A 213,350-nucleotide genomic window follows, 5' to 3' on the forward strand; every position below is an offset into this window, starting at 1 on the left:
CTGAGCATGTAGGCCCTTTACAAAATAATCTAGAGTGGGTGACTGGGGACAAGGAGAAGGCAAATTTATTTAATACCTTTGTCAGGGTCCAGTCCACGGCAGAAGTTCTGGAAGATCTGGCATTTCTGCCAGTACTCTGTATGGCCGCAGAAGTACACATCAGCCTCAGTTTGGTGCCAGACGGCCTTTTTAAGGAGGCTCATCACTTTCTCAAGTTGCTGGATGATCTCTAGCTCCCCATGCCCTGTTCCTGGTTCCTGTGATTTGACCCATGATTTCCTGTTACCGACTTGGCTTGCTGCTGGACCTGTCTACTGTGCTTTACCCCTGATCTGACCTCGGCTTGGCTTACAGATACTCTCTTTCTCGCTCCTCTGTGTATGACCTCAGCTATCCCATCTGACTACGTCCCGCTGTCCCACACTCAGGGGAGTCCGGAATTTAGCCGTAAGGGAAGCCCTCTCTCCATTGGCCTCCATCACCAGGTATGTGATAAGCTTCTTCAGCTCTGTGTATACAAAAGAGCATGGGGGAGCTCTTGTCCATAAAGGGCATGGTATTGACACAGCTCCAGATGATCCACATTGGCTCACAATTGATATGATTCAAAAATATTTAGACAGTATAAAGGTGAATAAAGCACCTGGACTGGATGGAATACACCCACGGGTCCTTAGAGAATTGAGCTCTGTCATTTCAATTTTGTTTGTTGTTTCTAATTTTTAGGGACCCTTTAATGACTGGCATAGTACCACTGGATTGGCGTAAGGCCAATGTGGTGCCAATATTTAAAAAGGGGTCACAATCTTTACCAAGTAATTATACACCTGTTAGTTGAACCTCTATAGTATGGAAGATACTGGAGAGTTTAATAAAAGACCATATAGATGAGTTCTTTCTGGAAAAAAATATTTTAAGCAACACACAGCATGGATTCATGAAAGACAGAAGTTGTCAAACAAATCTGATTTCTTTTTACGAGGGGGTGAGCAAAACCTTGGACAGAAGGGTGGCGGTGGACATGGTATACTTGGATTTGGCAAAAGCGTTTGACACAGTTCCCACATACAGCTAATGTGTAAGGTAAAGTCTACGGGCTTGGAAAAATCAGTATGTAAATGGATAGAAAACTGGCTAAAAGATCGTATTCAAAGAGTAATGGTTAATGATTCATACACTGAATGGTATACCCCACTGCAACACTGTACCCATATGAAATTTTTATCATTTTTTTGTGACAGACAGGGCTATCTTTTGGTGGTATTTAATCAGCTCGGGGTTTTTTTTTTTCTTAAACAAACCAAAAAATAAAAGTTTGTAGATAAGTGATTTTTCTCCTTCACTGATGTGCGCTAATGAGGCAGCAGTGATGGGCACTGATAGGTGGCACTGATGGGCATTGACAGGCATCACTGATGGGCACTGAAAGGCAGCACTGACACATGGCACTGATATATGGCACTGTTAGGCGGCACTGACTGGCACTGATAGGCAGCACTGACTGGCAATGATAGGTGGCACTGAAAGGCAGCTCAGATGGGCACTGATATGTGGCATTGATGTGCACTGGTATGCACTGATATGTGGCATTGATGTGGCACTGATAGGCACTGGCACGTGGCACTGATAGGCACTGGCACATGGCACTGATGGACTTTGACAGGTGGCACTGCTGGGGCTACACTGATCATCAGGGCACACTGATCATCAATGCCCTGATGATCAGTGTACATTTCCCCTCCACGGAAAGCCGATTACCGGCTCTCCTCCCCTCTCGAGCTGTCAGCGTGCTCTTTCTGTGATCGGTGATCCGCTGTGTCCAAGGGACACAGCGCACCTCCGATCGCCGCGCTGCGCGCTCCCTGAGCCGCGCATGCGCGATGAGAATGGGAGGACATCATATGACGTCCTCTCAGAACGAGAGAACCAACTTGCGCCCATCATTGGACTATATGGCGGGTGGGAGGTGGTTAAATAGGCTTTGGCAATAAAACCTGGAAGATGGTTTCCATGCAGAGTTGCACCAGATATTGCACTTTTCAATTTTAGTAAATAAACCCCTCTGTCTCCAATATGGCCTCCCATTAAGAAGAATGATTTTTTAAAATTAAACCTTCTAGTTCTTTCCCTCAGAAATAGGGGCCTTTCCCAAAATAATAAAAAAAAACCCAAAAAACGAAACAAAAAAAAAGCTGTGATGGCACGTACTTTAATTTTTCTATCTTTGGGAGTGCAATTTATTTAAATATTTTACTACACTATGGAGTGGTGTTTGCTCTTTTTTATATATTTTGAGCCAAGGAGAAGACTGGAGGAATGCAGAGCAGATTCCTGAGGACGTGGGGGACATCTTGTGGCCATTTGTTATTATTACAACCTACCCTATTAACATAAGGTTATACATTTGATGATGAGAGGTGAATTATAATTGTTCAGGCTGCACAGTTGTGGATTATATGATGGGAGGAGGATATCATCACGTGACTGTAGATACACTTTGATTGTCTGTGGCGTTTCAATCAATAGAGTGTTTTACATGGGCAACACATTTGGAAGTGCATTATATATATCATCACAAGACTATTAATAAGACTGCACGATTAATTACACACTTGAAATATTATTGTATATTATTAATGATTTTTTATTCACACTACATCTTCTCTTTAATCACTTTATGTCTATTATGTTTTAGGTGCTTTTTTTTTAGTGGGATTCAAGCATTGGTATGTGTTTTATATTGATTTGTCTAGGGCAGTGGTTCTCAACCTTTCTAACACCGCGACCCCTTAATACAGTTCCTCATGTTGTGGTGACCCCCAACCATAAAATTATTTTCGTTGCTACTTCATAACTGTAATTTTGCAGTAGGAGGAATAGTGCCACGTCATTGGTGTCAGTGGGAGGAATAGTGCCCCGTCATTGGTATCAGTGGGAGGAATAGTGCCCCGTCATTGGTGTCAGTGGGAGGAATAGTGCCCCGTCATTGGTGTCAGTGGGAGGAATAGTGCCCCGTCATTGGTGTCAGTGGGAGGAATAGTGCCCCGTCATTGGTGTCAGTGGGAGGAATAGTGCCCCGTCATTGGTGTCAGTGGGAGGAATAGTGCCCCGTCATTGGTGTCAGTGGGAGGAATAGTGCCTCGTCATTGGTATCAGTGGGAGGAATAGTGCCCCGTCATTGGTGTCAGTGGGAGGAATAGTGCCTCGTCATTGGTGTCAGTGGGAGGAATAGAGCCCCATCATTGGTGTCAGTGGGAGGAATAGTGCCCCATCATTGGTGTCAGTGGGAGGAATAGTGTCCCATCATTGGTATCAGTGGGAGGAATAGTGCCCCATCATTGGTGTCAGTGGGAGGAATAGTGTCCCATCATTGGTGTCAGTGGGAGGAATAGTGCTCCATCATTGGTATCAGTGGGAGGAATAGTGCCCCATCATTGGTGTCAGTGGGAGGAATAGTGCCCCATCATTGGTATCAGTGGGAGGAATAGTGCCCCATCATTGGTGTCAGTGAGAGGAATAGTGCCCCGTCATTGGTGTCAGTGGGAGGAATAGAGCCCCATCATTGGTATCAGTGGGAGGAATAGTGTCCCATCATTGGTATCAGTGGGCGGAATAGTGCCCCATCATTGGTATCAGTGGGAGGAATAGTGCCTCATCATTGGTGTCAGTAGGAGGAATAGTGCCCCATCATTGGTATCAGTGGGAGGAATAGTGCCTCATCATTGGTGTCAGTAGGAGGAATAGTGCCTCATCATTGGTGTCAGTGGAAGGAATAGTGCTCCATCATTGGTATCAGTGGGAGGAATAGTGCCCCATCATAGGTGTCTGTGGGAGGAGGAATAGTGTCCCATCATCGGTATCAATGGGAGGAATAGTGCCCCATCATTGGTATCTGTGGGAGGAATAGTGCCCCATCATTGGTGTCGGTGGGAGGAATAGTGCCCCATCATTGGTGTCGGTGGGAGGAATAGTGTCCCATCATTGGTGTCAGTGGGAGGAATAGTGCTCCATCATTGGTATCAGTGGGAGGAATAGTGCCCCATCATTGGTGTCAGTGGGAGGAATAGTGCCCCATCATTGGTGTCAGTGGGAGGAATAGTGCCCCATCATTGGTGTCAGTGGGAGGAATAGTGCCCCATCATTGGTATCAGTGGGAGGAATAGTGCCCCATCATTGGTATCAGTGGGAGGAATAGTGTCCCATCATTGGTATCAGTGGGAGGAATAGTGCCTCATCATTGGTGTCAGTAGGAGGAATAGTGCCTCATCATTGGTGTCAGTGGAAGGAATAGTGCTCCATCATTGGTATCAGTGGGAGGAATAGTGTCCCATCATTGGTATCAGTGGGAGGAATAGTGTCCCATCATTGGTGTCAGTGGGAGGAATAGTGCCTCATCATTGGTGTCAGTGGAAGGAATAGTGCTCCATCATTGGTATCAGTGGGAGGAATAGTGCCCCATCATTGGTATCAGTGGGAGGAATAGTGCCCCATCATAGGTGTCAGTGGGAGGAGGAATAGTGCCCCATCATTGGTGTCAGTGGGGGGAGGAATAGTGCCCCATCATAGGTGTCAGTGGGGGGAGGAATAGTGCCCCATCATAGGTGTCAGTGGGGGGAGGAATAGTGCCCCATCATAGGTGTCAGTGGGGGGAGGAATACTGCCCCATCCTTGGTGTCAGTGGGGGGAGGAATACTGCCCCATCCTTGGTGTCAGTGGGGGGAGGAATACTGCCCCATCCTTGGTGTCAGTGGGGGGAGGAATCGTGCCCCATCCTTGGTGTCAGTGGGGGAGGAATAGTGCCCCATCGTTGGTGTCACTTGGGGGAGGAATAGTGCCCCATCGTTGGTGTCAGTGGGGGGAGGAATAGTGCCCCATCCTTGGTGTCAGTGGGGGGAGGAATAGTGCCCCATCCTTGGTGTCAGTGGGGGGAGGAATAGTGCCCCATCCTTGGTGTCAGTGGGGGGAGGAATAGTGCCCCATCCTTGGTGTCAGTGGGGGGAGGAATAGTGCCCCATCCTTGGTGTCAGTGGGGGGAGGAATAGTGCCCCATCCTTGGTGTCAGTGGGGGGAGGAATACTGCCCCATCCTTGGTGTCAGTGGGGGGAGGAATACTGCCCCATCCTTGGTGTCAGTGGGGGGAGGAATACTGCCCCATCCTTGGTGTCAGTGGGGGGAGGAATACTGCCCCATCCTTGGTGTCAGTGGGGGGAGGAATCGTGCCCCATCCTTGGTGTCAGTGGGGGGAGGAATCGTGCCCCATCCTTGGTGTCAGTGGGGGGAGGAATCGTGCCCCATCCTTGGTGTCAGTGGGGGAGGAATAGTGCCCCATCGTTGGTGTCACTTGGGGGAGGAATAGTGCCCCATCGTTGGTGTTAGTGGGAGGAATAGTGCCCCATCGTTGGTGTCAGTGGGAGGAATAGTGCCCCATCGTTGGTGTCAGTGGGAGGAATAGTGCCCCATTATTGGTATTAGTGACACCAATGATGGGGCACTATTCCCACTGACACCAATGATACTTACCTTGCTGACCCCTGCTCCAGCCTGGGCTCGCTCGCTCGCTCGCTCCCTCTCCCATGGTACACACTTACCTGTCAGCTGTCTTCCTTCTCCGGCCGCTCTCCTCCTCTTCACTCGCTCCATCTTCGCGGTGCCGCTCGGCTCCTCCTCTCCAAGCTCCACCTCCTTGCCAGTGATTGGCCGCCTGTGTGCCTCTCCTGAGCTACAGTGCCGGCGGCCAATCACAGGCAAGGATTGATCTCGAGGTGTGTCCAGATGACAGGGGCGGCATGTCATCCCGCCCACACCTGGAGACGGCGGCGGCGGCAGCGAGGAGCGGTGTCTCGGTTCCTAAGACCATCGGAAATATGTGTTTTCCGATGGTCTTAGGCGACCCCTGTGGAAGCGTCGTGCGACCCCCAGGTTGAGAACCGCTGGTCTAGGGGGAGAATTGATTGTTCCAGCAGCCGAGTGGGTTTTATTAAAAATATTTCTGTCATGATAGAGACTATAGGGTACTTTTCCAGAGCTCTGGTTTTGTAGGTATACTTACTATGAACAAGCCTTTGGAAATTACATCTTTTTCATTCTAGATGTAAAGAGTGACAACTTTTGCAATGACTTTAGAGATTAAGTTCATGTTTTGCACCAGGTTACATGTTTCACCACCAACCCCCCAAACAGCATGTAGGGATTCCTCTCCCTCGCAGCCATTGTCACATTTAAAATCAGAGAAAGGCTCTGTGAACGAATAAACTACGAGTCCCACCACAACAGACAGCCTTGTGGTCCATTGAATCTTCTTCCAGATCTCAAACATACTGTACAGAGGTACGGGCAGAGAGCTGGAGGAAGAGTATGCAGGAGCCCGACATTGCAACCGCGATCCATTGATTGATTGTGGCTGTACTGCTTTACAGGCTCCTGTAAAAAAACACAAAAGAAAAAACAAAACAGCACTTTTTTTTTTTAACCACCTGACTCCAAGCACCTTTAATATATGTAACCCCCCTTGATTCCTAGGGTTTTTTCAGGTTTTTGGACATGTAATAGTTTGTCTTATAATTGCTGTTTTTTCAGTCATCCTAGCCAATCTTGATATAGGTTTTGGGGACAGACAGTACTTTCTTTGATTCTCCAGAAAAATTAGAAACTTTTTTGCTGTGGAAACATGTATATGATATAAGTAGCCGCCTGCTCACCTGGAAAAAAGGTGTGTGTGTGGGTGTGTGTGTGTGTGGGTGTGTGTGTGTGTGTGTGGGTGGGTGTTTTTAAGACAAACAATCATAACAGCCCCTAGGAAAGCACCCCAGGGACACTAATCCAACATGTAGACACAAGTCAGGGTAAAATTAAGAAAAAATTTTAGTTCTTTATTGGAATATGAAAATACAAAAATTCACAAAATCATATAAACCCTCCCCCCTGAATGTCAAAAACACATTCCTTCACCATAGGAATAACTAGAAAACAAGACAATGCTGTCTTAATTAAAATAACTGAAGTCTGGACCTTTCCACAGAACAAGGCAGTCACCAAGGGTTAATTCCCTTAGAGTCTGAGTCACTGTGACTACTTCTTCCACCCACCAATGATATGCAGAAATCAATAATGCTGAAAAACAAAATCACAGATAATTAAAGCACAGCGAGAAGTATCAACATATAACTGGATAACCACTCACTCATCCGCTTGCATAAATACAAGAGCATACTAAATATTGTCTTCAAAATGAAAGTCCATCTTATTACGCTCACAAAAGTAAATATTTATGTAACACAGTTACTTAAGCTGAAAGTCAACAACTTTCAGATAGCAGGAGCAGTGAAGCAGAAACTAGTGAGTTAAAGAGAACTAAGGAGCGATCAAGCTATTTAACCTCGGATAGCACAATACTTCTAGTATAGCTCTCATCCCCTCCGGATAACTGCTTTCTAATTAACACATACTGCTAGTCTGACTGGCAGCTCACAAGCCATCAGGAATCTCATTGCCAGTTCCAGGCATTCAGGAGGAGATCAAAAAGGTACACAGAAATGTTGACCAGGGCACCACTTGTGACAGCTCATAAAGCAAAGCAGCTAATGGTCTGGTCACACACAGACAGTTATTTGCACAGCTCTCACCCACTCCAAGTGTAACTGCTCACCTGTTGTGTCCTCAAGGTGTGCTTGTCCTGTTTCAACTGCAGCTCAGAGGTGTGTTTCTCTGGTTCACAGCATTTCCCACCAGTAGTTTAAACAACCTGTGAAGGCTGATCAGCTGTCTGCTTTCAAGTCTCCATTTACAAGGTGGACTGGGAGGTTCCAAACTATCAGCTTCATCACATGAACGTGTTTTGCCCACAGGCGTAACTCAGCTTCCTCAGGATGTACATTCACAGTGTTCTGTGGAAAGCTCCAGACTTCATTTATTTTAACTAAGACAAAATTGTCTTGTTTTATGGTTTGTATGAAGTGTTAGATTGTGAAGGTTTTGAACATTTGTAATTAAAAGTTTTATATTAAAAAATGTTGCTTCTATTTTTTTTTCTAGTTTCCTATATATATATATATATATATATATAGGCATTGGTGCTATAAAAATTTTTATACTACTTCTATACATGAAAACACCACATATACAGTTGTGCTCAAAAGTTTGCATACCCTAGCAGAAATTGTGAAATTTTGGCATTGATATTGAAAATATGACTGATCATGCCAAAAAATACTCTTTTATTGAAGGATGATGATCATATGAAGCCATTTATTATCAAATAGTTGTTTGGCTCCTTTTTAAATCATAATGATAACAGAAATCAACCAAAAGGCCATGATCAAAAGTTTACATACCCTGGACTGTTTGGCCTTGGTACAGACACACAAGGTGACACACATGGGTTAAAATGCCAATTGGAGGTTAATGTCCCACATCCGTGGCTTTTTAAATTGCAAATTAGTGATTTATTGCAGCGGGAACTAGATAAAGCTACCACTAAATTGTCCTCCAACCTGAAACAGGATTTTAGGGAATTGGGTGATCGCATCGAGAAAATTGAATCTAAAGTTGTTGATACAGACCAGAGTGACTCAGAATTCTAGCATGATTCCCACCTTACAGGATCGCTTAGATGAGGCTTACAATAAAATAGATGATCTTGAGAACTGTGCCAGGTAGAGCAATTTCAGAATTAGAGGGCTCCCTGAAATGGTAAAAGATATTGAATCCATTGCCCGCTCCCTCATTCATGCACCAGTTCCGACAATTGATATTCATTTGGAAACAGATCGAAACCACAGGGTCTTGGTCCCTTTGTAGCCAGACAACCCTCCTTGGGACATAATAGTGAGCCTCATTTTTTCAGGGTCAAAGAGTCAGTGATGTGTTATGCTAGGGAACATCCAGATCTAGAAGTCGATGGATACCGGATTCAAGTCTTCACATACATCTCTCAGGCTACCATCCATCAAAAAGAGAAGGGCCTTCAAACCACTACTCTCGCCGTTGATCCAGAGGGATATTCGTTATCGATGGAACTATCCGTTTTGTCTGCAATTTCTTTATAATGGCAAATCCTACTTCCTCTCTACATTCCCTGAGGGGGAGAGACTTCTGTTGAATTTGGGTTTTATCTCCCTTAGTCCCTCCTCCCGGAACCTGCCTAAAACTAATGGACCCCCCCACTATCACCTCTGTTTTCTCCAGCCTCCAGGAAGAAATCCACTGCTCTAACACCACATCGGTGCCTTGAAGTCTCAGTTTATTAATGTTTGTTAAATTCTAACGGAGGCCTCGCAATGGCCACGTTTTGGGGCATTGGCCTGTGTGCAAACTGGTTTATAATTCTGGTTGATGTATTTTGGTAAAATACTCTGGTGGCTTTAAACCTATTACGTTTGCTACATGTAGACCCCGGGACACCGGGAAAAGTCTATGCACACTCCCTATTTAAAAGACTCTCCCCATAGTTTGCCTTTGTGGAGATTCCTTCAGTCCTTGACCTAGCATCTAGGATATTGGTATTTTGTTATCTTACATTATATATTGTTAATCTGCAGTTGGATGTGGGCCATTCTTTGGCCTTGGCGTCCTTGGTTCCTCTCTTTTATCTTTTCCTAACTTTTTTTATTTTTCTTGTCTGAGGGTCAACCTGGGAATTTTGTCCAGCCTCGGGATACTTGACACTCTATATGGATGGGTGGGTTTGTCTGATAGTGACCTCGCCTCTTGCTTACCATGTCCACCCAAAAACTATGCCCTGCCATGATTGGCTTGCTCTCTCATAACATCCAAGGGTTGGGCTCCCTTTCTAAGTGACTCAAAATATTCTCCCATTATAAGTTTCTGTGAGCCGATATAGAGGACTTACAGGAAATACATTTTCCCCCTCCTTTACTCCCAGATATATTCATAGGGATTTTTTGACTTGTTTTTCTAAACGGCTATCATTTACTGAAACTAAAGTTTTAAGGGATAAGGAGGGATGATTGTGACAATTGCACGTCAGACCCCTGACCTTCTCACCAAACTTGTGACCGAAGGACTAGGCAATCTGAAACCGCGATGTCACGTGCATAACAATGCCACACCGAGCTGCACCCTGCACAATGATTTTCCAGCTAATGGACCACAAATCGATGTACCGGCAGCCTGAATGCGATTGTTACTGGGTCAGGTTAATTACGCAATTAACCCTGCACACTGCCACCACCTCCTTTTTGTACAGAAAAAGAGGAAACTCGGCAATATCAGCAATAACACTGATGGTTGAGAAAATCATCTGTATAGCACTGTCACCACTGACAGGTTATACAGAGGGTTAAACAAACACAGTAGCGCTCTTTTAGAGGCAGGAATTCGTAAGTTGCATTAACGAGCTATAGAAACAGTTCAACACTTCCAGAAATAAAGATTTATTACTTTATTACACAGCAAAGAGGTAATAGAAAGGAGGGTAAAGGGTTAAAGTACTTGCCAATCAGCCTTGGGTTAAGCAGATAAGGTTTCAGAGCAAAAGGGCATGTCTCCCAAGTTGGTTCATATGTTAAACGGGAGAATTCTTCAAATTCCACTCTTAGGCCTGACAGCCTATTTTGTAGTCCCCCAGCAGGGGGTGTCTCTGAAGCCAAGGACCAATGCCTCATTTGGGGAGGGATTGTCTGGGCGGAGACCCAAACTAGAACCAAAATCTCTCATAGCTCATAACTTTTCTTAGGCACAAGTACCATCCCACCCGTGGGTAGATTAATATGCAGACGCCTCTGAGGAACAGTTACATATGGAATATGAAATACATACTTGAAGGGTTCAAGAGATGTAATTTTCTGCTTTCCTATATATTCCAGCCAAGGAGAGTGACATATCAAACGGTTCCTCTTCTCGTGGCCAATCTGAAGATATGCCACCTTGGTCGGAACATAGGGGAAAATTCCACTTCTGCGCCACGCATCCACCGCCCGAGCCCTGTCCCACCGATTTAGTGAGAACATCGGGACTGCTGTTACAACCCGACCCAAACAGGCCTATGGCTGGGGACCCCCATTTCCTTACAATGGATTGGTAAACCTCCCCATTGAGAACCCACTCCAACTCTCTCAATTGCTGTCTGCTTAGAAAATCAGCCACCTGATTTAATTCCCCTTTTAGGTGGATGGCTGATAAGGAGGCTAGATTCACCTCTGCTCATGACAGTAGCACCGCCGTCAGGCCCCAGAGGGACCTGCTTGTCCCTCCTTGTTTGCTCACATAGGCCCCCACTGGCACATTGTCCGAAAGGACGTGAACATGATGGCCCCCAATCAAATCCTGGAAGGAACGAAGTGCCTTCCAAACAGCCCTTAGTTCCTTCCAGTTTGAGGATTCCCCTCTATCTTCTTGAGACCACGCGCCCTGTACCACAGACTCCCCCAGGTGCGCCCCCCATCCCTGGGCGCTCGCGTCTGTTGTGATCTCTCTGACCATCGGAAAATTCCACAGTAACCCTTGAGTTACGTTGGCTGTCTTCCTCCACCACCAAAAGGGATCTCTTTACCTTGGTGGGAATCCGCACCCGGGAATCTAATGACCACTGCTGCTGGTCCCAAATGTTCAAAATGAACAGCTGCAGGGGACGTAGATGCAACCCCGCCCACTGTACTGCCGGAATGGACAAGGTTAACAGCCCTAAAACCGACATAGCCTGCCTCAACGATATGCCCTGGTTCTCCAGTAGCCGCCTGATTCCCCCATCTAACTTGGTGAGCTTCTCCGCGGTTAGAAAGGTCTTTTGACAGGCAGAGTCCAGTATATATCCCAGGTAAGTCATCCTTTGGCATGGAATAAGACTGGACTTGGCCAGGTTTAGCAGCCATCCCAAACTCTCCAAATGGTTCCTCACCACCGCTATGTCCTGCGCAAGCTGATCCTCCGAGCTTGCGAACAAAAGAAAATCGTCTAAATAGGCTACCACTGAAATTCCCTTCATCTGAAGTGGAACCAGTGCCTCGGACATAACTTTTGTGAAGATCCTTGGAGAGGAGGAGAGCCCGAAGGGCAAGGCCTGAAACTGTAGGTGACACGTCCCTCCTGGACTCTGAACTGCTAGCCTGAGAAACTTCTGAAATGCCTTCGCGATGGGTACGTGCAGATAGGCATCCTTCAAATCGATTGAGGCTAAGAAATCAATCTGTACGCCCCTGAAGGTTTCTGGACCACGAACACATGTGAGTAGAAACCCTCTATCTCTGCATTGGGAACTCAACTACAACCTTTTGTTCCTCTAACTCCCGTAGAGAGGCTAGTATGGCCGAAGCTTTTTGTGGACATCTGGGCAGGCTTGTTACCAATAACCTTCGCGGCAGTGGCCTCGAGAACTCCAGGCGGTACCCCCTTCTCATGATGTCCAGTACGAAGGGGCTGGAGACCTCCGCTTCCCACCGTGGAAGTCCCCCCCCAAACTTCCTCCCACCAGGGGAATCAAGTCACCACAGCTTTTGGGGCTGCTCAGGAGGATGGAATATCGCTCCACCTTTGCCCCTACCTCTCTGCCCCATGTCCTCTTCTGAACTTCTGGTCTAAGGCCCTGTCTCTTTGGGGGACAAAATTTTCTTCCCCCTTGATCCTGCATTTTCCGCTTCAGGGGAAAGGACTAATTCTTGTCCGCCATGCGGTCTAAAACCGTTTCTAACCCTGGCCCAAACAGGAGATCACCTGAAAAGGGAATGCCACATAACTTCACTTTAGAAGCGATATTTCCCTGCCATGTCTTTAGCCAAAGGGTCCTATGGGCTGAATTGGTAGGGGCTGCTGACCTTGCTGATAACCTCACTGACTCCGCCGAAGCATCCGCAATGTACCCCACCCTCTGCAATACCGTCTCAAAAGATGCTAGGATCCTATCCTTAGGGGAATCGGCCACAATGTGCGCTTGTAACTGCGTGGGCCAGTACTCCATATTCCTGGCTACTACCGTGGTGGCCATGGCGAGCTTCAAATTGGACAAGATCGAGTCTCACGATTCTTTGAGGGAATCAGCCCTCCTATCCATAAGATCTGGCAAAACTCCCATGTCCTCAAAATCTAAATCCATCTTTCTAGCGATTTGGGAAAATGCCATGTCCAGCTTGGCATTTTTGATCCACAAGGCAGACGGATCTTCATGAAACGGAAATCTGCGTTTGAGAGATTTAGAAAAAAAGGGGCTTCCTCTCAGGATCCTGCCACTCCTTCCTTATCGTATCCACCAAAACATTGTGCACGGGAAAAACTCTCCGCTTTTGTTCCTCCATGCCCTCATACATCTGATCGTGCGGAGAAAGGGCTTTTTTTTATCCTCCTTAATATCGAGCGTGGCATAAATTTCCCCCAAGAAATCATCTACCTCCTCCAGGGACTGTTTGTATCTCGAGGGGACTCTGGGATCATGAGTGGCCCTCCCCTTCCAAATCCTCTGCGGACTGGGAGTTCAAGGATGGCTCACCTTCTGCAGCCTCCTGGCCCTCCTTTCCTCGACTAGTTGATGGAGTTACCTGCTGGGGGGGACGGGGCACAGCCTGGGGTAACGCTAAACTCTCAACCAGCGTTTTGAAGGAGTCAAAAGGTGTTGGTCAGTTCCTTCACCGATTTAACCAAGTCTCCCTGTACCGGACTCTCCTCCCTCACTAACCCCTCTACACAGGGCCCACATAGCACCTTTTTCCACAATTCTTTGAGGGTAGCCTTACATGACGGACATTTCCACTTAAGCACCTGGTGCTTGAGTTTTTCACGGGATTTACCCTGAAAAAACAAGGGGAGAACCAGGGAACCTTTCACCCCTTAACCAAGCCGCCTGCCTATCCCAGGGCCAGCAACATGCCTTTCCTCTGTCCCCCAGAAGCCGCAGCCCTGCCCTTGCAGCGTTCTTTGGGGGATAGCAGCCGGCTCTCCAGCCTTCACCCCACACTGCCCTGCCTCCAAGCTCATCACCCCAGGTACCGCTGTCCACTGACAGCACCTGGAGAGGCCTCAAAAAGATGTCTCCCCACCGGAGGAAACAGACAAAACTGAGGTCGGAGGGGAGTGACAGTGTTTTTATTTAGGGTGGAGGTGTTTCCTCAGGTAGGGAGAAGCCGAGGTCTCTCAAGTGCTGTCCTGAAAGACGAGAGGGGAAAACATGCATAGTGTATGGTAATATGCCCATATGGTATATGCGTGTTTACATGAGTACTGGTGTATTGTATATCCACAAAGAGCCACCTACACCTATAGGTGGTTGTACACAGCACCTGTGCTTCCCGGGTGTAGAAAACAACCACATTGTATGCTGCGTGTAGTTTTCTTTTTTTAATGTATTTTTTTACATTTCTTACAAAATTTCTAACCCCAATCATTAGAGATTTTACCAGATCACTCATGCAGAACGAATGGTCATCTATTGCTGGCTGCAATCAGCTTGCAGTTGATCACTATAGCAATGATTGGCTGCTGTAAGGCTGGCCAGAACTATGACAGCTTTACTGGACCCTCTGTGGTGAATGGGTGTTCAGTGATGTCACTTGTGACATCACTCTCAATGTAAACAGAACACAGAAGTATTGTGTTTACTTTCACTAAACACTCCTTTGGAGCACTGAGGTTAACCCACTTCAATACAGCCATGTTTAACCCATTCATGATCAAGGTCAAAACAAACCCTAAAAACAAAACCCAATTTTGCAACTTTGACATGCTAGTAAAACTGTACATATCCTCACAACTACTTAGTGTATCCTTGTTTCTTTCAGAACACATTGGGCTTTCATGTGGTGGTACATGTTAATGGCCAATGTTAATTGCGAAAAGTATTGGGACATACCTCCAAATCATTGGATTCAGGTGTTCTAATCACCTCCATGGCCACAGGTGTATAAAATCAAGCACCTAGGCATGCACACTGCTCCTACAAACATTTGTGAAAGAATGAGTCGCTCTCAGGAGCTCAGTGAATTCAAGTGAGGTACAGCGATAGGTTGCCACCTGTGAAATGTCCTTGGTACTAAATATTCCACGGTCAACTGTTAGTGGTATTATAACAAAGTGGGAGCAACTGGGAACAACAGCAACTCAGCCATGAAGTGGTAGGCCATGTAAAATGACAGAGTAGGGTCAGCACATGCTGAAGCACACAGTGCGCAGAAGGTGCCAACTGTCTGCAGAGTCAATAGCTAAAGACCTCCAAACTTTGTGTGGTCTTCAGATTAGCACAATAGTGCGTAGAAAGCTTCATGGAATGGGTTTCCTTGGCCGAGCAGCTGCATCCAAGCCTTCCATCACCAAGTGCAATGCAAAGCGTCGGATGCAGTAATGTAAAGCACGCCACTGGACTCTAAAGCAGTGGAGATGTGTTCTCTGGAGTGATGAATCATGCTCAGCTGTCAATCAATCTGATGGACATGTCTGGGTTTGGCAGTTACTAGGAGAACAGTACTTGTCTGACTGCATTGTGCCAAGTGTAAAGTTTGGTGGAGAGGGGGATTTTGGAGTGGGGTTGGGCTTGGCCCCTTATTTCCAGTGAAGGAAACTCTTAAGGCTTCAGCATACCAAGACGTTTTGGACAATTTCATGTTTCCAACTTTGTGGGAACAGTTTGGGGATAGCCCCTTCCTGTTCCAACATGAGTGTGCAAAGCAAGGTACATAATATGGATAAGTATGGGCTGGGAGAACTTGACTGGCCTGCACAGAGTCCTCACCTCAACCCAACAGAACACCTTTGGGATGAATCAGAAAAGAGACTGCGAGCCAGGCGTTCTCGTGCGACACCAGTGCCTGACCTCACAAATGTGCTTCTGGAAGAATGGTCAAACATTCCCATAGACACACTGCTAAACCATGTGGACAGCTTTCCCAGAAGAGTTGAAGATTTTATAGCTGCAAAGGATGGGCAAACTCAATATTAAACCTTACAGACTGAGATGCCATTAAAGTTCATGTGCATGTAAAGGCAGGCGTCCCAATACTTTTGGCAATATAGTGCATCTCCTCATATCCCAGAATGGTTAACCTCAGCTGTAAAAATATTATGCTCATAACAATAGCGGTCACTGCACAATATCTATAAAAAGGAAACTAGTAGCGTAGTCAGCTCTGCCAGTGCTATATTCTGGTTATCTGCCTCAGGAGTGAACCATACACACAAGCACTATTGTAGCATCTACTATGTAAAGCACACCTCCAAACTCTTGTCCTTCCTGGTCTAGAATTAAAAAGCTCAACCCTGCTCTAGTGTATCACAATGTCCTCACAAAGAAGGGCACACACTAATGATGTCAATCCTCTAGAATACATTTATTCAGGATGCTTGCTGGAAGTTCCTGTATGTAGCCAGGTTCCTCTGACACTTTTCACCTGGATGGTGCAGTTTCAAATAAAATAAAAACCATGAACAAACAGAAAATCCTCATTTATTCATATCATCCATATAATTTACGTTTTATTTACACATTTTAAAGTCGGTAATGTTCAACTGAAACTACACAATATTAAAATAAAGAAAAAAAATAAATCCTTGTGTCCCAGTACAAAACAACTATGAGTACTATCCTTATGAATACAAATCTGTACACAAAAGAAAACATATTAGAGAACTAGAGACATTAAAAGGTGGTTGCAAATCTAAATGGAAAATGCGGCTTTCCATAGCATTTCAAGAGTTACCCACACAATACCAGTATGGCTGCCTGCATAAGGCTCCCAGTTAAACTTTAAGAAACAGTTTAACTGGATCCACAATATAACCATTATAAGGAAGACTATTAATCATGGTGAGCAGCTTGTAAATAGCTGTTCTTACTGTGAATAATGGCATCCACTCCACTCAGTCAGCTCATATACAAGTCTTATACCTAACATCTAAAAAGTGGGGCCAAGTTATATTATCCTTTTATGTTGCTACAGGCGCCAGTACTGGCAGAGCAAAAATATTTTTTCCACTTAAAACTGAACTGGTAGCTTAGCGTGCAAATGGACCATTTCCTTCCCAGGTTTTATATGTAATCATATATGTATCTTTTAGTAATAAAAGTAGTGAACAACATACTATGCATAGCTGGCTAAAAGCAAACCAAATGCCAGCAGTCGTAGTCTGTTCTCACAATCAACCAAAACTTCTCTAAAGTCACTATTCGTCCTCTCTTGGTTCCCATTCGAAGTATTAATCACCGTCTGTTGACTTATAATGGTCATCATCTACAGTGGAATAAATATGACCTTCATTGCTGAGGAACTCCAAAGCTTGTCTTAAACGAAAAAAAAAAAAAAGAAAAAAAGAAATATTAGGTGTTAATAAACAGCAGAGACAAGATGTACATTGGTCGGATGGACATTGAAGAGCATCTCAGGGAACAAGAGCCACTAGTAAATTGCTAATGTGGTAAAGCAATCAATGCTATACTGCTAAAGTAAAAAAAAAAAAACCTCTCAAAAGGGGCAAGTTTCACTTTTAAAGACCGGCAGATAAAAAAAAAAAATAGACATTACCAATAAAAGACATGAATGGTAAAGCAGTATTGTTCTTGAATTTTGCTGCGTTAAGAGCGTTTTTACAGCTAAAAACTCCTCTAGAAACCCACTAGTTCTGGGGTTTTTCCAGCAAAAAAACGCTGACACCATGGACTGCATGGACACATAGAATAACATGCTGGGGAGTTTACTGGCTGTAGAAAAAAATGCCAGAAGCCAAAATAAAAAAAAAAGCAGCTATAAAAACAACCAGTGTGCACGAGGACTAAGTGAACAATCTGAAATTAGAAGCAGATTGGTTACTATGCACAGCTGCACCAGATTCTGTGTGCACTAGTTTTAGTAAATATCCCCCAATGTATCCAAACATTTCTTCTCATGCCATAACAAAACCACCAGCACAGTATTGTGTGAGTGAAATGTTTCTTTTTTTTTAATAAAAGGATTTTAAAATTTATAGTGAACACTAGCAATTTGTTTCCTCTGACATACTGAGTATTTAGAAGACTGATATCGAGGAAGCAGCGATTTAAGGAGGATATCGATTTATAGGAAACCTTTCCCCAGCTGAAAGGAGTATGCCATTAATAAGCCTTTTATAATCTTATAATCAAGCTCTTAAACCAGCTAGACACAGACGGACCGATATTCGGCCAGTTCAGAAAGAACTGGCCAAAGTTTCAATCCATGTATGGGCAGGCTTGTTTTACTGCAATGACTAAGTCGATTGCTCAGTCAACTTTGGTACACCCAGCCTGTCAGGGGTTTTTCCCCCCCTCTTTCTTTCACTGCCGGCTCATCCTGTCTCTTGGGTGGGGCACCGATCTACTGTTGCATCCTAGCTTACAACAGGTATGGACAGCCACACCCTCAGGCTGCTGGTCTACAGTAAGACCTGGACACTTTGTTGGAGGTTTCATCCCACCCACAGCACTTCAAAGACTCCTGAGCTCCAGACTCTGGTCCAGGAATCACAAAAACCAGAACTGCTCAGAATTGACATTCTGGAGCCCCTCAACTGCGTTCTTAAGAACCCAGTGTTGCTTTCTCTGACATCTGTCACAATGGCAAAGCCTCACAATGCTCAGTGCAGTTCACGGAGCACACAGAATTTCTCACAATTGTGCTGGTGATGTTTTTTTTTGTCACTAGTATTTGATTCAGGTAACAGTTTTATTTCTATACATGTTTATTGGATATTGATGCATAGAAGATGGGATTTATTTATATTTGTTATTTTACCGTATTACAGGTTAGTATTGCTCATTTACTAATAGCATGGCACAGCTGCTATTACACCTTAGGTACCAGACACTCTTTACAACCTAGTACTCCAACCAGATAACATCCTGGCATGGAGAGGTTGATGAGGAGTCAAACCAAGCACGATCTTGAATTTGTCCATTTTCCTTTGGAACCATTTAGTGCCGGTTCATATATGTGGACTGGATGCGGTTTGATCTGCATCCAGTCCGCATGCTATGTGAAATAACATTGCTTCCTATGGTGCCTGTTCACATATGTCCAGTGCACTGGCAATGCAGATTCAGTGCGGTTTGAAAAAGAGTCCTGTACAATTTCTGAGCAGTGCCATCAGGTTCAGGTGCAGATTACAGGCTATTGACTTATATGGGAACCGATTCTAAACCACAAATGTGTGAACAGGATAAAATCGTGACCTAATCCTGTCTTGAACCTGATGTTAATGCTGACAGGAACCGCTAAACAACTACTGTCAATTGTACAAATGAAATAAAAGCTTGTGAGCTGCTATGCCACATACTTAGTGCCAATATGTGAATATTTACCCTATGTGAATATTAGCAGATTGCTTGCAACCATACACACTCACACAAATGTGTTAATATAAATATAAAATGTCAAAAACTGTGCAGTGCTCCACTTAAAGCTATAAATATATATGCAAATGTACAAAGTCTTCCAACACAACTATATCCAAGTGTTCGTATCACATTCGTGATTCTCTGCAATGTGGTATAACAACCCCTTCACTCCTCTATTTGTCCTCCTTATAATGATGGGCTCACATGTTTAGGTCCTAGCGTCCAATGCTCACCTCATTACCCACTTTGTAATACATTACAAATGTGGGAGTGCTGATGTAATAAAACACGTTTTCCAGCTGCATCAGTGAGCTTTCTGTGAATGCTCTGCCTCAGAGGTCACAGCATTCACAGACACAGAAAGCACTGCATGGCAGATACATGTCAGAACATACTCTAAGCTGAGGCTGTTTGTGACACACTGTTTCTTCAGGAATGTAATATTAAAATCACGGTTTCTTTTGGCAACAGAAAATTACATCTATGCTAGCAACAGAGGCATGTTTGACATTCATTTACAAATACCCAGATGCTGTATAGCTTTACAGAGTCTCATCTTTAGCACCATATTGCCCATACTTACTTGATAGTATTCACATTCATTCCATGCAGTCTTGCTTTTAGATCTTCAAAGCCCATGCCTTCACTTCCTTTACAGCTTCTTATTAGATTCAAAATCTTACACAAAAAAGAAAACATTTTTACATTTTAAGTCTAGCTCTACAACAGCCAAAACACAAACATGATTTATAAGGATTACCAAGTGAAATGTATTCAAATCGATTTTCACCAGAATACTTAACAGCAGACAGTAAGATTTATGAAAAAATATGAAGATGTGGGTTATCAAACCTGGCTCTGATGGGGTGTCAGTCCATTTGTATGCATATCATTTCCTCCAGAGAAGCTGCCGCCAGTATCCATGCCCACGCGACCAGGTGTACTGAGTGCTAAAGATGACCCACCGCCCCCAGGCTATGGGGAAAAAAAAATAAAAAAGTACTTTGCACTGTTCTGAACCTCGAATAACTAATTCTTTAATGTACAATAAAATGTCTTGTCACTCGATAACACTGTCACCAACATATGAAGAAGTCTCCCCAGCGGGGCCAGATAGCAATTAAAACCTTACAGGTGTTCAAACCTTTGATAGTGTGCCTAAACCTACGGTATGACAGACTTAGGGGGGATAGTTAACAGCTTTAGCTCCGATCCATAGCGGAAATACTGCTACAGGGCAGCAGCTGTGTGCAAAATCACGTATAAATACGTGATTTTGCATCTCCGGGTAGGGGACATGTGCCTTACCCACGTCACCATTTGAGGCCGCGGCGGTCAATCACCGGGTCTCGGCTGGTGATAACTCGCTGGCGCCCGGTGATTGCAGAGCAAAACAAAACCATAAACCAATAAATTTACAGGTATTGGGATTTTTTTTTTTTTTAGCAGTCATGTAGCAGAATACATTTTGGCCTAAATTTATGATGGAATTTGATTTAACTTTTTTTTTACTGGACATGTTGAATAGCAAAAAGTCAAAAACATTTTATTTCCCTCAAAATTGTCTTTTTTCAGTACCGAGAAGAAAAAAAAAAAAAAAAGAAAACGCACAGGCGATCAAAACCACCAAAAGAAATCTCTATTCGTGGAAAAAAAAAAAAAGACGTAAATTTCATTTTGGCGCAGCATTGCATGACCGCGCAATTGTCAGTTAAAGTAACGCAGCGCCGTAACGCAAAAAATGGCCTGGTCAGGAAGGGGGGGGGGGGGGTAAATCCTCTGGAGGGCAAGTGGTTATTGAGTACCAAAAGCCTAGGACAATTTTTGCCAGCGAGTCTGAACACAGCCTCCCCATCAGTAAAGATCACATAACCAAAGGCTTCCAGTCATGTAGTCAGCACTGAAGTGAGCCTGGACCAGTACTTTTTCCAGAAAAGGCAAGTCCAGCCCTATGATTCTTTACCAGGCACAGTTATACAGTTAACGTATCTAACATTTGCGCACTTTGGGGGGTATGGTGAGGTTGATTACCGAGAATGAAATAAGCCCAGATAAAACCTGAACTTACCTGAGTGTTGAGACTCATATGAGAATGAACAACTTCCAACATGTGTGACACAAACTCATTCATGTCTTCAACAGGAGCAATCTTAAAAGCAACTACACTCTTTTTATTCTACAAAACAGAAAAAATGAATCTTAAAATATAATCAATATCATAATGAAAAACGTTCATCAAATCAATGGTAAAAAGGCAGGTCTGTTCCTGTTTCCTGGGTGTTGACTCTGGCTCAGTATCTGGTTACTGGAAAGAAATTGAGAGAAATACTGAGAAAACTATGATGCCACAGTGGCCCTCTTTTTAAAATGTTAGTTGTCCAGCTACCTCTAGCAGTCACATATGTGCAGCAATTGAAATGTAAAATCAAAACTACATATCTATTCTGGTGACCTTTAGGGTCGATTCACACCAGGTGCGGTGGGACTGTGTTAAGCTGCTATTTCAACACAGTCCCACGGCAAGTGGTTCACACAGCTGTATTGCGGTGATAAAATACTGAAGGTAGTACTTTTTCAATGCAGCAATGTCCAAGGCTGACACAACCTAATGAATTGTCACTGTATGACATTTTAATAAAAATTAGTTTAGGGAGGGAAAAAATACAAATAAAAAGTGAACAGTGCGATTTGCTACGATCCCACTGTAGCACTGTAGTAACAGCGGTTAGTGTGAATTAGCCCTAAAGATCCAGAAAGCCATATGGTCAAGCATATCAGCCAGGCAAAAATCATTTTTTATTTAAAAAAATAAAAACACCACAAGTTTTTGTGGGAAAAATGTGCTTTTAATTTAAACACAGGAGTCTGCAAAGTATTGCACCCGTGATCAGTTAAATGCAGACACTTCCTACAGCTCTCTGTCCATACCTCTGTATGAGCTTTCAGTTACTGAGCTGCAGGAAGTGTCAATGGACTACCAGTGTGCTGCTCAGGTGGTGAGGGTTGGGGTGCACAACAACATGTGTAAATAGGAGTGTATCATGTAACATGATGTAAAGGTGGAGATTGTGTATAAAACCGACAGGCAGACTCCTGCCTGTCAGGTGGCCGCGCTGCCGCCCGATTGCTTCCCCTCCCCGTCAGCTCTCCTCTCTTTGCGACCCGAAAAGGTGATGTGTGTGACGTCACTTCCGGGTCACTGCTGTCACTTTCTTGGCTAGCACAGCCGAGAAGCAAAGTATTGCAATGCAGTTTGCAATGCAATACATTGAATGGAGACCAGAGGAGACATGCAGGGTCTTTTAGCCCCTGCATATCTCAAAGAGAACCTGTCACCCAAAAATCACCACATGTGATGGAAAAACACACACAAAAAAAAAAAAAAAAAAAACAGTAAAAAAAAAACCAAACTTTTTTTTTGGCAACAAGTTAAAAGTTACACCCAAGCACATAAAATTCCCCCCTCAAAATTTTTGAAGACCCTCACCCCCACGGACAAATGTAAATGCACACGGCTTGGCACCTACGCATGAAGAAGTTGATTGTGATACACGTTACAAAAAAAAAAAAAAAAAAAGAAATGCAAAAAATGACTGGCAGTGAAAGGGTTAATGCATATCCAAAATTATGCACAGCTAGATTACCTGAAAGGAACGAAGGTGACCTGATACTTTCACATAACTTCCAGGAGGCACAACTACATTTTCACAGCTTGCTTCCTGGAAGGAAGAAAAAAAAAAAAAAACACCACCACCCTGATATATTTGTAGAAAGACACAGTAGACTTAAAAAAGGAACAATGGTATAAGATATTGAGTAAGCAAAAGTATTTTGGGTAAAATGTCCTGCACAAAAAAAAAAAAAATACTAACTTTGTTTTACTCTCTAATGGGTAAATATGGCATCAGTAGATAATCTAAATAGGATGTTTTATGTTTAAAAAACAAAACAAAACACTAACACGGCCTTTTGGGCCAGAAATGTATGCGTTTTAATAATGTGGTAATGTTGCCACACAAAGTGAGACAGCCACTTTGATTTTTGTATTTTCAAAGCCCCATAGGCATAGCTCCATATAACTGACAACAATCCATCTCTTTGCTTTAACCCCTTCTGTAGTAAACCAAATTAAGCACTGTGGCTAACAGTATATGCAGGTATGGAAAGTGCAAAAATGCAGAACCCAGTGCCCAAAAGGTCACATTTCATCAGGCTAGCCCCACAATCATCCAGTCAAGCATCATCCGGGGTACAGCCTCCAATGCTACTGCTGGGGACAAGCCGATCCAGACAGCTCCATATAGAGATAAGCTATAGCAGCTTGAACAGGAATCCTGACTGAAGAAACAAAATATCCAGCAAAATGTTTGTTTTGAGACCCGAGACACTAGCAAAAAAAATAAGACATGCTTGGAGTAAGAGGGGGCATATCAAGCTGGCCACAATTGTTTTATTTGCCAGGGTAAAAATGTTCCTGTAGGCAGCAATAAAACCCAACAATCAGTAAGAACCAGTGCACTCCTTTTAGACATAGACCTTAGTAAAATCAGGTGCTAAGGTGAGCTGATGGGTGGCACCATCAAAAACATAGCCCACAAGTTTAGAAATGTACACCAGCACAATGTTGTAGCAAAACAGTAACTAAACCTTATTTACCAGCAAATGTGTACATCACTTTGGGGCCACTGAGGAGCCCTCTCTCAAGCAGCAGTGGATCAACTGAATTTTTGCACTTATTGTAAAGTTATAATGTAATGCTTTTAATGGTATATTTATGAAGCAAATTAAAGCATATGTAAACCCTTACAATTCATTTTTAGCTTTTATATCACAAAGTACACTAAGACCACTATATTTCAATATCTTGCCATTAAAGCGTGCCATAAGAAATTCATGAAATTAGCTATTACAGAGAACTGCTGACAGATGGCTGCTATCAACAAATGTAAAATCAGCCAAACTGGACAATGGATCTCTTGACAATGTTAACTTTTATGGAAACATGGAAGATGGTACTGCTGAATGTGCAGGGACTGTTTCTCTAGCTATTGAAGCCAGTGTATCAGCCACTTTGAACAAGTGTGTAGACTGTAAAGGTCTCCACTGCCCATGGTATCTAGGTCAGGTATTCACTAAGCATTGAAGCCATGAAGACAGCACCAGGGCCTTCATGGGGTAAGCAGAGATATCCCATTTTCCTAAACTCACAGGTTCCCTATAAAAGGGAACATTTCTTTGTTTTCCTATGTACAACCTTTCCATAGTTCATTGCTACACCAGCTGCAAGATCTGTCATTTTATTGAAATAGAAAGATCTATATTTGTAAGGCCAAACGCACACTAAAAAAAAAAAAAAAAAAAAAAAAAAACACCCATCATATACCGAGTGTATATACTTTTTAATCTAATTCTTACATCAGTATCCACCCATTGTCTGACATCCATCGGAGCTGCAGTCATGTCATCTACTTTATACAAGATGTTTGTTGGTGCTTTTTCTGCATGTCTCACTATGCCAACTATCGTAACCTGAAAAAAAAAAAAAAAACCTGTAAGACATCTGAGGAAAAAAAAAACAAAAAACACTAGAAACAATAAACTTTGTTACTTTGACAGAAACCTACAGGTTTGGCAAAAGCACCTTCATTTTCTACCTAGTCCCAAAGGTTAGGCTGAAATATCAGGTAGGTGTTTTACTGCAGAGGAGGCATATTAGGTCTCACCTGCAGTAAATTTTAACCTGCCTGCACAGCTGTGTACTTTCTCAGCATGCCTTGGTGCAAAGATGAATTAACTCCCTTTTACATGTACGGGAGTTACACCATCCTAGGCTTGCATTTTCACAATGAGCTACAAGAAACCTCACAAAAAACTCCCAACAATGCCCCTAGCAGGGTCCCACAATAGAAAATATTAATACACACAACATTAGAAAAATATTCAAGTAATAGGACCATACACTCCCATGTAAAAATGCAAGTATGCATGTATAAGAAACAAGTTTCAGTAGTCTGCATCTAGAGAGGCTAAAGTGTGAGGACTGGAGATTCAGCTGCCCACAGTTTATGAAACAATTTAGGTTTTTTTTCTTATTATTTTCAAAAGCAAGTCTATATAAAAAGGAAGTGAGTCATTAATAGGTTTAAGCCATTGGGGCAATGCAGGTAAGAGTGACCCCCTTCCAGGACACTAAAATTACCTTTTTAGCATTAAAGTACAAAATACGCAGTAGTTTCGCATATTAAGAAAGGGAAAAGTACAATAGGAAGACCCAATGCAGAGGAGAGAAAGAAGTCCACTTCCTTCCAAAACCCCTGAACCATGGGACAGAACCAAAAGTAATGGAGGAAATCAGCCAACTGAGCCCCTAAAACAGGTAGCTTCTGGGTGTAAACTTTTTGAGCTGAATAATTCTATCTTTTGAAGAAATAACAAGAGGGATTGTAAGTGTCTTTAAATTCAGACCAACCAGATTCAGTAAATGAGATGTCCAATGAAGCCCATTTAGCTTGAGCAGTGGCAAACCTGGTGTTATAACCAGTCATGAGAGTAGTAATTAGAGACTAGCTTAGTAGAGTCAGACAGGCGTAGCATTTTTCCAGAGTCATATATATATTAGATGACAGTATTTAATCCTGTAGGACGGTCATCATTGTGGCTCTGGTATAGAGCCAGTTTAACCTAAAGTGGGATAATACCAAAGGGGGTTATTAGGTGACTTTCTACCAAGGGTCCTGAGTGATATGAGTTACAACCATTTGAAATAAAGAAAGTGCAGTATTAAGTATTGTGGTCCCTGGGTAAGAAAGTACCTTACCCCGATAGATTATATGTAGGGTTTTCATTGAAGAGGCAATAGCCGCTTCTGTAGTGGTACAAGGATTATTTGGAACAGGGTATAATGAGTCATGAATATGTACCAATTGAAATGCCACATAATATAGACAGAAGTACCCTGTCATCTTAGTTTTAACCTGTGCTATAGTCGCAACTCCAAATTTCTAGCCAAGGTTTGTTTGGTGGCTGGACATCAGTTTAAATTGGTTGGCAGTGCACCGATTGGATTTCAAATTAAGCAGTGCCTCATGTGCGATGTTGGTGTTACTTGCAGGGCAGCTCAAAATGGCTGCCCTATGTGTGAGGGGGCACACAAAAGAAATGCCTGACCTTTTTAAAAATGGTGCCGCATCAAACTGCATGGTACTTTGTTACCATGTGTTCTGGCATGTATTTTTAAAAAGCAGTGGTATTGTCATGTGTCTGTAAAAGGGATGTGCCGCAGGAAAATGCATGACTAATCTGCAGATCACAAATGTGAAAATCAGACTTAGCTGGAGTTCAGCTTTTGTTTGTCAATTCCATCTAACACTTTATAAGCAGTTTCAGCAATAGTTTTTTTCTTTATGGTACAAAGGTTTTACCTAAATGAATAATACACTGCAATATATTACATTTTTGTTTTTGGTTAATACTGCTTTAAGTGATCCAGGGCTGGAGACATCACTGGTAAAAGCACCAGGCTGACCCTCTAGTTTCACAGCGGGGCATGCTGCAACAATCAAAGACAAAATGGTCTTTCAATTTGGAAGAGAGCAGTAAGCTATTCTCAGATTAAGCTCATCACTCAAAAACTGGAGTGACTCAGAAAAAAGGCCCTTTTACAAGAGTGTTCGTTCTGGATCTGTCAGTTTTTTAGACGGATCCAGACTAAACCACAATGTATGTCTAAAGGCGGAAAGATGTAAACAGATGGATGTCTATATCCTTTTGCATCTCCAGTCCATTAACCGCTTCCCGCCCGCCATGAACTGCGGCAACCGCTCTGGCTGTACTAACACCAGGGTGTGCCGCCTCGCGACTGCTGTGTCCAGCGGACACAGCCGAATGAAGATCCCGTTGATCATGAGATAGCTATGTGATCACATGATCACAATGTAAGCAACCCGTTGGTCCAGGGAGAGAGGAGAGAACACGGCACCAAGTAAGAGCACTACATTTTACACACACACTAGATTAGCACATTTACCCTTTGATCACCCCATCACCCAGCCAGTGCCATTAGTACAGTGTCAGTATATAGAATTTTTCACTGATCGCTGTATTCCTGCCACTAGCGAGATCAGATAGCGCCAGGGTCAGTAAGCGCCCCTCCCAGCCAGGGTCAGCTAGCGTTAAATTGCCTGCACACAACACACTCACACTATAGGTCGCTGATCACTGCCATTACTAGCATAGCGTTTGTATGGATCAAGATATTGATCATGTACAGAACTATATCAGTGTCTCCTTTGTATAGTGTCTCCAAAAACGCAGAGTTAACAGTATCGGCCCCGTTTGCTGTCACCACTAGCCTTTAGCCCCTCCTCTGTTTTTCACAGAAGATTTGTATCAATTGATTGTGGGCCAAGGCAATTTATACACACAATACATGGCCACCCACCCAAATTCAGCTCTTGACAGACAATCCGCATGGAAACCTATCACGGTTTCTGAATTTAAAACTCTTTTGGGCCCAACCCTCAACATGAGCATTACAAAAAAAGAATGAATTGCGGTCATATTGATCCACAGAGCCAATTCATTGTATGCCTGTGTTCTCTGCTGTTACATATATGTCCAACATGGACCAGCACTGTACTGGTATGTCACTGGACTGAGTGGTTATACCGGGATGATGACTGCAACTACAGACATCATTCTGGTACCATTTTTTTCAGCTGGCGGCCAGCTTTCATGTAAAAGCAATCCTAGTGGCCAATTCGCTGCTGAATTGTTTTTACGAGCAGTGGGAAGGAACATTCCCCCCCCCCCCCCTCTCCCTCTTGCTGCCTTCCACAGTTTTCTTGGGCTCTCCTGTCCCACAGTGGAATCCGAGAATGCAGCCGGCAGTTCCGCTGGCTGACCATAGAGCTGGACCAGAATGGCTCCAATCATCTCTATAGTCTAAGAAATCGGAAGCTACAAGCATTTCATCACTTCAGTTTCGCAGGATTTAAACAGAGCCATTTGTAAGTTGGGAAAGCATCTGATCACACCGATCTTGTTGATATTAGATAATGTAAGGGCAGAGGAGAAATCTATAGTCTGACAGACACCAGATTTCTAAAAAAAAAAAGAATATATAAAACAATGCCCATTGAAGTTATAGGGGATATCTGCATTCCCTGTGATAGCATTAAAAGTGATCGAAAAACAAAAAATAAAAAAATTTAAAAAAGTGCAAGCGTTGACCCCGTGGCAGTATGTAAACAGCGGTTACACCATGCATGTGAGGTATTTCCGCGAATGACACATCGAAGGCAGTAATTTTAGCACTAGACCTCCTCTGTAAATCTAAATTGGTGCCCTGTAAAGGTTTTTAAAGCATCGCCTATCGATAATAAAAATGTTTATACTTTTTGGCCATTGCATGGGCATGCGCAATTTTAAAGCATATCATGTTTGGCAGCTATTTACTCAGCGTAACATCATATTTTATAATTTATCAAACAATTGGCTATATATTGCGTTTTTTGTGGGTTAAAATTCTTAAAGTGTTTTTCCCAACAGATCTGCGTTTGAAAAATCGCTGCGCAAATACTGTGCAATGTTTAAAAATTCAACACCCACCATTTTATTCTCTAGGGACTCTGCTTTAAAAAAAATACATGTTTGGAGGTTCAAAGTAATTTTCTAGCACTAATTTTCATGTGAACAAAAAGTGTCAGAAAAGGCTTGGTCTTCAAGAGCGGGTGATGTGTGGCCTAAGCTTCTAATGTTGGCCCTAAAATGCCAGGATAGAAGCAGCCCATCCAAATGACCCCTTTTTGGAAAGTAGACACTCCAAGGTATTTGCTAAGAGGCATGGTGAGTGTTTTGCAGATATCATTTGTTGCCACATTTTTGGAAAACGAAGAAAACAAAAAATGTTTTTTCAAAACCCTGTGACAAAAATGACATCTGTAAAATAATCACCATGCCTCTATGTACTGCCCTGGCATTTTAGCACCTCAAGAAATGTGATAGGCAGGCAAAGTAAAAGCTAGATAAATTCTAATATATATACACACCATAGTTTGTAGACACTATAACTTACACACAAACAAATATACACGTATAGAGATTTTTTTTTTTTTTTTTTTTTACCAAAGAACACATTTAAGCCCAAATTTATGACTAACTTTTGAGTTTATTGGATATATTTTATAACCAAAAGTGAAAAATATAGGTTTTTATTTATAGCGCAAAAAATAAAAACCGCAGAGGTGATCAAATACCACCAAAAGAAAGCTCTATTTGTGTGAAAAAAGGGACAAGTTTAGTTTGGGTACAGCATTGCCCGACCACGCAATTACCAGTTGAAAATGCAGTGCCGAACAGCAAAAAATGGCCTGGTCAAGAAGGGGGGGGGGGGGGGGGGGTAAATCCTCTGAAGGCCACATAAAATAAATCAATATGTTTGCATCCTTTTATGTTTTTCTATTGCGTACATTGCAGGAAAAAAAGCAGCGCTGCCGCTGACTGCTTTCACACAGTGCCAGCCTCTCCGTGCCCCGGGCGTGAGGTTTCCCGGGCTCAGTTTGCCCATCTGCGGGCCCGGCTCGCCATCGGCTAGAGAGAGAAGAGCGGACAAGTCCACTCCACTCCCCTTCTTGTACTGACCCGGAGGTGATGTTACGATGTCACTTCCGGTTCCCCGTTGGAGAGATTAATGCAATTCCCGGGAATGAATGTAATATGGCGCAGGTCCACATTACATTCAGTGGAGCAGAGGGGAGACATGCAGGGTCTTTTAGACCTTGGATGTCTCAAAGAATCTGTCACCAAAAATCATCACATTCCCCTATGTGATAAAAAAAAGTTGTGTTTTTTTTTCTGTTTTGTTTTATTGTAAAAAATGAAAAGTTACACCCAAGCACATACCACCCCCCCCCCCCCAAAAAAAAATACTGAGGCCCTCACATATACGCACGTACAAAGGTAAAAAGCACACGCTGGAGCGCCTACGCACGAAACCGTCAATTGCAATACATGTCACATATCCGCACATGCCAGAATGAGAGCAATAATTCTAGCACCAGACCTCCTCCGTAACACTAAACTTGTGACCTATAAAAAGCTTTAAAAGCGTCGACCTATAGAAAATAGGGGACTGAAGTTCGTCGCCATTTCACGAGCGCGCACAAATTTAAGGTTTGACAAACTGGATACCTATTTACTCGCTGCAACCTCATCTTTTATATTTTACAAAAAAAATAGGGTAATTTATTAATTTTTTGTGTCCAAAAATTAACTTACTGTATTTCTTACTAACATTTTACGGTAAAATCATGTGACATAAAAAATTGGAACTACCACTGTTTTATTCTCTAGGGTCTCTGCTTTCAGAAAATAGATCATGTTTGGGGGTTTTGTGTAATCTTCAGGCCTAAAATTATTTTTTAAACGTGTGCAAGAAAATGCAAAAACGGCTCTGGCAGCAAAAGGGATAAAGTATAAGCCCTGACCCACTATTTCCTGATGAGCAGCCAATCATTGTTCATCACACTGCAAGGTCTCTGCCCTCCCTGCTAGTCCCTGGGTGCTGTGCTGGAGAGAGGAGGAGATAAACAGCACAATGGTAAAAATATTACACGTTTAAATCGCCATAAAGCCTCTTTTGTTTTTAAAAGCCCCAGATATTTCTAAAATCACCTCCGATTTAAATACGATTTTAGTTAAAATTTTTTTTTTTTTTTTTTTATTAGGACAAGTAGATTGTCATGAGGGTCAAGTAGATTGGGGCCTCGATTTAGTCCCTGGACAAGTAGTTTTTTCAAAAATCTCTACACCCCTGTAAAATAAATTGAGCCTGCTTGCTGGCCAGACAGTTGTTATCCAGAAATGACATGGTGCTCAAACTTATGCCCATTTTTTTTTTTTTTTTTTTTTTTTTAACATTTACAATGTTGTGGATAATTTATATTTAATCTGGTTTACTGCAGGGGTTAGGATAACTTGCTGTTACTTAAAAAGTCAACAAATCATGTAAGCGTTGCTATAGAGAACATAAGAAGCTTGAGTGTATATGGGCACTTTGACAAATTTCTATACCACGAGGATCAAAGCTGTTGCACAAGGATAAGGAGCTTGCAATGTGACCAATTTATAAATATATGGAGCTGAAAATAACGCTTTAAATACATCCATCCAAAGAGTCCCTTTCTTTTGCAGGGGCGGAAAGTGCAAGAATCGCTACAAGGACAAACATTTTTCAAATATATATTGGGGCACAAAGATCTGAAAAGGATCTAATAGTACACATCATTCTTGGTAAACTTCAGAGATGGCAGAATGTCTATGTACGAGTGTGCAGGAGTGTGAACAAACTCTCATGGACTGGACCACTTGACCAAAAATTAAGAAACTTTCAACTGTATGAGATTTTCCAGTGATACTGTTTGCAATAAATATCAATTCCAAAGCTCTTGTAAAAACCCAATTATTTAGCACTATAATTGTCAATCTGCAGCAGAAGTGCAGTGGTGGTACTGTCTGGGCAAGGCCTCTTTCACATGGGTGATCATTTTTACCAACCTCTGAAACTCAGTCCACCTTGGATCACTTTTTAGAGGGCAGCAGCTTCAAGGAGGTGAACCTACCATTTTCAGACTTTTTTTTTTCAGTCAAACAGGGATTTTGTGTTGAAAGATTGCTAGTGGTTGCAGGGTAGCCCCACTGACTTCAATGTGTGAGTATGACAATAAAATACAGCAAAAAAATGCAGCGCTTGAGTGTATAGTAAGGAGAATTAACATATGTACAACAGACTTGGAATACATTAAAAGTATGACATGCACCAGGTTTAACGTACATAAATTAATGTAAACAGCGGTCGGGTGAGTAATAAAGATTCATCCAACCAATCGAAGTGCATATAGTGATAGGGATGTTAGAGTCATTAGATCTGGGGGTACATCCAAGTGCCAATCAAATCCGTGACTTCTGTGATAGAATAGCTGTAAAAAGCACTAACCAGATAGCGCAAGTAAAAGCGCATTGGAGTATAATGACCTACTCCTGGTCACAGCCAAATGGTCATCAGTGTAGAGCCCTCAGGAACACCTGTGCACCACTCTTGCCGTCTCCTACCACCAGGGGGAGTGCGCCTCTTTACAGTAACACGAATTTGCCTTATATCCTCTATCGCCAGGGGTGGTGTGCTTTCATATCAGGAGATCACATGGTAATGTCCAAAGAAGTTGATTCACAGAATCCAAAAAGATGGCAGACAGTCAGATGCATGAACCAAGTAGGTAACAAGTGGTATGAGAGGTAACCTTATCTCTAACGCGTTTCGTGGCAAGAGCACATTTCCCTTTGATAAAGTGCTCTTGCCACGAAACGCGTTAGAGATAAGGTTACCTCTCATACCACTTGTTACCTACTTGGTTCATGCATCTGACTGTCGGCCATCTTTTTGGATTCTGTGAAGCAACTTCTTTGGACATTACCATGTGATCTCCTGATATGAAAGCACACCACCCCTGGCGATAGAGGATATAAGGCAAATTCGTGTTACTGTAAAGAGGCGCACTCCCCCTGGTGGTAGGAGACGGCAAGAGTGGTGCACAGGTGTTCCTGAGGGCTCTACACTGATGACCATTTGGCTGTGACCAGGAGTAGGTCATTATACTCCAATGCGCTTTTACTTGCGCTATCTGGTTAGTGCTTTTTACAGCTATTCTCCTATCACAGAAGTCACGGATTTGATTGGCACTTGGATGTACCCCCAGATCTAATGACTCTAACATCCCTATCACTATATGCACTTAAATTGGTTGGATGAATCTTTATTACTCACCCGACCACTGTTTACATTAATTTATGTACGTTAAACCTGGTGCATGTCATACTTTTAATGTATTCTAAGTCTGTTGTACATATGTTAATTCTCCTTACTATACACTCAAGCGCTGCATTTTTTGCTGTATTTTATTTTCTATGAAGAGGTTATACGAGGTTTACCTTAAAGCTAGCAGCTTGAATCTGTAAGATCCAGCGCTCGTTTTAACCCTATTTACCGCATGTGAGTATGACAGGCAGAGCTACCTATTATACTCAGCATCTAGAGTTAAATTTGCTGTGGCATGTGCACAATCCCATCTGGCTGCCATGTCCACTTGTTGCAGAGTGGAGAAAATGCAAATTCCCTACCAGTTTTCCTCCTCTGTGGCCACGGTGTGAAAGGATTAGACATTAATGACATATTCAGATTAATATTTTACATATCCTCATTTGCCACCTTTCCTTATACACACCTGCGAAAGTTCCACCTCTCCTATCTTAAAGAGTTCATCGCTTTGGGTGGCAGACAGCAACTGGGAAACTGTACAGGGAACAATTTGCTGCGTTCTGGACCTCTGAAATAAAAAAAACAGCATGCTGGTGAGCAAGTTGTGAATCCACAAAGCGTACAATTATTACAAAAATACCCACTTAACAGTATAGCATAGAATGTACTCTGATAAGGCAGAAGAGCCCTCCTTAAAAGTGAATGCATGGTATTTATTGTTTCTTTTATATTACAATTAGGACTAAACTACGCAATTTTAATTTTTCGAGATGTACTGTGATAGATATAGATATATATATGTATGCATGTGTAGATTTTATCAGCATTTGACTGTTCCATATCCAGATGCTGTCCAGAGCCTTTTTCCATCATCAGAAATGCATGCAAAGTGTTTTCCATGCATTCAAATGGACCTCGTACACAAGCGCAGTCAGTTCCAGGTTTTGTGCGAAGGAAAAAAATGGTAGAACGTGCTGCATTATGCTCATAATGGGATTCAGAGTGAATACAACCAGAAAAGACAGGTGATCACTGCTCTCTGCTTCTGCTCTCTCTATTCCTCTCAAAATGTCTGAAATAGTTAATTTTTTACTGTTTTTCAGCATATTCTGGGTATTTTGTAAGGTCTCCTGAGGTGATCTTTAAAAAACGCTTCTAAACGCAAACACTCAAACGCGGTATGCAAACACGGCTAAACAGATGTTTTTTAACCTACGTTTTCCAGCAGTCAGTTTCCATCGTTCAGAAGTGTTTTATAAGCATCCCGTGTACATGGAGCCTTTAGTCAGTGTTACTGTCAAGTTAAAGCATGCTGTAACTAATGCTGTTAAACTCCAGACATTTAAAGCATATCTAAACCCAAAAACAAAAAAAACTTATATTGCAACTTACCAGTTCTTAGATGATGTGCAATACATTTCTTTTTTGGCTGTTCCTTTATTTTCACCTGTTGATCCTGCCAAGCTGTCTGGCAAAATGGCAGTTTGACTGAGACAAAACATTTAACACCGACAGGGGTGCTTAAAATTATCAGCTTTTGTTATTACCTTTATCCCAAAATTGAAAAAAAAAAAAAAAACGGTACCTTTAAATTCTTAAAAAATGTTAGTGAGAGTTAGGCTTTGTTAGTCACCTATTTAAAAGTATATCTAAAGCTATCCTTTCCACAGGTGTACATTCAAAATAGATACAGCCGAGGAGTGAGTGTAACTTCCCTAAGACAAGAAGTGTGCTGCTGGCAAGTCACCACATGCAAAAAGGAAAAAAAGGGGGGGACCAAGGGCCCATTCACAACAACACCACACATCAAAATTGTGGTTTTGAATGCACATTTGCATGCAGTTGGTGCACGATTTTATGCACGTTTAAATGCAGTTGCTGCTTGTTTTTCCCTGCAGTTTTGTCCTTTGAGGTTACTTTGGTCCTCCTTTGGGCTTTTATGTACAATGTGATGTGTTGTGATGCATTTGCACACATTTTGTGCATGTTTGATGTGGAAAAATGCAGCATGTTGTATTTTATTTTACTGCACTACAATGGTGTGAACTATGCTCATAGGATAACCTATATTGGACTGTCTATGCAGTATGAATACAGTCAAAAATGTATCCAACTACATCTGGTGTGAGTAAGCTCTAAAGAAAAATGAATACAGCTGACATCTAAGGACTGTTCTATTACATTTTCTTTTTGTGTTTAGATACACTCTAACCTTCAAAACAACCCATCTTAAAAGTGGTTGTAAAGGCTGAAGGTTTGTACCTTCATGCATAGACTGCTCCTCCCATAATACCCCCCCCCCCCCTTATACTCACCTGAGCACGCTCTCAATCCAGCAATGGTCCCGGGAGCATCGGCTGTCTCAGTTCTCTCTCTCCTAATCGGCTGAGATACAGCTGTAGTAGCCATTGGCGCCTACTACTGTCAACCACAGCCAGTGAGTCAATAAGGAGAGAGCGGGCCGGGGGTTGGGGGAGGGATTGCCGAGTCGCAGCTCTGTGTCCTATGGATGCACAGAGCTGGGCACCAGTGCCCCCATACCAAGCGACTTGCTATTAGGGGCATTGGCCAAAGGGAAGGAGCCAGAAGCTCGGGCAGTGGATAAGGGGCTACCACCAGTTTTCCTGTACAGGGCTCAGGCAGCTGGGGATGTGGGCAATTACTAAAACCGATCCCCTGTATGGATCGCTCTGCAGCAGCTGAAAGCTGGCGGATTCTCCTCTCCCTCCTGTTGGCTTTAGGCTACTGCAGACAGAACCGTACAGGGGATCGGTTACAGTAATTGCCCCCAGACGCACCCACCACCCTCCCTGTGCACCATTCATAACTGAAGTTTAGTAAAAAAAAATTTCAAAATATATATTTTAATGGTTTATTATCTTTTGGGCAATTTACAAAATGCAAAGTGAGCAAACAGAAGAAACCCAAATCAAATATTTGGCGTGACTACCTTTGTCTTCAAACTAGCATCAATTCTTATACTTTGTACACTTGCACAAAGTCAGGGATTTTGTAGGCTTAGAGTTAGGTGCATGATTAACCAATTATACCAAAGCAGGTGCTAATGATCATCAATTTCATATGTAGCTTGAAACAGTCATTAACTGAAACAGAAACAGCTGTGTAGGAGGCTTAACACTGGGTGAGGAACAGCCAAATTCTCCTACTAGGGCTGGCCATACATTATACAATTATTTTCCAATTTTCTGCCCAAATTTCCTTTAGATTTACCTTCAACTGTGTAGTGCAAGGGCCTGCCTAATTGGATACAACTGAAAGTGTTGTTTAGGTTTGTCCTCCTATTATATGGTTTTTATATGGTTTAGGCTGGCCATACATTATACACAACCATATAAAAACCATATAATAGGAGGACAAACCTAAACAACACTTTCAGTTGTATCCAATTAGGCAGGCCCTTGCACTACACAGTTGAAGGTAAATCTAAAGGAAATTGGGCAGAAAATTGGAAGATAATTGTATAATGTATGGCCAGCCTAAGAGCTTGTGGAACTCTGTTTCATGTCACAAGTCGTACACCATGGCAAAACTGAGCACAGTAACAAGGCACAAAGTCATTATACTGTATCAGCAAGGTCTCCCAGACAAATATTTTAAATGAGACTGGGGTTTCAAGATGTACTGTTCAAGCTCTTTTGAAGAAGCAGACAAACAGGCAATACTGAAGACCGTAGATGCAATGGTCGGCAAAGGAAACTTAATGCAGCAGATGAAAGCCATCATGCTTTTTCCCTTTCACAGTAGATGTCTAGCAGTGCCATCAATGTACAACTGGTAGAATCCAGTGGGACCCAGGTACACCCATCTACCGTCAGGAGAAGTCTGGCTAGAAGTGTTCTTCATGGAAGAATTGCAGCCAAAAAGGCATACCTGACGTGGAAAGGCGGCTAAGTGACTCAACTATGCATGAAAACATAGAAACTGGGACACAAAAAAATGGCAGCAGGTGTTCTGGATGAGTTAAAATATGAAATGTTCGGCTGTAGCAAGAGGCAGTTTGTTCACCAAAGAGCTAGAGTAGTATAATAATGAGTGTCTGCAGGAAACAGTGAAGCATGGTGGAGGTTCCTTGCACGTTTTGGGCTACATTTTTGCAAATGGTTGGAGATTGAGTCAGGATCAGTGGTGTCCTCAATGCTGAGAAATACAGACACACTTATCCCATCACGCCGTACCACAAGGGAGGTGTGTGACTGGCCCCAAATTTAATTTTACTGCAGGACCATGACCTACAGCCACTGTCATTAAGAACTACACTCACCGGCTACTTTATTAGCCTGTTCAATTGCTTGGTAACAGAAATTGCTAATCAGCCAATCACATGGCAGCAACTCAATGCATTTAGGCATCTAGACATGGTGAAGATGACTTGAAGTTCAAGCTGAGCATCAGAATGGGGAAGAAAGGGGATTTAAGTGACTTAACGTAGCAGACATTGGCGCAAGACAGGCTGGTCTGAGTATTTCAAAAACTGCTGATCTATTGGGATTTTCACACACAACCATCTCTAGGGTTTACAGGGAACTCCAAAAAAAAAAAAAAAAAAAATATGCAGTAATTGGTAATTGTGTGGACGAAAATACCTTGTTGATGTCAGAAGACATTTAGATGGTAGGGTCAATATTTTGAATAAATAACATGAAAGCATGGATCCATCCTGCCATGTATCAACAGTTCAGGCTAGTTGTGGTGTTAACGGTGTGGGGGGATATTTTCTTGGCACTAGCAAGGTGTACCTAATAAAGCAGCTGGGGATTGTATCTTCAGTGTAAAGAACAAGGAGTCCTGAAGTGATGGTTTGGCCTCACAGAGCCTTGATCTCAATATCATGGAGTCTGTCTGGGATTACATAGAAGGATTTGAGGCAGCCTGTATCCACAGATCTGTGTAAGTGTACCTAGAAGACTTGAATTGATGCTGTTTTGAAGACAAAGGGTAGTCACACCAAATAGTGATTTGATTTTGACTTCTCTTCTGTTCATTACCTTTCTATGCCACCCCCTCCCAAAATTATGAGGCCTCCCGACCCCACATATCCGCATGTACCAATGCACGTTTCTTATTGCTGTGCTGGAGTGAGAGCAATAATTCTAGCACAAGACCTCCTCCGTAACACTATACTGATGACCTATAGAGGCTTTTGAAGCTTCACCCATAGAAAATATAGGGTACTGAAGTTTGCTGCCATTTCACGGGCACACACAAATTTAAGGTTTGACATTTTGGGCATCTATTTACTTGGTGCAACCTCGTCTTTTATATTTTACCAAAAATGTGGGTAATTTCTTGCAATTGTTTGCCCTAAAATTCACTTTAGTGTATTTATTGAAATTTTTTACCTTTGCGGTAATGTGACAAAAAATTTGGAACTACCATTAATTTATTATCTAGGGCAGCTTTTCTCAACCAAGGTGCCGCAGCATCCTGGTTAAGAAAGGCTTTCAGATGAGTCCAAGCTCTCAATCCCAAGGCGAACTGTACAACGGCACTGGGAGCTCAGTCAGACTGTTGAATACGCTGAGCAAAGTGAAAGGAAAGGAAGGGGGAGTGTGTGCTGTGCTTTCTGCCTCCCCCTACAGTGTAGTACCCAGCTATGTGCGGGAAGGTAATGTACTACAACTTTTTAAAGTGCTGTATACATGTTTGTATCTGTGTGTGTTACTTTTAATCTTGACCTTCTATTCTTATACAATCAGAAATGATTTTTTAGGGTTTGTTCATAATAGCAGCAATTAAACAATAAATGGGTGCAACAGGGGAAAACAATGGTGTCAAAAACACTGGGTAGTAAAGTCAAAGAAGACCTGGTAGCTCAAAAAACTGTCCACTAGGAGGCAGCTTGTAGGTTAGAGCAGAAGATCACTAAGGTATACCAAGGAAAAAGGCAAATAAGCGCCATCTAGGTGTATTATTGAAAACGTTTTTAAACACTACACCTAGAAGGCGCTTGTTCTCCTTTTCCTATAATAGCAATGACTGCCGCTCCTATGAAAAGCAATTCATGCTCAGATCACTTTTCAGAGGCATTTGACTTGCAGTACAGAGGCCATATGTTACCGCCTCACCACCTGTTTTACCCCGTAAATGCAGCATCACCACACCGCAACCACGTGCAATGCACACAGTTGCAGTGCAGTCCTATTCACCTGGGCGTATAATTCCAGCTGTGGCTACAGCATGTGTACACCCCCCAGCTTCTGCAGCTAAAGGGGGAGCAGTTGAGGGCGGTAAAAACAGCTCAATCACGTGGTTTTACTGTCCTCCAACCTCACATGTGAACAAGTCCTTGGTTCACATCAGTGTGGCTGCATGCTGTGTGTAAGGTGGCCTATTCATTTCAATGGGCTGCTCTACCTCAAGAAATGCAGGTAGTCACAAGCAACCCTTCTTTAAAATGAAGTACACCAAAAACACCCTGTGTTTACCAAAACGTAGGGTACCATTAAGAATTAATGGCATCCCTAAAAAGCAGAGTATTTGCCTGCGTGTCAGGAATGAGCGTGATTTTGTGTGCATTCTGTGACACACAGTAAAGTGAGCCAAGTCTTGGACAGGGATACCGTGAAACTGAAAATACTTTACAAGGGCACCCTGACTGGAAAAAGGTTTAGAAACACTGCTCTAAGGTGCCTGCTTTCAGAAAAGATATGTTGTGGGGTTTTTTTTTGTAATCTTCAGGCCTAAAATGATTTTTTAAAAACGTGTGCAAATATGGCTCTGGCAGCAAAAGGGTTAAGCAATAACATTTTGAAGATAACCAACTGTACTTTTTTTGCATAGCTTTGATATCACATGTAGATTTTGGGATGTATGGAAAAAAATGGTTCGCTGTTCCTTTAAAAAATCAAATATGCACAGAGAATGCTAATCTCAAAAACATAACATAAGTGCAAAAATGCTAGCAATCAAATGTGATAATCATACAGCATACGAAAAATATAAGTCCATTCTACACAGTATACTGTAATGCCAAACACAAATTAATTTCAAGTGTCCATACAATGCCTTTCCTCAAGGAACCTGAGGAAATTACATGATTATGAGATGTGTTGTTCAGAAATTTGGTGAGAAAACTTCATGTTTCAGGTGGATTTAATGCTTATACCATTGTGAGTAGATATGTAGCAGATTAAACAGTTGTTTTATTCTTTACACGGGGTGCGCTATGATTGCTATTACTTTTTTTGAGCTCGATTCACACTGGAACCAGCAAAGTGAGGTCTCAAAGGGACCGCATATGGAAGTGGCTGCAAAGAGCCAGAAGCCAATCTGCAGAAGGATACTCATCTAAGCGCTGTATGACCTATTTCTTTTAGGTATAACATTAAAGTGAGCAAGCACTGCACTTAGAGGTGGATATTTGCAGCACTGGGATTTGGAGCCCTTACACAAGCACATTTATGTTGTGTTTGGAGGAATGATCACAATGTATGGAAACTTGCAAGTGAATTAGTGTTTGGCATCACAGTATACTGTGTAGAACGGACATATTTTTCATATGTTGTACGACTGTCACAACTGATTGCAAGCATTTGTCCACTAATGTTATCTTTCAGATAAGCATTCTCTGTGCATATTTGATTTTTAAAGCAACAGCACGCCATTTTTTTCTATACATCACATTTGTGTTTCAGTGGATTTGACGTTGCTGCAGTTCCACATACATATCACAGCAGACTAGTGTATATATAGCTATTCTTTGGTTTGATATCACAATTTGTAGTTATATGAATTTTTTGGGGAGGGTTCAGACACACAGCAGTGCATAAGTTTTTTGTTTTTTTTTTAACATGTAGAATTTGACTGTTCTTTTAAAAAGTGTCTTCTGCAGGTGAAGACAATGAATAAACAAATATACTAGACAATATATTTTTATACGTACAGATTTTTTTTCTCCTTGTGTAGGTGCAGGGGAGCCAAAGCCTCCTGGTGACTGCATATACCCTCCTCCGCCCATGCTGCCACCATAGCCGCCATCAAAACCTAATATGCAAAGCACAATACTAATGAAACAGGCATGAAAAAGAACATTATTTAAATTAGAATCCCAGCTTAACCTTTGTAAAAAAAAAAAAAAAGAAGATGTACATACTACACACTACAATACTTCCCTATTTTCAGTATGCTCTGCTCTGGTCACTTTATATGTCAGCCAGCAGTGGCTGCAGAGGAAAGGATAGAGCACTTGACAATAACTGGTACAGCCTGAAGTTATGACATCACCTGTAGACACCTATGGCCCATTTGTTGTCCACACTCTCTCCTCTGCCATGCAACAGCTGCTGGCTGAAATCATGTGACAGATTGGAGCAAGCCAAAAAGAGGCATGTATATACAGTACATTTTTCTTACACACAGGTTAATGAGCAATAAACAATACCCCAAAATAAAACCGATCTCTTCACTGGTTTAAAAAAGTAAAACACATTCACTCAGTTGTCACCAATATCCTGTATTTTGCCCCAAACATATATTCCCTATGACAGTCAGCTCCATCTAGTGGCCATATTGCAGTATAATCCTGATTGAGGTATTTCTCTACATTGAGCTAACTATCATAGGCAATAAACGTTTTGGGCAGTGTGGATAAAGATCGATGATTTAAAACAAAAATAATTTTTTGAAATTTAAATCTGATTTTTTTTTTTAATCAAATTTATTTTAATAAAATGCTTTTGGCATAAAAATCTATCTAAAGATAGGATTCTATATAAGATACATTAATAAATTAGTTTATTCAGCATGAAATGGAGCTCAGTTATGTAGCATGAGGATGTATATTCTGCAATATGTACATTTTCAGTAAACTCATTCAATGTGTCCAAGCTCTGCAAGCTGAGAACATGCACTGCATTGATGCATTCACACAATTTCACAGTAACCATGAGAAAAAAACATGAAAGAATCTGAATAGTTCAACTATGTATGTAAGCTAAAATCGGTTCCGATATCGCTGTTTTACTAACCCGACAACTTATTATTCTAAAAAGGGAACCTTCATTTGGATTTGCAAATATTAACCACTTGCCTACCGGGCACTTTTACCCCCTTCCTGCCCAGGCCATTTTTCAGCTTTCAGCACTGTTGCACTTTCAATGACAATTGTGCGGTCATGCAACACTGTACCCATATGAATTTTTTTTTAGATAGATAGAGCTTTATTTTGGTGATATTTAATCACCACTTGGTTTAATCACCACTGAAACCAAAAACTGAAAATTCTGCAAAAAAAAACAAAAACTTTTTTTTCTTAGTTTCTGTTATAAAATTTTGTAAATGAGTAATTTTTCTCCTTCACCAATGTGCGCTAATGAGGCTGCAGTGATGGGCACTGATAGACAGCACTGATGGACATTGACAGGCATACAGCTCTGGCTGTACTAACCCAAGGCACAAGGGGGGCACCGCACCAACCCACCCCCCACCCAAATAAAGATCTCGGTAAACAGGACCCGGTGATCATGTGATCGCTATGCGATCTCATGATCACTATGCAAGCAAAGCTGTTTTGAATCAATCTCATTCATAACAGCTCTGCTTCTCTTCCTAGTGAGCTATGATTGGCGCACAGCTGTCACATGATACATGGGGCCAATCACAGCACCCTGTGACCAGCTCCAGCTAATCACATTTCACTATCCTGAGCTGTCAAAACTTAACTCGTTCATTACAGTTCGTGAATGAGTTAGGTTCTGACAGCAAGCTTTGCCTTGCAGGAGAAATGATCTTTATTTCTCCTGCGAAGCAATGTGTAAAAAAAAATTTAACAAAATTAAAAAATCCCTGATCACCCCCACTACAGTAGTACAATGTTACTATGGTAGCATTGACTATTCTGAGAAAAGTATTGAAAAAAAACAAAAAAAAAAAACCCATATTGAAGGTTTTTTTTTTTTTTTTTTAACTACTTGCAACCGCTAATCCGCATTTTGCGGGCAAGAAGCAGTTCTTGGCAAAGCGAAGTAATCATGCGTCACTTCCTAATTTGGGGTGTGAACACACCTGCAACTCCCACTGCCCCCCACCCACCAGGGACAGAAGAGAGAACACAGCACAAAGTAAAAGCACCACTACATTTTACACGCATGAGTTATATTAGCACATTTAACCACTTCCTGACCGGCCGTTGTATATAAACAGCCGGACGGTGGCACTGCAGGGTTGGGTGGCCGTTTATAAACGGCATCCCCACACCCTGCTTGTGCGCACTCCCCAGGAGCGCGCAGCACCGCAATCCGGTGCCCGCTGTGACACAGTGGAACACTGATCGTCGGACGGGACCTCTGTACGAGGTCCCGATCATGTGATCACTGATTGGCCAATCAGTGATCACATGCAAAGTAGTAAGCAAGATGTCACTTGTGACATCATTGCTTACTACGTGTGAAATCTGTGAATGATCAGAGGTCACATGGTACAAGGCTATTCACAACAGCCTTGTACCATGTGACAAGCTATGACCAATCACAGCTCACTCAGTAGTTCTCAATGGCTGCAAGAATGCAGACTGAGAGAAAAAGAAATGATTGCTTTTACATCTTATATGGGTGTAAAAGCAATCAGTGTGTAAAAAAAAAAAAAAAATCTTCATCACCCCACAAAAGTAGTACAGTGTCACCATGGTGACACTGTACTGCTAGGGTGACAGTATGTAAAAACAAAAAAATAAATATAAAAAAATAAAAATGTAAAAAAAAATGTTTAAAAATTATAATTTTTGGTCATAAACTAATTTGGCTTATTTTTTTACTAAAAAGATAACCGAATAAATTTTGGCCAAGATTTATGATTAAATATTTATTTGCAAAATTTTATAAGAAAAACATGTTTTCAAAAATTTTGGACATTTTCATTTACATAGCAAAAACAAATAAGTCAAGGTCAGTAAGCTCCCTTCCCAGCCAGCATTAGATTGCCCGCACACTATTGCACTCATGCTATAGGTCACTGATCACCGCCATTACTAGTTTAGTGTTTGTACAGAACAATACATTGATCATGAACAGAACTATACTAGTGCCTTGTTTGTATAGTGTTCACAAAAATGCAGAGTTAACAGGATCAGCCCCGTTCGCTGCAGCACTAGCATTTAGCCCCTCTGCTGTTTTTCACTGAAGATTTGTATCAACTGATTGTGGGCCAAGGCAATTTATACACACAATACATGGCCGCCCACCCAAATTCAGCTCTTGCCAGACAATTCACATGGAAACCTATCACGGTTTCTGAATTTAAAACGCTTTTGGGCCTAACCCTCAACATGGGCATTACAAAAAAGAATGAATTGCGGTCATATTGATCCACAGAGCCAATTCATTGTATGCCCGTGTTCTCTGCTGCTACACATATGTCCAACATGGACCAGCAATGTACTGGTATGTCGCTGGACTTTGAGTGGTTATACCAGGATGACGCCTGCAGCTACAGGCATCATCCTGGTATCGTTTTTTCAATTGGCAGGCAGCTTTCATGTAAAAACAATCCTAGTGGTCAATTAGCTGCTGAATTGTTTTTACAAGCCACAGGAAGGGACATTCCTCCCTCCCCTCCCGCTGCCTTCCACAGTTTTCTTGGGCTCTCCTGTCCCACAGGGGAATCAGAGAATGCAGCCAACAGTTCCACAAACTGACCATAGAGCTGGTCAGAGACCAGAATGGCTCCAATCATTTCATCACTTCAATTTCGCAGGACATAAAAACCGCCATTAGGAAAGCATCTGATCACACCAATCTTGGTGAGATTAGATAATGTAAGGGCAGAGGAGATATCTAGAATCTGATAGACCCCAGATTTCTCAAAAATGAATATATGACAATGTCCATTGAAGTTATAGGGGATATCTGCATTCCCTGTGATAGTATGACATCTTTTATAGTTTATGAAACAATTGGGCAATATATTGTGTTTTTGTGCATTAAAATGCTACAAAAGTATTTTTCCCAAAAGATTTGCGTTTGAAAAATCGTTGCGCAAATACTGTGTGATGTAAAAAATTTCAACACCCAACGTTTTATTCTCTAGGACCTCTGCTTTAAAAAAAATATATGTTTGGGGGTTCAAAGTAATTTTCTAGCAAAAAAACTGTTTTCATGTGAACGAAGTGTCAGAAAAGGCTTGGTCTCCAAGAATGGGTGATGTGTGGCATAAGCTTCTAATGTTGGCCATGAAATGCCAGGATAGTAGAAGCAACCCCTCCAAATGACCCTTTTTGGAAAGTAGACACTCCAAGGTATTTGCGAAGAGGCATGGTGAATGTTTTGCAGATCTCATTTGTTGCCACGTTTTTGGAAAATGAAGAAAAAACAAAAAATGTATTTTCTTTTTCAAAACCATGTGATACAAATTATATCGGTAAAATACTCACCATGCCTCTTATCAAATTCCTTGGGGTGTCTACTTTCTAAAAAGGGTCATTTGGGGGGGGCGGGGGGTTCGTACTATCCGGGCATTTTAGAGCCTCTGAAACTGATAGGTGGTGGGGAAGTGATATGTGGAAATATGCCCTTTGAAAGCCTGGAGGTGGTTATTGGATTTTGGGGGCTTGTATGTAGCTAGGCTGCCAAAAAGTCTCTCACATGTGGTATCCTCATACTTGGGAGAAGTATTAGAATGTGTTTTGGGGCGTTATTTCACATATATCCATGGGATGCATGAGCAATATAACATTAAGGTGACAACTTTGTGTAAAAAAAATAAAATTATATTCACAAAATCTGTGGCAAAAAAAAATATTCCATAAACTCAACATGCACCTCTGCAAAATCCTTGTGGTGTCTACTTTCCAAAAAAAGTTAAAATTGGGGGGGGGAAGGGGTTGCTTGTACTGCCCTTGCATTTTAGCACCTCAAGAACTGTGACAGGCAGTCAAAGTAAAAGCTACGTAAATTCCAATATATATATATATATATATATATATATATATACACACACACACACACACACACACATATACACACATATACATACACACGCACCATAGTTTGTAGACGCTATAACTTTCACACAAAGCAATATACACGTATTGAGATTTTTTTTCTACCAAAAGACATGTATCAGAATACATTTTAGCCTAAATTTATGGCTGAGTTTATTGGATATATATTATAAACAAACGTGAAAAATATAGTTTTTATAGTTTTTCAGGAGGAAAAGTGTTTAAAGTAAAGGGACTGTCGGTGAGTCAACAGTGGATCAGAGGAGGAGCTGCTGCGGGACAGAGATGACAGTTGCCCTTTACACACTTGACAACTAGCCTATAGCCGAATGATGGCTACAGCACGGTTGTCCAGTTCTGGGAAAGTATCATATGACGCCGTCCCAGAACGCGCCTCCAGCGGCGCGCACCCGGTGATCTCTGTGATCGATGTGTCCTACGGACACAGCTGATCACATGATGTGGTAAAAGGCCAATCACAGAGGCCTTTTACCACGTACTCATGACACAGCAGATCACTGGGTAAATGCAGTTGCCGGTTGCACTTTCCTCGCGCTGTCACAGCATGAGGAAAGTACTGCCAATAACTGGCAAGAAATCAGATCGACACTGATCATCTGTGCCCAGCAGTGCCACCCACCTGTGCCGCCTCATCAATGCACATCAGTGAAGGAGAAAAATTACCTGTTTACAAAATTTTATAATAGAAGCATAAATATAATAGAAAAACTTTTTTTCAATTTTTCTGCTCCTTTTTTTTGTCTATTGCGCAAAACATAAAACACCCAGTGGCAATTAAATACCACCAAAAGAAAGCTCTATTTGTGTGAAAAAAATTTCATATGGGTACAGTGTTGCATGACTGTGTAATTGTCAAAGTGCGACAGCACTGAAAGCTGAAAATTGGCCTGGGCAGGAAGGGGGTACAAGTGCCCAGTAGACAAGTGGTTAAAAATTATGATTTAAATCGAGCCTTTTCACTAGTAATTTAAATCAACTTGATTTAAATCAAATCCATCCTGGTTTTGGGTATAATAGCCAACTATCATAGGACATAAAAATGTTAGGCAAAATAACAGATTATTCTTGACAGCTGAGCTTAAACTTGAGACATTTGCTCAGATCAGAGATTAGAAGATGAAAGCATTTGTGACAAAGTATCGTTTGACAAGTGTATGCCATAATATGCCAATATGTGGTACATATTAACACATTATAGCTAACCTTTCCTATAGCTAAACTAGCATTTAACAAGAATAGCTGCGTTTAATTCGGCTTTAGGCCTTGTTCACACTACATTGGATGCACAGCGACCATACTGCAGCTGTAAAAAAAAAAAAAAAAAAAAAAAAACCACATACATATATGAAGTGCATTGATATCCTTTACAAACATTATTATTATACAGTATTTATATTGCGCCAACAGTCTGTTCAGCGCTGTACATTATAATGGGAGACAGTACAGTAACAATACGATTCAATACACGAGGGGTTCGAGGGCCCTGCTCCTTGGAGCTTACAATCTAGGAGGGAGGGGATAGTGGCACAGGAGGAAATAGCTGTGGGGGATGGAATGGTGGGAAGAGCAGAGGAGATCAGCAATTAGGTGAGGGCAGGGTAGGCTTCCCTGAAGAGATGGGTTTTCAGGGTGTGCCTAAAGGTGAGGAGGGTAGGTGACAGTCTGATGGATTGGGGTAGTGAGTTCCAGAGGATGGGGGAAGCCCTGGAGAAGGGCATGGGAGGAGGAGACTAGGGAACTAGAGAGCAGGAGGTCTTGTGAGGAGCGGACAGTACGTTTTGGGTGGTATCAGGTCGGTGATGCAGTTTGGGGCAGTGTTATGGACAGCTTTGTACGTCAATGTTAGTAATTTGAATTTTATGCGTTGGGCAATTGGAAGCCAGAGGAGGGATTGGCAGAGGGGGGTGGCGGATGCGGAGCGGTTGGTAAGATGGAGGAGTCTGGTCGCAGAATTCAGGATAGACTGAAGCGGGGATAGCCTGTGATGAGGTAAGCCAGTGAGGAGGGAGTTACAGTAGTCAAGTCGTGATATAATAAAGGAGTGAATGAGTTGTTTAGTAGTTTCTGGGGTTAGGAACGTGCTCTACTCATTTCACATTACTGAAGCTGAGGAACACAGCCCAGTCATGTGACCTGTCAATGTATAGAGCACTATCTTATTTAGCAGACAGAACCGTGCCAGGATTGCTGCATCAGCACCATTTCCTACCGGCACACACCAACGGCTGTACAATCTGTATAGCAGCTGATGACGAGCCCTGAACCTGTTACCTTACCTAGTATGGGCAAATGACAACTTTGTGATCCTCCCAAATTATCTACAAACAAGAGTTAGGGCTCACTTACACTACCTCCACTGAACTGTGCTGAATCACAGACAGACATGTAGCAGAAAACATTTTGCCCTAAATTTATAAAGAAATTAGATTTTTTTTTTTAATCAGATGTTTCACAGCAAAAGTTTTTCTTCAAAATTGTCAGTCTATTTTTTGCTTATAGTACAAAAAATAAAAAAACTGCAGAGGTGATCAAATATCACCGAAAGGAAGCTCTATCTGTGGGGAAAAAACCTGCATAAATGTAATTTATGTACAGCGTTGCACGATCACACAATTGTCAGATAAAGTAATGCAGCGCCATATCACATAAAATGGCCTGGTCAGGAAGGGGTTAAAGTGACGAGATGGCAACCCTAGTTCACAGGTGTCATGAACGGACATAATTCTACTGGGTTTTGCAACCTCATCCCTTTTAACCACCTACCGTCATATAGTAATATGACGGACGCAAGGTGGTTCTCTCGTTCTGAGAGGACGTCATGACATCCTCCCATTCTCACCGCTCATGCGCGGCTCAGGGAGCGTGTAGCGCAGCGATCGGCGGTGCGCTGTGTCCCTTGGACACAGCGGATCACAGAAAGATGAAGATGTCGGCTCGGTCATGTGATCAGCTGTGTCCAATCACATGTAAACAGGAAAAGGCCGGTTATCGGCATTTCTCTCCTCTCGAGCTGTCACGCTGACAGCTCGAGAGGAGGGCCGGTAAGCGGCTTTCCGCGGAGGGGACATGTACACTGATCATCAGGGCACTGATGATCAGGGTAGCCCCAGCAGTACCACCTGTCAGTGTCCATCAGTGCCTTGTGTCGGTGCTCATCAGTGCCTCGTGCCAGTGCCCATCAGTGCCACATATCAGTGCCTACCAGTGCACATCAATGCCACATATCAGTACCCATCTGAGCTTCCTTTCAGTGTCACCCATCAGTGCTGCCAGTGTCACCCATCAGTGATGTCAGTCAGTGCCGCCTAACAGTGCCAGTCAGTGATGCCTGTCAATGCCCACCAGTGATGCCTGTCAATGCCACCTATCAGTGGCCATCAGTGCAGCCTCATTAGTGCACATCGGTGAAGGAGAAAAATCACTTTTACAACATTTTAACAAAAACTAAGAAAAAACTTTTTTTTTTCAAAATTTTCAGTGGTTTTTGGTTTAAGAAAAAATAAAAAGCCCAGGTGATTAAATACCACCAAAATAAAGCTCGGTCACAAAAAAATGCTAAAACTGTCATATGGGTACAGTGTTGCATGACCACGCAATTGTCAAAGTGCAACAGCGCTGAAAGCTGGAAATTGGTCTGGGCAGGAAGGGGGTATAAGTGCCCTGTAGGCTTGTGGTTAAAATAAACATGATTTACACAGGTTCCAGGGCTGATTAAGGTGGTAACTGACCTCAATGCCTTACCTGCACTACATTCGCCCCAGAACCTGTAGTTAATGTGCTCGCTTGTAAAGAGATGATGGGACAACCCTATCCCTCGCTGGTGCTGGCTAGGTCCCCCATTGTATAACATGTGACTAACCCGGATTATGCAACGCAGCCCGGACCTATTTTAACTCACTGGCAACTATCCAAGTTCGTACAGAACCGACACAGATATACGAGCTGAATGTATGGGACATCCCCGGCACCCAGGACTCACCGTGGTTATTCCACATCTCGCTCACAATCCCGCTTCACACGCCAGACACCACACAGCCTATTCGCGCGCCAACCTTTCCGAGCCAATCAGAAACTCCGCCCCTACAGCCCCTCTCTCTCCACCACTCAACAGCCGTGCCAGCACTGTGCGCCTAACTCTTCTAGCCAATCAGCGTCTTGCTGGAGCTCTATCAGGTCAGGAACGTCACGACGTTCGCCCTCATGTCTTTTTTCTGCTGTGACGAACTGGTCATCGCCATGTTTGTTAGGAGGAGGTGTGCATGTGGGACGTACTGGGAGGGAGGGGTTGTAAATGAGCGAGTACTGTCGCCTGAGCAGACGAGTACCTTTCTATATTTATTGTGGTCTCTACTGCTGATAGCATTGTTTTCCCCAATGGCTTACATTTTAGGATAGATATATCTATATATCCCTATAAAAATATATATATATTTAGGTACTTGTCTGTTAATTCACTGGATTTATTTATTTGTATATGTATATATATTTTTATAGGGATATATAGATATATCTATCCTAAAATGTAAGCTATTGGGGGAAAACAATGCTATCAGCAATAGAGTGTGATATAGGGATACGTGAGATTGGGTTTGCTAACACTTTTGCTGATTTTGCTTGTTCATAAACCTTGTAAATCCCATTGATGTCTATGGGGGTGAGGTGACCGTGTTATTTAAAGCGGAGCTCCACCCAAAAGGAGAGGTTCCGCCTTAAGCCTTTGTCCCCCGCTCCCCATTAAGGATTGGCACCTTTGGGGAGCGGGTACCTGAATTTGACAGGCACCCACTTCCGCTGCGATTGCCTAGGCCAGGGGTCTGCAACCTTTAAGACATAAAGAGCCACTTGGACCCGTTTCCGAAGGGAAAAAAAAGACTGGGAGCCGCAAAACCATTGCAACATTTAAAACAAATCCGACACTGCATATATTGTTTCTTACCTTAATGCAGTGGTGGGCAACCTTTTTTTTCAACTGAGCCAAATCTCGCCAAAACCACGATTGAAATTTATTTTGAGAGCCACATTTTTAAAACTGAAAATTCATCCCCCATATAGTAATTCATCCCCCATATAGTAATTCATCCCCCATATAGTAATTCATCCCCCATAGTAATTCATCCCCCATATAGTAATTCATCCCCCATAGTAATTCATCCCCCCTATAGTAATTCATCCCCCATATAGTAATTCATCCCCCATAGTAATTCATCCCCCATATTAATTCATCCCCCACATAGTAATTCATCCCCCCTATAGTAATTAATTCCCCATATTGTGTCAATTCACTTACCTTTGCTCCGCGCGTTCCTCTCGCCGTGTTCCCACGCCGTTCCGGTCTTCAGGGCTACTGTGAGAGGAGAGGAGTTCGTCACGCTGCCCCGCCTACATCCTGGCTGCCCCGCCTACATCCTGACAGCCAATGTTTGCCACGCTCCGCGGGCCGGATTAAAAGGTCCGCCGGGCCGTAGTTTGCCCATTGCTGGGCTAGCTGCAGAGTTCTGACTTTTGGGGCGGCCGCCTGAGAGGAGGGAGGGGAGCGGGCGCCCGGCACACAGAAGAGCGTGTAAGGAGGCCGCATGTGGCTCGCGAGCCGCGGCTGCCTGTCACCTGGTGGGCAGTGTGCTCCGCAGCAAAGGGGAAAAAGAGCCGCATGCGGCTCTGGAGCCGCAGGTTGCCGACACCCGGCCTAGGCAGTCAGAAGCAGAAGTTGTCCCCCCCCCCCTCCCCATAGCCTTCTGCGACACGTGACAGGTCCCAGAAGACTACGGAGACATTCTCACGCATGCGCAGTGGGCACCCGGCTGTGAAGCTGCAAGCTGTCACAGCCAGGTGCCCACACTGAAGATGACGACTCCAGGGAGTGAAGACAACCGGTGAAACCAGCGGTGGTGAGGACACTGCTGACTTTTATTTTTTTTCTTTCAGCTGGAACTCCGCTTTAAGTTTAGTAGTTTGTACGATTAATAGGAGAGCTGTTTTCACACACAAGGCACCGAAACCCAGGAACCAATGCCAAACATAAGAAAGTTGCCATCCCAATTGGTTTCATCTGCAGTTGCCATGGCAACTATGACACCTGTCATTTGATGGCTGGACAGTTGAGTTGAGATTATAACCAACTGTGACTGTTATCATTGACTTGAATGTAACTGTTCTGGGAGACAGTAAAGTAGAGTGGTGAAAGTGGTTGTAAAGGCTGAAGGTTTTTTACTTTCATGCTTTCTATGCATGAAGGTAAAAAAACGGTGTGCAGCAGTGCCCCCAGCCCTCTCAATACTTACCTGAGCCCCATCGTGATCCAGCAATGTGAATGACTGTCTTCCTCCTCATTGGCTGAGACAGCAAATTGAGCCATTGGCTTCCACTGCTGTCAATCACAGCCAGTCAGCCAATAAGTAGAGAGATTGGGCAGGTCCAAGCTGCGGCTCTGTTTGTGAATGGACAAGCTGCTTGCTGTGGGAGCACCCGACAGGAGGCGCCAGGAGAGCCTGCGGCGGACCCAAAAAGAGGAGGATACAGGCTGCTCTGTGCAAAACCACTGTACACAGTAGGTAAGTATAGACATGTTTGTTATTTTAAAAAATTAACCTTTAACTTGGTAAGATACCTCAACTTTCCAGTGATGCGGGAGTTACATCCTTCTCACTGTTATTTTCTCGGATGCTGAGTTTACCACCTGGCCAGTGGGGAATTATATCATCCCGCACATGCACACAGAAGTCAGTCATTCCGCCACAGCTGAAGTGTGTCGGGATTGCATGGTGTGCTGTACATGCACAGTGCGTGCATTTGGGAGAAAGCTCCGTAGCAGGTAGGTATATTTGTATTATTGCAGAAGACTGAAGAGACATAGCATGCAATTTAGGTTTAGTCCCACTTTCAAGCAGAACTATACCAAACATCTTACACCTGTGTCAGATCATGGGGAGAGGAGCCATGAGCAGTCACCTCCATTGATCATATCTTCCCTCATTCAACACCACTACTATGGACAAGGTTGCTAAACTCTTTTATAATGTCCACCTGGACCCTGTCCCCTTGCAAATGCTACGGTCTCTATCCTACGCTCTCTAACGTCTTCAATCTCTTCCTTTCTCCTGGCATCTTCTCTAACTCTCAAAAACATGCACTAGTCACCCCCATAATTAAAAAGCCTTCATTGCTCCCCACGAATCTTTACAACCTCATTTCCTTTCTCCCCTTTTCCTCCAAACTCCTTGAACGTCTGGTCTGCAACCAACTGAGTGGTCATCCCACTGAGAATGACCTTGATCCCCTTCAGTCTTGATTTCCTCTTCAACACTCAACAGAAACTGCTCTTCTAAAACTCACAAATGATCTATGGCTAAAATCAATGGATACAATTCTGTTACTCTTGGACCTCTCTGCTGCCTTTGACACATTGGACCTCCTCCTACTCCTCAAAAAACTCCACTCTTTTAGCCTCTATGACTGTAGTTTTCACTGTTCTCATTCTACGTATCCCACCACACCTTACAATTATGCTTCTTCTGCTCCTCTTCCTTTCTCCGTTGGGGTCCCCAAGGTTCTGTTCATGGACCTCTCCTATTCTCGAACTACAACTCCTCCCTGGGTCAGTTGATAGTCTTCCATGGCTTCCAATACCATTTCTTCGCTGAAGACACCCAAGTCTATCTTTCTACCTCTCAGCTCACTCCATCAGTCGACACAAACATCATTAATTTACTAGCAGTTTGGATGTCCACATCCAATTCCGAGCCCATGAATGTTTCTTCCCCTGACTTCTCCCGGCATGCCAAGGTGCTAGGTGTTATCCTGGACTCTGAACTATCTTTTTTGGCCCCACATCCAGTCACTGTCCAAAGTCTGCCACCTAAACCTATGCAACATCTCCAAAATAAACAATGATACCACAAAGCTTTTAATTCACTCCCTGGTCATCTCTTGCCTTGAATACTGCAGTTCCCTCCTCATTGGCTTACCTTTACATAGGCCATCATGAATGCTGCTGCCAGAATTGCTCAGTGTCTGCTACTCCTCTCTGACAATCCTTAACCTCCCTGGAGGTATTCCCGAGCGTAGCTCGTGGTAAAGTTTCAGCACCGCAAGCGGTAACCCTGAGCTACACTCGGGAATACCTTGCAGCGTTGCTCCGGGATCTCTTCTTCACTTACCTTGTCCTTCGTTCCCGCAATGTCCCTCCTGCAGCGTCCCCGGCCATGTCCTCCGGCTGATGCTGGCATCTGTCTTCCGGGTTCCGTTCCCTACGGTGTCGGGGCGTACGGGGGACATAACCAGCCGGAAATTTGAAAATGTCAAAAAGTGACATTCACTAAATACACTAAAATTACATAGTAAACCATTACTGTATCAAACCATTTCACATACATTTTGTCCTGTGCCCTGCCTGCATTTTTACTGTTCTTTATGCCTGGAAACTGAGAAATGTCCATGGCGTCCAAAAAGTGTCCCTTTAGGTCAAAAGCGGTTTTAGACCAGCTAGAGAACAGCGATAGTAAATTAGAACCACTTGCAGAATTGAGTAATAATGATTCGTGGGGAAATTCGTCATCAGACACTGAAAATGATTTTGCGACTTTGCTCAGTGATGTGCGAACTTGGAGCTATATTTCAAATTTCAGTGTTTTTGGTTTGATTACATTATTGAATTAAATTTATTATTATTATATTATTATTTTTTATGATTATTTATTAAATTATAATGATTTCGTGTTTCAAATTTTAGCATACCACACAGCCTATTTTAGCATATGTTTACTAGACTCTTGTTCGGACAGATTTCAGTGAGTTATTCTTAAAAATGACATATTTCCATGCAAAAAAATGTACCGCTTTGAGCACAGAAATACTGACATAATCAGACCGCTAGGGAGGTTAAACTGGCTTAGCTCACCCAGCGAAATTAAATTCCAAATATTAACAATTTACAAAGCCATCTACAACTCGGCTTTTAGCTACATCAGTAACCTAGTCTCAAAATACCAACCAAACTGCCCTCTGTTCCTCCCAAGACTTCCTGCTCTCTAGATCCCTAGTCATCTTCTCCCATGCTCGCCTGCAGGACTTCTCCCAAGCCTCTACCATCCTATAGGACTCTCGACCCCAATATATCTGAATATCTCCTACTCTGTCCACTTTTAGGTAATCCCTGAAAACCCTTCTCTTCAGCTAGGCCTATCCTGCCCCCACCTAACAATTGTACTTTTATTTTCTCCATCAGCTCATCCCCCACAATTATTACCTTTTCTCCCTTAAATTGTAAGTTCTAATGAGCAGGGCCCTCTGATTCCTCCTGTATTGAAATGCATTGTAACTGTACTGTTTGCCCTTATGTTCTTAAAGTGGTAGTAAACTTGGTTTTTTTAATTTTACATTTATTTTATGTTTATTATAAAGCTTACCTGTAGGTAAAATGAATATCCCCTAAACGTCCACCGTTTAGGAGATATTCTCTCTTTTTTTAAGCAGGCGCGTGCACTCTGAAGGAACGGCACACCCATGCCATTCCTTCAGAGCTTGTGCACTCTGAAGGAACGGCACACCCATGCCATTCCTTCAGAGCTGTGTGCCGTGGTCTGGGACTCACGCGTGCATGCATGGCAGTGACGTCATTGCAGCTCGGCCTGTCAGTCGGCTGGAGCTTGCAAACTCAGAAGCAAGACCGGGTGAAGATGGAAGCCTCTGCAGCGGTGACAGCGCGCTGCTGGAGGTCTTCGTTTTAAGGTACGTTTTGCATAATGTGCTAGTATGCAGTGCATACTAGCACATTATAAAATGACCTTGCAGGGGAATTTTTTTTGTCTTTTCTACGGTTTACTACCGCTTTAAGCGCTGCCCAAATTGTTGGCGCTATATAAATCCTGTATAGTATTAATAATAATCTGTTCATAGACTGTGTTATTAGCAACCCTAAATCCCCATCTATTATAGTAGGAGTATACAATTGCTTGCAATGAACCAGCTGCTGCCACAAACTAGTTCTGTCTTTGATTAGGCTATACATGGCAACTGAATAGTGGCAACATGCCTTCATGTAGAGCGTCTCAGCATAAACCCTAAAGACTTTGATTCCTCATTACTGTAGAGGAGACTTAGCCTGAGCTGCAATTTGGCTGCAGATCTGTCTTTCAAGATGCAAGATGATATGGCTAACAGCTAAGGCAGTGCCTCAGGAACCTGAGGGAATTCATCTACATCTTCTGCCCCAGTCTTCAAATGAAATGTTCTCTGCTTCTCAGGTTGAAAGTAACAAATTATGAGGACAGAATCATCTGGAAGTCCATTGGATCAAGAAGAGAGACCATCCCAAATTTCATCTGAACTTTTTCAACTCATGCATATATGTGTGAATGCTTTTTGTTTTTCTTGTTATCTCAGTCCGGAGCAGGGGCGGACTGACCATTTGAGCACTCGGGCACAGCCCGAGGGCCTGGGGTCAGTAGGGGGCCTCATGAGATGCCTCTGGTACCTTTCATTGGCTTTTTCATAGGCTTTTTTGGGTGTTGGCGAGGACACAGGGGCCTCATGATCCCCTATTGCCCGGGGGCCCCATGAGTTGTCAGTCTGCCCCTGGTCCGGTTACCAAAAAAAAAAGAAAATGTACAGGAGGGAGGGTCTTTTCATGTGGCTTCAAGGTCAACATTCAAAATACACATGCTTTTAGTAACACACATGGGGGATGCATGCACAGCTCAGTGTGGATTCTCAACATGATTTTTTTTCCCCTGTATAAATGAACTCTAGGGCACTTGAGTAAGATGATGTCAGCACGAGTGAGGGAGCTTGTGGACATCGCCTCTCTGGAGTGAAGGTATTTTCAGACTTTAGTGTGCTGTTATGGAATAGCATGATTTGCACAGACAGTCTCAGCAACACCATACACTGGCAGTTCAATATTTTTTCTTCTACAATTAAGCTTGGATTACATACAGCATCGCCGCAATATGATTAATGTATTGTGCTGCCATGTTGACTGTGGGAAGCTTGTTGTTACTCTCTGCGGCTTCAAAGCAGCCTCCCTACTGCGCATGTGCAACCAGCAAAGAGCTCTGCGAATTGTCCCCCAGACTCCTGGGACTTATTTGTCCCAGGAAGTTGCAGGCAGTGGGAGGCTAGGCAATCTGAGTGGTTTTTTGAGCAGGTACCTGTCAAAACTACAGTCGGGTAGGTACCCACTCTCAGATTTTAAAAAATCCAATTCACGTGGGGTGAGGCTGAGCAACAGAACTTCCTGTAGTAACAGAAGTTCCACTTTAAATTCACAGACAATCTCAAATCAACTACAAATGAACGACAAAAAGCCCTAGTAATAAGGGCAAAAAGTCAACAAAGTTGTTGATTGCTCAAAGAACTAGCAAACAGAATTAAAGCTTCCTAACTCTGCTTACTCTCTGCCTATGCAGATTTTCAGCCGTCCTTAAATGACCTTCCAATTCATTGACACTGTGGAGCATTGCAACTCCCTTTTTTATGTGCGTGATTTGGCTTATCCAAAAACCCCCTTTTGGCCCTTTCTATGCCTGCTTGCCTCTCAGAGCTCTGGTGCATGAAACCATGAAGGGCTCCCCTGACCTCAAGCTGGGGCTCTTTCCTCCGAGCCCAGTGGTGGAATTCCAGGGCCCAGTCGCAAGTGAGACCTTTGCAACCCTGGACGTTCCGCCACTGGTGTCAGTAATTTTTTATTTTTTGTTATTTTATTTTTTCATTATTTTTCACCATTTTATTATTTTTTTTTTACAATTTTATTTTTTACAATATGTTTAGGAGCCCCATTGGGGGACTTTGGTGAAATATCAGGGGTCTAAACAGACCTCTGATATTTCAACTTTGAGACAGAGAACGGAGATTGAGGACACAGCCCTCAGTCTCCATCTCTGCAGCCTCAGCAGTACAGTATGAATGGATAGGAATAGCTCTGTACAGAACTTCCCATTCATTCACAAACTGAAGCACAGTTTACTATGCTTCATTTGTGAATGGATAGAGTCAGTGACCAGTACAGATCAGTGACTGTTCATTCAGACAAGGAAGGGGCTGGTAAATTACATATTTACCAGCCTCTTCCCTGCTTTCAATCCTGACACATCCCCCACAGCAGCTGGCAGTATAGAGAAGGGGGGAACTCGGCAGCGCAGCGGGAGGGTGTGAGGGAGGGCTAGGAGAGAGCACACAGGGGCAGCAGAAAGAAGCTGCATAGGACAAGTGGCAGGACATTTAGTCAGTTCTTTTTCTTAGACAAATTCCTTAGCCTTCTACAGACAAGAAAAAACTGCAAACTGCAGCATCATAACATCCAAGATATACATGATTATGTCATATCTTAGCCAGCATCTCAATCCAGGAAATAAATGTTGACCCTGGATGATGGCTGAATTCACATTGTTACACTTTTGCACTGCAGCCACTTTAACAAAATTATTTATACATATTAATACCTACCAAATTTGTAAGGAGACCCTCAAACTATTTTAAAACTCTTGAACATTATAAAAAGGTGCTGGATTTGTAGGGACCATGACAGTTGACTATGTACAGATAATGTGTTTTAATATTTGTGGTATTTATGGTAACATTTTTCAAAATTTTTACAAAAAAATTTTTATCGTTAAAAATTAACATTTTAAATGGTGATCATTTATGGTTCCATTTTGAAACAGGGATTTTCTCTTACAGGCTTACCACTTCTACCTGATTAAAGATCTGGGTCGACAGTCTTTGTTCTTGTATTTATGGCATCAGTTTGATTTGCTTATGAAGCTTCAGAGTCTTGTATGGGAATGCAAAACACATCCAATAGGACCAAAGCCTGTCAGCCTATGTGTTAAAGTCAATAAGCATGTTTTTGCTTCACAACTACTTACATTTTGAATAACTAATACAACATCCCTGCTCTCTCTTACACACCAGCCATACCTACTAATTATAACATGAAAAGGGATGTCTGGATTGTCCAGAACAGATATAGATCTTTTTTTTTTTTTTTTGTTTTTCAGGCAAACTTTTCCTAAGCAACAACTCATGGTAATATTATAGGTTAATTTTCCCAGAATCTAATTTTTTGGTGAATTCAGTTTAGCTAAAATAATTTTTGGTTTAAAGTAGAGAACAGTTAGAACCCCTGAAACATTTGCGTTTTTTGTTGTTTACTATTAGAGTGATTTGCCTTCGCATGTTGTTCTGGTGACAATGTCACTGTAGCTTGACAGGGCATCCAGCAATTTCTTAAAAAAGAAAAATTCTAAACATTTATTTCTGCATAAGTATAAAATATTTGTTGTTCTAAATACATATTTATACGTGCATAGCTAGTAATTTAGCAATTTTAGCAGCTGATTTTGCTGTTTTTCATATTTGCATGATACAAAGTGTGCTGATGATTATGGAATATGTAACTATTTCCTGGCTTGTACTTCTGTTTCATATTTGACACAAAAATTCACTCATTCAACAGCAGTTGTAGCTTTTAGAAAACACATTCAAAAATGAAAGCTGATACAATTTCTTTTAGTTGTGCTTATAATGTATTGGGTAATTGTGAAATGAATACACAGAAGGAAAAAGCTAATAATGTATTAAAATTAATGTTTATAAAGTGTTTGATAGGGACAATACAATAACATGAATTTTAAAAATAATTTTAGATAATGCATTTCAACCAATTCCTTTTAGCTGTTCTTGTAAAATAATCATTGTGTCTCAACCCAGCCAAAGATGCTGCATTTCTCTGTTCTGAACTTTTTTTTTCCTACTTCATTGCAATGTTGTGGTTTTTTCTGAGTACACCAACTTTAAACAACTAAGAAAAGTAAGTTGAAACTGTTTCCTTCCACACATTCAGTTTGTCTGGGTGCTTATTTCTTAAGGTCAGCTCCAGTTATCTGTAAAAAAGTAGCAAGGTAATTACCACCCCATCCCACCCCTCCCCCCTCATTAAAGCAGGGGTTGTCTAGGGTTTGTCTATAAGTAAGGAATGCCCCTGAGAATGCCCCCTGGTCCCATTACTGGGAGCAATGAAGAGGGCTGTTGGAATAAGGTAAGTATTGCTATGTATTCCTTTCCTTTAGACAATTTGAGTTGTTAACCCTTGCAGTCCAGTGGTGGTGGAAAGGGTGACTGCCTTGTTAACATTTATAGATGGCTGAAGTTCAGCCTTAACATTGGAATAATGTAAATCAGACAAAATAAACAGGTATATCCATATATGGTACACATTTATGGTTAGCAATTAGAGAGAAACTTTTCTTGTTACTTCTTCTTTTACTTGATTTTATGTTCCATTTTTTTATTGACTTTTTCAAGCAAAAACATAAAGAAGATTTTCAGTACCCTGTGACAAATGTACAATTGTAGCTTAACAGGTTAATATGACAATATTTCAGTAATTTAGATACTGAGAAACATGTCGTCACCTATAAACAATATGAAAAGAAAACCACCATGTATAACAGGTACAAAGCCGTGATATAGTTTAGCTACCGATTATTCTCAGTAACCACTGTTCTTTACAATAAACAATTTGTCACAGAGATAATTCTAAAGATATGAAGAAAGTGAAGAAAGCAAAAAAATTAAAAAAAAAGGACAGAGCAGAGAATTAAGACACCTAAAAGGACCACTCGACATATGACCAGATCTATCTCAATTATTATTATACAGGATTTATACAATGCCAACAGTTTGCGCAGCGCTTTACAATGTAAGGGCAAACAGTACAGTTACAATACAATTCAATACAGGATGGACCAGAGGGCCTTGCTCATTAAAGCTTACAGGCTAAAAGATGGAGAGTGAAGCAATCATGTATTGGGCCCAGGGATCCCGGACCTTCTCAAACCACTTCTTGATCTGATTCACAATACTAGTAGTCTGTTCATGTACCACAAATCCAGAAAAAAAGACGTTATAAATTGAATTGCAGTTCAGTGAGTTAAGTAAAATAAATATTTGATCCCCTACTAACCAACAATAATTCTGGCTCCCACAGACTGGCTATGTGCTCATGTGGTACACAAATTAGTCCCGTTAATTTAGGAACGTGCTCCAAATGACAACTTGTTATGTGTATAAGAGATACCTGTCCACAGAATCTCTTTCTTCCATTCAAACCTCGTCACCATCATGGGCAAGACCAAAGAGATGTCAAAGGACATCAAGGACAAGATTGTAGACCTGCACAAGGCTGGAATGGGCTACAAGACTATCAGCAAAAAGCTTGGTGAGAAGGAGACAACTGTTGAAGCGATTATTCACAAATGGAAGAAACCGAAAATAACCATCAATCGCCCTCAATCTGGAGCTCCATGCAAGAATTCGGCTCTTGGGCTAAGGATAATCATGATGAAAGTGAGGGATCAGCCCAAAACTACACAGGTGGAGCTTGTGAATGATCTCAAGGCAGTTGGGACCACAGTCACCAAACAAACTATTGGTAACACAATACGATGCTGTGGATTGAAATCCTGCAGCACCCGCAAGGCACATGTACAGGGCTGTCTAAAGTTTGCCAATGAACATTTAAATGATTCAGAGAAGAATTGTGAGAAAGGGCTGCAAAGGCTGGGACAGTGATAATAATGGGAGATTTTAACTACCCAGAAATTGACTGGAGTAATGGTGCTGCAGGAACAGTTAAAGGGCAAAAATTTTTAAACCTACTATAGGACAATTTTATGGTACAGTTCATAGAGGCCCCAACTAGGAATGATGCTCTGCTGGACCTGGTAATCTCAAACCATGCAGAGCTTATTATGAATGTCCATATAAAAGATCATCTGGGGAGCAGTGACCATAACATGATTTCATTTATTGTTAGCTGCAAACAGCAAGCACATACGGGAAAAATAAAAAACGCTCAATTTTAAGAGAGCTAATTTTCCAAGGCTGAGAGCTGCTCTCCAAGACTTAGACTGGTAGGGAATATTGGCATCAATGAACACAACACAGAAATGGGAGTTCTTAAAAAAAACTGTATGTGAACACACTGCAAAATATATTCCCATGGGCAACAAGTTTAAAAGGCTAAACATCAAACCTATGTGGCTTACGGCCAAAGTTAAAAAAGCTTTAGATAATAAGAAAATAACTTTTATTAAATATAAAAATGAAGGAGCGCTATCATCGTTTAAACATTACAAAGAATATAACAGAATATGCAAAAATGAAATAAAGGCTGCAAAAATTGAAAACGAATGACAGATTGCAAAATATAGCAGGACCAACCCCAAAAAAATCTTCAAATATATTAATAGTAAAAAGGTCCGGTCCAAGCAAGTAGGCCGTTTACAAATTAATCTAGAGTGGGTGACTGGGGACAAAGAGAAGGCAAATTTATTAAATACCTTCGTCAGCTCTGTGTATACAAAGAAGCATGGGAGAGCTCTTGTCCATAATGGGCATGGTATTGACACCATGGCATGGTATTGACACCAGATGATCCACATTGGCTCACAACTGATATGATCCAAAAATATTTAGACAGAATAAAGGTGAATAAAGCACCTGGACCGGATGGCATACACCCACGGGTCCTTAAAGAATTGAGCTCTGTCATTTCAAAGCCATTGTTTCTAATTTTTAGGGACTCTTTAATGACTGACATGGTACCACAGGACTGGCGTAAGGCCAATGTGGTGCCAATATTTAAAAAGGGATCAAAATCTTTCACTAGTAATTATAGACCTGTTAGTTTAACTTCTATAGTTGGGAAGATACTGGAGAGTTTATTAAAAGACCACATAGATGAGTTCTTGCTGGGAAAAAATATTTTAAGCAACAGACAGCATAGATTCATGAAAGGCAGAAGTTGTCAAACAAATCTGATTTCTTTTTATGAGGAGGTGAGCAAAACCTTGGACAGAGGGGACTTGGACTTGGTATACTTGGATTTTGCAAAAGCGTTTGACACAGTTCCCCACACATGGCTAATGTGTAAGGTAAAGTCTACGGGCTTGAAAAAAATCCATATGTAAATGGATAGAAAACTGGTTAAAAGATCGTATTCAGAGAGTAGTGGTCAATGATTCATACTCTGAATGGTCTAGGGTTGTCAGTGGTGTACCCCAGGGTTCAGTGTTGGGACCCTTTCTTTTTTATATATTTATAAACAATATAGGGTCTGGGATTAAAAATCCCATTTCAGTCTTTGCAGATGACACCAAGCTGTGCAGTAGAATAACAACCTTACAGGATGTCTCCAACTTACAAGCTGACCTCAATGCACTGTTTAGTTGGGCAGCTATGTGGCAAATGAGGTTTAATGTTGATAAATGTAAGGTTATGCACTTGGGGGCTAAGAATATGCATGCATCATACATACGGGGGGACTACAACTGGGGGAGTCAGTGGTGGAGAAGGATCGGGCAGTTCTGGTAGATCACGAGCTTAATAATTGCATGCAATGCCAAGCTGCGGTTTCTAAAGCGAGCAAAATCCTCTCTTGTATTAAAAGAGGTATAGACGAGAGAGAGAGAGAGAGAGTGGGAGAGGGAGAGGGAGAGTGGGAGAGGGAGAGGGAGAGAGAGAATGAGAATTTTACCCCTGTACAAATCATTAATAAGACCAGAGAAGGGCAACCAAACTGATAAGAGGCATGGAGGAGCTCAGCTATGAGGAAAGATTAAAGGAACTGAATTTATTCTCTCTTGAGAAGAGGAGATTAAGGGGCGATATGATCAACATGTATAAATACATCAGTGGTTCATATAGTGAACATGGTGTAGAGTTATTTACCCTGAGGTCATCACAGAGGACAAGGGGCACTTTTACGTCTGGAGGAAAAGAAAGGTTTCTTCACAGTGAGAGCTGTGAAAATGTAGAATAGACTCTCTCAAGAGATGGTTCTGTCCTGCTCAGTGGTTTGCTTTAAAAAAGGCCTGGATTCATTCTTAGATACACAGAATATAACTGGTTATTAACATGTATAGGTAAAGTTGATCATGGGAATATCCGATTGCCTCTCGGGGGAATCAGGAAGGATTTTTTTCCCCTGCAGGAGCAAATTGGATCATGCTTCGCTGGGTTTTTTTTGCCTTCCTCTGGATCAACTGTGGGTATAGGATTATAACTTTTTTTATTTCTATGGTTGAACTGGATGGACTTTTGTCTTTTTTCAGCCAGACTAACTATGTAACTAAATTTATGCAGTGATTTACATATACAGTGCTGTGTAAATGTATTTGCCCCCTTCCTGATTTTTCTTTGCATATTTGTCACACTTAAATGATTCAGATCATCAAACACATTTTAATATTACTCAAAAATAACCCACAGCAATACAAAATGCAGTTTTTAAGTTATGATTAATTTATTAATGGTTGATTAATTATTGAACTGGATGGACTTTTGTCTTTTTTCAGCCAGACTAACTATGTAACTATGATCACATACACTCTCCACAGTGGGTATAACAAGCATGCTTTACTGCATATACAGAGTGATTTCACTGTTGTGAGTTTAGTAACACTTTAAAGTGGTATTAAAGTTTCCCCTTTAAAAATAAAACAAACATGTCATTCTTACCTTCTCTGTGCAATTGTTTTGCACGGAGCAGACCTGATCCTCTCCTCTTGGGGCCTCTGCCAGTGCTCCAGGCTCGTCCCCCTTGACCAGTTTTTTTTTAATTCTTTTATTTATAAAATTTCAAACAACAATTTCACAAAATAACAATAGTCTTCTTTTTTTTTTTTTTTTTTTTACAGATTCCATCATCATCAACCAAAAAGAAAACAGAATACCTCAAAGTCAAAACTGCAATATTTACAAAATCATAATAAAAATAAACAAAACAAGCAAATAAAGCATTAACATTTACATCATGTGTCATGCGTTTTTTTTTTTTTTTTTTGTTTTTTTGTTTTTTCCTCAAATATATACAAAAAAAAGGGTACAAAGGGAACAAAAAAGGCATTTCCAGCATACATCAAATAAGCTTGCAATTTTCTCCATTGCATTCAGAATGAAACTGTGCTTTTCCACTTGTAAGCTGTTTCTTTAGATGACAGAACTTCGTGAAATTGCAGACAAGGAGCAAAAAAAACCATAACTATCCCTACAACTATACAAGAAAACACCTATTCTCGCCCTCACCATCCACCCCACCCATTCCCGTCCCCCTTGACCAGTACCTCCAAAAAGGAAGCTTCTTGCTATGGCGGAAATGGTGCATGTTCAACCTTGAGTTTGGCTTTATATGTCCATAAGACACATAAAGCCGTGGCTTGGCCCCACCCCAACTCTCCTAACTGGCTCACTGGCTGTGATTGAAAGCCAATGGAGCCACTGCTTTTTCAGCCAACAAAGAGAGGGAGTCCTGGGACAGTTGAGGCTCTTGTGCACATCGCTGAATCAAGAGGGTGCTTGGGTGAATATTACGAGGGCTGTGGGGGGAGCAGCACACAGAAGGTTTTTTACTTTAATGCAAAAAACTTCTGTCTTTACAATCACTTCAAGGGAGAGAGAGTGCATGCACATGGTTCTGAATCAAAAAGAGAGCTATTGTGGTGTGGGGGTAAGCAGTAATAGCTGGGAGAATGTTAGCAACACCCTAGCAACAAGACAGAATGGTGGATTGCTATCTCTGGGAGTTTTTCAGCTAGGCTTTTGGGGGTACATACTATAAGTGGACCACAGTGTATTATTCCACATTAGTCAAAGCTGCACAGTTTGTTATCATCTACTTTCGCCTCTTAACTGCATTGGTAATTTACTTGTAAAGGTGAACAAACCATATAACGCTTCAAGATGTTCCTATAACATGGCAAATATTCACTTTTGAGTTCAGTTTTTATTGTAAACATTCCTAGAGATTTTACACAATCGCAGTGTCATAATGTATATCCAGGAGGAAAGAGAGGGTAAAGAACAATGGTTCCACACCAAATGTTTTTCCACTCATATGTTTACAGTAATGCTAGATATCAGGGATAGCTAATTGACTATGTAGGAGGAAATTTCTTGGATTAATGTGGTTGAAAAAAAGGTAGGGTAGAAATCCCAGTGATTTGGTACAGAGAAGTGTCAGTTTAATGTTCAGTTACCCAGAAAAATAGAATAGTAAATTCCACTGGCGTATTTAAGCGTGCTTTGCTGAATAAATTCATCATATGACATTGTAATTTAACTAGCTAAGGGCACCACTGCACTTAGGGTTCAATTTATAAGTACTGTTTAAATATTTTCACAAGTTAATATATCACTTGCCTTAAAATGGTTGCTGTACATATTGAAAATTTCACTCATTAGCCACTTATTAAGAACATATACAGAAGTGAGTACACCCCTCACATTTTTGTAAATATTTTATTATATCTTTTCATGTGACAACACTGAAGAAATGACACTTTGCTACAATGTAGAGTAGTGAGTGCACAGCTTGTATAACAGTGTAAATTTGCTGTCCTCTCAAATTAATTCAACACACAGCCATTAATGTCTAAACCGCTGGCAACAAACGTGAGTACACCCCTAAGTGAAAATGTCCAAATTGGGCCCAATTAGCCATTTTCCCTTCCCGGTGTGATGTGACTCATTAGTGTTACAAGGTCTCAGGTGTGAATGGAGAGCAGGTGTGTTAAATTTGGTGTTATTGCTTTCACTCTCTCATACTGGTCACTGAAAGTTCAACATGGCACCTCATAGCAAAGAACTCTCTGAGGGTCTGAAAAAAGAATTGTTGCTCTACATAAAGATGGTCTATGCTATAAGAAGACTGCCAAGACCCTGAAACTGAGCTGCAGCACAGTGGCCAAGACCATAGAGCGGTTTAACAGGACAGGTTCCACTCAGAACAGGCCTCGCCATGGTCGACCAAAGAAGTTGATTGCATGTGCTCAGCGTCATATCCAGAGGTTGTCTTTTGGAAATTGCAGCATTGCTGGCAGCACTCATATGGCTGAGGTTGAAGGGGTGGGGTGTCAGCCTGTCAGTGCTTAGACCAAACGCTGCACACTGCATCAAATTGGTCTGCATGGCTGTCATCCCAGAAGGAAGCCTCTTCTAAAGATGATGCACAAGAAAGCCCGCAAACAGTTTGCTGAAGATAAGCAGACTAAGGACATGGATTACTGGAACCATGTCCTGTGGTCTGATGAGACCAAGATAAACTGATTTGGGTCAGATGGTGTCAAGCGTGTGTGGTGGCAACCAGGTGAGGAGTACAAAGACAAGTGTGTCTTGCCTACAGTCAAGCATGTTGGTGGGAGTGTCATGGTCTGGGGCTGCATGAGTGCTGCTGACACTGGGGAGCTACAGTTCATTGAGGAAACCATGAATGCCCATATGTACTGTGATATACTAAAGCAGAGAATGATCCCCTCCTTTTGGAGACTAAGCCTAAGGGCAGTATTCCAACATGATAATGACCCCAAACACACCTCCAAGACGACCACTGCCTTGCTAAAGAAGCTGAGGGTAAAGGTGATGGACTGTCCAAGCATGCCTCCAGACCTAAACCCTATTGAGCATCTGTGGGGCATCCTCAAACAGAAGGTGGAGGAGTGCAAGCTCTCTAACATCCACCAGCTCCGTGATGTTATCATGGAGGAGTGGAATAGGACTCCAGTGGCAACCTGCGAAGCTCTGGTGAACTCCATGCCCAAGAGGGTTAAGGCAGTGCTGGAAAATAATGGTGGGAACACAAAATATTGACACTTTGGAGCCAATTTGGACATTTTCACTTAGGGGTGTACTCACTTTTGTTGCCAGCGGTTTAGACATTAATGGCTGTGTGTTGAGTTATTTTGAGGGGACAGCAAATATACACTGTTACACAAGCTGTACGCTCACTACGTCACATTGTAGCAAAGTGTCATTTCTTCAGTGTTGTCACATGAAAAGATATAAAAGATACAGATAAATATTTCTATGCAATAAATAGGCCGTCACAATGAAAAACCATATATATACTGTGGGTTCATTTTTATCGGTGGTTTTGAAGTGGTTTGGCGTGTCTCAAATTCTTATTCAGTTCGTCATTTTAGTCACAATTTTTAATTGACTCTTCATGTTTATGTCTAATTCTTCATAGTCATGATCACTGTCACTGTCACTGCCTGTAAATAAAATAAAATGTGCATAGTATTTGAGTTGCGTATCATCAGGAACATCAATATAGCACACTTAATGAATAAGTAAATATACTTGCAAATATGATACTGTCACACCACTTAATTGCACTGTAAATAGGGTTGCCACCTCATCCCTTTAAACCCCAAAACATATAAATTTAATGCAGATAAGGCACTAAGTGAGTTTAATTACCACCTTAATCAGCCACAGAACCTGTGTAAATAATATGTGTTCAGTTTTAAAGGGATGAGGTGGCAACCATAACTATAAATCGCATCAAAGTTGCATTGCAGTAAACCGAACCTTTATGTTTCCAACTGTGTTCCCATTGAAGAGATTTCTCCTAATTTCCTGTCCCTGTGATGCAACAGCATTTCCTGTCCCAGTGACACAACAGAAAGTATGGAAATCTCAACAGGGCCCAATCCACAACAAAGACCTGACAAATTGCTAACTCTTCCCCACTCGAATAAACGTGCTTTTATTGCTACCCTTCAAACTTCCTGTCCCTGAGACAAATTTTCACAACAGAGTCACAGCAAGCAATTACAATCTGATAATAAAATGTAACCACTCTCCATTCTATCGAAACCTAGAAGAAACATTTGATTTCTTTGGGTATTTACTTCAAATTTGCTACAGATTTCTTTTGCACAAACCTTTGTTAATCAGCCAGTGATTTATTGTTGAATGCGCCTGAAGATAGAACTTGATTCTCTGGGTTAGGTTCTCCAGACACACATTGAGGTAGATTTACTAATTCTGGTGCAGTTGTGCATTGTAGCCAATCAGCTTCTAACTTCAGCTTGTTCAGTTAAGCTTTGGCAAAAAAAAAAAAACCTGAAAGCTGATTGGCTTCAATGCAGAGTTGCATCAGATTTTGCACTATGCAGTTTTAGTCAATAACCCCTGTTATATTCTGACTTTATAACTACCAAAACTATGTAAGGCTAGGTTCACAACAGCCTATTAATTTGCATAGTCTGCTGGCAACGCAAAAAAGTCCCTGACCCTTTTCCAAAATGCATCTGTAGAGCAGCTGCACAGGACTGCGCAGTGCTGGGCACCCCAAAACAAGCCGTGTTTTCCAATGCGTGGGCGTACCATTAACAATTAATAGCACCCTCAGGCATATACTGAAGAGCAGTGCGTTTTGTTCGCATATGTGTTTTGCATATATAACCTAGCCTAATATGTGGGCCGACCTAAAATATCCAATCAATTTATATACAATTTTGCAGGTCCTTGCACTAGAAACTTGTTGGTAGCTCTAACAGAGATTGTACAATCAGATTGTAATGTGTGTGGTGAGCTGGTGGGAATGACATGTCTATTTAATCTGTCATTAACCTCTTCATGCCCACAACCTGTTCATTAACATTTCCAAAACTGAGCAGTTCCTTATCATATAATTATTACAGTATGTCAGCCTTGTCATGGATATCATGTGCAGGCTGGAGGCTTAATTGATAAAAATATAAAGCCTTCAGCCTTCCCGTTGCAGTAAATATTTGCAGTGCAATCTATTCAAGAATGTAGGGTCCCATTCACACCTGAGCGTTTTGTAGTGCAAAGCTTGAAACTCCAAAATACTTAGAGAGAAAAAAATCAATATTACTCTATGGAGATGGTTCACATCTCCACTCCAAGTCGCCTGAAGCAGAATGCCTGAAGCTCAAAAGTTTTGGAGCTACTTTTGTAGCTCAAATTGGCAGATTTGCACGTTTTTGGCATGTTTTTATTCTCATAGAACAGAACAGAAATGCATGATTGGCATGTTTTTCTATGCTTTCACACATTTTAATGCGATTTTCTGCTCAAATGAAAATATGTTTAAAAAAAATAGTAATAATATATGAATAAATAAATGTAAAACTAGTACACATATAAATAAAATATCATGATAAAGAAATAAATAATTAACCTCTAACCTTAAAAAAAAGAAATAAATTATTATTATTATTATTATTATTATTAATAAACTTTTTTATTATTTTATAACTTTAGGTTTTATGGGGTTACGGTTATGGGTTAATTATTAATTTATTATTACAAGTATTTATGATTATTTGTATTTATTTGTGTATTTAATTTTTTACCTCCCTTCCTCACCAGGCCATTTTTTTGCTGTTCAGCACTGCGCCATTTCAACTGGTAATTGCAATGCTGTAACCAAACAAAATTTATGTCTTTTTTTTTTCCACACAAATAGAGCTTTCTTTTGGTAGTATTTGATCACCTCTGCAGTTTTTAATTTTTGCGCTATAAACAAAAAAACCTGGGCATGGGAGGCATGGTGAGAATTTTACAGATATCATTTTTGTCACAAGGTTTTCAAAAAGAGAAAAGAAAAAATAAATGTTTTGTTTTCTTTTTTCGTTTTCCAAAAACGTGGCAACAAATGAGATCTGCAAAACACTCAAAATGCCTCTTAGCAAATATCTTGGAGTGTCTGTTTTCCAAAAAGGGGTAATTTGGAGGGGCTGCTTCTACTATTCTGGCATTTCAGGGCCAACATTAGAAGCTTATGCCGCACATCACCCGCTCTTGAAGACCAAGCCTTTTCTGACACTTTGTTCACATGAAAAAACAGTTTTTTTGCTAGAAAATTACTTTGAACCCCCAAACATTATATATTTTTTTTAAAGCAGAGGCCCTAGAGAATAAAATGGTGGGTGTTGAAATTTTTTACATAACACAGTATTTGCGCAGCGATGTTTCAAATGCAAATTTTTTGGGAAAAATACACTTTTTAGAATTTTGATGCACAAAAACACAATATATTGCCCAATTGTTTGATAAAATGAAAAAAAGATGATGTTATGCTGAGTAAATAAATACCATACATGACATGCTTTAAAATTGCGCATGCCCGTGCAATGGCAACGAAGTACATCCATTTTTGTTATCGATAGTTGACGCTTTAAAAGCCTTTACAGGTCAACAATCTATATTTACCAGGAGGTCTAGTGCTAGAATTACTGCCCTCAATCTGACGTTCGGGGAGATATCTCACATGCATGGTGCAACCGCTGTTTACATACCGGCACAGGGTCAACGCTTGTGCACGCAGGTGTGCGCGCGCAGGGGGGCAAGGGTGCTTTTTTTTTTTTCTTTAGTTATTTTGATTTTTTTTATTATTTTTACACTGTCCCTTTTCATTTTTTTTATCGCTTTTAATGCTATCATAGGGAATGCAAATATCCCCTACAAGTTCAATGGGCATTGTCATATATTCTTTTTTGAGAAATCTGGGGTCTATCAGATTCTAGATATCTCCTCTGTGGTGTGATCAGATGCTTTCCCAATTTACAAATGGTGCTGTTTATATCCTGCGAAACTGAAGTGATAAAATGCTCATAGCTTCTGGTCTCTTAGACTATAGAGATGATTGGAGCCATTCTGGTCTCTGATCAGCTCTATGGTTAGCCACCGGAACTGGCAGCTGCATTCTCGGATTCCACTGTGGGACAGAAGAGCCCAAGAAAACTATGGAAGGCAGGGGGGGGGGATGTTCCTTCTTAAAAACAATTCAGCAGCTAATTGGCTAGCAGAATTGCTTTTACATGAAAGCCGACTGCCAGCTGAAAATGGTACAAGAATGATGCCTGTAGCTGCAGGCATCATCCTGGTATAACCACTCAAAGTCCATCGACATACCAGTACAGTGCTGGTCCATGTTGGGCATATATGTAACAGCAGAGAACACAGGCATACGATGAATTGGCTCTGTGGATCAACATGACCGCAATTCATTATTTTCTGTAATGCCCAATTTGAGGGTTATACCCAAAAGAGTTTTAAATTCAGAAACCGTGATAGGTTTCCATGCAAATTGTCTGGAAAGAGCTGAATTTGGGTGGGTGGCAATGTATTGTTGTGCTTACAAATTGCCTTGGCCCACAATCAATTGGTACAAATCTTCAGTGAAAAACAGAGGAGGGGCTAAACACTGGTGCTGGCAGCAAACGGGGGCCGATCCTGCTAACTCTGTGTTTTTGGGGACACTATACAAAGGAGGCACTAGTATAGTTCTGTACGTGATCAATATCGAGTGCGATAGTGTGCGGGCAATCTAATGCTACCTGACCCTGGCTGGGTGGGGCGCTAATTAACCCTGACGTTATCTGATGTCGCTAGTGGCAGGAATGCAGTGATCAGTGAAAAATTCTATATACTGACACTGTAATAATGGCACTGGTTGAGTGACGGGGCGATCAAAGGGTTAATAGGGGCGACCAGAGGGTTAATAGGGACAGTCAAAGGGTTAAATGTGCTAATCTAACGTGTGTGTGTGTGTAAAATGTAGTAGTGCTTTTACTTAGTGCAGTGTTCTCACTGCTCTCCCTGGAACGACGGGTGGGGGGGCAGAGGGTGGCACAGGTGCGTTCACACCCCAAATAGGAAGCGACGCAAGATTACATCGTTTTGCCATGAGCTGCTGCTCGACTGCAAAATGCGGGTAAGTGGTTGGCAAGTAGTTAAAAAAAAAAACCCTTACAAAAAATTTTACAAAATGTTTCAATTTTTAGTTTTAAACTTTTTTTATTATTTTTTTTTTACATACTTTTATCAGAATAGTACAATGTTACTATGGTATGTTGGGGGGGGGGGGGGAGGGGTTGATCAGGGATTTTTTTTTTTTTTTTTCACTTTGCAGGAGAAATGATCTTTATTACTCCTGCAATGCAAAGCTTGCTGTTAGAACCAAACTCAGTTAAGTTTTGACAGCTCAGGATAGTGTGTGATTGTCTGGAGCTGGTCACATGGTACAGAGTGCTGTGATTGGCCCCTTGTATCATGTGACAGCTGTGGGCCAATCACAGCTCACTAGGAAGAAAAGCAGAGCTGTTATGAATGAGATTGATTCATAACAGCTTTGCTTACATAGCATAACGATCATATGATCACCAGGTCCCGTTCACCGAGATCTTCATTCTGCTGTGTCTGCCTTTGCAGCAGTGGCGAGGGGGAAGCAGTGCGCGCCTGCTCTGCCACTCGATCCCCCCCCCTGTGTTAATACACCCAGAGCAACGTACGGGTACGTCGCTTTGCCTGTAGCTGCCGCAGTACATTGCGGGTGGGAATCGGTTAAATGTATTTATTATTATTACTATTAATGTATTTTTTGTTCAGGTTTAGGTGTTTATTATTATTATTATTAGCACTCTGTGGAGCCCGGTGTGTGGTGCGTTTCCTCATCGCCCTCCTACCGGCACTCGGATCTGTAATCGGCTGACAGCATGGCAGACCAACTTACTGAGGAGCAGATTGATGGCATATGAGCTATGTTTATATGAGAGTACCTATTTACCTGCTGACCGGTCCAGTGGAAAATTGATCCCAGGATATCTGCCTGCACTACCTGGCTACAAGGAGCGTTTGTTCTAAGGGGTCCAGAGGGGATCCATATAAGCTTTGTGGCCCTGCAGGGTCACAAAGTGGAGGTGAGAGGCCATTGCAGCCATTTTGGGATCACATTGATGGTGTGCTGTTACCCACATCTTGCATGATCAGGAAGATTGCAGCACAGATTAATGGATTTATATTAAAATTCGTATGATAACGGTGTCATACTTATTATTTGTCTGTGCACGGTGTGTATGCTTTTGATCCCTCTGTAGGGATTCACCTGTTGTTGGACAGTGTCCCAATCTGGGTACCAGGGGTCACTATTCTAAATATCCCCATGTGGATTGGGGTCACCATTGTTGATTTATCACCATTACTGGTCCACCCATAGGACCGCATATATGTTCTTTTTACACCTTATTTTACTTATTATTGTTGTTTATACTAAGCGCTGCATCAATTATACAGGTGAAACTCGAAAAATTAGAATATCGTGCAAAAGTTAATTTATTTCAGTAATGCAACTTAAAAGGTGAAACTAATATATGAGATAGACTCATTACATGCAAAGCAAGATAGTTCAAGCCGTGATTTGTCATAATTGTGATGATTATGGCTTACAGCTCATGAAAACCCCAAATCCACAATCTCAGAAAATTAGAATATTGTGAAAAGGTGCAATATTCTCGGCTCAAAGTGTCCCACTCTAATCAGCTAATTAAGCCATAACACCTGCAAAGGGTTCCTGAGCCTTTAAATGGTCTCTCAGTCTGGTTCAGTAGGAATCATAATCATGGGAAAGACTGTTGACCTGACAGTTGTGCAGAAAACCATCATTGACACCCTCCATAAGGAGGGAAAGCCTCAAAAGGTAATTGCAAAAGAAGTTGGATGTTCCCAAAGTGCTGTATCAAAGCACATTAATAGAAAGTTATGTGGAAGGGAAAAGTGTGGAAGAAAAAGGTGCACAAGCAGCAGGGATGACCACAGCCTGGAGAGGATTGTCAGGAAAAGGCAATTCAAATGTGTTGGGGACTTTCACAAGGAGTGAACTGAGGCTGGAGTCAGTGCATCAAGAGCCACTACACACAGACGGATCCTGGACATGGGCTTCAAATGTCGTATTCCTCTTGTCAAGCCGCTCCTGAACAACAAACAACGTCAGAAGCGTCTTACCTGGGCTAAAGAAAAACAGACCTGGTCTGTTGCTCTGTGGTCCAAAGTCCTCTTTTCTGATGAGAGCAACTTTTGCATCTCATTTGGAAACCAAGGACCCAGAGTATGGAGGAAGAATGGAGAGGCACACACTGCAAGATTCTTGAAGTCCAGTGTGAAGTTTCCACAGTCTGTGTTGATTTGGGGAGCCATGTCATCTGCTGGTGTTGGTCCACTGTGCTTCATTAAGTCCAGTGTCAACGCAGCCGTCTACCAGGAGATTTTGGAGCACTTCATGCTTCCTTCCGCAGACGAGCTTTATGGGGATGCTGACTTCATTTTCCAGCAGGACTTGGCACCTGCCCACACTGCCAAAAGCACCAAAACCTGGTTCAATGACTGTGGGATTACTGTGCTTGATTGACCAGCAAACACGCCTGACCTGGGGCATTGCCAAGAGAAAGATGAGAGACATGAGACCGAACAAGGCAGAGTTGAAGGCCGCTATTGAAGCATCCTGGTCTTCCATAACACCTCAGCAGTGCCACAGGCTGATAGCTTCCATGCCACGCCGCATTGAGGCAGTAATTGCTGCAAAAGGGGCCCAAACCAAGTACCGAGTACATATGCATGCTTATACTTTTCAGAGGTCTGATATTGTTCTATGTACAATCCTTGTTTTATTGATTGCATGTAATATTCTAATTTTCTGAGACTGTGGATTTGGGGTTTTCATGAGCTGTAAGCCATAATTATCACGATTATGACAAATCACGGCTTGAACTATCTTGCTTTGCATGTAATGAATCTATCTCATACATTAGTTTCACCTTTTAAGTTGCATTACTGAAATAAATGAACTTTTGTACAATATTCAAATTTTTTGAGTTTCACCTGTATATACATCTTTAAATAATAATAATTAGTTTAATACAAATTAAATACAAAACGATTTTTTTAAGGGTTAGGGGGTTAAGGTTAGGGGTTAATTATTATTTATTTATTATTACATAGTATTTATTTAGGATTATTTTTATTTACTTGTGTATTTCTTTAACATTTATTTATTAATATTATCACCCTAACAAAAAATAAATAAATAATTGATAAAATAAATAAATTAATGAATTATAAAACAATAAATTATTATTAATAATAATATTAATAATAATAATAATAATAAGAAGAAGAAGAAGAAGACGAAATAAAAGCTGATGGAAAGGCTGAAGCAGAAAAACCTAGCAACAAATGATGCAACAGATGCTATTTTTCTCTATTGGCTAATAAAAGTTCATAAATAACTAAAAACGCGCAAAATTTGATGTAAAATATGTGCTGAAAAATGCTATGCTCAGATGTGAATGAAGCCTATCAGATATAATCTTATACTGTATGTACTTAACCCCTTGAGCTCTGGAAAGTTTTATCCCCTTTATGACCAGGCCATTTTATACTGTTCAGCGCCGCGCTATATTAGCTGGGTACTGTGTTGCAAGACCACACAATTGCCAAATTCAATTTACACCATTTTTTTCACATAAATAGAGCTTTCTTTTGGTGGTATTTGATCATAACTGGGCTTTTTATTTTTTATTATATAAACAATAAAAGACTGAAAATTTTTTTGAAAAAATATATTTTCTACTTTCTGTTATAAAATATATCTATTTAAGTCAAATTTCTTCATAAATTTAGGCCAAAATGTATTCTGCTACATGTCTTTGGTAATAAAATCCCAATAAGCATATATTAATTGGTTTGTGTGAAAATTATACCAATTGACAAACCATGGTATGTACATTCGAAAATTGAACAATCCTGATGTATTGACAGCCTGTCTCATTTCTTGAGGCTCTAAAATGCCAGGATAGGACATTTTGGAAAGTAGACAGTTTGAGGTATTTAGTAAGAGGCATGACGATTTCTATGAAGTTGTAATTTTTTTTCCCAATTTTTAAAAAAATTAAGAAATTAAACACAATTAGTTTTTTTCACATTTTTGTAAACATACTGTCACCAGTGCAGCTCAGTGTCGTAGTGTGACTGGTGTGGCAGTGATAAAGGACACTGATGACAATATGTAAATCATTTTTTATTCAATTTTGAAAACATTTAAAAAAAAAATTGTAATTTTTTTTACACCCTTTTATCAGAGCAGTTCAGTGGTACTGTACAATTCTGGGGAGGGTGATCTTTTTTTTTTTTTTTTTTTTTTTAACTGTTATTGCTTATACAATGAAGATCAATGTATAAGCGATAACTTTAGCTGTCATGAATGAGTTCAGCTTCCTTTTGTGATCTGTGATTGACTAAGCTAATCAGATGGTACAGGTAGCAAGGTAGCATGTGATTGCTGTGGGCCAATCACAGATTACAATAGTAAGCAAGCTGTTCATGAATGGCGAGCCATTCCTGACAGGTTGTTTACATTGTTATCATGTGATTGTCATGACCAATCATATTGATCACATGATACCCGGTTACCGGTAACAGCAGTCACAGGAGAGCCACGCTGTGCGCTCCTAAACAGGTGCAGGCTCAATCAAGTACATAAACGTGACAGAGCTTGCACATGCTGCTCTGCTGCAGCAAATCTACTGTGTGGAAGTGGCAAGTGGTTAAAGATATTGTACTGTACGTCTCATTATTATTGTGTTGATTAGAGAGCCATCTATTGGCAGTTGCAGCCTATTTCTTTCTAAAGAGAAAGAGGAAGGAGGTAGTGTTTGTAGTTGTTAAAAGAGAAGTATGGACATAAAAAAAAATATATTTATTCTCATCTAAACAGTTATATCCCCCACTGGCTCCGCAGTGAGAACTGAGCAAACAAACACTGCTGACCACTCAGTTCTCCCCCTACTCTCAGAGCAGAGCACCGTGACTGTCAGTCCCTACCTCTCTGCTCTTCATCTTCAGCGATCACTGGAGCGCTGGGCTGTGGAGGGGATGGGAGGGGCTGGCTCAGGCTCTTGGCTGGCAGATCACCAAGAGGCTGAGTCAGGTGGCGTCACTCCAGCTCTGAAAAGATCCTGACATTTATTTATTTCAGTTATTTATATAGCGCCGGTAATTTACGTAGCGCTTTACATATACATTCACATCACTCCCTAACCCTCAAGGGGTGTACAATCTAAGGTCCCTAACTCACATTCATACATACACATACTAGGGCCAATTTAGACAGGATCCAATTCACCTACCAGCATGTCTTTGGAGTGTGGGAGGAAACCAGAGTACGCGGAGAAAACCCTTGCAGGCACAGGGAGAACATGCAAACTCAAGGCAGGTGGTGTCGTGGTTGGGATTCGAACTAACGACCCTAGTGCTGCCAGGCGGAACCACTTAGCTACTGTGCTGGCCTCTATATATAGTTGGAATCAACTCAGAACCTTGAATCATCAGCCTACAGCAGACTTTAGCCTACTGTCCGCTAAAAAACAGGAGTGCAGAAGGAACTGCCAAAAAAAGCTTTGCCTATATTTCTGCTTTAATAGTTTCACCCTGACATCACTGCAGACCCATGTTAGCTTCCAGAAACACATCAGTGAAGCTCTCTTATTTATCCCTCTGATACACACATGCTAAATATTTATTGTTTGTTAAAGTATATCTTGATTGAACTGCTTTGGATTTGCTGTGGGATTTAAAGGTGGGCTGTCTGCAAAATACATGTGTTTATTGTATGCATTTGAAAAGACATGTATAAAGGCATATTGTAACCTTAGTTTATGTGACTGTATTGCAGTTTTACAAAACTATTCACAGAAGTAAATTCAGTTTTGGAATGAAACATAACGCTGTTTGTCAGTTTTGTTACAGTTGCTAAAATAACTGTTAGCTAAGAATTGGTAGAACAGCATAGATGTATATAAAAATATTTAGACCTGCAGAATAGTCATGGAAATATTGTTAAGCTGATGCTGCTCAATTTGTCTAGGCATGAGTGGGTGTCTAGGTAGTTCTGCATGTAATACAGACAATCAAAGAATAAGGAAGGGCGATTATCAAAAAAGCAGTACAGGAAAATTGCGGTGGTATTCGACTTATTAAAACAGTGCAAATGTGTACTGAAAGTGGAACTCCTGTCAAAACGTTTTTCTAGTCTTGAGTAACATGGTAAAGGTTTAAATGGTCTGCAACATTTATATTGCTATCTGTGTTGCCATTTCACTGACTAATTCTCTATCTCTGCTCTGGGGATCATTGTAACCAGCAGGGGCGTAGGTAAGGGGGAGGTCGGGGGGGTCTGACCCCCCCCCACCGAGGAGAGTTGCCAATCATCCCTTATAGGGACAGTCTGTACCAGGGGCGGACTGACAACTCATGGGGCCCCTGGGCAATAGGGGATCATGGGGCCCCTGTGTCCTTGCCCAAACTCAAAAAAGCCTATGAAAAAGGTACCAGGGGCATCTAATGGGGCCTCCTATTGACCCCGGGCCCTCGGGCAGTGCCTGAGTTTCCAAATGGTCAGTCCGCCCCTGGTCTGTACAAAACAGTGGGCACAGTTTCAATATGGCCGCTAGTGCAGGGTGCAGTTCAGATATCAGCCAGAGTCAGAGCACTGACAGCCTATGTCCTGCAGCTGCCTCCACCTCCTCCTCCCTTCAGGCTGCTCCTCTCTCTGCCTAGGGGCCGTTGTGGTTTTCTCCTCCCAGTCTCCTTCACTGTGGCTGGCTCTTTTATTACAGGCGATCCCTGTAATATTATTATCCCTGTTTCTCACTATCCTAAGCTGTCTTCATCGCTCCCTCCCTCCCTGGCATCCTCCCCTCCACCTCAGCCACTGTCCCTGCCTGCTCCCTTTCATCCTCACACACTTCCATCCATCTCTGCCTGTCACACTGCATCTCTCTCTCTCATCTTTTGAAAGCCTAGCTCCCTTCTCCCAGCCAGTTTGTTTGCCAACATCCAGCATCTGATTTATAACATCTTCCCCGCAGCCAGCCAGAATACTATTGTTGATGACAGTTTCTGGACAATAATCCCTCCAGTTCACTTTCCCTCACTCCCCTTCCCTCCTAATCTGCTTGTTCTCTGAAGGCATTTCACCTTCACACAGGTGTGTGTCCCAGGATCCCCCCAACAGTGTCTACTTCCCAGTGGAGATCACACCCTCCCCCCTCCCGGACAGCCCATTTGCTTTTATCATACTCTGGGTATTCCTTACCAGCTGACAGTATTCCCCGTGCCCATCCCTGACCATCCCTCTCCAGTCCCCTTGATTCCCATCTATTTTCCTCTTCTCCCCCTTCCCTCATACTAATACAAACACCCCCCCCCCTTTTTTATCCCTATACAGATCAGTATCCCCTAGTTTCACTCCATTTCTTCTCCACCCATCCCTCCATCTTCTATCCACACCTCTTTTTCTCTTCACGTCCATGGTTCCCAGTCTCACCTCACCCCCCAATTTTTTGCAGGGGTTAGGAGGCAGAGAAATGCATGGTCATGCAACACTATACCCATATGAGATTTCTATCCTTTTTTCACATATATAGAGCTTTCTTTTGGTGGTATTTAATCACCACTATTTTAATTTTCCTAAATAAAAAAATACCAAAATAAAATACAATTTTGTAAATAATCTCTTCATAAATTTAGGTCAAACTCTATTCTGCTACAGAAAAAAAACCAAATCTGTGTATATTGTATACTCTGTAGGAAAGTCCACAAACTATGGTATATACCAGGGGTCTGCAACCTTTAAGACATAAAGAGCCACTTGGACCCGTTTCCGAAGGGAAAAAAAAGACTGGGAGCCGCAAAACCATTGCAACATTTAAAACAAATCCGACACTGCATATATTGTTTCTTACCTTAATGCAGTGGTGGGCAACCTTTTTTTTCAACTGAGCCAAATCTCGCCAAAACCACGATTGAAATTTATTTTGAGAGCCACATTTTTAAAACTGAAAATACATCCCCCATATAGTAATTCATCCCCCATATAGTAATTCATCCCCCATATAGTAATTCATCCCCCATAGTAATTCATCCCCCATATAGTAATTCATCCCCCATAGTAATTCATCCCCCATATAGTAATTCATCCCCCATAGTAATTCATCCCCCCTATAGTAATTCATCCCCCATAGTAATTCATCCCCCATATTAATTCATCCCCCACATAGTAATTCATCCCCCCTATAGTAATTAATTCCCCATATTGTGTCAATTCACTTACCTTTGCTCCGCGCGTTCCTCTCGCCGTGTTCCCGCGCCGTTCCGGTCTTCAGGGCTACTGTGAGAGGAGAGGAGTTCGTCACGCTGCCCCGCCTACATCCTGGCTGCCCCGCCTACATCCTGACAGCCAATGTTTGCCACGCTCCGCGGGCCGGATTAAAAGGTCCGCCGGGCCGTAGTTTGCCCATTGCTGGGCTAGCTGCAGAGTTCTGACTTTTGGGGCGGCCGCCTGAGAGGAGGGAGGGGAGCGGGCGCCCGGCACACAGAAGAGCGTGTAAGGAGGCCGCATGTGGCTCGCGAGCCGCGGCTGCCTGTCACCTGGTGGGCAGTGTGCTCCGCAGCAAAGGGGAAAAAGAGCCGCATGCGGCTCTGGAGCCGCAGGTTGCCGACACCCGGTATATACAGTCAAGGAAATAAGATCCCCTGCTGATTTTGAATGTTTGCCTAATCACAAAGAAATCAGTCTAAAAATCGAATGGTAGGTATATTGTAACAATGAGAAACAGAATAGCAACAAAAAATTCAAAAGAACTGCATATCTAACAAATTATGCACTGATTTGCATGTTCATGAGGGAAATAAGTATTTGATCCCCTATCATTCAGCTGGATTTCTGGCTACCAGGTGTCTTTCATGCAGGTAACAAGCTGAGATTAGAAGCAGTCTCTTAAAGGGAGTTCTGCTATTCTCATTTTGTTACATGTATAAAAGACACCTGTCCACAGGAGCAATTAAACAATCAGATTCCAAACTCTTCACCATGGCAAAGACCAAAGAACTGTCCAAGGATTCAGGGACAAGATTGTAGACCTACACAAGGCTAGACTGGGCTACCAAACTATCGCCAAGCAGCTTGGCGAGAAGGTGACAACAGATGGTGCAATCATTCGCAAATGGAAGAAACACAAAACAACTATCAGTCTCCCTAGGTCTGGTGCACCATGCAAGATCTCACCTCGTGGAGTATCAATGATCATGAGAACAGTGAGGATTCATCCCAGAACTACACGTGAGGATCTTGTCAATGATCTCCAGGCAGCTGGGACCACAGTCTCCAAGAAAACAATTGGTAACACACTACGTCGACAAGGATTAAAATCCTGCAGTGCCCGCAAGGTCCCTCTGCTGAAGAAAGCAGGTCTGAAGTTTGCCACTGAACATCTGAATGATGCAGAGGAGGACTGGTAGAAAGTGCTGTGGTCAGATGAGATCAAAATCAAGGTCTTTGGCATCAACTCAACTCGCCATGTTTGGAGGAGGAGGAGGAATGCTGCCTATGACCCCAAGAACACCATCCCAACCGTCAAACATTCTGCTTTGGGGGTGTTTTTCTGCTAAGGGGACAGGACAACTGCATCGCATCAATGGGACGATGGACGGGGCAATATATTGTCAAATGTTGGGTGAGAAACTTCTTCCCTCAGCCAGGGCATTGAAAATGGGTTGTGGATGGGTGTTTCAGCATGACAATGACAAACACATGGCCAAGGCAACAAAGGAGTTGCTTAAGAAGAAGCACATTAAGGTCCAGGAGTGGCCTAGTCAGTCTCCAGACCTTAATCCGATTGAAAATCTGTGGAGGGAGCTGAAAGTTCGAGTTGCCAAACGTCAGCCACCACACCTTAATGACTTTGAGAGGATCTGCCAAAAGGAGTGGGCCAAAATCCCTCCTGACATGTGTGCAAACCTGGTGGCCAACTACAGGAAACATCTGACCTCTGTGATTACCAACAAGGGATTTGCCACCAAGTACTAAGTCATGTTTTGTGAAGGGGATCAAATACTTATTTCCCTGGTTCCTGGACATGGGCTTCAAATGTCGTATTCCTCTTGTCAAGCCGCTCCTGAACAACAAACAACGTCAGAAGCGTCTTACCTGGGCTAAAGAAAAACAGACCTGGTCTGTTGCTCTGTGGTCCAAAGTCCTCTTTTCTGATGAGAGCAACTTTTGCATCTCATTTGGAAACCAAGGACCCAGAGTATGGAGGAAGAATGGAGAGGCACACACTGCAAGATGCTTGAAGTCCAGTGTGAAGTTTCCACAGTCTGTGTTGATTTGGGGAGCCATGTCATCTGCTGGTGTTGGTCCACTGTGCTTCATTAAGTCCAGGGTCAACGCAGCCGTATACCAGGAGATTTTGGAGCACTTCATGCTTCCTTCCGCAGACGAGCTTTATGGGGATGCTGACTTCATTTTCCAGCAGGACTTGGCACCTGCCCACACTGCCAAAAGCACCAAAACCTGGTTCAATGACTGTGGGATTACTGTGCTTGATTGACCAGCAAACACGCCTGACCTGGGGCATTGCCAAGAGAAAGATGAGAGACATGTGACCGAACAAGGCAGAAGAGCTGAAGGCCGCTATTGAAGCATCCTGGTCTTCCATAACACCTCAGCAGTGCCACAGGCTGATAGCTTCCATGCCACGCCGCATTGAGGCAGTAATTGCTGCAAAAGGGGCCCAAACCAAGTACTGAGTACATATGCATGCTTATACTTTTCAGAGGTCTGATATTGTTCTATGTACAATCCTTGTTTTATTGATTGCATGTAATATTCTAATTTTCTGAGACTGTGGATTTGGGGTTTTCATGAGCTGTAAGCCATAATCATCACAATTATGACAAATCACGGCTTGAACTATCTTGCTTTGCATGTAATGAATCTATCTCATACATTAGTTTCACCTTTTAAGTTGCATTACTGAAATAAATGAACTTTTGTACGATATTCTAATTTTTCGAGTTTCACCTGTATATACATCTTTAAATAATAATAATTTGTTTAATACAAATTAAACACAAAACAATTTTTTTAAGGGTTAGGGGGTTAAGGTTAGGGGTTAATTATTTATTTATTATTACATAGTATTTATTTAGGATTATTTTTATTTACTTGTGTATTTCTTTAACATTTATTTATTAATATTATCACCCTAACAAAAAATAAATAAATAATTGATAAAATAAATAAATTAATGAATTATAAAATAATAAATTATTATTAGTAATAATATTAATAATAATAATAAGAAGAAGACGAAATAAAAGCTGATGGAAAGGCTGAAGCAGAAAAACCTAGCAACAAATGATGCAACAGATGCTATTTTTCTCTATTGGCTAATAAAAGTTCATAAATAACTAAAAACGCGCAAAATTTGATGTAAAATATGTGCTGAAAAATGCTATGCTCAGATGTGAATGAAGCCTATCAGATATAATCTTATACTGTATGTACTTAACCCCTTGAGCTCTGGAAAGTTTTATCCCCTTTATGACCAGGCCATTTTATACTGTTCAGCGCCGCGCTATATTAGCTGGGTACTGTGTTGCAAGACCACACAATTGCCAAATTCAATTTACACCATTTTTTTCACATAAATAGAGCTTTCTTTTGGTGGTATTTGATCATAACTGGGCTTTTTATTTTTTATTATATAAACAATAAAAGACTGAAAATTTTTTTGAAAAAATATATTTTCTACTTTCTGTTATAAAATATATCTATTTAAGTCAAATTTCTTCATAAATTTAGGCCAAAATGTATTCTGCTACATGTCTTTGGTAATAAAATCCCAATAAGCATATATTAATTGGTTTGTGTGAAAATTATACCAATTGACAAACCATGGTATGTACATTCGAAAATTGAACAATCCTGATGTATTGACAGCCTGTCTCATTTCTTGAGGCTCTAAAATGCCAGGATAGGACATTTTGGAAAGTAGACAGTTTGAGGTATTTAGTAAGAGGCATGACGATTTCTATGAAGTTGTAATTTTTTTTCCCAATTTTTAAAAAAATTAAGAAATTAAACACAATTAGTTTTTTTCACATTTTTGTAAACATACTGTCACCAGTGCAGCTCAGTGTCGTAGTGTGACTGGTGTGGCAGTGATAAAGGACACTGACTGATGACAATATGTAAATAATTTTTTATTCAATTTTGAAAACATTTAAAAAAAAAATTGTAATTTTTTTTTACACCCTTTTATCAGAGCAGTTCAGTGGTACGGTACAATTCTGGGGAGGGTGATCTTTTTTTTTTTTTTTTTTTTTAACTGTTATTGCTTATACAATGAAGATCAATGTATAAGCGATAACTTTAGCTGTCATGAATGAGTTCAGCTTCCTTTTGTGATCTGTGATTGACTAAGCTAATCAGATGGTACAGGTAGCAAGGTAGCATGTGATTGCTGTGGGCCAATCACAGATTACAATAGTAAGCAAGCTGTTCATGAATGGCGAGCCATTCCTGACAGGTTGTTTACATTGTTATCATGTGATTGTCATGACCAATCATATTGATCACATGATACCCGGTTACCGGTAACAGCAGTCACAGGAGAGCCACGCTGTGCGCTCCTAAACAGGTGCAGGCTCAATCAAGTACATAAACGTGACAGAGCTTGCACATGCTGCTCTGCTGCAGCAAATCTACTGTGTGGAAGTGGCAAGTGGTTAAAGATATTGTACTGTACATCTCATTATTATTGTGTTGATTAGAGAGCCATCTATTGGCAGTTGCAGCCTATTTCTTTCTAAAGAGAAAGAGGAAGGAGGTAGTGTTTGTAGTTGTTAAAAGAGAAGTATGGACATAAAAAAATATATATTTATTCTCATCTAAACAGTTATATCCCCCACTGGCTCCGCAGTGAGAACTGAGCAAACAAACACTGCTGACCACTCAGTTCTCCCCCTACTCTCAGAGCAGAGCACCGTGACTGTCAGTCCCTACCTCTCTGCTCTTCACCTTCAGCGATCACTGGAGCGCTGGGCTGTGGAGGGGATGGGAGGGGCTGGCTCAGGCTCTTGGCTGGCAGATCACCAAGAGGCTGAGTCAGGTGGCGTCACTCCAGCTCTGAAAAGATCCTGACATTTATTTATTTCAGTTATTTATATAGCGCCGGTAATTTACGTAGCGCTTTACATATACATTCACATCACTCCCTAACCCTCAAGGGGTGTACAATCTAAGGTCCCTAACTCACATTCATACATACACATACTAGGGCCAATTTAGACAGGATCCAATTCACCTACCAGCATGTCTTTGGAGTGTGGGAGGAAACCAGAGTACGCGGAGAAAACCCTTGCAGGCACAGGGAGAACATGCAAACTCAAGGCAGGTGGTGTCGTGGTTGGGATTCGAACTAATGACCCTAGTGCTGCCAGGCGGAACCACTTAGCTACTGTGCTGGCCTCTATATATAGTTGGAATCAACTCAGAACCTTGAATCATCAGCCTACAGCAGACTTTAGCCTACTGTCCGCTAAAAAACAGGAGTGCAGAAGGAACTGCCAAAAAAAGCTTTGCCTATATTTCTGCTTTAATAGTTTCACCCTGACATCACTGCAGACCCATGTTAGCTTCCAGAAACACATCAGTGAAGCTCTCTTATTTATCCCTCTGATACACACATGCTATCTATTTATTGTTTGTTAAAGTATATCTTGATTGAACTGCTTTGGATTTGCTGTGGGATTTAAAGGTGGGCTGTCTGCAAAATACATGTGTTTATTGTATGCATTTGAAAAGACATGTATAAAGGCATATTGTAACCTTAGTTTATGTGACTGTATTGCAGTTTTACAAAACTATTCACAGAAGTAAATTCAGTTTTGGAATGAAACATAACGCTGTTTGTCAGTTTTGTTACAGTTGCTAAAATAACTGTTAGCTAAGAATTGGTAGAACAGCATAGATGTATATAAAAATATTTAGACCTGCAGAATAGTCATGGAAATATTGTTAAGCTGATGCTGCTCAATTTGTCTAGGCATGAGTGGGTGTCTAGGTAGTTCTGCATGTAATACAGACAATCAAAGAATAAGGAAGGGCGATTATCAAAAAAGCAGTACAGGAAAATTGCGGTGGTATTCGACTTATTAAAACAGTGCAAATGTGTACTGAAAGAGGAACTCCTGTCAAAACGTTTTTCTAGTCTTGAGTAACATGGTAAAGGTTTAAATGGTCTGCAACATTTATATTGCTATCTTTGTTGCCATTTCACTGACTAATTCTCAATCTCTGCTCTGGGGATCATTGTAACCAGCAGGGGCGTAGGTAAGGGGGAGGTCAGGGGGGGTCTGACGCCCCCCCACCGAGGAGAGTTGCCAATCATCCCTTATAGGGACAGTCTGTATCAGGGGCGGACTGACAACTCATGGGGTCCCCGGGCAATAGGGGATCATGGGGCCCCTGTGTCCTTGCCCAAACTCAAAAAAGCCTATGAAAAAGGTACCAGCGGCATCTAATGGGGCCTCCTATTGACCCCGGGCCCTCGGGCAGTGCCAGAATTTCCAAATGGTCAGTCCGCCCCTGGTCTGTACAAAACAGTGGGCACAGTTTCAATATGGCCGCTAGTGCAGGGTGCAGTTCAGATATCAGCCAGAGTCAGAGGAGGAGGAATGCTGCCTATGACCCCAAGAACACCATCCCAACCGTCAAACATTCTGCTTTGGGGATGCTTTTCTGCTAAGGGGACAGGAGAACTGCATCGCATCAATGGGACGATGGACGGGGCAATATACTGTCAAATGTTGGGTGAGAAAGTTCTTCCCTCAGCCAGGGCATTGAAAATGGGTTGTGGATGGGTGTTTCAGCATGACAATGACCCAAAACACATGGCCAAGGCAACAAAGGAGTTGCTCAAGAAGAAGCACATTAAGGTCCTGGAGTGGCCTAGTCAGTCTCCAGACCTTAATCCGATTGAAAATCTGTGGAGGGAGCTGAAAGTTCGAGTTGCCAAACGTCAGCCACCACACCTTAATGACTTTGAGAGGATCTGCCAAAAGGAGTGGGCCAAAATCCCTCCTGACATGTGTGCAAACCTGGTGGCCAACTACAGGAAACGTCTGACCTCTGTGATTACCAACAAGGGATTTGCCACCAAGTACTAAGTCATGTTTTGTGAAGGGGATCAAATACTTATTTCCCTCATGAACATGCAAATCAGTGCATAATTTGTTAGACATGCATTTCTTTTGAATTTTGTGTTGCTATTCTGTCTCTAAGTGTTACAATACACCTACCATTTGATTTTTAGACTGATCATTTCTTTGTGAGTGAGCAAACATTCAAAATCAGCAGGGATCAAATATTTATTTCCTTCACTGTATCTGAAAATCGATCAATCCAAATGTACTGATAGCCGATCTCATTTCTTGAGGCCCGAAAACACCAGGATAGTACAAATATCCCCCAAATGTCAGCAGAGTATAAATACCTCCCAAAGGTCAACACAGGACAAATACCCCCAAATGTCAGGACAGTACAAATACCCCCCAGATGTCAGGACAGTATAAATCCCCCCAAATGTCTGGACAGTACAAATACCACCCAAATGTCTGGACAGTACAAATACCACCCAAATGTCAGGACAGTACAAATACCACCCAAATGTCAGGACAGTACAAATAACACCCAAATGTCAGGACGGTATAAATCCCCCCAAATGCCAGGACAGTACAAATCCCCCCCCCCTCCCAAATGTCTGGACAGTACAAATATCCCCCAAATGTCAGGACAGTACAAATCCCCCCCCCCCCCCCAAAATGTCTGGACAGTACAAATATCTCCTAGATGTCAGGATGGTATAAATCCCCCCCAAATGTCAGGAGAGTGCAAATATCCCCCAAATGTCAGGAGAGTACAAATATCCTCCAAATGTCAAGACAGTACAAATACCCCCCACATGTCAGGACAGTATAAATACCCCCCGAATGTCAGGACAGTGCAAATATCCCCCAAATGTCAAGACAGGGCCAATAACCTCCAAATGTCAGGACAGGACAAATATCCCCCAAATGTCAGGACAGTACAAATACCCCCCAGTGGGCTCTTTTTGGAAAGTAGTCTGAGGTAATTAGTAAGAGGCATAGCAAGTTTTTTGAAGTTGTAATTTTTTTTGTCATTAATTTTTGGAAAATGAAGAAATTGTTTTGAAAAATAGTTTTTTTCACAATTTGTTTTTTACACACTGTCACCAGTGCAGGACAGCGTCATCACATAACTGGTGATAAGGGATTCTGACTGGTGACAGCATGTAGAAAAAAAAAAAGATTTTTTTTTACATTTTTAAATTTTTTTTAACACCCTGTGACTAGGACAATAATAATGAAATTGTTTCACTCAACGTTTACTATTGTGGCTAGTTGTGACTGGCACTGTCTGTACCATGCGATTGCTGTGACCAGTCACAGAGATCAACACAATAGTACAGAATGGATGGCATGAATGAATGCCATCCATTGTGTATACCTGTCATGTGATCTGCTGTGATTGGTCACAGTAATCATATAGTATCGGCAACGCCCAGTACACTGATCAATCATCCGCTGTGTCTGGTGGACACAGCGGGTGACAGATTTCACCGCAGTGTGGCCCTTTCCAGGAGGATGTCATATGACATCTACCCGGAATGGTGAATGTTCCGCCCAGCCATCATTTGACTATAAGCCAAGCAGGAAGTGGTTAATGTTGCCTCTTCACCTCTTGTTTAACCCCTAAAAACCTGCACCACAACTGCATGGTGAACGAGTCGCATTTGATGGTTACTACTGTGGCCCTTTTCCAGGAGGACGTCATATGACATCCACCCGGAATGGTGAATGTCCCGCCTGGCCATCATTTGACTATAGGCCGAGCAGCAAGTGGTTAATGTTGCCTCTTCACCACCTGTTTAACCCCTAAAAACCTGCACCACAACCGCATGGTGAATGATTCCCATTTTATGGGTACTACTGCCTGCCTGCTGAGTGCTACAGCATTTATAACTGTTGCCCCCGTCAGCTGCATTTAGAGCTCAAGGGGGAGAAGTTGGTGGTGGGGGAGGTAAAAAAGCAGCTGAGCCCCCCCAAGAAAAAAAAATAGCTACAGCCCTGATCACCAGAACAGAGTGATGACAAATCTAAATTATTCTAGTTGTCATAGTGGTCATTAACCCCTTATCCCTGCCTGTACACATATATGGGATCTCACTAAACTGGATATTCTTCCGTGAGGTCACATATAAGCGCACATGTGTTTGTTCTGGGAGTACATTGCACAGCACACTCCCAGCACAGAGACCGGACTCTTACTGAGTGCCCCAGGTCTTGTACTAACAGTTGGGAACCGGGAGGCCCTGTTTAGCTGTCACAGTTAACAGTCACTGTGCAGCCTGCATCTGTTTTTTTCTTCTCTGAATGGAGAGAAAGATACATTGGGGAGATTTACTAAATCTCGTGCACTCAAGATCTGGTACAGCTGTGCATTGTAGTTAATCAACTTCAGGGGCGGACTGACAACTCATGGGGCCCCCGGGCAATAGGGGATCATGGGGCCCCTGTGTCCTTGACCAAACTCAAAAAAGCCTATGAAAAAGGTACCAGGGGCATTTCATGGGGCCCTTCTACTGACCCTACAGGCAGTGCCCGAGTTTCCAAATGGTCAGTCCGCCCCTGATCAACTTGTAACTTCAGCTTGTTCAATAAAGCTTTGGCAATAAAACCTGGAAGCTGATTGGTTTCTATGAAGAGCTGAACCAGTTTTAGTAAATCCTACAAACCCCCCCCCCATTGCATCTTCTTCTCCTTGCCAGTGGGGAAAAATGTAAACTAGTGGGTGTCAACTTAGAAGGGCCTCAAATAAATGTGGCCCCTGACATCATCAAAGGGCCACATATAATGTTCAATACATGTAATACTTGAGAGGACTGTCAGAGACTGCAGACCTATTAAAGGAAATGAGAGTCAGAGAGTGTGGACATGCTACATTGTTGGCTGGGGATATGCTGCAGAAGACGATACAAAACGGGGAACATGTTACATGAGGCTAGTAGATCAATGCTATTACCCTAATTACTGTTCCTGCTACAGATTGCTAAAGTCCAAGGGCTGCACATCATGTACCAAAGGGTCACATGTGGTTCAGGGTTTGATTTAGGTCAGTGCTAGGGATCGGATCAAAGTCAGGGTCAAAGGTCAAGCTAAGGGTTGGTGAATTCTATTAGTTTTAGTGTAAGTGTCAATATCAGTGTGTTTTAGGAAAGATAAAAAAAAAAAAAAGGCAAAAGGTCACTATTGTTGCTGGTCCCTACTACGGGTACATACAAAAAATAACATACACATATGTGGTGTCACTGTGATCGTCAGGGGCAGGAGAATTTATTTCAGGTTGTTCTTTGGCTGTAGGTTATGGAAATAGCAAGAAATATGCAACTATATTTTAAAAAATTATATTTTTATACTGGTTTGGGCCAGTTTTCCTTTGATACATAAAAAAAAAAATCAGAAGCTATCCATTACTATTTACCACCAAATGAAAGCCCCATTTGTTCTTAAAAAACAAGGTAAAATCAATCTGGATACACTGAGTAGATGCGATGATATGTACAGTTTTACTAACACATGCAAAAGCTTTGTTCAGGAGTTAGGATTTGTTTCACCTTAGTCATGAAGGGCTAAAAAAAAGAGGAAAAATCGGCCAACAAGGGACATCTGACAATGTTTAAGTTTCCCTTCACAGGAGAAAGTGACAACAACAAAAAAAAAAACCTGACAAAGATTCCAACATCCTTCCACACTCTTACAACACAAGAGAAAATGTTTTGGCTGGGACTGCCACAGGGTAAAACAAATCTTAATGCCTGAACCCAGTTTTGCAACTTTGGCACATGTTAGTAAAATTGCATATATCATCACAAAATGTGGGGTGGGATGTACACTGACAGGCTATCACTGTGATCATGTGATTGGGAATCGGTCCTCCTGGTTCCTGATTTGTTAGTATAAGATACAGAGCTGTCAGTAACTCTGTACTGGAAATGCGCTGTGCAGCCCATCTTTACAAGGTAAGGCAACAAGCAGCCCAGGGATACCTAGTTAAAACAATGAAAACATCTAAAAGTGTACAATGCTTTTAACCATAAACCAGTTAAAAAGAAACAGTGTTTGCCAAGTACTCTTTGGTATAGGTTACCTTAAAACGTGTTGTTGAATTGCACACGTTTACTATATGTACCCCCTTATGGTGTATAAAAGTTTCCCAAGCAATATCTAATGTTATAAAAACTTTTCCATTACAGCATATGGAGAAAAAGTACAAATGCAGTACTTGTTGGCTGAACAAGAGAGCAGGAGCACCACCTAGCATAAGCCGCAGCTCTTCTGCCAGGTTTCCTGCTGATCCAAGGCATGTACAATGAGGTACAAATAGAAATGTAGGGTGGAGGGGCTGTTAGAGAGTTTAAAAGAATAGTTACCATTTAACCACTTCCAGTCCGGACACTTTTACCCCCTTCCTGTCCAGGCCACTTTTCAGCTTTCAGTGCTATCACACTTTGAATGACAATTGCGCGGTCATGCAACCCTGTACCCATATGAAGTTTTTAGCATTTTTTTGAGACGGATAAAGCTTTATTTTGGTGGTATTTATTCATCACTGGGATTTTTATTTTTTTTGCTATAGAAATGAAAAAGTCCAAATATTTTGAAAAAAAGAGCGTTTTTCTTATAAAATTTTGCAAATAAATAGTATTTCATCATAAATCTTGGCCAAAATTTATTCCGTTATATTCTTAGAAAAAAAAAACCCAAATTAGTTTATAACCAAAATTATAATTTTTAAACATTTTTTTTACATTTTTTCAAATTTTTTTTTATATTATTTTTTATTTATTTATTTTTTACATACTGTCAGCCTAGCAGTACAGTGTCACCATGGTGACACTGTACTACTTGTGCGGGGTGATGAAGGTTTGTTTTTTTTTTTTTCTACACTGATTGCTTTTACACCCATAAAGGCTGTAAAAGCAATCATTTCTCCTTCTCTCTGGCTGCATTCCTGCAGCCATTGAGAACTACTGAGTGAGCTGTGATTGGTCACAGCTTGTCACATGGTACAAGCCTGTTTTGAATAGCCCTGTACCATGTGATCTCTGTGATCATTCGCAGATTTCACACGTAGTAAGCAATGATGTCACAAGTGACATCTTGCTTACTACTTTGCATGTGATCACTGATTGGCCAATCAGCGATCACATGATCGGGACCTTGTACAGAGGTCCCGTCCAACGATCGGTATTCCACTGTGTCTGGAGAACACAGCGGGCACCAGATTGCGGTGCTTCGCGCTCCCAGGGAGCGCACACAAGCAGGGTGCGGGGATGCCGTTTATAAATGACCACCCAACCCTGCACTGCCACCGTCCGGCCATTTATATACAACGGCCGGACGGGAAGTAGTTAACAATGGGAAGATCCCTCATTGTACTGTGTTACTGATTACATATTTACTAGTGTATGATCAGCCTTATTAAAAATTGCTTTTTACACCATGGCATGTTTACTGAACAGAAAAAAATTACATAAGGCTCAACTGGCTAAGCTATAATGCGTGGGTTTTTTTTTTTTTTTCAACAAAAACTTGTATTTTTTTCAGCAATGTGAATGTTAGTTTGCTGTAAATACCTGTTATACCAAATATGGATGTTATACCTTGGTAAATTTAACATATGCTTCAGTATCATACAATGCAGATAATGAACCATTATTGCTATATTTGTTGCATAAACACTTTAATTGCTAAAGTGTTGACCATATTGCATCACCTCTACTCATACCTTATAGTGACCCTATCTTTTTCCAATGCAGGCCAATGTAAAAGTCCCTCCCTCCTCAGCAGCATATATTCACATTTTCTTTGCTCTTGTACTACTCAGCCATGCGCGAATACCTGAATCTTTCAAGTATGGGTGAGCATGTGACTCACTACCCTTCTCTCACGTGACAGTGCTGGTCATAGCTGGGAACTTGCTGGTTTTTGCTTGCAATCTCAAATCTTTGGCTGCCTGCTGACTGATAGAAGTGACACTAGTGTCACTCATGTCAGACAGTGGAAGGCCCAGCATAGCTGAGGAAGAGAGGATTTTTTCTCTTCTCCGTCCAATTGCCACTAGGGTGGAGGAAACCAAGGAGTCTGCTCAGAACAGACCTTTTCTCAGTAAAGGCTGAGGAGTGAGGGTGAACTGCCCTTCCTCCTGTCTCTCCGTGTTACAGTATCTGACATATCACATGACCATGGGGTCAAGAGCTGCCTCTATTACTGGATAGATTCCTGTACAGAGAGGAAGTCTGTAACGTAAGTGCACAGAGGGTGGAAGGAACACCACAGGCCCAGAACCCCCTTCATTTCCTCAAATTTCCCCACAGGGACGCTTAGCTCCAGCTCCCTTTCCCCTTAGAACCACCTAACCCCCTTCATTACTCATTAGCCTTCTTCATTTCACTGGCTGCAATGTCTGGGTAGTCTACCTTCCTCTGAGGGCAATGAAGATGAGGCAGTATTTCCTTCAACTAACATCACAAACACAAGACCTTTTACCTATCATGACTAATCGGGCATTTTTTCCCACTAATGATGCAGAACATTTTTGAACCTATCAACGCTAGGGAATTTTTATCCTCCTGATGACACCAAAAACACTGAGACATTGTTTCCTATTACTGACACCAATGATCATGGTCCATGTTTTTCCACTCACTGACACCAGCAATTCTGGAGAACCTTTCATTCGTGCATTGTTAGCTCCACGTTTCACCGTAGAACACTATGTGCACTGGTTACAGGCTTATGTACAAGAGTGTTGCTGTCACGTGCAGGCTTTTACATTTGGACATAGCACAGCTCAAATGTATCTGTTAAAATGCAAAATGCTGCATTTGACCTGCATACCTGCAAACATACAATATTTAATAAAACATGCTTTTTTAAGGAAACTGTAGGCCTTACACGGCTTCACAATTGTCATCTACACTGAATCTTTTAAGATATCTGCTTACCTGTGTTTAATGTGCTTTTAAAACATGCAAGAGAGGAGGCTCCATTGCTGCATGTCGGCTATCACGGCCACGGACCCTAGATAAGTGGAATAGATGATCGATCTCCTCTCTCTCTCTTCCCCCCTCTCTCCTCTCTCCCTCCCCCTCCTCTCTCTCTCTCCCCCCTCATCTCTCTCTCTCTGCCCCCCTTCCCCCCTCTCTCTCCCCCCCTCCTCTCCCCCCCTCCCCTTCCCCCACCTCTCTCTCCCCTTCCCCTCCTATCTCCCCCCTCTCTCTCCCCCCCCCTCTCCCCCCCCTCTCCCCTTCCCCCTCCTCTCTCCCCCCCTCTCTCCCCCCTTCCCCCTCCTCTCTCTCCCCCTCCTCTCTCTCCCCCCTCCTCTCTCTCCCCCCTCCCCCCTCTCTCTCCCCCCCTCTCTCTATCTCCCCCTCCTCTCTCTCTCCCCTCCTCCTCTCTCTCTCCCCTCCTTCTCTCTCTCTCCCCTCCTTATCTCTCCCCCCCCTCTCTCTTTACATTGTACACAGATCTGACCCAACAAGGTGTCATGCATTTACCGTATATTTTGCTCCATAAGACACACTTGGGGGGAAATGTCTGTGCTTTTTATGGAGCGGCCGGCCCAGTATTCCCGCCGCCATTGTATGTCCGCAGTCTCTGGTCATCTCATGTACTATGTCCGCAGTCTCTGGTCATCTCCTGTACTGTGTCCGCATTTGTTCATAGTTTTTTTTTTTAAACTATAGTCCGGCCCTCCAACGGTCTGAGGGACAGTGAACTGGCCCCATTTAAAAAGGTTTGAGGACCCCTGCCCTACTACTTCAATTTTGGTGTGGCGCATAACAAGAACTGCTATTAGACTCAAGTTTTGCCCTTTCTCCAATCTGAAGCTCACTGACTTCTAAAACGTCCAGGTATAGTGCTGAATCATTGTGTTTGGCCAAGCACTGTGTAAGACAGCAGTCTTTAGCCCTATGTGAGCTCTGACTAGTCATTTTGGAGCTTACACAGGGCTTTCTTTCTCTAATCCTGGCAGCCAATAAGAGAAATGTGGGAGCATGAGGAGGTTAGTATATGTTGCTGGGCAGAAAGGATAGTAAGTAACCCTATTACTTTGTCCTACGTCAGTGAAGGAAAGGGTCACTATAAGGACATTAACACACCTTTTTGTTTTACTGTATTCCTTCTTGGCGTAGGTATGTACTCATTACCCTTCAGTAATTTACAAATCTCACCAGCTGTTGTACTCTTTTCTGAAGAGACCTTCCGATGGGGCACTGGTGGTTTAGTAGGGGTGTCTGGAGGATTCTGAAATGGAAAACAGAAAACTGCTGAGAATGTTACAAACATACGTTTGTATAATGTTTTTCTTTAAAGAAAAGTTTGCAGTAGCAGCTTTCAAAAGAAATTAACGGTGAATATATAACATTGGCTGCAAAAATGGCTAAGCACCGACTATGTAGCCAGAAGGAAATAAGTTTGACCAGCACCCATATTTATAAATTTAGCTGAGCCATTAATCATTTTTCAGATGTACTTGATATCTCTTCATCACCTAATCAGGTAGATAGGAATAGTTATGGAGATATTGTTTTGCAGTTGGTACAGTCCCTAAAATTGCTGATAAAACAAAGTTTAGATTGCTTATACGCGGTATTATAGAAGTAGCTGTTCCACGTATTGCTATTGGACACTGATCTTTTCCCCAACAATAGAAATACAATCCCCTTATATAGGTGATTTAAAACAGTTGGAATATTGTATGCTATATTACAAACTGCAAAATATTAAAAAGTTCAGTATAAAAGAGGTGATCCTTGGGGTGCTGCACTGGGTACCAAAGACTGTGTGCAAACAGCCTCAAGTGATGGAATTTCTTTCCCTAGGACTTATTTTGTGCATTTAGCATACGCTAAAAATTATTCCACAGGGAACAAATGAAATTGACTTAATTTTTCCAAAACCATGTAAGAAGACTTTGCACATGTTAACAAATGATGCTAACATAGATAAAAGCGTGCATTTTGCATTGTTTTAAAGAGAGGTTCACAATTCCGGCACCCTCAGTGTCCACTAAGGGATGATATAGAGAGACTTATAGTGTAGTTGTTGGCCTTCAAAGGTAAGTGCAAGTGAAACGATAGGTCAGAGAGTTGTTAATACTGAGAGAGAAGAGAGAGGATCCATGACATCACCAGACTAGCAAGAAGACACCCTGCAGGAAAAGGTAACGGTGGGCACTTATAGTCAGAGTTTTGCTTCATGGAGAAGACTGTCCAAGCATGTCTTCCGAAGGAGGGTTGAGTCTAAACCACAATGCACATTGATACAGCTAATGACAACATTTTTAATCAATGTTTTACTGATTTATGATCAAATAAAAGCACCTTTTAAAATCATTTATTTTTATAACATCTCTACACATTACAAATGATAAATGTACCTTAATGGAACAGCTCTAAAGTGGCCCCCTTTACTTTACCTCCACTATTGAGGGAAAATTTCCACTGAGAGATTATGTTTTACAGCCTACCATGTAGTTACAGAGATGTATCATAAAGAACCTATGGAAAGAATTACAATAATGGCAGTTTAAACCCATTTTTAAAGCATGGTATGCTCAGCAATAGCCTGGCCTGTCATATTAAAAAAAATGCTCAGACCCCCATTGGGAAACTATGCTCTGTGATGGTTTTTCAGGTTTCTTTCATATTTTTATATATTGAGGAAGAAGGATTTTCACAGCCCAGAAACTTTTATGCACACTCAAACATACTGTATACAATTATATATATACATACACACACACACACACTATATTGCCAAAAGGTATTGGGACAACCCTCTAAATCATTGGGTTCAGGTTTTCCAATCACCTCCATTGCCACAGGTGTATAAATTTAAGCACCTTGGCATGCAGACTGCTTCTACAAATAATTGTGAAAGAATAGGTCGCTCTCAGGAGCTCAGTGAATTCCAGCGTGGTACTGTGATAGGTTGCCACCTGTGCAATAAGTCCATCCATGAAATTTCTTTGCTACTAAATATTGGAAGCAACTGGGAAAAACAGCAACTCAGCCATGAATTGGTAGACCACGTAAAATGACAGAGTGGGATCAGCGCATGCTGAAGTGCACAGTGTGCAGATGTCGCCAACTGTCTGCAGAGTCAATAGTTAAAGACCTCCAAACTTCGTGTAACCTTCAGATTAGCACAATAACAGTGTGTAGAGAGCATCGTGGAATGGGTTTCCATGGCCAAGAAGCTGCATCCAAGCCTTACATCACCAAGTGCATCGGACGCAGTGGTGTAAAGCATGCCGCCACTGGACTCTAGAGCAGTGGAGACGTGTTCTTGCCTGACTGCATTGTGCCAAGTGTAAAGTTTGGTGGAGGGGGGATTATGGTGTGGGATTGTTTTTCAGGTGTTGGGTTTGGCCCCTTATTTCCAGTGAAGGGAACTCATAAAGCATCAGCATACCAAGACATTTTGGGCAATTTCATGCTCCCAACTTTGTGGGAACAGTTTGGGGATGGTCCCTTCCCAACATGGCTGCACAGCAGTGCACAAAGCAAGGTCCATAAAGACATGGATGAGCGAGTTTGTGGTGGATGAACTTGACTGGCCCGCACAGAGTCCTGATCTCAACCAACAGAACACCTTTGGAATGAAATAGAGTAGAGACTGCAAGCCATGCCTTCTTGTCTGACATCAGTGCCTAACCTCACAAATGCGCTTCTGGAAGAATGATCAAACATTCCCATAGACACACTCCAAAATCTTGTGGACAGCCTTCCCAGAAGGGTTGAAGCGGTTATAGCTGCAAAGGGTGGGCCAACTTAATATTAAATCCTACAGACTAAGACTGTGATGCTATTGGAGTTCATGTGCGTGTAAAGGCAGAATTCCCAATACTTTTGGCAATATAGTGTATATAATGTTTATACCAGAATAAATTGTTACACACTGATCCACCTGTGCTACTGGGCCCTCTAGAAATTTGTATGATATTCTGGGTCTGCAGTTGTGTGTTTTGGATCCTTTTCTTCTTATAACACAAGGAAATGTATGAATTATTTTAAATATCAACTTTATAAATAAACTGTGTTGACTGATGCCCTCTGTTGATGAGCATGAGTTAAAAGTCTTTTTGCCCTTTTATTTGATCTTGGATTTCTTAGATTGGAAAATAGTTGGAGAATAATAACATTAGCTGTGTTGAGATAGAATCAGTGAGCTCTTTCTTCTACGTTAAAGCCTGTGGGTGGTTTGGTTCATGTTGCATAATAAATCCCCAGCAACATCAATGACCTACCTTATCTTTTTCAAGTACATATAATCCCTACCAATTAACTTCTGTTATTTGGTTTCATTTGGTCGGTTAAGTATACCTTCAACACATTTTGCAATAGCTGTTTAATAATTTAAAAAATGCCTGTTGATCTTGCTGTTAATGTTGTAAGCAGATACTTTCCTGAGCTCTCTGCCTGTGCTGACTGATATCAATTACATTGTTCCCTGAGGACTACAGAACAAATTCTCTCAATGTTATGCACAATAAGTGTGGGATGGTGTTCCATAGTTCTGTGTTGTTTCTGTTGTCCAAATACACAAAAGTTAAGAAGTGTCATCATCCTACGACTGGAAGTGTATTACTACTATGTAAAGTGAATACAGAGCCCCCACCACCACCACATACCTACACACACACGTACATACATACACGCACACATACATGCATACAGACACACACACACACATATACAGACACATACATACACACACACACACACACATACAGGCACACACACAAACACACACACACACGTCTCCCCTCTGGCTCTTTCAGTCTGTCACACTCCATTTCTCAGCACTCTGGTCACTGACAGTTCTCCCCCTTCCTCCCACTGTTACATGCAGAGTTCTTACCAGTCTGTGGATTCTCCTCCTCCTTGAGCTCTGTCAGTCACTCTCTCCTCTCACCGTACCGAACTCGTAGCATGCTTGCACAATCCACCCTGCGGGCCCCTCCCCATCCTTTCAGGAGCCTGTCATAGGACCTCCTAAGGACTCTGGGCCCTTGAGTAGTGTGTGAGTGCTTAATGCCTGAAAGCTTATTCCGCCTCTGGTGCCGGCACCCCGCTCCATAGCCATCGGCTGTTTGATCGATCTGGCCCTTGCCCCCATGTTATTTCCACTCGCGAAATACGAGCAGGCGAGTGGAAATTTCAAGGCCGGATATACTGTATATTGTATTATAGACTTTTCCTTTTGCTTGAACTTTATTTGTTTCTACACTGTATATGAATAACTGACATGCTCTTTGCACACAGAATATACATTTTATTATCAAGAATTTAAATGTTTTTTAGGGTTTCATTTCTATTATTGCTCTTTTGTGTCAATCAAATATACAGTTAGGTTTATCTATAATTACTATTGGTCTATATTATTTATTTTGTTAAGGGAGCATTTTACCACCCTTCTGGAAAGTCTCCAGTGGATTTCCATGTGAAGAGACATAAAATGTCTTTAAAATATGAATGTTAAAAGCAGAATTAAACGCTGCAATTTTTTTCTATTAAATGGGCCTCATTAGCTTGATGCCATAATGTTCTAGGTGCCCTCCAGTGCTGCGCTGTCAGTGTTCCTGCTGGTTACAGGTACTTCCATCTTCTCCCAGGCTTCCTTCTGGTTTCCATCTGTTTGGCCCCTTGAATGGCTGGACCATGATGACGTTACTCTTGCGCATTTGTATGGTGTCACATCATCATGGCACAGAGGGTTGCTGTAAATGTACACTGAGTTGTGCACCTGTGGCTCACAGTACATTACCACTGACAGGCAGGGAGAAGCATTTATGACAGAAGAGACCAAAAGAGTCTCTCCTATTATAAAAACCCTACCAGTGTTTTGTTTTGGGTTTTTTTTAGTTCAGTTCCACTTTAACATTATTATTATTTTTATTAGTAAGAGTATTATTTTTTAATTATTCATATTCTAGAGTAGCTGTAGTGCTATTGCCAATTAAAAAACCAAAACAGTTTTAAAATAAAGATGGAAAAATGTTACAGCAACATGATACACACAAAAATCTTTTACCTTTAGATTAAGATGAACTGGGCTTTTTGGTTCAACAGGCTTATTGCATGGTTGATCCTCTGCAGTTTTGAGCTGTCTTTTAGGTGGCCGGGGAGGTGGAAGCTGTTGAGTTGGCAGATAGTTTCTCAAAGAATAATAAAAACATTCCATTAATTCTTCTAACTTATTTGAAGTAAAGAGATTGCTTGTAGGAGGGACAGAATCATTCTGTAAAACTACTGAAATGTTTAGATATTTAATAGGCAACTCAAAGCATTCCGAGACATTGCCCAACAAACTGACCAACAATACAGGTTCGTCAACTACCTCTTCCAATCTGAGAAAACGAAAAGAAGTCAAAGGGTCATTGGGTAAAGATGCATCTTTTGCTACATTTTTCACCTCACAGGGGAGTTTAGCTTTTTCTATTATACTACTGATGTTATATTTTTTGTTGCCTTTAATTTCCTCCACAAAACGACCTTCCATATACAAAGGAAGCATGATTTGTTCTGGTTCATCATCTTCATCATCATCTGCTGATTCTTTATTGCACACCAAAACATCAACTTCTTGTGTTCCATATTGACTTGAGAAGATAGTTTTGGTTTGATACAAAGTGCGTAGATGATCTCCAGTGCAGAGTGAAGGAACGTTATCATCACTGCTCTCACTGTCCTGGGTCACCACAACATTTAACTGTGTTCCTTCAACCATATTGGTCCACAGTTCATACACTGTTGAAAACTCTCTTGGTCTTTTGCGAAACTTTCCTTGATATTGCTTGTGGATGAAAAAGAACCTGAAGGTTTTACCTTTACAGGCTTTGGCCAGCACTTTTGTAGAAATAGTTTTTTTGTGGATAACAATTTTTTTTCCTTTTTGTAGTGCTGAAAAGCTGTCATTTCTCAACAGATGGTTGCATTCTGCCATATCCAGAATTTCTGCAACAACTGGAAACTTGCTTTCATGCTGACAAACGTCTTCCAAGGACAGTGGCTGAATAAAAGTGATGTTTCCACACTGGTCAGTGATATCTATTACATCTACTTCCAGACTTGATGGAATCATAACCAAACCTTTTCTCACTGCATTAGGGAAAGGAAATAATAAAATAACCACAATAACCACATACATTGCAAGGATTTCAACAAACGTTACTGGCACTTCTTTACTAGTATTCTGTGCAAGAAAGGTCTTGCCCAGGGGTGGACTGACCATTCGAGCACTAGGGCACTGCCCGAGGGCCCGGGGTCAGTAGGGGGCCCCATGAAATGCCCCTGGTACCTTTTATAGGCTTTTTTTGAGTGAGGAAACAGGGGCCCCATGATCCCCTATTGCCCAGGGGCCCCATGAGTTGTCAGTCCACCCCTGGTCTTGCCATGTCCTTTCACAAACTGACACCTTGCCTTGGTCCTTGTCCTTGGATACAACTACATCAGTAGGCTTAGTGTTGTAATATTTAAAGAGGATCTGGCATTCCCTGATGTGTGCAGGTGTCTCAGAAAGCATCTCTTAAAAAATTAGACTCATTATGCTGGGGATGCCTGCAATATCATTCAAGCACTGTTCAGACTAATGGAAAAAAGTAAGCTAATCATAGAAGAAAGAATTTTAATTTCTATACACAGTTTACATGTCCAAGGTTACTATAATTGTTGGAAAATTATATCTTAATTCCTTCACAGTTTAATAAAATTATAAGGCTGCAACCTAAAAAGGTAAAGTATTTTAACACCATTAAATTACTAAATAGATATTTTCTACAATTCAGTATAGTTTTGTAGTGATTGTGGGGGTTTTCTAATACAATTATGAGATAAATAACTTCTGGTACAAATGTGATGTGTTAAAAAACACTAATTTATACTATTCAAATGGTCAAAAACACCAGCTCTGGATAGTATACCTTCCTCTATGAGTTGTTGCTCTTTTAAAAGGAAATGCAGATTTTAAATATCGTTTCCTCCTTTATTATGTTTAAAACTGATTAATATTTTTTGAAAATATTTATATTACATTTTTTATAAAATATTACATATAAATTGGCATATTTACACAACCAGCCAGTGCAAGGCTCCTTTCCATGCATGTGCTTTTAAGCTACTCTCAACTGAAAAATAAATGGTGTATAAAGGGCTCAACAGCTCTAGCTTCAACTTATAAACACAATAGAATAGTCAAAACAGGGACTTTTTCTACTCCCCCTTCCATTATGTGCTGCTCAGATGGCATTTTAATTGCACTCATTCCTCCCACTGATACCAACGATGGTGCCCCATCATTAGTGTCAGTGTGGGAGGAACAGTGCCCTATCATTGGTGTAGTGGGAGGAATAGTGCCCCATCATTGGTGTCAGTGGGAGGAATAGTGCCTCATCATTGGTGACAGTGGGAGGAATAGTGCCCCATCATTGGTGTCAGTGGGAGGAATAGTTCTCCCATGATTGGCGTCAGTGGGAGCAATAGTGCCCCCTCATTGGTGTCAGTGGGAGGAATAGTGCCCCCTCATTGGTGTCAGTGGGAGGAAAAGTGCCCCCTCATTGATGTCAGCGGGAGGAATAGTGCCCCCTCATTGGTGTCACTGGGAAGAATAGTGCCCCATCATTGGGCTGCCGTTCTGCCCCCCTGAAAAGTGCTGCCCTAGGCAAACGCCTGGTTTGCCTTGCGGCAAATACGCCCCTGCTCCACAGGCCGGTGCTCCAACGAGTGCTGAAGGGGTAGAGCAGAGAGCCAGTGACTGACAGTTACCACTTTCTGCACAGTGAAGACTGAGAACTGAGCATTCAGCAGTCATGTAATCACTCATGTAGTCTTAAAGCCGGTGGGTGACAGTGGCAACATAGGACAGCTGCTATCCCACAATTCTACTTTCAATAATCTGGCTTCTGCAAGGCAGAACACATAATGTGGACAAACGGGGCTGCTGATAAGGGGGTACCACTGGTGCTCCTGTACGGGACCTGGGCCACATCAGTTTAGCAGGGGGTCCAGGCAGCAGGAGGAATTGGATCATGGACATCGATCAGAGGATCAATTTCTGTAATTGCCCACCACCCCACTGTACCGATCACCCCCTTCTGTTCGTGATCCGATTTCCCATGCCCCTGCTGCCTAAGACCCTCTGTGTGCCCCCCCCCCCATCTCCAACAGTACTGCTACACTGCCAGCTTCTGCTCCTCTCCCTCCCGCCGGCTTTCAGCTGCTGCAGAGGGAAAGTAGAGAGGATCTGGTCTGGTAAATGCCCCCCCCCCTCCGCCATACCAATTTCCCCTACCTGTAGATGATTTATTTTCCTCTGATGCTGTGTGCCCCTCCAGCACTGTCAGTTTCCTCTCTTTTTCACCGGCTGCTGTGGGGCACAGGAGATCACTTCAGGATGGAGGGTGGGGGTAGGGGCCAGTAAATATATTTATAATATATTTACCGGGCCCTTCTTTTTCTGAATGAACACAGTGAGTGATACTGATCACTCACTGTTCTCATTCATAACTGAAGCACAGTAAACTGTGTTTACTATGCTTTGGTTTATGAATGAACAGGAGCCTCCTTACAGAGTGCTTCCTGTTCATTCATATGCAATGCAGTTAAGGCTGCAAAGAAAGGATTGGAGATCCGTGTCCCCAGTCCTTTTCTCTGTCTCAAAAGTGAGATGTCAGGGGTGTGTTTAGACCCCAAGCCCCCCAACAGCATTGTGAAAAAATAATTGTAAAAAATAATTTAAAAGTAGTAAAAAATAATGAAAAAAAAAACACATTTAAAAAATAATTTAAAAAAATGTGAAAATAAAAAAGTAAAAATATTTTTACAAAAATCCAAACTGAAAAACAAACAAATAAGGGCTCATTCACACATGTTCTCTGGCCCATACAGTGTGAATGAACAGTTTGTTCATGCATCTGGAGCTGCCTGTTACTCTATGGGGACACAGGGGCTATACAAACACATCACAGGTCTTAATTTCACAGTTGTGCAGTGCTGGTAAGTAGCCCTGAATACACACTGTGTTTGGGGCCATTCACCTGCACCGACACATCTGTCAAACTAGGACCTGGGGTTGTGCTCACACAGCTACTGCATCCCAGTAGCATACCATAGATTACCTGCACACAGCTCCAGCCACATAAAAAAAAAATAAAAAAAAAATATCACACTGTACAGGCTACAGTACCAAACACCTCTTTCACACAAAAAACTTTATGTATTAACTCAATAAGGTTTTATCTTTTAGATTTATTAGGGACTTTGTAAGTTATGTTGTATTTGTGCTCACTAATAATGATTCTAGTATATTTTAGGCAAAAATACTGTTGTTTTTTTTAGGGGGAGCTGCCAGGTAGGCTGTACAGGGCCCCGTGATTTCTATCAGCAGCACTGCAGCTGAGGCTTTAGAGAAAGGATTGGGGATCTAGTCTCTCTCTCTTCTCAAAAGTTTAGACCCCTGATATTTCACCAAAGCCCCTCAACAGCACTGTGGAAAAGAAATTGTAAACAATAATAATAATAAAAAAAGTGAAAGATGATGTAAAACATTTTTTTAAAAGTAAAACAATTGTAAAAAAAAAAAAAGTAAAAATTGTAAAAAAAAAAGTAAACAATTAAAAATGTAGAATATAATAACAAATAAGTAAAAAAAACTAAAGCCTCATTCACACTGGTTCTTTGTCCCATACAGTGTGAATGAGTGTATTTTTAGCAAAAATATTTTTTGGGGTTTTTTTTGGTCAGTTAGGCTGTGCGGGACCCATTGATTTCTAACATAAACCCTGTGGACAAACTTACTGCAACCTAAAATTAACTGAATTGGCCATTTTGTTACACTCCACAGCTTCCTGAATCTGCGCTAGAAAACTTAAGGCAGAACTGCATGTATATGCTAGCAGGTGTAATTGAGTGAGGAAAAACACTGCAGCATTTATTATGGACTGAAGATGAATTTCACACTGTGAAAAAAAACACAGGGCTTTTTGTGAATGGGCAAGAAGAGATGAGATAGAAGGATAGGGATGCAACTGGCTCTGCCATTGCCCCAGCTGCTGCTCTCATCCCTGCAGCACTCAAATATCCAGTGCTCTGTGTAGGAGCCAGCTGGTACAAAGCTATGAATTTTACAAAAAGCAACAGCCATCTCTTCACAGTATACATATTATTAGGGCTAACATACTGATAGAGAAACTTTTAAAATAAACATTTTTCCAGGAGTTCAGCGTTACCATAATACAAGATATTACAGAAAGAAACAAGTCACATAGATAATAGTAAAGACAATAGAAAACATAAGCCAAACTGAAAGATCTGTGTCTACCTGTTTTAAATGGAAATAAATTCAGTATAGACACATATATATTTAGTTATTTACCATGAGCTGATAATATACTTACTATTCATGACTGTTTTAATTTCATATACTGGACAGATCCTATAGGCTCCCGGACCTATCGGATTGCATGTAAAGGCACGTTTTAGTAAAGCTGGAGACTCCAAGACCTGCACAAGTGTATATGACTCTGTATTTTCACACTCATAAAATTGTCCTTGTGTGCATAAGGGGATTGTGATGGAGTATGAATGAGGATCCTCATAGACATGGCATTCCGCACAACCATTTTGTCTGTCAAATGACACAAAGTAAAGACGAAGATTCTGACGAATAACATGATTTTCCACGGTGAAATCACACATGGAGGTAAACCAATATGGAAATATGTGATCGCCACTGGATAATTCCGCATGTAACATCTCAAGAGTGCTGTATATGCCTTTATGTGCATAGGCTTCAAAGACACCTGGAATACAGATATTAATAATATTATACAGTATTTATATAGCGCCAAAAGGTTTGCTCAGCGCTGTACATTATAGTGGAGGACAGTACATGAGACAATACAGTAACAATACAATACACAAGGGGTTCAAGGGTCCTGCTCTTTCGAGCTTACAATCTAGGATATGTTATTAAACTAAATAATCTGAACACATTTTACTATTGTAATGCATTGAATGTTAATACCATATATGCATCACCAAAGTATAGTATATTGCAAATAGTATGTCCAAAACTAAACCAGTTAGACATAGTAAAGTTACTTAAACTTTTAAATGCCCCCCACCTCTTCACCTCATCCAATCAGAGAACACTTTGCATTAATTGAAAATGCAAAGTGTTCTGTGAATGGCGCCCATGCCAAGTGAGCCACATCCCCTGTGTTCACTATGAAGCAGGGCAGCCACTTAGGATGGAGTAGCTGGCGGTGATCACTGCAGTAACGGTGCCTACTACAGTGATTTCCAATTTCCACAGGGATTGGCTACATATGGCACATGAAAACCTAAATTATTTTAAGCTGGACCAATGTAACTAAGCAAAAAAACATCCAGACTTCAGATTTAAAACCCCTTATTTTTGGTGGTTTGGTCTGTCCCCAAACCATATCATATCAAATCTACCCCAAATGTAATGAAGTCAGTTTGAGAGTTACACACAACAATGATGCAAAGTTAGTTCACTTTTAAAAAAAAAACCTGTTTATGCAGTCAGGGGTTGTTTTGTAGATAAAAACAAATTGTGCAGTTATGACTAAAGTTGAGTAACGTCCTTGCTATAGATATAGGCCATTACATACCTCCCGAAGCCTTACTGGCATACTCCCAGGACATTGCTAAGTGAGGCCTAGTCATTACTGCTCACCTCCACAATCACAGTAGTGAGCTTTGCTTCAAACCCTCTCACTTGCTCTCTCTCCACTGATGCAGAAGCTCTGAACTCAGCGTCTGAGAGCTTGCTGTCCGCTATAGAGTTCCCATGCTGTGCACCACGCATGCCGTCTGCAAATTGCTATGGTCCAGACTTGCTCACCTTCCTGCTGCTCCACGTTGCACACCAGATGTGACTTCTGCACCAGGCATGCCCAATATATATATACATATGAACCAGGGATATCTCATATCTGAATTACCTCTAAAACAAAGCAAAGGTAAATTCTGAATAAATGCCCCTCTAATGCTGCAGATGCTGTTAGCGAGCGTTGTGATAGACTTCTATGGAGGCTTTGGAGGCCCTTTAAAGTACCAAGAAAGCGACATGGAGTATGATTTTTGAAGCAAAGCAAACACAACAGTGTGAACAAGAATGCAAGGTAACACCATTTTATTTAATGAGAGGCGCTTTGCTTGGATTTCAGAATGTTTATCCGCTTTCTGACTGCCCAGTAGCAGAACTACTGCTACAGGGCGGCAGGACTGCGCAAAATCATGTATATATATGTGATTTTGTAGGGTAGGGGGCGCGCGCCATTGGTGGCTACAGCTTTTGATCACCGGCCGGAGATTCCCTGTGGGCACCCAGCAATTGCCAAGGAACACTGATGGGGGAAAGGTCTGTATGAAAACAATACAGATCTCTCCCCTGTCAGCTCCAGCATGCTGCTTTGTATTGCTCTACATAGCAGTGTGATTACACAGTAAAACACACACAGTTAACCCTTTGATCGCCCCAAATGTTAACCCCTTCCTGCCAAGTGCCATTAGTACAGTGTCAATGTTTTTATTAGAACTGATCACTGTATTAGTGTCACTGGGGATGTCAGTGACAGTTAGTCAGTTCCCACAGTGTCAGAATGCCCGCCGCAGTCGCATAAGTGGCATAACTAGTACCGTATTTTCCGGCGTATAAGACGACTGGGCGTATAAGACGACCCCCTACTTTTCCTGTTAAAATGTAGTGTTTGGGCTATACTCACCGTATAAGACTACCCTCTCTTCCAATGCACACCAGTGGGAAGAATCGTGCCCCATCATTGGTGTCAGTGGGAGGAATAGTGTCCCATCATTGGTATTAGTGGGAGGAATAGTGCCCCATCATTGGTGTCAGAGCGACAAATCGTGCCCCATCATTAGTGTCAGTGGCATGAATAGTGCCCCATCATTAGTATCAGTGGGGGGAATAGTGCCCCATCTTTGGTGTCAGTGGGAGGAATCGTGCCCCATCATTGGTGTCAGTGGGAGGAATAGTGTCCCAACATTGGTGTCAGTGGGAGGAATAGTGTCCCAACATTGGTGTCAGTGGGAGGAATAGTATCCCATCATTGGTGTCAGTGGGGGGGAGGAATAGTGCCCCATCATTGGTGTCAGTGGGGCTGGGGAGGAATAGTGCCCCATCGCTGGTGTCAGTGGGGGGGGGGGAAGTGCCCCATCGTTGGTGTCAGTGGGAGGAATAATGCCCCATCATTGGTATCAGTGACACCAATGATGGGGCACTATTCCTCCCACTGACACCAATTACACTTGCTGACCCCTGTTCTAGTATGGTGCTACTGCAGCCAGCATATGTGGTTGCAGCAGCACCTCTGCACAGCACACTTACCGGCCGCTCCTTCACTTGATTTTCGCGGGGCCGCTCGGCTCCGCCTCCTCGCCGGTGATTGGCCGCCTGTGTGCCTTTCCTGAGCTACAGTTCTGGCAGCCAATTACTGGTGAGGAGGCGGAGCCGAACAGCCGCACGAACATCCAGTGGCCAAACCGAATGAAGGAGCAGCCGCGCTTCCTGGACCGGATCGTCGTGGGACCGGAGTCAGGTAAGAGACAGCAGCATCCTGCCCACCCCTGTACTTAGTGTCCCTTCCGTTGGAAGGGGGGGGGGTGGCGGCGGCGGCACCACGCCGCCCCCCTAAAAAGTGTCAGTGTGCCGTATACCGGTGTATAAGACGACCCCCGACTTTTGAGAAGATTTTCAAGGGGTAAAAAGTCGTCTTATACGCTGGAAAATACGGTATATAAAAAAAAATTCCAGTATATATATATCTCCATTTGTAGACGCTACAACTTTCACGTAAACCAATCAATTTATATGTATTGGGATTTTTGTTTTAGCAAAGACATATAGCGGAATACATTTTGGCCTAAATGTATGACATAATTTGATTTTTTAAAATTTTGGATATGTTTTATAGCAAAAAGTCAAAAATATTGTTTTTTTTTCTTCAAAATTGTTGGTCTTTTTTTGTTTATAGTGCAATGAATAAAAAATGCAGAGGTGATCAAATACCACCGAAAAAAGCTCCATTTGTGGGAATAAAGGACATAAATTTAATTTGCGTGCAGCGTTGCATGACCGCGCAATTGTCAGTTAAAGTAACGCAGCGCCGTATCGCAAAAAATGGCATGGTCAGGAAGGGGAGTAAATTCTCTGGAGGGCAAGTAGTTCAAAAGCATTATTTTATTATTATTATACAGTATTTATAAAGCGCCAATAGTTCGCTCAGCGCTGTACATTACAAAGGGGGACAGAACATGTGACAGAACAATAACAATACAATGCAAAACATGAGGGGATTGAGGGCCCTGCTCTTTCGAGTTTACAATGCTATATTTTCAAGCAAGTGTAAACAAGCCCTTACAGGTTACAGAAATAATTTACACCCTATGAGTCACTAGGTTGCTTGTGCCAAGTTGAAGAGGACATTTCACTACTCACATTTTCATGGAATCCCATACGCTGACTTGAAAAGTGAGTATCTTTTATACAAAGATTACAGAGGTCCAAGAGGGAACCTATTTATTTTTGTCTGTGTAGTGCCCCTCTAGATAGCTAAGGGGTGCTAGAAGTAGCAACCTTGGCTGAATCACAGGGTCAGTTTTTAGGCAGGGCTGAGAGGCTCTGCAGATCAGTTCCTTGTTATCTTCCCCTGCTCAATAAACGTGGAGAAGATTCTAGAAGCAGTGGGCAGGGGCCAGAAGGGGCTGATCTGCATACTAAGGAATTCCTGACCAATCCCCAGGCAGGAGGTTTGCCATAGGATCAGGACAGCCCTTAAGCATGACTGAGCCTGCTCAGCAGCAGCAGAGTTCAGGTGGAAGATGTGAGGAAGGCTGAGATGTAGGAGCCTGGGAGGGGGCCCAATGGAACAGGGTCTACCTACAGGCCAGGACCTGGAAAGGAGGATCAATCAGCCTCATTGGTCCCTGGAGCGGGGGAACACCTGTGGAGCCATGGAAGGAGCCATCCCAGCAGAAGGCCTGAAGGCAGCCACCAACCCAATCAGCTCACAGGCAAAGACTGATTGAGTAACCCTACACCCCCTGGGCCAGTTAAGGCAAAGGAGCATTCTGGTGAGAAACCTGACTAGTTCTACACCCAAGACTGTTGCATTTCAAGTGGCAGCTTTGGATCCCTTTGCTCAGGGATTCCTTCAGACAGTTGGGTAAAGAAGAGAATTTATCTGGGGTCTGGGGTGGTACACCCGCAGAGGCTGGGGAGCTCTCCCAGAAGAGACTTTGCTGTACAGAGACTTTTACATAGTTGTCAGGAAGTTGTCCTCAGCTTACTGTTCTTTGGGCATCCCATACACCCCTTATCCCTTCCAAGTTCAAACACCCCTAATACAATCTAAAAACCAAGCTCAAGGACTGTTTAAGGTCTCCAGAATGCAAGTCTGTGGAAAATGTGTGTTGCCTGGCTGTGCAGGACTACAGGGGGACCAAAATCTTCAGCAACTCCTAAGGGGATAGTGCTCCATATGTCTAATTTTGAACTTGTATTCTTTAAAATTGTACATTTTGGTTTGGAAAGAAAGCTGTCCTGAGAGATACATGCAGACTACCATTTCTTGAAGCTGTTAGGCACTTTGAATATTAATGTCATTTTATCTCTTTCAGTTCTATATACTGTATATATACAACTGCTATTTGCTATCTGCTTATTTTAATAGTATACATCTTCACACATAAGTTTACCAATCCTTTGGGCGAAGCTGCTGTTCTGGGTACTAAGATTTCTTTGCAGAATATTGCTACAAAATCCTTAAATAAGAGGGACAGGTGGCAAAATAAAATTATTATTTTCTTTTGTGATGTATTTGTCCTTGTACATGAGCTATGAACTCTCTGAAATAATTAGCTTGCAAACAGATAGTTATATCTAGGTTTTCTTGACTGTACTATTGAGTACAAATGGGTACCAGGGGCGGACTGACCATTTGGAAACTCGGGCACTGCCCGAGGGCCCGGGGTCAGTAGGGGGCCCCATGAGATGCCCCTGGTACCTTTTTCATAGGCTTTTTTGAGTTTGGGCAAGGACACAGGGGCCCCATGATCCCCTATTGCCCGGGGGCCCCATGAGTTGTCAGTCCGCCCCTGATGGGTACCATATAACAACATAAAAAAAATGTACTAATAAGTTACTTTAAAGTGTTTCTAAAGGCACAAGGTTTTTTACCTTCATACATTCTATGCATGAAGGTAAAAAACCTTCTCTGTGCAGCATCCCCCCCAGCCCCCTCTAATTCTCACCTAAGCCCCCTTTCGATCCAATGATATACACTGGAGTCTCAGCTATCCTGGGAATCCCTCTCTTCATTGACTGAGACAGATGTGGGAGCCATTGGCTCCCACCGCTGTTAATCACAGCCTGTGAGCTAATGAGAAGCGAAAGGGGCGGGGCCAAGCCAAGGCTCCATGTGTGAATGGATACACGGAGCAGCGGGTGTCCCCATAGCAAGCTACTTTCTGCGGGGGCACCGAAAAGGAGGGAGAGGACCCGAGAAGATCTGGGCTGCTATGTGCAAAGCCACTGCACACAGCAGGTAAGTATACACGTTTTTTATTTTAAAAAAATAAGCATTTAGAATCACTTTAAAGTAGATTTAGTAACCCAAACACTAAAATATAAGCAACATGTTAATGTAATTTATAAATAATTTTTAATCATTTTAAATCTGCAGCGTTCAATAAAATTATACCTTGTGATCCTGCTATGTAGGTCCACATGCAGGTACTTCCTGTTACAGGGCAACAAACCTTTGTCCCTGTAAAGCCAATTGCTCTGTGGTGTTGTAATGCTCCTACATGCATTTCTGAGGAAGACTAAAAGTGGTCAAGCTGCACCTTGGATACTCATTGTTATTCACCAGGTCCCAACAATGATCTGGATTACATTTGTATTTACCACACATGCCTCAAATACTCATGTAAGGAAACCCAATGTAAATTGAAATTTTAGTGACCACCCATATTGATTTTAGCTCAATATTATGTTGAACGAGCGTGGCTCGAAAACATGTTAGGGGATCCACCCAACAGACGCCATTAGATTACCAGGGAACCACAGATCACCAGGGAACTTCTTCGTTTGACCTGGGCTGTGTTTTTCCGATTTTGTGAGTTCTTTACTTTATATTCTACTGTTCACCCATTAAAACAAACTTCACTATCATTGCCCATTTTGCTCTGGCTCATTATTCATGAGCGCTATCAAGGTGGAGCGATCCAGATGAGCAGTGCGTGGAGAGGACTTCGTTGGACCTGCTGGTAAAACCGGAGATGACCGTGGGGGGTTTCCACCATTCCTGGAAGTCTCATATGGTGACCGGATGCTGTCCTAGTTGCTGACCAGGCCCTGATGTCCATCTTATACATACAACGCCCTGTTTGTATGTTTTTGTGGTAAGCGCAATCATTTACTGGATTTGTCCACAAGCCGGATTGGATTTTAACATTTATATATTTATATCTTCATCTACATGGAACTATTCATATTTTGACTGTTAATTTACTGTCTCATCCATCTTTACATTGGTGGTTGGTATACTATTTAGCGCTGCATACCATTTGTATATTTTGTTTTTTTTGGTGTTGAGGATTGCCTTGTGTGCTAGCTGCTGTCTTGTGATTTGCGCTCACTCACCCTGTTTCAGTTTTTTATTATGTTAAAGTGTTACTAAACCCAGGACCCTGCATTCACTCTATCCAGTCTCCCACAGCACACAGAACATGGGAATGCAATTATTTTAATATATATAAACTACTAAATACCTTTTCTCCTCAGCAGTATATAGCAGTCTTGTGACTTCTATTAGTGCTCAGCAGAGCACTGGTTAAAGCTGTAGGAGGAGTCTTCTTTCTGCTCTAGGAGGCTGCCGGACCCCTGACCCTCTGTCTGGACAGTGCTGATTGGCCCTGTGCTGATCACATGCACTATCCCAAGAAAAAAAAACCTCTAGCAATACACACCAAACTGAGCATGTGCAGAGTGACTCCAAACAATATGTGTGAGATAAGAGGGGAGAAGGGGAGAATCAGAGAAGACAGGATCAAACAGCCTTTTTACACAATGCGGAGGATTAACCCCTTAGGTTCCAGAGTGAGTATATCAAGCATGTTTTACTGCATATACAGGCTGATTTTACTGTTGTGGGTTTAGTAACACTTTAATTTACGAAAACTGTTTTTTCTTTAATACTATAGCAGAATAATAATACAACAAACTCCTTAAATAAGAGTGGCATATGGCTTTTAGCTTTGCAAATATGTCTGTCTAATTAACATTGGTATTCTCTTTTGTATCATTTTTTTTGACTGTCAAGATTGAAATATTTAGCACTTATAAATGTTTGGCTTGCCTGCAGATAGATATTTCTATTTTTTTTAACGGTAGTATAAAAAAGTACAATGTACCAACAAGTTACTTTATCCACTTGAGCCCTGGAAGGTTATACCCCCTTCATGACCAGAGCATTTTTTCATATTCACTTTTTTCATTATTTTCACCATTTTATTCTCTCATTAAAAAAAATAATAAAGTATATCATTTAACTATTGACTCCAGGAAGGTTTTATCCTGTTCATGACCAGGTCATTTTTTGCTATTCAGCACTGTGCTAATTTAACTGGCAATTGCTCAGTTATGCAATGCTGTACGCAAATGAAATTTATATCATTTTTTTCACTCGAATAGTTTACGTTTTGGTAGCATTTGATCACCACTGAGTTTTATATAAACAAAAAAAAGATCGAAAATTTTGAAAAAAAAAATTTTCTACTTTCTGTAATAAAACATATGCAATCAAATAATTAAAAAATCTAATTTCCTCAGAAATTTAGACCAAACAAAATTCCAATAAGTGTATATTAAATGGTTTGTGCGAAGGTTATAGTGTCTACAGATTATGGTATATACAGTATATTTGAAAATTGATCAATCCTGTTGTACTGACGGCCTATCTCATTTCTCGAGGCCCAAAAATGCCAGTACAGTACAAATAACCCCCAAATGATCCTTTGTGGCATTTTGCAGTACAGCATTATCATATGACTGGTGTGGTGGTGATCATAGATACTGATTGGTGACAGTATGTAAAAGTAAATAAATAATTTTTAATTACATTTTTTAAGCACTTTTTTCTTTTTTTTTTTACTTTTTTTTTATTTACTATTTTTTCTTACATTTTGTTATCAGAGAAGCTCAGTATTACCACAGTGAAACTGTCCTACACTGAGGAAGGGGGTGACAGGGATTTTGTTTTTTTAACACAGTTATTGATTATATAGTGATGATCACTGTATAAGTAATAGTTTTAGTTGTTATAAATGAGTTTCAAATTCATGAACAGCTTGTTTATGGTTGTGATCTGTGATTGGCTACAGCTAATCACCTGGTACAGGTAGCCAGGTACCATGTGATTGCTGTGGGCCAGTCATAAATAACAGTAAATGAGCCATTCATGAATGGAAGTCATAATAGCAATCATGATACCTGGTTACTGATTACTGGTCACAGTGATTCACTGAGTCCAGTGGAAACAGCGGTCATAGGAGGGGCACGCTGCACGCTATATATGTGTTCCTGCAGCTCTTGCCCCGCCGCAGTGAATGTACTGTGACGGTGTGGCAAGTGGTTAAAGTAGATGAAAACCCAGTCACTAAACTAAAAGTATTAACATGGCAAAGTAATTTATAAATCATGTTAACCTTTTTTAAATGTACAGCTTCCATTAAACTAATACATGGTGATCCTGCTATGAAGATCCTTTTTTCTCTTATAGGGTGACAAAGCTTTATCCCTGTAACCCAATTGCTCTGCTGCATTATGACACTGCTACATGCACTTTTGATGGAGACTATAAGTGGCCATTGTTCCATTCCCAAGTTATTTATCAGGTCCCAACAATGATCCGGATTACATTTGTGTTTACTGCATGAGCGTCAGATTCTCACATAAGCAAACCCAATGTCATTTGGAATCTGCACCAATCCAACTTGATTAGGTTAAATGTTAAGTTAAGTTACATTTCTTTGTTTCTCTTTTTTTTTGCCTGCTCACAATGTAGCATTAAAAAAGGCAATAATGCTCTTAAAAGTTAAAATGCCCATGTTCACTTTGAGCTATACCATTTAATTACATGAAAATTACTATTGTGTGATATCATATTAATTGTTTTCCAAATGAAAATTTAAGAAAAAAAAACAATAGAATGTATCTAAATTTACTACAAAGTTAAGCAGAGTTAAACTCTACTATATATAATTTTTTAATGTGCCCTCAAGAGATTTATGCCATAATTTGCTAGTATGCACCACATATTTGCACATTATGGCAGACTTATCTGTCACAGGCATTTCCATCTTCTTCCAGTTTTCCTTCCGAGTGTACTCTGTTCGCCTTCTTGAATAGCTGGGTTTGAATGACTTCACTCCCACGCGTGCGCATAGGAGTCACTTCATCATGGCACAAAGCCGTGCCATAATTGTACTCTGACCTGCAAATGCACAGCTCAGTATACATTACCGCTGACAGGCAGAGAGAAGTATTTATGACAGAATACTCCACTAGGGTCTCTTTTGTACCTGTCAGTGGTTTTTAAATTTTTGAGTTTAATTCTGCTTTAAAGCCTCATCTATCTAAAAAAAACCCATATGTTAAAGGTACCCCACAGACACTAAGCAGTATGAGATGCAAAACTAAGTATTACTGAAACAAAAAAAATGCATTGGAAATGACTTGGGGGCTCAATATGTGGGTGGGGCTAGTTATGAGCTAGGGGGGGTAGTTATGGTAGATTTTGGATAGAACAAGGGAGGGTTATAACCCCTGTCAGTTTTTTTCTGACATCTGTGTCCTTTTGGGGAGATTTCCCTTCATTTCATGTCCCATAGCCAAAACAGAAAATGAGGGTAAATTCCTTTTAAAGGAGGTAACCCCCAGTTGTCACCACAACTGCTGTCCCCATTGGAAGATTTCCTCTGTTCTGATGAAGTGGGATTCTCTTTCACTTTAATTTTTGGTGACAATGGTAAATTTCACAAATAGAGAGGGTGAATCTCACCAATGGGAGCATAGACAGTAATAAAAACCTGACAGCTGTTCTTATACCTCAACATGTCAATTTACTGTCAGTTTATGTGGTATATATAGTCCTAGTAAAAAAATGTATGGTAAATGTGGCATACACTGACTCTACAGTCAGTTCACTAAACAATATATATAAATACATTTGTTGAATAAGTCCTGATCTAGCCACGCATTATTGATGAATATAATAAATTGACATTGGTTATTAAGGAGCCAGCACCAGCCATTCAGTAAATAGCTTGTTTCTTAATTAGCAGGCAGCTGCCAGGGTCCTTCACAACCAGTAAATATCATGGTTGTTAACCACTTGCCCCCCAGATGATTTACCCCCCTTCCTGACCAGGCCATTTTCTGTGATACGGCGCTTATTTTACTTCAACTGACATTTGCGAGATCATGCAACGCTGCACCTGATTGAAATTTATGTCCTTTATTCCCACAAATGGAGCATTCTTTTGGTGGTATTTGATTGCCTCTGCGTTTTTTATTTAGTGCGCTATAAACAAAAAAAGACCAATAATTTTGAAAATAAATCCTAATATTTATGACTTTTTACTATAAAACATCCAGTACACAAATGTAAAAAATAAAATTTCATCATAAATTTAGGCTAAAATGTATTCTGCTATGTCTTTGCTAAAAAAAAATCCCAATCATGTAAATTAATTGGTTTACGTAAACGTTATAGCGTCTACAAATGGCGGTATGTATACTGTAATTTTTTTTTTATACTAATAATGGCGGTGATCAGCAACTTATAGCGGGACTGCGGCAGGCATTCTGACACTGGGTGTGAACTGACTGTCACTGACATCCCCAGTGACACTAATACAGTGATCAGTGCTAATAAAAATCACTGACACTGTACTAATGACACTGGGCAGGAAGGGGTTAACATCTGGGGTGATCAAAGGGTTAACTATGTACTGTGTTGAATATTATGTGCTGTGTGCTTTTTTACTATGTAACCATGCTGCTTTGTATTGCTCTGTTATGCACTAGCTGCCCTCTCTCCCCGGTGCCGGCGTCTTAAGTGTGGGCACCCGGCTGTGACAGCTTGAAAATTCCTTGTGAATAGTCCTATAGTCTTTTGGGACCTGTCACGTGTCCCAGGAGACTATGGGGAGGGAGGGGGGAGGATAACGTCTGCTTCCGATCACCTAGGCGATCGCAGCAGAAGTGGGAGCGGGTACCTGTCAAATTCGGGTACCCGCTCCCCAAAGGTGCCAATCTTTAATGGGGAGTGGGGGGACAAAGGTTTAAAGCAGAACTTCCCCTTTTGGGTCGAGCTCCACTTTAAGGAACTAAGGATCGGTGGGGACATCTAGTGGTAGAAAGTGATAACTACACCAGAAATCTCACTAGAGGGGAAAACAATGTGAAATTAACATCCTGTTACAATGTGGTTAAAATATTTTCACTTATTTCAGTAGATGATAAATATCTATTCCCTGATTGGTATTGTTAATCTGTTCATTATATTTAGAAGAGTGTGCAAAAATTAAAGACGTGTTTTCTTCTGAGATGTTTGCTAATTGGGTATTGTGCCCACTAGTGCATTCAGATGGCACATGCCGTATGAGACTCAGGTTTGCTTTCTGAACACTTGTCCTTCTGTATTGTTGGAACACAGAACATAAAAAAATACTGAAGCCCCTAATATTATTTTCCATTCTGTAACTTTAATATGCTCTGTGAAACGTTTCTGAGTCACTAACCGAATAAAACGTATGCCAATCAGGAGTCCTGTCTTTACTCAGATTCAATGTGTTTCTGCCAAATTCAAACTTCTGTGTTTTTAAAATACAGTGTGTAAGTAAAGGAAAAATAAATAAATGAGTTAATATTACCTTGGTAGCTATCAGACAGTGTCTGTCTCTCTCCTGTTTTTATGTTCACAAGACTAACAGATTGCAATTCCTTTCCAATAACTTTTACCAAATCCCCAGTTGACAGACAACATTCAGAGCCACTGATGTCATACACTGAACCTGTAAGTCAAGTAAAAATTAAACAATTAATAAATCAATGATTATAATATACACTGAAGAAAATACATTTTCATTTTGCAACAATATATCAGTATGGCAAACATCTAACTTAAACACTGTGGCTTTACTAATTGTTTCACAAGAAGCTGTACCTGTAAAAGAAGATGGGGAATACCACTTCCTTCCTCAGCGATGGTCACTGGAAGTGTTCTGGAAGACAGATACATTCGGAAATGTTGATATTCTGGCTGCCCCGCAACTCTCACTGATTTCTAATTGGGACCATCACAACATGAGACAGTGATGACATGGAGGTCAGTATAGCAGGAATCATTGAGAGCTGCAGGGAACACAGAAGATCAATGTTCCTGGAAGTGTCTGTTTCCCAGCAGACTTCAGGTTACGATAATGAAAGCCCCTTGACCCTTCTCCCTCCTCCTTGGGAAAGGGAGCCTTGACTGCTGGAAGCTTGGCAGCTATGTTGGAGTAAACCTAAAACAGAGATGTTAAGTGGCTGCGATAGGATTGGCCACCAAGACATGAGTTGACTGGGTGGAACCTGAACTATAGAAAAAGGCTATACAGGGGCACGTCCCACTACTCTGGGGAGATTCAGACGTCACAATAGTTGCCCACCCTCCCACCCATTGTGAGTTTCGTCACAGCTTTATTGGCTGTTTTACCTTGCCAGTGGTTGATATTGCTTTATGGGCTGTGCTATCAATTTTAATTCTGGGGTCAGTTTAATGCCTGTCTGGCACTGATGGTGAAGACAGGCCTCTTAGACTATCTGTGTTTTTGTTATGGATGCTCATGGTATAACCGGGACTGGTATAGTTATATGGTTTCTTTGAATGTTGTTACATTTTGAAAAGTTCAATAAAGCTGTGGCCTTGCCCTAGTTCCAACATAATCAGCCTCTGTTTTTTTTTGGGGGGGCAAGGTTTTTTGTTACATCAGTGGTCAAAACGCACTTAGGCTTCTCATGAGTCATGAATGGAGTTGCATTTGGTGGTGCAGACAGACACATCTAGAAATGTCGATCTCCTGGCTCCCCCACAGCTCTCACTGATTTCCCCTTGGGCCATCATTACAGGTGGAGTGGAGCTACATTTGGTGGTGCAGGTAAAAGGAGAGTAATTCATTGCTTACTTTACAGGTGCAGCTTGCCTTGAAAATTTTCATATAGGCACAGGGTCGCTGTAGCATTTTATATTTTAAATATTCTTATATTTTAGATCAGTGTTTCCCAAAGCATGGGATGTGCACCTCCAATGGAACTCAACTTTGCTCTAGGTGGGATACTTCAGGGCTACTAGTGTTAGATGCCAGTGATGTTTTAGCACAGGGAGCAAGGTGAAAGTGCTTATTGGATGTTACATGTTCTGTTGTGCGCTTTGAATAAAGCAAAATCCAATACCAATTGTACAGATGGCACAAATCAAATATTACAAGGGTGGAATACACACAAACAACATTTAAATGTAATATAAAGATATAAACTCAAGTATAATTATATATATAACATGTGTTTGTTGTTCCAATTGACACTGCAGTTAAATAAATATAGAGAAAGCAGATACAAGACAAATACAGGTGTACCTCGGTTTACAAACGCCTCGGTTAACATAATTTTTGGTTTACGAATGAAAATCCATTGAAAATAATGCCTTGGTTTACAAATTTTTTATGAATTTTTTTTGCAATACGAAGTGTATGTTGGTGCCGATTTTTAAATGCAATTGCCAGCTTTTTTTTTTTCTTCATTATAGCTCACAGGATTAGCTGTCACTTTCCCCGGAGCTAAAGGATACTTTGTTTCAGATATCTCAGAAAACAAACTAAAAGGAAACATTGTTTCTTTTAAAATCGGGGAAATAAAACTATAAGGAAACTTTCTTTCTTTTAGCTGGGGGGAAAGTGACAGCTGATTCTCTGAGCTATAGTGAAGAAGAAAAAAAATGACACTGACCTATAGTGACAGCGACTTTTTTAAAACTTTTTTTCTGACATCCGTAATGGATTAGTTGGTTTTCAATGCATTCCTATGAGAAACCGCGTTTCAGTTTACAGATTTTTCACAATACAAAACATCCTAGAGAACGCATTACATTCATAAACCGAGGTATACCTGTACATGTACAATACCTGCTAATTCCAACTCTGTTGTAACCATAGTTTTCTCTTTTGCTCATCTGGGTTTCCCCATCCTTGTTGACTGACTAAGCTTATTATCACACAGCACAAGCCATAAGGCATGCTAGACAGGAGACAGAGTGCCTGTCAGAAACTGCTGGCCAACCAGTGTCAGTACAAACAGAAACAATTGTAAAGAAAACTGTCTCAATATTCTGTCAGCAGTTTGGATCTACCTGTATAGAGACACCATATAGACACCAACTATCCCGCCATCAACTATCCCACCATCAAAAATGCACAAACTGCGACACAGCCAGATGGCATTAGCAGGCAGGGATGCAGTCTGGAACCTTTTATTGTCACACAAGAATGTCAACAGTATGATTTGAAGGTGATGTGATGAATTTGATTACACTCCTACATCACACCACTGTAACCAGAATTGAATGTTTTACACATGTAGCCTTACTCTGTGAAAATATTTTCCAGCTTTGGGACAACAATCTAAGCACTGGCAGATTGAGAGTGGTTGTTATTTAGGCAGGAAAAAAAACACTGTTCATTAGACATGTGCGGTTCATTTAATTCCAAATTTAAATTTGGGCACAATATTCATTATTCGGAAATTCAGATGTATCCAGATTTCCGAATTACAACAGTAACGAATTTCAAATAATCCACAAAAGTTTAACGAAACAACAAAATTTATTCATTTCATTTGCATGTTTGAAGCATTCAAGTCAAACAAATATTTATTGATAATAGCTGGTTGTTAAGGAGTGCCAGCCGCCATGTCTTTAACCTGTTCCTGACCACGCTATAGCCGAAAAACGGCTACAGCGCACTCGGTTAGTTCTGGTAGGGCATCCATGGACGTCCTCCCAGAACCGCGCCCCCTGCACGTGATCTGTGATCACTGTGTCCTTTCGCAGGGGGACATCTACACTGATCATCACGGCACTGATCATCAGTGTCCTGGTGATCAGTATAGCCCCATCAGTGTGGCCAATAGTGCCCATCTGTGCTGGCCATCAGTGCTGGCAATCAGTGCTCATCAGTTAATCAGTGCCGCCTAACAGTGCCAATTAGTGCCACCTAACAGTGCTCATCAGTGCAGCCTAACAGTGTCCATCAGTGCCACCTATTAGTGACTTCTCATCAGTGCAGCCTATCAGTGCCAATCTGTGAAGGCGAAAATTACTTATTTACAAAACTTTATAACAGAGACTAAGAAAAACAGTTTTTTTGCAAAAATTTTTAGTTTAGCAAAAAACAAAAACCCCAGTGGTGATCAAATACCACCAAAACAAAACTATTTGTCTCAAAAAATGATAAAAATTTAGTTTGGGTACAGTGTTTCATGGCCGCGCAATTGTCATTCAAAGTGTGAGAATGCTGAAATCTGAAAATTTGTCTGGGCAGGAAGGGGGTAAAAGTGCCCGTTAGGCAAGTGGTTAACCAATTGCCCTCCAGTGGATTTACCCTCTTCCTGACCAGGCCATTTGTTGCGTTATGGCGCTGCGCTATTTTAGCTGGTAATTGCGTGGTCATACAACGCTATACCCATACAAAATTTATGTCCTTTTTTTCACACAAATATAGCTTTCTTTTGGTGGTATTTGATCACCTCTGGGTTTTTTATTTTTTGCACTATAAACAAAAAAAGACCAAAAATGTAAAAAAAAAAAAACTAATTTTTTAAAATTTCGGTTATAGAAAATATATAGTAAACTCAAATTTAGTCATAACTTTAAGTCAAAATGTATTCTTCTACATGTCTTTGGTAAAGAATTCCCAATAAGTGTATATTAATTGCTTTGTGTGAAAGTTATAGCATTTACAAACTATGGTATAAATACTGCAATTTATGCCATTTTTTGCTATACAGCGCAGCGCTAGTTTAACTGACAATTGTGCGGTCATGCAATACTATACATAAATGAAATTTATGTCCTTTTTTTACACAAATAGAGCTTTCTTTTGGTGGTATTTGATCACCTCTGTGGTTTTTGTTTTGCACTATGAAAAAAGCCCGATGTTTTCTCATTACTGTTATAAAAAATATCCCATAAACTCAAATTTCAACATAAATTTATGCTAAAATGTATTTTGCTATATGTATTTGTTAAGAAAAATCCCAATAACTGCATATTAATTGGCTTGTGTGAAAGTTACAAACTATGGTATAGATACTGAAATTTACACAGCTTTTACTTTCTGACTGCTTATCACATTTCTTGAGGTGCTAAAATACCAGGATAGTACAAACACTCCCAAATGACCCCTTTTCAGAAAGTAGACACCCTAAGTTATCTGCTGAAATGCATGTTGAGTCACTGGGAGATTTTTTTTTTCCACAAGTTTTTGGAAAATGACAACAAAATTTTAATTTTTTTACACAAAGTTGTCACTTAAATTATATATTGCTCACACATGCCATGTGTATATATGGAATTACACCCCAAAATACATTCTGTATTTCTGGCATGACTCCATATTACATAGTTAGTCTGGCTGAAAAAAGACAAAAGTCCATCCAGTTAAACCATATTGCAACCACTAGCAGCGCATGCAGTGAATGACAAAAGTGAGGCTTCCCACTTGTTAGCGAGGAGTCTCATTACACAAAAGAATGTTACATCACTTCTGCTTACAACATTACAAAACATGTTGTCACTTTCACACTTGCAAATCATGTAGTGTTTCCATTTTTGTTGTTTAACCCCTGTATGTGTGTATGTATGTATGTGCGCATGTGGATACATATATTTATGTACATGCGTGTGTATGTATGTACGTCATTGTTAGGCCTTGTTCACAGAGAAATACTTAATCATACACCCATGTGAGGGCCGCGTTTGTCCACACAGGCGTGGGATGCACAGGTTTTGCATGCATCCCCATGCAGGCAGTTCCATTCATGTCAAATAATATGCAGCAGCTGCACAGAGTCACTGCTCCTATCACGTACCTGGTGTTAGGCTACGTTCACACTAGCATTGTGTGCAGGTGGCAGAGAGGCGTTTGGGAAGCGTTTTTACCGCTTCCCAAAGCCTCTGCCAATTCTGCACATTACAGCACATGGTGCTGTTCTAACGGGAGCGTTTGCGTCACGTCGCGGCAAAACGGATGCCTCTGGTGGAGTCAGGAGGCGTTGAAGCCTCCTATTCTAGTCTATGGTGCCGCTCCACAAACGCCCGACCGGCGTTTGCGGTGCGGTTGCAACGCGGTTGTAGGGCGTTTGCGGAGCAGTAACACCATTCAAACTGCATTATAGGCGTTTGTGGGGCGTTTTTAACGCTCGGCAAACGCCTAGCAACTGCCGCTAAACCGCACATGCGGCATTTGTGGAGCGTTTGTCGAGCGTTAAAAAACGCTCCGCAAACGCCTGACCAGCGCTTGCCAAACGCTATAGGGGCGTTTGGCAAGTGTTGGTAAAACGCTTGTGTGAACGAGCCCTTAGAGGCCAATGGAGAGAGGGCTTCCCTTGAGGCTAAGTTCCAGACTCCCCTGAGAGTGGGACAGCAGGAGTCAGGCCCAAAGTGGCACAGGTCGCCTGTAGGAGTGCTTGCTGGCGGTCCACCCAGGAGCACAGCTGAAATGGTATCTGCAGACAGGTGGTGCCTGTGCGAGGTATGCAAGCCTTCTGGGAAACAGAGGATCACAGGATAGCCAGTTCAAAGCCGAGGTCAGGTACCAGGTGGAAATCAGAGCAGAAGTAGTCAGATGGGATAGCCGAGGTCATACACAGAGGAGCAAGAGGGAATATCCATTAGCCAAGCCGAGGTCAGATCAGGGGTTAAGCAGAGAAGACAGGTCCAAGAGCAAGCCGAGTCGGTATCAGGAAATCACAGATCACAATAGCACAGGAACAGGAACAAGGTACTGGGAAGCCAGAGATCAACCAGCACCTAAGAGTAGTGCAGGGCTTCCTTATAAAGGCAGGAAGCCTGTTATTGGGCAAAACATGTTGACGTCATGATACACAGTATGACCTGTGTGTGTGTGTAAAGTGCACCAAAGACTTTGTATAAAAATAGGACTAATCCAACGATCACTGTAAGTTTCTCAGTCAATGAATCATCATATCAAATAATTCAGTGATTAGTTATGACAACGTCTCACATCCAACAATCCAGCTCAATTCAGCTTTTATAGTTTACCCCAGACAATGAATACCATCCAACATGTCGAAAGGCATGAATACAGTTCACCTGAGCATGAAATTGTATATTTCATCTACCTAATAATGGTTAATTATGGTCTTCAAATATGTTGTATAAGTGGAACAATATTATATGCCAAGGCTGAGATTCAACAGTTCAAATTCATCCAGCATTTAAGCAAAAGTGTTGTGACTTACAGAACCAATAGTTGGACCAATAAAGCTGCCCCTTGTTCCAGAGTTCATAGCATCAATCCATATACAATTCTTGGGTGATCAGCCAAATGTCACAATGTAGTATTCATCACAGGGTAGTATACATAAGTGCAGCAACATTGCATGTCAGGGCTGGGATTCAACATTTCAAACAGTCAGCCAGTATATGCAATGTGTTACCCAGAAAAACAAGTGTAACACATAGACCAAGAGCTGGGCCAGTAAGGCATCCACCTTGTCCCAGAGTTCACAGGATTAATTCCTAGATGATACTGCGGTCCATCACCCAAATGTCACAGTAATGTAGTTTTCATCACAGGGCAGTGCAAATACATGCGCAAACTTTTTTTAATATGGAAGTTCACTCCTGAATAATGCAGCTAACAGTCAGTCTCACATGGCATTGTCGCTACATCCACTGGGTCTTTAAAGAAATCACTTAATCCAGGTGTTACAAGTAGTGTACACAAGTGTCTCTCAGTCATAAAGCAGATGCCCCTCACAGTTCCTTTGGTGGCAAAGGTGCATGCCCAAACTAGTCCCAAATCAAGTCACTCAAACAAATCTTTCTCAATCAAACAGCACATGCCTACTCACAGTATGTTAGGTGGCAGAGGTTCATGCTCATATTAGCCTATTTCAAGGAGAAAAGTCCATGTAGAAGATGCTGCAGTAAAAAAATAGATGGTATGGCGCAGTGTTTATAAACACTGCACAAGACAGAAGATAGAGGGCCAGTTCACACCAGAATGTGGTGCGGGAAACCCGCTTTCCATGCGCATTCATAATGCACTGCAATTGCAATCTGCATCGGGTGTCAATATTAAAGTGTTAGTAAACTCATGACCCTTCATTCATTCCCTGCTAAACACCTTTTCTCATCAGCAGTTAGAGCAGTCTACCAGTGTCCATCCGAGCCCTGGTTAAAGCTTGTACGAGGAGTTTTAATTTTGCTCTAGCAGGATGCTGAACCTCTGACCTCTGTCTGGACAGTGCTGATCACATGCTTTCTCCTAAGGAAAAAACACAAAAAAACCTCTCTAGCAATACACACCAAACTGAGCATGTGCAGAGTGACTTCACAGGATATGTCTTATCAGGAGGGGGGCGCTGAAAGAGGGGGAGGATCAAAGAAGTCAGGATCAAACAGCCTTTTTACACAATGCAGAAGATTAACCCCTTAGGTTCCACAGTGAGTATAACAAGCGTGCTTTACTGTATATACAGACTGATTTTACTGTTGTGGGTTTAGTAACACTTTAAGTTACCACAGTGCATTTGCCTGCATTGGATCTAATGGTACAGAAGTATGATCCAGTTGCAGCGTGTTTCCAAATGTACTTTTGGTGCGGTGCAGTGTGATTTCAGCCCATTCAAACTGAATGGCTTGATATTGCAGCACACAGAGCTGCATGTAAATTGTGCAGGAATGCACAGAGCATTCCTGTGTGATTCTGAGTGTGACCCATCCCTTAAAGATACATCATTCTTGTTACTTTTGTATGTATACTGTTTAATTCATCTGCTGGGATGAGCTTCAATTTGCATTTTGGCATCGGTTTAACCGTTTAACCGTTAACCGAAATACTGCTACAGGGTGGCAGGGCTGCGCAAAATCACGTATATACCATTGGCAGCTAGGGATGTCAATCACTGGGTCCGGGCCAGAGATTCCCCGCCGACACCCGGTGATCATTGAGGAAAGCTGAAAGGAGAGAAACCTGTGTGTAAACAACACAGGTCTCTCTCCTGCCAGCAAGGACATGCTGCTTTGTATTTCTCTGCACAGCAGAGAAATACAAAGCAGCATGTCTCTCTAGTAAAACACACACAGCACGTAATGTAAAACACACACAGCACACAGTTAACCCTTCTATCACCCCAGATGTTAACCCCTTCCTGCCCAGTGTCATTAGTACAGTGTTAGTGCTTTTTATTAACACTAATCACTGTATTAGTGCCACTAGGGATGTCTGTGGCAGTTAGTCAGTTCCCACCCAGTGTCAGAATGCCCACCGCAGTCCCACAGCTCCGCTATAAGTCACTGATCACTGCCATTACTAGTATAAAAAAAAATTAAAATTCCAGTATATATACTGCGATTTGTAAATGCTATAACTTTCACGTAAACCAATTAATTTACATGTATTGGGATTTTTTTTTAGCAAAGGCATGTAGCAGACTACATTTTGACCGAAATTTATGATGAATTTTGATTTTTAACCTTTTTTTTATTGGATATGTTTTATAGAAAAAGTAAAAAAAAACATAGGTTTTTTTTTCAAAATTGTCAGTCTTTTATTGTTAGGTGATCAAATACCACCGAAATAAATCTCTATTTGTGAGAAAAAAGTACATAAATTTAATTTATGTACAGCATTGCATGGCCGCACAATTGTCAATTAAAGTAACACAGCACTGTATCGCAAAAAAATGGCCTGGTCAGGAAGAGGAGTTAATCATCTGGAGGGCATGTGGTTAAATAACCTTACAAGTAAAAAAAAGAGTTTTTATATAAAAGTTGTATATATTTAACCACTTATTAACCTTTAGTTTACCCTAACCAGACCTAATTAACCCTATTATACCCACCAAATAAGACGCGTTTTGTTGCTTTAAATTGCTACTTCCTCAGTGCAAGGTGATAAAATTGGAGTCTAGTATCAGCTGGTAGTGAGATCCACTTGGGAAATATCCTTTACTAGCCACTAGGTGGAATTTAGAGTTTGTGGCTTGTAGCTCATGTGATCCATCTAGATGACATCACTGCCACAATCTCTACACTCCACCTAGTGGCTAGTAAGGAATATTTCCCAAGTGGATCTCACTATCAGATGTTACTAGACACCAATTGTATCACCTTGAACTGAGGAGTGGCAATTTAAGGCCAACAAACGTGTTTTATTTGGTGAAATAAAGTAAGTGGATAACAATATTACAAGTATCCTCCTGCGCTCAATACAGGCAAGGTCCCTATCTCAACAGCTGCTGTCACTCTACCTTAACCTTAAAGTAACCAAATATATACAAAAAATAGTGAAGCGCTTGATAAATAAACATATATAAATATATATATTAAAGTGCCATCAGTGAATATAGGTGATAGGTATTAATAATTCCTTGTTAAACGCTGGAACATTAAACCCAATAATATATTTAAAATAATAAAAAACCAAACTGAATTCATAATATATATAAAAACGGTGATAATAACTAAACGAATAATCACACCAGTGTCAAATAATCTTATATCTCCAAGGGGTTCCTTATTCTCCTTCACTATTTAAATTGAAAGTGCTCATCAATAATTAAAGTGAACGTGTGTATACAAAAAAGCTTAATTTAAGTGCATATACAGAACATATATATATGTATAAATCATATATCATATATATATAAATAAAGTCCATGCAAGTGTAGCTTGTGATAGAACAGTGGTCTTCACTTCTAGTGCTCAAACACAAAATCCTCAAATGGCAGCAGTGCCTGCTCACCTCCCCGCACTGACCCTCAAGGGGCCAAAAGGCTACTGATCTCCTCTATGGCCAAACTTTTTTTCCTCCTCCTCTCGGTAGCTCAGCAGGTGATCACAGGGTCTCCACTTCTCCTCCACTCATATGTTATATAGGACACAAAACAGAGCTTCCCATAGTATAATATTGTTTAATGTAAGCCACTTCTATTACATATTGGTTGTACTCACATTTGATTTCCTGGTTACAAAAGCCTTCCACCTCATGCCATAGGTGTATCTCATGAACACAGGGGGAAACCAATATGGCCGCTCCGTTCGGACATGCGTCCCACGTGACCGGAAGTGACGTAGTTCCAAACCGGATATGGCGTACCGACGCGTTGCGTCACGTGCATCGTGACTTCATCAGGGTTCAAATGTGGGTTCAAAACCAGGAAATCAAATGTGAGTACAACCAATATGTAATAGAAGTGGCTTACATTAAACAATATTATACTATGGGAAGCTCTGTTTTGTGTCCTATATAACATATGAGTGGAGGAGAAGTGGAGACCCTGTGATCACCTGCTGAGCTACCGAGAGGAGGAGGAAAAAAAGTTTGGCCATAGAGGAGATCATTAGCCTTTTGGCCCCTTGAGGGTCAGTGCGGGGAGGTGAGCAGGCACTGCTGCCATTTGAGGATTTTGTGTTTGAGCACTAGAAGTGAAGACCACTGTTCTATCACAAGCTACACTTGCATGGACTTTATTTATATATATATGATATATGATTTATACATATATATATGTTCTGTATATGCACTTAAATTAAGCTTTTTTGTATACACACGTTCACTTTAATTATTGATGAGCACTTTCAATTTAAATAGTGAAGGAGAATAAGGAACCCCTTGGAGATATAAGATTATTTGACACTGGTGTGATTATTCGTTTAGTTATTATCACCGTTTTTACATATATTATGAATTCAGTTTGGTTTTTTATTATTTTAAATATATTATTGGGTTTAATGTTCCAGCGTTTAACAAGGAATTATTAATACCTATCACCTATATTCACTGATGGCACTTTAATATATATATTTATATATGTTTATTTATCAAGCGCTTCACTATTTTTTGTATATAAAAGTAAGTGGATATTTTACTAAAAGCAGGCGATTCATGCCTATCCTTTGAACAACCACATGGGGCATCTCTGCCAATCGAATTACCTAAGGGCCCTTTTTCTGTTGACTCTTTCTAACAATTTGTTCACCCACCTGAGAACCCCCAAAGAGCACCCAGGATGGGAATGCCCGAGGCATAGACAGTGACCACACTGACCCTATGTGGAGACAAGTTTTCTCCACCCGCATCCACTAGGAAGGACACGTGTTCCCTTTTAGCTGGGTGACTGCAGCCTCAACAGCTGTAAGTCCATTTTGACCTTTTTCTTTTATTGGGGAAGCACTGCATTCTTATTTTGTAATTAATCTACTACACTATAAGGGCTGTCCCACCTCCCTTTCTTTTTCAGTGGAAAATCTGAGCTGAAACCCCTGTCTAGCTTGTCAGGAACCTTCGGTCTGCGATCTATACCCCAGACCTGAAAATAACAGATAATAAACAGCTTTGGAAAGTCCTTTATAGAGCTTAAAAAAAAACACAAAACAAAAAAAACAGATAGCAAAACTTGTATAGGGTAGTTCATCACTGATAGTATTTTTAACTTCTACCCTGAGAAAAGTTTTAAGTAATATACAAAAAAACAGAAGTAAGCTTTACTGGTTTATGCAGTGCTTTACATAATGTACATTCTCAACAGATCCTGTCTTCAAGTAGCTGACAACCTAAACTCCCAATCTCACAAGCACACATACAAGCATACACATACTAGGGCCAATGTAGATAGGAACCAATATACCTACTATATTCTCTGTAAAAAAGTGTTTAACACGATTTTTTGTTTTCCTGATGTCAACATGGCAGGATACCTATTAAAAATGAAGAGCTGAACAGGGAGGGTTATGATGCATAATCAAACTTTATTAAAAAAGAAATATGACCACATCTGCTTGACTAAACCTCCTTCTGTCTATCCGTGTATGACCTTGGCTTGCCTCTGCTTCTGAGTATACTTTTACTTGCGTTTTCACACCATATTTCACATGTTCTTTTCTTAGATGCCACTCTGTGGTCTGCCAACCACAATCCTCTCTTGGTGTCTCCACCTGCTACCCAGCTGCCATCACCTTGAGCCCTGTGCCTCTGTAACCACATTCAGGGGTGTTCCGACCAGAGCCATAAGGGAAATCCTTTTGTCAGCTCGGCCTCCAACCAAGGTACATGACACAGTCCCCTTGGCTGGCTTAAACAATTGTATGCAGAGACTCCATCTTGCATTTTTTCACATAAATTAAATGATTACATTTCTTTATGTTGATCACTTGTCTCCAACCATAGACTTCCTTTCGTGTGAGAAGCAGAGGAGAGTAAAAGCCTATAAATCTCTCTGAATGAAGAACTGGAATTATTGTATGCAGCTACAAAATGTCGGTGCACCAATAGATGGCCTTCAGGGGATGAAGGAAAGCTCCAGGGTGACAAGGAAATTGCCCAGGTAGTCACAAAAAAATCAAAATCTCATCTAGATAGAGGGCTAGGAAATTGCCCAAGTAATCACAGAAAATATCATAGGGTGAAGGAATGCTCCGCATCTTAACACCAAAAAGTGTCCACATTCTACCAGGGACAGAACCCTATGATCTTGTGCTATCCAGATGTTCATCTTGCCTCTACCACACCTGTCTGGGTGGTCCTCACATCAAAAAGAATCTGGGAATCTGAAAGGGCTGAAAGGGACTTCGGTCTCCTCGTTTTTAGAAGAGGTGGCCTGTGTACCTTTTCATCTTTTCTGGAAGGTCCTGCTCTGGTGAAAGGACTTTGAATTCCTGAATTTGGACTTGGCCCTCTAGTAGACCGGAATTGCTTGTGCCTCAAATGCCTATCCTGTGAAAGAAGACCTGACTCTTGAAATAGTCGCATCCAACTTCTGGCCAAAAAGTATCTGTCCAATAAACAGGAGCCTGCAGCAACTCTGCTTTGAGGATGGGTCTGCCAACCAAGGTATGAACCATAGAGTTCTCTTTGCTGTCACTGAATTCACCCTCGAAGCTTGCGCTTATCCAGAGAATGAATAACTTGATCCTCTGACAGATCTTGGGGGATGGTGACCTTGAGATTCTGGTACCAGACACTTGCTACTCTTGCAATGGAAGTCAATGTGAATGCTGGTCTTACAGCACCTCCCCTGCTAAATAATATTTGCATAAATCAATGCAAATTCTCAAGGACATCACCAAAGGAGACCGAATACTTTATTGGGAGAGTAACATTCCTCACAAGCTGCATGACTGCAGCATCCTCCACCATGGAGTTGTCCAGAGATGAGGCATCCTCCTTAATAGGATATAACTGCTGTAGATGATCACTCATGGATGACCTTTTTCACTTTCTGCCACTCCTTCTGGATTAAATCTTTAATTTCACCAATCAGCAGAAAAAGAAAGGTTGCTTCTTAAAAAATGAAAAGCAGGTTTTTGACTTTGTAGGTGGGACCTCAGACTGCTCCCATTCCAGGATGCATAATAAAATAAACCACCTCCTGCGCATAAGTGTGATATCCCAGTAAAGGTGCTAAGATGATCTCTATGTCAAATGGATAGTACTTTAAGCCTTACTACCTTCTCAAGACTGGGGAAGCCCTGAAGCGACTACAAAGCAAAAACAACAGAGGGTGCATCAGCCTAGTGCATTATCTCACAGCATTTATTCTAAGAACCACAAGCCCAGAGAGATCTCAGGATCATGGCTGATGTCCTCTGAGGAAGAAGGTTTAACCTTCAAAACTTGTGAGACATTCAAGATCCCAAGGTCCCCTGGTCTTTGAAGGTCACTGAGTCGCATGGACTTTATAGCTACAAATGAGTAGCTCGATAAGCTATTTCCTATCTGATGTTTGCTAGTATATTTTATGTGGTTTTAGAATAAATGCTGTAGGATAATGCGCTAGAGTGGTGCACCCTTGGTTTTTCCTCCCATTCCAGGGCCTGCTTCATTGCCCTAATACATGCTTGGGTCCTAGTAAGCTCAGATCCAAAACCTTTCCATACTGTGTCCAAGGAGGTCAAGTGATCAAATGATGAGGGACCGATGAGGGAACTTCATTGGTTAAGGAGGACTGACTGCAATGCCCTGAATTCACAGGAATGGTCATATCCTTGACTTTGTTCCCAGAGTCCACGGACATAAAGTGGATGGAGAACTCAGAAGGAGACTTATGAACTATTTGTCTGAGAAGGGATCTGACTTGAAGGCTTTGAAAATCTCTGTCCCTAGAAAGATGCAATTTTAACAGACAAGTTTGTTTGGCATCAGCTCCACATCTGCAGACCCAGTCCTTCTTGCTCTTTGGTTGCTGTGAGCATTCAGAAGTTATTCAGGCAAGGGGTCAGTAACAGGAAAGTTACGACTAGGCTTAACTTTCACAGAGCCTTGGATGTAAGATACTAAAATAGAGTGCCACAGTGCTACAGCCAGTCAGAGGAAATAAACATTTTGTATAGAGCTGGCAGATGGAGCCAAATGGAGATGCCTCCTGAGCAGTGCCACCACTAGGCAATGGGAGTGGAGGATGAATGTTGCCAAAGCCAGGTGTCAGGATGCCAGAGGAAGTTCACATGCGCCAGCACACAGACAAGAAAATCCTGCCAGTAATCTGCATAGACACCCACGTTTGCGCATCAACATATGCATGTCTGCACTGGCTCAAGTCCATACACTGGCATACACGAACAGTCTCAGGACTGGCGCCACAGGGTTAAATGATGACTAATAATTGCTGGAATATCTTCAGCTTGTTCCTGGATTTCCCGGTTTTCCTGCTGCCTGGCTACCCATTGCTGACTTGGCTTGTCCCTGGATATCTCTTTGATTCTCTCTTGATCATGACCTCAGCTTACTGCTTGATCTCGCTCCTGTCTCCTGTGTATAACCAACTTGTCTCTAGACAATTCAAACAATCTTATAGGGTCATTAGTTTATTTATACAGCCCAAGGAGCTTATGCTGGACATACACTAGTTAAAAAATAATTCAAACTCGGTCGTGAGAGCAAATGATATTACCATCATGTAATGATTGAATTCCGAATGAAAAATCATTCAATGGACATAAATGAATCAGTTTTGCATTCATTCTGTCACATGTGCCCTACAAACAGTTTGATTTTTAATGGGCAAGAAATACCTTTTAACCTTTCAATTTATTATACAGTATGTTTGGCAGAAGTTTTCCAACCTTTTCCTCAATTTTTTTGCTCAAAAAAGTCAAAACTGATTTTCTATTGGTGCCCATTAACTGGAAGAAAAATGAATGAACTGCCAAAATGATAGATTTTCAAAAGATTTTGTATCTAGTATGGCCACCACTTGCCCTAGTGTGTGCTTGGTGATAAAACTGAAATAAATAACTTACTGTACTTTTTAGCTATTATGGAATTCATTTAGAGGACTTCATAATCCAGCTGACTATATAGCATAAACCTGATAAATAGTGTACTGTTGACTCTTTGAAAAAGTCGATATTAATCTAGTAAAGCACATAACTCTCAGTAAACTGTGTAGTGACTAGGTACATAGATCAAGGGTTTTGGTTGTTTCGGTTCAGTGCTGGTATAGTCATCAGCAGAAATGTAAGGATTTGGTGCAGCTACTCCCTGCACAATTCTAAGGCAGGCCATAGATTATCCAGAAACCAAAATAAATATTTGCGCTCAGATTAAATAATAAATAAAAAGCAGCTGACACAGGAATAGATACAATCCCTCAACATAATACATAGCAAAAAAAGTGCAACTCTGTATAGTGTAAAGAACCATCAATTCATACAAAAGTCTGTGCTAATTAATGTTAAAGTCCATCAGACACAAAAAAGTCTGTGCTCAAAGGAAACTCCTTCAATAAGTAAAACCCACCCATCAACAGAAATGGAAAAACCGCATTCAGTGCATTAAAAAAGGAGGAAGATGACACCTCTATAATCCTGGTAAAAAAACACAGACATGCAAGAGCTCTTAGCAGAGGTATTTGGCTTTTATATTAAAAAAGTCAACAGCGCTTTAGGGGTTAAGCCCGCATGACTCTCTGGTTTATGGCACAGAGATGGTTGTCCCCTTGACTCCGCTCCAACTCTGCGTTTCCACCAGAAAATCATGCAAGAAATAAGCACTAATAGCGTAGTATGCCCGAAACTTAAAACATTATTAAAAGTAAACGAATGCACTAGTTGAAAAATTGCATAGCCGACAAAGAAACAATACCGAAGCTGCAGCAATTCCAGTGTATGGATGTTCCAGCCAAATGGCTGTGTAGCCATAGATTATGCAAATTAGTACAAATTAGTATTAGTACAAACATTTGTATAACAATTCTCATCAGTGCATTTGATGACTTGAAAAATGGCATTCAAAAATACTTCAAAAAATGTTTACTTTTAACATCCCAAGCTAAAACCACTTTTACTATTACAACTATTGAAAAATGAATCCTGCTCCTTGAATTTTTTCATCACTTTGGTTAAAAACATACATCAGTTTGACCACACTAATGGTAAAACATACAAATGTTCTTAAAACAAAAACAATTATTCCTGATCTCTAATCCTTAACCTACTGCTAAACTTAAAGGATAAGTTCACCTTTGGAACATATTCACATAACTGCAGCCACCCCAACCCCCCCCCCCCCCTCCTCCTGAGAAGTTTCCCCCTACTACCTGTCAGATTTGAAAACAGTGCGGCCTTAGCGGCTGTTGGCTTGTAGTTTCCAATGAACTGTGGAACACTGTGGTAGTTCATTGAAGCTTCCTATCAGAATATCTGCTTGCTCCTACATCCCATATGGCAAGCAGATATTTTGACAGGTCTGCAGGAGACCTGCATGGCATCAGGGATCTACTGATCACTGGTGCAATGCTTTCCAGGTTCCTATGGACAAAAATAATAAATGCATATTTTTTTGCCTGCAAAAGATCCAAAAGATGAACTTATCCTTTAAGATGGCTATACACTAGTCAAATGAAATTCAACTAATGTATGGCCAACTTAAGTTAGTTTGCCATTTGTTTAGGTTAAAAGATTGTTAGGGTCAGGGATTATGGATCAATTTACATTTGTTGGGGTTAGTTTAATATTTTTTTATTTATACTTGTTCTTGCAATAGAAAGCTCTGTGTTGAAATATATTGTACCAATATCAAATGTACCATTTACTGTTCCATTATGCACACAACACCAAAAAGGATTTCTTGGGTCTCTATTAGAAATGTTATTAATTCAATATGGTTGTATGGACGATTGGATATTCTAAAGAAATGTAGAAGTGCTATACTATCACTTGACATCCCTAAGAAATGTAAACAGACAATTAAAACTAAAATAAAAAAGAGTCACTAGTTCTGGTCTAGTTCCTGCCTTCATAAACTATGTTTTCTTTGTTTAGATGTTGCATAACCTCTATATTTATGTTATATACTCACTCTGCAGATAGACCCCAGAGGCGATCTGTAAAATCCTTGGTAATGAGGAAATGGACAAGGATATAATAAAATCATTCAAGGATATAATATTCTCCGGGTCTTCCATTGTGGATAGACAGACAATCTTGATAGAATTTAGGAGCAATCACATGAGCTGTTTACTGAAGAGGAATTATATTTGAGCTGACTCAAACCTCAGAATGTCAGTATTTCCTGTTCCAAATCAACAACTCAACATAATGAAACTGCAAAGGAGGAACTTGCACGTCAAATATATATGGTCCAATATATAGCATGATGAATTTCTGCAAACACTCCTATAGTTACAATAAAAATCTAATCTTTCCAAGGCTTAAATCTGATCTATAATTAAAACTCATATATTAAACTAGATTAGTAAAATAATGGCCATAATTCCAAAATCAAATTTGTTATTTGAATAAGAAAATAAAAATATACTTTCTTGTCATAAATATAAAAAAAATCCTCATTCAAGGAAGGCAGCCTAAATCACATGATTTATTTATTATTATTTATTACAGGTACTTATATAGCGCCATCAGTTTACGCAGCGCTTTACATGTATATATATTGTGCATTCACATCAGTCCCTAACCCTCAAGGATTTCTGGCAACTAGGAACAGTGTATTAGCAACTGCAGAGAGTCTACTGTTTTGCTAGAAATTCCTATAGAAATGGAAAAAAGTAGTGGCTATGAAATTGTGGGACTTATAGTTGAAGAAAAGAAGTTTCAACTTGTAGTACTTCAGCAGCTGATTGAGGAAAGTCTTACGGGCTTAGACCATTATTGGGAAGAATTTGGTAAATATAATGATCTACTGAAATGAGAAGTGGAGAAAACCAAGCAATCAAAATTAAGAAGGGATTCGGAAGGTTGGAGGAAAGGAAAGTTTTTTTTAAGCGAGGAAAGTTAAGCGAGGAATATTAGTATATCAAGAAGGTTTAGAAGGAGGGGGTACTTTCCGTCTATGTGAGACAGAAGGGAGAGTGATCTGGATAATCAGCTAAAGTAAGGCAGTTTTTTGAAAGATTCCTGGCAGTGAGAGGGATTTGGGGGAGAACTGAGGAAGGAGGTAAAACAAACTCTTGGAGGAAGAAAAGGAAAAGAACAAAGTCACCAAGAAGAGTGAGGCAAAACCAAGGGGAGAACCAGTAATCAGGGAAAACAAAAGTAGACTATAATTCTGGAGAATAAAGAAATGGGAAATGAGAATAAGGTCATCGCTTTGTCCAATTTTACCCTCAAAGATCTTCACATTGGTTTACTTAAGAAAGGTCTTTCCTTCCTTGTTAGGAAAGTCTTCTTGAAGTGATACTAAATATAACATATTTAATTGCTATTATCCCTTATATTTAAGTATAAAGATCCTGTCACTGTATTTAATTCAATATTAAAAAATAATTTGAGTACCTTATTTCACCATTTTGCTGCAAGTCCCTGTACGTCACTTTTAAATCCAGCTAGCCAGATCCTTTTTGCAATTTTTCCATTGCTTTACTATTTTTACCTTACAGCTTTCAGAGTTTGTAAAAGACCCCTACATGGCACATGGCTAATAAAATAAAAATAAAGTGCTACTGATTTTTAAGGCACCTCGATATTTCCACAAATTTTTATCAAAACAATATTTTCACTAAAAATACATTAAAATCATTATTAGCAGATAGACACACCGCAAATTTTACAAAATTCCTACTAAATATAAAATCTTAACCAGTATTAAGTTAATAATTAACAAATATTTGTCAATTTTAAATTGCACTCTTTTGCAAAATGGTGAAAATTGAACATAGCCAAATGCAGACAGTGTGAGTTCAGGGACATACGCCCACATAGATGTCAAGTTGGGAAGTTGGGAGCAGTGGCTGTCTTGATGCAGCCACTGCATCCCAATTGATATGGATGGAACTGTCTGCACAGGAATGCATGGAACACCTGTGCATTCTTGTGCAAGTGATGTGTCCCTATTGACATCAATGGGACTTCCTGCATGAGGATGCACAGAACACCTGTGCATCCCTGTGCAGCTAAAGATAGCCTCGCTGTAGTATGCCCTGCGTAAACTAGGCATTTGGCCTTGTTTAGACTTGTGGTTGTAGGATGCAAAATGCGTGGTTGAGCTGCATTTTTGCCGCCTGCCAAACGCCCCCCTTAAGTTGCAATACGCAGTGGACAGGTCAGTGATGCCATCATGCTTCAGAAGCAGGGGAGATTTATACACGTTTTTTTTTTTTTTTATTCTTTTTACAACTTAATTTTTTTTTGTAGAGGTACATTTTTATTTTTAAATTTTTTTTATGGGGGGTGGGGTTTGGAGAGACATTAGGGGTCTAAAGAGACCTCTGATGTCTCTTTTTTGAAACAGAGAAAGGGACTGAAGACAGCTGCTCTTGCAAGACACGTGGGGCTGCTATTGATTCTGAATGGCACTCCTATGTATCTCAGCCCACAGCATGTTCATGAGTGTGGCAACTGCAGGGAAACTGCATGGTCAAAAAGACCATGCGGTTTCCCTGAGGATGCATTTTGGAGGTGCATGCACCCTTTTTTTGCGTGAAACACAATGGCACAGCAGCCCATTCAAGTAAAAGGGCTGCCATGTAACATGCACTAGTGTGAACCTAGCTTTACTTTTTTTTTTTTACAGTTGAATTTATTTATTTTTAACTAAATAATATATTTAATATTTTTTACATTTCGGGGCAATGAAAGCCGGCTGGAGAGGCAGAGGCAGAGGAGGGAAGCCGACAGCTGCGGCAGCCACAGAGAGATCACGGTTTGCAAGGAGGGAAAATCAGTGTTGGGGGGTGAGTAATTAGTGCAGGCAGGGTAAGGCAGTGTTAGGGATAGTTAGAGGGAGGGTGGGGCATTTTAACTCTTAGCACAGGTGGGTGGAGGGACCGGAGACCCAGGGCAGAGAAGCTGCAGCAGAAGGTGGGGGCTGTCACATTTTAGGTTAATAGCTCTGATCAATCATCGGCTTTTTAGCCGCTAATCAGAGCTATCCATTTGTTCAGCAGTGTCCGCTGAACAATTCTTCTATAAGTTCATGGTCACTGAAGTGATCATGAGCTTATAGCAGAGGAAGAATGCAGGTCTGTATGGCGTATGGACCTAACAAGCCGAAAGCAGTGCTGTAGGTCCGTACGCCATACGGACCTGACAATGAAAGGGTTAATCGTTGTTGTTCAGAGGCTGCAAAACATTTCCCAGGTCCTTCCTGTCCTCAGGAAAGTTCTGATGGAACTAGTACTCTACTGATGTTTGAATCTGTGTCTGCACAGCGCTGATTGGTGTTGTGTCGGTCAAATGACATAAAAAGGCTTTTAACCTGTTGCCGACCAGCAACAGTACATATACTGCAGCAGGGCGGCACCGCTGCGCAAAATCATGTATATATACACGATTTTGCATTTCGGGCAGGGGGAGCGCGAGAGGCGTGCGACCGTCCTACCCGCGACGCCGATCGCGGCTGCGTGTGTCAATCATCGGGTCCCGGACAGTGATTACCAGCCGGAGCCTGACGATTACTGCCAATCACTGACAGGGAGGACAGCTGCAGTGTTTACACCTGTCAGTTTTCAGCACACTGTTCCGGATTGCTGAGTTCAGCTTTCCGGATCAGTGTGTAACAGTGAAGTACACACCCCCTAACCCCTAGTAAAACACTCCCCTCACACAGGTAACCCGCCATAAGTTGCTGATCGACGCCATAAGTTGCTGATCGACACCATTATTAGAATAAAAAAAATACATTCCAGTATCTATACCGCCATTTGTAGGCGCTATAACTTTCACGTAAACCAATTAATTTACACGTATTGGGATTTTTTTTAGCAAAGACATGTCGCAGAATACATTTTGGCCTAAATTTATGCTGAGATTTTAATTAAAAAAATTTTTAACGGACATATTTTATAGCAAAATGTCCAACATGTTGTTTTTTTTCTCAAAATTGTCGGTCTTTTTTTTATAGTGCAAAAGCAAAAAAAAAAGCACCGAAAGAGAGCTCAATTCGTGGGGAAAAAGGAAATCAATTTCATTTGGGTGCAGCGTTGCATAACTGCACAATTGTCAGCTAAAGTAATGCAGCGTCTTAACACAAACCGCTTATGTAACCTATAGCACAAATACTGCTACAGGGCAGCACGGGTGCGCAAAATCACATATATATATATATACGTGATTCGCACTCCCTTGGGTTTCACGCCCCTCCCAGATAGCGTCAGATTGCCCCTCAGTACACCAGTAATCACATTTAACCCCTTGATTGCCAGGAACATGCTCATACACAATAAACCTCCATTGCTAGTATAGTGTCTGAACAGATTAATATCTTTGATCAGATCAGCAATATACTAGCATTCACATTAGTATAGCATCCCCAAAAATGCAACGTTAGCAGGATCAACCCCGGCACCTGCCAGCACCTGCGTTTAGCCCCTACGCTTATCCCCCCTTCTCCTCCAGCAAGTGCAGTGTCAGTAGGTCACTGTCACTTGATACATTGCACACAAAATTGCAGTGTTCGCAGAATCAGGCCTGATCTCTGCTAGCACTTGTCAGTAAATTTTGATGACTCTCATATGCAGCAGAAAGCCAGTACTAGTGCCACGCTACCTTTTGGTGAACTGGCGAGCACCAGCGACCTAGTACATCCTGGATCTTTCACCTACCTCTTATATTGTAAGCTCCAAGGAGCACCCTCCTAACCCTCTTGTATTGAACTGTATTGTTGATGTATTGTCTCCCGTTATATTTCAAAGCGCTGAGCAAACTCACTTGGTAATGTGGCGAGTCCCAAAAGTGCAGTACAAGCTGGTGCAATGGCAAGCACAAGTATTGTCCCGCAACCACCAAGAATTCGCACACAGGCCCGTAGAGCCCCTTGTATATTTCCAGATGTGCTTGCAAATCCTGATTGGCAGCCCACAAATTCTGCAGCAGCCGTACTTCCCCCATCCACTGCCCAACCCGGAATTCAGGTGGAAACAGCAAATTTAACTATTCCCCTTGATTTTTTCGAGATGTTTTTCATGGAAGATCTGTAAGCATTGATTTTGGATCAAAGCAATTTATATGCACAACATTTTATCGCTGCCAATTCAAATTCAAACCTTGCCAGACCATTCGCATTCAAATTAAAAATTTTTTTGGGCCTAACTCTCAACATGGGCATTACTAAAAAAATGAATTGCGGTTGTATTGGTCCACAGACCCGATTCTTCACATGCCCGTGTTCTCTGCTGTCATGGCCAGGCACACAGTAGATATGAGAGTATAAAGTGTTTTATGCATTTCAACAAGAATACACTCTGTCGTCCTCAAGGTGACCCTGAATTGGACCGGCTCCACAAAATTCAGCCCCTCGTAAATCACCTTAACCAAAAATTTGCAGATGTCTATACTCCCCAGCAAAAAACCTGCATTGATGAGTCCCTCATTCATTTTTCTGGCCGCCTTGCATTCAAACAATTTCTCCCCAGCAATCGTGTCAGATATGGGGTCAAGATGTATAAGACCTGTGAGAGGGCAACAGGCTATACATATAAGTTTTGGATTTACGAGGGAAAAGATAGTCACGTGGAGCCCCCCAGATGCCCAGACTACATGGGGAGTAGTGGCAAGATAGTTTGAGACTTGGTGTCATCCTTTTTCCATATGGGGTACCACTTATACGTGGACAATTTTTATTCAAGTGTGCCACTATTTAAAGATTTGTACAATCTTGGAACTGGCGCATGTGGCACAGTGTGACCTAATGTGTGCCCACCATTAAAAGTGGGTGGATGCAGGTGGTATATTCTAATGGTGGGCATACCACACACTTTTTCTGGCAGAGATTTCTTCTCATTTTTTCATTCAGTCCACAGGCTGCATACAAAAAAAACCAAAAACATAGCATATATACCCAACAAGGACCAGCGACGTACTGGCACATCACTGGACTTTGAATGGTTATACCAGGATGATGCCTACAGCTGCAGGCATCATTCTGGTATCATGATCAGCTTTCATGTACAAGCAATCCTAGTGGCTAATTAGCTGCAGGATTGCTTTTACAAGCAGTGGGAGATGATGCCCCCTCTCCCCCGCTGCTTTCCACGGCCTTCTTGGGCAGTCCTGTGCCATCGGGGGAACCTGAGAATGAAGCCGGTATTTCTGCCAGCCAACCATAGAGCTGATTTGAGACCGGAATGGTGCCAATCATCTCTATAGTCTAAGAATTTGGAAGCTACAAGCATTTCATCACTTCAGTTTCGCAGGATATAAACAGTGCCATTTGTAAATTGGGAAAGCATCTGATCACACCGATCTTGGTTGGATTAGATAATGTAAGGGCAGAGGAGAGATCTAGAGTCTGATAGACCCCCGATTTCTCAAAAAAGAATATATGACAATGCCATTGAAGTTATAGGGGATATTTGCATTCCCTGTGATAGCATTAAAGGTGATAAAAAAAATCACCCTCGCCTCACCCGCGTGTGCACACCTGTGTGCGCGAGCATTGACCCTGTGCAGGTATGCAAGCAGCAGTTGCACCATGCATGTGAGGTATCGCCGTGAACGTCAGATCAAGGGCAGTAATTCTAACACTAGACCTCCTCTGTAAATCTAAAATGGTAGCTTGTAAAGGCGTTGCCTATGGAATTTAAAAACTTATGCAGTTTGTCGCTATTGCACTGGGCATGCGCAATTTTAAAGCATGTCATGTTTGGTATCGATTTACTTGGTATACCATCATCTTTTATATTCTACCAAATAATTAGCCAATATATTGTGTTATAGTGCATTAAAAGTAAAAAAAAGTGTTTTGTTTTTTTTTAAATTGCGTTTGAAAAATCACTGCGTGAATACTATGTGACATAAAAAATTGCAGCACCCACCATTTTCTTTACTAGGGTGTTTGCTTTAAAAAATATATAATGTTTGGGGGTTTAAATTAATTTTCTAGCAAAAAATACTGATTTATTTTCATGTGAACAAAAAGTGTCAGAAATGGCTTGATCTTCAGGTGGTTAGAAGAATGAATCATGTGTGGCATAAACTTCTAATGCTGGGCATAAAATGCCCCCACCCCCCAAAATGACCCCTTTTTGGAAAGTAGACACCCCAAACTATTTGTTGAGAGGCATATTGAAGCAATAGAAAAATTTATTTTTTTACAAGTTTTTGAAAAAAGACAAAATGTTTTTAATTTTTTACACAAAATTGTCACTTAAATGATTTATTGCTCACACATACCATTGGTATATGTGGAATTACTCTCCAAAATACATTTTGCTACTTCTCCCAAGTATGGGGGTACCACATGTGAGAGACGTTTTGGCAGTCTAGCCAAGTACAGGACCCCAAAATCCAATAAGCACCTTCAGGCTTTTAAAGGGCTTTATTTCCTCATTACACTTCCAGACTACCTATCACAGTTTCAGAGGCCCTGAAATGCCAGAATAGCACCAAACCCCCCCAAATGACCCCTTTTTGGAAAGTGGACACCCCAAGAATTTGATAAGAAGCATGGTGAGTATTTTGCAGATCTCGTTTCTTGCCACACGTTTTTGGAAAATGAAGAAAAAAAACTAAAACATATTTTTTCTTTTCTTTTTTTATATTTCAAAACCTTGTGAGAAAAAATTAGATCTGAAAAATACTCATCATGCCTCTTTAAATTCTTTGGGGTGTCTACTTTCCAAAAAGGGGTCATTTGTGGGGGTTTGGTGCTATCCTGGCATTTCAGGGCCTTCAAAACTGTGATAGGTAGTGAGGAAGTAAAAGGAAGTTACGCACCTTCAGGCTTTCAAAGTGGTCATTGGATTTCAGGCTCCTGTATGTGGCTAGGCTCCCAAAAAGTCTCACACATGTAGTATCCCCATACTCAGTAGAAGTAGCAGAATGTATTTTGGGGTGTAATTCCACATATACCCATGGCTTGTAATGTAAATGACAACTTTGTGTAAAAAAAAAAAAAATGTTTTTTGTCATTTTGCAGAAACTTGTGGAAAAAAATAAATCTTCCACGGACTCAATATGCCTCTCAGCAGATAGCGTAGGGTGTCTACTTTCCAAAAAGGGGTCATTTGAGGGTGTTTGTACTATCCTGGTATTTTAGCACCTCATGAAATGTGATCGGCAGTCAGAAAGTAAAAGTGTGTAAATTCCATTATCTATACCATAGTTTGTAGATGCTATAACTTTCACACAAAGCAATAAATATACATTTATTGGGATTTTTTTTTAACCAAAAACATGTAGCAGAATACATTTTGGCCTTAATTTATGACGAAATTTTAGTTTTTTTGATATTTTTTATGACAGAAATGAGAAAATATTGTTTTTTTTAAAAAATGTTTCTCAGAACGTTTATTGTTTATAGCGCCAAAAATAAAAAGCACACAGGTGATCAAATACCACAAAAAGAAAGCTCTATTTGTGTAAAAAAAGGACATTAATTTATGTACTGTGTTGCATGACCACACAATTGTCAGTTAAACTAGTGCAGCACTGTATAGCAAAAAAAAGGCGTAAATTGCAGTATCTATACCATAGTTTGTAGACGCCATGACTTTCACACAAAGCAATCAATATACACTTATTTGGATTTTTTTTACCAAAAACATGTAGCAGAATACATTTTGGCCTAAATTTATAACTAACTTTGAGTTTACTATATATTTTTTATAGTTGAATGTAAAAAATATTGTTTTTCTTCAAACTTTTCAGTCTTTTTTTGTTTATAGCGCAAAAAATAAAAAGCGCACAGGTGATCACATACAACCGAAAGAAAGCTCTATTTGTGTGAAAAAGGACATAAATTTTGTCTGGGTACAGCAGTGCATGACCGTGCAATTATCAGTTGAATTAGTGCATCGCTGAGTAGCAAAAAGAGGCCTGGTCATTAAGGGGGGGGAGGGGGGAATCCTCTGCAAGGCAAGTGGTTAAAATAGAAAATAGAATAAACAATAGATAGCAACAAGTTTTTTTTAACCACTTGCCCTCCGGAGGATTTACCCCCCCCCCCCCCCCCTTCCTGACCAGGCCTCTTTTTGCTATACAGCACTGCACTATTTCAACTGGTAATAGCATGGTCATGCAATGCTGTACCCAAACAAAATGTATGTCCTTTTTTTTCCACACAAATAGAGCTTTCTTTCTGTGGTACTTGATCACCTGTGCACTTTTCATTTTTTGCGCTATAAACAAAAAAAGACCAGAACTTTTGAAAAAAAAAGATTTTTTTTACTTTTGGCTATAAAAAATATGTAGTAAACTCAAAGTTAGTCATAAATTTAGACTAAAATTTATTCTGCTACATGTTTTTGGTGAAAATAAGTGTATATTGATTGCTTTGTGTAAAAGTTATGGCAGCACAGTGTTTGCATGTTCTCCATGTGCCTGCATGGGTTTCCTCCCGGTAATCCGGTTTCCTCCCACACTCCAAAGACATGCTGGCAGGTTAATTGGCTCCTGTCTAAATTGGCCCTAGTATGTGTATGTATGAATGTGAATTAAGGACTGTAGATTATACTCTCCTTGTGGCCAGGGACTGATGTGAATGTAGAATATATATGTAAAGCTGCATAAGTTGACAGCGCTATATAAGTACCTGTAATAATAATAATAATAATAATCTACAAACTATGGTATAGATACTGCAATATACGCCATTGTTTTGGCTACACAGCGCTGTACTAGTTTAACTGACAATTGTATGTCCTTTTTTCACACAAATAGAGCTTTCTTTCGGTGGTATTTGATCATCTGTGTGCTTTTTATTTTTCACGCTATAAACAAAAAAAAATGTTACTTTCGGCTATGAAAAATATATAAATAAACTCAAAGTTAGTCATAAATTTAGGCCAAAATTTATTCTGCTACATGTCTTTGGTAAAACAAATCCCAATAAGTGTATATAGATTGCTTTGTGTGAAAGTTACACAGCTTTCACTTTTCTTGAGGTACTAAAATACCAAAATGGTACAAACACCCCCAAATGACCCACTTTCGGAAAGTAGACACCCTAAACTATATTCTGAGAGGCATATTGAGTCCATGGAAGATTTATTTTTTTTCCACATGTCTTTGGAAAATGCCAAAAAACATTTTTTTTCCACACAAAGTTGTCATTTATATGATATATTGCTCACACAAGCCATGGGTATATGTGGAATTACACCCCAAAATACATTCTTCTACTTCTACCAAGTATAGGGATACCACATGTGTGAGACTTTTTGGGAGCCTAGCCACATACAGGAGCCTGAAATCCAATGACCACTTTGAAAGCCTGAAGGTGCATAACTTCCTCGTTACACTTCCTCACTACCTATCACAGTTTCGAAGGCCCTGAAATGCCAGGATAGCACCAAACCCCCCAAAATTACCTCTATTTGGAAAGTAGACACCCCAAGGAATTTAAAAAGATGAACGGTGAGTATTTTGCAGATCACATTTTTTCTCACAAGGTTTTGAAATATAAAAAAAGAAAAGAAAACATATGTTTTTGTTTTCTTTCTTAATTTTCCAAAAACTTGTGGCAACAAAGAAAATCTGCAAAATACTCACCATGCTTCTTATTAAATTCCTTGGGGTGTCTACTTTCCAAAAAGGCATCATTTGGGGAGTTTGGTGCTATCCTGGCATTTCAGGGCCTCCGAAACTGTGTTAGGTAGTGAGGAAGTGTAATGAGAAAATAAAGCCCTTTAAAAGCTTGCAGGTGCTTATTGGATTTTGGGGTCCTGTACTTGGCTAGACTGCCAAAACGTCTCTCATATGTGTTATCCCCATACTCGGGAGAAGTGGCGGAATGTATTTTGGGGAGTAATTCCACATACAGTAAACCCATTCCATGTGTTAGCAATAAATTATTTAAGTGACAATTTTGTGTAAAAACAAAATACATATTTTTTGGTCATGTTCCAAAAACTTGGTAAAAAAATAAATTCTTCTATTGACTCAACATGCCTCTCAGCAAATAGTTTGGGGTGTCTACTTTCCAAAAAGGAATCATTTTGGGGGGTGGGGGCATTTTATGCCCAGCATTAGAAGTTTATGCCACACATGATTCATTCTTCTAACCACCTGAAGACCAAGCCTTTTCTAACACTTTGTTTACATGAAAAAAAATCAGTATTTTTTGCTAGGAAATTACTTTGAACTCCCAAACATTATATATTCTTTTAAAGCAAACACCCTAGTGAATAAAATAATGGGTGCTGCAATTTTTTATGTCACATAGTACTCGCACAGTGATTTCTCAAATGCACATTGTTTTAAAAATACACTTTTTTTTTACTTTTAATGCACAAAAACACAATATATTGGCCAACTATTTGGTGATATATAAAAGATGATGCATGCCGAGTAAATGGATACCAAACATGACATACTTATAACTGTGCATGCCCCATGCAATGGCAACAAACTGCATACATTTTTAATATCCATAGGCAACACTTTAAGAGCCTTTACAAGCTACCATTTTAGATTTACAGAGGAGGTCTAGTGCTAGAATTATTGCCCTTGATCTGACATTCACGATGATACCTCACATGCATGGTGCAACCGTTGTTTACATACTGGCACTGTCGCTTTCATTTTTTTTTTTTTTTTGTCACATTTAATGCTATCACAGGGAATGCAAATATCCCCTATAACTTCAATGGGCATTGTCATATATTCTTTTTTGAGAAATCTGGGTTCTATCAGACTCTAGATATCTCCTCTGCCCTTACATTATCTAATCTCATCAAGATTGCTGTTTATATCCTGAAAAACTGAAGTGATGAAATGCTTGTAGCTTCCGAATTCTTAGACTATAGAGATGATTGGCACCATTCTGGTCTCCAATCAGCTCTATGGTCAGCTGGCAGACATACCGACTGCATTCTCAGGTTCCCCCAATGGCACGGGACTGCCTGAGAAGGCCGTGAAAGGCAGCGGGGGGGGGTCATTTTCTCCCACTGCTTGTAAAAGCAATCCTGCACATAATTAGCCACTAGGATTGCTTGTACATGAAAGCTGATTGCCGGCTGAAAAAAATGATACCAGGATGATTCCTGCAGAGCGTAATTGTAAAGGAATTTTTGAGACATATTCAGGTTGATATTCTGCAGCTGGTCTTGGCCCATATGGATATTTTTGAATATTGAGATACTATGGTGATTAATACCAATGACACTTTCAATGTCACAGAGGGACCCCAGGATGAATTGGGGGCACTTTTGTGAGACTTAAGAATTTAGTGACATCAGAGATACATACACATTAGGACATTGCTTTATTGGAAAAATATATCTCTGAGAAGATGGTCCCTAGAAGTTTACGATGGGAAGTTGCACCCCAGAATGATATTATAGATACTCAGGAGTGGTTTCAATATTTTAATGCAGCGGGTTCAGCCTTGCTTAATTTTATTACTAGTAAGAAGAAACAGAAATTGACTAGACTAGATGAAGAAATTGTATCTTTAAAAAATAAATTGCTTCCATTTAATGCACAAGAGGAATATGTTACTAAAACACCTAGATAAAGAGGATGCCGAGCAAAAGATAAAAATATGGGAGAAATATCTAAGGGATATAGAAGACTACAAAGTAAATAGAGTATTTAAATGGAAATTAAGGGATGAACCTGCTGTCAATGATAGTAACAATGGTATGACAGAGAAAAACAATCAAAGTGGGGTAGCTTTCAGAGGATCTCGTTTGAGTCAACCCACAAATCAGGTCCCATTGAGGGTCAATGAGAGAACCCAAAATATGTACTCTCCTAAACATGTCCCAAATGGCAAAAGAGGTAGAGGCCAGGGTATACGTGGCTTTAGTGGCCATTCGAATTTTAAAGGAAAAGAAGGTATTAATACAATTGGTTTACACCATTACAGGAAGGCTACATGGGAGATAATTGGGGAGCAGACAGGTATATTACCAAACATCCCTATAGGCAGAATCATAACTATGCCTTTAGAAATGCCTCTGAGGCTACTCCAAAGGCATTTAGACCTCAGTGGGAACACAATCATATGGGGCATTCGAATGATGGAGCATCATATGATAATTATCATGCAAATGATAATGAAGGGTCTTAGAGTCCTCGTGGAAGGAATAATTCCCATTTTTTCCCAAGGCCAATTTAAATGTAAAAAGGGTCACAGAACAAAAAGAGGCACCAGCGGTGGGAGGAGGATCTGCTCAAAAAGGTAGGTGGGTATGAGTTACACAGGCCTTTTCAATCTTAGTTCCTCTGTAATATTTGACAGTGAGAAATATGTGTTAAATCATGGCTTAAAATTGTCCCCTCCTAATAAGCTAAATAAATTTGAGACATTTATGGATGTCCACATGTTTATTAGGAAAATGAATATGAAGAGATATCTTATCACTAATCCTACCAGGACTAGTGGTATTAGAAATGAGGGAGGACCTCATGTTAAGCATACCTCTTTGGCCAATGCATCTTTATTTAAACCACCTGGGAATGTGGCTTCTTCGATCTCTGTTTTCAAGGATTTAGCCCTTAAAGATTTGGATGATCTTTCAGTTAAGAAACAGAGATTAGACGCCAGATTCCAGATGGGAATGGAAGCCCTTAAAAGTTGGAACGACATTGTAGTTCGTCCAGCCGACAAAGGGGGTGGCATTGTTGTGTTGGATAGTGAGGCTTATCAATGTGAGATGAGTCATCTACTGTCAGACAGGGACACCTATGCTCTTTTAAAGGGCAACCCCACCACCAAATATAGAAAGGAATTGCTTATTTGGTTGAAGAGGGTTATAAAAATGGAATCATAAATAAAAAAGAGATCCTTTTTGGTTCCTATGGTTCCACGTGTACCTGTGATATATTATTTGCCAAAAGTTCGCAAGGATCCCACTAACCCTCTGGGTAGGCCAATCATTAGTGGGATCGACTCAGTGACTTCCAGGGTAGTTAAATATATAGATCATTTCCTGCAGCCCTTAGTTATGGCCACTCCATCTTTATTGAAGGACACTACCCAAATCATTAATATTCTTGTGAATACTAAGTGGAAACAATCATACATTTTGGCTACGGCGGATGTAGCCTCTCTCTAAACTGTCATCTCCCACTCCCATGGTAGAGAAGCAGTAGAGTATTTTTTGAGGAGGGATGGTTCATTACCCAGCCTTCAGAGGGATTTTATTCTATCTCTTTTAGATTTTGCCATGGGCATAATTATTTCTGGTTCGAGGATACCTATTACTTGCAGAGCAGAGGAATGGCAATGAGAGCCAAATTTGCTCCCAGTATGGCCAATCTTTTTATGGCCAGATGGGAAAAGGAAGTTATTTATGAACAGATCCATCCACACTTAATACTTTGGAAAAGGTATATTGATGATGTTTTACTCATATGGGAGGGGGACGTTGATACAGTGGATGAAGTTATTTCCTCTTTGAATGCTAATGACAGGGGAATTGTTCTTCAACATGAATACAGTAGGGAAGAGATACATTTCCTTGATTTTAGAATCAGAGTATAAGGTGACAAGCATGTCATCTCTACCTTTTTCAAGAAAACTGACAGGAACAGTTTCATTGGGTCTAAGAGTTGTCATTATTCCTCTTGGCTCTATGCCCAAGACCCAGTTCCTTAGACTCAAAAGGAACTGTACTAATTGTACTGACTTCATGGTAGAAGCTGACCGGTTAAAATCACAATTTCTTGAAAAGGATTATGATTCTCACACATTAGAAAAAGCATTTAGGGAAGCTGATGCAAAAAACAGAAGAGAATTATTAATACCTGGCTTGCAAGACTCTAATGAGTCATTTAAAACTGCCTTTGTCTCTACATACTGCACTCAATACTATGACATTAAAAATATCTTTAAGAAGCATTGAGGGGGTATTGTGGAACAATAATATTTTGGGTCCCATCGTTCCGGAGGTCCCTCCTGTTATTTTCAGAGGGGCACCTCCATTGAGATTATTTGTAGCTCCTAATGTTATAGCTCCTTCTAAGAAACTTTCTCTGTTTCATGAGATTAAGGGTTATTTCCCCTGTAGAAGGTGTACAGTGTGTAAGCACAATATATGTAAAAATAGGAAAATTGAGACCTTTCACTGTATGATTACTAACAAATCATTTGAGGTTAAAACTATTATCACCTGTACCACAAAAAAATGTGGTTTATTTAATCCAATGTCCATGTGGGTTTCAATACATAGGACGCACTGTTAGAACACTACAGACCAGGCTAAAAGAGCATATTGCCAATATAAAGAAAGGTTTTCCCAACCACAGTGTTTCTAATCATTCTGCTCTTCACCATAATAAGAACCATGAGGGAACCTTATTTATTGGAATTGACAAATTCTCTAAGAACTGGAGGGGCAGTCACGCCAAGTGGGAGATTTCTAAATTGGAAGTATGATGGTTTTACACCTTAAAATCATATATGCCATATGGTCTCAATATTGAATGGGAAATTAATGTATTCAGCAATTGGTAGGTGTTTCTGGTTATTTTTTAACAATTTTTATTTTTTTAGGTCAGCAGGAGATGTTTATTTATGGTACTTTGTATCCATTTTTAATTTATGTTAAAAGTATTTTGATGTTCTAATGTCCATTATATTGGCAATTGCCATATCTTTTGTGAACACTAGATGGCGCTATGACCGGTAATGCAATGTCTCACTCTTTTTTTCTCTGGCATGTAAATATGTTTTTTAATAAGATAAATTATAAGATTATTTCCAAGTATTTTTGTTTTAGGTTTCTAAATATGTGTTAATAGCAGGATATGCTGCAGCGATCCTGGGGCTTGTGCTCAATGTTTCTCTTCCGGTTCTGGTGCTCGCCTAATTAGAATGAAGGAGGAGGCGTTTCCCCTCCTCCCTATATATATGTGCTGCGTCCTGATGCTGGCCACACCCCTGATGTCATTGATTATGAAACACGTAGGGAGGAGCCAGAGCATGTGACATCAGCATGCTCCGGAACATGGCGGCCATCTTGTTGGTTTAAAACTTATCATTCATCTATATGGTGACATGCTGTTTTACATTCTCTTTTCATGTACGTTTTTTACTACGTTTAAGGCAATAAATTTAATTCACCATACTACACTATGAGGATTCTTTTTGCATTTTGAACTGGGTTGTCCTCTATGAAGATAATTCTTTTGTAGGTTTACCTTTGAGTACATTTTTTATGGGAAAGTTTGGAACCAAAGAGTGCCCAGGTCCATGGTTTGCCTTTTGGATTTCATACAGCGCATTTTGACCCACCCATAACTGGGGGTCAATATGATCCGGTAAGAGGCAGTGTGTTTGGTGATGGTGATAGTGGAATTTTCTATCTTCTCCTCCTGGCCATTTTGAGACATCTGTAGTAGCACTGAGGCTCCAGGGAAGAGGGGCTCATTCCCTATACCTTTATTCCTGTAATTGGACTTTTAAGTTAATTTTATGAATATTTGAAGCTCCACACTTTATATATTATTTAATTTATATTGTTGCCTGCAATATTGTGGTGGCTGCTTATGTGAGTTGTATTATTTTTTTATTTTTTATTTGTATAATTGTATATACCATAACGCGGAATTGTAAAGGAATTTTTTGAGACACACCTACTTATGTATATTCTGAGAGCAAGACCCTGTTGCTGTCAGAATAAACAAGTCGGTGCTGCAGCTGAATGACATTCCTGCAAAGAAAATGGCAATGGTTAACAATAAAACAGTAACTCAATGAAACAACTTTTTTATTGAAATATGTGCCAAAAAATATGATAAAATATATATGCCAAAGCATAGGGGCCATATGCTATGTTCTTTTTTTTATGTGGGCTAAATGAAAAAAGAGAAGAAATCTTTGCCAGAAAAAGTGTGTGGCATGCCCACCATTAGAATATACCTCCCTGCATCCACCCACTTCTAATGGTGGACACACATGAAATGTGCCAAAAAATATTATAAAATATATATGCCGAAGCATAGGGTCCATCCACCCACTGGCCATCCCAGGCCCCTATGCTTCAGCATATGTGCTCTTTTAGATGAAAAGTATTGTAAAGGAATTTTTTGAGACACACCTACTTATGTATATTCTGAGAGCAAGTTCCTGTTGCTGTCAGAAAAAGCAAGTCGGTGCTGCAGCTGAATGATATTCCTGCAAAGAAAACAGCAAAGGTTAACAATAAAACAGTAAAATTGTAACAGAAGAACAGTAACAACAATAACAAAAAAATTATAACTATTTTTGATTTTTAAATTTTTTTTTGGACTTGAACTTACTTTTTTTTTTTATTTATTTTTTTAAACTAAGTTTTTAAAACAGATTATAGGGTATCTAAAAATGTGATAGCCAGTTTCCTGACTAGCTAACATTTTTCGAGACCCTGTGTAAATATGTGATCTGAACTGTGCCGTGCTGTACCCTATACTAATACTCCACTAGAGTATGGTAGTGACGGAAGCAGTCCTTGAGGCAGAGAACAGGTTGGCCAGGACATGAGGGACAAAAAAAAGTGGGTGTCGCATCTTATTCCGTGTCTGCTACAGGCACGACATCTTCATTGGGGTGACCTTTGGGTTGGGGTACCAGAGAGGACATCCGGAAAATGCCTCTCATGCAGCCGGCTAATTGCATCTGGATTTGAGGATTGGGCCACAGCACCTTCTGGATACAAAAGGGCTGTAATGATCTCTTCCTGTAATTTTAGGAAAGATCCACTTTGTACAGTTGCTTTGTATATTACAAAAGGGTTATATATAACCAATTGAAATAAATAAATAGACACCTTTTTGTACCAGTGTCGAGCTATCCGGGAAACTAGATACGGATTCATCATTTGGTCATTGAAGTCCACCCCTTCCATGTTAAGGTTATAGTCGTGGACACAGAGGGGTTTCTTAACGCCAGATACTGTGTTAATTTGGACTGTCACGTCTGTGTGAATGGAAGACAGGACGAAAACATACCTTTTGTCCTTCCACTTTACTGCAGAAAATTCATCATTACTCAAGCAGGCTTTCTCCCCCTTTCTAAGTCAGATATTTACAAGCCGTTGGGGGAAGCCCTGGCGATTAGGTTGCATGGTGCCACATGAGCCAATTCCAAAATTGTACAGATGTCTAAATAGTGGCACGCTTGTATAGAGATTGTCCACGTACAAGTGGTACCCCTTATGGAACAAATAGGACACCAAGTCCCAAACTATCTTGCCAATGCTCCCCATGTAGTCTGGGCAGTCGGGGGGCTCTACTTTGCTGTCGCTTTCCTCATAAACCCTAAATTTATACATAGAGCCTGTGGCCCCCTCACAGAGCTTATACAGTTTGACCCCATATCTGGCATGCTTGCTTGGGATGTTCTCTTTGAATGCAAGGCGGCCAGTAAAGTGAATGAGGGACTCATCCACGCAGATGTTTTGCTGGGGCGTATACACATCTGCAAATTTCTCAGTGAGGTGGTTTATGAGGGGCCGAATTTTGTAGAGCCTGTCATGTTCAGGGTCACCCCGAGGATGACAGAGTGTGTTATCACTGAAATGCATGAAGCGCATTATCTAATATCTATGACTGGTCATAACAGCAGAGAACACGGGCATATGATGAATCAGGTCTGTGGACCAATACGACCGCAACTCATTATTTTTTGTAATGCCCATGTTGAGGGTCAGGCCCAAACAAGTTCTAAATTTGGAAACCGTAATGGGTTTCCATGTGAATGGTCTGGCAAGATTTGAATTTGGGTTTGCAGTGTTATATTGTTGCGCATATAAATTGCTTTGGACCACAATCAAATTGTACAAATCTTCTGTGAAAAACAGCTCCATAAAATCAATAACATTCAATCAGTGTATATAATATACAAAATATATAGTCCTGACACACTAGTCTAGCTAGAAAGGGTTTTTAAACATACTGGCGATGTTTCCATTAGGCTGACAACAGAACTGCAGCTGAATAAGTGTGGAGTCCTCTGGAGGAGATGTAAGATGGCTGCTAGGAAATGTCTCTAAGACCTCATGGTGAAGACCATAGGATGATGGGAAAACTACGGTGGCTTTTAAGCAACAAAATGTGTAACTACAGAAAATAATCTATAAAACTGTAATACGAAAGAGCCACTAGATGGCGATATTACAATTAAACCTTACATTCCACAGCATAATAAACAAACAATGGATATGACATAAACATATGCTGAAGGCATGACAGCGTGAGTGCGATAGTGTGCAGGCAATCTAACACTAGCTGACACTAGCTGGGAGGGACGCTAACTGACCCTGACACTTTTACTCACGTGTGATGTCTTTCTTCTCTCTCTGGAACAAAATGGTTCCAGGGAGAGAAGAACCAGTGTCAGGAATGGACTCGCCAATAGTGGTGGGACTCACCTGCCTTGTGGGTTGCAGTACCAGGACTGGCCAGCGGGTGCTCTCAACAACCAGAGGCTCACTCCGGCAATTAGCCACCACCTGGGGCTGATTGCAGGTGGTGTATTTAAGGGATGGCCAGACCTGCAGTCAGTGCCTTGTTGTACTGTTTGCTTGGCCCTGGTTTCCTGATCCTGTTACTTCTGTCCTGACTCTGCTTGAACTCTGCCTGTACTGACCTCGGCTAGTCCTGACCACTCTCCCACCTGCTCCTGGTACTCTGTTTGTCCGTTTGCTACCGACCCGGCCTGTCTGACTACTCTTGTATTGTATTTTTGTTATCTGTTGGAGGTTTGGTTCAGTTTGTTTGCACTGTGTTCATGTTTAGTTTTGCACTGCGTTTGTATTGTTAGTCTTAATAAATTATATTATTTACTATATCTGAAGCCTGCATTTCCCTGTGTCAGTCCACACACTTCTGGTCATACCCGCATCCCTGACAACCAGCTAGATCCTGTGCCCGTATTTACAAATATAGGCACAGCTCTGCATCTCCATTCACTGTAGGAGATCAGCAGAGTCCCGGCCAAAATCAGTGGCTGAGACGTGCTGACATACACCTCCTACAACGAATGTCAGCGGGGGGGAGGCGTGCGCTTGCGCGCTCTAAACCCGAAAGAGCAAAGTGACATATGGGTACCATAGACCAAGTAGACCAAGAAAGATTGCAGACAACTGCTCGAAGAATTGTTCGGGATACAAATTTGGGATTTTCTTTGTATCTCAAACAATTTTACTGGCAGTTGTGGCTGCAATCTGCTTAATACCAAACCAAGGTCAGGTAGATCAAGAAAATCCCCAAATTTTCCACTTCTTAGTAAGTGATTGAACAGTACTGGCATATTCAAGGTTTTGGATATCTTCTTATATCCTTTTCCATTGTTATAAAGTTCCATTACCTTGTTACGCTGGTCTTTTGACAGTTCTTTTCTGCTCCCCATGGCTCAGTATCTACAGTCAGGTCCATAAATATTAGGACATCAACACAATTCTAACATGTTTGGCTCTATACACCACCACAATAGATTTGAAATGAAACGAACAAGATGTGCTTTAACTGCAGACTGTCAACTTTAATTTGAGGGTATTTACATCCAAATCAGGTGAACGGTGTAGGAATTACAAGAGTTTGCATATGTGCCTCCCACTTGTTAAGGAACCAAACGTAATGGGACAATTGGCTTCTCAGCTGTTCCATGGCCAGGTGTGTGTCATTCCCTCATTATCCCAATTACAATGAGCAGATAAAAGGTCCAGAGTTCATTTCAAGTGTGCTATTTGCATTTGGAATCTGTTGCTGTCAACTCTCAAGATGAGATCCAAAATCAGGTGAACGGTGTAGGAATTACAACAGTTTGCATATGTGCCTCCCACTTGTTAAGGGACCAAAAGTAATGGGACAGAATAATAATCATAAATCAAACGTTCACTTTTTAATACTTGGTTGCAAATCCTTTACAGTCAATTACAGCCTGAAGTCTGGAACGCATAGACATCACCAGACGCATGGGTTTCATCCCTGGTGATGCTCTGCCAGGCCTCTACTGCAACTGTCTTCAGTTCCTGCTTGTTCTTGGGGCATTTTCCCTTCAGTTTTGTCTTCAGCAAGTGAAATGCATGCTCAATCGGATTCAGGTCAGGTGATTGACTTGGACTTTGCATAACATTCCACTTCTTTCCCTTAAAAAACTCTTTGGTTGCTTTTGCAGTATGCTTTGGGTCATTGTCCATCTGCATTGTGAAGCGGCGTCCAATGAGTTCTGAAGCATTTGGCTGAATATGAGCAGATAATATTTCCCGAAACACTTCAGAATTCATCCTGCTGCTTTTTTCAGCAGTGACATCATCAATAAATACAAGAGAACCAGTTCCATTGGCAGCCATACATGCCCACGCCATGACACTACCACCACCATGCTTCACTGATGAGGTGGTATGCTTAGGATCATGAGCAGTTCCTTTCCTTCTCCATACTCTTCTCTTCCCATCACTTTGGTACAAGTTGATCTTGGTCTCATCTGTTCATAGGATGTTGTTCCAGAACTGTGAAGGCTTTTTTAGATGTCGTTTGGCAAACTCTAATCTGGCCTTCCTGTTTTTGGGGCTCACCAATGGTTTACATCTTGTGGTGAACCCTCTGTATTCACTCTGGTGAGGTCTTCTCTTGATTGTTGACTTTGACACACACATACACCTACCTCCTGGAGAGTGTTCTTGATCTGGCCAACTGTTGTGAAGGGTGTTTTCTTCACCAGGGAAAGAATTCTTCGGTCATCCACCACAGTTGTTTTCCGTGGTCTTCCGGGTCTTTTGGTGTTGCTGAGCTCACCGGTGCGTTCCTTCTTTTTAAGAATGTTCCAAACAGTTGTTTTGGCCACGCCTAATGTTTTTGCTATCTCTCTGATGGGTTTGTTTTTTCAGCCTAATGATGGCTTGCTTCACTGATAGTGACAGCTCTTTGGATCTCATCTTGAGAGTTGACAGCAACAGATTCCAAATGCAAATAGCACACTTGAAATGAACTCTGGACCTTTTATCTGCTCATTGTAATTGGGATAATGAGGGAATAACACACACCTGGCCATGGAACAGCTGAGAAGCCAATTGTCCCATTACGTTTGGTCCCTTAACAAGTGGGAGGCACATATGCAAACTCTTGTAATTCCTACACCGTTCACCTGATTTGGATGTAAATACCCTCAAATTAAAGCTGACAGTCTGCAGTTAAAGCACATCTTGTTCATTTCATTTCAAATCCATTGTGGTGGTGTATAGAGCCAAACATGTTAGAATTGTGTCGATGTCCCAATATTTATGGACCTGACTGTAGCTTCCTCAGTGCATCCACATGAGAGCTAACAAACTCACTGACTATTTATTCACAAACACTAACTGCAATTTAAAAAGCCACAGATGTGGGAAATTAACCTTTAATTGCCATTTTAACCTGAGTGTGTCACCTTGTGTGTCTGTACCAAGGCCAAACATTCCAGGGTATGTAAACTTTTGATCAGGGCCATTAGGGTGATTTTGGTTATTATGATTTAAAAAGGAGCCAATCAACTATGTGATAATAAATGGCTTCATATAAGTACTATCCTTAAAAAAAAAGTTTTTCTGGCATCTTTAGTTATATTTTCAATATCAATGCCACAATGTTATGATTTTTGCCAGGATATGCAAACTTTTGAGCATAACTTTACCAATGCTTGCTTGCTACCCTTACTAAACTGAGACTGATGTCAAAGCCTCATATTGTGCTTGCTTGTACCATTTACTTGAGTAAGCTGCTAAAACTTACTAATTCTTGTTTGCTTGTATGCTCCTAGCCTAGTTGAGTGCCAGATATGTTAATATGCTTAAAGCACTTTTGGCTAGTGCATATAGTAGACCAATAGTTAGCTTGTACTATGGCATCTTGTGCTATGGTATCTTGAATAAGGTTTTGAGCCTTTAATAATCCAGATGCTAAGCAATGAGTGGAGCTCTACTTGGCATAGACCATTGTCACCTATTCCAATAATTTCATTAAGACTTTGTCATTTTGTGTAAGATATTTTTTACTAGAGGAATTAATATTATGGATACAGTATGTGGTGTTGAATGGTCTGGGTAACTGTGTGTGGTTGTCAATGGCAGTGTTGTATTTTTTTGAACTTGGTGAAGGGAAAATACAATGATTTTGTATACAAAGTCATTAAGTTCAGTAACACATTTTGAGAGCTAAATAATGTGTAATCTGTTGATAACCACTTTTTTTTTTATCACTTTGGTTAGGTTTACTTTTGGGTAAACTGGGTTAGGAGACTACGTCATAATTTGATAAGTTGAAGAGCTATGTAAATTGGGATTCAAACCTTACAGGGTTTTTCTATAGTCTTTTTTTAAAAGGAATTATATGTGAGCTGACTCAGATGTCAGGGTGTTTCCTGTGCTACACCACCAACTCAGTGAAGCTGCAAAGGAGGAACTTGAAGGTCTTCTATTTATGATCCAGTATAAAATATGACAAATATATTTTATTTTACAAGTTAAAGCAATATTAAACCCCAAACCAAAAATTTAATATATTGCAGCTTACCAATAATTAGATGTGGTGGCTGCATTATTTTTTTGTAGGCTTTTTTCCCTCTGTTATCACCTGATTATCTGGCAATTAACACACCCACTCTGGATGAATTAGCACAGGGGGACACAACAGACAGCAGCATTGTCAGTCTGTGGGGGAGAGGGTAGAATTGGTTGTACTAGCAGATTTAAATACACTAGCAAATTGAACATCAGCTCACACTTTATAATCAGTTACAGCAAACAGTTTTTTTGACTTGTGGGGTAAAGGTTTTGCATAAATAAATAAAAGCTGATCTTTATAATCACCCCTGCCAGTGTTTGTCCCATCCCTGTAAACTGATACATCTTTAAGAATGCTTGTTCTTTTGAAAAACAACAGACTTACTGGCTGGATCACCAGATGAAACTAGAAGAAAGAAACACTAAAAAAGAAAATAAATGCAGCAATCACATCTAAGTATTGGTAAGCTGCAATATAATAAATGTTTGCTTTTGGGTTTAATACTACTTGCAGACCATCAATGTACCCGTATGTCACTGGACTCCAAGTAGTTTTACCCCTGTACTGTTTTTTAGAGCCAGCAGTCAGTTTTCTTGTACAAGCAATCAGAGCGGCCACCTCCTGCTGCCTTCCCCAGCTCTCAGGATATCCCATCTGTGTTCGGCTGGCCGGACAACCGAACAAATCCGGAATCACTATGTAACTATTGTGACAGTAGGCAGGTGAAATCACCTGGTTGCGTCCTGGATGGACGATATATTTGTCCAAGGTTCAGGCTTTATGGGGATTTGTACCACTAGAGGGAAGTGCTGAGTCCTTCAGCACTGAGGTAATGAGCCCAGCTGAAGGTAGTGGGCTCATTAAACACCTCTATAAAACCTCCCAGAGTGCTTAGGGAGTTGCTCCACCCTGGAACCAGATCTGTGCCTGAACTGTCTGGGGAGCTGACCTGTTACCTGTGTGCAGAGAGACCAAAGCCTGTGTGGCTAGCCTCCAAGTACTAGCAACTAGGTATAGCAGCAGGCTGTACCTAGTGGGTAGCTAGGGAGAAGCTGTTGTTGCAGTAAGTAGCCAAGTTGGCCAGGATTTATTTTGATGTTTCTTTTTGTTTATCATTTTTTCTGTAAATATTGTAAATAAATTGCACCTGTTTGTTTTCACCTCCACTATTGTTGTGCTGTGCCTATTTTTTTTTGTGTTGTGCACCCATCCAGGGGGTCACACACACCCGCTGCCGAGCTAACCCTGTTACACTATGTAACTATCAGCTCTCCCTTATAGTAATATTGAAGCAATGGCCAGACATTACTTCCGGTTTACTCAGAAACTATCGGCACCATTTTTAAATACTGAAAGCATTAAAAAACACAGATCTTGGTGTTTTGTATGCTTTCAAGTGCAGAGAAGGGACATGGGGTCTTATTGACCCTAGATCCCTCTATAAAAATACCTGTGACGTATTTATTGCTGTCACCAGGGAAGTTTACATTCCTTGTGACAGCAATAAAAGTGATTAAAAAAAGAAAGAAATTTCAAGCAACAGTGTAAACAAAAATTCAATAATTATATAAAAAAATTAAAGTGCCCCTGTCCACCCCCCCCCCCCCCGTGCTTGCACATAAAAGCGAACACACGCGTTGGCCCTGACGCAAACAGCGATCGTCCCATACATGTGAGGTATCGCCTCGAATGTAATTCTAGCACTAGACCTCCTCTGTAAATCTAAAGTGGTAACCTGTAAAGGCTTTTAAAGAGCCACCTACAAATAGTAAAATTATGTCGTTTGTCGCCTTTGCACAGGTGTGTGCAATTTTAAAGCGTGACATGTTTGGTATCTATTTACTTGGCATAACATCATCTTTTTTATTTTACATAAAATTTGGGTTATGTTTTCTGTTTTTTTGCTCTAAAGTTCCCAAAAAATTGCATTTGAAAAACCGCTGTGCAAATACCGTGTGACCTAAAAAAATGCAAAACCCACCAATTTATTCTCTAGGGCCTCTGCTTTAAAAATATATAATGTTTGGGGTTCCAATACATTTTCTAGCAAAATAAATGAAAATTTCTTATTAAATACTTACCATAATTTTCCTTTCCTGATGGACTCCATGGCAGCATATGTATGGATTAGCCCTGCCCTCTCCTCTCCCTCCACTCCCATAAAACTTTGCTCCCCGCCAGAGACCGTGTTCCATAACTAGCCTACTCATGGCATTGGGAGGGTACTCCTGCTGCCATGGAGTCCATCAGGAAAGGAAACTCACGGTAAGTATTTGATAGGAAAGTTTCCGTTTTATTGACAGACCCAATGGCAGCATACATATGGGAAATAACTGATCATGACACCTCCCAAGAAAAAAAGCCTCAAGGTCTAAAAACAATGTGTAGTCCCCAATCAAAAATCCAATAGCAAACCAAAATAAAATAATTGGTTATGGACTCAACCAGGACTCAAAGGTTTTTGATTAATGTATTAATCTAAACATAAATTAGTAAGCAGATGGTCAAGGAACTCATAAACAATTTCTTTAATGAAAACATGATTAAAAACATGAAAAAACAAAATAGAAAGGACTACACTCCACAGATCTCACACTGTTCCCCCTTGTAAATTTGGGGGACATAATTAGACCCTGTATACAGATCCCTATTGTCCCATGATGACCAGCACAACTCTGAATTTGAAATTCCAGAATACCACGAACAAAGTCCTCATAAGGGAAAAATCCTTATAATACAACTTGATGCTTTTCCACATGAAAGATATATTGCAAAGGAAAAATGTTAAGTAGTATTGTGCAGTCCAGAGGAGGAAATTATTGGAATGCTACTAATCAATATTGACCTCCCTCTTGCACTATAAAAATAGCCCAGTGAGTCCTAAAAACTACATTGGAAAGCCCAAATGAAGGACCAGACCAGGTGTAGTCCAGAAGAGGGAACAAGCCGTGTGATAGCATAGGTGATGGTAGTCTTCACCTCCCTCTGGTACCCCATAATTTAAAGGTACTGTCCCAGAGAGGGTTGAGATGAACAGAACCTCCCTCTTACATTCATAGGATCTGTCTCCTTGTGGCAACAAACAGGGCATAGTAGTGAAAAGAGCAACAGTTCCTTTGTGCATATAGTGCGTGGGTTCTTTAAGGTATAGACAGTTCAAGGTGTTGGAGCTGGATCAAAGTAATGTATTTTGACACTTATCATGCTGTAGCCATGAATGTCTTCAGTGGATCTTGGAGTGTAGGAGCTCCCTTCCTGGCCGGTTTCGCCAGTATAACCGGCTGCCGCAGAGGTAGGCTTGGATTTTTTTGGCTTGCTCAGAAAAACTAAGCCCTTAAAATGGCCACCACGTACCTACTGCACATGTGCGGAACGTGATGACGTCACAACACTAACGTGCATGCTGACATCACACGCATGCGCAGTATGGGAAAGTGATATCAATCCAAAAATACATAGACTGGATATTCAAGATGCTATCTAGTGGATGAAAGATACATCGCAAACTACATACAATATAAGTAGCACATGGCATATAGGTAAAGGTATTGTATCTGAAAAATCCACTAGAGGACAACTAATATATACAAAATAAAAAACCCTTGGACAATGCCAAAGGAAAAACCTTTAGTAGTGATTAAAAAAAAAACAAAGGAAAAAGAAAAAAATGAAGGATGAAAAATTGGAGAGGAAGTCAGGTAGTTAAAAAGGAGACAAAGCTTAGACTCTCATTAAGTCCAGGAGGTTTGGTAGCTTCAAGCTCCTATATCCATCTCACTTCATGGTGAAGTACCAGTTTATCAAAATCCCCCCTAGTATCTTGGGGAACAACTTCCAAGACCCAGCACTAGAGAAATCTAGGATCACTATTATGTTTTAAACAAACATGTCTTGCTAGTGGAAACTTAAGATGACATGTAGAGATCTCATAGATATGACCCTGAAATCTCGGATTATGCGAATGGTCTTGCCCACGTAGAAAGACCCACAGGCACAGAGAATAATGTAAACAACTCCAGATGTGCCACAATAAGCTCTTTGTCGGTACCTGAGGGTCCTTTCCATCAGCAAGGCCAGGCTTTCTCCCTCAATTGTAAAAGTAAAAATATCGCAACTTCAGCATCTATACATACCAGATGTGTAACGTCGCTTGGAAGGGGACCAGTTGATGTCACTATGGACCAGTATACTTAAATATAATGGTGTAGCACTAAAATAAGTGAGATTAACATATGAACAAATATATAATCATATAAATAATTTAAATGATAAATAAAATTGTGATTAGATCCTTCAAGGATCTAGAGCTTAATAATATGTGCCACAGAAAATGTGAATATTTGTGAATCCGTCCACTTGGTCCTAAATTGGACCCAATTATATAGTGTATATAAAAAGAAAAAACTCCCCAATCCGTGAAAGCGGGATTATAAACATACGTTGAGTGTCATACACAGTGAATCCCAAATGCGGGATAATCCTATAACAAAGTGACAAGTGCTTGAACCCCAAAAAACAAGCATATAAAAACTGTACAATTCTCAACAAATGGACATGTGGAAAAAACTTTATAAAAATACAAAGATAGTGAAAAACATATATATAAAAAAAACGTCCAATAAAGTGCAAAATTTGCAAGAGGTGCTTCAATATTCCTGGACATGCAGGTGACACGGTGCATGTGCAAACAAGCCGATATATATCCTTAAGTTGCAAAAATGCCCCCTCACCTCCTTAACGCAACCCAATGGGCCAATACGCCTTTCGGCTCACACCTGGATCCTTCACGGGTAATAGCTCCACATCACACAATCTCCAGAGACACTTTCCATCAATGGTAGCTCACAAACAGCAAAGGTTCCCCTTCCACAGGTAGGTACCTGTGGAAGGGGAACAATAGGTTAATAAGCAGAGGCATTCACTGTGTATGACACTCGACGTATGTTTGTAATCCCGCTTTCTGGGATTGGGGTTTTTTTCTTTTTATATACACTATATAATTGGGTCCAATTTAGGACCAAGTGGACGGATTCACAAATATTCACATTTTCTGTGGCACATATTATTAAGCTCTAGATCCCTGAAGGATCTAATCACAATTTTATTTATCATTTATATGATTTATATGATTATATATTTGTTCATATGTTAATGTTGCTTATTTTAGCGCTACACCATTATATTTAAGTATTTTGTGTTTATGCACCTATAGGTATAGGATTGGGTGTTAGCAGCTTCTTAAAGTTTATAGGTCCATATTAAGCACAGGGGGATTATTGCTTTAACCTCTTCACACCGGTCGCACACAAATGTGCAGCCTCCCGGCGTCTGGGTATATTAAAAAAGGACATATGTGCCAAGAGCGCACGCCCTGAGCGCTCCTAGCACACATGTCCGGTACTCACGGAAAGGTCCCGATCTCCTCTTTCAATCAGGACCTTTCCCGATCATGTGACCACTGTGACGGCGCATCACGGTGGTCACATGACTCTAAACCCCACCCCGCCTCCCGGCTTCTGGAACCCTTAAAGGGCTGGGTGGTGCCGGCGTGAAGGGGTTAACTATGGACCAGTAAATCCGCTAAAGATTGAGCCTTCCTATAGACCAAATCTGAACGATCGTTCACATATTTTTCAACCGAGGAGTCCTCTTTCAAAATGTGTCAATGTTTGGCACAAATACCCTTTATGCTTTCTGATAATTCAGTATATTGTATATTCAGCCTAGTGGTTTCCTGATCATTGGAAGATGTATTTCTCTTTTTCATATTGCCAAATATTAAATCCCCACAATCAGAGTCCCTCGCTGTTTGACAGCCACTTGTTCTTATATCCACGTTTGATGAACCTCTCACGTAGGTTCAATGCCTCCTTTTCAAAATCTAGAGGATTAGAGCAATTCCTTTGCGTCCTAAGTTATTGACCAGTTAGGATACCCTAAATTAAGGAGCGAGGATGAAAACTCCTTGCATCCAATATATTGTTCGTAGCCCTCGGTTTTCTAAACAGCTTAGTTTTTACTCTACCCTTCTCATCCAATTCTACTTTTAAATCCAAAAGGGTCACTCTCTGAGTATTATATTCACTAGTAAATTTCAAATTAGGGATTAGGAACTAGTCCATTTACAAAGTTCTGAGCTTGTTCTATGGTTCCAGTCCAAAGGATGAGGACGTCATCGATGTATCTGTACCAGGCTAATGCTCCCCCTCCACCACCAAACAACCAAGATTCCCAATCCCCCAGGTAAATGTTGGCATATGCTGAGGCACATTTGGTTTATATTTAGATTAATACATTAATCAAAAACCTTTGAGTCCTGGTTGAGTCCATAGCCACTTATTTTATTTTGGTTTGCTAAATAGCTAATCATACACACACGGGTGGGCAGTTACTCAAAGACTTTAATTTGCTGCATCAACCGACAGGACTTTCAAACCAAAATTAACAGAGGATAAGGAAGCAGGCTGTACACAGTAACGAGCCATAAAAGTGTCGATTGAGGACCATGAAGCCGTTCTGCAGATCATCTCAGGAGCGTCATGCTGGAAAGCCACCCAGGACATAGACACACTTCTGGTTCAGTGTGCAGTCACCGCCTCCAGAGGTGCAAAGCCCTTAGATCTGTAGGCCATTTGGATGGCCTGGACAATCCTGGCTGCAATTGACTGGTAGAAACCCGGTCTCCTTTACTCTTCCCATGGAAAAGGATGAACAGAGGTCTTACCTACAAAAGGGTGCTGTGACTTGCATGTACAGCTTTAAGGTTTCACCTCCATCCAGGGGGTGAACGTCATTGTCTCCAGAGGTTTTCTCCTGGTTTTCGTGGGAGACCGAGGTCACGTTAGGATTTGAACCTAGCATAGGGATGAGCCCCACTCGATTTGGGAAGAATGTCAAAAATGGTTCTTTGCAGCCAAGGTTTCCGATTTCAGAGACTCTTTTTGCCACCACCAGAAAAGCTGCCTTAATGGAGAGCTCCCTGACTATGGGTGAACCAGCCGACTTCAGGATGATTCCAGAGAAGAAGTCAAGGACAAGCGGAAGGTCCCATTTAGCCATTTAGGGAACCTCAGTTTTCTCTGGGGCCTCAACCTTACCGCCTCCTTTAAGAATTGCCAGACAAAAGAGTGGTCAGCCCATGATACTCCAGTGAAGGCCAAGATGGCTGACACTTGAACTCTGAGGGTGCTGACTGACAGGGACAGATCCAGGCCTACTGTCTACTGCCTATGAGGAAGTCAATTTGATGATGAAACGCGTCCGTGGAAAGTGACATCAGACGTAACCAGAAGTGCAGCGGCAGCCATTTTGGTACAGGTTGTTTGCATTCATCTTTCATGTAAGCACAATTTAACAATAAATAGGTAATTTTATACTACTGCTGTACTATGGGCTTGTATGTTTGACTTTATATGGTGATCGAGAGCATATGAAGAATCATTGAGAAGAGGAGCAGAGTGAAGATTGCACTGAGTATTGAAAGCACATATCGATGTATGCAGGGTAAGGTACATGCCTAATGGTGCACGGTTGGGAGTCATATGCACATACCCCTGTGAGGGTAAGAGTAATTAGTGTGGATAGCGGTGGATACTATTCACGAAGTGTTTTGAATTTACACGGTTTTTGTTGTGTATAATTGGTGCACGAAATTACTACATTATGTTAGCTTTTTTGTTTTGAAGATTGGAATCAGTGGAGTAGATGATTAAAAGGAAAAGACAGAGATGATATACAACGCATGCTTATAGTGAAGAATCTGGTGAGAATACTGTATATGAAAATCTGCGAAGGATAGTCGTGCACTGTTTTGTGTATATAAGACTGTTATTGTCAGGGACCATCGCGACGCATGGGTCTGCACATGCGTAGGTGTCTGTCAAGACATGCAGGCAGCAGGGCACTAGGACCCAGGCGCACCCGTCGCCTATGACGGTGCTGGGCAGGCACTAGGACCTAGGCTGCGCCTGTCAGGTGCAGGGCGGGGTACTTAAACCAGCCCTGCACAGACACAAGTTGCCGTATGGTCTGATCTTATTCCTGTGTTCCTGTATTCTGTTGCTGACCTGCTTGGACCTGACCTCTGCTGACTTCTCCTGCTCTGACCCCTGGCTAAGTTTGACCTGTTTTTGGATATCCCTACCTGATCTGAACTACTGGTACCGACCCCGGCGAGTGACCTGACTATTCTTCTGCCTGCTGCCTTGCACTACGCTGACCTTGCCCGTCTGACCACGCTCATCCGTCCATCCATCCGGCACGGATCCAGCCATCCCTGCTTCCGCCTTCTGCTTCTTCACGTCAGACTCTCCACCTGCACAGACCCCCGGCGGAGTCCTCTACCACAGACGGGTGTACTCAGGGGCCGCGACCTGGTTCCAGTCTGCTCCAAGTCCATCCCCACCATCAGGGGCCCTGGTGAACAAGCAGGCTGGGGCTTAGACTCCGCGCTCTGGGGAATCCTGTCCTGTGGGCTGCTAGAGGTACCGCCAGGCGGTTTCTAACAGTTATGCGCAGGGAGGGTGTTTGGACTTCACAATATTGTCTTTGGGCGCTTGTGGCAATTAAAAGATCTCCAGTTTACTGTTGCAGGGGAAGGCAAACAGGTTGACTTCTGGACTGATCCTGAGGGTCAGTACCCACTTGAAGACTTCCGTGTTGAGAGACCACTCATTGTTGTCTATTTGAACCCTGGATAGGTAGTCTGCTTGTAAGTTCTGGACTCCGGGAACGTATACTGTCAATATATTGGACAGGTTTCTGTGAGCCTAGGACATGATTGGCTCTACCTCCTGCAAGTAGGAGACTGTGGGCCCCGCCCTGTCTGCTTATGTAGGACACCGCCGTCATATTGTGGGACCTCTGCGTTAGGTGCTGGAAGGCCCGCAGAGCACAGAAAGCTGCTTGCAATTCCAGGACATTCAACCCCAACCTGTGGGAAAGAAAACTCCATCTACCCTGAGCTATCTCTGACCGAAAGAGAGCGCCCCATCCAGAGTTTCTGGCATCCGTTGTGTTTGTAACCCAGGAGATGAGGGTAATCGAGTGGCAACTGAGCAGATTCTTTCATTGTAGCCACTAGAGATGAGCGAATTATTCAAAAATTCGATTCGACTGATTCGGCGAATTCGTGAAAAAATTTCGATTCGAGTCGAATATATTCGTTGCGAATTTAACTTATAAAAGGGTGTTTCTAGGCTTCAGAGAGCCTTTATATTAGTGCAGAACACTGTACCTTTAATTTAAATGCCCTTGGAGTCTGCTGGGGAAGAGAAATAATACTGACAGTCAGTATGACATGCAGATGAGTGCCGTCGATCTTAGACTCACCGCACACTTCACTCATTTGGGCAGTCACGGGGCCAAAACCAGAGTGTGGCGGTGGAGGCAGCAGCAATGGGAGGCCATACAGCACCCTATGACAAAAATGGAAACCACCAGCAGTGTGAGGAGACCTGAAAGTGGCACATGGCAGAGTGTGGCGATGGAGACAGCAGCAATGGGAGGCCGTACAGGGACCCATGACACACTCTGGACCTGGCAGCAGCATGAGGAGGCGGTACAGGGGCCCATGACAGATTACGGGCCTGGCAGCAGCATGAGGAGTTGGTACGGGGGCCCATGGCAGATTACGGGCCTGGCAGCAGCAATGGGAGGCCGTACAGGGACCCATGACACACTCTGGACCTGGCAGCAGCATGAGGAGGCGGTACAGGGGCCCATGACAGATTACGGGCCTGGCAGCAGCATGAGGAGTCGGTACGGGGGCCCATGGCACACTCTGGACCTGGCAGCAGCATGAGGAGGCGGTACAGGGGCGCATGACAGATTACGAGCCTGGCAGCAGCAACTTGGACAGGAGGACGTTCAGCTTCTGCACCGTCGGGTGCGTGCTCGCAAACTGTTGTCTCTTGGAAACGGATTCCAAGAAAGACTGCTGACGGAATCCGTGAAGAGGAGTAGCAGGAGAAGGAGCATCTGAACGAGCGGAATATGCCAACAAGCGACAACAGGGGCCCATGACAGATTACGGGCCTGGCAGCAGCATGAGGAGTCGGTACGGGGGCCCATGGCAGATTACGGGCCTGGCAGCAGCTATGGGAGGCCCGTAATCTGCCAGCACCCTATGACAAAAAATGGAACACACCAGCAGTGTGTGAGGAGACCGGAAAGTGGCACATGGCAGAGTGTGGCGATGGAGACAGCAGCAATGGGAGGCCGTACAGGGACCCATGAGAGACTCTGGACCTGGCAGCAGCATGAGGAGGCGGTACAGGGGCCCATGGCAGATTACGGGCCTGGCAGCAGCAATGGGAGGCCCGTAATCTGCCAGCACCCTATGACAAAAAATGGAACACAACAGCAGTGTGAGGAGACCTGAAAGTGGCACATGGCATGAGACACTGTGGACCTGGCAGCAGCATGAGGAGGCTAAACAGGGGCCCATGGCAGATTAGGGGCCTGGCAGCAGCTATGGGAGGCCCGTAATCTGCCAGCACCCTATGACAAAAAATGGAACACACCAGCAGTGTGTGAGGAGACCTGAAAGTGGCACATGGCAGAGTGTGGCGATGGAGACAGCAGCAATGGGAGGCCGTACAGGGACCCATGACACACTCTGGACCTGGCAGCAGCATGAGGAGGCGGTACAGGGGCCCATGGCAGATTACGGGCCTGGCAGCAGCAATGGGAGGCCCGTAATCTGCCAGCACCCTATGACAAAAAATGGAACACACCAGCAGTGTGAGGAGACCTGAAAGTGGCACATGTTTGGGGCATGATTCATGGCGGATTTAGTCAGTTGTGTCAGGAACTGGTGGTTTGAAATCCAGACTAATCCACGCCTGATTCATTTTCACAAACGTGAGTCTCTCCACACTTTGGGTGGACAGTCGTGTCCTCCGCGGAGTTACAATACCTCCTGCCGCACTAAACACGCGCTCCGATGCCACGCTACTGGCCGGGCATGACAGCCTTTCAAGGGCAAATTCAGCTAGTTGGGGCCAAAGGTCAAGTTTCGTTGCCCAGTAGTCAAGGGGATTGTCTACCTCGGTTGGCAGGGTGCTGTCCAAGTAGTCCTAAGCCTGTTGTTTGAGGTCCTGCTCCAGGTCCACCTGATGCTGCTGCTGCTGCGGCTGGTTAGTAGTTTCCTCACTGCGCTGGTGAAGAAAGCTACTCATCATCGACTGCAGACTGAGGCAGCTGCTGCTGGTGGAGCTGCCACTGCTCCTACCACCCCACCCCTCCCCTGCTGCCATGGCAGCGGAACGCGAGCGCACAGGGCCCACAGTGTCTGAGGATGGACGTTGGCGCAGAAAGGCAGAGACCAGCTGACTACATAGGTGGTTTTTATAGTACGTTATTTTGGCCTCCCTCTCAGCAGGTGTGAAAAAGGCCACCATTTTTGAACGGTAGAGAGGGTCCAACAAGGTGGACAGCCAAAAGTCATCCCTCTGTCTGATGGTTATTATTCGGCTGTCGCTACGCAAGCAAGCGAGCATCCTTTGGGCCATTTGTGCCAAGGAATGCGAGGGACTCCCTGCCTCCATCTCCACAGCATACTGCCACGGTGCGTCTGGGTCCTCTGTCTCCTCCTCCTCCTCTACCAGATGCTCCTGCTCCTCCACTCCTGTCCGCTGAGTGGAAAAACAACCCATTTCACTCAATAATTCCTGAGAACCAATGTCCTCCTCTACCTCCTCCTCTTCTTCCTGTCCTGCCCCCACAGGGGTCATGTGGCGTTGAGATCTGTGCGCCACGTCTACCGCACCCTGACCAGCCATTGTTAACAGCATTTGTTCCAGGACGTGCAACAGAGGAATGACGTCGTTCATCCCATAGTCCTGCCGACTCACGAATAGCGTGGCCTCCTCAAAGGGCCTGAGCAAGCGCAGGTGTCACGCATGAGCTGCCAATGGCTGACATCTAAGTTACACAGGGAGTACCTTTATCCGCTTGTAACATCAGGAAATCTGTGATGGCCTTTCGCTGTTCGTAAAGGCGGTCTAACATATGTAGGGTTGAATTCCACCTTGTTGCAACGTCACAGCATGAGGAGTCGGTACGGGGGCCCATGGCAGATTACGGGCCTGGCAGCAGCAATGGGAGGCCCGTAATCTGCCAGCACCCTATGACAAAAAATGTAACACACCAGCAGTGTGAGGAGATCTGAAAGTGGCACATGGCAGAGTGTGGCGATGGAGACAGCAGCAATGGGAGGCCGTACAGGGACCCATGAGAGACTCTGGACCTGGCAGCAGCATGAGGAGGCAGTATAGGGGCCCATGGCAGATTAGGGGCCTGGCAGCAGCTATGGGAGGCCCGTAATCTGCCAGCACCCTATGACAAAAAATGGAACACACCAGCAGTGTGTGAGGAGACCTGAAAGTGGCACATGGCAGAGTGTGGCGATGGAGACAGCAGCAATGGGAGGCCGTACAGGGACCCATGAGAGACTCTGGACCTGGCAGCAGCATAAGGAGGCGGTATAGGGGCCCATGGCAGATTAGGGGCCTGGCAGCAGCTATGGGAGGCCCGTAATCTGCCAGCACCCTATGACAAAAAATGTAACACACCAGCAGTGTGTGAGGAGACCTGAAAGTGGCACATGGCAGAGTGTGGCGATGGAGACAGCAGCAATGGGAGGCCGTACAGGGACCCATGAGAGGCTCTGGACCTGGCAGCAGCATGAGGAGGCGGTATAGGGGCCCATGGCAGATTAGGGGCCTGGCAGCAGCTATGGGAGGCCCGTAATCTGCCAGCACCCTATGACAAAAAATGGAACACACCAGCAGTGTGTGAGGAGACCTGAAAGTGGCACATGGCAGAGTGTGGCGATGGAGACAGCAGCAATGGGAGGCCGTACAGGGACCCATGAGAGACTCTGGACCTGGCAGCAGCATGAGGAGGCGGTATAGGGGCCCATGGCAGATTAGGGGCCTGGCAGCAGCTATGGGAGGCCCGTAATCTGCCAGCACCCTATGACAAAAAATGGAACACACCAGCAGTGTGTGAGGAGACCTGAAAGTGGCACATGGCAGAGTGTGGCGATGGAGACAGCAGCAATGGGAGGCCGTACAGGGACCCATGAGAGACTCTGGACCTGGCAGCAGCATGAGGAGGCGGTATAGGGGCCCATGGCAGATTAGGGGCCTGGCAGCAGCTATGGGAGGCCCGTAATCTGCCAGCACCCTATGACAAAAAATGGAACACACCAGCAGTGTGTGAGGAGACCTGAAAGTGGAACATAGCAGAGTGTGGCGATGGAGACAGCAGCAATGGGAGGCCGTACAGGGACCCATGAGAGACTCTGGACCTGGCAGCAGCATAAGGAGGCGGTATAGGGGCCCATGGCAGATTAGGGGCCTGGCAGCAGCTATGGGAGGCCCGTAATCTGCCAGCACCCTATGACAAAAAATGGAACACACCAGCAGTGTGTGAGGAGACCTGAAAGTGGCACATGGCAGAGTGTGGCAATGGAGACAGCAGCAATGGGAGGCCGTACAGGGACCCATGAGAGACTCTGGACCTGGCAGCAGCATGAGGAGGTGGTATAGGGGCCCATGGCCGATTAGGGGCCTGGCAGCAGCTATGGGAGGCCCGTAATCTGCCAGCACCCTATGACAAAAAATGGAACACACCAGCAGTGTGAGGAGACCTGAAAGTGGCACATGGCATGAGACACTGTGGACCTGGCAGCAGCATGAGGAGGCGGTACAGGGGCCCATGGCAGATTAGGGGCCTGGCAGCAGCTATGGGAGGCCCGTAATCTGCCAGCACCCTATGACAAAAAATGGAACACACCAGCAGTGTGTGAGGAGACCTGAAAGTGGCACATGGCAGAGTGTGGCGATGGAGACAGCAGCAATGGGAGGCCGTACAGGGACCCATGAGAGACTCTGGACCTGACAGCAGCATGAAGAGGCGGTATAGGGGCCCATGGCAGATTAGGGGCCTGGCAGCAGCTATGGGAGGCCCGTAATCTGCCAGCACCCTATGACAAAAAATGGAACACACCAGCAGTGTGAGGAGACCTGAAAGTGGCACATGGCATGAGACACTGTGGACCTGGCAGCAGCATGAGGAGGCTGTACAGGGGCCTATGGCAGATTAGGGGCCTGGCAGCAGCTATGGGAGGCCCGTAATCTGCCAGCACCCTATGACAAAAAATGGAACACACCAGCAGTGTGTGAGGAGACCTGAAAGTGGCACATGGCAACGTGTGGCGATGGAGACAGCAGCAATGGGAGGCCGTACAGGGACCCATGAGAGACTCTGGACCTGGCAGCAGCATGAGGAGGCGGTATAGGGGCCCATGGCAGATTAGGGGCCTGGCAGCAGCTATGGGAGGCCCGTAATCTGCCAGCACCCTATGACAAAAAATGGAACACACCAGCAGTGTGTGAGGAGACCTGAAAGTGGCACATGGCAGAGTGTGGCGATGGAGACAGCAGCAATGGGAGGCCGTACAGGGACCCATGAGAGACTCTGGACCTGGCAGCAGCATGAGGAGGCGGTATAGGGGCCCATGGCAGATTAGGGGCCTGGCAGCAGCTATGGGAGGCCCGTAATCTGCCAGCACCCTATGACAAAAAATGGAACACACCAGCAGTGTGTGAGGAGACCTGAAAGTGGCACATGGCAGAGTGTGGCGATGGAGACAGCAGCAATGGGAGGCCGTACAGGGACCCATGAGAGACTCTGGACCTGGCAGCAGCATGAGGAGGCGGTATAGGGGCCCATGGCAGATTAGGGGCCTGGCAGCAGCTATGGGAGGCCCGTAATCTGCCAGCACCCTATGACAAAAAATGGAACACACCAGCAGTGTGTGAGGAGACCTGAAAGTGGAACATAGCAGAGTGTGGCGATGGAGACAGCAGCAATGGGAGGCCGTACAGGGACCCATGAGAGACTCTGGACCTGGCAGCAGCATGAGGAGGCGGTATAGGGGCCCATGGCAGATTAGGGGCCTGGCAGCAGCTATGGGAGGCCCGTAATCTGCCAGCACCCTATGACAAAAAATGGAACACACCAGCAGTGTGTGAGGAGACCTGAAAGTGGCACATGGCAGAGTGTGGCAATGGAGACAGCAGCAATGGGAGGCCGTACAGGGACCCATGAGAGACTCTGGACCTGGCAGCAGCATGAGGAGGTGGTATAGGGGCCCATGGCCGATTAGGGGCCTGGCAGCAGCTATGGGAGGCCCGTAATCTGCCAGCACCCTATGACAAAAAATGGAACACACCAGCAGTGTGAGGAGACCTGAAAGTGGCACATGGCATGAGACACTGTGGACCTGGCAGCAGCATGAGGAGGCGGTACAGGGGCCCATGGCAGATTAGGGGCCTGGCAGCAGCTATGGGAGGCCCGTAATCTGCCAGCACCCTATGACAAAAAATGGAACACACCAGAAGTGTGTGAGGAGACCTGAAAGTGGCACATGGCAGAGTGTGGCGATGGAGACAGCAGCAATGGGAGGCCGTACAGGGACCCATGAGAGACTCTGGACCTGGCAGCAGCATGAGGAGGCGGTAAAGGGGCCCATGGCAGATTAGGGGCCTGGCAGCAGCTATGGGAGGCCCGTAATCTGCCAGCACCCTATGACAAAAAATGGAACACACCAGCAGTGTGTGAGGAGACCTGAAAGTGGCACATGGCATGAGACACTGTGGACCTGGCAGCAGCATGAGGAGGCGGTACAGGGGCCCATGGCAGATTAGGGGCCTGGCAGCAGCAATGGGAGGCCCGTAATCTGCCAGCACCCTATGACAAAAAATGGAACACACCAGCAGTGTGTGAGGAGACCTGAAAGTGGCACATGGCAGAGTGTGGCGATGGAGACAGCAGCAATGGGAGGCCGTACAGGGACCCATGAGAGACTCTGGACCTGGCAGCAGCATAAGGAGGCGGTATAGGGGCCCATGGCAGATTAGGGGCCTGGCAGCAGCTATGGGAGGCCCGTAATCTGCCAGCACCCTATGACAAAAAATGGAACACACCAGCAGTGTGTGAGGAGACCTGAAAGTGGCACATGGCAGAGTGTGGCGATGGAGACAGCAGCAATGGGAGGCCGTACAGGGACCCATGAGAGACTCTGGACCTGGCAGCAGCATGAGGAGGCGGTATAGGGGCCCATGGCAGATTAGGGGCCTGGCAGCAGCTATGGGAGGCCCGTAATCTGCCAGCACCCTATGACAAAAAATGGAACACACCAGCAGTGTGTGAGGAGACCTGAAAGTGGAACATAGCAGAGTGTGGCGATGGAGACAGCAGCAATGGGAGGCCGTACAGGGACCCATGAGAGACTCTGGACCTGGCAGCAGCATAAGGAGGCGGTATAGGGGCCCATGGCAGATTAGGGGCCTGGCAGCAGCTATGGGAGGCCCGTAATCTGCCAGCACCCTATGACAAAAAATGGAACACACCAGCAGTGTGTGAGGAGACCTGAAAGTGGCACATGGCAGAGTGTGGCAATGGAGACAGCAGCAATGGGAGGCCGTACAGGGACCCATGAGAGACTCTGGACCTGGCAGCAGCATGAGGAGGTGGTATAGGGGCCCATGGCCGATTAGGGGCCTGGCAGCAGCTATGGGAGGCCCGTAATCTGCCAGCACCCTATGACAAAAAATGGAACACACCAGCAGTGTGAGGAGACCTGAAAGTGGCACATGGCATGAGACACTGTGGACCTGGCAGCAGCATGAGGAGGCGGTACAGGGGCCCATGGCAGATTAGGGGCCTGGCAGCAGCTATGGGAGGCCCGTAATCTGCCAGCACCCTATGACAAAAAATGGAACACACCAGCAGTGTGTGAGGAGACCTGAAAGTGGCACATGGCAGAGTGTGGCGATGGAGACAGCAGCAATGGGAGGCCGTACAGGGACCCATGAGAGACTCTGGACCTGACAGCAGCATGAAGAGGCGGTATAGGGGCCCATGGCAGATTAGGGGCCTGGCAGCAGCTATGGGAGGCCCGTAATCTGCCAGCACCCTATGACAAAAAATGGAACACACCAGCAGTGTGAGGAGACCTGAAAGTGGCACATGGCATGAGACACTGTGGACCTGGCAGCAGCATGAGGAGGCGGTACAGGGGCCTATGGCAGATTAGGGGCCTGGCAGCAGCTATGGGAGGCCCGTAATCTGCCAGCACCCTATGACAAAAAATGGAACACACCAGCAGTGTGTGAGGAGACCTGAAAGTGGCACATGGCAGAGTGTGGCGATGGAGACAGCAGCAATGGGAGGCCGTACAGGGACCCATGAGAGACTCTGGACCTGGCAGCAGCATGAGGAGGCGGTATAGGGGCCCATGGCAGATTAGGGGCCTGGCAGCAGCTATGGGAGGCCCGTAATCTGCCAGCACCCTATGACAAAAAATGGAACACACCAGCAGTGTGTGAGGAGACCTGAAAGTGGCACATGGCAGAGTGTGGCGATGGAGACAGCAGCAATGGGAGGCCGTACAGGGACCCATGAGAGACTCTGGACCTGGCAGCAGCATGAGGAGGCGGTATAGGGGCCCATGGCAGATTAGGGGCCTGGAAGCAGCTATGGGAGGCCCGTAATCTGCCAGCACCCTATGACAAAAAATGGAACACACCAGCAGTGTGTGAGGAGACCTGAAAGTGGCACATGGCAGAGTGTGGCGATGGAGACAGCAGCAATGGGAGGCCGTACAGGGACCCATGAGAGACTCTGGACCTGGCAGCAGCATGAGGAGGCGGTATAGGGGCCCATGGCAGATTAGGGGCCTGGCAGCAGCTATGGGAGGCCCGTAATCTGCCAGCACCCTATGACAAAAAATGGAACACACCAGCAGTGTGTGAGGAGACCTGAAAGTGGAACATAGCAGAGTGTGGCGATGGAGACAGCAGCAATGGGAGGCCGTACAGGGACCCATGAGAGACTCTGGACCTGGCAGCAGCATGAGGAGGCGGTATAGGGGCCCATGGCAGATTAGGGGCCTGGCAGCAGCTATGGGAGGCCCGTAATCTGCCAGCACCCTATGACAAAAAATGGAACACACCAGCAGTGTGTGAGGAGACCTGAAAGTGGCACATGGCAGAGTGTGGCAATGGAGACAGCAGCAATGGGAGGCCGTACAGGGACCCATGAGAGACTCTGGACCTGGCAGCAGCATGAGGAGGTGGTATAGGGGCCCATGGCCGATTAGGGGCCTGGCAGCAGCTATGGGAGGCCCGTAATCTGCCAGCACCCTATGACAAAAAATGGAACACACCAGCAGTGTGAGGAGACCTGAAAGTGGCACATGGCATGAGACACTGTGGACCTGGCAGCAGCATGAGGAGGCGGTACAGGGGCCCATGGCAGATTAGGGGCCTGGCAGCAGCTATGGGAGGCCCGTAATCTGCCAGCACCCTATGACAAAAAATGGAACACACCAGCAGTGTGTGAGGAGACCTGAAAGTGGCACATGGCAGAGTGTGGCGATGGAGACAGCAGCAATGGGAGGCCGTACAGGGACCCATGAGAGACTCTGGACCTGGCAGCAGCATGAGGAGGCGGTATAGGGGCCCATGGCAGATTAGGGGCCTGGCAGCAGCTATGGGAGGCCCGTAATCTGCCAGCACCCTATGACAAAAAATGGAACACACCAGCAGTGTGAGGAGACCTGAAAGTGGCACATGGCATGAGACACTGTGGACCTGGCAGCAGCATGAGGAGGCGGTACAGGGGCCCATGGCAGATTAGGGGCCTGGCAGCAGCTATGGGAGGCCCGTAATCTACCAGCACCCTATGACAAAAAATGGAACACACCAGCAGTGTGTGAGGAGACCTGAAAGTGGCACATGGCAGAGTGTGGCGATGGAGACAGCAGCAATGGGAGGCCATACAGGGACCCATGAGAGACTCTGGACCTGGCAGCAGCATGAGGAGGCAGTATAGGGGCCCATGGCAGATTAGGGGCCTGGCAGCAGCTATGGGAGGCCCGTAATCTGCCAGCACCCTATGACAAAAAATGGAACACACCAGCAGTGTGTGAGGAGACCTGAAAGTGGCACATGGCATGAGACACTGTGGACCTGGCAGCAGCATGAGGAGGCGGTACAGGGGCCCATGGCAGATTAGGGGCCTGGCAGCAGCTATGGGAGGCCCGTAATCTGCCAGCACCCTATGACAAAAAATGGAACACACCAGCAGTGTGTGAGGAGACCTGAAAGTGGCACATGGCAGAGTGTGGCGATGGAGACAGCAGCAATGGGAGGCCGTACAGGGACCCATGAGAGACTCTGGACCTGGCAGCAGCATGAGGAGGCGGTATAGGGGCCCATGGCAGATTAGGGGCCTGGCAGCAGCTATGGGAGGCCCGTAATCTGCCAGCACCCTATGACAAAAAATGGAACACACCAGCAGTGTGAGGAGACCTGAAAGTGGCACATGGCATGAGACACTGTGGACCTGGCAGCAGCATGAGGAGGCGGTACAGGGGCCCATGGCAGATTAGGGGCCTGGCAGCAGCTATGGGAGGCCCGTAATCTGCCAGCACCCTATGACAAAAAATGGAACACACCAGCAGTGTGTGAGGAGACCTGAAAGTGGCACATGGCAGAGTGTGGCGATGGAGACAGCAGCAATGGGAGGCCGTACAGGGACCCATGAGAGACTCTGGACCTGGCAGCAGCATGAGGAGGCAGTATAGGGGCCCATGGCAGATTAGGGGCCTGGCAGCAGCTATGGGAGGCCCGTAATCTGCCAGCACCCTATGACAAAAAATGGAACACACCAGCAGTGTGTGAGGAGACCTGAAAGTGGCACATGGCATGAGACACTGTGGACCTGGCAGCAGCATGAGGAGGCGGTACAGGGGCCCATGGCAGATTAGGGGCCTGGCAGCAGCTATGGGAGGCCCGTAATCTGCCAGCACCCTATGACAAAAAATGGAACACACCAGCAGTGTGTGAGGAGACCTGAAAGTGGCACATGGCAGAGTGTGGCGATGGAGACAGCAGCAATGGGAGGCCGTACAGGGACCCATGAGAGACTCTGGACCTGGCAGCAGCATGAGGAGGCGGTATAGGGGCCCATGGCAGATTAGGGGCCTGGCAGCAGCTATGGGAGGCCCGTAATCTGCCAGCACCCTATGACAAAAAATGGAACACACCAGCAGTGTGTGAGGAGACCTGAAAGTGGCACATGGCAGAGTGTGGCGATGGAGACAGCAGCAATGGGAAGCAGTACAGGGACCCATGAGAGACTCTGGACCTGGCAGCAGCATGAGGAGGCGGTATAGGGGCCCATGGCAGATTAGGGGCCTGGCAGCAGCTATGGGAGGCCCGTAATCTGCCAGCACCCTATGACAAAAAATGGAACACACCAGCAGTGTGTGAGGAGACCTGAAAGTGGCACATGGCAGAGTGTGGCGATGGAGACAGCAGCAATGGGAGGCCGTACAGGGACCCATGAGAGACTCTGGACCTGGCAGCAGCATGAGGAGGCGGTATAGGGGCCCATGGCAGATTAGGGGCCTGGCAGCAGCTATGGGAGGCCCGTAATCTGCCAGCACCCTATGACAAAAAATGGAACACACCAGCAGTGTGTGAGGAGACCTGAAAGTGGCACATGGCAGAGTGTGGCGATGGAGACAGCAGCAATGGGAGGCCGTACAGGGACCCATGAGAGACTCTGGACCTGGCAGCAGCATGAGGAGGCGGTATAGGGGCCCATGGCAGATTAGGGGCATGGCAGCAGCTATGGGAGGCCCGTAATCTGCCAGCACCCTATGACAAAAAATGGAACACACCAGCAGTGTGAGGAGACCTGAAAGTGGCACATGGCATGAGACACTGTGGACCTGGCAGCAGCATGAGGAGGCGGTATAGGGGCCCATGGCAGATTAGGGGCCTGGCAGCAGCTATGGGAGGCCCGTAATCTGCCAGCACCCTATGACAAAAAATGGAACACACCAGCAGTGTGTGAGGAGACCTGAAAGTGGCACATGGCAGAGTGTGGCGATGGAGACAGCAGCAATGGGAGGCCGTACAGGGACCCATGAGAGACTCTGGACCTGGCAGCAGCATGAGGAGGCGGTATAGGGGCCCATGGCAGATTAGGGGCCTGGCAGCAGCTATGGGAGGCCAGTAATCTGCCAGCACCCTATGACAAAAAATGGAACACACCAGCAGTGTGTGAGGAGACCTGAAAGTGGCACATGGCAGAGTGTGGCGATGGAGACAGCAGCAATGGGAGGCCGTACAGGGACCCATGAGAGACTCTGGACCTGGCAGCAGCATGAGGAGGCGGTATAGGGGCACATGGCAGATTAGGGGCCTGGCAGCAGCTATGGGAGGCCCGTAATCTGCCAGCACCCTATGACAAAAAATGGAACACACCAGCAGTGTGAGGAGATCTGAAAGTGGCACATGGCATGAGACACTGTGGACCTGGCAGCAGCATGAGGAGGCAGTACAGGGGCCCATGGCAGATTAGGGGCCTGGCAGCAGCTATGGGAGGCCCGTAATCTGCCAGCACCCTATGACAAAAAATGGAACACACCAGCAGTGTGTGAGGAGACCTGAAAGTGGCACATGGCAGACTGTGGCGATGGAGACAGCAGCAATGGGAGGCCGTACAGGGACCCATGAGAGACTCTGGACCTGGCAGCAGCATGAGGAGGCGGTATAGGGGCCCATGGCAGATTAGGGGCCTGGCAGCAGCTATGGGAGGCCCGTAATCTGCCAGCACCCTATGACAAAAAATGGAACACACCAGCAGTGTGTGAGGAGACCTGAAAGTGGCACATGGCAGAGTGTGGCGATGGAGACAGCAGCAATGGGAGGCCGTACAGGGACCCATGAGAGACTCTGGACCTGGCAGCAGCATGAGGAGGCAGTATAGGGGCCCATGGCAGATTAGGGGCCTGGCAGCAGCTATGGGAGGCCCGTAATCTGCCAGCACCCTATGACAAAAAATGGAACACACCAGCAGTGTGTGAGGAGACCTGAAAGTGGCACATGGCAGAGTGTGGCGATGGAGACAGCAGCAATGGGAGGCCGTACAGGGACCCATGAGAGACTCTGGACCTGGCAGCAGCATGAGGAGGCGGTATAGGGGCCCATGGCAGTTTAGGGGCCTGGCAGCAGCTATGGGAGGCCCGTAATCTGCCAGCACCCTATGACAAAAAATGTAACACACCAGCAGTGTGTGAGGAGACCTGAAAGTGGCACATGGCAGAGTGTGGCGATGGAGACAGCAGCAATGGGAGGCTGTACAGGGACCCATGAGAGACTCTGGACCTGGCAGCAGCATGAGGAGGCGGTATAGGGGCCCATGGCAGATTAGGGGCCTGGCAGCAGCTATGGGAGGCCCGTAATCTGCCAGCACCCTATGACAAAAAATGGAACACACCAGCAGTGTGTGAGGAGACCTGAAAGTGGCACATGGCAGAGTGTGGCGATGGAGACAGCAGCAATGGGAGGCCGTACAGGGACCCATGAGAGACTCTGGACCTGGCAGCAGCATGAGGAGGCGGTATAGGGGCCCATGGCAGATTAGGGGCCTGGCAGCAGCTATGGGAGGCCCGTAATCTGCCAGCACCCTATGACAAAAAATGGAACACACCAGCAGTGTGTGAGGAGACCTGAAAGTGGCACATGGCAGAGTGTGGCGATGGAGACAGCAGCAATGGGAGGCCGTACAGGGACCCATGAGAGACTCTGGACCTGGCAGCAGCATGAGGAGGCGGTATAGGGGCCCATGGCAGATTAGGAGCCTGGCAGCAGCTATGGGAGGCCCGTAATCTGCCAGCACCCTATGACAAAAAATGGAACACACCAGCAGTGTGTGAGGAGACCTGAAAGTGGCACATGGCAGAGTGTGGCGATGGAGACAGCAGCAATGGGAGGCCGTACAGGGACCCATGAGAGACTCTGGACCTGGCAGCAGCATGAGGAGGCGGTATAGGGGCCCATGGCAGTTTAGGGGCCTGGCAGCAGCTATGGGAGGCCCGTAATCTGCCAGCACCCTATGACAAAAAATGTAACACACCAGCAGTGTGTGAGGAGACCTGAAAGTGGCACATGGCAGAGTGTGGCGATGGAGACAGCAGCAATGGGAGGCTGTACAGGGACCCATGAGAGACTCTGGACCTGGCAGCAGCATGAGGAGGCGGTATAGGGGCCCATGGCAGATTAGGGGCCTGGCAGCAGCTATGGGAGGCCCGTAATCTGCCAGCACCCTATGACAAAAAATGGAACACACCAGCAGTGTGTGAGGAGACCCGAAAGTGGCACATGGCAGAGTGTGGCGATGGAGACAGCAGCAATGGGAGGCCGTACAGGGACCCATGAGAGACTCTGGACCTGGCAGCAGCATGAGGAGGCGGTATAGGGGCCCATGCTAGATTAGGGGCCTGGCAGCAGCTATGGGAGGCCCGTAATCTGCCAGCACCCTATGACAAAAAATGGAACACACCAGCAGTGTGAGGAGACCTGAAAGTGGCACATGGCATGAGACACTGTGGACCTGGCAGCAGCATGAGGAGGCGGTACAGGGGCCCATGGCAGATTAGGGGCCTGGCAGCAGCTATGGGAGGCCCGTAATCTGCCAGCACCCTATGACAAAAAATGGAACACACCAGCAGTGTGTGAGGAGACCTGAAAGTGGCACATGGCAGAGTGTGGCGATGGAGACAGCAGCAATGGGAGGCCGTACAGGGACCCATGAGAGACTCTGGACCTGGCAGCAGCATGAGGAGGCAGTATAGGGGCCCATGGCAGATTAGGGGCCTGGCAGCAGCTATGGGAGGCCCGTAATCTGCCAGCACCCTATGACAAAAAATGGAACACACCAGCAGTGTGTGAGGAGACCTGAAAGTGGCACATGGCAGAGTGTGGCGATGGAGACAGCAGCAATGGGACGCCGTACAGGGACCCATGAGAGACTCTGGACCTGGCAGCAGCATGAGGAGGCGGTATAGGGGCCCATGGCAGATTAGGGGCCTGGCAGCAGCTATGGGAGGCCCGTAATCTGCCAGCACCCTATGACAAAAAATGGAACACACCAGCAGTGTGTGAGGAGACCTGAAAGTGGCACATGGCAGAGTGTGGCGATGGAGACAGCAGCAATGGGAAGCAGTACAGGGACCCATGAGAGACTCTGGACCTGGCAGCAGCATGAGGAGGCGGTATAGGGGCCCATGGCAGATTAGGGGCCTGGCAGCAGCTATGGGAGGCCCGTAATCTGCCAGCACCCTATGACAAAAAATGGAACACACCAGCAGTGTGTGAGGAGACCTGAAAGTGGCACATGGCAGAGTGTGGCGATGGAGACAGCAGCAATGGGAGGCCGTACAGGGACCCATGAGAGACTCTGGACCTGGCAGCAGCATGAGGAGGCGGTATAGGGGCCCATGGCAGATTAGGGGCCTGGCAGCAGCTATGGGAGGCCCGTAATCTGCCAGCACCCTATGACAAAAAATGGAACACACCAGCAGTGTGTGAGGAGACCTGAAAGTGGCACATGGCAGAGTGTGGCGATGGAGACAGCAGCAATGGGAGGCCGTACAGGGACCCATGAGAGACTCTGGACCTGGCAGCAGCATGAGGAGGCGGTATAGGGGCCCATGGCAGATTAGGGGCATGGCAGCAGCTATGGGAGGCCCGTAATCTGCCAGCACCCTATGACAAAAAATGGAACACACCAGCAGTGTGAGGAGACCTGAAAGTGGCACATGGCATGAGACACTGTGGACCTGGCAGCAGCATGAGGAGGCGGTATAGGGGCCCATGGCAGATTAGGGGCCTGGCAGCAGCTATGGGAGGCCCGTAATCTGCCAGCACCCTATGACAAAAAATGGAACACACCAGCAGTGTGTGAGGAGACCTGAAAGTGGCACATGGCAGAGTGTGGCGATGGAGACAGCAGCAATGGGAGGCCGTACAGGGACCCATGAGAGACTCTGGACCTGGCAGCAGCATGAGGAGGCGGTATAGGGGCCCATGGCAGATTAGGGGCCTGGCAGCAGCTATGGGAGGCCAGTAATCTGCCAGCACCCTATGACAAAAAATGGAACACACCAGCAGTGTGTGAGGAGACCTGAAAGTGGCACATGGCAGAGTGTGGCGATGGAGACAGCAGCAATGGGAGGCCGTACAGGGACCCATGAGAGACTCTGGACCTGGCAGCAGCATGAGGAGGCGGTATAGGGGCACATGGCAGATTAGGGGCCTGGCAGCAGCTATGGGAGGCCCGTAATCTGCCAGCACCCTATGACAAAAAATGGAACACACCAGCAGTGTGAGGAGATCTGAAAGTGGCACATGGCATGAGACACTGTGGACCTGGCAGCAGCATGAGGAGGCAGTACAGGGGCCCATGGCAGATTAGGGGCCTGGCAGCAGCTATGGGAGGCCCGTAATCTGCCAGCACCCTATGACAAAAAATGGAACACACCAGCAGTGTGTGAGGAGACCTGAAAGTGGCACATGGCAGAGTGTGGCGATGGAGACAGCAGCAATGGGAGGCCGTACAGGGACCCATGAGAGACTCTGGACCTGGCAGCAGCATGAGGAGGCGGTATAGGGGCCCATGGCAGATTAGGGGCCTGGCAGCAGCTATGGGAGGCCCGTAATCTGCCAGCACCCTATGACAAAAAATGGAACACACCAGCAGTGTGTGAGGAGACCTGAAAGTGGCACATGGCAGAGTGTGGCGATGGAGACAGCAGCAATGGGAGGCCGTACAGGGACCCATGAGAGACTCTGGACCTGGCAGCAGCATGAGGAGGCAGTATAGGGGCCCATGGCAGATTAGGGGCCTGGCAGCAGCTATGGGAGGCCCGTAATCTGCCAGCACCCTATGACAAAAAATGGAACACACCAGCAGTGTGTGAGGAGACCTGAAAGTGGCACATGGCAGAGTGTGGCGATGGAGACAGCAGCAATGGGAGGCCGTACAGGGACCCATGAGAGACTCTGGACCTGGCAGCAGCATGAGGAGGCGGTATAGGGGCCCATGGCAGTTTAGGGGCCTGGCAGCAGCTATGGGAGGCCCGTAATCTGCCAGCACCCTATGACAAAAAATGTAACACACCAGCAGTGTGTGAGGAGACCTGAAAGTGGCACATGGCAGAGTGTGGCGATGGAGACAGCAGCAATGGGAGGCTGTACAGGGACCCATGAGAGACTCTGGACCTGGCAGCAGCATGAGGAGGCGGTATAGGGGCCCATGGCAGATTAGGGGCCTGGCAGCAGCTATGGGAGGCCCGTAATCTGCCAGCACCCTATGACAAAAAATGGAACACACCAGCAGTGTGTGAGGAGACCTGAAAGTGGCACATGGCAGAGTGTGGCGATGGAGACAGCAGCAATGGGAGGCCGTACAGGGACCCATGAGAGACTCTGGACCTGGCAGCAGCATGAGGAGGCGGTATAGGGGCCCATGGCAGATTAGGGGCCTGGCAGCAGCTATGGGAGGCCCGTAATCTGCCAGCACCCTATGACAAAAAATGGAACACACCAGCAGTGTGTGAGGGGACCTGAAAGTGGCACATGGCAGAGTGTGGCGATGGAGACAGCAGCAATGGGAGGCCGTACAGGGACCCATGAGAGACTCTGGACCTGGCAGCAGCATGAGGAGGCGGTATAGGGGCCCATGGCAGATTAGGAGCCTGGCAGCAGCTATGGGAGGCCCGTAATCTGCCAGCACCCTATGACAAAAAATGGAACACACCAGCAGTGTGTGAGGAGACCTGAAAGTGGCACATGGCAGAGTGTGGCGATGGAGACAGCAGCAATGGGAGGCCGTACAGGGACCCATGAGAGACTCTGGACCTGGCAGCAGCATGAGGAGGCGGTATAGGGGCCCATGGCAGTTTAGGGGCCTGGCAGCAGCTATGGGAGGCCCGTAATCTGCCAGCACCCTATGACAAAAAATGGAACACACCAGCAGTGTGTGAGGAGACCTGAAAGTGGCACATGGCAGAGTGTGGCGATGGAGACAGCAGCAATGGGAGGCTGTACAGGGACCCATGAGAGACTCTGGACCTGGCAGCAGCATGAGGAGGCGGTATAGGGGCCCATGGCAGATTAGGGGCCTGGCAGCAGCTATGGGAGGCCCGTAATCTGCCAGCACCCTATGACAAAAAATGGAACACACCAGCAGTGTGTGAGGAGACCTGAAAGTGGCACATGGCAGAGTGTGGCGATGGAGACAGCAGCAATGGGAGGCCGTACAGGGACCCATGAGAGACTCTGGACCTGGCAGCAGCATGAGGAGGCGGTATAGGGGCCCATGGCAGATTAGGGGCCTGGCAGCAGCTATGGGAGGCCCGTAATCTGCCAGCACCCTATGACAAAAAATGGAACACACCAGCAGTGTGTGAGGAGACCCGAAAGTGGCACATGGCAGAGTGTGGCGATGGAGACAGCAGCAATGGGAGGCCGTACAGGGACCCATGAGAGACTCTGGACCTGGCAGCAGCATGAGGAGGCGGTATAGGGGCCCATGCTAGATTAGGGGCCTGGCAGCAGCTATGGGAGGCCCGTAATCTGCCAGCACCCTATGACAAAAAATGGAACACACCAGCAGTGTGAGGAGACCTGAAAGTGGCACATGGCATGAGACACTGTGGACCTGGCAGCAGCATGAGGAGGCGGTACAGGGGCCCATGGCAGATTAGGGGCCTGGCAGCAGCTATGGGAGGCCCGTAATCTGCCAGCACCCTATGACAAAAAATGGAACACACCAGCAGTGTGTGAGGAGACCTGAAAGTGGCACATGGCAGAGTGTGGCGATGGAGACAGCAGCAATGGGACGCCGTACAGGGACCCATGAGAGACTCTGGACCTGGCAGCAGCATGAGGAGGCGGTATAGGGGCCCATGGCAGATTAGGGGCCTGGCAGCAGCTATGGGAGGCCCGTAATCTGCCAGCACCCTATGACAAAAAATGGAACACACCAGCAGTGTGTGAGGAGACCTGAAAGTGGCACATGGCAGAGTGTGGTGATGGAGACAGCAGCAATGGGAGGCCGTACAGGGACCCATGAGAGACTCTGGACCTGGCAGCAGCATGAGGAGGCGGTATAGGGGCCCATGGCAGATTAGGGGCCTGGCAGCAGCTATGGGAGGCCCGTAATCTGCCAGCACCCTATGACAAAAAATGGAACACACCAGCAGTGTGTGAGGAGACCTGAAAGTGGCACATGGCATGAGACACTGTGGACCTGGCAGCAGCATGAGGAGGCGGTACAGGGGCCCATGGCAGATTAGGGGCCTGGCAGCAGCTATGGGAGGCCCGTAATCTGCCAGCACCCTATGACAGAAAATGGAAAACACCAGCAGTGTGTGAGGAGACCTGAAAGTGGCACATGGCAGAGTGTGGCGATGGAGACAGCAGCAATGGGAGGCCGTACAGGGACCCATGAGAGACTCTGGACCTGGCAGCAGCCTGAGGAGGCGGTATAGGGGCCCATGGCAGATTAGGGGCCTGGCAGCAGCTATAGGGGGCCCGTAATCTGCCAGCACCCTATGACAAAAAATGGAACACACCAGCAGTGTGAGGAGACCTGAAAGTGGCACATGGCATGAGACACTGTGGACCTGGCAGCAGCATGAGGAGGCGGTACAGGGGCCCATGGCAGATTAGAGGCCTGGCAGCAGCTATGGGAGGCCCATAATCTGCCAGCACCCTATGACAAAAAATGGAACACACCAGCAGTGTGTGAGGAGACCTGAAAGTGGCACATGGCAGAGTGTGGCGATGGAGACAGCAGCAATGGGAGGCCGTACAGGGACCCATGAGAGACTCTGGACCTGGCAGCAGCATGAGGAGGCGGTATAGGGGCCCGTGGCAGATTAGGGGCCTGGCAGCAGCTATGGGAGGCCCGTAATCTGCCAGCACCCTATGACAAAAAATGGAACACACCAGCAGTGTGAGGAGACCTGAAAGTGGCACATGGCATGAGACACTGTGGACTTGGCAGCAGCATGAGGAGGCGGTACAGGGGCCCATGGCAGATTAGGGGCCTGGCAGCAGCTATGGGAGGCCCGTAATCTGCCAGCACCCTATGACAAAAAATGGAACACACCAGCAGTGTGTGAGGAGACCTGAAAGTGGCACATGGCAGAGTGTGGCGATGGAGACAGCAGCAATGGGAGGCCGTACAGGGACCCATGAGAGACTCTGGACCTGGCAGCAGCATGAGGAGGCGGTATAGGGGCCCATGGCAGATTAGGGGCCTGGCAGCAGCTATGGGAGGCCCGTAATCTGCCAGCACCCTATGACAAAAAATGGAACACACCAGCAGTGTGAGGAGACCTGAAAGTGGCACATGGCAGAGTGTGGCGATGGAGACAGCCGCAATGGGAGGCCGTACAGGGACCCATGAGAGACTCTGCACCTGGCAGCAGCATGAGGAGGCGGTATAGGGGCCCATGGCAGATTAGGGGCCTGGCAGCAGCTATGGGAGGCCCGTAATCTGCCAGCACCCTATGACAAAAAATGGAACACACCAGCAGTGTGAGGAGACCTGAAAGTGGCACATGGCAGAGTGTGGCGATGGAGACAGCAGCAATGGGAGGCCGTACAGGGACCCATGAGAGACTCTGCACCTGGCAGCAGCATGCGGAGGTGGCATAGGGGCCCATGGCAGATTAGGGGCCTGGCAGCAGCTATGGGAGGCCCGTAATCTGCCAGCACCCTATGACAAAAAATGGAACACACCAGCAGTGTGTGAGGAGACCTGAAAGTGGCACAGGTTTGGGGCATGATTCATGGCGGATTTAGTCAGTTGTGTCAGGAACTGGTGGTTTGAAATCCAGACTAATCCACGCCTGATTCATTTTCACAAACGTGAGTCTCTCCACACTTTGGGTGGACAGTCGTGTCCTCCACGGAGTTACAATACCTCCTGCCGCAGTAAACACGCGCTCCGATGCCACGCTACTGGCCGGGCATGACAGCCTTTCAAGGGCAAATTCAGCTAGTTGGGGCCAAAGGTCAAGTTTCGTTGCCCAGTAGTCAAGGGGATTGTCTACCTCGGTTGGCAGGGTGCTGTCCAAGTAGGCCCAAGCCTGTTGTTTGAGGTCCTGCTCCAGGTCCACCTGATGCTGCTGCTGCTGCTGCGGCTGGTTAGTAGTTTCCTCACTGCGCTGGTGAAGAAAGCTACTCATCATCGACTGCAGACTGAGGCAGCCGCTGCTGGTGGAGCTGCCACTGCTCCTACCACCCCACCCCTCCCCTGCTGCCATGGCAGCGGAACGCGAGCGCACAGGGCCCACAGTGTCTGAGGATGGACGTTGGCGCAGAAAGGCAGAGACCAGCTGACTACATAGGTGGTTTTTATAGTACGTTATTTTGGCCTCCCTCTCAGCAGGTGTGAAAAAGGCCACCATTTTTGAACGGTAGCGAGGGTCCAACAAGGTGGACAGCCAAAAGTCATCCCTCTGTCTGATGGTTATTCTTCGGCTGTTGCTACGCAAGCAAGCGAGCATGCTATGGGCCATTTGTGCCAAGGAATGCGAGGGACTCCCTGCCTCCATCTCCACAGCATACTGCCACGGTGCGTCTGGGTCCTCTGTCTCCTCCTCCTCCTCCTCTACCAGATGCTCCTGCTCCTCCACTCCTGTCCGCTGAGTGGAAAAACCACCAATTTCACTCAATAATTCCTGAGCACAAATGTCCTCCTCTACCTCCTCCTCTTCTTCCTGTCCTGCCCCCACAGGGGTCATGTGGCGTTGAGATCTGTGCACCACGTCTACCGCACCCTGACCAGCCATTGTTAACAGCATTTGTTCCAGGACGTGCAACAGAGGAATGACATCGTTCATCCCATAGTCCTGCCGACTCACGAATAGCGTGGCCTCCTCAAAGGGCCTGAGCAAGCGGCAAGTGTCACGCATGAGCTGCCAATGGCTGACATCGAAGTTACACAGGGGAGTACCTTTATCCGCTTGTAACATCAGGAAATCGGTGATGGCCTTTCGCTGTTCGTAAAGGCGGTCTAACATGTGTAGGGTTGAATTCCACCTTGTTGCAATGTCGCAGATCAGGCGATGCTGTGGAATTCCGTTCTGCCGCTGCAGCTCAAGGAGGGTGTGCTTTGCGGTGTAGAAATGGCTGAAATGCATGCAAAGTTTACGTGACATTTTAAGGATGTCTTGCAGTGGGATGGTGGATTTTAGGAACCGCTTGACAACCAGATTGAACACGTGAGCCATGCATGGCGCATGGCACAACCTTCCTTGACGCAGAGCAGACACCATGTTCTTTCCGTTGTCGGTCAACATGGTTCCGATTTTCAGTTTGCGCGGAGACAGCCATCTGTCGATTTCTCTGTTCATTACACTGAGAAGTTCCTCCGGTGTGTGACTAGTGACTACGTTCGCCAAGGCATACCAGGTGCAGCACAGCGTGACACCGTTGCGCCCTGCACATGTGATATGCTGGTCGGGTAATGGGACTTGGCACGGGGGTGGCGGCTGAGGACACGGCGGAAGAAGAGGTGGTAGAGGCGGACATCTTTGCCGGACCAAGGACGTGCAAACGTGGAGGCAAAAGCGGCGTGACCTGTCCAAGTTGCTGGTGCGGCTGTGACGGCACCACGTTCACCCAGTGGGCCGTAAATGACATGTACTGTCCCTGACCGTAGTTACAGCTCCACACGTCGGCGCTGCCGTGCACTTTGGCAGAGACCGACATGCTCAAAGACTGGCCCACCATCTCTTCTACATGTGAATGCAGGGCTGGCACTGCCTTTTTGGCGAAGAAATGACGGCTTGGCACTCTCCACCGCGGCGCGGCACAAGCCATCATTTCTCGGAAAGGTGCTGAGTCCACCACTTGGAAAGGGAGGGACTGCAGCACCAGCAACTTGGACAGGAGGACGTTCAGCTTTTGCACCGTCGGGTGCGTGCTCGCAAACTGTTGTCTCTTGGAAACGGATTCCAAGAAAGACTGCTGACGGAATCCGTGAAGAGGAGCATCAGAACGAGCGGAAGATGCCAACGAGCGACAACTCCCCTCAGCAGAGGTGTTGGAGCCTTGACTGGCTGATAGAGGGCGATTGACGTCGGGTGACGGAGCAAGTAACGGAGCGGGTGATGGAGCGGGGGCTGGGGCAGGCAGAACCGCCGTATCTTTATCACGGTTTTCCCAGGCCACCAAATGGCGACGCTGCATATGCTGACGCAACGCTGTAGTCCCAACATGGGCCCCCTGGCCACGCTTGACTTTCTGGCCACATAGTCGACATACGGCTACGTTTACTTCCTCGGGCGGCTTGACAAAAAATTGCCACACCGCCGAGTAGGAAACTTTGCCCCCGATACTCCTCACTGGCTGACTGCTGCTTCCTCCGTGCACACCGGCACCACTACTGGCCGTGGTGGTAGGCTGCAGTGGAGCTGGTGCTGTACTCCGTGGCCGTTTGCCTCCACTGACACTGCTGCGACCCTGCTGCCTCCTGGGCAACCCACCGACTGTTTTGCTCGCTGCCAAGCTGCCACCCTCTTCTCCTGATGATGCGGAAGCAATAGCCTGATGACGACGAGGCTGCCAAGTGCGATCAGCCTCATCATCATCAATTAGGGTCTCCGCCTCACTACTAGCCCCCTCGGCTGCGTGTGGGTCAGGAGACAGACCTGTCTCTAGACCGGCTACCGAGCCACTCTCCTCGCCACTACTTCTTCGCCTGGCTGCTGAAGAGGCGGGTGTCTCCCCCCGTTCCTGACCGCCCTCTGTTAGCTCTTCCTCACTGTACAGTGGGGCTGAGCCCACAGCATACGATACTTCGCTTGGTGAGGGAACACCAAAGGACAGGGGCAGGTCGAGGACACGTGATTTCAGTGGGCTTGCTCCCGGGCCATGCCAACTAACGGTTGTGTCTGACGTACCCACCGACCGTTGGCTGTAGGTGTCAGAGGTGACCTGGGAAGAGGAAGACGACCGAGCCAACCAATCGATGACGGCAGGGTTGTCGGTGGAGACACGACCGCTGGATGACACCGGGAGCACTGGCCTCTGGCTGCGACTAGTGCTGCCTCGACCCCTTCCTCTGCTGCCACGTCTGCTCACTCCTAAAACATTGCCTCCTCTGCCACTCCTATGCATGTTGTCTGACATACTCTTTAATTAAACGATTCTGTGTCCCTGAGTAACAATTCTGTGTCTGTCCCTGAGTAACAATTATGTGTCCCTGAGTAACAATTCTGTGTCCCTCAGTAGCAATTCTGTGTCCCTCAGTAACAATTCTGTGTCCCTCAGTAACAATTCTGTGTCCCTCAGTAACAATTGTGTCCCTGAGTAACAATTCTGTGTCCCTCAGTAACAATTCTGTGTCCCTCAGTAACAATTCTGTGTCTGTCCCTGAGTAACAATTCTGTGTCTGTCACTGAGTAACAATTCTGTGTCCCTCAGTAACAATTCTGTGTCCCTCAGTAACAATTCTGTGTCTGTCCCTGAGTAACAATTCGGTGTCTGTCCCTGAGTAACAATTCTGTGTCCCTCAGTAACAATTCTGTGTCCCTGAGTAACAATTCTGTGTCCCTGAGTAACAATTCTGTGTCCCTCAGTAACAATTCTGTGTCCCTCAGTAACAATTCTGTGTCTGTCCCTGAGTAACAATTCTGTGTCTGTCTCTGAGTAACAATTCTGTGTCTGTCGCTGAGTAACAATTCTGTGTCCCTCAGTAACAATTCTGTGTCCCTCAGTAACAATTCTGTGTCTGTCCCTGAGTAACAATTTTGTGTCTGTCCCTGAGTAACAATTCTGTGTCCCCCAGTAACAATTCTGTGTCCCTCAGTAACAATTCTGTGTCCCTGAGTAACAATTCTGTGTCCCTGAGTAACAATTCTGTGTCCCTCAGTAACAATTCTGTGTCCCTCAGTAACAATTCTGTGTCCCTCAGTAACAATTCTGTGTCCCTGAGTAACAATTATGTGTCCCTCAGTAACAATTCTGTGTCTGTCCCTGAGTAACAATTCTGTGTCTGTCCCTGAGTAACAATTCTGTGTCCCTCAGTAACAATTCTGTGTCCCTCAGTAACAATTCTGTGTCCCTCAGTAACAATTCTGTGTCTGTCCCTGAGTAACAATTCTGTGTCTGTCCCTGAGTAACAATTCTGTGTCTGTCGCTGAGTAACAATTCTGTGTCCCTCAGTAACAATTCTGTGTCCCTCAGTAACAATTCTGTGTCCCTCAGTAACAATTCTGTGTCTGTCCCTGAGTAACAATTCTGTGTCCCTCAGTAACAATTCTGTGTCCCTGAGTAACAATTCTGTGTCCCTGAGTAACAATTCTGTGTCCCTCAGTAACAATTCTGTGTCTGTCCCTGAGTAATAATTCTGTGTCTGTCCCTGAGTAACAATTCTGTGTCCCTAAGTAACGTTTCTGTGGCCCTAAGTAATGGTTCTGTGGCCCTCAGTAACAAATCTGTGTCCCTCAGTAACAATTCTGTGTCCCTCAGTAACAATTCTGTGTCCCTCAGTAACAATTCTGTGTCTGTCCCTGAGTAACAATTCTGTGTCTGTCCCTGAGTAACAATTCTGTGTCTGTCCCTGAGTAACAATTCTGTGTCCCTCAGTAACAATTCTGTGTCCCTCAGTAACAATTCTGTGTCCCTGAGTAACAATTCTGTGTCCCTGAGTAACAATTCTGTGTCCCTGAGTAACAATTCTGTGTCCCTCAGTAACAATTCTGTGTCTGTCCCTGAGTAACAATTCTGTGTCTGTCGCTGAGTAACAATTCTGTGTCCCTCAGTAACAATTCTGTGTCTGTCCCTGAGTAACAATTCTGTGTCTGTCCCTGAGTAACAATTCTGTGTCTGTCCCTGAGTAACAATTCTGTGTCTGTCCCTGAGTAACAATTCTGTGTCCCTCAGTAACAATTCTGTGTCCCTGAGTAACAATTCTGTGTCCCTGAGTAACAATTCTGTGTCCCTGAGTAACAATTCTGTGTCCCTCAGTAACAATTCTGTGTCTGTCCCTGAGTAACAATTCTGTGTCTGTCGCTGAGTAACAATTCTGTGTCCCTCAGTAACAATTCTGTGTCTGTCCCTGAGTAACAATTCTGTGTCTGTCCCTGAGTAACAATTCTGTGTCCCTCAGTAACAATTCTGTGTCCCTCAGTAACAATTCTGTGTCTGTCCCTGAGTAACAATTCTGTGTCTGTCGCTGAGTAACAATTCTGTGTCCCTCAGTAACAATTCTGTGTCCCTCAGTAACAATTCTGTGTCTGTCCCTGAGTAACAATTCTGTGGCCCTAAGTAACATTTCTGTGGCCCTAAGTAATGGTTCTGTGGCCCTCAGTAACAAATCTGTGTCCCTCAGTAACAATTCTGTGTCTGTCCCTAAGTAACAATTCTGTGGCACTAAGTAACGTTTCTGTGGCCCTAAGTAAAGTTTCTGTGGCCCTAAGTAACGTTTCTGTAGCCCTAAGTAACGTTTCTGTGGCCCTAAGTAACGTTTCTGTGGCCCTAAGTAACGGTTCTGTGTCCCTCAGTAACAATTCTGTATCCCTCAGTAACAATTCTGTGTCTGTCCCTGAGTAACAATTCTGTGTCCCTAAGTAACAATTCTGTGTCTGTCCCTGAGTAACAATTCTGTGTCCCTAAGTAACGTTTCTGTGGCCCTAAGTAACGGTTCTGTGGCCCTCAGTAACAAATCTGTGTCCCTCAGTAACAATTCTGTGTCTGTCCCTAAGTAACAATTCTGTGGCCCTAAGTAACGTTTCTGTGGCCCTAAGTAACGTTTCTGTGGCCCTAAGTAACGATTCTGTGGCCCTAAGTAACGTTTCTGTAGCCCTAAGTAACGTTTCTGTGGCCCTAAGTAACGTTTCTGTGGCCCTAAGTAACGATTCTGTGGCCCTAAGTAACGTTTCTGTGGCCCTCAGTAACAGTTCTGTTGCCCTCAGTAACAATTCTGTGTCCCTCAGTAACAATTCTGTGTCTGTCCTTGATTAACAATTCTGTGTCCCTAAGTAACGTTTCTGTGGCCCTAAGTAACGGTTCTGTGGCCCTCAGTAACAAATCTGTGTCCCTCAGTAACAATTCTGTGTCTGTCCCTAAGTAACAATTCTGTGGCCCTAAGTAACGATTCTGTGGCCCTAAGTAACGTTTCTGTAGCCCTAAGTAACGTTTCTGTGGCCCTAAGTAACGTTTCTGTGGCCCTAAGTAACAGTTCTGTGGCCCTCAGTAACAATTCTGTGTCCCTCAGTAACAATTCTGTGTCTGTCCCTGAGTAACAATTCTGTGTCCCTAAGTAATGTTTCTGTGGCCCTAAGTAACGGTTCTGTGGCCCTCAGTAACAAATCTGTGTCCCTCAGTAACAATTCTGTGTCTGTCCCTAAGTAACAATTCTGTGGCCCTAAGTAACGTTTCTGTGGCCCTAAGTAACGTTTCTGTGGCCCTAAATAACGATTCTGTGTCCCTCAGTAACAATTCTGTGTCTGTCCCTAAGTAACAATTCTGTGTCTGTCCCTTAGTAACAATTCTGTGTCCCTAAGTAACGTTTCTGTGGCCCTAAGTAACAGTTCTGTGGCCCTCAGTAACAATTCTGTGTCCCTCAGTAACAATTCTGTGTCTGTCCCTAAGTAACAATTCTGTGGCCCTAAGTAACGTTTCTGTGGCCCTAAGTAACAGTTCTGTGGCCCTCAGTAACAATTCTGTGTCCCTCAGTAACAATTCTGTGTCTGTCCCTAAGTAACAATTCTGTGGCCCTAAGTAACGTTTCTGTGGCCCTAAGTAACGTTTCTGTGGCCCTAAGTAACGATTCTGTGGCCCTAAGTAACGTTTCTGTGGCCCTAAGTAACGTTTCTGTGGCCCTAAGTAACGATTCTGTGGCCCTAAGTAACGTTTCTGTGTCCCTAAGTAACGTTTCTGTGTCCCTAAGTAAAGTTTCTGTGGCCCTAAGTAACGTTTCTGTGGCCCTAAGTAACGTTTCTGTGGCCCTAAGTAACGGTTCTGTCTCCCTCAGTAACAATTCTGTATCCCTCAGTAACAATTCTGTGTCTGTCCCTGAGTAACGTTTCTGTGTCCCTAAGTAACGTTTCTGTGGCCCTAAGTAACGATTCTGTGGCCCTAAGTAACGATTCTGTGGCCCTAAGTAACGTTTCTGTAGCCCTAAGTAACGATTCTGTGGCCCTAAGTAACGATTCTGTGGCCCTAAGTAACGTTTCTGTAGCCCTAAGTAACGTTTCTGTGGCCCTAAGTAAAGTTTCTGTGGCCCTAAGTAACGTTTCTGTAGCCCTAAGTAACGTTTCTGTGGCCCTAAGTAACGTTTCTGTGGCCCTAAGTAACGGTTCTGTGTCCCTCAGTAACAATTCTGTATCCCTCAGTAACAATTCTGTGTCTGTCCCTGAGTAACAATTCTGTGTCCCTAAGTAACAATTCTGTGTCTGTCCCTGAGTAACAATTCTGTGTCCCTAAGTAACGTTTCTGTGGCCCTAAGTAACGGTTCTGTGGCCCTCAGTAACAAATCTGTGTCCCTCAGTAACAATTCTGTGTCTGTCCCTAAGTAACAATTCTGTGGCCCTAAGTAACGTTTCTGTGGCCCTAAGTAACGTTTCTGTGGCCCTAAGTAACGATTCTGTGGCCCTAAGTAACGATTCTGTGGCCCTAAGTAACGTTTCTGTAGCCCTAAGTAACGTTTCTGTGGCCCTAAGTAACGTTTCTGTGGCCCTAAGTAACGATTCTGTGGCCCTAAGTAACGTTTCTGTGGCCCTAAGTAACAGTTCTGTTGCCCTCAGTAACAATTCTGTGTCCCTCAGTAACAATTCTGTGTCTGTCCCTGATTAACAATTCTGTGTCCCTAAGTAACGTTTCTGTGGCCCTAAGTAACGGTTCTGTGGCCCTCAGTAACAAATCTGTGTCCCTCAGTAACAATTCTGTGTCTGTCCCTAAGTAACAATTCTGTGGCCCTAAGTAACGATTCTGTGGCCCTAAGTAACGATTCTGTAGCCCTAAGTAACGTTTCTGTGGCCCTAAGTAACGTTTCTGTGGCCCTAAGTAACAGTTCTGTGGCCCTCAGTAACAATTCTGTGTCCCTCAGTAACAATTCTGTGTCTGTCCCTGAGTAACAATTCTGTGTCCCTAAGTAATGTTTCTGTGGCCCTAAGTAACGGTTCTGTGGCCCTCAGTAACAAATCTGTGTCCCTCAGTAACAATTCTGTGTCTGTCCCTAAGTAACAATTCTGTGGCCCTAAGTAACGTTTCTGTGGCCCTAAGTAACGTTTCTGTGGCCCTAAATAACGATTCTGTGTCCCTCAGTAACAATTCTGTGTCTGTCCCTAAGTAACAATTCTGTGTCTGTCCCTGAGTAACAATTCTGTGTCCCTAAGTAACGTTTCTGTGGCCCTAAGTAACAGTTCTGTGGCCCTCAGTAACAATTCTGTGTCCCTCAGTAACAATTCTGTGTCTGTCCCTAAGTAACGTTTCTGTGGCCCTAAGTAACAGTTCTGTGGCCCTCAGTAACAATTCTGTGTCCCTCAGTAACAATTCTGTGTCTGTCCCTAAGTAACAATTCTGTGGCCCTAAGTAACGTTTCTGTGGCCCTAAGTAACGATTCTGTGGCCCTAAGTAACGTTTCTGTGGCCCTAAGTAACGTTTCTGTGGCCCTAAGTAACGATTCTGTGGCCCTAAGTAACGTTTCTGTGTCCCTAAGTAACGTTTCTGTGTCCCTAAGTAAAGTTTCTGTGGCCCTAAGTAACGTTTCTGTGGCCCTAAGTAACGGTTCTGTCTCCCTCAGTAACAATTCTGTATCCCTCAGTAACAATTCTGTGTCTGTCCCTGAGTAACAATTCTGTGTCCCTAAGTAACGTTTCTGTGGCCCTAAGTAACGGTTCTGTGGCCCTCAGTAACAAATCTGTGTCCCTCAGTAACAATTCTGTGTCTGTCCCTAAGTAACAATTCTGTGGCCCTAAGTAACGTTTCTGTGGCCCTAAGTAACGTTTCTGTGGCCCTAAGTAACGATTCTGTGGCCCTAAGTAACGTTTCTGTAGCCCTAAGTAACGATTCTGTGGCCCTAAGTAACGATTCTGTGGCCCTAAGTAACGTTTCTGTAGCCCTAAGTAACATTTCTGTGGCCCTAAGTAACGTTTCTGTAGCCCTAAGTAACGTTTCTGTGGCCCTAAGTAACGATTCTGTGGCCCTAAGTAACGTTTCTGTGGCCCTAAGTAACAGTTCTGTGGCCCTCAGTAACAATTCTGTGTCCCTCAGTAACAATTCTGTGTCTGTCCCTGATTAACAATTCTGTGTCCCTAAGTAACGTTTCTGTGGCCCTAAGTAACGGTTCTGTGTCCCTCAGTAACAATTCTGTGTCTGTCCCTAAGTAACAATTCTGTGGCCCTAAGTAACGTTTCTGTGGCCCTAAGTAACGTTTCTGTGGCCCTAAGTAACGATTCTGTGGCCCTAAGTAACGATTCTGTGGCCCTAAGTAACGTTTCTGTAGCCCTAAGTAACGTTTCTGTGGCCCTAAGTAACGTTTCTGTGGCCCTAAGTAACAGTTCTGTGGCCCTCAGTAACAATTCTGTGTCCCTCAGTAACAATTCTGTGTCTGTCCCTGAGTAACAATTCTGTGTCCCTAAGTAACGTTTCTGTGGCCCTAAGTAACGGTTCTGTGGCCCTCAGTAACAAATCTGTGTCCCTCAGTAACAATTCTGTGTCTGTCCCTAAGTAACAATTCTGTGGCCCTAAGTAACGTTTCTGTGGCCCTAAGTAACGTTTCTGTGGCCCTAAGTAACGATTCTGTGTCCCTCAGTAACAATTCTGTGTCTGTCCCTAAGTAACAATTTTGTGTCTGTCCCTGAGTAACAATTCTGTGTCCCTAAGTAACGTTTCTGTGGCCCTAAGTAACAGTTCTGTGGCCCTCAGTAACAATTCTGTGTCCCTCAGTAACAATTCTGTGTCTGTCCCTAAGTAACAATTCTGTGGCCCTAAGTAATGTTTCTGTGGCCCTAAGTAACAGTTCTGTGGCCCTCAGTAACCATTCTGTGTCCCTCAGTAACAATTCTGTGTCTGTCCCTAAGTAACAATTCTGTGGCCCTAAGTAACGTTCTGTGTCCCTAAGTAACGTTTCTGTGGCCCTAAGTAACGTTTCTGTGTCCCTAACTAACGTTTCTATGTCCCTAAGTAACGTTTCTGTGTCCCTAACTCTCTCCCTGAATACAGCCAGGTCTGCCTCTGTTGAATGACTGGAGGCAAATGGAGAATTCTAAAATGGCCGCCATTTATAGCTCGACCATTACACAGTGCTGGCTGGCTGGCTGCTGATTGGCTAATGCGATCACATGTCATGAATGAATGCATTATGGGTCAGCGCGCCTTGTCTGCGCGCCTTCCCAGACATCCCCGCTCCGTCGCCGCACATGTCGCCGCCATTTTAGGAAAAATTTCGATTCGCGCATCCGAAGTCTGCTTATTTTCTAATATTCGAAACGAATTCCACTTCGCCTACTTCGATTCGCTCATCTCTAGTAGCCACCAAGGAAGGCTCTCCTTCATAGACGGAGTTATGTAAATAACCTGACCCTTGTTGCCTGGATTCCACTGTTGCAGAAAGCCCTTCTGGAAGGGTCGCATTCTCTATTGTGCCCATTTCACCATCGGTGCTGCAGCCACCATGGTGCTAATGATTTTCAGGAATTGGAGGGCCTGAAGATGTGAGGAGGACAGGGCAGGTAGTATTCTGCTCCGGATCACCGGAATCTTCTCCAAGGGCAGGGAGATGGTGGCACTGACCGTGTCAAAATGAGCCCCGAGGAATATTAGAGACTGCATGGGCTCCGACTGGCTCTTCTCAGCAACCACCCAAACTCGAGAAGGGTCGAGATGACTTGGGCCCTCTGCTGTTGCAGATGTTCTCTGTCCTGGATTAATAGGAGCAGGTTGTTTAGGTAATGGTGCAAGTGAATGCCTCTGGTTCTGATCATGGCCACGACTGCCAACAAGACTTTTGAAAACACAAGAGGCGACGTCGAAAGAGGCCAGTGATGTACAGGTATGTCGCTTTGCCTGTATGGGCCGCCCGTCCGCAGTACATCACAGGAGATAGTGAATAGGTGCCACAGAATTCAAGGAGGTAAATGTGTGGGGATCTTCACAAAGATCATTCAGATTATTAGGAGTAGGCTAGAAATAATTGGAATACAATGTGGAAATGAACATATGATTTAAAATTTTGACTATGGACACAATAAATCACTGGGTATACAGCATTTTTTATCTTTTAATCCTTGCCTACTTTTTGTCAGAAAGTGACAGTTGGTGAACTATTTTATGAAAGAAAGTGACAGTTAGTGACAGTTGGTGAAACAAATCAAGTCGCTAATGACAGCTAGTTAAACATTTTGTCAGAAAGTGACAGTTAATGAAAAAATAATTTAAAAAATTACAGTTGCTGAAATATATTTTGTAGGAAAGTTGGTTAAAAGATTATGTAAAAAAGTGAGTTGATGAACATTTTTTTCCAGAAAGTGACAGTTGGTGAAATATTTTTTGTAATAGAAAGTGACAGTGAAAAAATAATTAGAAAAATTATAGTTCATGGAATATTTTTGCAGAAAAGTTGACAATTGGTGAAAAAAATCATGTGAAAAATGACAGTGGGTTAAAAAAAATCATGTGAAAAATTGTGATTTTTTTTTTTTGCCAGAAAGTGACAGTAGGTGACAGTTGGTGAGAATAAGTTGCAAAAAGTTACAGTTAGTGAAGATTTTTGCCAGAAAGTGACAGTTGGTGAAAAAAATTATGTAATAAATGAAAGTTGGTGACATTTTTCTCAGAAAGTGACAGTTGGTAAAAAAAATGGGAAAAAAAATGCCACCTGGTAAAAATTTTATGTCAGAAAGTGATAGTGAAACAATAATGTCAAAAATAACAGTTGGTGAATGTGTTTTTTGTCAAAAAGTGACAGTTGGTGAAAACTTTTTTCTCGGAAAGTGAGTTAGTGGCAGTTGGTGAAATATTTTTTCTCAGAAAGTGATAGTTGGTGATTTTTTTTATCAGAAAATGACACCTGTTGTCCTATTGAAAATGTAATTACAAAAATGACAGTTGGTGAAATTTTTTGGTCTGAAAATGATTGTTGGTGAGAGTTGATAAAATAAGCTTGTTACCAGTTACAGATGGTGAGTTTTAAGCCAGAAAGTGACAGTTGGTGACATTTTTTTCTGTCAGAAAGTGACAGTGAAAAAATAATCACAAAAATGACACTTGGTGGATTATTTTTGTAACAAAGTGACAGTTGCTGAAACAAATCATGTAAAAAATGACAGTTGGTCAACATTTTTGATCATCAGAAAGCGAAAATTTGTGACAGTTGATAAAAAATTAATTAAAAAAAAGTTGTTGAAAATCTTCATTTTCATCAGAAAGTGGCAGTTGGTGACAGTTGACTAGAAAGTGACAGTTTAAAATATAATGTAAAAAATTACAGTGACTTTTTTTGTCAAAAAAGGACATTATGAGACCGTTGGTTAAAAAAAATCATGTATCAAATGACAGTTGGTGAACATTTTTTGTCAGAAAGTGACAGATGGTAACAGTTAATGAAAGTTTTTTTGTCAGAAATTGACAGGTAGTGAAAAAGATGTAAAAAATGATAGTTGGTGAAACATGTTTTTGTTGGAAAGTGACAGTTGGTGAAAACTTGTGCTTATCAGACAGTGACAGTTGGTGACAGTTGATAAAAATCTTTTCAAAATGACATCTGGTTATTTTTTACCAGAAAGTGACAGTTAGTGAAAAATATGTAAAAAAAAACAGTTTGTGATTTTTTTTTTTGTCAAAAAGGACAGTTGGTGAAATATGGTGAACATTTTTTGTTAGAAAGTGGCAGTTGGTGAAAATTGTTTTGTAAGAAAAAGACAATTGGTGAAAAAATTGTGTAAAAAAATTATAGTTGATGAAAAAATGTTTTGTCAGAAAGTGATAGTTGGTAACAGAATGTGAAAAAAATCACATACAAATGACAGTGGATTTTTTTCACCTAAAAAAAAACAGTTGGTGAATTTTTTTTTGTCACAGTGATGCTGAAAAAAATAATGTCAAAAATGTCAAGTTGGTGAAAATGTTTTTGTCAGAAAGTGACAGTAGATGACAGTTGGTAAAAAAAACATGTATCTAATGACAGTTGGTGACAGTTGATGAAAGTTTTTTTGTCAGAAATTGACAGTTAGTGAAAAATCAATATAAAAATGACAGTTGGTGAACCATTTTTGACAGTTACTTAAATTTTTTCTCAGAAGGTAACAGTTGGTGAATTTTTTTGTGTGGGAAAGTGACAGTTGGTAAAAAATTGTATTCATCAGAAAGTGACAGTAACAGTCAATATAAAATTCATTTAACAAATGACAGTTGATTAAATTATTTTTTTTCATCAGAAAGTGACAGTTGGTGACAGTTGATAAAAAATAATTTTTAAAATGATAGTTGGAATTTTTTTAACCATAAAGTGACAGTTAGTAAAAAATACCATTTAAAAAATTAGTTTGTGTTTTTTTTTGTCAAAAAAGGACAGTTGGTGAAAATATTTTGTTAGAAAGTGGCAGTTGGTGACAATTGTTTTGTAAGAAAGTGACAACTGGTGAAGTATTATGTAAAAAATTATAGTTGGCAAAAAATGTCAGAAAGTCACAGTAAGTGCCAGAATGTGAAAAAAAATCACATAAAAATGACAGTGGATGATTTTCTTTTGCTCAGAAATTGACAGTTGGTAAAAAACAAATGTCAAAAATGACAGTTGGTGGAAAAAAATCATGTATCAAATGACAAAAGGACAGTTGGTGAAAATATTTGTTAGAAAGTGGCAGTTGGGGAGAGAACATGACGTAAATCATAAAAAAATTACAGTGGATGATTTGTTCCTCAGAAACAAACAGTTGGTGATGGTGCAAAAATCATGTAAAAATGAGAGTTGGTGAAAATGTTTTGTCAGAAAGTGACAGTTGCTGAAAAAAAATCCTGTTAAAAATGACAGTGACATTTTTTTTGTCAGAAAGTGGCAACTGCTGAAAAAAAAATCATGTAAAAAATGAGAGTTGGGGTAAATGTTTGTTCATCAGAAAAGTGACAGTTGGTAACAGCTAATCAAACAATCATGCCAAAAATGGCAGTTGGTAATAATCTTTAGTCAGAATGTAATAAAATGACAGTTGGTGACACTTTGTTGTCAGAATGTGACAGTTGGTGAACTTTTTTTTGTCAGAAAGTGATAGTTGGTGAATTTCTTTTGACAAAAAGTGACAGTTGTGGAATCTTGTGAAAAGTGGCAATTGGTTAAGAAAGTGACAGGTGCTGAAGGTTTTTTTTTCTCAAAAAGTGACAGTTGGTGATGGTAAAAAAATCATGTAAAAAATGAGAGTTGGTGAAAATGTTTTTTTCAGAAAGTGACAGTTGCTGAAAAAATCATGTCACAAATGACGATGAAAGATTTTTTGTCAGAAAGTGAAAATTACCGGAAAAAAATTATGTAAAAAATGACAGTTGGGGAAAATGTTTGTTCATCAGAAAGTGAAATTGGTGAAAAAATCATGTAAAAAATTGTTGAAAACATTTGTCAGGAAGTGAGTTGGTGAAAAAATCATGTAAAAAAGTACAGTTGCTGAAATTTTTTTGTCAGAGAGTGACATTTGGTGATTTTTTTCTGAAAGTGACAGTTGCTAAAAAAAACGTAAAAAATTACAGCTGGTAAATTTTTTTTGTTGTAAAGTTAGAGCTGGTGAAAAAATAATGTAAGAAATTATAGCTGGTGATTATTTTTCATAAAGTGACAGTTGCTGACATTTTGTGAAAAAATCATGTCAAATATGACAGTTGGTAAAGAAAAAAATCGACAGTTTGCGAAAAAAAATTATGAAAAAAAATCATAGTTTTACCAAACATTTCTCAGCTGGCGAACTTTTTTTGTCAGAAAGTGAGAGTTGGTGACAATGAAAAAAATTATGTAAAAAATGACAGTTGGTGAAAACATTGTTTGTAAGAAAGTGACAGTTGGTGACTTTGGGGGGGAAAATATTCTTAAAAAATGACAGTTGGTGGACATTTTTTGTCAAAAAGTGACAGTTGGTGAAACATTTCTTTCAGAAAGTGACAGTTGGTAAAAAAATGTTTTGTAAGAAGTTGAAAAAAATCATGTCAAAATGATGACAGCTGGTGAAATGTCAAACAGTGACAGTTGATGAATTTTTTTTTTTTTTTTTTTTACAAAAAGTGACAGTTGCTGAAAAAAAATCTTGTCAAAAATGATAGTTGGTGAAAAAATTCTTGTCAGAAAAAAACAGTTGGTGAATTTATTTTTTGTCAAAGTGATGCTGAAAAAAATATTGTAAAAAAATGACAGTCGGTGAAAATGTTTTTGTCAGAAAGTGACAGTTGGTGAAAAAAAATCTTGTCATAAATTACAGTTGTTGAATTTTTTTGGTCAGAATGTGACAGATGGTGACAGTGAAAAAAAAATCATGCCAAAAATGCCACATGGTGAAAAAAATATTAATCAGAGACTGTGCATGGCAACCAATCAGCTTCAATCCCTTATATTCTTTGTATCTGTTTGTTCAGTAAAGCTTTGAAAATGAAATCTATGAGCTGATTGGTTACTATCGGTTACTATTACCCATACTCCAGATTCTGTCCTCAGGGCTCATTCAGATGGACACTGATACCTATTCTTAAAGCTGAGCCTCTTTTGCTGTGTCTGTGAGCAGGCAGCCTATAGAAGTGGATGCAGACACAGCAGCTGCACAGACACAGTCACATGTCAGAATTTGACATGTGGACAAGGGCAAGTCCATGGATCTGAATAAATAAATAATTTGCGCTAGTAAATGTGTATAAATATATAAATATATATGAAGAAATCATCAAATCATAAGTCCAGAAAAAAAAATATATATATATGCCAATACCACAAAAAAATATAAAAAACTTTTAGGTGCAAAAAACTTTTGTGCAAAAAAAGTGTCTGAATATGAAAAATTTCACCAAAAAACCTTGATAATATAATGGCAGATCATCCATATATCTTCAGAAACGGAAACTCTGCAGCACACCGATCCTCATCGATCGAAATAACAGGATGAAAAACTTTGTAGTTAATCGAAAATCCACTTCTCCAATAGGTAAAGGACCACCTTCAAACGTATCCATAGGGGGAAATGCCAAGCACTCGGGAGAAACAGAAAGACTTCATGGTGCAATATTATAAAAACCAATTCCTTTATTAGGTACTCATTGCACTTACTCAAGAGGTGTCCCAGCCGACACCAGCATCAACAGCATAACAGCAGTCACATAAACGAGCCTGGCTACTCAGCACATGCGCAGTAGCTGGCAGCCAAAAACGTAATGACGTCACATCAATCAAGCCCCGCCCTACGCGTTTCGTCATCGACGTCCTCACGGAGCTCCGTGAGGACGTTGATGACGAAACGCGTAGGGCGGGGCTTGATTGATGTGACGTCATTACGTTTTTGGCTGCCAGCTACTGCGCATGTGCTGAGTAGCCAGGCTCGTTTATGTGACTGCTGTTATGCTGTTGATGCTGGTGTCGGCTGGGACACCTCTTGAGTAAGTGAAATGAGTACCTAATAAAGGAATTGGTTTTTATAATATTGCACCATGAAGTCTTTCTGTTTCTCCCGAGTGCTTGGCATTTCCCCCTATGGATACGTTTGAAGGTGGTCCTTTACCTATTGGAGAAGTGGATTTTCGATTAACTACAAAGTTTTTCATCCTGTTATTTCGATCGATGAGGATCGGTGTGCTGCAGAGTTTCCGTTTCTGAAGATATATGGATGATCTGCCATTATATTATCAAGGTTTTTTGGTGAAATTTTTCATATTCAGACACTTTTTTTGCACAAAAGTTTTTTGCACCTAAAAGTTTTTTTATATTTTTTTGTGGTATTGGCATATATATATATTTTTTTCTGGACTTATGATTTGATGATTTCTTCATATATATTTATATATTTATACACATTTACTAGCGCAAATTATTTATTTATTGGTACACTTTATATATGGTGATTTTTTGCAGCTGGTACATTATTAGTAAGTTATATAATTTTGACCATAGGCGCTATTATTAATTTTTCTTATCCATGGATCTGAATGCATACACTGTGCATGATGGATATCAATACCTGTCCAAGTGCCGGTCATACTGGTGTGATTTCAGGTGTGATTTTTGAATTGAAATCGCACCTGAAATCGCATCTCATGAATGTGAATGAGTGTCAGGGCTCCCAGGTGTGACCAGAGGTGTGTGGCTGACGCAGGGAAACGCAGACCTCAGATATGTTATAAACAATATAATTTATTAACACTAACAATACAAACATAAACGCAGTGCAATACTAAAACATAATACAGTGCAACCAAACCAAACCAAACCAACCACCCACAGATACCAGTACATACAAGCAAGCGTCGTCAGGCAGGCCGGGTCAATATCAATAGGGCAGGTAGGTACAGGGGGAGCAAGCGGAGATTGGTCGGGGTCACAGGCCAGGTTCAGCAGGTAGATAGCAGCATAGTACAGAGGGTAAGGCAGAGGGATGGTCAGGGTCACAAGCCAGGGATCAGAACAGGTAGCAAGCAGCGTAGTACAGAGGGTCAGGCAGAGGGATGGTCAGGGTCACAAGCCAGGGATCAGAACAGGTAGCAAGCAGCGTAGTACAGAGGGTCAGGCAGAGGGATGGTCAGACAAGCCAGGGATCAGAGCAGGGTCAGCAGAGAATCAGACAGGAACAGAGAGCAGGAACAGGATACAGGGCCCAAGAGAACACAACACCAAGGCAGAGTCTGCAAGTCTGGCCATCCCTTAAATACCCCAGCATAATCAGTTCCAGGTGTTAGCTGGCTGCAAAGTTGAGTCTCTGATTGCTGGGAGCACCCGCTGGCCAGCCCTGGTACTGCAGATCAAAAGGCAGGTGAGTCCCACCATTGCTGGCTAGTCCATTCCTGACAATGAGTGTCTTAAACACCTCCCGCCCACCATATACTAATATGATGGACGCAAGGTGGTTCTCTCGTTCTGGGAGGACGTCATATGCTCATTCTCCTGGAGCACGCAGCACGGCGACCGGCGGTGTGCTGTGTCCCTCGGACACAGCGGATCACCGATCCATGGAAAGAGCCAAAGATGTCGGCTCAGTCATGTGATCAGCTGTGTCCAATCACAGCTGATCAAATGTAAACAGGGAAATGTTGGTTATCGGTCACGCTGACAGCTCGAGAGGAAAGGAGAGCCGGGACATGTATACTGATCATCAGAGCACTGATGATCAGTGTAGCCCCAGAAATGCCACCTGTCAGTGTCCATCAGTGCCAGCTGTCAGTGCTCATTAGTGCCACGTGCCAGTGCCCATCAGTGCCACATCAATGCCACATATCAGTGCCTACCAGTGCACATCAATGCCACATATCAGTGCGCATCTGAGCTGTCTTTCAGTGTCACCCATCAGTGCCAGTCAGTGCCACCTATTAATGCCAATCAGTGCCACCTATCAGTGCCAGTCAGTGCCGCCTATCAGTGCGCATCAGTGTCGCCTATCAGTGCCAGTCAGTGCCACCTAACAGTGCCACCTATCAGTGCCATATATCAGTGCTGCCTTTCAGTGCCCATCAGTGATACCTGTCAATGCCCATCAGTGCCACCTACCAGTGCCTCCTCATCAGTGCCCATCAGTGCCACCTATCAGTGTCCATCAGTGCAGCCTATCAGTGCCCATCACTGCAGCCTCATTAGCGCACATCAGTGAAGGAGAAAAATCACTTATTTACAACATTTTATAACAAAAACTAAAAAAAACCTTTTTCAAAATTTTCAGTGGTTTTTGGTTTGTTTAAGAAAAAATAAAAACCCAGAGTTGATTAAATACCACCAAAATAAAGCTCTATCTGTCACAAAAAAATGATAACAATTTCATATGGGTACAGTGTTGCATGACCGCGCAGTTGTCATTCAAAGTTCTCCTAGATTGTAAGCTCGTAAGAGTAGGGCCCTCTTACCCCTCGTACATTGTTTGTTGTTGTTGTACTGTGCCATGTATTGTCCCCCCTATTGTACAGCGCTGAGCAAACCCTTTGGCGCTATATAAACTCGTAGTAATAATAATAATAATAATAAAGTGCAACAGCGCTGGAAATTGGCCTGGGCAGGAAGGGGGTATAAGTGCCCTGTAGCCTAGTGGTTAACATGTGTGATTTGCTGCAGCGCGATTTCTAAAGTATTTCTTGCATTTTCTGCAGTTTTGTTATGATTTCACATATATAGAACAAAATGGAAATCACAATGCAAACTGCAAGAAATCATTGAAAATCCTCACAGGTAGCAATAAAGTCTTCAGAAATGGCACCTGAAATCATGCTGAAATTGCACACAAATTGTACAATTTTAAATCTCAGCGGTGTGCCCGGATAATACCGATACTTTGCAAAAATGTGGTACAAATGCATATGCGTTTTGCCATGTTTCTGGTGAATTTTTCACCTGTGAAAAAGGACATGTGACTAAAAAGACGCACCAAAAACGCAACTGCAAGTGTTTTTAACATTTTTTTTAATGTGTGTTTAATTCATTTCAATGGGGAGGTGCGTTTTTGGTATTTTTTTTTTTACCACACCAAACATGCATCAAAAATGCAGCTTGCAGGACTTTGAAAAATGCAATAAATCCACAACTGACCAGTGTGAAGTTTCTTAGGATTTAATGGTCATGTTTTTTTCTTACACTTTTTTAAACAAAAAAGCAGAAGAAAAACGGATCAGTGTGAAAACAGCCAAAATCAACCCTTTAGATTTACTAAAACTGGTTCACTCAGAACCTCGTGCACCTGTGCATGGTAGCCAATCAGCTTCTAACCTCAGCTTGTTTAACCATTAGCCGCCCGGCCAATAGCCGTTTGGCGGCTTGAAAAGCGCTGCAGCTTTCCGGGTCCACGCCATTTGGCGTGCTCCCGCACATGCGCCGTTTGGGCTATTGCAGAGCGGCGCAGCAGCGGGATCTGTCACCGCCCGTGCACCTCGGACACGGCCGATGACAGATCCGAGTACCGGCTCCCGTTGCCGGTACCATGTGACCTGCCGCGACCAATCACAGCAGGTCACATGACAGTTGTATACAATGGATGGCTTCATTCATGATGCCATCCATTGTATACTAGTGCCTAGCTGTGAATGGTCACAGCTAATCACATGCACATGTCATGTGATTAGCTGTGACCAAATCACAGCTAAGCACAAAAAAAAAAAAAAAAAAAAAAAGCTGAATGAATCGATTTCATTCAGCTAAATGCTTGCTTATAGCAAAGTAATTCTTTGCTATAAGCAAATTGTGTAAAAAAAAAAAAAAAAAAAAAATACTGATCACTTCCCCAAAGTAGTACAATGTTACTATGGTAACATTGTACTATTTTGGTCATAGTAAAATATGAAAAAAAATCTTAAAAAAAATAAAAAAAAAATGTAATAAAAAATTAAATATAATAAAAAAATAAAAAAAAATTAAAAAAAAATATAATTTTTTTTTTTTTTCATACTGTCACCAGTCAGTGTCCCTGTTCACCGCCATGCCAGTTATATGATGACGCTGTACTGCACTGGTGACAGTATGTAAAAAAAAAAATAGTGAAAATAATATTTTTCATTTTTTCATTTTCGGAAAAATTATGACAAAAAAATACAACTTCAAAAAACTCGCCATGCCTCTTATGAAGTACGTCCGACTGTCTACTCAGCAAAAAGGGGTCATTTGGGGATATCTGTACTATTCTGACATTCTTGGACCTCAAGAAATTAGATTGGCTGTCAGTACTTCAGGATTGATCAATATTCAGATCTATACCATAGTTTGTGAACTCTATAACTTTCCTACAAACTAAATAATACATCCTAATTTGGGTTATTTTCACCAAAGACATGTAGCAGAATACATCTCGGCCTAAATTTATGAAGAACAATTATTTATTTGTAAACTTTTATAACAGAAACAAAGAAAAATGTGTTTTTTTTTCAAAATTTTTGGTCTTTTTTTGTTAATTTAGCAAAAAATAAAAACCCCAGCGGTGATTAAATACCACCAAAAGAAAGCTCTAGTTGTGTGAAGAAAATGATAAAATTTTAGTTTGGGTACAATGTTGTATGACTGCGCAATTGTCATTCAAAGTGTGAGAGCGCTGAAACCTGAAAAATGGCCTGGGCAGGAAGGTGTAAAATTGCACGGTATTGAAACGGTTAATTAAGCTTTAACAATAAAACCTGGAAGCTGATTGGTTTCCATGCAGACGTGCATGAGATTCTGAGTAAACCAGCTTTAGTAAATAAACTCTCATGTGTCTATAGTACAGGGGTCAGGAGTGTGGAAGACACAGGTCACTTTACAGAGTACAACCATAATTACCCCCTCTTCTCAGTACAAACCACCCCCCCTCCAACCAACCCCCAGCTAATATCCCTTACACTTCAGATCTCCCCTAACATTCCTAAATACCCCCTCTGAGCCTAACCCCTCAGTACAGACCCTCCCCAACAAAGACTGACCCCCCCCCCAACACAGAACCCTCAGTACAGACAGACCCTTCTCCAGCACAGAGCACTTAGTACAGACTGACCCTCCAGCATAGACCCCCCCTTTAGTACAGACTGTTCCCCAGCACAAACAGACTCCCCAGTACAAACCCTTCAGTACAGAAACACTGACCCCCCCCACTTCCCATTACAGACTCCTGAGTACAGATGGCCCCCCAACACAAACCCCTCAGTCCAGACTCCCCTCTCCAGCACAGACTTACCACCCCAGTACAGGTCCCTCAGTACAGATGGACCCTCCGGCACAGGCTGCCCCCCCAATACAAACCCCTCAGGGAAGACTCTCTTCCCCAGGACGGACTGCCCCAGCACAGGACCCTCAGTACAGATGGACCCCCCCCAAGCACAATCTGACCCCCAACACACAGGCCCCAAGGCACAGACCAAGCCAACCAGCACAGACCATCCCCCCAACATGGACAGACCCTTTCCAGCACAAATTCCTCAGTACAGATTTCCCCCATTCCCTCCCAACACGGACCAACCTTACTAAGATCCCTTAGTATGGACAGAACCTACCTCCAGCACAGATGTCCACAGTACAAACCCCTTCGTACAGAAACACCCCCTTCCCAGCACAGACTCCTCAGAACAGACTGACCCCCCCCCCCACATTCTTAAATCCCCTCAGTACAGACACCTTTCCCCCTATGATAGACCCATCTCCCCAGCACAGACCCCTTAGTACACAACCTTCCTCCCAGTACAGGCATCCCCCCTTCCTACACTCATTGTGTAGGAAGTCCTCTTTGCTGTCATTAGCCCATGGCATGGCCCCAACTGTTAGTGACAACATTAGGAAAGAAGTCAGTCCTGTCTATAACTCATTGTCTGTGACTGAGCCTGGCTTGAATTTGATTGGTGTCTGCTACAAACTTCTTAGTACTGACATTTATTAACAGGAGATGCTCTGTATGTGAGAGATAATAAAAAGCGTGTAGTGTCCCAGTCCCTATCTGTGGGTAGGTGAATGTGATGCCTGGTACCTGGCATGCCAGCAGCGGGCAGGGTTCGTTCTCATTCTGGCTAATCTGCTACTTTCTCTGCTCTATAGTCCCTGGCTGTTTGCACTGTTGCCCGCATTGAGGAGGGGGATTAGCGAAAGGTGCGTGAGAGAGAGAAGGGGGTGAAAGAGAAGAGGGTGACAGTGACAGAAGGGTGAGAGAGAGAGAGAAGGGGGATGAGAGAGTGAGGTGGGGGTGAGTGAGAGAGGGGGGTGAAAGAAAGAGAGCAGAGAGGGGGTGAGAGAGAGGGTGAAAGAGAGAGAGGGGGTGAGAGGGGGGGTGAGAGACAGGGGGGTTGGGGGGATGAGGGGGAGAGAGAGGGGATGAAAGAAAGAAGGGGGGTGAGAGAGAGTGAGAGAGAGAGAGAGAAGAGGGAGAGAGAGTGGGAAGAAGGAGGGGTTGAGAGAGGGTGTGAGAAAGAGAGGGTGTGAGAGAGAGAGGGGGGCGAGAGAGAGAAATGTGAGAGAGAGAAGGGGAAGGGGGTGAGAGAGAGGTGGGGGCTGAGAGAGAGAAGGGGGTGAGAGAAAGGTGGGAGAGAGAGAGGGAGGGGTGGGGGGTGAGAGAGGTGGAGGATTCAGAGATAGACCCCTAGCCCTGTCTGCAATTCCTCCTGTGCCTCCCTGTCCAAGTCCCTATCTGTGGGTAGGTGTGTGTGATGCCTGATACCTGGCATGCCAGCAGTGGGCAGTGTTCATTCTCATTCTGGCTGATCTGCTCCTTTCTCTGCTCTGTGGTCCCTGGCTGTCTGTGCTGCTGCCCGTCCTTGTCCTCCGGGCCCTGGTCAGCCTGTCCTCCAAGCAGCTGTTGTTGTCGGAGCCACAAGCTGGGATGTTGGAGGAGTCCATGTGTGACAGGAGTCACTTTGGGTGGGGGGCCCATGGAACTCAGCTCACTTTGGAG

General features: G+C 43.1%; 2 protein-coding genes across 2 annotated transcripts; both read right to left on the reverse strand.

Moving 5' to 3' along the window:
• Positions 1-16,362: 16,362 nt before the first annotated feature.
• Positions 16,363-50,201, reverse strand: RPA2 (replication protein A2). Its single transcript, XM_089686320.1, has 9 exons — positions 50,048-50,201; positions 40,996-41,096; positions 33,559-33,660; positions 24,695-24,808; positions 22,924-22,998; positions 21,348-21,455; positions 20,132-20,254; positions 19,863-19,957; positions 16,363-17,212 (listed from the first exon to the last, which is right to left on the reverse strand). The coding sequence occupies exons 1-9, from the start codon at positions 50,061-50,063 to the stop codon at positions 17,128-17,130; spliced, it is 819 nt and encodes a 272-aa protein (XP_089542446.1). The 5' UTR covers positions 50,064-50,201; the 3' UTR covers positions 16,363-17,127.
• A 17,748-nt stretch (positions 50,202-67,949) lies between these two features.
• Positions 67,950-136,544, reverse strand: THEMIS2 (thymocyte selection associated family member 2). Its single transcript, XM_089686213.1, has 6 exons — positions 136,401-136,544; positions 118,692-118,832; positions 106,100-106,504; positions 100,741-101,807; positions 95,798-95,946; positions 67,950-68,104 (listed from the first exon to the last, which is right to left on the reverse strand). The coding sequence occupies exons 1-6, from the start codon at positions 136,504-136,506 to the stop codon at positions 68,026-68,028; spliced, it is 1,947 nt and encodes a 648-aa protein (XP_089542339.1). The 5' UTR covers positions 136,507-136,544; the 3' UTR covers positions 67,950-68,025.
• Between the last annotated feature and the right edge of the window lie 76,806 nt (positions 136,545-213,350).

The sequence above is a fragment of the Staurois parvus genome, unplaced genomic scaffold (assembly GCF_062004578.1).
Source record: "Staurois parvus isolate SC_StPar_1 unplaced genomic scaffold, SC_StPar_1.0 ptg000394l, whole genome shotgun sequence".
NCBI classification, from domain to species: domain Eukaryota; kingdom Metazoa; phylum Chordata; class Amphibia; order Anura; family Ranidae; genus Staurois; species Staurois parvus.

Excerpts from the sequence above, each read along its gene's own strand:
- RPA2 (XM_089686320.1), bottom strand. Across the intron at positions 33,661-40,995 it reads CACAAGGAGAAAAAAAATCT|AGGTCCAGAACGCAGCAAAT; the intron begins GTACGTATAAAA and ends TTTTTATTTCAG. Across the intron at positions 21,456-22,923 it reads GTCACCTTCGTTCCTTTCAG|AATAAAAAGAGTGTAGTTGC; the intron begins GTAATCTAGCTG and ends TCTGTTTTGTAG.
- THEMIS2 (XM_089686213.1), bottom strand. The coding sequence starts at position 136,506 with ATGGAAGACCCGGAGAATATTATATCCTTGAATGATTTTATTATATCC. Across the intron at positions 106,505-118,691 it reads ACTGTCTGATAGCTACCAAG|GTGTCTTTGAAGCCTATGCA; the intron begins GTAATATTAACT and ends TCTGTATTCCAG. Across the intron at positions 95,947-100,740 it reads CAGTTCATCTTAATCTAAAG|AATCCTCCAGACACCCCTAC; the intron begins GTAAAAGATTTT and ends TTTCCATTTCAG.